The 288,358-nt window shown below is 40.7% G+C and overlaps 1 protein-coding gene across 3 annotated transcripts; it reads left to right on the plus strand.

Annotated features, from left to right (window-relative positions):
• The first annotated feature begins 29,379 nt into the window (after nt 1-29,379).
• LOC106084793 (uncharacterized) lies at nt 29,380-229,425 on the plus strand. Of its 3 annotated transcripts, none has more exons than XM_059363038.1 (12): nt 29,380-29,696; nt 29,985-30,306; nt 56,819-57,521; nt 123,366-123,547; nt 159,413-159,474; nt 173,173-173,262; nt 195,163-195,396; nt 213,731-213,915; nt 214,218-214,324; nt 222,164-222,317; nt 222,488-223,905; nt 228,760-229,425. In XM_059363038.1, the coding sequence occupies exons 3-12, from the start codon at nt 56,956-56,958 to the stop codon at nt 228,801-228,803; spliced, it is 3,042 nt and encodes a 1,013-aa protein (XP_059219021.1). In that variant the 5' UTR covers nt 29,380-29,696; nt 29,985-30,306; nt 56,819-56,955; the 3' UTR covers nt 228,804-229,425. The 3 variants fall into 3 exon arrangements, with proteins under 3 accessions (XP_059219021.1, XP_059219022.1, XP_059219020.1); XM_059363039.1 differs by having other exon boundaries at nt 29,380-29,655; XM_059363037.1 differs by having other exon boundaries at nt 29,380-30,306.
• Nucleotides 229,426-288,358: the final 58,933 nt, after the last annotated feature.

Raw genomic sequence — 288,358 nt, forward strand, 5'->3', positions numbered from 1 at the left:
CATTCTTACATGAGGAGGAGAGCGGTGGAACAAAATCAATTAAAATTACAATAATCTTTAATATATGAGTTAATCATTAATGATGGCCATAACAATGAGCAGACATTTGTCATCTGGCATTTTCTTGTTATCAGCTTGGTTTTTTTTATGTTTTTTTTTTTTTTCTCAAAGTTTTTTCTTTTAGTAGAAATAAGAAATTCTAGTCATTTGATATCAATTTAGTAGTCGATTGACATATTAGTCATAGTTACATACCTTTCTACATTGACAACAACATCAACAATAACGACCAAGTGAATTGATTCCATTTTATGAAATGACTAAAACTGAGTGTCTAACAAGATAGGAGCTGTAGCGGCAGCAGCAGCGGCAGCGGCAGCAAGAGGTCAGATCAACTAGTAGTAGAGTGGCGCTAGAATGGCTGTGTAACTGGCAGCATGAGTCATACCGAGTGACCAGCGAAATAATCAACCCAACTCCATATACATATAGGAAGGGGCACATAGGGCACTCTGCAGGCAGTTAATCAAATGTTGTAAAGTGAAGGTTTTTAGTTTTTTTGGGGGTTTAGATTTGGTGGTCCATATTTAAAAAGCTTTAAAGTTAAAGGAAAATGTTTTTATGGCTTGATGTTGTTATAGGTTTTTATACCTTTGATGTTTAAGATGGGAGGGCAAACAATTGTCGGGCAGCCGGACATAGGTTTAGATTTTAATACATATTGGATTTAACCGATTTTCAGCCTTGATTTTATGTGCAAGTTGCCTGTGTGTTTACATACGAGTAAGCATTCCAACATGCACATAAAAACGAATTCATTCGAGATTTTACCAAAAAAGTTATTGGCGATGGTTATGGAGGCACTTATGGGTTGCCCAAAAAGTAATTGCGGATTTTTTAAAAGAAAGTAAATGCATTTTTAATAAAACTTAGAATGAACTTTAATCAAATATATATAATTGCCATTTTGTTCGATAACCTTTTGCCATCTTCCTGGCAAATTTAGTATTCCACGCTCATAGAAAAACTGAACCAAGTGCGATTTTATAGCCTCATCATTGCCGAAAGTTTTACCACTTAAGGAGTTCTGCAAAGATCGAAATAAATGGTAGTCTGATGGTGCAAGGTCAGGGCTATATGGTGGATGCATCAAAAGCTCCCAGCCAAGCTCACTCAGTTTTTGGCGAGTGACCAAAGATGTATGCGGTCTAGCGTTGTCCTTGTGGAATATGACACCTTTACGATTGACCAATTCTGGTCGCTTCTCCTTGATGGCTGTATTCAATTTGTCCAATTGTTGACAGTAAACAACCGAATTAATCGTTTGGTTCCTTGGAAGCAGCTCAAAATATACCACACCCTTCCAATCCAAACACCAAACAGACAGCATAACCTTCTTTTGGTGGATATCAGCCTTTGAAGTGGTTTGACCTGGTTCACCATGCTTGGGCCATGATCGTTTTCGACTAACGTTGTTCTAAACAATCCATTTTTTATCTCCAGTTATGATTCGTTTTAAAAACGGATCGAATTCATTGCGTTTAAGGTGCATAAGGTGCACAAGCGTTGATTCGGTTAGTTAAATGAATTTCTTTCAATACATGTGGTACCCAAATATCAAGCTTTTTCACCAGTCCAAGACTTTTTATGTGATAATGAACGGTTGATTTTGGTATATTTAACTTCTCTCCTATCTCACGCTCAGTTACATGACCTGAACGTGGCTCATCTTTGAGTGAAAAATCTCCAGAACGGAATTTGCGAAACCAATTTTGACTCTGTCTTCCTTTTAAGGCTTTATCACCATACACATCTCGTAACTTTTTAGCAACCTGCTCCGCGTTTTTTCCTTTACGGAAATAAAGTAAAATATGACGAAAATGCTCCTTTGTGGGCTCCATATTAAAATTGACGCCAAACAAACAAATGTAAACAAAATTTCGCGCACTTTTTTTCTAAAGCAAGCTAAAAAAAAAAATTTGTCAACGCCGACTATATGAAAAATCCGCAATTACTTTTTGGGCAACCATATAACAACCATTAAACATGGTTCATTATGGACTTCTGTTTATTAAACAAAAGACTTAAGACACAAACTTTGCTAAAGCAACTCCAATTGTTAAAATATAAAGGAAAATTACCCATTGAGTGGAGCGGACGTGTCTTCATTTCGTTCCTCGAAAAAAAAACAAGTAAAAAGGCGTTAAGTTCGGCCGGGCCGAACTTTGGATACCCACCACCTTGGGTATATATGTAAACCACCTTCCGACAAAATGCGGTGCAAAACTCATACCTTATGTCCCATAGCAGAAATATGTGGAGGAGCTTAACTTAACTCTTTGTCCCAAATTTCGGCAACATCGCTTTTTATGGCCCCAAAACCTAAAACCGAGAGATCGGTCTATATGGCAGCTATATCCAAATCTAGACCGATCAGTGCGATAATGCAGAAGTATGTCAAGGGGCTTAACTTAACTCACTGTCCCAAATTTCGGCGACATCGGACTATAAATGCGTGTTTAATGGGCCTAAGACCCCAAATCGGAGGATCGGTCTATATGGTAGCTATATCCAAATCTTGACCGATCTGAGCCAAATTCACGGAGGACGTCGGAGGGCCTAAGACAACGCAATGTCCCAAATTTCAGCAAAATCGGATAATAAATATAGCTTTTATGGGACTATGGCCCTAAATCGGAGGATCGGTCTATATGACAGCTATATCCAAATGTGAACCGATCTGAGCCAAATTGACGAAGGACGTTGTAGGGCCTAACACAACTCACTGTCTCAAAATATAGCAAAATCGGATAATAAATGTGGCTTTTATGGGCCTAAGACCCTACATTTGAAGATCGGTCTATATGGCAGCTATATCCAAATCTGAACCGATCTGAGCCATATTGACGGGGGATATCGAAGGGCCTAAAAAAACTCACTGCTCTAAATTTCAGCAAAATCGGATAATAAATGTGGCTTTTATGGGCCTAAAACCCTAAATTGGAGGATCGGTCTATATGGCAGCTATATCCAAATCTAGACCGATCTGATCCAAATTAACGGAGGATGTCGAAAGGCCTAACACAACTCACTGTCCCAAATTTCAGCAAAATCGGATAATAAATGTGGCTTTTATGGGCCTTAGACCCTAAATCGGCGGATCGGTCTATATGGGGGCTATATCAAGATATAGTCCGATTTAGCCCATCTTCGAACTTAACCTGATTATGGACAAAAAAAGAACCTGTGCAAAGTTTCAGCTCAATATCTCTATTTTTAAAGGCTGTAGCGTGATTTCAACAGACAGACGGACAGACGGACATGTCTAGATCGTCTTAGATTTTTATGCTGATCAAGAATATATATACTTTATAGGGTCGGAAATGGATATTTCGATGTGTCGCAAACGGAATGACAAAATGAATATACCCCCATCCTTCGGTGGTGGGTATAAAAAAATCAATACCTATTACCTACCATCTATCAGTACCTATTACCTATCAGTATTACCTATTACAAAAAAAATTAAAGCCTTTCAGGAGTACACTCAAAATTGACTCAGTAGACCCAACAGCTAAGGTTGTGGCATCAGACCGTAGCATATTGTCCTCCCCTCCTATAGGTGTGAGTGCCTTGGCACCTGTAGTAGAGAGTAATGCTTCTAGCGCACAACCAGTCGTCAGACTAAAAAATGAGGAAGAGACGGATAAGTCGGAGGGATGCACACTTCGTCCTCAGCCTTTGAGTAAAGGTGGGGTCTCCGATTCAGATTCAGACAGCGTTGTCGCAGCCAAATCGAGAGATGAGGATAGCAGGATGACGGCAGAAGTGAGCGATGGCTTTGGTAAGCTTACAAGCAGACCGAGAAAGCGATCCGATGCACGACAAAGGAGACAGAGGAGTGTGTATCGGCAGCGCAATCGGCCGAAAGCGCAGGATGCTGGAAGTGACATTCCAAGCACTTCTACGGAAGCTGGAAAGAGAATCAGATCTCCCGAAGATCATAACAATGCTAAAGTGGTGAAGAAAAAAAAGAGCTCCCCACTTTCAAGAACTCGGGGAAGACACCAGACAGTGTCCTGCAAAGGTAGACAAAGTAGGAACAGGAACGAAGGAAGAGCGCACAGCGCCGAGCCTTCATGGAGGACTGTGACTTCCGAAAGGATGCTACAGCCATCATGGAAGGGGAATATAGTCGCTGAAAAAGGTAAGGAGCCATCCCTTTACGCCGGAGCGGCAAGGAAGCACAACAGAGATGAGATGACTTTTGCAGTCATCGATATCGGCTGTGCATCCGGTAGGATTCCACCAGATCGTCGGTCCCAGATGAGGCATTTAGTAAATGAACGGGTAATCGAACATGTGTTGAACTCTGAAGGGGGTCCACCCATAGGAATTATGAGCTGCGAGTATAGAGCGAGTATATCTTAACGCTGCGCTTAGCGTCAGCGGAATGTATTGATACCGTCAAAACTTTGTGAGAAAGATGGACATCACATAGCTCACAAAGGCGACAGTCTTTATCAAGGATGTGGGCGGCGAATTCACAACGGAACGCATGATGGAAGTCTTAAACAAGCAAAACCATGATTTGGTAGTGAAGAAATGGAAGGTTTTCCACAGGGAGGAGAAGGACGAAGGAACTCTCCTTGTGGTGGACATTGATCAAGTCTCCGTGACAAGTTTGGCTAAGACTAAAGGCATGGTGTACTATGCGGCCATGACCGTATTTTTCAAGATTGGGAAGACAAGGATAGGGAAATATTCTCATATTGAGCCATCAGGCGGTGCAGTGGCGGGACACTCAATGTCGCCTAACGGACAGGGGCCCGACGACGACACAATCACCAACACTTTCAATATTGGGAAGACTTGAATAAGCAAAGATCCTAATACTAAAACATCAGGCAGCGCAGGGGTGAGAGACCCAACACAGCCTAACGAACAGGGACCCAAAGACGGAACCATCAACGACTTTCTCCAGACTAGGATGGATAAAGATCCTAATAAAACATCAGGCAGTGCAGTGACAGAGAACTCAATGCCGCCTAACACCTAGGGGGTCCACGATGAGACCATAGCCTCTCCCAAAAAGCCCATTTACTCAAGATTTGGAAGACTAGTATAGGCAAAGATCCTAATATTAAAACATCAGGCGGGGCAGGGAAGGTCGACTCAATACAGCCTAACTAACAGCGACCCAATGCTGGAACCATTACCGACTTTCTCAAGATTCGCGTGATTAGACCAATACTTACTTATGCCTGCTATGGAGAAAAAGGGAAACATAAGGACCATACTAGGGAGTCAGAGAACATGTTGTCTTGGCATAGGCGGAGCGATGAGGACCACGCCTACTAGGGCAATGGAGACTACTCTAGATATCCGACCCATTGACATACAGATTAAGTGTGAGGCAGCCACTGCGGCTATGAGACTTAAGGCGATGGAAGAATGGATTGAAGATGGAAGCAGCTCATACCATCGCGGTATAATCGAGGCGACAATGAGAAACCTGGAAGGAAGGGAAGAGGTTTCCGAACGAAAACCTGAGACGACACTTGAGGTCTAGTGCGAGGCACTGCTGCCAGCGGCATAGTCTTGGATTGACGGAACCCTAGTATTGCCATCTGCAAGATCATGTTACACGCATGGATCAAAGCTAGAGGACAGAGTGAGCCTGGGGGTTTACATTGAAAACCCAGGGACTAAGATCTGCTTTAGACTGCTTGACCATAATACGGTTCTTCAGGCGGATATTCGGGCGATCACGGAATGCGTGAGGTGGTGTGGTATTAACAGGAGACCGTCGAGTGTGAACATCTTTACGGACAGTAAAATGTCCATAAGGACAATAACAACCAGGAAGGTACGGTCACGAACAGTCTTGCAGTGTAAGAAGTAGATAAACTTCTTCTCTGAGGATGGCACAATCCGCATCGTTTGGGTGCCGGGCCATAACGGACTAAGAGGGAAAGAAAGGGCAGACGATTTGGCAGTGAAAGCCAGAGAACTGCCGTCAATAAACATGGTTAACCCGAAGCCTTTCAATCAGAGTTAAGAGCGTTGGCGACGAACGCACATGTAACAATGAGGAACAGCGAAACGGTCGGTAGGACGGCGAAAATCCTATGGGGTGATCCGGATCGTGAGAGGACGAGGCTATTACTGAAAGGAAGTTCTTTCTTCGTTTCAGTAATAGCTACGAGGACTACGAGCTCACATGTGCAAAATCGGTGCGGTATATGATAGCGTGGGAGGATTAACTTTGTCATTGCCCGGCTTTCGCGGCGGAAAGACACCGGTACTTAAGTGGGGACACAATACCAGTCATGAACCAACTAAGGGGAGTGGTATGGAAAATAAATAAGGATTTTGAAACTTAAATTTTCTTTTTCGAGGTTACAAGGCGATTACTAGTTTAGGGGTATGTCCATAGTGGCATGGGACGGATTAATATCCGCACCCTCTTTTCAACCTAACCTAACCTGGGGCATGGGAGGCCAGCCTAGCGCAGAAGTTAGCATGCTCGCCTATGCCGCTGAACGGCTGGATTCACATCCTAGCAAGAACACCAGAAAAAAATTGTCAGCGTTTATAATCTCCTTCTAATACTGGCGACATTTGTGAGGTACTAGGCTATGTAAAATTTTTTCCCCAAAGAGGTGTTGCAATGAGGGACGCCGTTCGGACTCGTCTATAAAAAGGAGGTCCCTTTATAATTGAGCTTCAACTTGACACTCTTGGATATGTGAGAAGTCTGCCCCTGATCATTAATAGAATGTTTTTGGGCAACTTTACACATTTTTGCAATGGAAAGCCTGCCTGACCACATCGACAGGACATTATAGTTTCGAGATGGGACCAATTCTCCACGCGGACATTTACATTTATGTGTGGAGGCACAGGGTTACTGTTTTGTACATACATGGAGAAAACACTTAGGGGTGTGCAGATTAGTGCATCTCCGAGAAACGCAAATACAAGTGGGTGTAAGGGATATGCATTTTTCCTCATCCTCACCTTCTTCTTCGATCTATTTATCACGTGACTTGAACTCATCTAGGGCCTCACATCATTGTCCATTGCGGACTAACTGTTTGTAAAACAAAAGACTTAAGACACAAAGACTTAAGCAGCATAAGGACTACAATTGTGAAGGAATAAAAGGAAATGTTTATTTTGGATGCGATCCCAGATCTCAGAACGATACATGAAAGGATTGGTAGGCTTGTATCTATATAAGGGGCCCTTGGTATTGGTCTCTACCATTACGCATTCATTTATATTAGCCTGTGCCATTACGAAAGCCGTTATAAACATCCCTGGAATCGACGTTCCGTCCTCGCAGTTGAGGTTTTATGTGGACAGTAGAGGTGTGCACATGAGTCGTGAGTTGTCTTGTCACGCGTTAGTCACATGATTCGTGTGTGTGTGACCGTGATTGAATTAAAATTCTTCGTGCCTGAGATTGAGTAGGTGGAATAATGCTCACAACTCACGAGACACTCACGATTAAACTTTAAAACCCATAATGGAAAACCAAGTTTTTGCATGCTCTCTAATCATGGTGATTCGTGATTATCTCTTGAGTCGTGCGTGAGTAAAATATTGTCTCTTGAGCGTGCGTGAACTTGAGTTGAAAATCACTCATGCGCACATCTCTAGGGGATAGTAAAGCAGTGTTCAAAACCTTAAATTCTAGGACTGTTAGGCCGAAAGGGCCTTAGATTTCCTTCCTTGTGTTTGAGGTAATGAAACTTCGAACTTCATAGATGAAGTCTCGGATGTGTTTGAGAATCTACTTTGATGTAGTTGATATCGGCATGTCTTTAAGAATGGTCTGTGTAGACAAAGGTATAAAAATAATTGAGTGAAACTTACCAGTACACGGTCCAGGTCGATTTCTTGAAAAACTAGTCATTGGGAAGAGAATGACGTCGATTCCACATCGGTCACCATGATCATCAGTTAAGTCACACGAAATCACATTTCCTTAGCAGTACTGACTACTACACTTACTGTTCAGGGGACATCATTTCGGGTGCCATAACGTACAGCCCGAAGTCTCAAAGATGTAGGAGCCATTGAATGTATCGTAATACTCTGCCGTTACTTTTCGCATTACGATTACGCAGTGCTGGAGTCACGACACGTGTAGCCACGTCTCCATACAAGTAGTAGACAGCCTATCTGTTGCCCAGTAAATACAGGAACCAATGCGTTGCTGTTACCCCATGTCTCTCGTTACCCGAGCATAAAGTGTTTAAGTGATTTTAAGTCTCCAAAACAGGAAATTACAGGAGCGCAGAGTTTAGCAAGTCTGATTATGACGCTTAACGCCTGGGTTCGAATTCTGGTGAGAACATCAGAAAAGAATTTGTTTCAGCGGTGGTTAGGTTAGGTTGGGTTTAAGCGGCAGACTGCCATCAGACTCCCTTTGACGTTTTCGTCCATGTGATACCACAGGAACAGAAGAAGGAAAATGCCTTCTAGTTCCTACTTCCACATCCACATCGCTTTAAAAAGCACTATAGCTTGCGAATGTTCACATCCACTAAATCAGACAGGTTTTCAAAGAAATGAGAACCTAAAGTGAAACCCCTTCCGACTGATAGTGCGGGAAACACACACACACACACAGGTGTTCGATAGTCTCTTCTTCTTCGATGTTCTCACAGCTTCTGCAAAATTCGTTGCTGGCAACCTTCAGTCTGTCAGCATGTTTTTCGATTAGACAGTGACCTGTCATGACGGACACAATGACGGAGACGTCTGTTTATGCCAATAAAAGTCTAGATTAGGCCACAAAGCTTTGGAATGCTTACAGCCCCCTCTTTGTGAACATCTATCATTCATTGCCCAACGGGTGTGGTCCTGAAAACTTAGCTTACATGTCGCTAGAGGCATACCCACAGATTCCTGATTCTGACTGCTATTGGAGACACACACACACACAGAAGGTGTTTTATAGTCTCTTCTTATTCGATGTCCTCACGACTTCTACAAAAGTCGTTGCTGGCAACCTTCAGTCTGTCAGCATGTTTTTCGATTAGACAGTGACCTGTCATGACGGACACAATGACTGAGACATCTGTTCTAGCCAATGACAGCAAAGCAATAGACCTCTTCAAGTCTAGATTAGGCCACATATTTTTGGAATGCCCCCTCTTTGTGACAACCTGTCATTCGTTGTACTACGAGCCTGGTCGGCAGTGGTTATCCCCTTCTAATGCTGTCGACATTTGTGAGATACTGTGCCATGTAAAAACTTCTTCCCAAAGAGTTGTCGCATTGCGCTGCGCCGTTTGGACTCTGCTGTAAACAGGATGTCCTTTATCATGTAGCTTAAACTTGAATTGGACAGCACTCATTGATAAGTGAGAAGTTTGCCCCTGCTCCTTAATGGAATGTTCTTATCTATCCATTTAGTAGCCAGCTTTTTGACCCATGTGTAGTAGATACAGGAGGCATAGGGCCTCTGTCTGCCTCTTGTCTAGCAGTTCGTTTGCGTTCGTTTTTCAATCGCAAATGTTTAAATCACTTTACATCAAATCATGTCTTCATAAGAGTAATAGCTGGTGCATTGCCTGATGTCCAGGAGTGACTGCGCCTGATGCCTGTTACTAGTCAACCCGCTTTCTAGGACGGTATTTTGGGGGCGAGTTGTTTGGAATAACATCGCGTGCACTGCCTGATATCCAACCGTTTCACTGTTCTCAGTCATGCTACTAACTCGGACTAAGTGGTTTTAAAACATTTCGCTTTCATCAACTTTGTCGATGGAAGACTTCTGGTCCTAACAGCCTAGTAGTGTGCCATCTCTTTCTTATACTATTGGGTTGCCCAAAAAGTAATTGCGGATTTTTTATAAGAAAGTAAATGCATTTTTAATAAAACTTAGAATGAACTTTAATCAAATATAATTTTTTCGCACTTTTTTTCTAAAGCAAGCTAAAAGTAACAACTGATAACTGACAGAAGAAAGAATGCAATTACAGAGTCACAAGCTGTGAAAAAATTAGCAAACGCCGACTATATGAAAAATCCGCAATTACTTTTTGGGCAACCGAATACATTGGTCCGGTACCCATATGATACAGATTGTGGTTTACTCTAAGAAGGCGTTAGTTTCCTTATTACACTCCAATAACTTTGGCAACCCTACCGTCCGGTTTGCTATTGCCCTACATCATCATCCTAATGTACCCAAAGATGTTCACATTTGACGTCCTTGCATTGACTTTGCAATCGTACAGTGATCATCGGGATTTCCGCCAACAGGATCATTTCAAGGTCAGGAAGCCGGAACCAGATTTCGAACAAAAGACTTAAGGCACGAACTTGCCCAAAAGCTTCACATTGAGGCCTTCAAAAAAAGGCCTCAAGAATCGTTTGATTTGGAGTGTAAAGTTGACCTTCATTGGATCATGGGTAATATACCCAATGAAATACAAAAGACTTAAGACACAAACTTTTTCAATAACAAAATTTAACTATTATTCTAAGAAAAGGGCTCTTAAAGAGATTCAGGAGGCTCATTTTCTAATTTTTCAAAATTAGTTTCAATTTATTTTCAAGATGTTTCATCCAAATTCTGTAAGTCATGGGAATTTTTCAATCAAAAACAAAAGACTTAAGACACAAACTTGCACAAAGAAACTTTAGAATAAGGACAATAAGGACATACAAAGGGCTTCAGAAGGCGAATTTTCTTTTTTTCATATCTAGGTTTATTTTATTTTGAAAAAAATTTACAGTCAAAATTCATTGGGTTGTAGGTTTGTTTTAGAATTAAAAACAAAAGACTTAAGACACAAACCTGTTTGCACTAAAATTTGGAAAAGGTTTTGTAAAGTTATGTAAAATAAAGTAGCTCATTTTTAAACTAAACGGAATTAGTTTTATTTATTTTCGTAAATTTACATCCTTTTATTGGGACATTTTCCAATAAAAACAAAAGACTTAAGACACAAACCTGCCACAAAAGTTTATAATGAACTTAACTTAAAAAAGGAGATGCAAATGGCTTTTTGAGGCAAATATTCTTCCGTTCCGTATTTATATTTATCTTATTTTTAAAAAATTTAAACTCATATTTTACTGGGTCATGAGTATTGGGTTGCCCAAAAAGTAATTGCGGATTTTTTAAAAGAAAGTAAATGCATTTTTTATAAAACTTAGAATGAACTTTAATCAAATATATTTTTTTACACTTTTTTTCTAAAGCAAGCTAAAAGTAGCAGCTGATAACTGACAGAAGAAAGAATGCAATTACAGAGTCACAAGCTGTGAAAAAATTTGTCAACGCCGACTATATGAAAAATCCGCAATTACTTTTTGGGCAACCTATAGTTTATATGTCATTTGCAAAGGAAAGAAAGAGCCCTTAAGACACAAACCTGTTTTACATATTGCACTAAAATTTGGAAACTGTTTTGTAAAGTTATGTAAAAAAAGTAGCTCATTTCTAAACAGAACGGAATTAGTTTTATTTATTTTCGTACATTTACATCCTTTTATTGGGGCATTTTCCAATAAAAACAAAAGACTTAAGACACAAACCTGCCACAAAAGTTTATACCGAACGAAACTTAAAAAAGGAGATGCAAATGGCTTTTTTAACCAAATATCCCTTCCGTATTTAGATTTATCTTATTTTTAAAAAATTTAAACTCATACTTTACTGGGTCATGTGTATTTTACCACTAAAAACAAAAGACTTAAGAAACAAACTCCCTAGAGCTTGTATAATTAATTACCTTAAAACTGAAAAAAAAAACAAAAATAGTTCAACATAGAAATCATCTAGGTCCATATTTGCTTTTATTTCATTTTAGAATATCTACCGCAAAAAATGATTTAAGGTGGCATGGATTTTTTCTCATCCCATCCTAAGAATGGGATATTTAGTTTTTGTTTCCTGTGTGCATACAGCTATAGCTTTGGGGAAGAAAAAAAAAGAGCCTATTTAGATTTTTCGTTATTGTTGTTTAAGGGTTTTATTTGTTTTGTGTGTTTGTGGGTTTTGTTTTGATTTGGCTGGCTGGCTGGCTGACTGGCTTGCTGGCTGCTGTTAACCATGAACAGCAATAACTTGGAGTGTGTTTGAAAGTTTAGATTCATTTTCAAAAAGGAGACAACGCCACTGGCACCCACAGCCACCAACCACCTTCAGCGGCAAGACAGCGACAGCAGCAACAACAGCAGCAATAACAAAACATTGAAGTGAAGAATACAATGCCCAAAAGTAACAAATCCCAAGGCGACGAGACGGCGTCAGTATTAAAACTGATTGTCTCGTTGTCTGGGTTGATCAACCTCCCCCACCATAAGTTAAGCTGCTTGGCATGGAGAGTGAGGAATAACAACAACAACAACTACTACAACAATAAAAGAGGAACTTTTAATACAAAAAAGGATTCTTAGAATGTAACACAGGGACAGAGTACACCACTGATGTGCTGCATCCTCATCTATAGTCAATTCTTGGGAGAAAAATCCCCATTCCGCTGAAACGGAAAACGAGAAACTTGTTGAACATTTTCTGTTTGTTGTGTGGAAACAAACAAAATAAGTGTGCAATAATTTGTTATTTACAACAGCACATTAATTTCCTCTTTTGCTTTCACAATTAGCAATGCAAGTAACAGTGGCGGCGGCCGCAGTGGCAGTGGCAGTAGAACAGTCTGCAGCCAACCAAGCAACCAACCAACTTTACTTACCACCACCAAAAAGGCAGCAACATCATTTGGGTGTTCATGTTGTTGTCCCCAAAAGTTGGGGTAATATTGTAGCCTGTAGCTCATCATCATCACCATCACCAACGTCATCATGATGGTGCTTCGTCCTAGTCATTGTGGTGTGGTGTTTTTTTTTTTTTGTTGTGGTGGGATATTGGTGTCGCTCGTGTGGTGTCTGTTGCAGGGTGATGATGATGAGGTTGTTGATGTTGGTTAAGCCTGATGCCGAGGTGATGGAGCAGGCTAGTGTTGCTAAGGCAGCATCTTTGCATGGCATTGGGTCTTGCTTTGCATTGTTAGGAATTCTCTCGTTGATCTCATAAAATGAAACACCTTTTCTTTGTTTTTTTTGGTATTTTTTTTTGAGATTTTTTTTTTTCAGTAGCTCTCCTCCTTCTAAAATTTCTTCTTTGTTTTTGTACAATTGTTGGTTGTCACTGAATAAAATAAAATGAACACCAGACAATGCGATATACAAAACGTAAAAAAGAAGCAAATAAAACCCAAACGAAACAAATTTTTTTTCCAATACTAACATTGTCCATATGTATGAATGTTTGGCACTTTGCCTGTTTCGTCCGTCTTTTCATCCATCTATCCATCCTTTCATCCAGCTGTATGTCTGTCTGTCTGTCTGTCCGTTTATCCGACTGTCCGCACATTATGTCTGAATGGTAAAAATGTTGCATGTTTAACAAAACTGTTAAAAAAGGCTACTGTTTCTGTAAGCACCTCAAAGGCGCTTCAAGAGAAAGAAAAAAAAATATTTTTTTTTATAGTTTTTAGTTTTTATGCCACCTAGGGGTTATTTTACTTCATCTGAAAAATATTGAATATTATTTTGTATTTTCTTAAGAATTTATTTTCATGAAAGCGAGATGCAGGGAAAGAGGAAGGAAGTTAAAAATTGCGAAAGTTGAATGTTGTTTTTATTTAAGTTTTAATCCATCATGGTCACCTTGACCATATCACACAGTTTAAGGGTAATCTTGCCCTCAAATTCTCATAACTGATAACAGTTATGAGAATTTGTCCGTTAAGTCCGCTCCACAACAAATTCGCCCCTCAATTCGTTCCTCAACAAAAAACTGACTCTCAGAATAGGTACTGCCTATTACCCAAAACTTTTAGGCATTTCAGGTGTATGCTCGAAATTGACTCCAAAGACCCAACAGTTGCGGTGGTGGGATCAGATCGCCGGATGTTGTCTGCCCATTCTTTATGTGTAGCTGCCTTGGCACTTGTAGTCGAGTCAGACCACAGCACATTGTACGTCCCTCCTATAGGAGTGGAGGGACGGACAATGTGCCTTGACACATGTGGTTGTTGTGGAGGTGGCGATTCTCGTCTTGCTCCTGTAGATGAGTAAGCTCGTTCCGTTCCGAAGGACTGATCGCCGCGGGAACAGGGTGGCCATTGGTTATTAAAAGGCGCCAATAACTAGCCTTGTCATATCGAGCATCTTAGGCTGGTGCTGCCCGGCCTCTCACTGAGACTCTCCGCTCGATACCGCTGATTGTCCGCGACTGCCGTTCAGCTACTCCGTGTGGAGCACTCCACTAAACGCAACCTGTGGACGCGCCCAGTAGCTAGCAGCTAAGCTTCTCGTGACAGTAATGAACACCAACCAGATCGGATTTCAATGTTCCAGCCTGTGTGGTGCTCAGAGCTTTCCCGTTAGAAAGGGATAACCAACGCAGACAATTTTTTTTTGATGTTCTCGCCAGGATTCGAACCCAGGCGTTCAACGTCATGGGGGGACATGCTAACCTCTGCCCTACCCTGGCCTCCCTGCTTCCATTGGCAATAGGATTAGGGAGGCGGTTGTAGATGTGACATTATGCTCGAAAAATCTGATAGATGAGGTTCAGAATTAGAGAGTCCATCGTAAAATTGCCGAATCCGACAAAATTCGGAAGACTTCTCAGAGGAAGACTTGGACAAATACATTGGAATGTCCAAGCATAAGTCAACGGATTACGGCATTAACAGGTGGGTGTTTAGAAGATAGTTGTTCTCTTCGTGAAAGTAAATCAGCTTAAGAAAAACTCTGGATCACCGGGGAGATTCGCAACATTCGGAAAGAGTCCTGCAGGCTTTATGGAATGAAAATTTGCTCACGAACATTCCATGCTTCTCACATACCAAAGAGTGTTTTCCGATTTAAGTTTTTTAAGCTCTATGATAAAAGACCTCCTTTTTATAGCCGAGTCCGAAGGGCGTGACGTATAGCGAAACCTTTTTGGCGAGAAGTTTTTACAAGGCTGCTATACCATTTTTTCAATGAGGGGATAACCCAATGCAAATTTGCACAAGAAAATTTCATTAAGTAAAAGGGGCACAGTGGGATAACCATGGTACAACATTTTTTTCGTCATGATTTGAACCCACGCATACAAGGCTGCTATACCATTTTTTCAATGAGGGGATAACCCAATGCAAATTTGCGCAAGAAAATTTCATTAAGGAAAAGGGGCACAGTGGGATAACCATCGTACAACATTTTTTTCGTCATGATTTGAACTCACGCATACGGCGTCATAGGCGACATGCCATAGATGGGCGTCATTATGAAGTGCCAGTTTATTGGGATATGTATTACACATAGCCCAGGCAATACAATTGGATAATCTTAGCTGCAAAACGTGCCTCCTGTAAGTTTTTCTGCGAACAGGTCGATTGCGTTAATGGCGGCGCTAAGATGATAAAGTTTCCCTCAAAAACCCATATCTAAACTGCAACGTTAGTAGACGACAAGGGAGTGGGTGCAGAGATAACAGAGAACATGTTGAGGCTTCCTATGAAAACTCATTTTCCATGGGCTACGACGGTACACAAGGCTCAATTTTTGAATTTTATGGTTAAGGAAGCCCTGAGGAGTTTTCAATCATTTAAGTCACCCGGTCAGACATATTTGCGGCGTTATTGTAGAGAGAGAGATAGAGAGGCGGAGAACCTGGCAAACCATCTGGCTGCTAAATTCAAAGCGTGCCTGGAACTTGCATATACTCCAAAGGCCTGGCAGGAAACAACGGTGGTATTTATACCCAAGTCCTGAGAGACAAGTTATGCTGCTCTAAAGACCTATAGAGCTATAAGCCTTAAGTTTTTCTACTTAAAATCATGGAGCGTATATTGGACACCATGATAAAGTGTAAGACATCCAGTGAATTGTTCAGATAAAAGCCGCATGTTTATGTGAAGGGGGGGGGGATCAGTGGAGACCGATGCCAAGACGTACATATTGGCGGTATGCATTGACATCGAAGGGATTTTCAACAAATTGAGGACCGACATACAGATCCAATCCTTTAACCAATACTAGACCGGGTCCTTAGATATCCCGTCTCTAATCATATGCTAAGGAACAGGTGGATAAATTGTGGGTCCTATGCGTAAGGCAAAGAGAGATACGGGCTAAGACATGCCAGAGGGGCCATTTTATCGCCACTCCATTTCGATGCCAAGACGTACATATTGGCGGTATGCATTGACATCGAAGGGTCTTTCAACAAATTGAGGACCGACACACAGATACAATCCTTTAACCAATACAAGATGGACCGGGTCCTTAGATAACCAGTCTCTAACCATATGCTAAGGAACAGGTGGATAAATTGTGGGTCCTTTGCGTAAGGCAAAGAGAGATACGGGCTAAGGCATGCCAGAGGGGGCATTTAAACGCCACTCCATTGGGTGACCACCTAAATATCCTATTACGAATGCTGATTGAGGAGGAACCCGATTTGAACTCGTCAACGTAAACGATCTTATAATACTTCTAAGGGGTTGAGATCCGAATCAGCTGTACAGAAGGGCCGAAAGGCTATTGGAAATGGTATACGACTGTGCTAGATGAAAAGGTCTCAATGATAACCCAGAAAGTCTGAAATCTGTCTGTTAACGAGGAAGTGGAAGGAGGAGAACTATTCGATACCCTACATGGTCAAGAACTTAGGGGTGCTCTTGAAAAGGAAACTGAATTGGATGTGTCACATTCCGGAGCTTACTAAGAAGGCTCACAGATGTTAGGTACAAGGCTTGAAATGGGTCCTGAACCCATGTTTAGTAAACTGTCTCTACAGGAGTGTGATTTGACCTATACTTTCATACGCCTCAGTAGTTTGGTGCACTGTGATGGAGAAATAGTGCAACATATGGATAATACAACTGGATCATAGAACATGTTGTCTATGGGGACGATAAGGGCCACATCCACTAGAGTAGACTATAAGACCCACAGACATACAGATTAAGTGTAAGACAACCACTGCGTCTATAAGACTTAAGGCGATCTGAGACAGGATAGAGGATAGGAGCAGGTCACACCACCGCGGTATAATCGAGACCACGATAGGAAACCTGTAATGAATGAAGGAGCTCTCGGATCGGATACCTGAAACGACACTTGCGGTCTAGTGCGAGGCACTGCTGCCGGCGGCACAGTCTTGGATTGACGGAACTATGGTATTGCCATCTGGAAGTTCATGCTACACGTATGGATCAAAGCTAGAGCACAGAGTGGACTTGGAGGTTTACATTGAGAGCCCAAGGATTAAGATTTGTTTCACAGATACGGGAGATCACAGAATGTGTGAGGTTGTATGTTCTAACGAGAGGACAAATATTCTTGGAGTGTAAGATAAGATTAACGTCTTCTCTGAGGATGGCAAGATCTGCATCTGCCGGACAATAACGGAGTAAGGGGGAATGAAAAAGCAAACTATGTTTCAATGAAGGCCCGAGGATTGCCGTCAATAAATTTGGTTAACCCGAGCCCTTTCCGGTTGACACAGTCCGAGTTAAGGGCGCGGGGAACAGCGAAGCAATCGGTGAGACGGCGGAAATCCTATGAGGTGATCCGGATCGTGAGAGGACATATGGCCACCGTTCGTATGTCCGCCTATGACGCTGAATGCCTGGGTTCGAATTCTAGCGAGAACATCAGAAAAAATTTTCTGCGTTGGTTATCCCCCCTAATGCTGGCGACATTTGTGAGGAACTGTGCCATTTGAAACAAGTAAAAGCGTGCTAAGTTCGGCAGGGTCGAATCTTGGGAATCCACCACCATGGATTCAGCTAAAAATGTATAAACACTAAATTGAGTTGAAGGGCATTATTTTATACTACATACCAAACTTCTGTCAAACCAGCAAAATTAAAGATTCTAGCAACCGAACAAGGACAATTGAGATACCGGTTTATATGAGAGCTGATTTAGACCGTACTTGGTACAGTTGTTGAAAGTCAGTAAGAGAACACCGCATGCAAAATTTCAGCCAAATCGGACAAAAATTGCGGCTTCCAGGGGCTCAAGAAGTGAAATTGGGAGATCGGTTTATATGGGAGCTATATCAGGTTATAAACCGATTTGGACCGTACTTGGCACAGTTGTTGGAAGTCACAAGAGAACACTATATGCAAAATTTCAGCCAAATAAGATAAAAATTTTAGCTTCCAGGGGCTCAAGAAGTCAATGTGGGATATCGGTTTATATGGGAGCTATATGAGGTTATATCCCGATTTGGACCGTACTTGACACGGTTATTGGAAGTGATAGGAGAACAAAATCGGATAACAACTGCGGCTTCCAGGGGCCCAAGAAGTCAAATCGGGAGATCGATTTAAATGGGAGCTATATCCAAATGTGAACCGGTCCATATGACCCATTTGCTATCCCCAACGACCTACCTCAATATTAAGTATCTGTGCAAAATTTCAAGCTGCTAGCTTTAGGCGTTCGACCGCTATCGTGATTTCGACAGACGGACGGATCGACTCAGAATGTTGCGGCGGTCCAGAATATCCAGAGAGTAGCAGATCAATATTTCGAGTTGTTACAAACGGAATGACTAGATTAGTATGCTTCCATCCTATGGTGGTGGGTATAAAAACGGTGTGAAGCACGACGTTCGGATTCGACTAGGAGGTCCCTCATCATTGAGCTTAAACTTGAATCGAACAGCACTCATTGATATATGAGAAGTTTGTCCCGGATCCTTAATGTAATGTTCATGGGCAAATTTGCATTTGTTCTTCCGTTGTTTGTTGAAGGAAGAAATTGAGCTGAAACTTTGCATAGGTAAAGGTAAGTTCAAAGATGGGCTATTTCGAACTACATCTTCATATAGCCCCCAAATCTTGACGAAATTTAGATGAAATGTATATTCATGTTGGTGGGTATCCAAATTTTGGCACGGTTAATTTTTGGAAAGTTAGTCTGTAATGCCAATGTAACCAAGGGTAATTTATTTTGTCCGTGTATGTGTCTTAAGTCTTTTGATTTTGCTTTCATTACACAATATTGGTCAATTAAGCTAATATATGTCTAATCTATCACCTACACTGAAAACATATTTGTCCTTATTTTAAAGATAAGAGGCAAAGTTTCACAAATTTTCAAACTTTTTAAGGAGACATTTCCTTTGGTGAAAAATGTTTGCCTCGATATTAAGGATATTTTTTTTTTTTAAATCCTTAACTTTGGCTTTTGTTTGTAAAGACAATAATCTAAAATAAAGGTCAAAAGTTAGGACATTGGCTTTAAAACCAGAGGACAGTGTAGCTTTACAAATAGGAGCGTCTTTGAATGTTTGGTTTTTTTAGGTTGAGATGCCAAGTTCAACATAATAAGCAAATCCTCCCATAGGATTTAAGTCGTCCCTCCGAACGTTTCACATCATATCGCAGTGCTACACGTGCGTTCGTCCACCAAGCTCTTAACTGGGACTACGTCACCCTAAAAGGCTTCGCATTCACTTTTACCGATGGCAGTCTTCTAGATTTCGTCTCTACTCCTATTTCCTTTTACTCCGCTTTGACCCGGCATATACAGATCGAGCAAAATTCGAAACGGATAGGCATGTCCGTTAGTAAATAGAAAATTAAATTTAAAGATATCATCTTCATTTCAAAGTTTTGGTTATTTGGCTCGTTTTCATTGCTAAAATCCTACAAATAAGGAAAAATCTAAAATTTTCGGTCAACCTTTTTTTTCAGTGTAGCCATCGTGTTGCATGTATGTCTATTACCTTGAACACTTGCAATCGAATTCTAAAGAGGATATCAAAGTATCCCTCCCAAAATTCTGGTGAATTTCTCTAGAGAAAGCTGCCCATGAATTATTTATTGGGTTGCCTAAAAAGCAATTGCGGATTTTTTAAAAGAAAGTAAATGCATTTTTAATAAAACTTAGAATGAACTTTAATCAAATATATAATTGCCATTTTGTTCGCTAACCTTTTGCCATCTTCCTGGCAAGTTTAGTATTCCACGCTCATAGAACTTCTGGCCTTTATGTGCAAAAGACTGAACCAAGTGCAATTTTATAGCCTCATCATTGCCGAAAGTTTTACCATTTAAGGAGTTCTGCAAAGATCGAAATAAATGGTAGTCTGATGGTGCAAGGTCAGGGCTATATGGTGGATACATCAAAAGTTCTCAGCCAAGCTCACTCAGTTTTTGGCGAGTGACCAAAGATGTGTGCGGTCTAGCGTTGTCCTGGTGGAATATGACACCTTTACGATTGACCAATTCTGGTCGCTTCTCCTTGATGGCTGTATTCAGTTTGTCCAATTGTTGACAGTAAACATCCGAATTAATCGTTTGGTTCCTTGGAAGCAGCTCAAAATATACCACACCCTCCCAATCCCACCAAACAGACAGCATAACCTTCTTTTGGTGGATATCAGCCTTTGAAGTGGTTTGAGCTGGTTCACCATGCTTGGACCATGATCGTTTTCGACTAACGTTGTTGTAAACAATCCATTTTTCATCTCCAGTTATGATTCGTTTTAAAAACGGATCGAATTCATTGCGTTTAAGGTGCATAAGGTGCACAAGCGTTGATTCGGTTAGTTAAATGAATTTCTTTCAATACATGTGATACCCATATTAAAATTGACGCCAGACAAACAAATGTAAACAAAATTTCGCGCACTTTTTTCTAAAGCAAGCTAAAAGTAACAGCTGATAACTGACAGAAGAAAGAATGCAACTACAGAGTCACAAGCCGTTGAAAAAATTTGTCAACGCCGACTATATTACTACTATATTACCGACAATTACTTTTTGGGCAACCCAATATTTGGTGCTGTATGTGTCTTAAGTCTTTTGATTTTGCATTCTTTACACAACTTTTATTAATTAAGCCAAATATTGTTCAATCAAACACTGCACCACCGTGTCACATAGGTTGGCATTTGTTTGTCTATAATGTTGAACGTCTGCGTTCTAATCCTGGCAAGAATATAAAATCATAAGTCAATAGTGGTTATCCCCACACTAAGCGTTGGGAACATGTAGTAGGAGCATTTTTCCCTAGTAAAATTTCTTTGCGTAGTGGTGTCAGCCTATGGTATGCCGTGTGAGCAGTTTCCCCTTTATTTCTTAATAAATAGCTCCCTGGAAAACTTGCATTTGCAAGGTTCAATGAAGAGTGTTGAATTTCTTTAAATTCTTTATATAATTCTCAGAAATCTAACCTTGGAAGCACCTGATCTCACTACTAATTAAAATATTCCATTTGATTCAAGACCATGTTTCAATTAATCTCAAACTTGGCAAACTAATTTGCACATTAAGCCCGTAATGAATACACCTCTACTTATGTTACAATGATTAATGCCATTTGGTATTATTTTAGTTTTATTTCATTATTCAACTTCCTTTTATTTTATCATCATAAATACGCGATTGTGAATTAAATCGCAGCCATTTGTTTGTGGCTAACATTTATATAATTTATTATTTGTTCCATTGTAATGGGTCACATTATTCAATTGGATTTGAATAGCTAAACATTTCGATGGTATTTTAATTAATTCATAATACACTGTGTAATCATTAATAGAGGCATGATTAATGCTATGCTACTCAGATATGACCATCACCAAATATCATTGGCCGATGATTTCAGGCCATTACAGCGATTAAAAAAAGACACACACTTACAAACACCCAAACACACACACAATAATTAATGGTTCTCTGGAGTAAATGATTGAATTATAAACTCTCATCGGCTCTCCATGGCTCTGGGTAACAACAACAACAACAACCACTTTAAAAATATCAATTAATTGCAATAGTTTATATAGCCATAACAAAGGCTGTTGTAGTAGCTCTGTTCTCACCTTAGCTAAGGTTTGTGTAGTGGTATGCTTGGTTTTTGGTAAGTAGATATTTAAAATAAATGAGCCAACAACACACCTATTTATAGACCTAATAGCTTATATACTTAAGCTTGTATATAATTGTGTTTGTATATCACTCTAATCTTTGGCCTGTGATTGGCTACTTTTGTACATCGATATGCTTGGGCGCTCACTTATTTACTGAGCGAGAAACAGCGGGCAGCGCTCAAACTGTTTGAAGGCAGAGCTGAGCTGAGCTAAAGGTGTTACACTGCAATGGTTTCAGTTGCCAGTCAGAGAGTGTTTGTGTATGTGTGTGAATGGGAAATTTTGTAATATCAGTGGTGCCACTTCATTAAATCGATGAAGTTGGAATAATTGATTGAGGGAAAGGCTTATGTCGGATCTAAATTTCGTTTTAACATTTCGAAATATCGATTTTAGATTCTTTAAGGGTTTTATATTCCAATTATTGCATCGTGAACTTCTTTTTAAACGGCTTCAAAGTAGCGCTTATGACTGACCCTTAAGCATTACTTTGAAGCCGTTAAATTTTTCTTCTTATAAAATCCCATATTGTCCGGCTGCAAGTGTATTTTGTTCTAATAGTTGGATGTCTTGTGTGTGACGTGGGGATGTTGGAAACCAAACAACGTTTCTGAATGATTTTGACTTGACAAAATCCAGGCTTATCTTGCTCTTCCTTGATTTTAAAAGTGGGTACAAACCTCCCAGGCGTGTCACCTGGGTAGCTACACATAACGGGTGTTAGTGAGCTAAAATGTGCTACGAGTTCACCTATAGAACGATAAAAAAATAGTTTGGGGTGTCGGGTTAGTAGCCCATCACCCGTAAAATCTAAAGAAATTAGTTTAAAGCAAGTAAAAATGTGTTAAATTCAGTCGTGCCGAACTTTGGATACCCACCACTAAGGTGGTGATCAATTCATTGTTTAAAATTTCAACGAAATCGATTAATAATTATGGCTTTTATGGGCTAAAGACCCTAAATCAGCAGATCGGTTTATATGGCAGCTACACTTAAATATAGTCCGATCTGAACAATATTAAGGTTGGATATTGAGAGGTTTAAAAAAACTCACTTTTTCAAATTTCAGGGAAATCGGGTAAAAACTACAGCGGTCTATATGGAAGTTATATCAAAATATAGTCCGATGTGAACCATATTTAGATCAAATGTCGGAAGGCTTAAAACAACTCACCATTTAAAATTTCAGCGAAATCGGGTAATAATTATGGCTTTTATGGGCTGAAGACCCTAAATCAGCAGATCGGTCTCTATGGCAGCTATATCTAAATATTATCCAATCCGAACCATATTTGGGTAAGATGGTGGGAGGCTTTGAACAAATCATTATTTTAAATTTCAGCGAAATCGGATAATAATTACGGCTTTTATGGGCTGAAGACCCTAAATCGGCAGATCGGTCTATATGGAAGCTATATCAAAATATAGTCTGATCTGAATCACATTTGGGTCGGATGTCAGGAGGCTTAAAAGAACTCACCATTTCAAATTTCAGCGAAATCGGTTAATAATTACGGCTTTTGTGGGCTGAAGACCCTAAATCGGCAGATCGGTCTCTATGGCAGCTATTTATATCTAACTATAGTTCAATCTAAGCCATATTTAAGTTGGATGTCGGAAGTCATAAAACAACTCACTGTTTCAAATTTCAGCAAAATCGGATTCTAAATAAAGTTTTTATGGGCTTTAGACCCTTTATCGGGAGATCGGTCTATATGGCAGCTATATCTAAATATGGTCTGATCTGAACCATATTCGGATCGCATGTTGGGCAGCTTAAAACAAATCACTTTTCAAATTTCAGTTACACTTACTTTACTTTAATTGGCTACGACAGAATAATTCCATTCCATACCACTAGCCGGACGTAGAATAGCGTTCCAAGCGCCTCGATTTTCTGCGCTCATTCTAAAATCTCTGACACCAAGTTTCGAGGTGTCTCCCACAACTCTTTCCATCGGGCTTTTGGTCTTCCCGGTTTGCGTGTACCAACGTGTTTGCCTTCCAAAGACTTCTTTGCTGGAGCTTCTTCATCCATTCTGACAACATGACCTAGCCAACTCAGCCGTTGTATTTTGATGCGTGTAACTATGCAATCGTCGTCATACAGCCCATACAGCTTGTGGTTCATACGTCGCCTATATTCTCCGTTAACGCAAACTGCTCCATATATTTTACGAAGAATCTTTCTCTCAAATACTCCAAGCACTGCCTCATCTGCTTTTACAAGTACCCATGCTTCAGAACCATATAACAGCACGGATAGTATCAGTGTCTTGTATAGTGTAATCTTCGTCTGTCGAGAGGTGGCCTTGTTTCTAAACTGCTTACTTAGTCCAAAGTAGCATCTGTTTGCCAGTATTATTCTTCGCTTAATCTCAAAACTGGTGTCATTCGTTTCGGTTACGGCGGTGCCGAGGTAGATAAAGTTACTGACTATCTCAAAGTTGTGGTTCCTCTCCATTTTCTTTATCTGCTCGGTTGTGCAAGGCTTTTTGGGAGCTGAAACCATCCATTTCGTCTTATATCCATTTACAGCCAGACCCATTTTCACTGACTCTCTTTCGATTCTTTCAAAGGCTGCAGTTACTACTTCCGGTGACCGACCTATGATATCGATGTCGTCGGCATAGGCGAGTAGCATGTGTTCTCTTGTGATTAGTGTGCCATATCTATTCACATCTGCATCTCGCATAATCTTCTCCAGCAGGATGTTAAAGAGATCCACACGATAGGCTGTCTCCTTGTCTGAAACCACGTTTGCTATTAAATGGTACGGAGAGATTCTTTCCTATTATTACTGAGGAACGCGTATCAGCAAGTGTCATCCTGCAGAGTCTTATTAATTTTGCAGGGATATCAAACTCAGACATGGCTTGAAATACCTTTGAACGTAAAGGAGTATCGAAGGCGGCTTTGTAGTCAACGAAGAGATGATAGGTGTTAATTTGTCCTTCTCGGGTCTTTTCCATCATTTGGCGCAGTGTGAATGTCTGGTCAAGGGTGGATTTACCAGGTCTAAAGCCGCATTGATAGGGCCCAATTATCTCACTGACTTTAGGTTTCAATCTTTCACACAGTACGCTCGAGAGTATCTTGTGTGCGATGGGGAGGAGACTTATTCCTCTGTAGTTGGCACATTCCGTCTTGTCTCCTTTCTTGTGTACGGGACATAGTAGGCTGAGATTCCAATCATCGAGTAGGCGTTCTTCTAGCCAGATTGCGCAGATAAGCTGATGCATACGCCTTATCAGCGTGTCGCCTCCGGTCTTAAATAGTTCAGCGGGTAACCCGTCGGCTCCTGCTGCCTTGTTGCTACTTGGACCTCATTCTAATCTGCGGTATAATCTTCGCCGCCAACATCGGACACTAGCAGTTGGGTAAAATGTTCTTTCCATATCCTCAGCATGTTATCTGTGTCAGTTACCAGATTTCCTTCTTTGTCTCTGCAAGAGGATGTGCCTGCACCAAAGCCATCGGTTTGATGTTTAATTCTTTGGTAGAATTTCCGGACTTCATTCTGACTCCTGTACATCTCAATTCGCTCACACTCACGTCTTTCCATTTCCTTTTTTTTTCTGCGTAATATACGTTTCTCCTCTCTCCTTTTCTCCCGATACCTCTCCTTCATCTGGGGCGTTTCTACTGATTGCAGGATTGGCTTCAGTAGCATCTCGACACTCTTGGTCGTACCATGGGTTTCTTGGAGGAGGCTTTCGGTACCCAAGTACGGATTTCGCGGCATTTTCCATGGAGTGGGCAATAGTTTGTCACTGCGCCATTATATCATCGGAACAAGGAGTGCTTTAATCAAGCAGTTGGGTCAGTCGAGTGGAGTATGCTGCTGCCATTTGTTGTGCTTGCAGCTTTTCAATGTCCAGCTTCCGTGCAGTGTCAGATCGTACTTTCCTCGCCATGTTCAAACGGGTGCGAATCTTTGCTTCAACAAGGTAATGATCCGAATCTATATTCGCTCCACGGATCGATCGTACATCTAACACCCTGGATCAATGCCTTCCATCTATCACAACGTGATCAATTTTGTTTCTCGTGTTTTGATCGGGTGACAGCCATGGGGCTTTTTTTTATAGATAGACCTACCTATTTTATTTCTTGAGCCCCTAAAGAGCGCAATTCTTATTAGATTTCGCTGAAATTTTCACAATGACTTCTACTACATTCAATTAAAATATAATCCGATTTGGACCATTACTTGATATAGCTCCAATAGCATAGCAATTCTTTTTCTATATTCTCTGTTTCCCTAAAAAGAGATACCGGGAAAAGAACTCGAAAAATGCGATCCATGGTGGAGGGTAGATAAGATTCGGCCCGGGCGAACATAACACGCTAATACTTGTTTTTTTTTTTCGATTTTCTCCCACTGTACGTCGCCGAAGGCTCTGGCTGCGTATCATGAAGTCTAACTTCGTTAGGTTCTCTAGTCAAATTGTGTTGGGTCTCGAGCCTTCAAGGTGTGGCGGGAAACGAAGAGGCTGACCAACTGGCCAGGTTTGAATTGCGGATAGTTTCTGCGAATGCTATGACGATGCTGAACCCTCTTCTGTGCTGGCCTGTTTGGGATAGTGGATTCCGACTAGGGCGAATGCACAGACTTAGCTTGGATGCTGCGGGCTGCAGGATGGTCAAGTCCCTTAGGGCTCAGCCCTCAGCAAGTCAAATTGGGGGATCGGTTTATTTGGCAGCTATATCAGTTTATGAACTGATTTATGACATACTGAACGGCGTGCCGCAGTGCGACACTTCTTTGGGTAGAAGTTTTAACATGGCATAGTACCTCATAGATGTCGCCAACGTTAGGAGGTGATAACTGCAGCTGAATTTTTTTCTGATGTCCTCGCCAGGATTCGAACCAAGACATTCACCGTCATAGACGGACATGCTAACCTCTGTGCTACGTTGGCCTCTAACACCCTATAAAGTATACATATATATTTCTGATCGTCATTGCATTTGAAGTCGATATAGACATGTCCTTCCTTCCTTCCGTCCTTCCGTCCGTCTTCAGAAAGCACGCAAACTGTCAAAGGAGCAAGACAAGCCGCCTGAAATTATGCACATATAATTAATATAGGTAGTTTGAGATTGTAAATTGGCCAAATCGGTCCACGTTTAGGTACAGCTTCCATATAAACCGATCTCCCCAATATACTTCTTGAGCCTCTAGAAGGGGCAATTCTTATCCGATTTGGCTGAAATTTTGCACGATGACTTTTTTATGACCTCCAACAGATGTACTAAGTATGATTCGAATCGGTCCAAAACCTGATATATGTATTAGCTCCCATATATACCGATCTCCCGTATATACTTTTTGAGCCTCTAGAGGGCGCAATTTTTATCCGATTTGGCGATGAATTTTCCTATGACCTTCAAAACATCTACAAAATATGGTTCTAATCGGCTGAACACCTGATATATCATCCATATAAACCGATCTCCCGAATATACTTTTGGAGCCTCTAGAGGGCGCAATTTTTATCCGATTTAGCTGAAGTTTTGCATAATAACTTCTCTTATATTCTCTAACAGATCTTAAAAGTATGGTTCCAATCGGTCGAAAGCCCGATATAGCATCAATATAAACCGATCTCCCGAATATACTTTTTGAGCCGCTAGAATGTGCAATTTTTGTTATGACATTTTTATACCCACCGAAGGATGGGGGATAGTAATTTTGTCATTCCATTTGCAATACATCGAAATATCCATTTCCGAATTTATAAAGTATATATGTTCTTGATCGTAGTCCAAACCTAAGACAGACGGGCAGGCGGATTGACATGGCTAGTCCGTCCGTCTGTCTGTTGAAATTACTTTTCAGGATTTAAAAATGGAGATATTTAGCGAAAAGTTTGCACAAATTCTTCTTCTGTCTATAAGCAGTTTAAGTTCGAAGATCGGCTATATCGGTCTATATCTTGATATAGCCCCCATATAGACCGATCTGCTGATTTAATTTGATAGGGCCATTGAGGCCACATTTATTATCCGATTTCGGTGAAATTTGACACTGTGATCTATGTTGGGCCTCTCGACATCCGCGCTCTATATGGTTTGGATCGTTTTGTATTTGAATATAGCTGCCATATATATCGAACTCCCGATTTAAGGTTTTGGGGCCAAAACAGGCAAATTTATTGTATTACCCGATTTCGTGGAAGTTTGGCACAGTGAGCTATGTTAGGCCCCTCGACATACGGGTTCAACATTGCCCCCATCACTCTATATATGGAAATAGCCGCAAAATAGACCGATCACCCGATTTAAGGTCGTGGGCCCATAAAAGGCCTTTTTTTATCCGATTTCACTGACATTTAGCAAAGTGACCTATGTTAGGCTTTTCTGTTTTACCAACTTGTACAGTGAATTGTATATATTAAACCACTCAACGTCCGTGCCAAGTTTGGTCGAAATCGAAACATCTTTCGATATAGCTGCTGTGGTTTAAAAATGATGCATTTTCATCAGATTATGACGAAAGGTGGTTAACATCTGAAGTAGCCGAGGTGGTGGGTATTCAAAGTTTGGCCCGGCCCGGCTTTTGACTTGTTAACGTTGCTATAGAGAACTTGCGGCACTTGTTAGAGGTTAGTGGTCATCTTTTTGAAAAAACGGCCAAGATTATCTGAGCTTTGCAAGGTTATAGCTCAATGGAATCAACCCCGAACTCAAATGCAAATTGCAAATTTTGCCCATGAACATTCCACAAAGGAACAGGGGCAAACTTCTTACATATCAATAAGTGCAGTCCGATTCAAGTTTAAGCTCAATGATAAGGGGCTTCCTTTTTATAGCCGAATCCGAACAGTGTGCCGCAGTGCGACACCTCTTTGGAGAGAAGTTTTACATGGCATAGTACCTCACAAATGTCGAACCCAGGCATTCAGCGTCATAGGCGGACATGCTAACCTCTGCGCTACGGTGGCCTCCCCGAACTCACAGATCAATATTTCCATTTAACATTAAAATATAACATTTTATACCCACAGACCACCTAAAGATATTTTATATCGATTCTCTTTGAAAACATCTGGCATCTTCATTAAAGTTTTGCCTCTCTTGAGTCTCATCGAAAAGGGGGCGTAGTTAGCTCTCTCAAATTGGCTTAAAATGCCGCTTTATAAACAAGTTTTAACTCTTTGCTTAAAGATGCCCCACAACTAAAGCTGATGATCAACATGTGGTGGGCTTATATACCTACACTAGCGCCACATGCATACACACATGAAAAACAAAACTCATCACCTATACAAACCCCTTTCAAAGCCTTTCGGGGGTTTTCAATGTATGAGTGTTGTTGGCCGGATCATTGAAAATTCACACAGACAACAGCAATGCTTGACTACACTGAACTGAACTGTTGACTTTGGGGGGCTCTTCTGAACGTGTATGGATTGTTGGTGGCCGTAACAACATTTAGTTTCCATTTGAAACGCTCTTAGGTCATACTTTGTAACTCGTTGTGCGATCGCACGCTCGAATTCTTGATCGCTTTTTCTTTTACTGAAATTTAAACGTTGTGTGGTTCGATGCAAGTCTGGGCCGGCTGAGATCTTCAGGGCTATTCGTTTCTTCGGTTGCCGTCGGTATTGGCCTTCGTCATAGTGGTCGTCCGTCAGTTATTGTTGTCGCGCATTGTACATCGTTGCTCTTGCCGGTCTTTTTAGAACCCAAAGAAAGAAGAAGAAGAAGAAAAAAAACAAAGAGTGTGTGAGCGCGCACTGAGGTGCCACTTGCTGCAAAAAGGGTTTCTGTTTGGTTTTGTTTCTGTTTCTGTTTATTATTGTTCTTGTGGGTTACGGACAACCCAAGGGAATTGGCTTGCACTTGGCAATCTTTAGTAGTGCAACAGACGCCAGACGATAAGAATGCCCCCAGTCAAGTGTGATGCGTGTGTGTGAGATTTTTCTAAAGTGATGATACGTTAAAAAAAAGGAAATCTCTTGAAAATCGCGCCAGATTGAATGAGGAGGAAAATACTAACAACAACAACAAAAATAAAGAATAAATTGAATTAAGTGATTATTTTTTTTAGAGCTGCAATATAAAGCTGACATGTACTAAGGTGTGCTGAAGAAAGTGAAAATTACTTTGTAATAATAAGGAAAAAAATTCTATACATTGTTAACAGCCAAAAAAGTGAAATGAATTAAAAAGTTTATGGAAAATGGATACCAGTGTGCATAAAATAAATAAATACATGTATTTACTCCATAGCAGTGATTTGGATTAAGATTTATTAGAAAACGAAAAAAGAAAATTAGTAATTTTTTTGCTCACTAGTGAAACAAAGTTTAAGCACAGCATTGGATAATAGGAACTTGGGCGTTTCTAAGGCTCAGATAGTACATTAACATGTAAGTAAAAATGTGTAAAAAATTTAAATACATAAATGCTTGCAGAAATAGTTACGTGTTAAGGAGATATAAGCTTCCCGCTAAACGATTTGTTAGCATGGTCGGTATAACGGTACGAGGGTGGTGGGGTTTAACACCCACCATAGGGGTTTGATTTGTTGCTACAAATTAAAATCCGTGGTATCACAATGGACTAAAATCTTCTTATTTTGTTGGTTAAAGGATTAAAAGATTATAACCTTATAAATAATATTCAAACTTATAATCGTTAAAGCTGAAATAAAACAAATAACAAGTAAAGCGTGCTAACTTCGGCCGGGCCGTATCTTGGAAACCCACCACTTTGGATTCTGATGGTTTATATGGGAGCTATATCAGAGTATAGACTGATTTGGACCATGCTTGACACAATTGTTGGAAGTCATAACGGAACACTACATGCAAAATTTCAACCAAGTCGGCCAAAAATTACGGCTTCCAGGGGCGCAAGAATTCAAATGGGAGCTATTGGGTTGCCCAAAAAGTAATTGCGGATTTTTCATATAGTCGGCGTTGACAAATTTTTTCACAGCTTGTGACTCCGTAATTGCATTCTTTCTTCTGTCAGTTATCAGCTGTTACTTTTAGCTTGCTTTAGAAAAAAGTGTAAAAAAAGTATATTTGATTAAAGTTCTTTCTAAGTTTTATTAAAAATGCATTTACTTTCTTTTAAAAAATCCGCAATTACTTTTTGGGCAACCAATACATCAGGTTATAGACCGATTTTGACCATATTTAGCACGGATGTTAGAAGTCATACCAAAATACCATCGGCAAAATTTAAGCAAAATCAGCCAAAACTGATGGCTTCCAGGGGCTCAATAAGTCCAATCGGGAGATCAGTTTATATGGGAGCTATAACAGGTCATAAACCGATTTGGACCGTACTTGGCACAGTTACTGGAAGTCATAACGGAACACCAGAGGCAAAATTTCAGCCGAATAGGACAATAATTGCGGTTTGTAAAGTCTGAAGAAGTCAAATCAGGAGATCGGTTTATATAGAGAGCTATATCCAAATCTGAACCTATATGGCCCATTTTCAAACTCCAACGAACTACATCAACATTAAGTATTTGGGCAAAATTTCAAACGTCTTGCTTTACGCTTTCGATCGCTATTGTGATTTCGACAGACAGATGGACATGGCTAGATCGACTCGGAACGTCGAGACGATCAAGAAAATATATACTTTATGGGGTCCTAGATGAATATTTCGAGGTTTTACAAACGGAATGACTAGATTAGTATACCCCTGTCCTATGGTAGTGGCCATAAAAAGGCATTAAGTTATGATGCTCGAACTATAGATTGGACCAACACAAATATGGTCCGATCAGGACCATATTTGTATTGGATGTCTTTACTTACTTTACTTTAATTGGCTACGACAGAATATTTCTTCCACTAGCCGAACGTAGAATAGCGTTCCAAGCGCCTCGATCTTCTGCGCTCATTCTAAAATCTCTGACACCAAGTTTCGAGGTGTCTCCCACCACTTGATCTTTCCATCCGGCATTTGGTCTTCCCGGTTTGCGTGTACCACCGTGTTTGCCTTCAAAAGACTTCTTTGCTGGTCCATATATATTACGAAGAATCTTTCTCTCAAATACTCCAAGCACTGCCTCATCTGCTTTCACACATGTGCCCATGCTTCAGAACCATATAACAGCACGGGTAGTATCAGTGTCTTGTAAAGTGTAGTTTTCGTCTGTCGAGAGGTGGCCTTGTTTCTAAACTGCTTACTTAGTCCAAAGTAGCATCTGTTTGCCAGTATTATCCTTCGCTTTATCTCAAAACTGGTGTCATTCGTTTCGGTTACTGCGGTGCCGAGGTAGATAAAGTTACTGACTATCTCAAAGTTGTGGTTCCCAACTTTCTCCATGTTCTTTATCTGCTCGGTTGTACAAGGTAAAAAGCCTTATCTCCATTTAGTGCCAGACCCATTCTCACTGACTCTCTTTCGATTCTTTCAAAGGCTGCAGTTACTATTTCTGGTGACCGACCTATGATATCGATATCGTCGGCATAGGCGAGTAGCATGTGCTCTCTTGTGATTAGTGTGCCATATCTATTCACTTCTGCATCTCGTATAATCTTCTCCAGCAGGATATTAAAGAGATCACACGAGAGGCTGTCTCCTTGTCTGAAACCTCGTTTAGTATTAAATGGTTTGGAGAGATTCTTTCCTATTCTTACTGAGGAACGCGTATCAGCAAGTGTCATCCTGCAGAGTCTTATTAATTTTGCAGGGATACCAAACTCAGACATGGCTTGAAATACCTTTGAACGTATTGGATGTCGGGAGTCTTAAATCACTTTTTTTCAAATTCATCAGAATCGAAGAATAAATGCGCCTTTTATGATCTTGAGGCCTTAAAGCTGAATATCGATCTGTATGGCTGCTATATCTAAATATAGTCCGATCTGGACCATGTTCGGGACAGATGTTGATAGAACTCACTACTTCAAATTTCAGCGACGTCGGGTGATAAATGGGCATGTTCTAAGCCTAAGAACCAAAATCGGCAGATCGGTCTATATGGCATCTATTTCCAAATATAGTCCGATGTGACCCATTCAAGAACTTAACCTGCGTATAGAAGAAATACGAGTCTGTGCACAATTTCTCAACTCAATATCTCAATTTTTAAAGACTGTAGCGTGATTACAACTAACGGAAACACAGATAGACAGACGGACATCGTTAAATCGTTTTAGAATTTTACAACGATCCAAAATAAATATACTTTGTAGGGTCGGAAATGGATATTTCGATGTTATACAAACGAAATGACTAAATTAATATACGCCCTATCCTATGTCGGTGGGTATAATAATTGGAAAAACAACAGACTTTCAGCTATGGCTACAAAGTTGAAAAAATAATTGTTCGAACCTCCATAATAATAAACGTTGCACAGTGGGATAGAATCGAACAAGTGAAAACGTGCTAAGTTCAGCTGGGCCGAATCTTGGGTACCCACCACATCAAGGATTCCGCTTAAAATTTGCCTTTATTTTAAACAATCAAATCGGGAATTGGTGGCGGCTGCTTAAGTCTCATGTAGTCATACCGGTGAATCGGTATTTAAGGGGCCTATATCAGTATATAGACCGATTTAGATCATACTTGGCTTGGACGCTGGAAGTCATAGCAAAAATCTTTGCGGAAAATTTCAGCCAAATCGGGTGAAAATTGAGGCCTCTAGGAGCTTAAGAAGTCAAATCCGGGTATCGGAATATATGGGGGCTATATCAGTATATAGATCAATTCGGATCATGAAATTTTGCACGAATGTTGGTCTTGGGTTATAGGCACGGGATAAGGCTGGATTTGGTGATATTCGTACGTTTAGGTACAAAAAAGTACCAAAAAGGGCGAAATGATATATATTTGTCCAGCGCAAACGGAGATGGCTAGAATTATGTTCTTGGGAAATCGTACCGCAATTTGTACTATTTGGTACTTTCATTGTAAATTAAATTTTGGAACTCTGAATTTTGGAACTTAGGTACCCCCTATGGCAACCTTAGTTGGTCGACTTTAACAGTTTTTTGGAAATTTGTATATTTAGGTACAAAAAAAAGTACCAAAAGGTACGAAATGGGTGAACTTTGTACAGAGCGGATGGATAGAATTAGAATTTTGACATTTGACTTAAATGACATCAGGTGCAAAAGAATGAGGGTGAAAAGAAAAACTGGAAAAGTAATACTGTTAACGGGATAAAACGTACATTGGTACCATTTGGTACTTTCTTTACAGCTAGAGCTAGAGATCTGAAATTTGGCATGTAGGTACAACTAGGGAAAAATATGATGGATGACTAAATGATCTATTCAAAGTTCGTATAGTTTGGCATCAAAATTGGTACCATTTGGTACTTTCTTTATAGATGGAGCTAGAGTTCAGAAATTTGGAATAGCTTAGTTTCGCCTACAGGAAAAGCTAGAATTAAGCAATTTGACAAATATTGTCGCAGTTTTAAACACAATACGACATGTGGAAGAAAACGTACTAATTGTGGCGCCATTTGTACTTTGAAAGTAGATATTGGGTGAATAGAAGATATTCGTTAGTCGTACATCTATGTACTCAAACGGTCAAAACTGTATATTCTTTACGGAGTGAGATAAAGCTCTCAAATTTGGGAAACAGGGACACCGTGGCGATTTTATGATTTTTGGCATATATTGTTAGTCTTGGTGCTATTTGGTATTTGCTTTATGAAAGCAAATGCTATTATTAGAAAACTTCATAATCCTATAAACTGAGTCTTCGTTTTCGGAAGTTCTAGTTTAAAATGGGGGTATAAAAAACGGGATAGCAAAATGGACCGCCAGTATGCCAGATTGATTATATGGAGGAATGCCAGTTTATTAACCGACTCGGTTCAAACTCGGCAATGATGTTTGACTCTGTAATTGCATTCTTTCTCCTGTCAGTTATCAGCTGTTAATTTTAGCTTGATTTAGAAAAAAGTGTAAAAAAAGTATATTTGATTAAAGTTTATTCTAAGTTTTATTGAAAATGCATTTACTTTCTTTTAAAAAATCCGCAATTACTTTTTGGGCAGCCCAATAGTATAAAATATGCCATTTGCGAAACGGAAAGAGTTAACTCTTTGTGATGTGGTTAGAGCTAAGGTGAGGTTATTGTGATCATGTGCAAAATTTCAACGCCCTAAGTGGCCCCGGCGCCTCTTGGCAGTGTCCTAAAGTTGGTCACCTCGATGTATCGAAAAATTGTTCGGGCTGCCAAACCTTCATTCGAAAAATCCCTACAAAAAAGTTCCGCTTGAGGTCTATAATAAATAACTCAACTGGTTTTGGGGAAATTCGACTTTTAATGTTCATTTTTTAAAATTTTGGGCGAGACTTGCTTCGAATTTTATGAATTACGAAGGCATTTGTGGTTCGATTTTCATTTTGATGCATGATTTGGATTGGTGACAAAATTTATAATGACTTTGTGCCGGTATGCGTCAACATCCGATAATTAAGTTAAAAGTTTTACAGTTTGGAAGTCAAACAAGTAAAAGCGTGCTAAGTTCGGCCGGCCGAATCTGGAACCGAACAAGGATGACAGAGAGACCGGTTTATATTGGAGCTATATCGGGTTATACACTGATTTGGACCGTACTTGGTACAGTTCTTGGAAGTCATATCGGAACACCACATGCAAGCGGTCAAAAATTGCTGCTTGTAAGGGATCAAGAAGTCAAATCGGGAAATCGGTTCATATGGGAGTTATATCAGGTTGTGGTGCAGGGTATTGTTTGTGTTTCCTTCGTATACCAATTTCATGCAAAGACCTAAAATACTCAACTGCAAACAGCAAAATTTGCCCATGAACATTCCATTAAAGAACGGGGGCAAACTTCTCACATCTCAATGAGTGCTGCTCAATGACAAGGGGCCTCCTTTTTATTGCCGAGTCCGAACGGCGTGCCGCAGTGCGACACCTCTTTGGAGAGAAGTTTTACATGGCATAGTACCCTAAAAATGTTGCCAGCATTAGGAGGGGAAAACCACCGCTGAAAATTGTTTCCGATGGTCTCGCCAGGATTCGAACCCAGGCTTTCAGCATCATAGGCGGACATGCTAACCTCTGCGCTAAGGAGGCATCCAAAAAAATACTCAACTGGATTCCTTAAAAAGCACTATATCTAACTTTAGACTTCATATCAGCACGATATACGTTTAAAAGCTCGGCATAATAATTCATATTTTTCGTTTTCCAGCTTTTTTGCCTGTTGGGCGAAAATCATTAAATTTTTTTGTTTGATTCTCTTTCGAGACGAGCTCAATGATCGGATATTTTCACTGCAAATGGAAAAGGAAATCCAGAGATCGCAACACACACCAACCACTATGGGACGCGTTTCATAATTTGGTTACAATTGCTCATCAGCCATATTAGGTGTGAAGGCTTCAAGGGCCGTACGTTGGTATGTTGTGCTTGTACCGAATTGATTGCGAAAACGCCTCTATGATACAAATACCATATTAACAACGTTCGACAACCCTATTTATTAGCTGTACTTTTCCCAATGCATGTGTTTTTGTGTAATGGCAAATTTTCTGTCTGCACAAACTACACTAATTCCATGGTATGCACATGATTCTGTGCATCTTTTGAAAGTTGTATTGATGACTTTAAACGCTAGACAACGGCAACGGCTCTCGCTGTTGCTCCGTATGCCCAGGTTCGAATCCCGGCCAGGAACTGCCGTTTTTTTTTATTTTAGGGCGAAGACCATTCAATTTTATAATTTTTTTGGTTTCTCTTTCGAGACGAGTTCAATGATCGGAGATTTTATTTTGCTTATTGGGAGGGAAAAAAATAAAGGGTATCCGTTTCTTTATTTGCAAAAACAAAAAATCTACTTATAGCATGGGAGATCTGTCGTACATATTCTTACCCCATCGCAAAATCTCTATTGGCCATCACCTCTACTATCTTCAGTAGTCATCGCATATATGCGAGACCGCCGACAAATTTGCTCCACACGGACTAATAGCGTTTCGTCCGGAAACAGATAGCACCATGACGGAGCCCGGATTTCATTGAGGAATATAAAAAATTCCACTAGGCACCTCGATTTCACTATTCTCGTACCCAAGACATTGAGCGCCGTCATACTGCCCAATTGGAAGGCGGTAAACCCCTTACCGAACTTTTCTTGCTGCCATCGTGACGACATGACCTATGATGTCGATTTCGTTGGCATAGGCGAGTAGCTTGTGTTCTCTTGTGATTAGTGTGCCATATCTTTTCACATCTGCATCTCGTATAATCTTCTCCAGAAGGATATTAAAGAGATCACACGATAGGCTGTCTCCTTGTCTGAAACCTCGTTTGGTATTAAATGGTTCGGAGAGATTCTTTCCTATTCTTATTGAGCAACGCGTATCAGCAAGTGTTATCCTGCAGAGTCTTATTAATTTTGCAGCGATACCAAACTCAGACATGGCTTGAAATACCTTTGAACGTAAAGGGGTATCGAAAGCGGCTTCGTAGTCAACAAAGAAATGGTAGGTGTTGATTTGTCCTTCTCGGGTTTTTTCCAGGATTTTGCGCAGTGTGATTTTCTGATACAGAATGGATTTACTAGGTCTAAAGCCGCATTGATAGGGCCCAATTATCTCATTGACTTTAGGTTTTAATCTTTCACACAGTACGCTCGAGAGTATCTTGTATGCGATGGGAAGGAGACTTATTCCTCTGTAGTTGGCACATTCCGTCTTGTCTCCTTTCTTGTGTACAAGATCATCTGATGGATCATCGGGTATGGGTTCTTCCAGCCAAGCGGCTAGCTTTACGCGTAGCAGTGACCCGTCTGAAGAACAACAAGGCAGCATGAGCCGACGGGTTACCCGCTGAACTATTAAAAACCGGAGGCGACACACAGATAAGCTGATGCATGCGCCTTATCAGCGTATCGCCTCCGGTTTTTATTAGTTCAGCGGGTAACCTGTCGGCTCATGCTGCCTTTTGTTCTTTAGTAGCGTTGCTGCTACGCGTAAAGCTAGCAGCTTGAAATTTTGCACAGATACTTAATATTGATGTAGTTCGTTGGGGATTGCAAATGGGCCATTTCGGTATAGATCTAGATATAGCTCTCATATAATCCGATCTCCCGATTTGACTTCTTGAGCCCCTGGAAACCCCAATTTTTGTCCGATTTGTCTGAGATTTTGTATGTGGTGTTTCGTTATGACTTTTAACAACTGTGTAAAGTACGGTTTAAATCGGTCTATAACCTGATATAGCTCTTATATAATCCGATCTCCGATATGACTTCTTGAGCCTTTACATGCCGCAATTTTTGTCCGATTTTGCTGAAGTTTTGCACATGGTGTTCCGTTATGACTTCCAATAACTCTGCCAAGTACATTCTGAATCGGTCTATAACCTGATTTAGCTCCGATATAAACCGATCTCATGATATGACTTCTTGAGCCCCTGGAAGCAGCAATTTTTTTCCTTTATGACTTCCTACAACTGTGTCAAGTACGGTCCAAATCGGTCTCTAGCTTCATATATCTTCATATAGCTACCATATAAACCGATCTTCCGATATGACTTCTCTGTCCGTCCGAAAATCTGAAGATCTGAGAATCTGTGGAATTTTTCACAGATTCTCTTTTTATCCATAGGCAGAATAAGTTCGAAGATGGGCTATGTTATTGCTCTCATATAGACGATCCGCCCTCATAAAGACCGATCAGCCCTAATATAGACCGATCCGCCCTAATATAAACCGATCCCCCGATTAAAGGTCTTAGGCTTAAAAAACCGCTTTATTTCACTGATATTTAGCACAACGAGTTGGCTTGGGTCCCCCAATATCCGCACCGAGTATGGTGCAGATCGGACTGTATTTGCATAAAGCTGCCATATACACCAATCTCCCAATTTAAGTTCTTGGGCCTTTAAAAGGCGCATTTATAACCCGATTTCGCTTTAGAACAGTGAGCTGTGCCGAATATGATCCAGATCGGATGTTTGGATATAGCTACCATATACACCGAACTCCACCGAGGGCCACCGTAGCGCAGAGGTTAGCATGTCCACCTATGACGCTGAACGCCTGGGATCGAATTTTGGCGAGACCATCAGAAACAATTTTCAGTGGTGGTCCTCTAGTGCTGGCAACATTTGTGAGGTACTATGCCATGTAAAACTTCTCTCCAAAAGGGTTTTGCTCTGCGCTACGCCGTTCGGACTCGGCTATAAACAAAAAGGCCCCTCATCATTGAGCTTAAACTTGAATCGGACTGAACTCATTGATATGTGAAAAGTTTGCCTCTGTTCGTTAGTGGAATGTTCATGGCAAAAATTTGAAATTTGCAATATACCGATCTCCAGATTTTAAGTCCTGAGCATATAAAAGGCACATTTATTACCTCATCTGTACTAGGCCCTTCGATATCCGTGTTCAATATCGTCCAGATCGAACTATATTTGTTTGTGTGTTCCTTATAGACTCAGAAACGGCTGAACCGATTTTCTTGAAATTTTCCCAGTTGGTGCTTAATGATCCCGTGGTGAAAATAGGGTACTACATATTTTGATATCTGAAGGGGGGCGGACCCTCCCCCTTATCCTAATTTTCAGAAACGCCAGATCTCTGAGATGGGTGCTGCGATTTAAGCAAAATTTTGTGTGCTCTCACGTAGTACCCTAGAAATAAAAATTTGGTATCCAAATTTCGGATGGGGTACCTAGGGGGGCCGCCCCACCCTTAAACCTACCAAACCTATATATTTAGACCAATCACGACAATATGGGACTCAAATGAAAGGTATTTGGGATAAGAAAACGTATCTAATATCCAATTGTCGGACCAAGTGTTAGGGGGACCACCCCAACCCCCAAAACACCCCTAAATCGGACATATTTACCGATCATGGCAATATGGGACTCAAATGAAAGGTATTTGAGTGTAGAATACGAATCTGATATCCAAATGTGGGACGAAGTTTCTGGGGGACCACCCCTTCCCCAAAACACCCCCCAAACAGGATTTATTTACTGTACATGGGAATATGGAGCTTAAATAAAAGGTATTTGAGTGTAGAATTTGAATCTGACATTCAAATATGGGACCAAGTGTTTGGGGGGCCGCCTCTCTCCAAAAACATCCACCAAAGGGGACAAATTTACGACCATAGCAATATGGGGCTCAAATGAAAGGTCTTTGGGAGTAAAGCAGGAATCTGATATCAATATTCGGGAAAAGTGTCTATGGGGCCACCCCACACCAACAACACCACCCAAATAGTAAGTATTTCCTGGCCATTGCAATAAGAGGATTTTTAGAGGGGAACACGAATCCGATTTATATTTTCAAGGCCAACTCACTGAGTTGCCGCCCATCCCCCAGAACACCCCCGAAGCCGGTCATGTTTGCCGACTATATGGGGTAAAGGTTAAGGGACCCATTGTCCAGGGGACGTCCCACCACCATAACAACCCCCAAACAGAACGTTTTTGCTCACCAAGACAATTTGGGTCTTACAGAGAGTGGAACTAAATATCCAAACCGGACATATTTACTGACTTTTGCAATAAGGAGTTTAAATGAGATTAGAAAACGAATTTGATATCCAATTTTGAACCCAATGGCAGTTATGGGGTTCAAATAAATGATATATAGATATATGAGAATAGAGCACGTTGCTGATATATTTTCTGAGCTTAGTGTTTGGGGGACCACCCCAATCCCCAAAACACCGTTGAATCGGGCATATTTACTGAGCATGTCAATGTGGGGCTTAAATGAAAGGAGTTGGGGGGTAGAGCAAGAATTGATACCCACTTTCGGGATCAATTTTCTGGGGGCCTACCCCTATGCCAAAATACTCGACAAACAGCAATTTTTTAGTGACCATGGGAATATGTGGCTCAATTTAGAGGTATTTGGGAATAGAATACGAATTTAATATACAAATGTAGGACCATGTATTTAGGGCATCACCCTTTTCCCAAAACACCCCCCCCGAAGGGTAACAATTTTTCGACCTTGCAAATATGTGGCTTAAATGAGAGGTATTTGAGATTAGACAATTTTGAGATTTCACAATTCCTACTCAAAATTATTACACCACCCTCGTATATGCATACAATGCTATTCATATTATAATTGAAAAGGAAATAAACGCAATATTCCACATACCTAATCGAAAAGGCATTTCAAGTAAAAGTAGACAAAAGGTTAAATCTAAGCCAGGGCAGAAGATCAATTACCAGATCATAAACAGCCTTTCCAAAAAAAAAAATGATTGATGATTTTCAAGACTTACAAAGCAATTTTTTGACGTCCATTTATATTTTCAAAAACACACAAAAAACAGTTTTTGATAATCACAAGAATAAGACGTAATAATATGCAGAAACAAAAGGAAAATCAAAGGTTGAGCAGAAAAAGAAAAGAATAATCCAAAACTGTTAACTGTTTTTTTTTTTAATTTTGCTATATACTCGCAATCTTCATTGAAATTGGAAGGGGTAACTGTTTAAGAAAAAACAAAAAAAATCCTCAACTGTTACAATTTTTGAACTCACACATATTTTCTTCTCCTTGGGTATGTTGTTTGAAGATAATGAAAGTTTTTGTGTGGCGCAATAAGAGATTTAAAATATTTGAATATAATTATGATGCATTCATTAATTGCACTTCATATGCAAGATCAATCTGTGTATGGGGCAGCAGACAACCAAACTTGACAATGAGTTGACGTTGCATTTATGATTTTTGGGTGGCTGGACACACACACCTCTTCAGTCTTCAGCACTTGTCTGCGGGATATGATACCATTTATCTGTCTGTCCGTTCATCCGTCCGTCCGTCCGTCCATCCATCCATGCATACTACCTTCTGTCTGGCTCTCCGACAGTCTCTTTGTTTTGTTGGTTACTGGCACTTAGTGGAAACAATTGGCGCCAATTATTGCTCCAAAAAATGTATTCATTCATTGAATGGACATTTTCAAGAAGTTCGGTAGATGTTGAAACGGCCAACTTACTTTGGCCACCATGTCAGTCTGTGTCGCTCTTTCTCTGTCGCTTGTCCATCAGCCTCTATGGGCGTTTGTGTTGGCATTTATCAAGATTTGTGATTGCAAGTTCTATGGAATTATTTTAAATTGAACTGAATTGTCCGTCTGTCTGTCTGTCTGGCTGCATCACAACAATGAGGCAATGAGATGATATCGATTTTATGATGTGTCTCATTTTCAGCATTCATCATAAGGTTGTGGGGGAGGGGTTTCGGAAATTGTCTCGCTATTGATTTAAAACAATTTCAAAGTTTTATATGGGTGATCGTATAGATTGTCTAAATAAGATTTTTCGCATAGAAACAGGTATTTGGCAGTATGACGGTATTCCGTTGAGTAATTTTAGGAGGCCACCGTAGCGCAGAGGCCACCGTAGCGCAGAGGTTAGCATGTCTGCCTATGACGCTGAACGCCTGGGTTCAAATTCTGGCGAGACCATCAGAAAAAAATGTCAGTGGTGGCTTTCCCCTCCTAATGCTGGCAACATTTGTGAGGTCCTATGCCATGTAAAACTTCTCTCCAAAGAGGTGTCTCGTTCGGGCTCGGCTATAAAAGGGAGGCCCCTTATCATGGAGCTTAAATTTGAATCGGACTGCACTCATTGATATGTGAGAAATTTGCCCCTGTTCCTTAGTGGAATGTTCATGGGCAAAATTTGCAATTTGCAATTTAAGGAGGCCCCCGGCCGATACGGGATGACTGTGAGCACCACACAGGCTAGAACTTTGAGCTCCGACTTGTGTGGTGCCCATCGTTATCACGGGAAGCTTAGCTGAAAGCTACCAGGCGCGTCCACACGTTGCGGATGGTGGAAAGCTCCGTTGTTATGCGGAGTAGCTGCAAATGCGGCCGCGGGCAGTCAGCGATTTTCGAGAGGAGAGTCTCTGTGAGGAGTCAGGTGGCACTGGCTCTTAATTAAATACTGAGTGCTAATGATATTCGAGATGAAAAGGCGAGTTATTGGCGCCTTCAAATAACCAATGGCCAACATCAGCGTCTGTTCCCAGGTTAGGGGCGGCTGGCGGCGAGCGTCGGATCTTGGAGCAAGCGGCTCGCCACAACGAGGGATACGTGTGCAATCCCACAAAACCCATGCGGTTGGGGCTCTGGGCCAATAACCCGCCCCCGGAAAACTGAGAACTACTATGAGAAACAAAGGAATAGTAAAAACGGACCCCCCCCCAACGTTGACGACCCACGCAAACGAAAAAAGGACCATGATTTGCGAATCTGCACCTGGAATGTCCGCACTCTCTATAGAGAAGGTGCAGTATACGCGCTGGCGGATGTAGTGGAGAAGTACAAGGCAGATATAACCACCTTACGGAAGTGCGATGGACTGGGAATGGCGTCACAACAACACCAAACCTTCACATTGATATGGAAGGGTTTTTTTTTTAACTGTGTAAGGGCCTTTACTTAGACCACTATACTATAGCTGTCATATCACGAGGCATGAATTTGGCTGTGGATTTGTGGTTAGTCGGAAACTGAAACACCTTGTCTCAAGCTTTACTCCGGTGGAGTAAATCCGTTTAAAAACCAAATTCTTCAACATCAGCCTTGTGTGTACCCATGCCCCGACAAAAGACAAGGACGAGCATACCAAGGATATTTTCTACGAGCGCCTTGAGAGAGAATATGACCGCTGCCCCGCCCATGATATTAAAATCATTCTGGGAGACTTTAATGCGAAGATAGGGAAGGAAGAAAATTTTGCTCCAACAATCAGAAAGTTTAGCCTCCACGAGATAACGTCCAGTAATGGGTTGAGGCTGATAGATTTCGCCGCGGCAAAAAACATGGTAGTTAGTAGCACCAGATTTCAATATAAAAATATTCACAAAGCCACATGGCTGTCACCCGATCAAAACTCGAGGAACCAACTTGAACAAGTTGTGATAGATGGAAGGTATTCATCCAGCGTGTTAGATGTACGATCGATCCGTGGAGCGAATATAGATTCGGATTATTACCTTGTTGAAGCAAAGGTTTGTACCCGTTTGAATATGGCGAGGAAAGTACGATCTGACACTGCACGGATGCTGGACATTGAAAAGCTGCAAACACAACAAATGGCAGCGGCATACTACACTCGAGTGACCCAACTGCTTGAAGAAAGCACTCCTTGTTCCGATGATATAATGGCGGAGTGGCAAACCATTGCATACTAATACGTACTTGGGTACCGAAAGCCTCCCCAAGAAATCAAGAATGTCGAGATGCTACTCAAGTCATGAATGCGGCATACAGAGCAACCCTGCAATAAGTAGCAACTCGACAGATAAAGGAGAGGTATCTGGAGGAAAGGAGAGAGAGGAGAAAAGTCTATTCCGCAGCATTAGCGAACTTAGCCCAGCTTTCTGGGGGAGGCTAAAACCCTTTGAATAGCAATTAAATTAGCAAATGTTGTCGCAAACAACGAAATTTTTAAATTTCTGGGGAGGGCTCACACTTTTCTGGGGGGTACTGTGCCCACTCCCCAGAGGCCTATCTACACTTATGTTCCGCAGAAAGAAAAAGGATATGGAAAAACGTGAGTGTGAGCAAATTGAGATGTTTAGGAGTCAGAATGAAGATCGGAAATTCTACCAAAACCGATGGCTTTGGTGCAGGCACATCCTACTGCAGAGACAAAGAAGGAAATCTGGTAACTGACGCAGATAGCATGCTGATGATATAGAAATAACATTTTACCCAACTGCTAGGGTTCCACGTTGGAGGCGAAGAGGATACCGCAGAAGCAATCCCTGATGATGGTATAGAATGTTTACTTCCAAGTCAGAATGAGGTCCAAGTAAGCAGTGACCCGACTGAAGAACAACAAGGCAGCAGGAACCGATGGGTTACCCGATGTATGCCCATTATATCGATCGATTAATGTCCATCCATGTCTGTCAGTCCTTTAGTCTGTGTGTCCATGTGTTCGTGTAATCAAGGTCACATTTGTTGTCCAATTATCAAGAAATTTTTCATTTTATTAGCTGAAGAACGAACGCCATTGGTATCGCCCGATTTCCGGTTATTTCCGGTAATATGTTACCTTTGTGAGTACAATCGATGTGCATGAAATATGGTATGTATTGTTATGTTGCCTAATTAAATGCCTTTGCAAAGTTAAGTCAACAGAACGAGACAGACCAACGGATCGATAGATAGGTGTACACGCAGAAGTACAGATAAAAAGACAGACGGATATGTAAAGAGTCATAGGGGGAGATGGATATGCTTTATTCAAGTTTAGAAGAGATTCTGTCTCTAACGTCCATCTCTGTTCTTTCCGATGTCAGTATAGAAGGAGGCGGACCATCTGGCAACTATATTCGCAACGTGACAAGGACTTGCATTTACTCCGAAAGACAGGAGACCAGGTTGGTGTTTATACCCTAGCCCGACAAGGCAAGGAAATGCAGCGAATTCCTCGGCTACAAGCAGGATGCCTTTGATAGGGGAAAGTCGGTGGATACCGCCCTGCTCGAGATTGTGCATAAAATAACATAGAAAAATCTTTCGAAGCCAAAATATACACCTTCACATTGAAATGGAAGGGTTTTTTTTAACAGTGTAAGGGCCTATATTTAGACCATAGCCGGGATGATCGTATCCTCAGAGACTTTTTCTAGACATTCTGAGAAATAGGTGGATAAATTGTGGGCTCCACTACTTAATGATAAGAGAGAAAGTGGTACAAGACATGTCACAGAGGACCATTTTATAGCCACTCCTATGGGTGATCACCATAAAAAGTCTACTACGGATCCTGAAGAGATGGATTTGAAATTCGTCTGTTACACAGTCGATGTTATTATTCTTGTCAGGGTAGGGTTATTATTCTTGTAACGGTAGGAGTCCGAATCGGCTATCCCCAAGGGCCAAAAGTGTCTTGGCGTGGCATTCAAAGCGTAGACCTAGGCGTCTAAGTGTTAACCCAGAGACTATTGAGATGTTTGTTTTTGCAAAAGACTAAGGGAGCCAATTTGGTGTGCCACATGAGAAACGTTACTAAAACTAAGGGGTAGTTAGAGGGTGGTCAGTATGCCTTTCGGTATCATTCTGCAGAATAGGTTTAAGAAGAGACATAGTGTGTAAGGCATATGGGGAAGATGATGAGACGTTAGAACATGTTATAATCAATCCCCGGCTTTTTTAGGTAACAAATTCTAGCACGTGGGTGCCGATATGATACCAGAGTTGATCCAACTTAGGGGTGGAGGCCATCGTAGCGCAGAGGTTAGCATGTCAGTCCATGACGTTGAACACCTGTGTTCGAATCCTGGCAAGAACATCAGAATAAAGAGGTGTCGCACTGCGGCACGCCGTTTGGACTCGGCTATAAAAAGGAAGTCCCATATCATTGAACTGAAACTTGAAAAGTGTGAGCTCTCCCTAGAAATGTAAAAATGTCATTGCTTGCGACAACATTTGCTAATTTAATTGCTATTCAAAGCGTTTCAGCCTCCCCCAGAAAGCTGGGCTGGGTTCGCTAATGCTGCGGAATAGACTTTTCTTCTCTCTCTCTCCTTTCCTCCCGATACCTCTCCTTTATCTGTCGAGTTGCTACTGAAACGGACAGCACCCATTGGAATGTTCATGGGTAAATTTGCATTTGCAGGGGTGTGGCATGAAGAGCAATAAGGTATTTTCTGAGCATCACAGAATTCCTGACTTAGGTTTTTTCCAAGTTACATTTTTTAGTGTTTTAAATGAACAAGAGGTCGTTCACTGGCTTATGTGTATGTTCATGGAGGCATTGAGGTTGATTAATATCCGACCCCTCGTTTAAATCTTATCTAACCCTAACCTAATCTTCTTGAAAACAATTTTCGTGTATGTGTCTTAAGTCTTTTGTTTATATAGGCGTTGCTTAACTAAATTAGAACAAAAATCTATATAAAAAGTAAGAATTTTTATTTGAAAACCCGTTTACTCTTCATCAGATTGAGCTTTTGGATTTGAATTATAATCACTTTTGCTTTAGAGTTTGTGTCTTAAGTCTTTTGTTTCGTTAACATCAAATCCTTGTATTGTATATTTTTCAAGATTTCTATTCCCTACACCACCATAGTGGTACAGGGTATAATAGCATTGAGCATTTGTTTGGAGGCCACCGTAGCGTGGCATATCCAACTATGACACCGAACTCCGGGTTGGAATCCTGGCGAAAACATCTAAACATTTTTCAATGCTGGCGATTTTTGCAAGGCTCTTCACCACGAATAGACCCCACGTAAAAACTTCTCCACAAAGAGGTGTCGCACTGTGGCACTCTGTTCGGACTCGGCAATAAAAAGGAGGCCCCTTATCATTGAGCTTAAACTTGAATGCAACAGCACTCATTGATATGTGAGAAGTTTAGACCTGTTCCTTATGGAATGTTCATGGGTAAATTTGCAGGGGCGTGAAATGAAGAACAGTAAGGTATTTTCTGAGTATCACAGAATTCCTGACTTAGATTTTTTCCAAGTTACATTTTTTTAGTGTTTAAAACGCACAAGGATCGTTCACTGGCCTAGGTATATGTCCATAGCGGCATTGAGGTTGATTAATATCCGACCCCTCATTTCAACCTTACCTAACCCTAAACTAATGTTCTAGAAAACAATTTTCGTGTATGTGTCTTAAGTCTTTTGTTTATATAAGCATTGCTTAACTAAATTAGAACAAAAACAATGTAAAGAGCTAGAATTTTGGTTTCAAAACCATTTTCCTCTTCATCTGTTTGAGCTTTTGGATTTTCATTGCTTTTAAATGATTTGAATTATAATCATTTTTTGAATACCCTACACCACCACTGTGGTACAGGGTATTATAAGTTTGTGCATTTGTTTGCAACGCTAAGAAGGAGAAAAGCTAGACCCATTGATAAGTATACCGATTGACTCAGAAACACTTTCTGATTCGATTTAGCCATGTCTGTCTGTGAGTCCTTGTATTCTTGTAATCAAGGTACAGGTCGTATTTGTTGTCCAATCGTCACGAAATTTTGCTCGTGCCATTTTTATGGCTCAAGGACGAACACTATTGATTTTGGTAAAAATCGGTTTAGATTTGGGTATAGCTCCCATATATACATATCGCTCGATTTGCACTTAAAGGACTGTAGTAACTACAAGTGTCAACCGATCTGTACAAAATTTGGCATGGATTACTTTGTTACTGATCTTAACATATTTGCAAAATTTCATCAAAATCGGTTCAGATTTGTATGTAGCTTCCATATATATGTATCGCCCGATTTGCACTTAAATGGCCGCAATAACTATAATTTTCAACCGATCTGTACAAAATTTGGCACGGATTATTTTATTACTGATCTTAAAATATCTGCAAGATTTCATCAATGTCGGTTCAGATTTGGATATAGCTCCCATATATATGTATGGCCCGATTTGTACTTAAGTGGCTGTAGAGACTACAATTGTCAACCGACCTGTACAAAATTTGGCACTGATTGTTTTTTTATTGATCCTAACCTATATGCAAGATTTCATTAAAATCGGTTTAGATTTGGATATAGCTTCCACATATATGTATCGGCCGATTTGCACTTAAAGGACTGTAGTAACTACAATTGTCAACCGATCTACACAAAATTTGGCACTGATTGTTTTTTTAATGATCCTAACCTATATGCAAGATTTCATCAAAATCGGTTCAGATTTAGATATGGCTCCCATATATATGTATCGCCCGATTTGCACTTAAACGGCCTTAGTGACTACAATTGTCAACCGATCTGAACAAAATTTGGCATTGATTGTTTTTTTAACGATCTTAACCTATATGCAAGATTTCATCAAAATCGGTTCAGATTTAGATATAGCTCCCATATATATGAATCGCCAGATCTGCACTTAAACGGCCTTAGTAACTACAATTGTCAATCGATCTGTACAAAATTTGGCATGGATTGTTTTGTTACTGATCTTAACATATCTGCAAGATTTCATCAAAATCGGTTCAGATTTGGATATAGCTCCCATATATATGTATCGCCCGATTTGTACTTAAGTGGCCGTAGAGACTGCAATTTTCCACCGATCTGTACAAAATTTGGCACGGATTATTTTATTACTGATCTTAAAATATCTGCAAGATTTCATTAATATCGGTTCAGATTTGGATATAGCTCCTATATATATGTATTGCCCGATTTGTACTTAAGTGGCCGTAGAGACTGCAATTTTCAGCCGATCTGTACAAAATTTGGCACGGATTATTTTATTACTGATCTTAAATTATCTGCAAGATTTCATCAATATCGGTTCAGATTTGGATATAGCTCCCATATATATGTATGGCCCGATTTGTACTTAAGTGGCCGTAGAGACTGCAATTTTCCACCGATTTGTACAAAATTTGGCATGGATTGTTTTGTTACTGATCTTAACATATTTGCAAAATTTCATCAAAATCGGTTTAGATTTGTTTATAGTTTCCATATATATGTATGGCCCGATTTGCACTTAAGTGGCCGTAGAGACTGCATTTTTAAACCGATCTGTACAAAATTTGGCACGGATTGTTTTGTTATTGATTTTAACATATTTGAAAAATTTCATCAAAATCGGTTCAGATTTGTATATAGTTCCCGTATATATGTATGGCCCGATTTGTACTTAGGTGGCCGTAGAGACTGCAATTATCAACCGATCTGTACAAAATTTGACACGGATTGCTTTGTTACTGATCTTAACATATCTGCATGATTTCATAAATATCGCTTCAGATTTGGATATAGCTCCCATATATATTTTTCGCCGGATTTGCACTTATGTGGCCGTAGTACCAAAAATTTTCAAACGATCTGTTCGAAAAAATTCACTTCAGATTTGGCCGAATTTATAATTGTAGGGTGGGTGTAGGGTATTATATAGTCTGCTCAGCCAGACTTTTACCTTTCCTTACTGGTTCGCTCTATGAACGATCGGCTCTCTCTCTTGAATGTGAGAAAAATCTCCTCTCTGGTCCCCTCGTTAAAAGGCCGTGGGAAATTTTTGTATTAAAAAAAATCGGGTTTGTGTCTTAAGTCTTTTGTTTTGCAAAGCGATCTGCTTTTTAATTGTGGCAAAAATACTTGAGGCGAGCGTTTTCAATTTTTAATGCATAAATCACACATGCGCGAACACTTTTGACTTGAATTACAACCATTTTCGTGTATGTGTCTTAAGTCTTTTGTTTTGATACTTTTCAAATCAATAAACATTCAATAGATATTTTAACATTTAACAATTATTGCTTCCTTATTTCTGCTTTACGCTTTTATTTATAAAATCACAAATTGTTTCGAATTTAAACAACTTAATTTTTTTTTGCAAAGATGTATAAAATATTCAATTTGTATGCCTACTGTTGATAAAGTTGTTCTTAATACCAATTATTAACACAATATTTGTTTCATTAAATCAAATTATCAATCAAATTTTATCCAAACCCTTCGAGGTGCTTGACAACACCAAAGAAAAGTATCAATAACAAATTGTTAACAAAATGTTTTATGTTTGAAATGTTTAAATTTGCCCATAACATTTTTTTTTTTGATAAAAAAAAGAAACCTCTAAAAATCCCACCAATTAATATGAGTGCGTGAGTGTTTGTGGTTATAATTTTGCGTAAAATTGTACACATCAGCTCTGCAAATTATCAATGGCTTGTCAAGCGTTGTTTTGTTCATCGATATGAAATAAAACAGCGTTGACCATTTTACAAGGCTTAGCTAAATAAATGGCCAGCACGCTTATTTGGCATTTTATTTATGGTGAAGCTAGACGATGAGCGAGAAAAATACCAATCAATAGTCTCAATTCATTTATTTTTTCACCTACTCACAACAATGGGGAAAAGAAAGAAAAAAGAGATGGATGGATGGATGGTTGGCTGGATGGATGGGTTTTTATTGTATGTGTGTGTGTGTGTGTGTGTGTGTGCGTGTGGCATCAATCAACTTTGGAGCCCCCAAACAATGCACCACAAGGTGGGAAGACCAGCCACTGAGTGCTCCCCCATAGTCTCTGAGGCATGAGATGAGAGCCGCATAGAAGACACGTTACATCCAACATTGATTTCGTTTCGGTGTTGGCTGCTATGCTTTATTTTGAACACTTTTATGCTCGAGTGTAAGCCACTTATCGATACTTGTAATCTTTATTTGATCTCAATTGAACAATGATGAATAGACAGAATAATAATAATAATCATAATAATAATTCCAATTCGAATACGAAAGCAAATACCAATGCAAACAATCGAAAGAAATAACAAAGTAATAAAAATAATAATAATGGGCTGATAACAATGCTTAGACAACTACAATGTAATCTTGCTTTTTTGTTTTCAGGCTACTTCTTGTTATTCATTTTGTATCATTTTCACTACAGCTATTTTGTATGTTTTTTGTTTTCTTTGGAAATTTTTCATAGATATGAATTCAATTGTTTGGCGCTGCTCTTCATTTTGTTTCTTTGGTGGAGTGGGAGTTGCTAAATAGATATTTAGTGGGAGTGAGAATAATTATATTAAGGGCAACCCTAGTGTGTTTCAAGGATTTACGACCAATTTAAAAAAAACATACTAACTGGCTCGGTGTGCTTCGCTACACCCTAAAGTGTTTGCGGCCCTCTTTTGATATGGCTCAAATTAAAAAAAAAAATTATACTCGTATTTAACTCTCAAATACCTTTCATGAGAATTCCAAATTGTTCAGCGTGGGATATATGTGACCATCTGTGGTATAAGTTTGGGCTGTGGCCAAAACTTTCAAATACCTATCTTTTGACTTCCATATTGGTGCATAATTTTGAGGTGGGGCGACCCGCCTGCTAATAGACCAAAATTTTTATACAATTTTAGTATTCTACTCTCAAGCAACTTTAGTTTCAATCCCTTATTAACCCCAAATTTTTATATGGGTTTCGTATTTTATTCCCAAATACCTTTTGTTTGAATTCCATACTTTCCCGATCAGCCTACATGTCCGGTTTGGTATTGTTTTTGGACTTGATCCCAAATTTTTATATAAATTTTGTATTTAACTTCCAATTACAATACTTTCATTACTCATATTGCCCCACTCGGTAAACATGTCATTTGTGGGGTGGTTTTAGGGCGAGGGGCGGACCCTCGATAGTTGAGATCAACTTGTTATATCAAATTCGAACTCTACTCTTAAATACCTTTCATTTGATACCCATATTGTCCTAATCGGTAAACATGTCCGTTTTGGCAGGTTTTCTGGTAGGGCGTCCCCCACGATTATTTAACTTCAAAGTTTTATATTTTGTAACAATTTTGTGTTTTTGGGTTAATAAAAGGTGGCATAAAAAATTTCACTTAAATTGGTGGGAAATGCATCCATCTCCGAGATTTGGCGTTTTTGAAAATTAGGGTTAAGGGGAGGGTCCGCCCTCCCTCCTCCACGGAAATATCACAAAATGAAGTACCCTATTTTCAACGGGAGGATTTTCATGAAAATCAGTTCAGTCGTTTTTGAGTCTACTCAGGACAAACAAAAGTACAAAACATTAATATATAATAGATTTATGAAAATGTCTGATCTTGTAAATTTATACACGAACATTCCCGAAAGGAAGAGTGGACTAATGATAAAGAGGTCCCTTATCATTAAGATAATGATAAGGAGAGACATTACCGCATATAAAACTATGACATTGTAGAACTGGTGTAAGAACCGCAAAAATTCCATTGCTAGACTGGTACTACTGAAGAATTTGGATTTTTGTAAAGGAGAGCAAGACGGTGGTCAGTATGTGGGGATAGGATGACAATAGGCTGCAGATTGTAAATAGGAGACACATATGCGAGTGATCGGCTTTTTGTGCATTCAAACCAATAAAAGTAAACTTGAAAGGTCTGTACGACGAATGTGGTAGTTTTCTAGTGCTTCGAAACGTATCTACTCCTGAGTGTCAGGATCTGTTATGTACGAAAGCCGGGCACAGGTTTAGGAAATGATTGCGTTTAAGTAGCAATTTGTCATCAGACTCACTCACCACAGGAACAGAAAAGGAAGATGCTTTTCCCACCCTTGAACCATCCAGATCGCTTTAAAAAGGCCAACAAGATGAGAATGTTTACATCAGCTAAATTAGACAAGTTCTCAAAAAATGAGAACCTAAAGTGACTCCCTTCTCACTGCCAGTCATGACGGACACTTTGGCTGAGACGTCTGTTCTAGCCAGCGACATCAAAGCGGATGACCTCTTCAAGGGATGCTCACAAATGCTCTTATAGGCAGATTGTAATACCAGAGTTCCGTCAGAACAAAACTGTGTCACTAGCTAAAGCGTCTCACCTCAACCTCAAGTGTGGTCTCAGATATCAGGTTTGAAACCCCAATCCAGTCATTGCGTCGTTTTTTCCCGGAATGAGATCACCAGCTCAGTGAAGGTGGTGTTCTTATCGCCTGATCTGTGGAAAGACTACACGTTCTTTGAACTTGTTGTAACGTCATAATGGTGCATTTTTATACCCACCACCACAGGATGGGGGTATACTATTCTAGTCATTCCGTTTGTAACACCTCGAAATATTCGACTAAAACTTCGTCTCGACGCTCTGAGTCGATATAGCCATGTGCTTCCGTCCGTCTTTCAAAATCACAATAGCGGTCGAACGCGTAAAGCTAGCCGCTTGAAATTTCGCGCAGATACTTAATATGAATGTAGGTCATTGGGGATTGCAAATGGGCCATATCGGTTCAGATTAAGATATAGCTCCCATATTAACCGACCTCCTGATTTGACTTCTTGAGTCCTTACGGGCCGCAATTTTTGTCCGATTTGGCTGAAGTTTTGCACATAATGTTCTGTTATGACTTCCAATAACTGTGCCTAGTACGGTTCAAATCGGTCAAGAACCTGATATAGCCACCATATAAACCGAAATCCCGATTAGACTTCTTGTGCCCTTACAAGCCACAATTTTTTACCGATTTGGCTGAAATTTTGCTCGTATTGTTCTGTTATAAATTCATACAACTGTAGTAAGAACGGTCCAAATTGGTCTATAACCTGATATAGTTCCCATATAAACAGATCTTCCGATTTGACTTCTTGAGCCCTTACAAGCCGCAATTTTTGTCCGATTTCGCTGAAATTTTGTATGTGATGTTCCGTTACGACTTTGTGTGTGTGAATCGATTAATATTTTTCGAACATATTGTCACATCTAAAATCTCCTCCCTCATGCTATTATCAAAGGTAGCAGTGTTTGCAATATTAAGTGTTATTACGTCGTTAGTATTCGAGAATTCCGCCAGGGCTACTACCCCACGAAATGTGGTAAGAGTTCGCATTGAACCCTATTTGTACCTTATTTTTTGTCTGGTTTGCCTTCCTTACCCGTCGTTGCAGCACCGACGTGTGTGGCAGTGTCGGAGTGTCAAAAGGTAGATGAAGTGATTTTCTTTATCAGAGCGTGTGTAGCCGTCTCGCTGTGATGGAGGTTTATCTGGATGACCTCAATCATTGGTCCTCCAGTAAATGTGATTGTTGGGAGAGGGTGATGTTCTCATTGTCGGCTCGCTGTTTGTCAGTCAGCTTTGAGTTTCCTGCCACTGCACTAGTCTTGCACAAGTCTTCCTAATTTCGAGTAATACGGTGATGGTTGGTTTAAGAGAGTTTGCTTTTGGAAGTTGTAGTGCTTCACCTCGTGAGCTCGTTTTTACACCCACCACCGAAGGATGGGGGTATTTTCATTTTAACATTCCGTTTGCAACAGAAATTTGGGACCGTGAGCTTTGTTAGGCCCCTTGACATCCTTGTTAAATACGGCTCAGATAGCTACAGATTTGGATATAGCTGTCATATAGATCGATCTCTCGATTTGAGATCTTGGGCCCATAATAGGTGCATTTATTATCGGATTTCGCTGAAATTTAGTATAGCGACTTGTGTTAGGCTACTCGATATTCCTGTTCAATACATCCCCGATTGGTCAAGATTGGCATATAGCTGCCATATATACCTTTCTTCCGATTTAAGGTTTTAGGCCCATAAAAAATGAATTTATTAACCGATTAAGCTGAAATAAGGCACAATTTGTTGCATTAGGCCCTTCGACATTCGTACCAAGTATGGTTAGGATCGGTCCATATTTCGATATTATATTTAAGGCGCATCTAATATCTGATTTCACTGAAATTTGGTAGAGTAACTTGTGTTAGGCTCCTCGACATGCCTATTCAAACTGTCCAGTTCGGTCCAGATGTGAGATATACCAATCTCTCGATTTAAGGTTTAAGACTTATAAAAGGTGAATTTAGTAACAGATTTCGCTGAAATTTAGCACAATGTGTTCTATTAGGCCCTTCGACTTTCGTACCGAGTATGGTCAAGATTGCGCTTTATTTGGATATAGCTGTCATATATGCCCAACTCTCTATTTAAGTTATTGGGACCATAAAAGTATGTTTACTACTCGTTTTCGCTGAAATTTACACAGTGGGCTATGTTAGGCATTTTGGCAGTTCTTTACAATATGGCCCAAAGCGGTCTATATTTAGATATAGCTGCCATATAGACCAATCTCCTGATTTAAGGTCTTGGTCCCTTAAAATGAGTATTGTCCCATTTCTGTGAAGTTTGACACAGTGAGCCCTGTTAAGCTCTTCGACATCCGTGTCCTTTATAGTTTGGATCGGTTTATATTTCGTCCGTCCGTCTGTAGAAATCACGATAGCGGTTGAACGCGTAAAGCTAGCCGCTTGAATTTTTGCACAGATACTGACTATTAATGTAGGTCGTTGGTCTTGGGCCCTAGCAAGCCTCAATTTTTGTCCGATTAGGCTGAAATTTTGCACGTAGTGTTCTGTTATGACTTTCAACGACTGTGCTAAGTACGGTAAAAATCGGTCTATAACCTGATATAGTCACCATATAAACCGGTCCCTAACACCAGAGGACCTATTCCGTGACAGGTTTGGGACCAGTCCCATTTCCCGTAGAGCAGATATAGCACTCATATAAACCGGTCTCTCGATCATCCTTGTTCGGTTCCTAGAAGCTTTTCAATTTTTGATGGTTTGACAGAAGTTTGGTATGTAGAATAAAATGATGACCTTCAACTAAATTAATTTTGTATAAATTTTTAGCTGAGTCCATGTGGTGGGTTCCCAAGATTCGGCCCGGTCGAACTTGCACGTTTTTATTTGTTGTTTGTCGTTCTATTGCGATGCACAGTTTTCTCGTTAGGTTGTGCTCCTTTACAAAGAACTTTTGTTGAGTTTTCATTGCATGGGTGTAATTCGTTCTCCCTGAGGGAGCTCTATTTCTTTTCCCTTGGTTTCGAAAATATTCTGCGGTGTGTGTTTTTTAGTAAACTTCTGGATATTGTCACTTACTTCGTCAATCATATTGATGAACTATTAACGCTATCTGTTTTTGAGACAGGTAGGTCATCTGTTGTTGTTGTTGTAGTAGCAATGTGTGGCACACTGAGGCGGCAGCCCTTGCCGATGAAGGAATTCATCGGGTCAGTCCGGTACATACAACCGGCTGCCATGAGATTGAGGTCATCTGTGTTTAACGGCTAGCATGAGCCGTTGTTTAAAGGTCTGATTTCGATTGTTTGGTCCTCAGACAAGTTGTTTGCTTATTGGCATTAACTGCATATTCGGGTGCTCCTACGCATTTGGTACAGGGAACATTACCACTGTGCAGCAATTTCACTTTCTTTATGCTAGCTTTCAATCGATAGCTTTTTGGCAATTTTCATCTGTGGTAAATGAAAAAGTTATTTTATATAGGAAGTTGCAAGTTAAAATTAATGATTATTTATGGACAAAAAGAAATTATTGTCATTATTAAAGGATTATAATAAAAATTTATAATTAAAAAAATTTCAAATAAAAAGAAACAATTAATTTTTTTTTTTTAATTTTCAGATTTTTCACAGCTCCTTGTAATTTTTGTTTGAAATGCCTCCATTAAGGCATCTCTTAATAGAAATATCCCAATAACAATAATTGCCACAAATAATAAACTTGCCTGCCCTCCAAAAACAACAAAAAAAAGAAACTGTATGTGCTTGCATGCATTTGAATCTGCTTCCTGCAATAACGAATTTATGATGATGTATCCCGATAAATGTCTGGAGAAAACGGGCCTGCACAATCCAACGCCACACCTGGCAGTGCCCCTAAATGAGATGCATCATCACCATGCTGCGGTGCAATTAGTTCAAGCCGATGCTAGTGCCAACAATCATCATTTACAAATTCATCCACATCATGCGCTGCATGCTGCCGCCGCTGCAGTGCATCCGATTCTAACGTCACATCAACATCAACACCAGCAGCAGCAGCAACAACAACAGCAGCAGCAGCATATTCTGTTGCAACAACAAACATCAGCCTCTGTACAACAACAACAACAGCAGCAGCATCAACAGCATGCGCACCCGCATGCTCAACATGCCTCACAGCTGCAACACCACCATCAACAACAGCAGCAGCAGCAACAACATGTGGCTGCTGCTCAACATGCACATCAACAGCAGCAGCAACAACAACAACAACAGCAGCAGTCACAACAGTCACAATCTCATGGACAACAGCAGCAACAACAACATTCGGCCATGTTCACAAGGTAAGCCAGTTTGACAAACCGTTTCAAGAATAATGAAAAAAAAAAACATTAAGAAAATTTTCTACAGAATTCTCGTGGGAAGTTATTTAGTTTATAGGTGTTTAATAGAATTCTTTCAAGGATTGAGAGAACTGATTTTTTTTTAAACCAGGTAAACTCCCAAACTAGTTGTGCATAAAATGATTTACCGACGGTACATTTCTTTTGGGCTTAGCGACGGCAGTTAATCGAACACATCATCACCACTTTGGTTCATGGTTTTATTATACCCTCCCCATTATAGGATGGGAATATACTGACTTTATCATTCCGTTTATAAGTCTTTGAAATATTTATCTGAGACCCAACAAGGTATAAGACCACCAAGGAGTCTTGAAATTCTGAGTCGATTTAGCCATGGCCGTCCGTCTGTCAATCCATTTGTCCGTCCGTCTGTTTGTCTGTCGAAAGCACGCTATCTTCCGAAGGGGTAAAACTAGGCGCTTGAAATTTTATCATTAATCGATAGATCTAGGTCAAATACAACAGGGTCTTAAGCTGCTTACACTTCCGAAATTCCGAGAAATCGGACAATAAATAGGCCATTCATGGGTTAAAGACCAATCGGAAGATGGGTGTATATGGCATTTAAATCCAATCAGCACCGTATTCGGGAAGGATGTGTGGGGGTCAAATACAACTTACCGTACCAAATACCAGCATAATCGCATAATGAAAACCTTATGGAGGAAAGACTATAAATCGGTAGATTGATATATATGACATCTATACTCAAATATGGTTCCATCAGAACCATAGTCCGCACGGACGACGTAGGGCCTAACACAGCTCACAGTGCCAAATTTAAGCGAAATTGGGTAATAAATACGCCTGTTATGGGTCTAAGACCTTAAATCGGTGGAATGATCAAAACGCTATATTATCCGATTTGGACCATATTCGGTACGGGTGTCGAGTCTCCTAAGACAAATCACTGTGCTAAAGTTCAGCAAAAATCGGGTAATAATACGAATTCTATTGGCATTGGACTTTAAATCGAGAGATCAGTCTATATGGGGGCAATATAAAGAAATCCCCATCTGAACCTTATTCGAATTGAATGTCGAGAGTCCTTAAATAATTCATTGTGCAAAATCTTAGCGCAATCGGGTAAAAAATGCATTTTTATAGGCCTTAGAACTTAAATCGGGAGATTGGGGTATAATAAGGCTAAATCAAGATATTGTCCAATCAGGACCATATTCGATTCGTCTATCGAAGGTTCCAAGACAACGCACTGTGCCAAGTTTCAGCGAAATCGGGCAATAAATGCGGCTTCTATGGCTCTCAGAACTTAAATCGGGAGATCGGTCTATATAGGGGATTTATTGAGACATTGTCCGATCTGCACCATATTCGATTTGAATGTCATGGGTCGTTAAACAGTTCAATGTGCCAAATCTTAGCGCTGGCAGGTAATATATGCCACTTTCAAGGGCCTTAGATCATATCGCAGGATCGCAAGTTTCAATCCAAATTGGGTACTAAATGCGGCTAAATCGGGAGATCGGTCTATATGGGGGGGTTTATTGAGACATTTTCCGCTTTGAACCATAGTCCGCACGGAAGACGTTGGGTCTAACACAGCTCACAGTGCCAAATTTCAGCAGAATTGGGTAAAAAATCCGACTTCTATGGGTCTTAGATCTAAAATCGGGAAATCGGTCTATATGGGAGCTATACCAAGATATTGTCCGATCTGAACCATATTAGTTTTGGATATAGAGGGTCCTAAGACAACTCACTGTGCCAAATTTTAGCAAAATCGGGTAATAAATGGGGCTTCTATGGGCCTTAAAACTTAAATATGAAATTCTGTCTATGTGGGGGGTTTATTTAGGCATTGTCCGATTTGGACCGAACTCGATGCGGATGTCGCGGGTCCTTAGACAACTCACTATGCCAAATTTTAGCAAAATTAGGTAATATACTCAACTTCTATGGGCCTTGGGTCTTCAATCTTGTTAAATATTTTCGAAGGTCCCAAGAAAATTCACTTTGCCAAATTTCAGCAAAATCGGGTAATAAATACAGGTTCTATAGGCCTTATTAATTAAATCAGGAGTTCGGACTTAATGGGGGATTTCGAGACATTGTCCCATTTGAATCCATTTCGAGAAAATTCGGGTCCTGAGACAACTCACTGTGCCAAATTCCAGCGAAATCGAGTAATAAATACGGCGTATGTGGGCCTATGAACTTAAATCAGGAGATCGATCTATATGGGGGCTAATATTTGTAAAAAACAATTAAAAAGGCGTTAAGATCGGCCCACCACCTCGGGTATATATGTAAACCACCTTTCGTCATAATACGGTGAAAAATGCTTAATTTATGCCCCCACACCAGCTATATCGAAATATGGTCCGATTTGCACCAAATTCGACCCGGATATTGAGTGGCCTAATAAGTACAAGTCATTGTTCAATTTTGTAGAAAAAAATATTGGTCTTTTTGGTAGCCACATCCAAATACAGACCGATCTGAACCATATACGACACGGATATCGAAAAGCCTAATATAAGTCATTGAGTCAAATTTCAGCCAAATCGGATTATAAATGTGGCTTTTATGGGGCCAAGACTTTTAATCGAGAGATCGGTCTATATGGCAGCGGTATCTACAATATATTAAAAATGAAGAAGAATGTTGAAGGGTCTAACGCAAGCGAAATGGGACAATAGAAGCGCCTTTTATGGGCCGAAGACCTTAACTTAAGATATCGGTTTATATGGCAGCTATATATAAATCTGAACCGATCTTAGCCAAAATGAAGAATAATGTTGAAGGGTTTAACACAAATGTGGCTTTTATGCGGCCAAGACTTTTAATCGAGAGATCGGTCTATATGGCAGCGGTATCTACAATATATCAAAAATGAAGAAGAATGTTGAAGGGTCTAACGCAAGCGAAATGGGACAATAGAAGCGCCTTTTATGGGCCCAAGACCTTAACTTAAGATATCGGTTTATATGGCAGCTATATCTAAATCTGAACCGATCTTAGCCAAAATGAAGAATAATGTTGAAGGGTTTAACACAACTCACTGTCCCAAATTTCGGAGATATCGGACAATAAATGCGCCTTTTATGGGCGCAAGACCTTAAATCAAGAAATCGGCCTATATGGCAGCTATATCCAAATCTGGACCGATTTGGGCCAAATTGAAAAGGGATGTCGACTGGACTAACACAACTCACTAACCCAAATTTCAGCAAAATCGGATAATAAATGTGGCTTTTATGGGCCTAAGACCCTTAATCGGCGGATCGGTCCATATGGGGCTATATCAAGATATAGTCCGATATAGCCCATCTTCAAACTTAACCTGCTTATTGACAAAAAAAAAAGGAATCTGTGCATAGTTTCAGCTCAATATCTCTATTTTTAAAGACGGTAGCGTGATTTCAACAGACAGACGGACGGACTTGTCTAGATCGTCATAGATTTTTACGCTGATCAAGAATATATATACTTTATAGGGTCGAAAATGAATATTTCGATGTGTTGCAAACGGAACGACAAAATGAATATACCCCCATCCTTCGGTGATGGGTATAAAAATCCATGGGATTTTTCCTTGACTTATCATTACTATTTTTATACCCTACACCACCACATATAGGGTACTATAGCTTTGTGAATTTGTTTGCAACGCTAAGAAGGAGAAGAGCTAGACCCATCGATAAGTATACCGATCGGCTTATAATCGCTTCCTGATTCAGTTTAGGTATGTCCGTCTGTCTGTCCATGTATTCTTGTAATCAAGTTGCAGGTCGCATTTTTTGTCCGATTTTCATAAAATTTTGTACAAGTCACTTTTTTGGTCCAAGGACGCTATTCTTTAAAAAAATCGATTGAGATTTAGATATAGCCCCCATATATATCTTTCATCCGATATGGTCTTTTAAAGTCGTAGAAGCAACATCTTTCCAAATTTGGCATTAAGTACTTTTTTTGACGTCCCAATAGGTGTGCAAAATTTTATCAAAATCGGTTCAGATTTACGTATAGCTCCCATATATATCTTTGATACGATTTGACCTTTTAAGGTCGTAGAAGCCACATCTTTGGTCCAATCTTTACCAAATTCGGCAGGAAGTGCTTTTTGTGACGTCCCAATGTATGTGCAAAGTTTTATAGAAATCGGCTCAGATTTAGATATAGTTGCCATATATATCTTTCATCCGATATGGTCTTTTAAGGTCGTAGAAGCCACAACTTTTGTCTGATCTTTGCCAAATTTTACATGAAGTGCTTTTTGTGACATTCCAATGTATGTGCAAAATTTTATCGAAATCGGCTCAGATTTAGATATAGCTGCCATATATATCTTTTATCCGATATGCCTTTTAAAGCCGGAGAAGCCATAATTTTGTTCCGAACTTTACCAAATTTGGCATTAAGTACTTTTTTTGACGTCCCAATGAATGTGCAAAATTTCATCAAAATCGGTTTAGATTTACGTATAGCTCCCATATATATTTTTCATCCGATTTGACCTATTAAGGCTGTAGAAGCCACAATTTCAGTTCGATCTTTACCAAATTTGACATGAAGTGCTTTTTGTGACGTCCCAATATGTGGGTAATATTTCATCAGAATCGGATCAGATTTAGATATTGCTTCCATATATATCTTTCATCCGATATGGTCTTTAAAGGCTGTAGTAGTCACAATTTTGGTCCGATCCTTACAAAATTTAGCAATGAATGTTTCATTTGTCCTGCTGAAATGTATGCAAAATTTCATTAACATTTCATATAGCTTCGTTAAATATAAAATTTCATGTACCTTAATTATATATCTTTCAGCTGATATAGTCTTAAGTCTGTGGTAGCCTCAATTTTGGTCTGACTAGATTTCAACATAGGTTTCATGTATTGAAAGTAGTATGTATGTGGTGTAGGGTATTGTATAGTCGGAACCGCCCGACTTTTGCCTTTCCTCACTGGTTTTGTTATAAAGGCATAGTGGTTAAGGAAATAAAACACATTTTTAACAATAATTTTTTTTTAATATAAAATTTTTTTTTTGAAAAGAATGTTTAAAAAATTTAAGTGCTCGGAATTGACCTCGGAGTCGAGCAATCCTCCCTGAATCGGAGTCGAATCAAAATTGCTCAACTCCGCAGCCATGGCTATCTTACGCCTGGAGACCACCGTAGTGCAGAGTTTAGCCAATTACGCTGAACGCCTGGGTTAGAGTCCTGGCGACAACATCAGAAAAAATTTTCAGCGCAGGTTTTCCCCTCCTTATGCTGGCGATATTTGTGAGTTACTTTGAACGCCTGGGTTAGAGTCCTGGCGACAACGTGAGAAAAAAATTTCAGCGCAGGTTTTCCCCTCCTTATGCTGGCGATATTTATGAGTTATTTTGCCATTTAAAAACTTCTCCCCAAAGAGGCATCGCACTGCGACACGCCGATAGGACTTGGTTATAAAAACGAGGTCCCTTATCATTGAGCTAAAACTTGAATCGTACAGCACTCATTGATGTGTGAGAAGTTTGCTCCCTGTTCCTTAAATTTGCATTAGCAGATTAGGTGCCATTTTATCCTCTGTACCAAAATGACTTGAAATTGTGGGTGCATCAACTTTAACATTTTTTTTCACCTTATTTGAAAGAAGGTCAATTTATAAAAGCTCTGTTAATAAAAAAAAAAACTTTTCAATAATTCAATATGAAGTAGTTCAAAATGTTTATTGGCATATTTTTTTCGATAAACTTGAGTAATTAAAAATGTATTTCTAGCCATTGTCTTTTGTGTGTTTTTTTTCTAGTCAATGCTATTGTTGTAGTTTTTATGATGTTTGCCAACTTTAACCTTCAATTGCATATGAATGAACTGGCAAGTTTGTTGCTTAAGTCTTTTGTTTTTCATTTCATTTGCTCTACCAAAAGCATCACATGAACAAAATACATAAGAAAAACAAATGCAACTCAAAAACTTAGAAAACAACAAACAAACACACACACACACATACACATATACATACAACTACAACTGAAGCAATGTAAAACAACATTTTCTCTTAACAGTTTTTTAAAATGTACAAAACTAGCTGATTTGTATTATTTTTTCGTTTTTTTGTAAAGTAGTCTCTAAAAAGTTTTCTTCTAACCCATTGCAAGCACCACCTCATATCTATTTGGTTTTGCTTGTTGAGCTGTTGTGTTTTGTTGTGTTTGTTGTTGCTGTTGAGCAGGGAATTGCTGAAAATGTGTTGAATTTACTGACAATATTTGCACCAGGCTGCCTGGGTTAGTTGAGGAAATATCTGATAGTGTTTCTGGACTGTTGGCTGTGTTCTTGGTGTCTTTTTTTTTCCTATATTTTCCCCGGACCTCCCCCCTCATTTGGTGGTCTTATTTTTTCTTTAGCTTGGTGGCTTGATGGAGCTTACCGAAGCTGTTGTTGGGGGATTTTTACTAATGCTTATCAAGATTTGACTTGGGTTGAAAGCCCCAAAAAACCCAGCCGCCGCGCAAGTCACAGCATCCCAGCAAAGAAACTTCCAAACTCCAATGTTGAAAATAAACTTTTCATTGCTTGAAACCCCTGAAAAAAGTGCAAACGCCACAATAATGGGTTCAATTTGCAAAAATACAGAGGCCATGTTTTCGTCATGTGCTTGTGTTGGAGTCTGCCCCACACAAGTTGGCTCAACTTGGCAGGAATTGCATTTTTCCCTGCTGGCTGGCTGACTGGCTGACTTCCACTTCCTTCTACGAAGTGTTGCCGTTGTTGCGTTGGCCAGCAGAATTCTGCGAAAAGGTTTCGTTTAAATGAGAAAAATGAGTTTTAACATAGATCAAGGTTTAAACTAATTACAAGTTCTTCAATTATTCAATTTTGAGGTTTCTCCTTTTGGAGGCCAATGGCAAATGCGTATTCAAGGTTTCAGCATGGCAAAAGCAAAAAAATAAAATAAAATAAAAACTTAAAAAACAAAATCAATTTGCCATTTAAAATTCGTTGCAATTAATTGAGATTTGATTTCAATCCATATACCTACCCCTCACACTCAACAAGTGCCTTTTTCTCATTTTGCCATTTATGTTCGAGACTCTTAATTTATGATATGGTCTAAGTTTGCAACTAAACACTTTCGATAGGAATCTAGCACCCATGCATATAAAAACAAACCCAAAAACAAAAGACTTAAGCGACAAACATGATTAAGCGGCCATTCATTTCTCAAAGCATATTTCATTTTTGCTTTAAAAAAATGCAAATCTGATATGAGATTCGATTGCTATGCGATAGGAAAGACTTTTTGAGTTTAAGATTAATTTTTTTTTTGTTAAATAAACGCATATTAGTTTTTTGTTAGCATGCAGGCTGCCAAAAGAGGGGAAAAGATTGCAGATTAAATAAATTAAGACATTCTTGACTTTGGCCATTAACTGAATAGATAAGAAATATTGGCAACATTTGTCGCCAAATTAAATGCATTTATAAATGAGTTTTCAAACACATTTAGCAACATTATCAATTTGCTAAACGGAGATATTGACATACATCTGCATAAATATCATTAATCAAAAATGTATTTAAGAGTGAAAGAGACACCTAAAACACGCTAAATTTGGTCGGACCGAATCATGTATTTAAAATTTAAAAATATTAAATAAGATTTACAAGTAAACATTGAGTGAAGCAGACATGATTTCATTTCGTTCCCAAAAAAAAAAAATATCTGTGCCTCGGAATAGGCACTACCTAAGCAAACATTTTTGAAGCCTTTCAAGAATAGCTTAAATTGGATTATCCATCAGGCGTTTGTTGCTGTAGTCACATTTTCAAGAGGAGCTGGCGATCCTCTTCAAGCTACTGTAGGTGAGCAAGTTCGTTGCGGTCCGATCGGTGCGCCAATAACCCGCCTTGCCATATGCAGCATCATAGGCACCCAGTATTTGTGCAAGAGCCGGTGCGGTCCGGTCTCACTCTGCGCTTGATACCGTTGATTGTCCTTGACAACCGTTGCTGGTACTCTGTATGGAGCATTCCACTATCCGCGACCTGTGGACGCGCCCTGTAGCTCGCAGCTAAGCTTCTCGTGACAGCAATGAATTTCACACAGATCGGACCTCAATGTTCTGGCCGGTGTGGTGCTCACACCTATCTCGTATCAGGAGGCATTTGGTGATCTGCCTCTGTTTCCGGGGAAGCGGCAGATCTGAAGGTCATGAATAGGCTTAAAATGGACTCTAAAGTCCCAACGGCTGTGTTGGTGGCAACAGACGGGAGCATGTTGTTCTCCGCCTTGCAGGTGTGGGCGTCTTGGCATCTGAAGTCGAGAGTAACGCTTCAAACGCCCAACCTGTCCTCAGACTAGCCAATGAGGAAGAGACCGATATCCCAGAAGGGTGCACAGTTCGTCCCCAACCTATAGTTAAAAATGATGTCCGTTCCGTTCCGTTTCTGACTCAGACCGCGACAGTGTCATTGAAACAGTTATTGTAGTCAATTCGAGAAATGAGGTCAGAGTGATGAGTATTCCATTTACTAAGAGTACAAAATAGTTGCCCTTTAATACTGCAAGAGAGCCCCTGGTTATATACTATAGTTGTCAGACCTATAATGCTATATAGTGTTGTAGTCTGGTGGACTGCGCTTGAAAAGTCCACATATTGTTCAATACTCAGCCGGATTCATTTACTGAGAGTACAAAATAGTTGCCCTTTAATACTGCAAGAGAGCCCCTGGCTATATACTATAGTTGTCAGACCTATAATGCTATATGGTGTTGTGGTCTGGTGGACTGCGCTTGAAAAGTCCACCTATTGTTCAATACTCAGCCGGATTCATTTACTAAAAGTACAAAATAGTTGGCCTTTAATACTGCAAGAGAGCCCCTGGGTATATACTATAGTTGTCAGACCTATAATGCTATATGGTGTTGTAGTCTGGTGGACTGCACTTGAAAAGTCCACCTATTGTTCAATACTCAGCCGGATTCATTTACTGATAGTACAAAATAGTTGGCCTTTAATACTGCAAGAGAGAGCCCCTGGGTATATACTATAGTTGTCAGACCTATAATGCTATATGGTGTTGTGGTCTGGTGGACTGCACTTGAAAAGTCCACCTATTGTTTAATACTTAGCCGGATTCATTTACTGAGAGTACAAAATAGTTGCCCTTTAATACTGCAAGAGAGCCCCTGAGTATATACTATAGTTGTCAGACCTATAATGCTATATGGTGTTGTGGTCTGGTGGACTGCGCTTGAAAAGTCCACCTATTGGTTAATATTCAGCCGGATTCAAAGGATGATTAGCTTGTGCATCACAGCTGCATTGAGGACGACAGCATCTGATGCATTGAATTTAATGCTACATCAAATGCCTCTCGAACACTGAGCGAGGAATATGAGGCTATAATGGCATACACCCACCACCATAGGATGGGGGTATACTAATCTAGTTAATCCGTTTTTAGCAATTCGAAATATTCATCTAGGACCCTATACAGTATATATATTCTTGATCGTTTGAAAATTCTGATTCTTCCGTATGTCAAAATCACGATAGCTGTCGATCGCGTAGAGCTAGCCGCTTGAAATTTGAACGCGTAGATCTAGCCGCTTGAAATTTCGCACAGATACTTTATTTTGACCCCAACGACCTATGGGGATTGCGATTGGCCCATATCGGTTCAGATCTGGATACAGCTCCCATATAAAACGATCTCCCGATTTGACTTCTTGAGCCCATGGAAGCCACAATTTTTGCCGAGTACGGTCCGAATCGTGCAAGAACCTGATATAGCTCCCATTAAAACCGATTTTCCGATTTGACGTCTTGAGCCCATGGATGCCACAATTTTTGTCCGGTCCAAATCGGTGAAGAATCTGATATAGCTCCCATATAAACCGATCTCCCGCTTTAAATTCTTGAGCCCCTGGAAGCCTCAATTTTCATTCAATTTGGCTGAAATTTTGCACAAAGTATTCGATTATGACTCCCAACAACGGAGCCAAGTATGGGCAAAATCGATCTTTAACCAGATATAGCTCCCATTAAAACCGATCACCCGATTTGAGGTCTTGAGCCCATGGATGCCACAATTTTTGTCCGATTTGGCTGAAATTTTGAACAAAGTATTTTGTTACGACTTCCAACAACTGTGTCAAGTGCGGTCCAAATCGGTCAAGAACCTGATATAGTTCCCATATAAACCGATCTCCCGATTTGACTTCTTGAGCCCATGGATGCCACAATTTTTGTCCGATTTGGCTGAAATTTTGCACAAAGTATTCTGTTAGGACTTCCAACAACTGTGTCAAGTGCGGTCCAAATCGGTCAAGAACCTGATATAGCTCCCATATAAACCGATCTCCGGATTTGACCTCTTGAGCCCCTGGAAGCCTCAATTTTCATATGATTTGGCTGAAATTTTGCACAAAGTATTCGATTATGACTCCCAACAACGGAGCCAAGTATGGGTAAAATCGATCTATAACCTGATATAGCTCCCATTAAAACCGATCTCCCGATTTGACTTCCTGAGCCCCTGGAAGCCGCAATTTTTGCCCGATGTGGCTGAAATTTTGCACATAGTGTTCTCTTATGAATCTCAACAACTGCGCCAAGTACGGTCCAATTCGGTCTATAACTAGATATAGCTCCCATATTTTAGTAGAATTTATGGTGGTGGGTTCCCAAGATTCGGCCCGGCCAACGGCACGCTTTTACTTGTTTAGTCCTTGTCTTTCTCTTTAAAACGGCCCAAATGGAAAAGTTCAACGGATTGGCAACTGGACCGTTGAACAGCCACTGCGTGGACATAATTTAAGTGTGAAACATGGTTTTTAGCCATTTTTGGTTTACACGTGGTTTATGTGACGATGCCGACTCTTCCTGGCTCGTCCATGGTCTAAGACCGAAATGTTTGAGTGCCAACGGCTCCAAAGCAGCTTTCAAAATGTTTTTCCGATATAATGTCGCATTTAATTTGACGCCAGGCTCGACGAAAACGAAAATATGCCCATGGCATCTTTTGGGAAGGACAATTACTTTGGGTGGCCGTTCTTATGCTCATATTTTTGTTCATGCGCTCGGTTATCATTTTGGGAGTTTACGAATTACACAGTTGGGAAATTTTTCACGTCAGTTAGTGTTACGTTCGGAAATACACCACATTCGTGCAAACGCAGTAACTCCTTTGCTCTTTCAAGTCTAAGTTTGTTTGCTAGGGTGTGAGATTTGCTTTGGAACTCGTAATAATCTGTTTTGAGCTCTTTTTATACCCTCCACCATAGGATGGGGGTATACTAATTTCGTCATTCTGTTTGTAACTCCTCGAAATATTCGCCTAAGACCCCATAAAGCCTATAAATTCTTTCGTCCGTCCGACCGTCTGTCCGTCCGCCCGTCTGTCCGTCCGTCTATCCGTCCGTCCGTCCGTCTGTCCGTCCGTCTGTCCGTCCGTCTGTCTGTCCGTCCGTCTGTCTGTCCGTCCGTCTGTCTGTTCGTCCTTCCGTCTATCTGTCGACAGCACGCTAGCTTTCGAAAGAGTAAAGCTAGCCGCTTGAAATTTTGGACAAATTCTTCTCATTAGTGTAGGTCAGTTGAGATTGTAAATGGGCCATATACGTCAATAACCTGATATAACTGCCATAAAAACCGACCTTGGATTTTGACTTCTTGACAACTAGATCGTCTTGATCTTCAGGACATTTTAAGTCGATCTAGTCATGTTCCACCGTCTGTACGTCCGTCCGTCTGTCTGTCTGTCGCAAGCACGCTAACTTTCGAAGGAGTAAAGCTAGCCGCTTGAAATTTTGTACGAATACTTCCTATTAGTGTAGGTCGGTTGAGTTTGTAAATGGGCTATATCGGTTCATGTTTTGATATAGCTGCCATATAAACCGATCTTGACTTCTTGAGCCACTAGAGGGCACAATTCTTATCCGACTTGGCTGAAATTTTGCATTAGGTGTTTTGTTATGACTTCCAACATCTGTGCTAAGTATGGTTGAAATCGGTCCACACCCTGATATAGCTGTCATATAAACCGATCTAGGGTCTTGACTTCTTGAGCGTTTAAGGGGCGCAATTCCAATCCGATTTGGCTGAAATTTTGCACGATGTGTTAAGCTATTACTTCCAACTACTGTGCTAAGTATTTTTTAAACCGGTTCATAGCCTGATATAGCTGCCATATAAACCTACCTTGAATCTTGACTTCTTGAACCTATAGAGGGCGCAATTCTGCCTCTTCCGAATTGGCTGAAATTTCGCAAGACGTGTTTTGGTATGACTTCTAACAACTGTGCTAAGTAAGATTGCAATCGATCTATAACCTGATATAGCTGCCATATAAACCGATCTGGAATCTTGACTTCTTGGGCCTCCAGAGGGCGCAATTCTTACTCGAATTGGATGAAATTAAAAACAATGGATTCTACTATGATCTCCAACATTCAAATCAATTATGGTCCATAACTTGATATAGCTCCAGTAGCATAGAAATTCTTTTCTTTTATCCTTTGTTTGCCTAGAAGATATATCGGGAAAAGAACTCGACAAATGCGATCCATGGCGGAGGGTATATAAGATTCGACTCGGCCGAACTTAGGATGCTTTTACTTGTTCTTAATTCAGCCTTCTACAATAGATAGCCCAGCCCAGCACGCTTCCCTAATGGCTTTCGCCTTATTTAGAGCCTTCTGCAACCCTTTGTTAGACTAACCGAGTTTACAATGGTGGTTACTGATTGCCCACAGTCTTGGGACTTATAGACTTACGTGCGCCGTTCACCATCACCATCAATGTTCATCCCCTTTTTTGGGACTACTAGTGATGGTCCTGTTAATGTTTAGCACTTTTTCTACTAAGGCTGAAGTTAATATAAAGATTTTCAGATAAGCTGGTCAAACAAGACTTCCCATTTATATATCCTTCCGCTTATATACTCCAATACAAAGGAAACATCCAGTATATAATGCCTCAAAGATCTCAATGGAATTTCCCCACCATCCACGAGTAATGGTTTATTTCCTCTTGAAATCTACTTTTTTTTTGCACAAAATGAGGAAGCAGACTAAACAATTAGCATTGGTCATGCGACTCAAGTTAGTGACCCCTATTTGCATGTTAAGTATGTTCTCCAAAGATAGACATAGGCGTCAAAACAAGTGTTTTTGATTTTTATTGAAGAATTTTTAAGTTTTTTTTTGGATTTCTGATATGAAACATTAATTTTTTTTAACAAACGATAAGATTTGTTAAAATTCCCGAGATAATTATATAACCATCTCTATTAAATTGAAATGCTTAAACCAATTTTAATTGGTTGAGTGATAATAAATGTCTATTTTCACACCTCTCTATAATTTTGCGAATGAAAAGAAAACTGACCAAAAGCAAAACCAAACTGGGAATAGGCAGACAATAGTGCCATTATGGCAAGCTGTTTGCGGCAGAGACATTGAGATGGGTAACGATGAGTTATGGGTTAAAGTGGCTGTCAGTCCAAGTTAAGACAATGTTTGGCTTTGTTTAATAATAATTTTTTTTATACCATTAGGTGAAAGCTTTTGGGGCGAATGGAACCCACAACTAGAGCACAGATTATGTCACCAACTTGGCTACCGAGACTAATAGATGCATAAAATAAAACAAGTAAAAGTGTAACAAGTTCGGCGGGGCCGAATCTTGGGAACCCACCACCATGGATTCTGCTAAAAATTTATACAAAATAAATTTAGTTGAAGGACATAATTTTATTCTACATACCAAACTTCTGTCAAACCAGCAAAAATTTAAGCTTCTAAGAACCGAACAAGGATGATCGAGAGATCGGTTTACAATATATTGGAGCTATATCAGGCTTCTAAGAACCGAACAAGGATGATCGAGAGATCGGTTTACAATATATTGGAGCTATATCAGGTTATAGAACGATTTGGACGTCAAAACAGAACACCACATTCGAAATTTCAGCCAAATCGGGCCGTACTCGGCACAGTTGTTGGAAGTCATAACAGAACATCAAATGCAAAATTTCAGCCAAATCGTTCAAAAATTGCTGCTTGTAAGGACTCAAGATGTCAAATTGTGAGATGGGTTTATATGGCAGCTATATCAGGTTATTGGCCCATTTAGACCGAACTTGGTCCAGTTGTGGGAAATCATAACAGAACACTGCGTGCAAAATTTCAGCCAAATTGGGCAAAACTTGCGGCCTCCAGGGACTCAGGAAGTCAAATCGGGGGATCGGTTTATATGGGAGCTATATCAGGTTCTTGGCCGATTTGGACTGTACTTGACACAATTGTTGGAAGTCTTAACGGAACACCACATGCAAAATTTCAGCCAAATCGGACAAAAACATCGGCTTGTAAGGGCTCAAGAAGTATAATCGGGAGATCGGTTTATATGGGAGCTATGTCAGGTTATAGACCGATTTAGACCTGTATTTGACACAATTGTTGAAAGTCATAACAGAACACTATGTTAGAAATTTCAGCCAAATCGAACAAAAATTGTGGCTTCCATGGGCTCTAGAAGTGAAATTGGGAGATCGGTTTATATGGGAGCTATATCAGGTTATAGACCGATTTGGACTGCACTTAACACAGTTGTTGGAAGCCATAGCGGAACACCACATGAAAAATTTAAGCTAAATCGGACAAAACTTGCGGCTTTTAAAGTCTCAAGAAGTCAAATCGGGAGATCGGTTTATATGGGAGCTATGTCAGGTTATAGACCGATTTAGACCCGTACTTGATACAATTGTTGAAAGTCATAACAGAACTCTATGTTTGAAATTTCAGCTAATCGAACAAAAATTGTGGCTTCCATGGGCTCAAGAAGTCAAATCGGGAGATCGGTTTATATGGGAGCTATATCAGGTTCTTGACCGATTTAAACAGTTGTTGGAAATCATAATCGAACACTATGTGCAAAACATCAGCCAAATCGGACAAAAATTGTGGCTTCCATGGGCTCAAGAAGTGAAATCGAGAGATCGGTTCATATGGGAGCTATATCCAGATCTGAACCAATATTGCCCATTTGCAGTCCCCAATGACCTACATCAATATTAGGTTAGGTTAGGGTTAGGTTGTAAAGAGGGTGCAGATATTAATCTGCCTCATGACACTATGGGCATACACCTAAACCGGCTTGTTGTGCGCTCTAAAAACTAAAAAGTAACCCCTTAAAAGAAAACTTTAAGTTAGCAATTCCGTGCTACGTACAAAATCCTTAATTGTTTTCAAAACCACTCCCCTAAGTTGGTTCATGTCTGGTATTGTGTCTCCACCTAAGTGCCAGTATCTGTTAGCCGTGAAAGCCGGGCAATGACAAAGGAAATACTCCAACGTCTCATCATCTTCCCCGCATGCCCTACACATGCTATCACTTGCCGCGCCTATTTGACATAAGTGAGCTCGTAGTCCTAGGTATCCCGTTATGATACCAATAGCTATGCTGATTTCCTTCTTGCTTCCTTTCAGTAATAGCCTCGTCTTCTTACGATCTGGATTCCCCCATAGGATTTTCGCCGTCCTACCGACCGTTTCGCTGTTCCACAATGTTGCATGCGCATTCGTCGTCCACTCCCTTAACTCGGACTGCGTCGACCCGAAAGGCTTCTGGTTGACCAAGTTTATTGACGGCAGTCCTCTTGCCTTCACCGCCAAATGGTCTGCTCTTTCATTTCTCCTTACTCTGTTATGGCCCGAGGAGGCCACCGTAGCGCAGAGGTTAGCATGTCCGCCTATGACGCTGAACGCCTGGGTTCGAATCCTGGCGAGACCAAAAAAAAGTTTTTTTCGCCGTGGTTTTCCCCTCCTTATGCTGTCGCACTGCGGCACGCCGTTCGGACTTGGCTATAAAAATCAGGTCCCTTCCCATTGAGCTTAAACTTGAATCGGACTGCACTCATTGATATGTGAGATGTTTGCCCTTGTTCCTTAGTGGAATGTTCATGGGCAAAATTTGCATTTGAATTTGCTGTTATGGCCCGGCACTCAAAATATGGGGATTTTGCCATCCTCAAAGAAGGCGTTAATCTTCTTCTTACACTGCAAGACTGTTGGTGATCTTACCGTCCTGGTTGTTATTGCCCTTATGGCAATTTTACTGTCGGTAAAGATGTTTTGACTCGACGTCCTCGCGTTAGCATCACACCACTTCACGCATTCCGTGATCGCCCGGATCTCCGCCTGCAGGAGCGTATTATGGTCAGGCAGTCTAAAACAGATTTCAATCCCTTGGTTCTCAATGTAAACCCCCAGGCCCACTCTGTCCTCTAGCTTTGATCCATCCGTGTAACATAATCTTCTAGATGGCAATACTAGGGTTCCGTCAATCCAAGACTGTGTCGATGGCAGCAGTGCCTAGCACTCGACTTCAAGGTTCATCTCAAGTATCTGATCGGAAACCTCTTCCCTTCCTTCGAGGTTTCCCATCGTCGCCTCGATTATACCGATATGGTATGAGCTGTTCCCATTCTCAATCTATTCTCCCATCGCCTAAAGTCTCATAGCCGCAGTGGCTGCCTCACACTTAATCTGTATGTCAATGGGTCGGATATCTAGAATAGTCTCCAGTGGGCTAGTGGGCGTGGTCCTCATCGCTCCGCCTATGCCAAGACAACATGTTCTCTGAATCTGTTGTATGGTCCTTATGTTGCACTTTTTCTCCATATCAGTCCACCAAACTACTGAGGCGTAAGTAAGTATTGGTCTTATCACGCTCCTGTAGGGCCAGTGGACTATCCTCGAATTCAGGCCCCATTTCGAGCCTACGGCCCGTCTACATAGTACCTAACATCTGTGAGCCTTCTCAGTACACTTCTGATCTGTGAGCCTTCTCAGTACGCTTCTTGGCAGATTTCGAAATCGTCTTATTGAGGAAACGTGGTGCGTTAAATTGGCCCACCTTCGTCTTCCTCGTGAACAGGCATATTTCAGTCTTCTCTGGGTTAACATTGAGACCTCTGGGTCCAGCCCAGTCATATGCCATATGCAAGACCCTTTCGGTCCTTCTGCATAGCTCGCTCGGATCCTTACCCCTTAGAAGTATTATAACATCATCTGCGTAGCACACGGGTTAATATCCCTCCTTAGTCAGCATCCGTAATAGGTCATTTATGGTGGTCACTCATAGGAGTGGCGATAAAATGCCCCCCTGTGGAGTGCCCTGTGACATTTTTTTTCCTTATATTTATGCCATGAGACACACAATTTATACAACACTTAATACCAATATTAAGTATCTGTGCATAATTTCAAGCGGCCAGCGTTACGCGTTCGACCGCTATCGTGATTTCGACAGATCGGCGAACGGACATGGCTAGATCGACTCAGAATGTCGAGACGATCGAGAATATACTTTATGGGGTCCTAGATCCATATTTCGAGGTGTTACAAACGGAATGACTAGGTTAGTATACCCCATCCAATGGTGGTGGGTATAAAAAGAAAACTTGCATGGAATTAATATTCGAAAAAAATCTATGAGAGTGTGAGCTTCAAAGGAAATTTCACAACATTAGAATACAAAATTTCCATAAAATTAAATTTTTATAAAATTTTTCCATAGAAATCACATTTTGGTAAAATTGTTCATTAAAAAGAAATTTAAACCCTCCCTTATATCCCAAGATAAGCAGGTATGAATGTACCAAGTTTTTGTATTATGATTAACTTAAAATAGACCATTGGTCAGAGTAAAAGAAAAAAACCTTTGAAGTCTTTGAGTAGCACAGTATTAAGAAAATCTTTTTTTTGTTGTCTTTAAGGGTCAATGCTTTACTTTTTTTGCAGCGAAGAGATGAGCCTTTTTCTGGTAAAAAATGGAAAACTTTCCCATTTAGAACTTTTTCAATGTAGTGGAACACAGTGGTAGAGTATTTCTTTAAATGATTGTTTCAGCCAGGCTAAATTTCAGTTTTCCTATATGGGAAAACCTTATTCAGCCAGGCTAAATTTCAGTTTTCCTATATGGGAAAACCTTATTCAGCCAGGCTGAATTTCAGTTTTCCTATGGGGAAAACCTTATTCAGCCAGGCTGAATTTCAGTTTTCCTATGGGGAATACCTTATTAAGCCAGGCTGAATTTCAGTTTTCCTATGGGGGAAACCTTATTCAGCCAGGCTGAATTTCAGTTTTCCTATGGGGGAAAACCTTATTCAGCCAGGCTGAATTTCAGTTTTCCTATGGGGGAAAACCTTATTCAGCCAGGCTGAATTGCAGTTTTCCTTTTTGGGAAAACCTTATTCAGCCAGGCTGAATTGCAGTTTTCCTTTTTGGGAAAACCTTATTCAGCCAGGCTGAATTTCAGTTTTCCTTTTTGGGAAAACCTTATTCAGCCAGGCTGAATTTCAGTTTTCCTATATGGGGAAACCTTATTCAGACAGGCTGAATTTCAGTTTTCCTATATGGGAAGACCTTATTCAGCCAGGCTGAATTTCAGTTTTCCTTTTTGGGAAAACCTTATTCAGCCAGGCTGAATTTCAGTTTTCCTTTTTGGGAAAACCTTATTCAGCCAGGCTGAATTTCAGTTTTCCTTTTTGGGAAAACCTTATTCAGCCAGGCTGAATTTCAGTTTTCCTTTTTGGGAAAACCTTATTCAGCCAGGCTGAATTTCAGTTTTCCTTTTTGGGAAAACCTTATTCAGCCAGGCTGAATTTCAGTTTTCCTTTGGGGGGAAAACCTTATTCAGCCAGGCTGAATTTCAGTTTTCCTTTGGGGGGAAAACCTTATTCAGCCAGGCTGAATTTCAGTTTTCCTTTGGGGGGAAAACCTTATTCAGCCAGGCTGAATTTCAGTTTTCCTTTGGGGGGAAAACCTTATTCAGCCAGGCTGAATTTCAGTTTTCCTTTGGGGGGAAAACCTTATTCAGCCAGGCTGAATTTCAGTTTTCCTTTGGGGGGAAAACCTTATTCAGCCAGGCTGAATTTCAGTTTTCCTTTGGGGGGAAAACCTTATTCAGCCAGGCTGAATTTCAGTTTTCCTATATGGGAAAACCTTATTCAGCCAGGCTGAATTTCAGTTTTCCTTTGGGGGGAAAACCTTATTCAGCCAGGCTGAATTTCAGTTTTCCTTTGGGGGGAAAACCTTATTCAGCCAGGCTGAATTTCAGTTTTCCTTTGGGGGGAAAACCTTATTCAGCCAGGCTGAATTTCAGTTTTCCTTTGGGGGGAAAACCTTATTCAGCCAGGCTGAATTTCAGTTTTCCTTTGGGGGGAAAACCTTATTCAGCCAGGCTGAATTTCAGTTTTCCTTTGGGGGGAAAACCTTATTCAGCCAGGCTGAATTTCAGTTTTCCTATATGGGAAAACCTTATTCAGCCAGGCTGAATTTCAGTTTTCCTATATGGGAAAACCTTATTCAGCCAGGCTGAATTTCAGTTTTCCTATATGGGAAAACCTTATTCAGCCAGGCTGAATTTCAGTTTTCCTATGGGGAAAACCTTATTCAGCCAGGCTGAATTTCAGTTTTTCTATGGGGAAAACCTTATTCAGCCAGGCTGAATTTCAGTTTTCCTATGGGGAAAACCTTATTCAGCCAGGCTGAATTTCAGTTTTCCTATGGGGAAAACCTTATTCAGCCAGGCTGAATTTCAGTTTTCCTATGGGGAAAACCTTATTCAGCCAGGCTGAATTTCAGTTTTCCTATGGGGAAAACCTTATTCAGCCAGGCTGAATTTCAGTTTTCCTATGGGGAAAACCTTATTCAGCCAGGCTGAATTTCAGTTTTCCTATGGGGAAAACCTTATTCAGCCAGGCTGAATTTCAGTTTTCCTATGGGGAAAACCTTATTCAGCCAGGCTGAATTTCAGTTTTGGTATGGGAAAACCTTTTAATTTTTATACCCTCCACCATAAGATGGGGGGTATACTAATTTTGTCATTCTGTTTGTAACTACTCGAAATATTCGTCTGAGACCCCATAAAGTATATATATTCTTGATCGTCGCGACATTTTATGTCGATCTAGCCATGTCCGTCCGTCTGTCCGTCCGTCCGTCCGTCTGTCTGTCGAAAGCACGCTAACTTCCGAAGGAGTAAAGCTAGCCGCTTGAAATTTTGCACAAATACTTCTTATTAGTGTAGGTCGGTTGGTATTTTAAATGGGCCATATCGGTCAATGTTTTGATATAGCTGCCATATAAACCGATCTTGGGTCTTGACTTCTTGAGCCTCTAAGGTGCGCAATCCTTATCTGATTGGAATGAAATTTTGCACGACGCGTTTTGCTATGATATCCAACAACTGTGCCAAGTATAGTTCAAATCGGTTCATAACCTGATATAGCTGCCATATAAACCGATCTTGGGTCTTGACTTCTTGAGCCTCTAAGGTGCGCAATTCTTATCTGATTGGAATGAAATTTTGCACGACGCGTTTTGCTATGATATCCAACAACTGTGCCAAGTATAGTTCAAATCGGTCCATAACCTGAAATAGCTGCCATATAAACCGATCTTGGGTCTTGACTTCTTGAGCCTCTAGAGTGCGCAATTCTTATCCGATTGGAATGGAATTTCGCACGACGTGTTTTGTTATGATAGCCAACAACTGTGCCAAGTATGGTTTAAATCGGTCCATAACCTGATATAGCTGCCAAATAAACCGATCTTGGGTCTTGACTTCTTGAGCCTCTAGAGGGCACAATTCTTATCCGATTTGAATGAATTTTTGCACGAAGTATTTCGTTATGATATCCAACAACTGTGCCAAGTATGGTTCAAATCGGTTCATAACCTGATATAGCTGTCATATAAACAGATCTGGGGATTTGACTTCTTGAGCTTCTAGAGGGCGCAATTCCTATCCGATTTGGCTGAAATTTTGCATGACGTATTTCATTTTTACTTTCAACAACTGTGTCAAATAAGGTTCAAATCGGTTCATAACCTGATATAGCTGCCATATAAACCGATCTGGGATCTTGACTTCTTGACCCCTAGAGGTCGCAATTATTATCCGATATGCCTGAAATTTTGTACGACGGATCCTCTCATGACCATCAACAAACGTGTTTATTATGGTCTGAATCGGTCTATAGCCCGATACAGATCCCATATAAATCGTTCTCTCTATTTTACTTCGTGAGCCCGCAAAAAGACGCAATTCTTATTCGAATTGGCTGACATTTTACACAGGTCTCCAACATATAATTTAATTGTGGTCCGAACCGGACCATATCTTCATACCGTTTTAATAGCAGAGCAACTCTTTTCTTATATCCTTTTTTGCCTAAGAAGAGATGCCGGGAAAAGAACTCGACAAATGCGATCCATGGTGGAGGGTATATAAGATTCGGCCCGGCCGAACTTAGCACGCTTTTACTTGTTTTTAAGTTGTATAGAATTCTGACTCTTAGAAATATTTATCGCCCACTGTCCTAAAGTTCTCTGTTGAGTGTGGGACTGTTTAAAAAGTTGCAAGTATAGCAACGTCATCAGCCTTATTCTCCTTCTCATCATCATCATCAACAGCAACAACTGGCCCCATTATCCAATTCAATATCAGGGAACACCAAATACACCGAACTGAAACAAAAAAAAAGAGGAAAACAACTCTTGCCTTAAATCTTAAATGTTCCTATAGTTCCGAAACAAAATGCTCGCAAGAAGTTTCAACTGTGGCCAGCAGACAAGCAAGGATCTTAGTTTGCATTGGGTGGAGTTGCAGTAGTTGGCAAACGATGGGATTTCTGGAGTTTTTTTTTTTGCCAGGGTAGATGTTTGATTGTTGTTATTGTTGTGGCTGTTTTTGGGATTTTGCGGCAGTTTGGGGAAACTTAACTTATTGGATTGCATTAAAAGCACTAATTAATTGGAACAAAATAAAATGGCTTAAAACGTTTTATTTTCGCAGCATCGCCAATGACCACGCAGCCTCTTTTTGCATTGACCATTGCAGGCGATGCCAATGGCAATGATGACGCTTCAACGCTTTTCGCTCCTTGTTTGGTCCTCTTCCCAGGGAAGATTACAAAGTTTAGATAAATTTTAACTTACAAGCTGCTGCTGCTGTTCCCCAAAGGTCATTTAATGAAGCAACGCCACAGACCACAAGGAATAAACTAAACAGCTTACAAAACAAGAAAAAACAAAGCGGCCATCTCAGGCAGACACCATAGGGCCAAAAAGAAGAAGAAAAAAAAATGAGAATGAGAAAAAACTAAGCCTCCCAAAACGAAATCGAATTAGATTCTTGTCATTTTATCCCACACGCCCTCAGATGTCATTCTACCACACAAATTTGGAAAAAAAATTTTTTCGAAAAAAAACTTTAGGAAAAAGTCTAATTTAAGGTTCGTTGTAAAAGCAAATGACATACCTACGAGTACTTTGAGTAACTTGGGATCAAAAGTCTGTCCGTATGACTGTCTGTCCCTCCTAGGGGATGGGTATTTGTGGCTTTTTTTCTCATATGAGTTCATGATCTATTATTTGAAATTTTTGAAAGCAAAGTGCTCTTCATAAATCATTCATAAGCAAGTAAATTTTAACACTTACATGAGATGAGACATATGAGACATTCCCTTCGAGAAAAGAAAGCAAAATAAAATTTCGGTTAATTTAATTTTAAAGCAGAAAATTACTGTGGCAAACGGAGCAATGTTAAGAATGGAAATAGCCGACTGAGCAGTACCCCAGTCCCAGCAGTGGCTGAGTTATATTCCAGGAAGACCTTAAAGGTTTTTCTTAATATCTGTTAGATATAGTGAGCTCATGTAAAAGGATAGCGTTCCACATTAAAACTTCAAAAGTATGGGTGTCGGGTCAGTAACCTTACCTTGTAAGAATGCCTCAAGTTTTTGAAACATTGAAAGAAATGAAACAAGTTCTGTTTTGAAAGAGTGTAGCGTGATTTCAACAGACGGACGGACATGGCTATATCGTCTTAGATTTTTACGACGATCAATAATATATTCGTATATATGATTTATAGGGTCGGAAATGAATTTTCGATGTGTTGCAAACAGAATGACAAAATGTATATACTTCCATCCTTCGATAGTTGGTATAAAAACGACCAACTTTAATGTTTACAAGCCCTGCAAACGAATCTGATTATCGAATCTGCAAATATAATATCAGGACTCTCTTTAAAAAAGGCCCAGTATACCTATTGGCGGATGTATTAGGACTGTACAAGGTCGGAATTGTCATCTTTCAGAAAGTGAAAAGGACTAGGAAAGGCAAAACATCAGCATTGAAGGCTGACTCATTGTTATTATACCCACCACCATAGGATGGGGGTATACTAATCTAGTCATTGCGTTTGTAACACCTCGAAATATTCGTCCAAGAACCCATAAAGTGTATATATTCTTGATCGTCTAAACGTTCGTCCGCCCTTCCGTCCGACCTTCCGTCCGACCTTCCGTCCGACCTTCCGTCCGACCTTCCGTCCGACCTTCCATCCGACCTTCCGTCCGACCTTCCCTCCATCCGACCTTCCGTCCGTCCGACCTTCCGTCCGTCCGACCTTCCGTCCGTCCGACCTTCCGTCCGTCCGACCTTCCGTCCGTCCGACCTTCCGTCCGTCCGACCTTCCGTCCGTCCGACCTTCCGTCCGTTCGACCTTCCGTCCGTCCGACCTTCCATCCGTCCGACCTTCCATCCGTCCGACCTTCCATCCGTCCGACCTTCCGTCCGTCCGACCTTCCGAAATCACGATAGCGGTCGAACGCATGAAGCTAGCCGCTTGAAACTTTGCACAGATACTTAATATTGATATAGGTCACTGGGGATTGCGAATGGGCCATATACATTCAGATTTAGATATAGCTCCCATATAAACCAATCTCCCGATGTGACTTCTTGAGTCCTTACAAGTCGCAATTTTTGTCCGATGTGTTAGAAATTTTGCATGTGGTGTTCCGTTATGACTTCCAACAACTGTGCCAAGTACGGTCCAAATCGGTCAATAACCTGTTATAGCTCCCATATAAACCGATCTCCCGGTTTGACTTCTTCAGCCCTTACAAGCCGCAATTTTTGTCCGATTTGGCTAAAATTGAGCATGGTGTGTTCTGACATGACTTCCAACAACTGTGCCTAGTTCGGTCCAAATCGGTCTATAACCTGATATAGCTCCCATATAAACCGACCTCCCGATTTGACTTCTAGAGCCCTTACAGGCCTCAATTTTTGACCGATTTGGCTGAAATTTTGCATTAAGTGTTACAACTTTCAATTACTGTGCCAAATACGATCCAAATAAGTTTATAATCTGATATACAATAGCTCTCATATAAATCGGTCTCTCGATCATCCTTGTTCAGTGCCTAGCGCTGTCTTGACTATGACAAAAATATCGTGCTAAGTGATGTGAATGTCAAAATGGGAGCAGCAATCGCGAACTTATCTTCCATGAGAAAACAATAGCAAGAACAAAAGAGTCTGCAGCTGCAAAAAACATGGCAGTTAGTAGTACCAGGATTCAAAATCTGTTCATTAACGAGGTCAAATGATTGTTCCCCAGGTCCAACTGATTAATCACTTTGTGATAGTTGGAAGCCACAGTGGGATAAAATCGAAAAAAAACTGAACGGGCAGAGATATCATTGCGATATTTTAAATGGTTAGATCTGAGGTGTTAGCAAGATTGTATGCAAAAATAAAAGGCCCTAGGATGTCCCTAAATTTGTTCACTTCGGTATTTTGAAAATATGTATCCAGTGGAAAATGTGTTATCATCAGAATTCTCAACATGTCCCTCATTGACTTTGCTCTCACTCCCATGTAGTCTATAACGTTTCAGATTGGACATAGTTTTAAAGAGAAACTTTTTTCATCTAAACTATGAAGCCGGCATATGGACCGAACAAAGTCTCACCGATTAAGGGGCTGCCCCGTCTGCCATCCCAGATCATTGCAGAAGTTCAAATTTACTCGGTGCTCGACATACCTTAGAGAGCTCAGTTGTTGTTGTTTTTGTTGTAGCCACATTTGCATGTCGAGGTGTCGAATCTCGTCAAGCTGTTTTAGACGTGCAAGCTAGTTCCGATCTATACGACCGATCGCCTCGAAAATACGATGGCCATTGGTTATATAAAGGCGCCAATAATTCGCCGTGTTATATCGAGCATCATAGGCTCTCCACTCGATACTGTTGATTGCCCGCGACTGCAATAGCAGCTACTCCGTATGAACCATTCCACTATCCGCAACTAGTGGATGCACCCGGTAGCTCCCAGTTAAGCTTCTTGTGATAGCGAAAAACACCAAAAGTTCCAGCCTGTGTGATGCTTATAGTTATCTTGTGCCGGGAGCTCAGTGAAGAGAAGAGGTGTTGACCCATAATCCTACGCTTTCTCCTGTCATCTCATGGCATTGGAAAAGCAGATGCTAAACCGTCTCCAATTTCTCTTCATGCCCACAGACTCGGCAGAAATCCTATCTTCCCGTGCCTACGCCATGTCAGCGACCTGACAATACAAGGTCACACTTCCTCTGCTCGAGAACAATCGACATCCTCGTTTCGGAGAAACTTTGCCACAGGGCCTTGGCAGCTCTGCAGCCCATGCCCAGCATTAATTGGGGAAAACCACAGCTTAATATTTGTTTTTGATGTTCTCGCTAGGATTCGAGCCTAGGCCTTCAGCGTCATATGCGGACATCCCAATCAGCATCCCAATTAACTGCGGTTTTTTTACAATTTGCTCTTTCATAAAGTCTAGGGACTTCTTTCTTAATTCTGTGAGTCTTCCGGTCATTTAGGGGTTTTCTTGGGCTGACTTCTTTTCCCGAAGAGGACAACTACAACTTCGAAATACCCCTCTATTGTATTTGTTATCCTGTTGACATTGTCGTTGATGTCTTCTCTGCTTGGTTAAAGTATTTGCGCAAGACTTTCTTTGAGTAGTCTTCCAAATTCCACCTAATTACGGAAGTTTATCGGATTCGGCGCTGGCCGAACTATTCTAAAGGTAATGATCAGAGAAGGAGTGTGGAAACTTTCCCATCCAGAACCCCATTGATGTGATTTTCCGAACGGATTGTCACTAAGTTTCGAGGTGTCTCCCACCACTTGATCTTTCCATAGGGCTTTTTTTCGCTTCTTCATCCATTCTGACAATATGCTATGGTTCTTCCAGTCTCAAAGAACCCGGTTCACCCGGTACAGGTCTAGGGATTGTATCAGTGTGTTGGTCCTCACATTGGTAAAAGTTCCCTCGATGTCAATGCATAACGCCAATGTGTACGTCTCGGCATAGAAGGATTCTTCTATTTTATATACAATCGTGTGCAAGGATTATAGGTCTTTAGTGCCACAAAAATGGCCTGGCTTTGGTATAAACACCACTATGGCCTTCCACCAGGCTTATACGCAAGTCCCAAACACGCTGTGAATGCAGCGGCCTGATGCCAAGTTGAAAGCTCCCCAAGGATTGTCAACCACAAATTCTGTAAGGATGAGCCCTCAATCAATCCCATTATTCACAAGTGAAACTAGAGTTTTTTTTTAAAAATTTCCATCTAACTGTTATTTTTCCATGGAATATTCCATATAGTCGGCTAAGCTTCAATCCATCAAGAACATCATCGTCATTGCCAGTTGACAAATTGCTACTGTCACAACTTATCATTTGTCGTCAATACATGCCGAAAGACGTACAGAGGGACAGACAGACGAACGGGCATTAGAAATATCAGAAAGATCGACTACAAAAGGCCCAAGCTCTATGCCACAGGTTAGGGAGTGACAAAGACAGCCCCCAAATGGTTGGGCTGTCATCTATGAGTTGGCTTTTTTCTTGAATCAGATAGATGTGCCATATTAAATGTGTTTAGACACATACTCAAGGAGAGTCTGAATGCTTGTTGGCTTCACAGCACCATGACAAGATGTACAACAAATCATGTATTCAATAATTTAGGTGCGTCAGCCATACAAAGAGCAAAAAAAAAATGTGTACGAGTGGTTTGTGATACCCCTTTGATTTGTGTTATGGCATTGTGCACGCGCACGCGCAACTCCTTGTTTTGCTTCTGTTGTTGCATTGCCAGCTAGCTTTTGTATAATGGAAAATGTCTGCTACTTATCACTTGTCTTACACAGCCCCAGCCATATGAGACAGATGAGTGAAGCAAGCTGGTGACAACTTTTATCATTTGTTGTATCTGCGAAAAGACATTGACTTTTGGTAATTGGAAAACATTTAAAAATCATTCATCCATATTTTGTTCGATGTCATTGTTGTGTCAGAAGAATACACAAGGTTGGCAAATGGGAGGGATTTTTCATGGGAGGACTGGGGAAGGGGGTTAGGGGAATTATAATGCAGAGGAACTTTGGCTTAGATGAATTATGAATTATAACGCTTATATACATCAAATATGGCAATACAGGTTGGATTATGAAGTTCATAGTCTTTTTTGAAAAAATACAAAAGACTTAAGAAACAAACTTCAGAAAAGCATCTTCCATTTTCAATACAAAAATTCAAACCTTAGCCTTCCTAGTGGAAGTAAGCACCAACAATATCTCTTTCTTAACATTCTCTGTATATTGGAAGCACAAAAAAAAGCCGGAAGTTATAAATATTCCATATCAAAATATTTTCCTAACGGAAAGCAAAGCAAAGCTCTCGAAAAGCTAACACAACCTTGCTAAAGACACCATCCAGCAACACCAAATAACAAACATTGACTAATTAATACGTACATTTCTTTTTTCTAAATTTCTGGGGCACTCCAACCAACTTACTTGCATAGCTCAAATCTAGGGATATTCTAAATATACCACATTGTGCTCAGGAGGACAAACATTGGAAAAATAAAACTGAAATCAAATTTGTTTACTTCGATAATTCACACCGCGTGTGTTTGTTCTAGTCTTTTCTGGTCTTTGGTTTATTTATTTGAGCATGAGAGAACTAGACCAGGTTATACTACCGGCCATACAACAGCCACAAACCTATGTTGAAGAGGGGGGGTAGACTGAAGGGGACAAGGGCAATGATGATAAACAGGAAAAAAAAATAAGACAAATTAGTTCAGAGTCAGCATGAAATTGTAACTGCAGTTAGATGTAGTGTTTACTTGGTAGCTAAAGAGGTACTAGAGTGCATCATTAGAGTAGACCGCCTCACGTGATTGGAGTTTCTTATGCCCTTCACCACTATCTTCAATGGGGCGAAAGCCACAATAGCATCACAGGACGGGGGAAACTCAAAGACTGAAAGGGGAGCTGAAAAGAGTTCAGAACAAATGCAGAATGGAATTCTACAGCTCCGGGAAACATATTGGGTTGCCCAAAAAGTAATTGCGGATTTTTCATATAGTCGGCGTTGACAAATTTTTTCACAGCTTGTGACTCGGTAATTGCATTCTTTCTTCTGTCAGTTATCAGCTGTTACTTTTAGCTTGCTTTAGAAAAAAAGTGTAAAAAAAGTATATTTGATTAAAGTTCATTATAATTTTTATTAAAAATGCATTTACTTTCTTTTAAAAAATCCGCAATTACTTTTTGGGCAACCCAATACATCCGAGGCCTCTATGCTGCGGAAGATCGTAAGCTCCACACCAATTCCAAATACAAATGTGACCATGAACATTCCATTAAAGAACAAGGGGCAAATTTCTCACATATCAATGAGTGCAGTCCGATTCAAGTTTAAGCTAAATGATAAGGGGTCTCCTTTTTTGCTGCCGATACCTCTTTTGGGGAGAAGTTTTTATATGGCTGCCATACTATTATTTCAAATGGCATAGTTCCTCACAAATGTCGCTAGCATTAGGAGGGAAAAACCACCGCTGCAAAATTGTCTCGGATGTTGTCGCCAGGATTGAAACCCAGGTTTCAGCGGCTTCACTTGATGATTTCAAAAATTGCAAACAGGGGCAAATTTCTCACATATCAATGAGTGCAGTCCGATTCAAGTTAAAGCTCAATGATAAGGGACCTCCTTTTTATAGCCGAGTCCGAACGGCGAGCCGCAGTGCGACACCTCTTTGGAGAGAAGTTTTACATGGCATAGTACCTCACAAATGTCGCCAGCATTAGGAGGGGAAAACCACCGCTGAAAAATTTTTCTGATGATCTCGCCAGGATTCGAACCCAGGCGTTCAGCGTCATAGGCGGACATGCTAACCTCTGCGCTACGGTGGCCTCCTTCACTGATATGAATTCTTTGGAGATTGTTGAGAAAATTATGTCTGAATCAAGAATTCTTTGGACGATCGAAAGTTTTGACTCCTTTAAATCGCCAGGCATTGGAAACCGGTAATAGTGGCAACCTGCACTACGATGGCCACCTTAGGAGTGATCTTGGACAGGAAATTGAACAGGAAGTGACACCTTCGGTATCCTACCGAGAAAACCCATAGATATGGGGCACTATGAAGACGGTGCGTGAGCTCGTAATAGGGCCTGCATCCGAGGATAGTTCACTGGCCCTATAGAAGCGTAATTAGATTAATATTGGGTTGCCCAAAAAGTAATTGCGGATTTTTTAAAAGAAAGTAAATGCATTTTTAATTGAATGAACTTTAATCAAATATACTTTTTTTACACTTTTTTTCTAAAGCAAGCTAAAAGTAACAGCTGATAGCTGACAGAAGAAAGAATGCAATTACAGAGTCACAAGCTGTGAAAAAATTTGTCAACGCCGACTATATGAAAAATCCGCAATTACTTTTTGGGCAACCCAATACTTACCTACGCCTCAGCGGGTTGATGGACTGCAATGGCGAAAAAAAGTGCACAATTCAACAGGTTCCGAGAACATGTTCTCCTTGGTCCAGGCGGGACGATGATATCCAAACCATAGACATAAAGACTAAGTGTGAAACAGTCACTGCGGCTATGAGGCTTAAGGCGATGGGAGAATGGATAAAGGAAAGGAGAAGGTCATACCATCGCGGTAGAATCTAGGCGACGATAGGAAAACTGCATGGAATGGAAGAGGTTTCGGATCGGAAACCGGAGACGACAGATGACGGAACTCTGATATACCCATCTGGAAGTTCATGCTTCATGGATGGATCAAAGCTAAAAGACAGAGTGGGCCTGGGGGTCTACATTGAGGACCCAGGGACCTGTTTCCGATTGCCTGCCCAAAATACGGTCCTGCACCTGATATCCCCATCTGGAAGTTCATGCCACATGGAAGGATCAAAGCTTAAAGACAGAGTGGACCAGGGGGTCTACATTAAGGACCCAGGGACTGAGATCTGTTTCCGATTGCCTGCCCAAAATACGGTCCTGCACCTGATATCCCCATCTGGAAGTTCATGCCACATGGAAGGATCAAAGCTAAAGGACAGAGTGGACCAGGAGGTCTACATTAAGGACCCCCAGGGACTGAGATCTGTTTCCGATTGCCTGCCCAAAATACGGTCCTGCACCCGATATCCTCGTCTGGAAGTTCATGCTCCATGGATGGATCAAAGCTAAAAGACAGAGTGGACCAGGGGGTCTACATTAAGGACCCCCAGGGACTGAGATCTGTTTCCGATTGCCTGCCCAAAATACGGTCCTGCACCTGACATCCCCATCTGGAAGTTCATGCCACATGGATGGATCAAAGCTAAAGGACAGAATGGGCGTGGGGGTATACATTAAGGACCCCCAGGGACTGAGATCTGTTTCCGATTGCCTGTCCAAAAAAAGATCCTGCAGGCCGAGATGCCGGCAATCACTGCAAAACAGTGAAACGGTTGGTAGCATGACGAAAATCCTATCAGAAGATCCTGATCTTTGGAAGACAAGGCTATCAAAGAAAAGAAATATGAAGGAGATCAGTATCAGGAATTACGAGCGCACTTGTGTAGAATAGATGCGACAAGTGATAGCTTGTGTAAGGTATTTGGGGAAGATGATGGATAATGGATAAGTATTGCTGTGCTATTGGAGTTATAACTGCATATGGACCGATTCGTGCCATACGAGTACTCGGTTTGGATGATGGAGACCATGTTGGAAGTCATTGTGCATAGTTTCAGCCAAATCGAATTCTTATTCGATTTAGGGGGCTCAAGCAGTAAAATCGGGAGTTTGGCTTATATGAGAGCTGTATGAGGTTTTAGACTGATTCAGGTCATACTTGGCACATATCGTATCGAGGCCATAGGAAAAATTGTTTTGCAAAATTTCAGCCAAGTCGTATAATTATTGCGCCCTCTAGGGGCTCAAGAAGTCATCTGAAGATCGGTTGGCAGCCATATCGGGTTTAGGACCGATTCGGATCATACTTGGCACAACTGTTGACATTCAACAGTTGGAAAAGGTCTTCTTGAGCGGGAGTTCTGTTTATATGAGAGTAATTTCAAAACATAGACCAGTATGGCCCATCTACAATCCCAACCAACCTACACTAACAAGAATTATTTGTGCAAAATTTCAAACGCCTAGCTTTAATTCTTCCAAAGTAGAGTGCTTTCGACAGACAGACAGATGGACGGACAGACATCTGAAGATCGGTTGGCAGCTATATCGGGTTTAGGACCGATTCGGATCATACTTGGCACAACTGTTGAATATTTGGAAAAGGCTCAAGAAGAATACGCGGGAGATCTGTTAATATGGGAGTAATTTCAAAACATGAACCAGTATGGCCCATCTACAATCCCAACCAACCTACACTAACAAGAATTATTTGTGCAACATTTCAAGCGCCTAGCTTTAATTCTTCCAAAATAGAGTGCTTTCGACAGACGGACAGATGGACGGACAGTCATCTGAAGATCGGTTGGCAGCTATATCGGGTTTAGGACCTATTCGGATCATACTTGGCACAACTGTTGAATGTTTGGAAAAGGCTCAAGAAGAAAACGCGGAAGATCTGTTAATATGGGAGTAATTTCAAAACATGGACCAGTATGGCCCATCTACAATCCCAACCAACCTACACTAACAAGAATTATTTGTGCAAAATTTCAAGTGCCTAGCTTTAATTCTTCCAAAGTAGCGTGCTTTCGACAGACAGACAGATGGACAGATATGGCTAGATCGACTTAAAATGCCATGGCGACCAAGAATATATATATATATATATATATATATATATATATATATATATATATATATATATATATATATATATATTGGGTTGCCCAAAAAGTAATTGCGGATTTTTTAAAAGAAAGTAAATGCATTTTTAATAAAATTAGAATGAACTTTAATCAAATATACTTTTTTTACACTTTTTTTCTAAAGCAAGCTAAAAGTAACAGCTGATAACTGACAGAAGAAAGAATGCAATTACAGAGTCACAAGCTGTGAAAAAATTTGTCAACGCCGACTATATAAAAAATCCGCAATTACTTTTTGGACAACCCAATACTTTATTGGGTCTTACACCAATATTAGTTAGTATACCCCCATCCTATGGTGGGAGTAATGCAAATGAAAAATTTTGCCCATGAACATTCCTCTAAGGAACAGGGGCAAACTTCTCACATATCAATGAGGGCAGTCCGATTCAATGGTGAGGGGCCGGCCTTATGGCCTCGCCAGGATTCGAACCCTGGCATTCAGCGTCATAGGCGGACATGGTAACCTCTGCGCTACGGTGGCCTATGGTGGGAGTATAAAGATTTTTGAACCACCTGCAAATCTTGCCCATGAACTTACCGCTAAGGAACAGGGACAAACTTATTACATATCAATGTCTGCAGTCCGATTCAAGTTTGAAGCTCAATGACCACCTAGTTACAGTTAATTCAGGATTCCTTTCTCCTTTTCTGATTCCTATCCCATATATCTCCAAGTAGAACTTTTTCCATTACTCTTAAACCGCCCTAATGTCTGCCCATAAGAGATCTTCCGTATTTTCACCCAACAAATAAAACACAGTGGTGTTAATGAAATTAGCAACCCTTTTGCTGTCTATGCTGCACTTGGTTTCGTACTACAACACCAACATCAGCAACAACATATTCTTATCGACATCATTCCAAATACTTCAGCCAGACAAGCAGCGATTAATATTATTTTTTTGGTCTCAAGTTAAAGGTCTGCTACAGCCAAACAGCCAGTCGGTCAGTCAGCTGGGGCGAGAAACGAACGATACACAGTGGTAGTGTAAATATATAACGCTGTTTTAGGGTGTTAATTGTCAGAATTCACAGTGCATTCGCACTTTGGAATTTCTATTTGTTTAATGGCAACGGTTGATATACACCCGTGGCTTGCTGGCTGAATGGCTGGCTCTCTGTCTGTCTGTCTGGCTGCCTGCTTGGCCAGGAATTGAAGTGCGATCGATAAGGCCAGCTTATACTTGTCTGCTGGGCATTGCTTATGGGTTGTTGTAGGTTCAGGTTGATCTCTGGTAAATTTTACACATCCATGGACTGAATGATCGTTTGCTTGGTATGTGTTACATTTTCTCCATTTCATTAGTATTATTAAATATTTAGAGCGCATACAGTTATATAGACAAATAAAACCATGTTTATTTACAGAAAAACTCAAACAAACCCAAAGGGAGGGAGTTGAGTTAATGTCACTGGAAGCTATTTCAAATGTGGTTTGTGCTTTATGTTTTTTTTTTTTCTGCTTTGAAGAAAAAACTGCCCCTGGTGTTGTTGGCTGTTGTCATATGCATATCATCTTCGGCGAATTCAATTTGGGAGCATGTGTTAAAATGCGGCTGCTAATTAAAAATTAATTAACTTCCAAAATAAAGTTAACATCTTCATTTTCTGTTCATTGGCATTTGAAATGTTTTTGTGTATTTTTTTTTTTTTATTATGTTACTATTTTTTCATAGTCTCAATTCAATGGAAAGTAAGTGACGTGGAAAGAGCTCAAATTAAAATTGGGAAAATGAAATAAATAAATAAATAATTTTATAGCTATGAAAGGAATTTAATATAAACCGAATTTAGGTTTATTTGGATGATGATGAAATGTAAATAAATAAAAAAATAAAACCAGTAGCGAAGGCAAAAGTTGGGTGGTGCCGACTTTATAATACCCTACACCTACACTATAGGTACAAAATGGAAGCTATTTTTAATTCTGAAGCAATTTTGATGGACCTCGACGGATGTTTGCAGATGGGTTACTAAACAATCGGTATCACATATCGAGCAAATCTGTTCAAACTGTCATAAATACGGTTGATGAATGACAACATTATTGAAAATTACCCAAAATCTGACGAACATATATATGGGAGCTACATCTAAATCTAAACCGATTTCGAGCAAACTTCTCATAAATATTAATCTGAACCGATTTCTATGAAACCCATCAGTAATGTCAAGAGGCAAGAGAAGATCCTTTCTACCAAATTTCAAGAGAATCGGTTAAAAAATGACCATTTTATTGCATTACTAGCTGACCCGGGCCCGCTCCGCTGAGCCTTCTTTTACTTTGTATGCAACAAAAGTTTCCTTGGAATATTTGTTTTCGACAATTAAAGAGCTTTTAGTGAAATACCATGCTACGAAAATAGTATTGTATATCGCTTGACTAACAATTTAACAATATAAGTGCCTTTGTCCGAATCCCATATGATCTTTATTGGTCTACGAATTTAAGTTTGGATGTAAGGTGTACTCCATTCTTAAAATACTTTATTTCAGCCCGCTACTCTCATGATATCTGATTTAGGGGTGTTTTCGGGGTTGGGTGGTGTTGGGTGGTGTTGTGGGGATGGGGTGGCCCCATAAACACTTTTCCCGAATATTGATTTCAGATTTGTGCTTTACTCTTAAAGACCTTTCATTTGAGCCCCATGTGGCTATGGTCGTAAATGTGTCCCCTTTGGGGGAGGTTTTTGGGCAGAGGCGGCCCCCCTAACACTTGGTCTCATATTTGGATATCAGATTCTAATTCTACACTCAAATACCTTTTATTTAAGCCCCATATTATCATGGTCAGTAAATAAGTCCTGTTTGGGGGGTGTTGTGGGCAAGGGGTGGACCCCCAGAAACGTGGTACCACATTTGGATATCACATTCGTATTCTACTCGCAAATACCTTTTATTTGAGTCCCTTACTGCCATGGTCGGTAAATATGTTCGATTTAGGGGTGTTTTGGGGGTTGGGTGGTGTTGTGGGGATGGGGTGACCCCCAGAAACGTGGTACCACATTTGGATATCACATTCGTATTCTACTCGCAAATACCTTTCATTTGAGTCCCTTATTGCCATGGTCGGTAAATATGTCCGATCTAGGGGTGTTTTGGGGGTTGGGGTGGTCCCCCTAGTACTTGGTTCGACAAATGGATATCAGATACGTTTTCTTATCCTAAATACCTTTTATTTGAGTCCCATATTGTCGTGATTGGTCTAAATATATGTTTGGTAGGTTTTAGGATGGGGCGGCCCCCTAGGTACCCCATCCGAAATTTGGATACCAAATTTTTATTTCTAGGGTACTATATGAGGGCACACAAAATTTCGCTTTAATCGCAACACCCATCTCCGAGATCTGGCGTTTCTGAAAATTAGGGTAAGGGGGAGGGTCCGCCCCCCCCTTCAGATATCAAAAAATGTATTACCCTATTTTCATCACGGGATGATTATGCACCATCTGTGAAAATTTCAAGAAAATCGGTTCAGCCGTTTCTGAGTCTATAAGGAACACACAAACAAACAATTGATTTTTATATATAAGAATATGGAAAATCGAACGACCATACAGCGGTCAAACAAAGTATTCATCATTCAATGTTTTTTTTTTAATAAGTCTACAAAAGACAATTGGAATAAAAACATATTAAACTAATGATGCAGTAGTGCTTGTGTGATATATATGTACACAATTTCATTGTTTTTAAAGAAAAAAAATAGTATTTATTGGAACAAAAAGGGCCATTTTACAGCTGAACACAAAAAATTAAACAAAAAAAGTATTCATCATTGCAAAAAAACAAAAAAATAAATAACATAATTTAAAAAAATTAATACTTTGTTATTCGACCACCGCGTCTTATAACTTCTTTTAAACGGTTTGACATCGATTGGACTAATTTAGCGGTTATATTTTGGTCTATATTAGTCCATTCCTCCATTATCACCTGTTACATTTGACTCTTGCTCGAAAAATTGCGCGTTCTCAATTTGCGTTCGAGATGTTCCCAAAGATGTTCAATTGGGTTCAAGTCGGGACTTTGAGGAGGAGTTTTAATGACTTTGGGGCAGTTATACAGCATCCACATCTTGGTATTTAAAGCAGAATGTTTGGGGTCATTATCTTGATAATATTGAAAGTTATTACCAAGCCCAAGTTTTACAGCACTATCTTTTAAATTCCTCTTTAAAATGTCAATGTAATACTTATGATCCATTACTCCATTAATAATTTCAAGATTTCCCGCTCCTGAAGCCGCCATACACCCCCAAACCATTAAACCACCTCCACCATGTTTTACAGTAGCAACTGTGTTTCGTTCTTCAAGCTCTGTATTTGGTTTTCTGTACACTATGACCTTTCCATCGCACCCAAAAAGATTAAACTTGCTCTCGTCTGCAAAAATGACTGTTTTCCAAAATGATTCGGGCTGTTTTACATACATTTTTGCGAAGTTTAGCCTTTTCACTCGGTTTATTTTATTTATAAAGGGCTTCTTACGTGCAGTTCTTCCTCTGTAACTATGCCTTTTGAGTGTATTTCGAATTGTTTGTGTAATAACTTCCTTCCCTAAATATTCCATAGTGTTTTTACGAAGAATGGTCGCATTTGTCTTCGGAGTTTTCTGAACTTGCCGCACTAGCCAACGCACATCTCCAACTGAAAGTGCTTTTGGTCGACCAGATCTTGGTTTATTGTCAACAGTTTTCGTTTCTGTCCACTTTCTGATGATGGATTGTATAGTAGATCGTGGTCTATTTAATATTTCACTGATAGTTTTTTGAGTTAAACCATTCCTGTGGTGTTTTGTTATCAAAACTTTTACCTCATCAGAAACCTCGTTTTGCTTACGACCCATTTTGACAAAAACTATATTTTCAATGAAATTAAATATTTGCTGTCAAGGGCAAAGCCTCCTTTACTAAATAAAACAGAAAAGGGGGATTCCCAAATAATATTTGAATTTGACTTTGATGATAGCACATCAATGATGAATACTTTTTTTGCTCTGTTTTTTGTGTTATTATATAAAATTGCATTTTTTGCGCTAATTAAATTTATTTTTTGAATTTATTTTAAAACATATTATGAAAAATAAACTATTGCATAAAACTGCATTATTTGTTTACTTTAAATTTTCTTCAATTACCCAAAATAAGTGAATTTATTATCAATTTTGCTAATGATGAATACTTTTTTTGACCGCTGTATATATAAATCTGAACCGATTTCTATGAAACTCACCAGCAATTTCAAAAGTCAAGAGAAAATCCTTTCTATGAAATTTCAAGAGAATCGGTTAAGAAATTACCATTTTATTTCAATATTACTTCAAATCGTGAGAACATATATATATATATGGGAGCTATATCTAAATCTGAACCGATTTCGAGCAAACTTAACAGATGTTGTGGAAGTCATCAAGGAAAGCGGTGTACAAAATTTTGGCAATATTGGTCAATAAATGTGCTTGCAGTGCCTTTAGGTGTGAAAATCAGGCGATACATATATATGAAAGCTATATCTAAATCTGAACCGATTTCTATGAAACCCATCAGAAATGTGAAAAGTCAAGAGAAAATCCTTTCTACCAAATTTCAAGAGAATCGGTTAAGAAATGACCATTTTATTGCATTATTACTGTAAATCGTGCGACCATATATATGGGAGCTATATTCAAATCTGAACCGATTTCGAGCAAACTTCTCAGATATTGTGGAAGTCATCGAGGAAAGCGTTGTACATATTTTGGGTAGATTGGTCAATAAATGTGCTTGCAGTGCCTCTAGGAGTGAAAATCGGGCGATATATATATATGAGAGCTATATCTAAATCTGAACCGATTTCTATGAAACCCATCAGAAATGTGAAGAGTCAAGAGAAAATCCTTCCTACCATATTTCAAGAGAATCGGTTAAGAAATGACCATTTTATTGCAATATTACTGCAAATCGTGCCAATATATATATGGGAGCTATATCCAAATCTGAACCGATTTTTTTCCAATTTCAATAGGCATCGTCCCTAGGCCGTAAAACATGTCTTTACCAAAATTGAAGACGATCGGATGGAAACAGCGACCTGTAGTTTGTACACAAATTCATATGGACAAACAGACAGAAGGACAGACAGACGGACAGACAGACAGATAAACGGACAGACAGACAGACGGACACACAGACAGAAAGACGGACAGACAGACAGACAGCGGTCGGACATAGATAGATCGAATCAGAAAGTGATTCTAAGTTCATCGGTATGCTTATCAATCGGTCTATCTCTTTTCCTTTTGGGATGCTACAAACAAATGCACTAAATTATAATACCCTGTACCACAGTAGTGATGTAGGGTATAACAAATAATTAAATATTTAGTCGATTTTATATGAGAGTTTTTTTTTAGAAATTTAAAATTTTATGGAAGTAATAAAATAGGAAAGTCTTGCTTGCAGATCACAGTTAAGAAAAAAATTCAAATAAAATTTATAACTTTCTAATGTGGTAATGTTCGTGTATGTGTCTTAAGTCTTTTGATTTGTATATAACTAGAAACAAGTAAAAGCGTGCAAACCAAACTTCGGTCAAACCAGCAAAAATCAAGACTTCTAGGAACCGAACAAGGATGATCGAGAGACCGGCTTATACGGGACCTATATCAGGTTTTGAACTGACTTGGGCCGTATTTGACACAGTTGTTGAAAGTCATAACATAACACCGCATACAAAATTTCAGCATGCTCAAGAAGTCAAATCGGGAGATCGGTTTATATGGGAGCTATATCAAGTTCTTGACCAATTTGAACCCTTCTTGGCGCAGTTATTGGAACTCATAACAAAACACTTTGTGCGAAATTTCAGCCAATGGGACAAAAATTGCGGCTTCCAAGGGCTCAAGAAGTCAAATCGGGAGATCGGATTATATGGGAGCTATTACAGGTTCATGGTCGATTTGAACTGTACTTGGCTCAGTTGTCAGTTGGAAGTCATTACAAAATACTACGTGCGAAATTTCAGACAAATCAAACAAAAATTGCGGCTTCCAGGGGCTCAAGAAGTCAAATCGGGAGATCGGTTTATATGCATACCGGATCTTGATGTGTCGAAACGATTTGGCAACAACAATGCCAAGTATGGGCCAAATCGGTTCATAACCTGATATAGCTTCCATATGAACCGATTTAGGATCTTGACTTCTTAAACCACTAGAGGGCGCAATTATTATCCGATTTGGCTCAAATTTTACATGAAGTGGTTTGTTTTGACTTTTAACCACTGTGCCAAGTATGCTTCAAATTGGTTCATTACCTGATATAGCTCCCATATAAACCGATCTCGAATCATGACTTCTTAAGCCGCCAGAGGGCGCAATTACTATCCGATTTGGCGGAAATTTTGCATGATGTTTTTTTTTTTACTTCCAACCACTGTGCCAAGTATGCTCCAAATTGGTTCATACCCTGATATAGCCCCCATATAAACCGAACTCGGATCATGATTTCTAAAGCCGCTAGAGGGCGCAATTCTTATTCGATTTGTCTGAAATTTTGAACTATTCGTTTTTGGTCTCCAACAGCCAAACCAAGTATGGCCCAAATCGGTTCACTAAGAAAACTTTAAATTGACCGTATCTTCTTAACTACACGTCGTAGAAGGAAATGGGTCTTAATTTGGTGACTGCACCAAAAAATTAAAAAATTTAACGAAAATCACTCAAAAATCAAAAAATCAAATGAACTTTGCGTAGTAGAGGGAAATATGCCTTATTTCATTACTCTACCAAAAAATTCAAGAATTGTCCGAAAATCCATTAATGATCGAAATTTTACGATGGAAACTTTACATTGGCTGTATCTCTTAAAGTTCTATAGGGAAATGGTGACTCGTAATTTCACAAAAAAAAAAATTCAAAAATTGACCAAAAATCCATCAAAAATCGTAATTTCACTATGAAAATTTAAAATTGGTCCTAATCATAAGCCTCCTCCAAAAAAAATCTAAAATTTTCTGAAAATCCATCAAAAATCGAAATTTTTCTATGAAAACTTTAAATTGGCTGTATCTTTTAAACTATGCGTCCCAGAGGGAAATAGTGACTCGCAATACTACCAAAAAAACTTAAAAAATTTACCGAAAGTCCAAATTTCACTATGAAAACTTTAAATTGGATTTTGACTTTTGAGCTGGAAGAGGGCGCAATTGTTAGCCGATTTGGCTTTGAATGATTTTGCATGAAGTGGATTGTTTTGACTTCCAACAAATGTGCCAAGTATTGTCTGAATCGGTTTATAACCCGATATAGCTCCCATGTAAACAGAACCCCGGATTATATTTCTTTAGCCTCTAGAGGACGCAATTCGTATCCGATTCGGCTGAAAAATCGCACAATGATTTCATTTTTGGTCTCCAACAGCCAAACCAAGTATGGACCCAATCGGTTAATAACTTGGTATAGCACCAATAGCATAGCAATTCTTATCCATTATCCTTTGTTTACCTATAAAAAGATATAGGCCAAGGAACTTGACAAATGCGATACATGATGGAGGGTAGATTCGGCCTGGCCGAACTTAGCAAGCTTTTACTTGGTTTGGGTTAATATTAAAGCACAAAAACAATTTTATATCAATCGGTCGATCCATCGCTGATGGTGATTTTTTATGAGTTAAGTTTTTCGGGGTGAAAGAACTGGTTAATAATTATGTCCAAATGTCATCTGATAAAGAGAAAAGTATGCAATATACCCTGCCATTTCATCATGGGTAAACTCACAAACGAGCTAAGATTGCAAAATTAATGCTCTGTGACAATAGCTCTATGGAAATCCTCTATTGTGTTCAGCAATAAGGCAAATTTTTGGCTTAATGGATACGTTAACAAGCAAAACAGTGGCGTGAAGAACAACCACATACCTAGAGTTACCGATGCATCCTGAAAAAAACAATAGTTTAGTGTGGTTTATGGGCTGCTGGCATCATCGGCAGTTTTTTCTTCAATCATTACCGTGGAAAAAATGTTACCATCAACGATAATATTTCCCGATTATGCTGATATTTAGCACAGTGAGTTTTATTAGGCTTTTCGTTATCTGCGCCAGGTAAGGTCCAGATCGAACAATATTTGGATTTAGCCTATATATACACGCAATGTAAAAATTTCCCATGAACATTCCATTAAGGAACAAGTGATATTTCTCTCGTATCAAAGAGTGCAATCCGATTACAAATTAAGTGAGTTGCGCTCGAACCAAATATGTTCAAGACCCACGGTGGCACCTCTCTGGTTGGGGAAAGAGAATATTCCATTTGCTGAAAGCGCAAAATACCTGGTTGGTTTGATGGATAGGAAATTGAGCTACAAAACCCTTGTCCTTGCACCTGCAAGAGAGCCATTGGCAAAAGTTGGGGGTATAAACCGCGTGTCATGAACTCGGTGTATACTGCAGTTGTCAACCCTATTACGCTATATGGCGTTGTTGTCTGGTGGACGGCGCTTCAAAAGTCCACCTAATGTACAAAGGATGACATGTTGTGCATTATAGCGGCACTGAGGACCACACCATATGATGCACTGAATTTGAGGCTACATGACAAATTGCTGTGTTCACTATTGTGAGACCAAGGGACTTTTCCCTTTGGTCATGCGGTGGCTATAGACACTGTGTTACATTGACACAACACCAAATGATCCAGGTAATGTGGATTACACATCTCCTGAGCCAGTTTTTCATAAAAAGTAATGTACCACTATTCCAGATAGAACCCATTGGAACTAAGATATCTCTGGTTATCGTTTAGGTTATCGTTTCCTTCTCCTCTTCCTGTTATATCACAAAGGACGAAAGCCTCTAAGTGAGTCTGATAGCTGCCTGCCATTTAAATCTAAACTAACATAAGCCAGTATTCGGCTTGTTGTGCTCTCTAAATCCAAAGAGTATCCCGGAGGAGATCTATGTCAGGTATACCATGTTCTCCAATACCGGAAAGAGCGGAGCATATCGTAATTGGTATGAAATTCGAAGGATTGGTCGCCTCACCTTTCTTGGTATCGGGGATCGGCAGCACATTCTCAACTTTCCATCACGCCGGGAAAACTTCCGCACGGTAAGCAAGACTGAAGAGGTTGCAAAATGGACGAGCAAGCGTCGAGGAACACTTAGACAGGACTAGTGTTGATATACCATCCTGGCTTGGGGATTTGTTTACGTCGAGATCCGCAAGAACCATTTTGACACCTCGTGAACGAAAGAATATCTGAGGCATCGAACCAGATACGCCTGAAATCATAGGTGGTGGTTGATTGCTTTCCAGCAAGGAGGTATTCCCTGCAAACATCTTGGCCAATAGGTTAGCCTTATTAACCGGGACAGTGAATATCTGGTCATCTTTAACTAGAATCGGAATAGTCGTCGAGTTGTCCCTTTCTCTTTTTACAAATGACCAAAAGCTCCACTTCCCCTTCGAGAAGTAATAACTTTGCACGTAGACATTGTTCGTTAAGAAACTTTTCGCATCTAAGTACCTTGGCACACGAAGTTCTTGCGTGTTTGAGCAGCAGTTCAGTATTGGTGTTATTGTTCAGACGCCAGTTTCTGAATGCCTCCTCTTTCGATTGGACAGCATTTCTACATTTAAGTTCTAAGGCGCATTGAAGCCACATTAATTATGCAATTTCGCTGAAATTTGGGACGGCAAGTTGTGTTAGGACTCTCGACATCCTTGTGCTGCCATATAGACCGATCTATCGATTTAAGGTCTAGGGCCTCTAATAGGAACATATATTGTCCGATTTCGTTGAAATATGGGATAGCGAGATATATTAGGCCCTTCGCTGTTGAATACGTTCCAGATCGGTTGAGATTTGGATATAGCTGTCATATATACATATCTCCCGATTTAAGGTTTTAGGCCCATAAAAGGTGTATTGGTTAACCAATTTCGCTGAAATTTAGCACAACGAGTTGTGTCAGGTCCCTCGTCATTTGTACCGAGTGTGGTCAAGATTGGTCTATATTTCGATATAGCTGCCTTATATACCGATCACCCGACTTATTGTCCGATTTCACTAACAATTGGCACAGTGAGCCCTTTACAGCTCTTCGACATATATGATTCAGATCGGTATGTATTTGGATATAGCTGCCATATATATACCGATATCCCGATTTGTTTAACCGATGAATTTGATACCAAGAGTTGTTCTAGATCTTTAAATAAATATGGGCTCATAATAAATTTTTCACAGTTCTATGACGAGATATGGTTAGGTTAGGTTGAAAAGAGGGTGCCGATATTAATCCGCCCCATGCCACTATGGACATACACCTAAGCCAGTAATCGGCTTGTTGTGCGCTCTAAAAACTATAAAGTAACCTCTTAAAAGAAAATTTTAAGTTAGGAATTCCGTGCTACTTACAAAATCCTTAATTGTTTTCAATGCCACTCCCCTAAGTTGGTTCATGTCTGATATTGTGTCTCCACCTAAGTACCGGCCGGGCAATGACAAAGGAACTTGCCGCACTGATTTTACATAAGTGAGCTCGAAGACCTATGCGTCCCGTTATGATACCAGTAGCTATACTGACCTCCATCTTGCTTCCTTTCAGTAATAGCCTCGTCTTCTCACGATCTGGATCCCCCCATAGGATTTTCGCCGTCCTACCGACCGTTTCGCTGTTCCACAATATTGCATGCGCATTCGTCGCCCATTCCCTTAACTCGGACTACATCGACGCGAAAGTCTTCGGGTTAACCAAGTTTATTGACGGCAGTCCTCTGGCCTTCACCGCCAAATCGTCTGCCCTTTCATTTCCCCTTACTCAGTTACGGCCCGGCACCCAAACGATGCGGTTTTGCCATACTCAGAGAATGCGTTAATCTCCTTCTTACACTGCAAGACTGTTGGGTCACGAACCGTCCTGGTTGTTATTGCCCTTATGGCAATTTTACTGTCGGTAAAGATGTTCACACTCGACGTCCTCGCGTTAGCACCACCCCACTTCACGCATTTCATGATCGCCCGCATCTCCGCCTGCAGGACCGTATTATGGTCAGGCAGTCTAAAACAGATCTCAGTCCCTGGGTTTTCAATGTAAACCCCCAGGCCCACTCTGTCCTCTAGCTTTGATCCATCCGTGTAACATGATCTTCTAGATGGCAATACTAGGGTTCCGTCAATCCAAGACTGTGCCGATGGCAGCAGTGCGTCGCACTCGACTTCAAGGTTCATCTTAGGTATCCGATCGGAAACCTCTCCACCTCCTTCCAGGTTTCCTATCGTCGCCTCGATTATACCGCGATAGTATGAGCTGCTCCCATCCTCAATCCATTCCACCATCGCCTTAAGTCTCATAGCCGTAGTGGCTGCCTCACACTTAACCTGTATGTCAATGGGTCGGATATCTAGAATAGTCTCCAGTGCCCTGGTGGTGGTCTTCATCGCTCCGCCTATGCCAAGACAACATGTTCTCTGAACCTGTTGTATGGTCCTTATGTTGCACTTTTTCTCCATAACAGTCCACCAAACTACTGAGGCGTAAGTAAGAATTGGTCTAATCACGCTCCTATAGAGCCAGTGGACTATCCTAGGATTCAGGCCCCATTTCGAGCATACGGTCCGTCTACATAGTGCCCAACATCTGTGAGCCTTCTCAGTACGCTCCTGAATGTGACACTTCCAATTCAGTTTCCTGTCCAAGATCACACCTAAGTTTGGGTTGCCCAAAAAGTAATTGCAGATTTTTTAAAAGAAAGTAAATGCATTTTTAATAAAACTTAGAATGAACTTTAATCAAATATATTTTTTTAAACTTTTTTTCTAAAGCAAGCTAAAAGTAACAGCTGATAACTGACAGAAGAAAGAATGCAATTACAGAGTCACAAGCTTTGAAAAAATTTGTCAACGCCGACTATATGAAAAATTCGCAATTACTTTTTGGGCAACCCAATATTTGACCTTGTCAGATATCGAAATCTTCTTATTGAGGAAACGTGATGCGTTAAATTGGCCCACCTTCGTCTTCATCGTGAACAGGCATATTTCAGTCTTCTCAGGGTTAACATTGAGTCTTCTCTGGGTTAACATTATGACGAGATATGGTTAACATAAAGGGTGATTTTTTTGAGGTTAGGATTTTCATGCATTAGTATTTGACAGATCACGTGGGATTTCAGACATGGTGTCAAAGAGAAAGATGCTCAGTATGCTTTGACATTTCATCATGAATAGACTTACTAACGAGCAACGCTTGCAAATCATTGAATTTTATTACCAAAATCAGTGTTCGGTTCGAAATGTGTTCAAATTTTGACAAATTTTGTTCAGCGATGAGGCTCATTTCTGGTTGAATGGCTACGTAAATAAGCAAAATTGCCGCATTTGGAGTGAAGAGCAACCAGAAGCCGTTCAAGAACTGCCCATGCATCCCGAAAAATGCACTGTTTGGTGTGGTTTGTACGCTGGTGGAATCATTGGACCGTATTTTTTCAAAGATGCTGTTGGACGCAACGTTACGGTGAATGAACACATTTCGAACCGAACACTGATTTTGGTAATAAAATTCAATGATTTGCAAGCGTTGCTCGTTAATAAGTCTATTCATGATGAAATGTCAAAGCATACTGAGCATCTTTCTCTTTGACACCATGTCTGAAATCCCACGTGATCTGTCAAATACTAATGCATGAAAATCCTAACCTCAAAAAAATCACCCTTTATATATTCGAGGTGGTGGGCATCCATAGTCCGTGCATCTTTTCTGCACCGTTTGTCCGTTTCTCGTTTTTTATACTCAAGACATTTGTCATTTGTTATCCAATCGTTACGAACATTTTCACATATCACTTTTTTGCCTAAAGATGAACGCTGTGATATGTGGTAAAAATCGGTTCAGATTCAGATTTAGCTCCCATATGTTTATCGCCCGGTTAAAACTTATAACGAAGTAGTTACAACGACTTTCAACCGATTTCAAGAAATTTGGTATGGAGTATTTTATTATCCATCTGAATGCAGCTGCTAAATTTCATCGAATTCGGTTTAAATTTGGATATAGCTCCCACTACAGTTTTTAAACTACATTCACTACAACCCAATAATTGAAATATGGATGGTATCTTTATGCAAATTTGCCCGTGAACATTCCATTAAGGAACTGGGGCAAACTTCTCACATATCAATGAGTACTGTCCGATTCAATTTTAAGCTCATTGAATAGGGACCTTTTTTCATAGCCGCGTTCAAACGGCGTGCCGCAGAGCGACACCTCTTCGGGGAGAAGTTTTTGCATGGCAAAGTACCTCACAAATGTCGCCAGCATTAAGAGGGAATAACCACCGCTGAAAAATTTTCTGATGGTCCTGCCAGGATTCGAACCCAATCGATCAGCGTCATAGGCGGACATGCTAACCTCTGCGCTACGCTGGCCTCTTTATACGGCATCTATATCCAAACAAAATTTTCCATTTTCTGGTGATATACATTCTCTTGGACAAATAAGGTTTACGCACCCCCCCTTTGGGAGAAATAACAACAATTTTTCTAGTTCTTTGATTTTCTTGGTACGTCACAATGCAGACTACCACTAATAACTGGGCCTCCCCACCAACACCATAAGCTGAATCAAAAAATATTTCTTTTCATTATGGTTTCATCATCATTTAAACAAAATCAACTCCTTGTCAACATAATTATCGGTGCCTTCATTGTATCATCATCAATGCCAGGCGATTGACCATTTGCAGCATCAAATTCATGCTCATCGTCATCATTATCTTTGTCATCGTCATCGTCATGGCATATGGCATAGCATGACATGACAACCAACACACGCTTCTGCAATTTATCAAGTAAACATACATAAAAACAAACTAATTGGTCGAAGTCGCACATTCTCCCATAAGGCAATGCCCGAGAGACAGACAGACAGACAGACAGAGCGAAAGATAGCGTATAAAAGCCATGCATACCAACATACATATAAAGTAGGCGATTGCTCTTTCAAGCGTATAAAATCTGCCAACATTTAGCAAAAAAGAGTAGCAACCAAAGCCCCCATGCGGGGCTATGGGTAAGAAAAAAAACCAAGATCAGCATAAGAAAAAAAGAAACACACACACACACACACATGCACATCAATGTCTTCAGTTAGGAAGCCACTTGTTTTTAAACGAAACCTACTCGTCACCATATGAGGCCATTGGCATGTCCAATGTTAAAGCTCCTATCAAAAGTAAAACAAAGAGAGAGAGAGAGAGAGAGAGAGAGAGACAAAAGACAGAGAAAGAGACTGAGCTTATAACTGACGTATGGGCTTGTATCCATGTGTGGTGGCAGGGAGTGAACTAAACATTCGTTAAGTGTCACACGCATCAATGATTTTTACGCGTATCTGTCCAATAAACATTAATACTCGTTAAACATACCCACGTATATGGTGCGAACACATATACAAAGCAACCCCAGCAACAACAACAACAAGAAAATACCTCGTGTGTGTGTGTTTTAATTTTGTTTTTGGTTTAAGTGAGGCTTTGTCGTAACTTACCAATGAAATTGTGGCATAAATGATGGATGAATATTTTAATGGTTTTTTTTATATGCCAAATGAGCATCTGGAAGCCAAGTGATTTACATATGATGTTGTATTTCTTGTTGAAATTGCGTAAAAGGAGTTGATTTGAATGAGATTCTGGTATTTTTCAGTTTGTGTGAGTTATGTTTGTGTCTTCAGTTCTTCTGACTTATGCTGATTTGAGTGCGGTAAAAAACGAGTTCGTTTCTTAAGTCTTTTGATTAGTATGAATATTATTTTTTGAAAACAATATGTGTGGGGGGTTTTTTATGTTAAATGGTGCATAAAGTTAGTAATTTGCATTGAAATAAATCTAACTCTATTCTATTTATAAGCCATCATCGTGGTTAAGGGTTTTTAAAACTGGATAATATATGGGGTGCCTGGTGAAAATCCCAACATCAAAGACGACAAGTAACACTCTTAGGATAATATTGATGTTAATTGAAAACATGTGGCTTTAAAATACGAAACCGCATTTCCGGCATTACTAGGGCACTGGAGATTATTCTAGAGGTCCAATCTATTGGCATACATATTAAGTTTCAGGCGGCCATTGCGGCTATGAATCTTAAGGCGAAGGAAGAGTGGATGGAATATAGGAGCAGATTATAATTTGGCGGGATAATCGAGGCGACGCACAGTGGGCCAAACGGCTAAAAAGTGGAAATAAGTCTACATCTTTTCAACTGCTGATCTTAGCGGTACAAAATGTTCCTGATATTTGTAGAGGAGGCTTTCAGGACCGTGCTGCTATCATTCTATGTCTTTAATACAAGGTGTCAAAGTTGGCCACTTTTGACTTCTCCTACCTTCTGGGGGCCATAACTTTTGATCAACTGAACCAATTTTTTAGATCTCGTCGAGTCCTAAATCATGCAAATCGGTTCAGTAGATCAAAAGTTATGGTTCCCAGAAGGTTGGAGAAGTCAAAAGTGGTCAATTTTGACACCCTGTATCTCACCTTGTATTAAAGATATGGACATACAGCACCACTTTCCTTAAGCCTTTGTCCTCCTCTACAAATGTCCACAAAATATGTACCGCTAAGTTCAACAGATAAGAAGTTGTAGACTTTTTTCGATTTTTTTTACGTTTGGTCCATTGTGCAACGATAGGAAACCTGGATGGATTGGAAGGGGTATTGATATTGCCACCTGGCAGTTCATGCCACACGGATGCATCAAAGCTAGAAGACAGAGTAAATATGAGAGTCTACTTTGAGGACCGAGGGACTTTGATCTCTTCCAAATTGATTGAACATAACACGGTCATACAGGGGGAGATAACAGACATCGCAGCTTGGTTTGGCATCAAAGCGAGGACGTCAAGAGTGAACCTTATGACTACGCTGAACATTTTTTCGGATGTTCTCGCCAGGATTCGAACCTGGAGGTTGAGTGGCGGACATGCTAACCTCTGCGCCACAGTGGCCTTCATGAGTGCAGTCCAATTAAAGTTTAAGTCCAATGATCAGGGACCACTTATTGCTCCGAATGGCGTGCTGCTTGGGTGAATATATCACAAATGAAAGGAAAACCACTACTGAATGAAGGGAGACCCAATACTAAACATTTTTGCTGAGGTTCTACTTGGGATTGGAACTACGCGGAACTACGAAGGGAAGATTCCGATTATGACACAGTGCGGCAAGTGATATCGTGTGTAGGGAATATGGGCAACACAACGAGACGGTGGAGCATTTCGAATGCCGTTGCCTGGTTCTCGCGGCTAAATCAGCTAGTGGCAGCTGGGAAAACCATACAAGTAAAAATATTAAATAACAGTTTTAATATCCATTAAGTATAACCAGGAAGATGCAAATAAATGAACAACGCAGGTAAGCTCACATTCAGATAGGCAAAAGTCTATATAGTAAGGTAATCGCCGAATCCACAGTAATGGATTCAGACTAAGCATTTCTGTATTCCGAAGACGAATAAAATAACGATGAACCCGCAGTTACGGTTTCTGCATTCACGCACAAGCGCTCAGTAGACGCACACGAATCCGCAGCAATGGATTCAAGATGGAATCGGTAACGTTGTCAAATCCGCAGTAACGGATACAGATGGAACCGGCAACGTCGTCTAATCCGCAGTGACGGATTTTGTTTCAGATTTTAGGCAGGAACAATGATCGTAGCAGAAAACATGGAAAGTCCATAGATAGGATTCGAATGAAATGATGAAACAGGAACCTGGGTGAGGCAGGTGCGACGCGTATAAAGAGACAAAAGGTGTGTAGAAGTATACAGCAGCACGTCAACTTAGTAAACAAGAGCTTGAAATGGCAGGATGTTGAACAGCGCTTATAGTTGGCAACCCTTTGAGCAAGTTAAGATAAAACAAGTAAAAGCATGGCAAGTTCGGCCAGGCCGAATCTTACATACCCTCCACCATGAATCGCATTTTCGAGTCCTTTTCCCGGTATCTCTTTTAACGAAAACAAAGGATAAAATAAATAAATTGCTATGCTACTGGAGCTATATTTAGTTATGGTCCGATTCGGACCATTATTGAATTGAATGTTGGAGACCATAGTAAAAGTCATTGTGTAAAATTTCAGCCAAATCGAATAAGAATTGCGCCCTTTAGGGGCTCAAGAAGTAAAATACGGAGATCAGTTTACATGGGAGCTGTATCAGACTATAAAGCGCTTCAGAGCATATTTGACACGTATGTAGAAGGTCATGGAAAAAGCCGTTGTACAAAATGTCAGCCAAATTGGATTATAATTGCGCCCTCTAGAGGCTCAAAAAAGATTGCCGATCGGTTTTTATGGCAACTATATCAGGTTGTTCAATGATTTGAACCATGATTAGCACAGTTGTTGAAAGTCATAACAAAACACCTCATGCTAAATTTTAGACAAATCGGAAAAGAATTGCATTCTATAGTGGCTCAAGAAATCAAGATTCAAAAACGGTTTATATGGCAGATATATCAAAACCTGGGCCGATTTGAACCATACTAAGCACAGTTTTTGGAAGTAATGACAAAAGACCTCATGCAAAATTGGATAGGAATCTCGCCCACTAGTGACTCAAGAAATCAAGATTCAAGATTGGTTTATATGGCGGCTATATTAGGTTATGGACCGATTTGAACCATACTTAGCAAAGTTGTTTGAAGTCGTAAAGAAATAGGTCAGCCAAATCGGATAAGAACTGCGACCTCTAGAGGCTCAAGAAGTCAAGACCCCAGATTGGTTTATATGACAGCAATATCAGGTTATGGGCCGATTTCAACCATGTTTAGCACAGTTGTTGGAAATCATAACAAAACACCTCATGGAAAATTTCAGCCAAATCGTATAAGAATTGCGCCCTCTAGGGGCTCAAGAAGTCAAGACCCCAGATAGGTTTATATGACAGCTATATCAGGTTCTGGACCGATTTTAACCATACTTAGCACAGTTGTTGGAAATCATAAAAAAACACTCCATGGAAAATTTCAGCCAAATCAGATAAGAATTGCGCCCTCTAGGGGCTTAAGAAGTCAAGACCCCAGATCGGTTTATATGACAGCTATATCAGGTTATTGGCAGATTTCAACCATACTTAGCACAGTGGTTGGAAATCATAACAAAACACCTCATGGAAAATTTCAGCCAAATCAGATATGAATTGCGCCCTCTAGGGGCTCAAGAAGTCAATACCCCAGATCGGTTTATATGACAGCTATATCAGGTTCTGGACCGATTTAAACCATACTTAGCACAGTGGTTGGAAATCATAACAAAACACTTCATGGAACATTTCAGTCAAATCGGATAAGAATTGCGCCCTCTGGTGTCTCAAGATTCAAGATCGGTTTATATGAGAGGTATATCAGGTTTTAGACCTATTGGGACCATATTTGAAACATTTGTTGAATGTTTTAGAAAATGCTCAAGAATAATACACTGGAGATCTTTTTATATGGGAGCAATTTCAAAACATGTACCAGTATGGCCCATCTACACTAGTAAGAAGTATTTTGTGCAAAATTTCAAGCGGCTAGCTTTATTCCTTCGTAAGTTAGCGTGCTTTCGATAGACAGATAGACGGAAGGACATGTCTAAATCGACTCAGAACATAAAGACGATCAAGAATATATATCCTTTATGGGGTCTTAGACGAATATTTCGAGGAATTACAAACAGTATGACGAAATTAGTATACCCCCATCCTATGGTGGAGGGTATAAAAACTATCAGAGAATATGTGAGTAACAAAGAGTTCGTAAAATAGTTTTTTTTGAGGTTACTCTTCATTTCGGGGTATTATTTTATCGCACTTCTTGTCATCGATATCACACACTCTGAGTGATTCATTTCAATGAAGCAAAGAAGTTGCCAAAGTGTGGAATATTTTTGAGATTGTTAAATAACCCTTCAATTTATATTCTTCAATTCAAAAAAAAAAAAAAAACAAAAAAAGATGAGGATCATGATCAATGGAAAATAACATGACATCAAGCCCAAAATAACACGAAATATAAAATAAAACAGGTCAACACATCAACATGGAAATCTCAATGTTTTGTTTGTAGTAAAGCCATATGTGCCGAGGGTCATCAGTCTGCTGATGTTGATAGTGAAGATGATGTGGCTGGCTGATAGGCTGGCTACCAGTATTACGCTCTTGGGTTATAATGGGAATTTGTAGTAGGAGCAAAAATATGGGAAAGTTTTTGGCACTCCAAAAATATTTCCAAAAAAATTATACAAATATACATACACGACATGTGTATTAGAAACATGCTCGTACAAAAGACTTAAGACACAAACTTGACACATACACGACATGTGTATAAGGAACATGTTCGTTCGTTCAAAAGACTTAAGACACAAACTTGAATTGGAAAATAATTTTTTTCGGCGTTTCTAAAGTGAAACTCCATTTCGAAATTTCAAGAGTCCTGCAAAGTGGTAATATCGGTATTGCACTTTTTACACCCCGGCACGGGATTACTGTGAGTACCACACAGGCTGGAACATTGAGGTAAGATCTGTGTGGTGTTCATTGCTGTCGCGGGAATCTTAGCTGCGAGTTACTGGGCCACAGGTTGCAGATAGTAGAATGCTTCATAAGGAGAGAGAGTTCGGGAGGAACCGGCTCTTGCACAAATACCAAGTGCCTATGATGCTCGATATGACAAGGCCAGTTATTGCCACCTTTAAATAGCCAATGACCAATATGTTCCGTGCCGATCGGACCATTCGACCGAAATGAGCTTTCTAACCTACAGCAGCCTGACGGGGATCGCCACCTTCACATGAAAATGTGGCTACAACAACAACAACTTTCTATACAGTTCGTACGCCGGTCTCTACTTGGAGAGTCCAGATATTCGAAGGGCAGTTTTACAAATTTTGCCCATGAATATTCCACTAAGTAACAGGGGCAAACTTCTCACAGTCCGATTCAAGTTTAAGCTCAATGATAAGGGGCCTGTCTTTTGTAGCCGAGTCCGAACGGCGTGCCACCTCTTTGGAAAGAACTATTACATGGCATAGTACCGCACAAATGTTGCCAGTATTAGGAGAAGCGGAAAACCACAACGCTGAAAAATTTATTTTTTCTGATGGTCTCGCCAGCGCAATTGCAGGACTACAAATTGATAGGTCCAATGGGGAGGGTGTGGTGCTTCCGAAATATATCAGTGAACCGTCATTCAGAAGCACAAGGTCTCTGTCTTCTATAAACTGAAGCATGTCTTCTCCTCGGGTATCAGTATCGGTGCAACCTCATATCTGAGGATGACAGTTGAAGTCGCCACACATAATAAGATTTCTTTTTTCTGATGGTCTCGCCAGGATTCGAATCCAGGCGTTCAGCGTCATAGGCAGACATGCTAACCTCTGCGCTACGGTGGCCTCCAGTTTTGCATAGTTAAATCCTTAAAATGTTTGCGAGGATCAGGAACTTAGGTGGAAGTTTCTTGCATTTTAATGGGGAAGAAAAATATATCAGCGATTCCTTTTGCCTCACTAATGCAGGCGACACTTTTTTACATCCTTAGCCATGTATAGCTAAAGTGACGGCGTTTTTTAGACTCGGTCATTAGGTCAAGTTTAAGCTTTCACTTAAATTGGAAAACCCCTTATTGATATCTCTGGATTGTCTTTTAATTTTCAAGGGAAAATTTATAAATTTGCAACTTAAATAGGGGCGAAACTAGAAATCTTTAGCAGCAAATATGGTTGCCCAAAAAGTAATTGCGGATTTTTTAAAAGAAAGTAAATGAATTTTTAATAAAACTTGGAATGAACTTTAATCAAATAAACTTTTTTTCTAAAGCAAGCTAAAAGTAACAGCTGATAACTGACAGAAGAAAGAATGCAATTACAGAGTCACAAGCTGTGAAAAAATTTGTCAACGCCGACTATATGAAAAATCCGCAATTACTTTTTGGGCAACCCAATATATTCCCATTTTTTCTCATCCCAGTCTTCAAATGACCATAAATTTCAACCTGCTTTGCCTTTCATTGACATCATTTCTTGAAAAAAAAAACTAAAAAAAAAACTAAACCAAAAATGAGCATAAAATTCTTTGAAGCTGCTATAGGAGGACTACATTCATGGGAACTTGCTGCAAGTAGACATTCCTTGTTTGATTTTTTTTAAAAAAAAAAAGAAAAAACTAATCTCTGTACATTTATTAAAAACTTTCGCACGCAAATTAAGGCAATCATGGGGTACAAAAGCAGATAAAATAGCTGAAACTGCCACAATGAAGTAGTCGTTGTGTAAACCTCAGACTAAGACTCGAACACAGAGTTTGACTGAGAATCTGGTGGTATCCACTATCATCATTTAGGCTACACATTTAACATACAAAATATGCAGCATGCAGATGAAATTTTTACAAATGTTGCCCGGTAGCAAAATATTAAAAGGAGCCACCTCAAAAAAAAAAGAAAATCCCACAAGAAATCAAAAATATGATGAAATAACTATGCAAGCAGCAAGGATTGCCTAACTACTGCATAAGGAACAATCCGTTATTAAGAGTAAGCAGGGGAGGAGGCTTGCAAAACCACAGGAAAAAAAAAATTCTACCATAAAAGCCTAAGAATTTTGTATGCTGATACTTTGAGTCTGTCTGAGACACCGTGGTAGCATTACAGATTATGTGTGCATCGAAGCGCCGATCAATATCACGCATAAGCGTTAGGCTTTACTGCGTTGCTCGTTTGTCTGTCTGTCCGTCCGCTTTCGGCCTCCCTACAGAATGCTTTATTATTTTGGTGTTTTATTTTTTTTTGTTTTAGTGTTTTGCTGCCAAGATTTTAGTTTAAGGCTAAATGAGAGGAATGCCTTCCCACTGCGTTACTACTCCACTCACTCACTCAGGCATTTTAAGCATACCATGGTGTTGGGTGTGCATTTCTTTAGCGGCCAAGCATATCTTCCTCTGTTTTTCTCTCATAAATCCATAAAGCTTGGCGTAAACAAAATACCAACGAAAACCACCATTAGCTTGAGCAAAACTCAATACCGGTAGCCAAAGCTAAAGTCAGGATAATTGACCACCATGGTGATTGGTAAAAAGCAACAACCATAATATGGGCCCCAGCTTCAGTTGGATGAAGAAAACAAAAAAAAAAAACAAAAGTGTGAGAGCTACTTGGAAGTTATATGGTCCTAAAAAAAAAAACTTCCATACAGCTAAAACACCATCATTTCTCTACGCCCCCCTTCTCCTACTCATGCTGCTCACCTTGTTGGCTATTCTAAATACTGTGTTTTATTGTTGCCAACTGTGCAGCTATAACCGCCACAACACGTAGTGTGGTGAACCAAGTGTTTCGTGTAACAGCGGCGGCATTCTGCCATGGTTCATGGGCAACTTTTGCATATTGCCCCTTCTAAACAACCACCAGCATCATCACCATCATCGCTTTCGTCGTCGTCGTCGTCGTCGACATCAGCCACTCTGGGTGAGTGATACATCTCGATGTGGCATAAAGTCCCAAAAACATTGAATATTTTCGAGGAAAATCCCAAGGAAATATTTTTTTTTGTTTGCAGCAAGGCTGTGCGCAGGGTCATCAGACTGTTGCTGATGATGATGGTGATGGTGAAGATGATGTGGCTGCCTGTTAGGCTGGCTACCGGTATTACGCTTTTAGGTTATAATGGGAATTTGTGGCAAGAGCGAGAGATATATATGGGAAAGTTTTGGCCCTCCAAAAATATTTTGAAAGATATTAAGACACAAACTTAAATTGGACAAATAAGAAAAGGCACAGTAGGTGCTTTTCCTTGGCGAAAAAAAGACATGGGATATTAATTTACCTTATACGGACGGGATCACTCTGCAGTTGTCGAAGGTGGGGCAATACCTGAAACATTCCTGACAGAGAGTAGGATGGAACGAAGCCGAAAGCGAACGTAAGACTCTTGCTGAAGGACATTCTGTAGGATATGGGAAGTTAACCCAAAAATTATTTACTGGATGTATGCGGGTGCGAAAATGTCAAAGGCCCAGGTCTGCATTGGAATAAAGGGAGCTTTGCGATCCACATAGCAGGCAAGTTCGAAAGCGATGCCAAATATGCAACTGACTAAAGTCTTTATTCGCAATCTTGGCGGCATAGATGCTAAGATCGCGTTCAGGCTAAGTGAGTTTGGTATGTTTAAGGAGGATGGATTCATCCACTGTTGCATTCAAGATACCATAGATGCAGAGGGTGGGCAGAGGAAGATCTGAGACTAAATGGCGCCACGACAGTATCGGTATTAAGAGTTCGTTTTCTCGATAGAGAAGTTTTGGAAGTAGATGCTGTGTTTGATGGATATGGGGTCTAGAGATGCGAAGGAGAGATAGAACCTCAAGTAGACTTCGTTTTCTCGAATGAGAAGGATGGAATTGATGGAATCGAATGAGAATTGATGGATTAAGCTACGGTGTGTAAGGTCTACTCCAATACATACGATACCGGTATTTCGATAAGACTCCCGCATGAGGCAAAGGTCTTTTAGGCAGGAATAATGATAGCTGCATTTGCAATTCTGGCAATGTGGGCAGTTGGTGTGGGCTCAATGCCTTGATTTCGAGGACAGTGAGAAGGAAGTGCTTGCAGTATCTCTGAATGCAAAATTTTGCCCATTAACATCCATTAAGGAACTGGGACAAACTCCTCAAAAGTCATTGAGTGCTGTCCGATTCAATTTTAAGCTCAATGATAGGGGACCTCTTTTTATAGCCGAGTCCGAACGGGAGAAGTTTTTAAATGGCAAAGTACAAATGTCGCCAGCATTAGAAGGGGATAATTACCACTTAAAATTTTTCTGATATTTCTGCCAGGATTCGAACCCAGGCGTTCAGCGGAGATGCTAACCTCTGGGTTACAGTGGAATAAATTAATTTTTCGAGCTAATGAACCTAGTAGAGGAATGAAGGCCACCGTAGCGCAGAGGTTAGCATGTTCGGCTATGACGCTGAAAGCCTGGGTTCCAATACTTGCAAGAACATCGAAAAAAAATGATCAACTGTGGTTTTCTCCTTTAAATGCTGGCGACATTTGTGAGGTACTGTACCATTTGGTATGGTACAGTACCAGCATCATAGACGGAGATGTTAACCTCTGCGCTACAGTGGCATCTCTGAATAAACTAATTTTTCGAGCTAATGAACCTAGTAGAGGAATGAAGGCCACCATAGCACAGAGGTTAGCATGTTCGGCTATGACGCTGAAAACCAGGGTTCGAATACTTGCGAGAACATCGATAAAAATTATCAACTGTGGTTTTCTCCTTCAAATGCTGGTGACATTTGTGTGGTACTGTACCATTGCCGCAGTGCAAAAAATCGTTGCACTGCGGCATGCCATTCAGACTCGGCTATAAAAAGGAAATCTCTTATATTTGAGCTTAAAACTTGAAACGGACAGCACTCAGTGATATGTGAGAAGTTTGCCCCCGTTCCTTAGTGTAATGTTCATGGGCAAATTTGCATTTGCAGAGGGAATAGCCAATGTAGATTCAGTGACGCTTCGAACTACTGTGGCTGGAAAATGACGGAGGAGTTGCTAGATAAGTTGTGGTTTACTGTCAATATACTCCGGAACTCCTGAAAAAGTTTAAATACAATCTCCGTCACTTTTGGTTCTATAGGAGGGACTGATTCGAAGAGATTTGCTTGGATGTTCAACCTTCAACTGATTGAGTATGGCGTCGTACATACATACTTAAATTCCTTCTCTCGCAACTATCCAAGACACTTAAGGAACCAATCCTGTTAAGTCTTGTTGGAGAATTTAAAAGTGCTGAACATTCGTGCAAAATTTCATGAGACTATCATTACGCATTCGACCGCTATCGTGATTTCGACGGATGGACGGACATGGCTAGAAAGACCTAAAATGTCCAGACGATCTAGAATATATGGACTTTATGGGGCCGCAGATCAATATTTGCAGGTGTTACAAACGGAATGACTAGGTTAGTAGATCCCCCATCTCATGGTGGTGGTACCCCATCCGAAATTTGGACACCAAATTTTTATTTTTAGGGTACTATATGAGAGCACACAAAATTTCGCTTAAATCGCACCACCCATCTCCGAGATCTGGCGTTTCTGAAAATTGGGGTAAGGGGGAGGGTCCCCCCTTCAGATATCAAAAAATTTAGTACCCTATTTTCACCACGGGAACATTATGCACCATCTGTGAAAATTTCAAGAAAATAGGTTCAGCCGTTTCTGAGTCTATAAGAAACACACAAACAAACAAACAAACCTACAAACAAACACAAATTGATTTTTATTGGGTTGCCCAAAAAGTAATTGCCGATTTTTTAAAAGAAAGTAAATGCATTTTTAATAAAACTTAGAATGAACTTTAATCAAATATACTTTTTTCTAAAGCAAGCTAAAAGTAACCGCTGATAACTGACAGAAGAAAGAATGTAATTACAGAGTCACAAGCTGTGAAAAAATTTGTCAACGCCGACTATATGAAAATCCGCAATTACTTTTTGGGCAACCCAATATATATAAGATTGTAAGATCGTAAACATGGAGCAATTGGTCCATTAGCAATCTCAACCGACTTATATATATTAGAATTATGCATGCCAATTTTCAAACCCTTAGTTTCACTTGTTCGAAAGTCCGATATATGGTCGGACGGACATGGCTAACTCGCCATAGCATGGAATGGTAAGGCCACCAAAAACATACAAATATAATTATAAGGGCTCAAGCTATTATTTCGGTGGGGGTATCCTATAGTGGAAGATACACAAATGGCTTTGCCCAAGCACCTAGAGTGTGATGTTGTGTAAGCAAAAGCCGAAAATATTGAAACCTAATGGGCTAATTAGTCAGAATACAAAGCTTTTTATTTCGGTATGACCCTTCTCTTGCCCACCTCTGATTTTTGTGGGTAGATTGAAGGAAATAATCTTCAAATATCAGATGATTAGGTTTAACGTTAGTGTCTGATGCTCGCTATAGCAGGAGAGAGGGATGCTATAAAACTTGCTACTAATTCAATTGCCAGGCTTATACTGTGCTCAATGGTGCCCACAAGCATGTTACTCTCTCTTTTTCTCTCTCTCTCCCTCCAACCCTCTCTGTTGGGGATTCCTTGGAATTAATAAAAATTCTAAGAATAAAACCATTCTAAAAAAAACGATGCTAATAAAAAGTAATCAAAAGAGAGTAAGGACCATCCAATTGCAAGAACATGTAATTTTTTTTTGATGCAAAAATCCCTAAACAATTTTCAATATGATCTATATCGTCTTATACCAGTTACAAATCTCTGCTAGACTTCATTGAAATCCCCACAAACACGTAATCCATATAGACTGCTGCATATCTACACTGCAATTGTTTGCCAATGAACTTGGGACCACTAAAAATGAAAGCAAAATCAGGCATCAGGAAATTTCATTGGCAAATCCAATATGAAGGAGTGTGAGAGTGTTGTTGTAGGTTGAAGAATTTGTAGCGTGGGAAAAGTGAACATAAAACTCATTATAAAGCATTGGTGGTGCTATATTGGGAACATCGTTTGAGGGGGTTTCTTGTGATGCACACACACACACATACACAGAAAAGCCCATGCATTAATTTTGTTTGCAGTATGTCTGTTTGGATGGATGGCTACTTGATGTGCAGTTTATTTGATGCAGCAGTTTGCCTCAATCTTTCTCATCCTCCCCATGCCCAAGTTAGTGTGCGAAAGCAAAAGGAAAAAATTGCCAAAGGCGCTAAAACTTTTGTGCATTACACATGCCATAGTGGCTAATTTGGATGTTTTTTTTTCGTTATATTCTTTAATATTATCTTTCTTTCGGCTGCTGCTGTTGAATTAATCAATATTGTTTTGTCCAAATAAGCTTTTGGGAGAGTGAGTTGAGGGATACCAGTATGGTGAGACTATTTTCATTGTTGCTGGATGACTAATTTTATCCATGCAGAAGGCAATGGCTAAGCCAAAGATGGTGTCTCGCATTTTGTTAAGTAAAAAATTTGTCTTATAAGATTGAGAAGAAACAGGTGGGGGTGAAGATATTAGCCTGTTCGGCTTGTTGTGAGCTCTAGGTAACAGGAAAATACTTTGAAATTATGTTGTTGTTGTTGTAGCAGTGTATTGTACACCGAGGCGGCAGCCCTTGCCGATGAGGGATTACATCGGGTCAATCCGGTACGTACAACCGACTGCCATGGGATTGCTTTCTGTGATCTTTACATGTTTTTTGAGCGACCCGGTAACTGTGGGTGGACTTCGTAGTTTTAATTTCCCGTGTAGACTTTGAGCTGTCGCTACTATGGTAGCACTATGGACAAAAATGAAAAAAATGTATTGTACACCGAGGCGGCAGCCCTTGCCGATGAAGGATTACATCGGGTCAATCCGGTACGTACAACCGACTGCCATGGGATTGCTTTCTGTGATCTTTACATGTTTTTTGAGCGACCCGGTAACTGTGGGTGGACTTCGTAGTTTTAATTTCCCGTGTAGGCTTTGAGCTGTCGCTACTATGGTATCACTATGGACAAACATTGTCTTGGTAGATCTGATTTCAGATTGCACTCTAATCTAAGTTGAATTTTTGTTCTCTTCTTTGCCCTAAGTTGGTTAAAGTCTCGTAATCTATACTTTAGCACAGATTACCAGACTTTAATCAGCAAAAGCTGGGTAACGACATGGAATATTTGGACATCTCCCCGTCTTTCCCGCATGCTCTACATATACTGCCACTAGTCGAACCTATTTTGTATAAGTGCGCGGTTTCGAACTTCAGCATAGGATTTTTTTGCAACCTTTCGCCTGCTTTACTGTTCCTGTGCGTCTGACTCGCCTTTGTACCTATCTCGAACTTCTCGAAAGGCTGGACTACGCCCAAGTTTATTTATGAAGGGAACGGTAGCTGCCGACGAGCTATCCACGCATGGATTGCTGATTAGCGCACATCGTGCTATGGAATCAATCAATAATCCTATGTGCGATATATGGCCCACATACTACTCGCCTATGCCGACGACTTCGATATCAAGGGTCGGTCACCGATATAAGTAACTGCAGCTTTTGAAAGAATCGAAAGAGAATCAATGAAAGTAGGTCTGACAGTAAATGGAGATAAGACAATTTGAATGGTATCAACTCCCACAATGCCTTGTACACCCGAGGAGATAAAGAAAATAGAGAAAGTTGGGAACCACAACATTGAGATGGTCAGCAACTTTATCTACCTAGGCTGCACAGAATAGAACGAATTTTCTATTAAAAATGAGGTCCAAGTAATTGGGCGTCCGCCTCGACCTCAAAACCCCCCAAATTACGACAACATGACGCTCGAATGAAAGGTTTGCGGGAGTAGATTACGAATATGGCCAGCAAGGAGGTATCTTATATATAACAAGTAAAAGCGTGCTAAATTCGGCCGGGCCGAATTATATATACCCTCCACCATGGATGGCATTTGTTGAATTCTTTTCCCGGCATCTCTTCTTAGGCAAAAAAAAGATAAAAGAGAAAATTTGCTCCGCTATTAGAGCGATATCAAGATATGGTCCGGTTTGGATCACAATTAAATCATATGTTGGAGACTTGTGTAAAATGTCAGCCAATTCGAATAAGAATTGCGCCCTCTGGGGGCTCAAGAAGTAAAATAGAGAGATCGATTTATATGGGAGCTGTATCGGGCTATATACCTATTCAGACCATAAAAAACACGCATGTTGATGGTACAAAATTTCAGGCAAATCGGATAATAATTGCGACCTCTAGAGACACAAGAAGTCAAGATCCCAGATCGGTTTATATGGCAGCTATATCAGGTTATGAACCGATTTGGAACCTTATTTGACACCGTTGTTGAAAGTAAGAATAAAATACGTCATGCAAAATTTCAGCCAAATCGGATAGGAATTGCGCCCTCTAGAAGCTCAAGAAGTCAAGTCCCCAGATCTGTTTATATGACAGCTATATCAGGTTATGAATTTGAACCATACTTGGCACAGTTGTTGAATATGATAACAAAACATGTCGTGCAAAATGTCATTCAAATCGGATAAGAATAACGCACTCTGGAGGCTCAAGAAGTCAAGACCCAAGATCGGTTAACATGACAGCTGTATAAGGTTATGAACCGATTTGAACCACACTTGGCACAGTTGTTGGATATGATAACGAAACACTTCGTGCAAAATTTCTTTCCAATCGGATAAGAATTGCGCACTCAAGAGGCTGAAGAAGTAAAGACCCAAGATCAGTTTATATGGCAGCTATATCAGGTTATGGACCGTTTTAAACCATACTCAGCACAGTTGGAAGTCATAACAAAACACCACGTGCAAAACTTAAGTCAAATCGGAGAAGAATTGCGCCCTCTAGAGGCTCAAGAAGTCAAGACCCAAGATCGGTTTATATGACAGCTATATCAGGTTATGGACCGACTTGAACCATACTTGGCACAGTTGTTGAATATGATAACAAAACACGTGGTGCAAAATTTCATTCCAATCGGATAAGAATTGCGCACTCTAGAGGCTCAAGAAGTAAAGACCCAAGATCGGTTTATATGGCAGCTATATCAAAACATGGACCAATATGGCCCATTTACAATCCCAACCAACCTACACTAATAAGAAGTATTTGTGCAAAATTTCAAGCGGCTAGCTTTACTCTTTCGAAAGTTAGCGTGCTTTCGACAGACAGACGGATGGACGGACATGGCTAGATCGACATAAAATGTCACGACGATCTAGGATATATATACTTTATGGGGTCTCAGACGAATATTTCGAGAAGTTACAAACAGAATGACGAAATTAGTATACCCCCATCCTATGGTGGAGGGTGTAAAAATCAATTTGTGTTTGTTTGTAGGTTTCTTTGTTTGTTTGTGTGTTCCTTATAGACTCAGAAACGGCTGAACCGATTTTCTTGAAATTTTCACAGATGGTGCATAATGACCCCGTGGTGAAAAATTTTTGATATCTGAAGGGGGGCGGACTCTCCTCCTTACCCTAATTTTCAGAAACGCCACATCTCAGAGATGGGTGGTGCTATTTAAGCGAAATTTTGTGTGCTCTCATAAAGTACCCTAAAAATAAAAATTTGGTATCCAAATTTCGGATGGGGTACCTAGGGGGGCTGCCCCACCCTAAAACCTACCAAACATATATTTAAACCAATCACGACAATATGGGACTCAAATGAAAGGTATTTACGATAAGAAAACGTGTTTGATATCCAATTGTCGGACCAAGTGTTAGGGGGACCACCCCAACCCCAAAACACCCCTAAATCGGACATATTTACCGACCATGGCAATATGGGACTCAAATGAAAGGTATTTGCGAGTAGAATACGAATCTAATATTCAAAAGTGGGGCCACGTTTCTGGGGGTCCATCCCTTCCGCAAAACACCGCCCAAACAGGAATTATTTGGTGACTTTTAGGAATATGGGGCTTAAATAAGAGGTATTTGAGTGTAGAATTCGAATCTGATATCCAAATATGGGACCAAGTGTTTGGGGGGCCGCCACTCCCCAAAAACATCCTCCAAAAGGGGACAAATTTACGACCATAACAATATGGGACTCAAATGAAAGATCTTTAGAAGTAAAGCATGAATCTGAAATCAATATTCGGGAAAAGTGTCTATGGGGCCACCTCACCCCTACAACACCACCTAACCCCCAAAAACCCCTAAATCGGAGATATTTACCGACCATGGCAATATGGGACTCAAATGAAAGGTATTTGCGAGTAGAATACGAATCTAATATTCAAATGTGGGACCAAGTTTCTGGGGCTTAAATAAAAGGTATTTGAGTGTAGATTCGAATCTGAAATCCAAATGTGGGACCAAGTGTTTGGGGGACCGCCACTCCCCAAAAACATCCCCCAAAGGGGACAAATTTACGACCATAGCAATATGGGACTCAAATGAAAGGTCTTTGGGAGTAAAGCATGAATCTGAAATCAATAATCGGGAAAAGTGTCTATGGGGCCACGCCACACCCACAACACCACCTAAATAGCACGAATTTGCTGACTATTGCAATATGAGGCTCAAATAAGAGGGTTTTTAGAGGGGAACACTAATCCGATATATATTTTCAAGGCCAACTCACTGAATGGCCGGCCATCTCCCAAAACACCCCCCAAGCCGGTCATGTTTGTTGACTATGGAAATATGAGGCTCACATTAATGGTATTTAGAAGTAGACCTCGTATCTGATATCAACATTAGGGACCAACTCTCTAGGGGACCTCCCATCACCATAACCACCCCCAAATAGGACATATTTGCTCACCAAGACAATTTGGGTCGTAAAGAAAGTGGAACTAAATATTTATAGTTTTTAGGGTCAATACCCCAAACCGGACATATTTGCTGACTTTTTTAATAAGGAGTTTAAATGAGATTACAAAACGAATTTTATATCCAATTTTGAGACCAATGACAATATGGGGTTCAAATAAATGATAAATAGATATATGAGAATAGAGCACGTTGCTGATATATTTTCCGGGCTTAGTGTTTGGGGGACCATCCCACTTCCCAAAACACCCCTAAACCGGGCATATTTACGGACCATGTCAATGTGGGGCTTAAGTGAAAAGAGTTGGGGGGTAGAGCAAGAACTGATTCCCACTTTTGGGACCAATTTTCTGGGCGTCTACCCCTTTTGCAAAAATACCCCACAAACAGCTATTTTTTACTGACCATTGCAATATGGGGCTCAATTTAGAGGTGTTTGGGAATAGAATACGAATTTGACATACAAATTTGGGACCATGTATTTAAGGCAAAACACCTCCCAAAGGGTAAACATTTTTCGACCATGCCAATATGTGGCTCAAATGAAAGGTATTTGAGATAAGAAAACGAATTTGATAACTAATTTTGGGACCACGTGTTTGGGGGACGCCTTATCCTGTAAACTCCCCCTTAAAACCAATGGCCATATGGAGTTTAAATATTGGGTTGCCCAAAAAGTAATTGCGGATTTTTTAAAAGAAAGTAAATGCATTTTTAATAAAACTTAGAATGAACTTTAATCAAATATACTTTTTTTACACTTTTTTTCTAAAGCAAGCTAAAAGTAACAGCTGATAACTGACAGAAGAAAGAATGCAATTAAATGCAAAATTTGTCAACGCCGACTATATGAAAAATCCGCAATTACTTTTTGGGCAACCCAATAAATGGTATTTGTGAGAAGAGCACGATGCTGACACCTCACCCCTGAAAACACCCCTAATTCAGACATCATGAGAATATCGGGTTGAAAAAAAGTATGGAGTACACCTTACGTCCAAACGTCCTTAGCCCGGGTCAGCTTGTACAAAATATTTTCTACTGGGGCCATGGTGGCGCACAGCTTGCATTTATGACTTTGAACGCCTGGCTTCCAATCTTGACAATAACTTTTCAGTTGTAGCCTTTTGAATAATAATCGTTTACGAAGACTTAAATTATAAATCTTTGATTAACAAAATTAAACAGTAGCTTAAACTGCTTTTTAGCATTAAAATTAATACCTGCATCAAAAAAATTCATTGGAAATTCTATTTATGGTTTATTTTTAATGCCATATTCGTATTTAGCAAAACGTAAAACTGCCAACTACCATGGCTCAATCACATATGCCACTTAAAATATTCTGCGAATTATTTTATGCCCTTTTCGATGTTTATGTGCCCACCCGTTTATAATTGGTATTGTTTTGTTTGGTTGCTGTTGTTTTTATTGCAGGTTCGATGCCAACAAATCAACTAAAGGTGCCTCCAAATTACGACGAGATTTAATTAATGCCGAAATTGCTAACCTGCGAGATTTACTGCCACTGCCGCAATCGACGAGGCAGCGTTTATCACAGCTGCAACTGATGGCGCTAGTCTGTGTCTATGTGAGAAAGGCAAATTATTTTCAGCAAGGTAAGTTAGTAAGACAGTATATAAGCAAAAAAACACAAAATAAAAGAGAAAAACAATAAAATTTAAATTTTTATAAATATTTTTTATTTATAAGTATCAGTAGTTCCACAGAACTGAAAAAAGGTAAAATTCCAAGGAGAAGACAAGTCAAAAAAAAAAAAACAGGTAAAAAGGCGTTAAGTTCGACCGGGCCGAACTTTGGATATCCACCACCTCGGGTATATACGTAAACCACCTTTTATCAAAATTCGGTGAAAATTGCATACCATATGTCGCATAGCAGTATGATCCGATTTGGACCAAATACTAATAGGTACAAGTCATTGTTCAATTGTGTATAACAAAATATTGATCTTTTTAGTAGCTATATCTAAAAATAATTGCAGAAATATGTGGAGGGGCTTAACTTAACTTTCTGTCCCAAATTTCGGCAACATCGGATAATAAATGCGCCTTTTATGGGCCCAAAACCTAAAATCGAGAGATCGGTCTATATGGCAGCTATATCCAAATCAGCACCGATCTGAGAGAAATTGAAGAAGGATGTCGAAGGGCCTAACACAACTCAAGGTCCCAAATCGCGGCGACATCGGACAATAAATGCGCTTTTTATGGCCCCAAAACCTAAAATCGAGAGATCGGTCTATATGGCAGCTATATCCAAATCTGAACCGATCAGGGTCATAATAAAGAAGTATATGAAAGGGCTTAACATAACTCAGTCCTAAATTTCAGCAAAATCGGGTAATAAATGTGGCTTTTATGGGCCTAACACCCTAAATGGAAGGATCGGTCAATATGGCAGCTATATCCAAATCTGGGCCGATCTGGGCCAAATTGACGAATGATGTCGAAGGCTCTAACACAACTCTCTATCCACAATTCCAGCAAAATCGGATAATAAATGTGGCTTTTATGGGCCTAAGGCCCTAAATGGGAGGATCGGTCTATATGGTAGCTATATCCAAATCTGAACCGATCTGAGCCAAATTGGAGAAGGATATGGAAGGGCCGAACACAACTCTCTGTCCACAATTTCAGCAAAATCGTATAATAAATGTGGCTTTTGTGGGCCTAAAGCCCTAAATGGAAGGATCGGTCTATATGGCAGCTATATCCAAATCTGGCCCGATCTGGGCCAAATTGACGAATGATGTCGAAGGCTCTAACACAACTCACTGTCCCGAATTTCAGCGAAATCGGTTAATAAATGTGGCTTTTATGGGCCTAAGACCCTAAATCGGAGGATCGGTCTATATGGCAGCTATATCCAAATCTGAACCTATCTGGACCAAATTGACAAAGGAAGGTCGAAGGGCCTAACATAACTCACTGTCTCAAATTTCAGCAAAATCGGATAATAAATGTGGCTTTTATTGGCCTAAGACCGTAAATCGGCGGATCGGTCTATATGGGGGCTATATCAAGATATACTCCGATATAGCCCATCTTCGAACTTAACCTGCTTAGGGACTAGAAAAGAATCTGTGCAAAGCTTCAGCTCAGTATCTCTATTTTTGAAGACTGAAGCGTGATTTCAACAGACAGACGAACAGACAACGTAAAAATTTAAGACGATCTAGACATGTCCGTCAATGTCTAGATCGTCTTAGATTTTTACTCTGATCAAGAATATATATACCCTATATACTCCCATCCTTCGGTGGTAGGTAAAAAAAAAAACTGCGGCTAGTAAGGACTCAAGAAGTCAAATCGGCAGATCGGTTTATATGGGAGCTATATCCAAATCTGAACCCATATGACCCATTTGCAATACCCTACGACCTACATCAATACTAAGTTTCTGTGCAAAATTTCAGGCGGCTTTACGCATTCGACCGCTATCGTGATTTCAACAGACGACGGAAGGACAGATATGTCTAGATCGACTCAGAACGTCGAGATGATCAAGAATATATATACCCTATGGGGTCTTAGACGAATATTTCGAGGTGTTAGGTTGGTTAGGTTAAGTTGAAAAGAAGGTGCGGAGAAGGGCGGATTAACGCCCGATGCCACTATAGGGATACACCTAAGGCAGTGATAGGGATGTTTTGCGCCCTAACTACAAAGAAGTAACCTCGAAAAAGAAAATTTTAGCTAGGAATTCTGTGCTACTAACAAAATCCCAAATAGTTTTCATTGCCACTCCCCTAAGTTGGTTCATGTCAGGTATTGTGTCCCAGCTAAGTACGGGTGTCTGTCAGCCGCGAAAACCGGTCAATCACATAGGAAATTCTACAACGTCTCATCACCTTCCACACATGCCCTACACATGCTATCACTTGCCGCACCGATTTTGCATAAGTGAGCTCGTAGTCTTATGTCTCCCGTTATGATACCGAAAGCTATACTGACCTCCTTCTTACTTGCTTTCAGTAATAGCCTCGTCCTCTCACGATCTTGCACCCCCATAGGATTTTCGCCGTCCTACCGACCGTTTCGCTCTTCCACAAGGTTACATGCGCATTCGTCACCCACGCCCTTAAATCGGACTGTGCCGTCACCAGTAGCCGCATAGGACTGTGTCGTCACCGTTGCACTTTTCCGCCATCGCAGTCCACCAAACTAATGAGGCGTAAGTATTGGTTCAATAATGCTTCTTCAGAGCCAGTGGACTATCGCCGGATTCAGATCCCATTTGGAGTCTGCGGTCTGCAATTCACACTTGTTATGGTACAACCGGCAAAGGTCAACCTCCGCTTCAAGGACCGCAAGGTGCCATGACCAGTAAGGACTATTATCCACCTTTCGGTCTAGAGGTCTGATTGATTTGACTATCTCCAACACCCACTGCGACTCCCAATCGTTTTGTCACACTCTGAAGAAGTCTGCTTCCGATTATATCCATAGTGACGCCAAGGACCGAAAGGTGCAATGACTAGTCGGTCTCTTCATGCTTTCTCACCTCCAGGACAAGGCCATTGGGCCTTTGCCTCACAGCAAACTACAGCACCTCATTGGCGCGGTTATCGTAGAAAGCGTCCACTCAAGAAGCTCGCACAGGGCTGGTGATATTTTACCAAGCTAAGCACCCATCATAGATCAACTCATGATCTGCTGATCGGCCGTCTTATACCCTGCCACATCTTGATGGCCTAAGACCTAGGAGGGCCAGACAGCCTTCCTCATGGTTCGAAGAAGCTCCTTGCATCTTATAACCAGTTTCGACGTCACTTGGCCCTATGCTAGAGCCTTTCCGGGAAAATTTGCGTGCCCCCAATCCAGAGTTTACTTTTCGGAAAAATCTTCTTTATAATCCTTTACCTTCTTAATAATCCTGCTGGGGGCGCAGAGGTACCTGGCCTAAGACCTCAACTTCTTCCTATCGAGTTGCTTCAGGTGTACATTGCATTCAGTTCTACGTAAGGCCCAACATCTGTGAGCCTTCTCACCACGCTCCTGAATGTGACACTTCCAATTAAGTTTCCTATCCAAGATCACTCCTAAGTATTTGACCTCGTCAGACATTGAAATCGTTTTTTGTTTTTGAGGAAATGTGGTGCATTTAATTGGCCCACCTTCCTCTTCCTCGTAATCAGGCATATTTCATTCTTCTCTGGGTTAACATTTAGCCCTCTGGGTCTTACCCAGTCATATGCCATATGCAAAACCCTTTCGGCTCTTCTGCATAGCTGGTTCGGATCCTTACCCTTTAATGTCCCCTCAGTCGGCATCCGTAATAGGTTATTTATGGTGGTCACCCATGGGAGTGGCGATAAAAGGTCTCCCTGTGGCGTTTCTTGTGCCACTTTATCCCTAATGGGACCCACAATTTATCCACCTGTTCCTTAGCAAATGGTTTATCCAGTCTCTAAGAATCCGGTCCACCGGGTACATTCCGCCAATATGTACGTCTTGACATTGAAGGAATCTTCTATTTTATGCCAACCGTGAAGGACAGTCTCCACCGACCTTTCCTTGACATAGGTACGATGTTTGTATTTAAGCAGTTCGCTGGATGTCCTATCATGGTATCCACAATGCTTTTCATGGTTTTGAGAAGAAATGACGAAAGGCCTGTAGGCCTTTGATGTCGCATAACTTGCCTTGCCGGACTTGGGCATAAATACCACCCTCGCCTCCTGCTAGGGTTTCGAAGCAAATGCCAGTTCAAGGCACGCTGTGAAAATAGTGGACACATAAGGCACCAGATAGTCGCCCTCCTTTTGCAGTAATGCCGGAAATATTCCATTAGGTACGGGTGACTTGAATGGTTTGCAGCTCCCCAAGGCTTCCTAGACCATAAATTCCTTTATGATAATCCTTTGATCAACCTCCGTCTCCGTGAGTCCCGTCGTATCCTGTGGAAAATGGGTTTTCATCAAAAGCCTCAACATGTCCTCCGTTTTCTCTGCTCTCACTCCCATGTCGTCTACTAACGTTTCAGGATCAGGATATTTTCGCCTGCTCCCTGTTCCTTAGGCTGCATTGACTTTCCTGTTACTGCACTGCCTGATGTCTTGGTTTTAGGTTCTTTGCCTAGTCTAGTCTTCCGACTATTTATAAAGTCGGTAATGGTTCCATCGTCGGGTCCCTGTTCGTTAGGCTGTATTGGGTTTCCATTCCCTGTACTGTCTGATGTTTCAATACTAGAATGTTTGCCCATCTTAGTCTTCCAAATCTTAATTCTTGGGAGTAGGTGATGCAGGTGTTGCATTGAGACTCCTGTCGTTGAGCTGCCTAATGTTTCAATATTAGGATCTTCACCTATCCTAGTATTCCGAATCTTGAAGTCGGTGATGGGTTCGTCATCGGGTTCCTGTTTGTTAGGCTGTGTTGGGTCTCTCGCCACTGCACTGCCTGATATTTTAGTATTACGATCTTTGCTTATCCTGGTATTTCCAATTTTGAGAGTGGCCGTGATTGTCTCGATGTCAGCCCCCTGTTCCTTAGGCGTTATTGAGTGTCCCGCCACTGCACCGCCTGATGGCTCAATATGAGGATATTTGCCTATCCTTGTCTTCCCAATCTAAAAAAAGGCGGCTTCGTAGTACGCCATGCTTTTAGTCTTAGCCAAACTTGTCACAGAGACTTGATCAATGTTCACCACAAGGAGAATTCCCACCTCTTTCTCCTTTCCACGACAAAATCTTGGTTTTGCTTGTTTAAGACTTCCATCAAGCGATCCGTCGCCATATCGCCGCCCACATTCTTGAAGAAGACCGTCGCCTTTGTGAGCGATGCTTTTAGTCTTAGCCAAACTTGTCACGGAGACTTGATCAATGCCCACCACAAGGAGAGTTCCATCCTCTTTCTCCTCTCCACTACCAAATCTTGGTTTTGATTGTTTAGGACTTCCATCAAGCGTTTCGTTGCGATTTCGCCGCCCACATCCTTGATGAAGACCGTCGCCTTTGTGAGCTGGGGGATATCCATGTTTCTCACCAGGTCGAGATTTGCGACCTCGCAGGGAGCTGAATACCTCTGACGAGCTTTTTGACGGCATCATTACATTCCCCCGACGCAAAACTCAGCGTAAATATGTCCTTTCTATACTCGAAGCTCATCATTTGTATGGATGGACCCTCTACAGAGTTCCACACATGTTAGAAAATCCGATCGTTAACCAGATCAGATCTCACCAGGTCGACCTTAGCGCCCTCCCAGGGAGCATGAATACCTCTGACGAGCTGTTTGACGGCATCAATACATTCTGCCGACGCAAAACGCAGCGTAAATATGTCCTCTCTATACTCGAAGCTCCTCATTTGTATGGGTGGACCCTCTACAGAGTTCCACACATGTTCGAAAATCCGATCTTTAACTAGATCAGATATCACCAGGTCGACCTTAGCGCCCTCCCAGAGAGCATGAATACCTCTGACTAGCTCTTTGACGATATCAATACATTCCGCCGACGCAAAACGCAGCGTAAATATGTCCTCTCTTTACTCAAAGCTCCTTATTTGTATGGGTGGAACCTCTACAGAGTTCCACACATGTTCGAAAATCCGATCGTTAACCAGATCCTCCACTTGGGTCCGATGATCTGGTGGAATCCAACCGGATGCACAGCCGATATTGATGACTGCATAAAATTAAGGAAGATATTTCGACATCTTCTTCTATAAAAAGGCTTTCTTCCTTTATGGAAAATCCGATCGTTAACCAGATCCTCCACTTGGGACCGATGATCTGGTGAAATCTAACCGGATGTACAGCCGATATTGATGACTGCATAAAATTAAGGAAGATATTTCGACGTCTTTTTCTATAAAAAGGCTTTCTTCCTTTATGGCAAAATATGTTCCCCCAAATTGTTCTTAAATTCCAAGCCTTTCTTCAACTTTGAGATTAATTTAATGCACCAGCTTACCCCTTTCAGGCCCTTCCCTTTTTTATAGTTATTGTCTTAACAAAAGTTGAACGCACTTGCATGATTTAGGAATTTCCTTAAATTCCTCTGCCTTGTTGTCTATGATTCAAGGGAAGTTCTGTAATTTGAAGTGTAAGCAAAATTACAGGTAATTTTTGTATCTGCAGTTTAAATCGCAACATTGCGTTCTACTCCTCCTCCTCCTCCTCAATCCCTGAGTATTTTACAGATAATTTTGAAAATTGTTCTTTAAATTAAAGTGTGTGTGTGTGTTTGTTTGTGGGATACAGCAAAGCTGGCTAGATAGTTGGAAGGACGGACCATTGGATTGGTTTAAAGTAATGGACAAAGCAACTGATGGACAGACATATGGACGATTGGACAGATAGATAGTCCATTAGGCTGGCAGACAGGCGGACATATTTTCATATAAATTAAAGTTGTAATCAACTTGCGAATTGTTTTCGTTCTCAGTATTCACTGAAAGGGGGGGAAATTTTCATTTGAATTGCAACTTAAAATGATTGGAATAGACATCTAAAGAGGGGAATTTTTCCCCCCACCCCAAATTGTTTAGACTAAATTGACTAGCAAATGTTAAAACAAACAGCAAGTAGAAAATAAAAAAAAGTTATTATAATAATTATATGAAATTAAATAAAATTCAGCACATTAACACAGTGTAGAAAAAAAAAAAAGAAATTTTTTTTTTTTTTTAGTTTTTAGTGATTGTATAAACCAAGTAATGTTACTAAAGTGTGAACCAGTTGTGTCATCTTGTTTTTTTTGTCTTAGAACACTCATTGCACCATATTATCATCATCCACATCATCACTGGGTTGCAATTTATGGCACTCCTCAAGTCATTTGTCTTTCAAAATGCAAAACAACTTATCTCTAATAGATATTCATCCAAAGCAATTAGTTATGGTATACATTGTAATTTTTTTTCCTGTGTTTACCTTGTGCGATTTGTATCATCAAAGAGGCTTTTCTAGATTTGCTCTAATGAAAGATTTTCCCATCGCAAGATAAGGCAAAAAAAAAAACGCAGACATGCCAACATAGAGATGGAAATAAATCCGCCTCATTCTATAACCAGACAGACACTCTCTTTTGTGTAGAAAAACACCTACGACATTATTTGAATTTTGATGACAAAGTTAAGATCTTAGAAATTTACAACAAAAATAAAAACAACAAGAACAACAGAGGTATTGTAAGAATTTTCTCTCTATTGTTCTAGAGAAAGGTGTGCCAACCAAAAACCGCCAAAGGAGCAGTTGATCTAATATTTTACAAATGTTATTTAATTTATTTTTTCTGTAGTTTTATTTCACTTTTCCTTTATTCTGTGGAAAAATGTGTCATTGATAGAAATTTAGATAATTGAAGGGAGATGTTGCACAGTGGAGCCCATTACATATTTTCAGCCAAATTCTCATTAAGAAACCAGAAATTTGTTACTCATATTAGGGGGATTTCGAGAGAGGGGCATCCCCACAGACACTTGATGCAAAGTTTGGATGCCATATTCGTTCTTTTTCTATCAACCAATAAGCAGGGGATTTCCCCTATGAATGCCCTGCATTGCGTTGGCAAAAGGAAATAAGGAATTGGAGGAGGGAAAAAGGGTGTAGTGTTTATTGACATTTGTCTTAAATCTCTGGATGTCAAAGTGGGTAGGAAAAACATTAGCCGAAAATCGATTCCACATACGAACGGTTCGGGCGAAATAAAAATTGTCTCTCTTTAATGCATTGTGCGGCTCGCTGGCCAATCAATTATGAACGGGTGTGAGTTCTTCGAATGTCTAGTATCCCTGACAAATATCTTTACATCAGGAATAAGAAGACGAATATCAGACGAACACACACCATGAAAGTACCGATAGGACAGCGCCAAACAACCCACATTGCGACAATGTTCAAGGTGGGCAATAGAGTTGGATACACTATTGTCCTCAATCAACGCCATCGCTCTCCTCTGTACATGGTCCAGTAGCTCCAGGGATGATTTTGAAGCTCCAGCCCATACATGTGAGTTGTACTCCATTTTCGGTCGTATGAAAGTGGTGTAGATGTTACGAAGATCAGACGGAGTGAAGTAGTTCTTACATTGTTTAAGAAAGCCCAAACACTTGAATGCTTCTTTCGACACTTCCAATACGTGTTTAGCCCAATGGTCATCACTTTGTATTTTCATGCCCAGAACGTCAAGAGCCTCTGATTGCTCAACATCTATACTGTTAATATACAAAGATGATCGCAATGAGTCAGCGAATCGTTTGTGTGACAACAAGCAGTACTGAGTCTTCCGTGCAATCTACTCGATTCATTCGACCCCACTCAGAAATGGCTAGCAAATCCTGGCCGAGTGTATCATCCATAACCCACCTCTTGTCCTCAATCTCTCGAAGACTATGCCTATGGTCGAATGAGTACGAATGACAGAGATTACTGTCATCCGCCATAGGTAGATCGGATTCGATGTCTGCCTCAATCTCTTGAAGACTCGGTCTATGGTCGAATAACTACGAATGACAGAGATTAGTGCCATCCGCAAATGAGTAGATCGGATTCAAAGTCTCAACAGATCGTTGATGAAAGTGAGAAAAAGAGAAGGAGAAAGAACAGAGTCCTGGGGTACACCTGTGGTCAATTTATGCTCATTGGACGAGAACCCATCTCTATCGACTCGAATAGTGCAATCTCTGAGAAAGTTCAAAATAAATCGACACCAAATCGCGACAAGCTTTGATAGTAGTACACCGTGCCAGACCCTATCAAATGCCACAACCTTACTCTCACCAAACTGGTGGATTGAGCGACTCAAACGTTCCGACAGAAATCGTGCATTGTAATTTGTATGTGATTAAAACCCTAAATTGGAAGATCGGTCTATATGGCAGCTATATCTAAATATAGTCTGATCTGGACTATATGCTGGTCGGACGACGGGAGGCTTAATACAAGTCACTGTGTCAGATTCCAGCGACATCAGGTAATAAATGCAGGTTTTATGGGCTTAAGACCCTTAATCGGCAGATCGGTCCATATGGCAGTTATATCTAACTATAGTATGATCTGGACCATATGCTGGTGGGATGTCGGATGGCTTAAAATAACTCAATTTTAAAATTTTAGCGAAATCTGATGATAATTGCGGGTCTTTAGACCCTCAATCGGCAGATCGGTCTATATGCCAGCTATATCTAAATTTGGTTCGATCAGGACCATATTTAAATGGGATGACGGAAGTGTTAAAGCAACTTACTGTTTCAAATTTCAGCGTAATCGGGATATAAATGCAGCTTTTATGGGCTCACGACCCTTAATCGGCCATATTTGTGTCGAATATCGGGAGGTTTTAATCAACTCACTGTTTCGAATTTCAGCGAAATCGGGTAATGAATAAAGTTTTTATGGACCCTTCAGACCCTTTATCAGCAAATCGGTCTATATGACAGCTATATCGGAATGTAGTCCGATTTGGGCCATTCAAGAACTTACCTGCTCAATATCTCAATTTCTAAAGACTGTAGCGTGATTACAATTGAAGAACATACAGACGGTCAGATAAAGGGACATCGTAAAATCGTCTTAGAATTCTACAATGATCCGAAATATACAATATATACTTTGTGGGGTCGGAAAAGGATATTTCGAGGTATTGCAAACGGAATGACTATTTGAATGTACCACCTATCCTATGGCAGTGGGTAATGTAAGGTTAGGTTAGGTTAAAGTGACAGTCTGCCATCATACTCACTAAGACGTTTTCGTCCATTGTGACACCACAGGAACAGAAGAAGGAAGATACCTTCCAGTTCCTACCGTTGAACCATCCAGATCGCTTTAAAAAGCTCTACAACTTATGAATGTGGAAGTGAACATTCGTTAAATCAGTCAGGTTATCAAGGAAATGAGAACCTAAACTGGAAATCCTTGAGTATTAAACAGTAGGTGGAATTTTGAAGCGCCGTCCACCAGACCACAACACCATATAGCATTATAGGTCCGATTACTGCAGTATATACCCAATGCATGACAAGCGGTCTAAACCCCCAACTTTTGCCAATGGCTCTCTTGCAGGTGTATAGGGCAAGCGTTGTCTTTCTTGCCATTTACAAAAATGTTGGATATGAAGTTCAATTTCCTGTCCAACAAAACACCTAGGTATTTTGCGCTTTTAGCAAATGGAACATTCTTTCCGCCCAAGGAGACAGGTGCCGCTGTAGGTAACTTGTATCTCCTGCTGAAAAGAACAACTTCTGTCTTGCACGGATTTATACCTAGACCACTTTCGGCAGCCCTCTTTGCTGTTGCACATAGAGTTTCCTGAAGTATATATTTGAGGTGTTCCTCTGCTGACCCATCTTTTTAGATCTACAGATCCCTGCCGTAATGCATCTTTTAGTATGTTATTGAAAAACTTTCTTACGGTAGAGTTGATGCCTAGAAACTGGAACTCCTTCATGATTGACGTCGGTTTTACATTATTGAAAGTATCTTCAATGTCAAGAAGTGCTACCATTGTATATTCCTTAACAGCGAAAGAACCCTTTATTTAGCCGACGGTCGTGTAGGGCTGTTTCAGTGGATTTGCCTTTACTATATGCATGGTGCTGCCGAGACAGGTTATCTCCGGGGATCCTTTATGCTCAAGAGTCTTCAGCGTAAAGGATGACAGATTAATAGGACGAAAATCTTTCGTCTTGGTATGGTAAGGGTTTCCTGCTTTCGGAATGAAAATGACCATCGTGTCCCTCCATCCCTTGTAATTCAACCGGTGATACTTCATCAGGGCCTGGTGACTTAAAGGAGTCGAAACTTTTTATCGCCCAAAGGATTATCGGCTCAAACACAATTTCCCCGATAACCTGCGACGAATTCATACCAGTGCCAACTTCATCTAGAGCCACGTTGTTCGTTGGAGAGTTTCCTGTAAGATGTGTATTAACTAGTAGTTCAAGTGTTTCCTCACTAGACATTGAGGACAATATATTAATGTCGAGGACAGAATCTTCCTTAGGCTAGAGGTCTCAGATGTATCCTCCACGAAATTGCAGAATTCCATCCAGGATTTCTGAGCCTGTCTCATCTCGCCTTTATATTTTCTAGCTCAGCTCTGGGATCCACCATGGCAGTCGCTGTTTGCCCCTTGGCTTGGCACTAGGACATGCTGATACAAGCCAGTCATTGAGGGCCTTTGTAATGTTTGAAGGCGGCATCTCTGAATCGTGTACCATATATAGGGAAGCCAGCCAGTAATGAGATTTATTCCCGGCTGGCTACTACTAAATCTTCAGTATTTAGCGACGGAAGAAGAAAAACATTTAGACTACTCTTTAGAAAAAAAAACAAGTTCTGTGTCTCCCATTCCCCGTACCATTGAATAGTAAAATCCAGTCTTAGTCCACGAACCATTCCTCCACACACCCATGGCTCCTGAATAAGAACTACGTCAAATTCTCCTGCCATCAGAAGGACATATAGTGCCGCCGAAGCGGCCTTGCAATGGTGGAGATTTTGCCTGCAGATGTCGGACCATAGTCTGGATTCAGCATTTCCATCACTGTTGCGTTAGCTTCGTCTTCTGATTCCGCCAGGAGTTCGTCTTCACAAGATTCGTTCGTTCCACTACTGTTGCGTTAGCTTTGTCTTCTGATTCCGCCAGGAGTGCATCGTCACAAGATTCGCTCAATCTCGATCAGGATACCGGACACTTGCGGTGTGTAGGATTCCTGCTTAGATGCTTCACTAGCTTCTACTGTCGAAGTACCTTTTGAGTTTCGTGCTTCCCCGCTGGCGCACACCTTGAGTCCAATCCAACCGGATGACCCACCCACACAGGGCTTGTCGGGTCCCGATGTGACGCCTTCCCCTTCTGTTTCGATCTTGCAATCCTCCAGACTTAAGAGATGTGGTCGATTGTTCCTCAGAAAAGTGTTCAGCAACAACTGCTGCATTATCTCCTGATTCCTCAACCCCACCGCTTCTATAGACCTTCAACTTGTAGAACATAACTCCATTAGACTTGTTGAGGTCTGCGAGACAGTTAGTACGAATACTGCATGTCTCCGGTCACCATCAGCCTCATCCAGTCTACAAATCTTCCAGTCGGTGGTTGAAAGATTAAGTTTACAGTCCCTTACTCTTCCAAGTATGGATTCAAAATCTGAGGAAATCCTTGGTATCCAAGCGTGTGCCATCATGACTAAATCCAGTGCTGACTCTGGCCAGATCTCACCGATCTGTTTTAGGGCGCAACGTTGATGCCCAAAGGCAATTTGTCTGTATCGGTCCTGATACCAGCCTGAATCGTCACAAACTGGAGGAGAGCTAAGAAATTCCGCAAGAATATCGGAGTTTACTGATGAAAATCCAATGATTATCCCACTCCAAGTATTCCTAGGTATGCAACCATGTTCTTCTCCCTTATCGACAACTGCCGTCACCAAACTGTTCCTAGGGATATTAGCAAAGTTCCTTGGTATCACATTTCTATGGTTTGCCTTAGTTCTTTTGGGCATGGGATGCCCCCCAGTTGAACGCAGTCTTTTAGCTAACTGCAGTGCCTTTTCCGATTCCAGCCGTGTAACCTTTGATGTAGGTCTGGCGCAACCGCTCCACCAGTCGAGGTCTCAGTAACAGACGACATGCTACGGCCTGATACCACCACTGAAGCTGTTGGGTCTTTGGCCGCACATACGCAGATTATCAACAGACTAATGGATAACACTATCGTAGCTATCCTTGAGTGACTTAAAAAATTTGTCCAAAAATAACTTCCTATTACGATATACAGAAAATTTTTGCGGAACGAAATACAAATACTTCCGCTTCAATCAGTTCAAGGCCGGTCTAGGCTATAAAAAGGAGGCCCCTTATCACTGCTTACTATTGGGTTGCCCAAAAAGTAATTGCGGATTTTTCATATAGTCGGCGTTGACAAATTTTTTTAACGGCTTGTGACTCTGTAATTGCATTCTTTCTTCTGTCAGTTATCAGCTGTTACTTTTAGCTTGCTTTAGAAAAAAAGTGTAAAAAAAGTATATTTGATTAAAGTTCATTCTAAGTTTTATTAAAAATGCATTTACTTTCTTTTAAAAAATCCGCAATTACTTTTTGGGCAACCCAATATTTTTAACGGGCATCTACCCTAAGTGACGCCATGTGAAGGTCAGTTTTCGCAGTTTAGATGGCGTAAGAACCAAGATTGGCCTAAACTTTGCAATTATAACCACTCAGAACCGTTACTTGGCATCCTTCATCTACTTGGTGTCGACTTACCCACAACAAAATTCACATATAAACTTGGCCAGGCTATGCAAGAAACCATTGAGGTGGGCACGTAATGTTCTACTTCTGTCTCGTTGGCGGAAGTAGAAAGATATCATCTGTTTATGCGATAAAATTTGTGCCTTGATTGTTGAGTTTTATTTGAGTTCGTTTGTCGAAAGAACAAAGCTCATCAAGAGAGCTTTACTATTCAAAAACCAAAATATTCCAAATTTCTTGGAAACTCTCAATAGAGTATTAATGCTCGTAAAACAAAACTTCTGTGTCAAAGGTAATACATTTATTGGGTTGCCCAAAAAGTAATTGCGGATTTTTCAACGGCTTGTGACTCTGTAATTGCATTCTTTCTTCTGTCAGTTATCAGCTGTTACTTTTAGCTTGCTTTAGAAAAAAAGTGTAAAAAAGTATATTAGATTAAAGTTCATTCTAAGTTTTATTAAAAATGCATTTACTTTCTTTTAAAAAATCCGCAACTACTTTTTGGGCAACCCAATACTATTCTACAAAGTGCCTTTTTTACTCATAGTGTGAAAATTAAATATATCCCAGGTTCCACATGATAATCTCTAGACATGCCCACACTACCACTCTTCATAAAAATAAAACATTTGGACAATTCATGTGGTTTTTCCTAATCCTTGATGAAAATACGCTATACTCTGGCTTATACTTATATCCGTTATGCCACCTGTTGACACCATGGCTACTACATTACATTTCTAGTGAAGTACATGAATGAAGTTTGTGTCTTAAGTCTTTTGATTTCACCCCCCAAGATAAGATGGCCGCTTAGGGTTTCACATTACAGCTGTACGGAAATTGTTTGAAATAATAAATGAATGCAAGTTGCAATTAGCTGCGTGGGAAATTTGCATGAATGCAATTCCAGCAATGATTAAATTAAACTAATATTGTCGCCACAAATGAAACATATGCGGATGTAACAATTGCCAGTAGAGGAAACTATGCACAGCTTGGAAAGAAAAAAAAAACAAAAACACTAACAAACAACTAAACATGCTTTGTTTTGGCATCCCTGTGAGACAAGCCGGTGGAGGTAATCATTATACGACGTCAAATCATAGTGACCAGATATTTACAACCGGGGTTTTAGCATTTCTCCCCAACAGCGAAGCACCAGCAGCAGTGTGAGCAATGTGGTGACTGTTTTTTTTTTTTTTCAATAAAAAGTTTTGTGTTTTTTTTTTGTTTCATTTCGATTTTATACAGCTAAAAACCAAAGCAATAACAACAATTGCAAAAATCACCACTGCTGATAATGAGTGGAATATTTTAATAAGTTTTTACTCAGCTGCACCTTTTGGATTTTTAACTGAAATCGAGAAAAACAAAAAACATAACCAAGAAAACATTCAAGATTTATTCAACGTCAACATCACCGTCAGGCGACGACGTTAGACATCTAAAGTTAGAGTCATAGTGGCGTCTGTGGAAGCTGTTATTGGCTTGGCGATGGTGATGTTGTACAACAGTTGTTTCTGCAGTCGCTAAGGCTGTGGCTGTCCATTGCCTTTGGCGAGAGGGTGCTAGTTGTTGTGCATTTCAAGAAAACCCCTTCGCAATGGTATAATTATAAGTTCCATTTATATTTCTATTTTGTTTGTTTTAACTGCTATAATCGATGGCAAAAATTACAGCTAATTCAAGTTCAATGTAATTCTCTTTGGTGTTTTGTTTTGGTTTTTTTCTCTCTTTTATTTTCAGCAGAAATTTCTGATTTAGTTATAGTTGATGTTAATGCGCTTGCCATTGAGCGCGGGGATGCTGTTGTTGCATGGCATTCTATTCGTTTGTTTGATTTGGTGTATTTTCTAGGTGTGTTTGGTTGTTTGGTGGAGTCGGCAAAATTCAAATGAGTCTTAGAATGTTGACTATTCTGGGCTTGTAATTGTGCATATTTCTGCTTATGAAGATACTTTACGGGCAATAAATGTTGACTTGAATAGATAGTTTCCCAACAGTGGGTCATAAAAATACTAAAAAAATGTGAAAATTATAATAAATCGTATGGTCTGTTGTAGGATATAGGCAACAGGCCGGTTGAGTAATTTAAATGGCTAAATTTATTGGGTTGCCCAAAAAGTAATTGCGGATTTTTTTTTAAAAGAAAGTAAATGCATTTTGAATAAAACTTAGAATGAACGGTTGATTTTGGTATATTTAACTTCTCTCCTATCTCACGCTCAGTTATATGACGATCCAATTCGATTAATGCTTTGATTTGGTCATCATCAACTTCAATTGGCCGACCTGAAAAATCCACAATTACTTTTTGGGCAACCCAATAGATAAAATATAACTCAAAAAGTGTAAAGTTGCTAAGTTCTAATGTCGAACAAAGGGTTCGGTTAAAAACTTTCATAACTTGGCTAAGTTTATATGGGAATTTTATTGTAGGTGATTCGGGAAATGGGTGACTTAGTGGAAGATGGATACTAAAAAACGGTTCTGAGTGGTTATAAACTGGCAAAAATCAGGCTAATCTTTGTACTTCTGCCATCTAAACTGTGGAAACTATCTTTCCCAATAGCTGCCCGTTAAAAAGAGTTAGTCAACATGTGCCGCGAAATCCATATTTATTTCATAGTCCTTAAACGATAACAAGTAAAAAGGTGTTAAGTTCGGCCGGGCCGAACTTTGGATACCCACCACCTCGGACATATATGTGTAAACACCTTTCGTCATAATCCATGAAAAAAAATGCATAATTTTTGCCCCCAAATGCAAATTTTGCCCATAAACATTTCACTAAGGAACAGGGGCAAACTTCTCACATATCAATGAGTGATAAGTCCGATTCAAGTCAATGCTAAGGGGCCTCCTTTTTTTTATAGCCGAGTCCGAACGGCGAGCCGCAATGCGACACCTCTTTGGAGAGAAGTTTTACATGGCAAAGTACCTCACAAATGTCGCCAGCATTAGGAAGGGAAAACCACCGGTGAACTTTTTTTCTGATGATCTCGCCAGGACTCGAACCCAGGCGTTCAGCATCATAGGCGGACATGCTAACCTCTGCCCTACGGTGGCCTCCGATTTCCTGCCCCCATAGTAGCTTTATCGAAATATGGTCCGATTTGGACCAAATTCTACACGAATATTGAGTGGTCTAATGAGTACTAGTCATTGTTTAATTTTGCAGAACAAAATATTGGTCTTTTTGGTAGCCATATCCAAATATAGACCGATATGAACCATATGCGACACGGATGTCGAAAAGCCTAACATAAGTCATTGTGTCAAATTTGAACGAAATCGGATTATGAATGTGCCTTCTATGGGGCCAAGACTTTAAATCGAGAGATCGATCTATATGACAGCTATATCCAAATCTGAACCGATCTGGGCCAAATTGAAGAAGGATGTCGAAGGCTCCAACATAACTCACTGTCCCAAATTTCAGCGAAATCCGATAATGAAGGCGCCTTTTATGGGTCTAAGACCTTAAATCGAGAAATCGATCTATATGGCACCTATATCCAAATCTGGAACAATCTAGGCCAAACTAAAAAAGGATGTCGACGGGCTTAACACAACTCACTGTCCTAAAATTCGGCGAAATTGGACAATAACTGCGCCTTTTATGGGCCCAAAACCTTAAATCGAGAGATAGGTCTATATGACAGCTTTATACAAATCTGGGCTGATCTAGGCCAATTAAAAAAAAGATGTCGAGGGGCCTAACTCAACTCACTGTTCCAAATTTTAGCGAAATTCGACAATATATGGTTCCAAAACCTTAAATTGAGAGATCGGTCTATATGGCAGCTATATCCAAATCTCGAACGATCTGGGCCAAATTGAAGAAGGATGTCGACGGGCTTAACACAACTCACTGTCCCAAATTTCAGCAAAATCGGACAATAAATGCGTCTTTTATGGGCCCATGAACTTAAATCGAGAGATCGGTCTATATGGCAGCTATATCCAAATCTAGACCGATCTATGCCATATCGCAGAAGTATGTCGAGGGGCCTAACATAACTCACTGTCCCAAATTTTGGCTAAATCGGACAATAAATGCGCCTTTTATGGGCCGAAGACCTTAGATCGAGAGATCGGTATATATGGTAGCTATATCCAAATCTGAACCGATCTAAGCCAAATTGAAGAAGGATGTCAAAGGGCCCAACACAACTCACTGTCCCACATTTCAGCGAAATCGAACAATAAATGCGCCTTTTATGGGCCCAAAAACTTAAATCGATGCCGGTCAATGGCAGCTATATCTAAATCGGCCACCGTAGCGCAGAGGTTAGCATGTCCCTATGTGGCCCATCGTGATTGCTCAATCTTCTCTTTACTTCAGCCGCAGAGTTTGCATTGAATTCCATCTCCTCTACTTAAGACGGCTCGCCAGCAAAAAAAGAAAATTTCAGTTAGGAATTCCGTGCTACTTACAAAATCCTTAATTGTTTTCCATGCCACGCCCCTAAGTTGATTCATGTCTGGTATTGTGTCTCCACCTAAGTACCGGTGTCTTTTAGCCGCGAAAGCCGGGCAATGACATAGGAAATGCTCCAACGTCTCATCATCTTTCCCACATGCCCTACACATGATATCACTTACCGCACCGATTTTGCCTAAGTGAGCTCGTAGTCCTATGTGTCCCGTTATGATACCAAAAGCAATACTGACCTCCTTCTTACTTACTTTCAGTAATAGCCTCGCCCTCTCATCACCCCATAGAAATTTCGCCGTCCTACCGACTGTTTCGTTGTTCCATAGTGGGCGTTCGTCGCCCATGCCCTTAACTCGGACTGTGTGGGTCCGAAAGGCTTCGGGTTAGCCAAGTTTATTGATGGCAGTCCTCTGGCTTTCACCGCCAAATCGTCTGCCCTTTTATTTCCCCTTACTCCGTTATAGCCCGGCATCCAAACGATGCGGATTGTGCCACTATCAGTAAAGGCGTTAATCTTCTTTTTACATTCCAAGATTGTTCGTGATCCTAACGTCCTGGTTATTATTGCCCTTATGGCAATTTTACTGTCCGTAAAGATGTTCACACTCGACGTCCTCGCGTTAGAACCACATCAACTCACGCATTCCGTGATCGCCCGGATCTCCGCCTGCAGAGCCATATTATGGTCAGACAGTCTAAAACAGATCTCAGTCCTTGGGTGCTCAATGTAGATCCCAGGCCCGCTCTGTCCTCCAGCTTTGATCCATCCATATAACATGATATTCCAGATGGCAATACCAGGGTTCCGTCAGTCCAAAACTGTGACGCTGACAGCAATGCCTTGCACTCGACCTTAAGTGTCGTTTTAGGAATGCGATCGGAAACCTGTTCCATTCCTTCGGGGTTTCCTATTGTCGCCTCGATTATAGCGCGATGATATGAGCTGCTCCCATCCTCAATCCATTCTCCCGTAGCCTTAAGTCTCATAGCCGCAGTGGCTGCCTCATACTTAATCTGTATGTCAATGGGTCGGATATCCTTCGGGGTTTCCTATTGTCGCCTCGATTATATTGCGATGATATGAGCTGCTCCCATCCTCAATCCATTCTCCCATTGCCTTAAGTCTCATAGCCGCAGTGGCTGCCTCACACTTAATCTGTATGTCAATGGGTTGGATATCTAGAATAGTCTCCAGAGGCCTAATGGGCGTGGTCGTCATCGCTCCGTCTATGCCAAGGCAACATGTTCTCTGAACCTGTTGTAAAGGGTGATTTTTTTGAGGTTAGGATTTTCATGCATTAGTATTTGACAGATCACGTGGGATTTCAGACATGGTGTCAAAGAGAAAGATGCTCAGTATGCTTTGACATTTCATCATGAATAGACTTACTAACGAGCAACGCTTGCAAATCATTGAATTTTATTACCAAAATCAGTGTTCGGTTCGAATTGTGTTCATTCACCGTTCAGCGATGAGGCTCATTTCTGGTTGAATGGCTACGTAAATAAGCAAAATTGCCGCATTTGGAGTGAAGAGCAACCAGAAGCCGTTCAAGAACTGCCCATGCATCCCGAAAAATGCACTGTTTGGTGTGGTTTGTACGCTGGTGGAATCATTGGACCGTATTTTTTCAAAGATGCTGTTGGACGCAACGTTACGGTGAATGAACACATTTCGAACCGAACACTGATTTTGGTAATAAAATTCAATGATTTGCAAGCGTTGCTCGTTAGTAAGTCTATTCATGATGAAATGTCAAAGCATACTGAGCATCTTTCTCTTTGACACCATGTCTGAAATCCCACGTGATCTGTCAAATACTAATGCATGAAAATCCTAACCTCAAAAAAATCACCCTTTACTATCCTTTTTCTTCATCACAGTCCACCAAACTACTGAGGCGTAAGTAAGTGCTGGTCTAATCACGCTCCTATAGAGACAGTGGACTATCCTCGGATTCAGGCCCCATTTCGAGCCTACGGCCCGTCTACATAGTGCCCAATATCTGTGAGCCTTCTCGGTACACTCCTGAATGAGACACTTTCAATTCAGTTTCCTGTCCAAAATCACACCTAAGTATTTGACCTAGTCAGATATCGAAATCCTTTTATTGGGGAAAGGTTGTGCGTCAAATTGCCCCGACTTCGTCTTCCTCGTGAACAGGCATATTTCAGTCTTCTCTGGGTTAACGTTGAGACCCCTGGGGTCTAGCCAAATCATATGCCACATGCAAGACCTTTTCGGCCCTTCTGTATAGCTGGTTCGGATCCTTACCTCTTAGAAGTATTATAATATCGTCGACGTAGCAGACGGGTTAAAATCCCTCCTCAGTCAGGTTATTAATGGTGGTCACCCATTGGAGTGGCGATAAAATGCCCCCCTGTGTCGTGCCCTGTGCCACTTTCTCCCTTATATTCATGTCATGGGACCTACAATTTACTCACTTGATCCTTAGCGTAAGGTTTATCCAGTCTCCAAGGACCCGGTCCACCCGGTACTGGTCTAAGGATTGGATCAATGTGTTGGTCCGCTCATTGTTAAACGCCCCCTCGATGTCAATGCAAACCGCCAGTGTGTACGTCTTGCCATCGAACGATTCTTCTATTTTGTGCACAACCTCGTGCAGGGCAATATCCGCCGACCTTCCCTTGACATTGGCATGCTATTTGTATTTGAGCAGTTCGCTGGATGTCATACTCTTTATCATGGTATCCACAATACGTTCCATGGTTTTGAGAAGAAAGGACGTAAGGCTAATAAGCCTTGTCAGGCTTGGATATAAATACCACCTTTGCCTCCTGCCATGCTTTCGGGGTATATGCAAATCTTAGGCACGCTGTGAAACTACACCCCAAAGGGGGCTCCATATAGTCCTCCTCCTTCTGTAGTAACGCCGTAAATATTCCATCAGATCCGGGTGACTTAAATGGTTTGAAGTTGCTCAAGGCTTTCTTGCCAATAAAGTCCGCTTCCTTCTGTAGTAACGCCGGAAATATTCCAGCAGGTCCGGATGACTTAAATGGTTTGAAGCTTCTCAAGGCTTCTTTGGACATAAATTCCATTATGATAAGCCTTCGATCAACTTGATTATTCAAAGATTCCGTTGTCTCCGTGTGTCCCATCGTATCTTGTGGAAAATGCGTTTTCATCAAAAGCCTCAACAGGTCCTACGTTGTTTCTGCTCTCACTCCCAAGTCGTCTACTAGCGTTTCAGTTTGGACTTGGGTTTTTGAGAGAAACTTTTTCATCTTGGCGGCGTCATTGACGCTATCGACTTGTTCACAGAAAAGCTTCCAGGAGGCACATTTTGCTGCTCTGGTAATCTTATTGTATTCCTTGAGTCGTGTCTAGTACTCGGATAAAGCTGAGTTTATTTTTGTACACTTTTGGCAGAATCAATGGCAGAGGGTACCAAAGCTTCGACCTGGCGTTTTTAGTTGTTTTTTTTTTTTCAATCCTTCACAACATGTTACACGGTGCCAATTTCCATGTTTATGACATTTAAGTCAGTGGCTATTAGAAGCCTATTATTATAGCTCTAGAAGTTTGCTTGCACTTGTCTTATGACAATGACACATTTTCAATGATTCATTTGTTTATTGGAAAATGATTTTTGTATTTAATTTATGGTTGTTATCTTTTCATTGGCATCGCATCTGCTTTACACAATACAATGGGACTGTCTAAGTGTCAGCCTGGCGAGACTATGACGTTTGCTTGGGTTGGCTTTTCAACCGGCCAACAAATACGTCAAGAAGTTTTTCTAGTGAAATTCGATAACGTTTCTATGACCATGTGTTCATTTTTATTAACAGAAAAATTAATAAATATAGGCAAAATATCAAAAACTCTGGAAGTTTAGTACAACAGCTTACTAAACTTTAGTATAACAACTTACTAGAAATTATTGTTTAATTGCAATACACAATTTAATATTGTATGGCGACCGACAAAAATCCTTACCCCAACTCCCCATTACCATTAACTCGACCACCTGAACTTTCATGTAACTGAGAAAAAGCTTGCTCTAAGAAATAGACTGTCTCTAGATTTTCCCTATGATGAATACAATTCAATCCACTGTTTCCAAATATTTATTTATATGCGCCATGTTTTGCATGTTCTTTTTTTTATAAAAATGACATTTTTAAAAATCAATACCTATTTCCCTACAGCCACCAAGTTAACTATTAACTGCTATTGCTAACCCTTCATTGAAAAACAAAAACAAAATGCAAAAACCTCATTTCAACAAGCAAAAAATCATGACTTTAATGCCACACATTCGAAATACCACACAAGCGATTTAAATATTCTCATAAACACCATGGCATGAGTGTGCTAATCCAATTTGGTACAAGTATTAATTGTCGTAACTTCGCCCCCCTGCTGGGTTGAACGTTAAACGCTGTAAGCCTTTAATGCGATGCCAAACAAGCCAATAAACCAACGAAGGAATCATAAGAAACCATATGGTGAAGGCAGAATATCAACAACAACAACAACCACCACCACCATTAGCATAGCCATGGGTCGGACACCCACTGGTGTTTCACCTGTGACACGTTCGTTTCTTAAGTCTTTTGTATTATCACATTGGCCTTTGGCATTGCACATTTGGAGCCTGCGCAAATAGCCAAATGTGCATACTTAGTTATCATATTTCGTGTCTTAAGTCTTTCGATATCAGATGCAATGCTCGCTTTACATTGTATTTGATTTTTGTTTGGCAAAAAATCATCTCATATTTAAAAATAAACGTTATATAGAACTATGCGATAGCCTTACATAAAGTGCATGTGCTTATTATTTAAGTTCAATTTTATTAATTTCAATGCCATTTTAGCACATGCAAAACACCAATAAATGTAGCCGTAGCTTGTTGCTACTGCTACTGAAACCTCGACTAGAGGAGTGTCCGCACCAGGTTGCATTAGCCGATAGGCGACTGGACTGCAGAGACTTTGGACGAAGATACCTGGATCAGGTCTTAAAAAAAAGACCGTTCCAATCAAGGCTGCGGAGTCGGAGTCGATCAATTTTCCCTGGAGTCGAAGTCGAAAAAAATACCTTGACTCCGACTCCAGACAAAATAAAAAAGGCTGCGGAGTCGGAGTCGATCAATTTTCCCTGGAGTCGAAGTCGAATAAATTACCTCGACTCCAACTTCAAAAGTTTACATCAAAAAAAAATCTCTCAATATAAAAGAAATGAGTGATTGACTGATTGCTGACCGACTGGCTGACTGACTGATTGATCATCGCCCAAACCAAACGGCTAAAACTAGAATCATGGAATTTTGCACGCATGTGTTGGGTCTTGTGTCATAGATACGTGATAAGGCTCAATTTGGTCATATTCGTACGTTTAGGTACTAAAAAGTACGAAATGGTACATGTTTGCCCAGCTCAAACGGAAAGGGCTAGAATTATGTTCTTGGACTCAAATTAAAGAGCGTCTCAAAAATATAAGGCTGAAAAAAATAATTTGGAAAATCTTACAGGAAATGGGAGAAAAGGTACTTGTAGTACCGCAAAATGGTACTATTTGGTACTTTCTTTGTAAATTGTATCAGAGCTCTGAATTTTGGAACTTGGGCTCAAATTAAAGAGCGTCTCGAAAATATAAGGCTGAAAAAAATAATTTGGAAAATCTTACAAGAAATGGGAGAAAAAGTACGTTTAGTACCGTAAAATGGTACTATTTGGTACTTTCTTTGTAAATTGAACCAGAGCTCTGAATTTTGGAACTAGGGCTCAAATTAAAGAGCGTCTCGAAAAAATAAGGTTAAAAAAAATTTGGAAAATCTTATAGGAAATGGGAGAAAAAGTACGTTTAGTACCGCAAAATGGTACTAAAGGGTGATTTTTTTCAGGTTAGGATTTTCATGCATTAGTATTTGACAGATCACGTGGGATTTCAGACAAGGTGTCAAAGAGAAAGATGCTCAGTATGCTTTGACATTTCATCATGAATAGACTTATTAACGAGCAACGCTTGCAAATCATTGAATTTTATTACCAAAATCAGTGTTCGGTTCGAAATGTGTTCATTCACCGTTCAGCGATGAGGCTCATTTATGGTTGAATGGCTACGTAAATAAGCAAAATTGCCGCATTTGGAGTGAAGAGCAACCAGAAGCCGTTCAAGAACTGCCCATGCATCCCGAAAAATGCACTGTTTGGTGTGGTTTGTACGCTGGTGGAATCATTGGACCGTATTTTTTCAAAGATGCTGTTGGACGCAACGTTACGGTGAATGAACACATTTCGAACCGAACACTGATTTTGGTAATAAAATTCAATGATTTGCAAGCGTTGCTCGTTAGTAAGTATATTCATGATGAAATGTCAAAGCATACTGAGCATCTTTCTCTTTGACACCATGTCTGAAATCCCACGTGATCTGTCAAATACTAATGCATGAAAATCCTAACCTCAAAAAAATCACCCTTTATTTGGTACTTTCTTTGTAAATTGAACCAGAGCTCTGAATTTTGAAACTTGAGCTCAAATTAAAGAGAGTCTCGAAAATATAAGGTTTAAAAAAAATTGGAAAATCTTATAGGAAATGGTAGAAAAAGTACGTTTAGTACCGCAAAATGGTACTATTTGGTACTTTCTTTGTAAATTGTACCAGAGCTCGGAATCTTTGGATCTTTGGTACACTATGGGAACCTTAATTGGGTGACAGTAGGAGTTTTATAAAATTGTACATTAAGGGTCTAAAAAAAGTACCAAAAAAAGGTACGAAATAGGTGAACTGTGTACATAGTGGATGGATAGAGGTAGAATTTTGAAATTTGACCCTAAAGACATATGGCCCGAAAGGAGGAGGTTGAAAAGAAAAAATGAAAAAATGGTACTGGTAATGGGAGAAAACGTACGTTTAGTAACTCAATTGTTACCTTTTGTTACATTCTTTACAGATGGAGCTTGAGATCTGAAATTTAGCATGTAGGTACTAAACTATTAAATTGCCCATGAACATTCCACTAAGAAACAGGCGAATCTTTTCTCATATCAATGAGTGCAGTTTAAAGTTTAAGCTCAATGAAAAGGGGCATCCTTTTTTATGCGGAGCCCGAACGGCGTGCTGCATAAAGACACCATTTGGTAGAAAACATTTTTGATGTTCAGGCCGGGATTGGAACCCAGTAGAACGGCGTCGCAGTACATGGCGTGTAGGTACAACTAAGAAATATATGATAAGTGACTAAATACCAAAATTCGTACTTTTTGGTACCAAAATTGGTACCATTTTGTACTTTCTTTGCAGATGGAGCTAGAGGTCTGAAATATGGCATCTAGGTACAACTAAGAAATAATTGATAGATGACTAAATGACCTATTCAAAATTCATACATTTTGGTACCAAAATTGGTACCATTTTGTACTTTCTGTTCCGATGAAGCTAGAGGTCTGAAATTTGGCATGCAGGTGCAACTAGGAAAAATATGGTGGATGTCAATGATCTTTTAACAATCCGGACATTTTGGTACCAATATTGGTACCATTTGGTACTTTCTGTGCAGATGGAGCTAGAGCTCTGAAATATGGCATTTAGGTACAACTAAGAAATAAATGATGTATGACTAAATGACCAATTCAAAATTCATACATTTTGGTACCAAAATTGGTACCATTTTGCACTTTTTGTTTAGATGGAGCTTGAGGTCTGAAATTTGGTATGTAGATACAACTAAGAAATATATGATGGATGGCTAAATGATCTATTTACCTATCGCACATTTTGCTACCATTTGTAGGTACAACTAAGCAATATATGATGGGTGACTAAATGTTCTATTAGAAATTCGTAAATTTTGGTATCATTTGGTACCTTTTGGTACTTTCTTTACAGATGGACCTAGAGTTTCTGAAATTTGGCATGTAGATACAACTAAGAAATATATGATGGATAGCCAAATGATTCATTCATATGCTAGAAGATTGCCCCTTTTCCTCAATGGAACGTTCATGGCCAAATTTGCATTTGCACTCCTTAATACCTTTAATTTTGTACCCATATTTCTTAGGGTTAAAGGTGGTTCCAATTCCTCGAGAGCCCGTATGTCCTCCCCAGGTTGTTTTTGTTTCCACATATTCGTAATCTACTCGCTAATACCTTTCATTTGATATCCATATTGCCTAGGTTGGGTATCACCTCCAGTCTTTAGTGGTGGGTATGAAATGTAGCATTTTTATGTGCTTGGAGTCGACTCCAAAGTTGGTGTCGGAGTCGAGTCAAAATTGCTCGACTCTGTAGCCCTGATTCCACCCTCATCTTTGCACACCTGCCCATATTGCCTACGTTGGGTATAACCTCCAGTCTTTAGTGGTGGGTATGAAATGTAGCATTTTTATGTGATTGGAGTCGACTACGAAGTTGGTTTCGGAGTCGAGTCAAAATTGCTTGACTCTGTAGCCCTGATCCCACCCTCATCTTTGCACACCTGACGTTTGCATAGGCCATTGGCCGTTACTGCCAAAAAGAATGGAATAAAAGGCAACTTACCCGAAACGTTACTGAAAAACTTAGTCAAACAGATAAGGGCTGTAAGGATAGGTCTTCGGCGACCGCCATATAATTTGACAGACTTTCTTTATAGAAACCTTTCTTTAAGGCTTCATTCCCCGACCGATACGGGTATAGAATGTTTACCTCCTAGTCAGAATGAGGACCAAGTAGCAGTGACCCGACTACAGCAACAAGGCAGCAGGAGCAGACAGGTTGCCCGCTGAACTATTTAAAGCCAGAGGCGATACGCTGATAAGGCGTATGCATCAGCTTATCTGCGCAATCTGGCTAGAAGAACGCATACCCGATGATTGAAACCTCATCATACTATGTCCCGTACACAAGAAAGGAGACAAGGCGGAATGTGCCAACTACAGAGAAATAAGTCTCTTCCCCATCGCATACAAGATACTCTCGAGCGTACTGTGTGAAAGATTAAACCTAAAGTCAATGAGATAATTGGGCCCTATCAATGCGGCTTTAGACCTGGTAAATCAACCCTAGACCAGATATTCACACTGCGCCAAATGCTGGAAAAGACCGGAGAAGGACAAATCAATATCTACCATCTCTTTGTTGACTACAAAGCCGCCTTCGATACTCCTTTACGTTCAAAGGTATTTCAAGCCATGTCTGAGTTTGGTATCCCTGCAAAATTAATACGACTCTGCAGGATGACACTTGCCGATACGCGTTCCTCAGTAAGAATAGGAAAGAGTATCTCCGTGGCATTTAATACCAAACGAGGTTTCAGACAAGGAGACAGTTTATCGTGTGATAGGAAAGAATCTCTCCGAACCATTTGATACCAAACGAGGTTTCAGACAAGGAGACAGCCTATCGTGTGATCTCTTTAACATCCTGCTGGAGAAGATTAGACGAGATGCAGATGTGAATAGATATGACACACTAATCACAAGAGAGCACATGCTATTCGCCTATGCCGACGATATCGATAGCATAGGTCGGTCACCGGAAGTAAGTAACTGCTGCCTTTGAAAGAATCGAAAGAGAGTCAGTGAAAATGGCTCTGGCAGTAAATGGAGATAAGACGAAATGGATGGTTTCAACTCCCAAAATGCCTTACACAACCAAGCAGATAAAGAAAATGGAGAAAGTTGGGAACCACAACTTTGAGACAGTCAGTAACTCGGCACCGCCGTAACCGAAATGAATGACACCAGTTTTAAGATAAAGCGAAGAATAATACTGGCAAACAGATGCTACTTTGGACTAAGTAAGCAGTTTAGAAACAAGGCTACCTCTCGACAGACGAAGACTACATTTTACAAGACACTGATACTACCCATGCTGTTATATGGTTCTGCAGCATGGGTACTTGTGAAAGCAGATGAAGCAGTGCTTGGAGTATTTGAGAGGAAGATTCTTCATAAAATATATGGAGCAGTTTGCGTTAACGGGGAATATAGGCGACGTATGAACCACGAGCTGTATGAGCTGTATGACGACGATAGCATAGTTACATGCATCAAAATACAACGGCTGCGTTGGCTAGGTCATGTTGTCAGAATGGATGAAGAAGCTCCAGCAAAGAAGTCTTTTGAAGACAAACACGGTGGTACACGCAAACCGGGAAGACCAAAAGCCCGATGGAAAGACAAAGTTGTGGGAGACACCTCGAAACTTGGTGTCAGAGATTTTAGAAAGAGCGCAGAAGATCGAGGCGCTTAGAGCGCTATTCTACGTTCGGCTGGTGGAACAAATATTCTGTCACAGCCAATTAAAGTAAAAAGTTAAGTAAGGCTTCATTCAGTTTTGTGAATAAGGTCGTATATGTTTTGCAGGGTACATGGTACTCTCGCCTTATACCGCTACCCCGGTTTTTGTTTTTGCAAAAAAAAAAAAAAATAACAATAGTTTGGTAATTTTTATTTTTCATTGTTTAATGTGTTTATAACAATTGTAGTTATTTATGTACGTAAATACTCAGTTTCAACTTGACCATTTCAATTAAACAAATAAAAACTTGTCCCACAACACACAAGCGTTCGAACATACTGCAGTGCAACAACATCTACCCCAAGTGAGGTGGATGTCAAATATATTATTCCTCTATATGGTTATAGCGGAGTGTGTTGTGTGTTTTGTGTTTTTCTAATAGTGAATGTCAGCATTGGATAGTATTTATGAGCTGGCAGGTAAGCCTTCCACCAAAAGCCAGCTCCGCCGCTACCACCTTCATGTGGAAGTATTGAATATTTGCAACAAACAAATAAAAAAAAACACAAAAACATCTTAGCTATAGCTATTGCAGTTTTTTGTTGTTGCTATTGTTGTTATTCATACATACATAGTTGTAGTATATCATATTGGGGGACTTTGACATTTTACCAATTGACATAGTCTATAAAGTTTATTTGGATCTTTTTTTTCTCTCTCCTAAATTTGCTTTATACAAGAAAAATGCCTTCTTGGGGTTACGAATCGACGAAAGGGGGAGATGGGTTTCAACTCACAATGCTTGTTGTCGAGCTTGGACACTTGATGGTTGGCTGTGTTGCCGTTTTGGGGGTCTTTTAGCGAACAAAATGAAAAAACCAAAAAGTTTATCGGAACAAAAAACAATAAAACAAAAATTGTTCTCCCACAATGACAATAAGGCCGAGCTATAGATGGAAATAAAAATTATTGGAACAAATGTACAAATGTAGTTGCTCCATGCAACATGAACATATACAAATACACATAAATGTATGTCCGTATCTGTGTTTATGCACATGGCTATGCAGGGTATATGTGTATTAGGGTGAGCAAAAAAAAAATTTATAAAATTCAAATTTGAAATTTCTAAAATTTCACTCGCCGAATCTTTAAAACATATTTTTCATATATAGCCCCTTCCTTCTTACATAAATGCCAAATATTGCGCCATTAAAAATAAAAAAAAATTAATAAAAAACAAGTAAGAGCGTGCTAAGTTCGGCGGGGCCGAATGTTATATACCCTCCACCATAGATCGCATTTGTCGAGTTCTATGCGCGGTATCTCTTTTTAGACAAACATAGAATATTGAATAAGAACTGTTTTGCTATTGGAGCTATACCAAGTTATAGTCCGATTCGAACGGTAAATGAATGCTGAACATTGTAGAAGTCATTGCGTAATATTTCAGTTCATTGTGATAAGAATTGCGCATTTAAGGGGCTGAAGAAGCAAAATCGGGAGATAGGTTTATATGGGAGCTGTATCAAGCTATTGATCGATTCCGACCCTATTAGACACGTATGTTGAAGGTCATGAGAGAAGCCGTTGTACAAAATTTCAGCCAAATCGGATGAGAATTGCGCGCTCAACTGGCTCAAGAAGTCAAGTTCCAAGATCGGTTTATATGGCAGCTATACCAGATTATGAACCGATTTGAATCATACTCAGCACAGTTGTTGAAAGTAATACCAAAACACTACGTGCAAAATTTCAGTTAAATCGAACGACAATTGCGCCATCTAGAGGCTCAAGAAGTCAAGACCCCAGATCGGTTTATATGACAGCTATTTCAAAACATGAACCGATTTAAACCATACTCAGCGTAGTTGTTGGAAGTGATACCAAAACACGTCGTGCAAAATTTCATTCCAATTGGATAAGAATTGCGCCCTCTAGAAGCTCAAGAAGTCAAGATCCAAGATCGGTTTAAATGACAGCTATACCAGATTATGAACCGATTTGAACCATACTTGGCACAGTTGTTGAAAGTAATACTAAAACACTACGTGCAAAATTTCAGTTAAATCGAACGAGAATTGCGCCATATAGAGGCTCAAAAAGTCAAGACCCCAGATCGGTTTATATGACAGCTATTTCAAAACATGGACCGATTTAAACCATACTCAGCGTAGTTGTTGGAAGTGATACCAAAACACGTCGTGCAAAATTTCATTTAATCGGATAAGAATTGCGCCCTCTAGAAGCTCAATAAGTCAAGACCCAAGATCGGTTTATATGACAGCTATACCAGATTATGAACCGATTTGAACTATACTTGGCACAATTGTTGGATATCATAACAAAACACGTCGTGCAAAATTTCATTCAAATCGGATAAGAATTGCGCCTTCTAGAGGCTCAAGAAGTCAAGACCCAAGATCGGTTTATATGGCAGCTATATCAAAACATGGACAGATATGGCCCATTTACAATACCAACCGACCTACACTAATAAGAAGTATTTGTGCAAAATTTCAAGCGGCTAGCTTTACTCCTTCGGAAGTTAGCGTGCTTTCGACAGACAGACGGACGAACGGACGGACATGGCTAGATCGACATAAAATGTCGCGACGATCAAGAATATATATACTTTATGGGGTCTCAGACGAATATTTCGAGTAGTTACAAACAGAATGACGAAATTAGTATACCCCCCATCCTATGGTGGAGGGTATAATGATGTACCTATCATTAAAAAATTTTTATAATTACGGAATTTATGGCGAAGGAATCCTTGAGGAGTTTCAAACCATTTAAGTCACCCGGACCTGATGGAATATTTCCAGCGTTACTACAGAAAGAGGCAGACTATCTGGCGCCTCATCTGGCCAATATTTTCAGAGCGTGCCTAGGACCTGCTTATAGTCCGAAAGTCTGGCAGAAGGCAAGGGTGGTATTTATACCCAAGCCCGCAAGGCAAGTTATGCGACACCAAAGGCCTACAGGCCCATAAGCCTTAGGTCCTTTCTACTCAAAACAATGGAACGTATTGTGGACACCATGATAAAGAGTAGGATATCAAGCGAACTGCCCAATACAAACAGCATGCCTATGTCAAGAGAAGGTCGGTGGAGATTGCCCTGCACGAGGTTGTGCATAAAATAGAAGAATCCTTCGATGCCAAAACGTACACACTGGCGGTATGCAGTGTGTACGTTTTGGCATCGTTTGGACCGGGTGAACCCGGTCCTGGATAAACCATTTGCTGAGGAACAGGTGGATAAATTTGGTGTCCCATGGCATAAATATAAGGGAGAAAGTGGCACAAGGCACGCCACGGGGGGCCACACCACTCCTTTGGGTGACCACCATAAATGACCTATTACGGACGTTGACTGAGGAGGGATTTGAAACCGTCTGTTACGCAGACGATATTATGATACTTCTATGGGCTAAGGATCTGAACCAGCTATACAGAAGGGCCTAAAGGGTTTTGCATATGGCATATGACTGGGCTAGACCCAGAGGTCTCAATGTTTACCCAGAGACGACTAAAATATGCCTGTTCACGAGGAAGACAAAGGTTGAGGAAACGTGCTCAATAAGACGATGTCGATACCAGACTAGGCAGGAAACTGAATTGGAAGTGTCACAATCAGGAGCGTACTGAGAAGGCTCAAAGATGATGGGCTCTATGTAAACGGGCCGTAGGCTCGAAATGGGGCCTGAATTCGAAGATAATCCTTTGGCTCTACAGGAGCTTGATTAGATCGATACTTACTTACGCCTCCGTAGTTTAGTGGACTGCTATGGGGAAAAAATGCAACATAAGGACCATACAACAGGTTCAGAACAGATTCAGAGAGCATGTTGTCTTTGCACAGGCGGAGCGATTAGGACCACACCAACTAGGGCACTGAACACTATTCTAGATATTCGACCCATTGACATACAGATTAAGTGTGAGGCAGCCACTGCGGCTATGAGACTTAAGGCGATGGGAGAATGGATTGAGGATGGAAATAGCTCATACCATCGCGGTATAATCGAGGCGACGATAGGAAACCTAAAAGGAAGGGAAGAGGTTTCCGATCGGATACTTGAGACGAACCTTGAGATCGGGTGCGAAGCACTGTTGCCAGCGGTACAGTCTTGGATTGACGGAACCCTAGCATTGCCATCTGGAAGGTCATGTAACACGGAGGGATGAAAACTAGAGGACAGAGTGGGCCTGAGTGTCTTCATTGAGAACCCAGGGACTGAGATCTGTTTAAGACTGCCTGTAACACGTAGGGATCAAAACTAGAGGACAGAGTGGGCCTGAGTGTCTTCATTGAGAACCCAGGGACTTAGATCTGTTTTAGACTGCATGACCATAATACGGTCCTGCAGGCGGAGATCCGGGCGATCTGGGTAGAATGGGTGAGGTGGAGTGGTGTTAACACATCCCGTCGAGTGTGAACATCTTTGCAAATTGCATATTTTGCCCATGTACATTCCACTTCTCACCTATCAATGAGTGGCGATCGATTCAAGTTTAAGCTCAATGACAAGGGGCCTCCTTTTTATAGACGAGTCCGAACGGCGTGCCGCAGTGCGACACCTCTTCGGAGAGAAGTTTTACATGGCATGTTACCTCACAAATGTTGCCAGCATGAGGAGGGGAAAACCACCGCAGACAATTTTTTCTGATGGTCTCGCCAGGATTCGAACCTAGGCGTTCAGCGTCATAGGTGGACATGCTAACCTAACCTACGCTACGGTGGCCTCCTATAACAGCTCGGGTAGTATCAGTGTCTTGTATAGTGTTATCTTCGTCTGTCGAGAGGTGGCATTGTTTCTAAACTGCTTACTTAGTCCAAAGTAGCATCTGGTGTCATTCGTTTCGGTTACGGCCGTGCCGAGGTAGATAAAGTTACTGACTCATCTCAAAGTTGTGGTTCCCAACTTTCTCCATTTTCTTTATCTGCTCGGTTGTGCAAGGCTTTTTGGGAGTTGAAACCATCCATTTCGTCTTATCTCCATTTACTGCCAGACCCATTTTCACTGACTCTCTTTCGATTCTTTCAAAGGCAGCAGTTACTACTTTCGGTGACCGACCTATGCTATCGATATCGTCGGCATAGGCGAGTAGCATGTGTTCTCTTGTGATTAGTGTGCCATATCTATTCACATCTGCATCTCGTATAATCTTCTCCAGCAGGATATTAAGGAGATCACACGATAGCCTGTCTCCTTGTCTGAAACCTCGTTTGGTATTAAATGGTACGGAGAGATTCTTTCCTATTCTTACTGAGGAACGCGTATCGGCAAGTGTCATCCTGCAGAGTCTTATTAATTTTGCAGGGAAACCAAACTCAGACATGGCTTGAAATACCTTTGAACGTAAAGGAGTATCGAAGGCGGCTTTGTAGTCAACAAAGAGATGGTAGGTGTTAATTTGTCCTTCTCGGGTCCTTTCCGGAACTTGGCGCAGTGTGAATATCTGGTCTAGGGTGGATTTACCAGGTCTAAAGCCGCATTGATAGGGCCCAATTATCTCATTGACTTTAGGTTTTAATCTTTTACACAGTACGCTCGAGAGTATCTTGTATGCGATGGGTTGGCACATTCGGTCTTATCTCCTTTCTTGTGTACGGGACATAGTATGCTGAGGTTCCAATCATCGGGTATGCGTTTCTATAGTCAGATTGAGCAGACAAGATGATGAAACTGTTTTATCAGCATCTCGCCTGCGGTCTTCAATAGTTCAGCGGGTAACCCGTCGGCTCTTCCTGCCTTGTTGTTCTTCAGTTGAGTCACTGCTACTTGGACCTCATTCTAACGAGGAGGTTAACATTTTATACCATCATTAGGGATTAATTCAGCGGTATCCTCTTCGCTGCCATCGTCGGACACTAGCAGATGGGTAAAATGTTATTTCCATATGCTCGGCATACTATCTGTATCAGTTACCAGATTTCCCTCTTTGTCTCTGCGGGAGGATGTGCCTGTACCAAAGCCATCGGTTTGAAGTTTGATTCTTTGTAGAATTTCCGGACTTCATTCTGACTCCTGTACATCTCAATTCGCCCACCATTTTTATTTCCTTCTTCTTTCTGGAGAATAGACGTTCTCTCCTTTTCTCCCGATACCTCTCCTTCATCTGACGCGTCGCTACTGATTGCAGTTGCTATGTATGCCGCACTTTTGGTCGTACCATGGGTTTCTTGGAGGAGGCTTCCGGTACCCAAGTACTGATTTTGAGGCATTTTCTATGGAGTAGGCAATAGTTTGCCACTGCGCCATTATATCATCGAAACAAGGAGCAGTTGGGTCAGTCGAGTGGAGTATGCTGCTGCCATTTGTTGTGCTTGCAGCTTTTCAATGTCCAGCTTCCGTGCAGTGTCAGATCGTATTTTCCTCGCCATGTTCAAACGGGGGCGAATCTTTGCTTCAACAAGGTAATGATCCGAATCTACTTTCGCTCCTCGGATCGATCGTACATCTAACACGCTGGATGAATGCCTTTTGATCGGGTGACAGCCATGTGGCTTTGTGAATATTTTTATGTTGAAATCTGGTGCTACTAACTATCATGTTTTTTGCCGCGGCGAAATCTATCAGACTCAACCCATTACTGGACGTTATCTCGTGGGGGCTAAACTTTCCGACTGTTGGACCAAAGATGTCTTCCTTTCCTATTTTCGCATTAAAATCTCCCAGGACGATTTTAATATCATGGGCGGGGCAGCGGTCATATTCTTTCTCTAAGCGATCGTAGAAAATATCCTTGGTCTGCTCGTCTTTGTCTTCCGTCGGGGCATGGGCACAAATTAGGCTGATGTTGAAGAGTTTGGCTTTTATGCGGATTGTGGCTAGCCTCTCATTGCCACCTGACTCCTCATTGAGACTCTCCTCTCGAAAATCGCTGACTGCCCGCGGCCGCATTTGCAGCTACTCCGCATAAAAACGGAGCTTTCCACCATCCGCAACCTGTGGACGCGCCCGGTAGCTTTCAGCTAAGCTTCTCGTGATAACGATGGGCACCACACAAGTCGGAGCTCAAAGTTCCAGCCTGTGAGGTGCTCATAGTCATCCCATTATCTAAGCACTCTAATATACCTTTTGTCTTATTTATTATGTTCGAATAACTAAACATGGTTAAATGTATGTCGTTCTAACTCAATTTACAAAGTTGCCATAAAAAAATAAATAAAACAAAAAGATTATGTAAAAAAATAACCAAAAGAAAAAAATATGACGACATTGCTAAACTGAGAGAGCTACAAAAACAACAACAGCAATGGAAAAACTATTACAATGAGAATTTTTTTCCTTGCCACTGTTGTTGTACTAATAAACCAATACACACACATTTACAGTAATTGCATATTCAAAAAAAGCATTGTTTCCATTATAAGTAATGCTGTCGCTTGTTTTTTTTTCTTGTTGTCTATTGAATACAAAACAAACACAACCACAACAACAAAAACATTTAGAAAATTAACATGTGTTAAGAGTGTAGTGTATGTCGTTAATAATAACTGCATTAAAGAAATATCTTCAAATGCCTGCAAAAGAGCAGTTAAGAAAAAAAAATGCTTGAAACATTTTATTGACATATTTTTTTTTTCTCATTACTATTTTTTTGCAGTATTTAAACGTCATGACATTTCCATGCACCAAGCACCAACGCCAAATATAGGATTTTCAAAGGTGAGTCATATTGAAAAATTTTAGAAACCATCAAAGAAAAAAAAGACCAGTTACAAATGAGTGAAATAAAAAAAAACAAACTTTTGTGGAGATATTTAAGCAAAGTTAGTGGTGGAATACACAGTGGGAGGTGTCTTTATTCGAAAGAAATGTTTTGCAAAAAAAAAACATAATTTTTATGCATTATTATACCTTAAGTGAAAAAAGTATAAAATATTTTCAAGTTTGTTTCTTAAGTCTTTTGTTTCGTTGTAATAAAAGATATTCAACAAAATATTATTATACTCGTATTTACTACTCTATTCACCGTAGCGCAGAGGTTGACATGTTAGCCTATGATTTTGAACGCCTGGTTTCGAATCCCGACGAAAACATCAGAAACAAATTTTCAGCGTGATTATTACCCCGTAATGCTAGGGATATTTGTAAGGAACTATGCCATGTAAAAACATCTCCCATAAGAGGTGTCGCGCTGCGGCACATCGTTCGGACACAGCTATAAAATGGAGGTCCCGTTGAGCTTAAATTTATACTTCAACGGATAGCAGTCTTTGATATGTGAGAAGTATACCCCTGTTCCTTAATGGAAAGTTCATGGACAATCTAGTCATTCCGTTTGTAGCACCTCGAAAAACTGCTGTCTGATCCTATAAATTTATTTATTTATTATTATTATTATTATAGTCAATGGAATTCATATCCTTACAGACTAAGATTAAATTCAAAAAATATAAATATATTTACAAAAACTATGTTAGGGGAAAAGCGCAATATAAACTTGACCTAAATACTTCTTTAGATGTGCTAAAATCAATACTTGGCTTCGATTCTTTTTGAAAATTTAAATTAATTCGATTTAAATTTAAAAATGAGCGTGTTAGTGGTCCATTGCGGGCATAATTGCAACGATGAAATTTAATACTAAATAAATCAGTAAATCGTAAACTCCTTACTGGAACAGAAAACGGAACTAAAGCCAACAAATCGGGAGAATCGACACGATTATTAATCAAATCAAAAATAAATAAAGCAGACTGAAATTTTCTACGGCAATCCAAACTCTGTAGTCCCAGTAACAAACATCGCGACCGATATGGTGGATGCTCCAAAGGAAACAAAGGCCTAAGGGCAAATTTAGAAAAAAGTTTTTGAATTCGTTCAATACGACCGATATGCGAAATACAATAAGGATCCCAAATGATGGCGGCATACTCCAACTTTGATCTAACAAAAGTTGTATATAATATCTTGAAAGTGTTAGGATCAGAAAAATCAAAGCAATTTCTCTTAATAAAAGCAAGGACCTTATAAGCATCAGGTATTATATAGTCAATATGTGGAACAAAGGACAAGGAGAAATCAAAAATCACACCAAGGTCGCGAACTGAAGTTGATTTTTTAAGTACACAATTACCAATTTTAAATGAAGTTTGGATTGGATGACGCAATCTGTAAAAAGAGACGTGAGCACATTTCGATAAATTTATAAGAAGCTTGTTGCTAATACACCAACTCAGCAGATTGTCCAAGTCATTCTGTAAATCGAAGACATCAGACATAGACTCAATTTTATGAAATATTTTTAAATCATCAGCATAGAGCAGAAATCTAGATGTTGAAAAGCATGAGGAAATGCCATTTATGAATAAAATAAAAAGAAGTGGCCCCAAGATACTACCCTGAGGCACACCGGAAGTTTGAATATAAGGTGAAGATACAAAACTCTCCACCTTTACTGTACACACTCTGTTGTGAAGATATGAAGCGATCCAAGAAAGAAAATTGGAATGAAACCCTAATTCTTGTAATTTATCGAGCAATATAGAATGTGATACTTTATCGAAAGCTTTTGATAAATCTGTGTAAATGGCTTCAACTTGACAGCCACGTTCAAAGGCAGATAGGCAATATTCTGTAAAGAGAACCAAATTAGTTGAAGTTGATCTTCCTGAAAAAAATCCATGCTGATGGGGAGAAATAAATGATTTGCAAATAAAAAACAATTTTTTGTGAATAACATGCTCAAACACTTTTGAAACACACGACAATTTAGCAATTGGCCTGTAACAAGTTACATCGTCTTTTCTGCCACCTTTAAAAACTGGGGTAATTGATGCTACTTTCCATCTATTAATAAATATACCCTCCTTAATAGAGAGATTGAAAATGAAAGTTAAAATTGGAGCTACACAAATAGAACACTTTTTTAGAAAATAAGCACAAAGGCCATCGGCGTCGTGTTTAAAACTATTCTTAATATTAAAAATAGCGTCCAACACATCTTCATCCGAAACAGAAATATTTGCCAAATTAATAGCAGATACAGAATCAAGGACTGCCGCGCTACTTGTTACGGGAGAATCAAAATTAGATTTGAAAAAAGAAGCAAACATATTAACCACGTCCACACCAGATTTTGATGCACAGCCATTATATGTGAGAGTAGATGGGATATCAGATGTTTTCCTTTTAGAGTTAACATAAGACCAAAAGCTTTTAGGATTGGCTTTAATTTCATTCTCTTTATCCAGAATGTATTGCTTATAGAGGAATTTATTTAAAAAATTAAATTCACGTTGATAATGCTTGCATTGGACCAAATCTTCTGGATCACCATGCGCCAAAAAGCGCTTATGAAATTTATTTCGTAAATTTTTAAGTTTCTTAAGACCTGTCGTATACCAAGGCAGTTTATGTGGCTTATTTTTCTTAAACGGAACATTAGATTTAAGTATATCAGAGACTTTTTCTATAAAAAAATCATAACAAACTGATGATGTTTTATCATTAAATATTTTTATCCAATCAATGGAGCCAAGAATTGAATTCAACATATTAAAATCACAAACGTTATAATTTAGAGCCAGATTTTGAGACGGTGATGATTTTAGAAAGTTAAAATAACCTACTTCAACAACAATAGGCATATGATGTAGATTAGATGGGGAAATTGGAGCCAAACATTCATAAACATTAAATTTAAAATCATTTGGAACAAAAATAAGATCAAGAAATCGGTGAAGTTGATTAGAAAAATGATTAATTTGAACAAGATTTAAACTTAATAAAGTATCAATACAATTGACCTCGTAATCCTTGTTTACATTAGTGGGCGTTAAAAAATGATTGTCGTCAAATTTTGACCAACAAATGTTAGGTAAATTAAAATCACCCATAACACAAATATTAGCTTTCGACCCCATGCTTACTTCAATAGCAAAAATATTATCAATATGCTTCGAATAAATAGATGCACTACTACCTGGGGGTATGTAAGACAAACATAATACAACGCTAAGATTTAAACCATTTATGCATACAGCAATTTGGTCTAATAATCCGCTGTCATCATCCAAACCACATAAGTTTGACTTGTATTGAGATTTAACGGCCAAGAGCACACCACCTCCTCTAGAATATCCAGTCCTTGAAACATTTCTATCTTTACGGTAAACAGCAAATAAATTTAGATCGAAGAACTCAGCATCACAAAAGTCATCGTTCAACCAGGTTTCAACAAGAGCAATAACATCATAGTTCAATTGATTGGAGAAATCAAAAACATCCTTGGATTTCGTACGCATACCAGACAGATTATGGTAGTAAATTTTTAAACCATGCACCTCATTAATCAATGGGGAAGCGATTCCACTGCCATTTTTTGAAAATTTATAAATGGACGAATTCTAATATCAGTAGGCCATAACTTTGGGTTGATGACGTCATCGTAATGATTAGATGTAACACCAAGCTTAAAGTTGACGCGTTTTAAACTATTGATGTCAACATCTTTTTTCACAAGCACATAGCACTCCATATTAGACTTTGCAATGTTAGCATTCTTTTGAATAAAGTCAGTGATATGCTCGCTCGTAACTGATGGCTTAAAAGATGAAATATGCACCCATTTCTTAGAAATAACAACATCCAATTCATTTGTTGTATTATTTTCACCATAAATGACCTTATCCTTTCTTTTTCTACGCCTCTGGACACGCACCCAATTAGAATTAGGTAGGACGTTGGCTTCAAACACAGCATCATCATTATCAACAGCATTAGCATCTACTGTGTTAAGCGATGATACAGATGACGCGTATGGCACAACATGTTGGCTGTTGTTTACGTTCAACGAATGTTCGACAGCAGCAGCGACAGGGGCATTTGTACTTTGAACCTTACCAACAACATCACGGCTCCTCACTGCTGCAGTATTAAGATTGGAGTTATGTTGATGCCGTTGTTTTTTTTCAGTTTGCTTGTTGTTCTCTATTATTTGCTTCAATTCGTGCACTTCTGCTCTCAGTGAAGAGTCGATTAAGAGCTTGAGTTCTCTTACTTCAGTTTTTAAAGATGAAATGCCAGCAATTAGATTAGAAGTGAGACGCAAACAATCATTGCAGTTGAAAACTAAGTTCGCGTTTTTAATAAAAAGTTCGGCAATATTTGCATCAATGTCCGCACAGAAAAAATGATATTTAGCTCTACAAACGTGGCAGGCTATCGATTTGGCACTTAAAGCCTTAAAGCACTTGGCGCAAAGTGTATTAGGAGGGAGATCCATTAAAACACGACTGAACTATTTAACTGTCAGTGAACAATATATTCTTGATCGTCTTGACATTCTAATTCGATTTAGCCGTGTTCGTGGTATTCTGTTATGACTTCCAACAATTGTACAACAACAACAATTGTATAAAAATCAATTTGTGTTTGTTTGTATGTTTGTGTTTTCCTTATAGACTCAGAAACGGCTGAACCGATTTTCTTGAAATTTTCACAGATGGTGCATAATAACCCCGTGGTGAAAATAGGGTACTATATATCTTGACATCTGAAGGGGGGGCGGACCCTCCCCCTTAGCCTAATTTTCAGAAACGCCAGATCTCGGAGATGGGTGGTGCGATTTAAGCGAAATTTTGTGTGCTCTCATATATTTAGTATCCTAAAAATAAAAATTTGGTATACAAATTTCGGATGGGGTACCTAGGGGGGCTGCCCCACCCTAAAACCTACCAAACATATATTTAGACCAATCACGACAATATGGGATTCAAATGAAAGGTATTTGGGATAAGAAAACGTATCTGATATCCAATTGTCGGACCAAGTGCTAGGGGGACCACCCAAGCCCCAAAACACCCCTAAATCGGACATATTTACCGACCATGGCAATATGGGACTCAAATGAAAGGTATTTGCGAGCAGAATACGAATCTGATATCCAAATGTGGGATCACGTTACTGGGGATCCACCCCTTTCCCAAACAGGACTTATTTAGTAACCATGGGAATATGGGTGCTTAAATAAGAGGTATTTGAAGGTAGAATACGAATCTGATATCCAAATATGAGACCAAGTGTTTGGGGCGTCGTCTCTCACCAAAAACATCGCCCAAGGGGGACAAATTTACGACCATAGCAATATGGGGCTCAAATGAAAGGTCCTCGGGAGTAAAGCACGAATTTGATATCAATAATCGGGAAAAGTATCTATGGGGTCACCCCACCCTTACAACACCACCCAAATAGTAAGTATTTGCTGACTGTTGCAATATGAGGCTCAAATAAGAGGGTTTTTAAAGTGGAACATGAATCCGATAAATATTTTCAAGGCCAACTCACTGAGTGGCCGCCCATCCCACAAACACCCCCCAAGCCTGTCATGCTTGCCGACTATGGAAATATGGGGCTCAAATTAAAGGTATGTGGGAGTAGACCACGTATCTGATATCAACATTAGGGGCCAACTGTCTAGCGGACGTTCCACCACCTTAACAACCCCCAAGTACACCAAGACAATTTGGGTCTTAAAGAGAGTGAAACTAAATGTTCATAGTTTTTAGGGCCAATACCCCAAACCGGACATATTTGCTGACTTTTGCAGTAAGGAGTTTAAATGAGATTAGAAAACGAATTTAATATCCAATTTTGTGGGCAATGCCAAATATATGATATATAGATATATGAGAATAGAGCACGTTGCTGATATATTTTCCGGGCTTAGTGTTTCGGGGACCACCCCAATCCCCAAAACACACCTAAATCGGGCATATTTACCGACCATGTCAGTGTGGAGCTTAAATGAAAAGAATTGGGAGGTAGAGCAAGAATTGATACCCATTTTCAGGACCAAATTTTTCGGCCCGACGATCATTTATCTAATGTTGAGAATTCTCTAATTTCTCTTTCGAGATGAGCTTAATTATCAAACATTTTATACAATGGAAAATTTTTGTTGAACTGGCACCACAATTTTAACTGTCTACCACAATGCACAACTTCTGCCAAATTGGATAAGATTTGCTCTGTCCAGGCGCCCAAGAAATCTAATATAGAGATTAGTTTATATGACGATGGCTGGGAATGGTAGCATTATCAGATTATTGACCGATTAGGACAGAATTCCAATCTGCAAATCGTAAGATCGGGACCGGGACCTTTATCTTAATATGAACAAATTTTTACCATTTACAATCTCAACTGACCGGAGGATAGGTTGAATTACCCATTGTAAAGGTCAGTTCTCTCGGAGGCTAGTTTGTAGCGTGGAATGTAGCCTTGAATAAAGCCTAAAATGTGGCCTAGAATGTAGCCTAGAATTTAGCCTAGAATATAGCCTTGGATAAAGCCTAAAATGTGGCCTAGAATGTAGCCTAGAATGCAGCCTAGGATGTAGCCTTAAATAAAGCTTAAAATGTGGCTTAATATGTATCCTACAATGCAGCCAAAGATGTAGCCTAGAATGTAGCCTGAAATGAAGCCTAGAATGTAGCCGAAAATGTAGCATATAATGTAGCCTATAATGTAGCCAAGAATGTAGCCTAGAATGTAGCCGAGATTGTAGCCTAGGATGAAGCCTAGCCTAGAATGTAGCGAAGAATGTAGTCTAGAATGTAGCCGAGATTGTAGCCTAGGATGAAGCCTAGCCTAGAATGTAGCCTATAATGTAGCCAAGGATGTAGCCTAGAATGTAGCCAAGGATGAAGCCTAGCCTAGAATGTAGCCTATAATGTAGCCAAGAATGTAGCCTAGAATGTAGCCTAGAATGAATGTAGCCATAAATAAAGCCTAAAATGTGGCCTAGAATGTATCCTACAATGCAGCCAGGGATGTGGCCTAGAATATTGCCTAGAATGCAGCCTAGGGTGTAGCCTAGAATGTAGCCTGAAATGTAGCATATAATGTAGCCTAAAATGTAGCTTATAATGTAGCCAAGAATGTAGCCTAGAATGTAGCCAAGAATGTAGCCTAGAATGTAGCCTAGGATGAAGCCTAGCCTAGAATGTAGCCGAGATTGTAGCCTAGGATGAAGCCTAGGATGAAGCCTAGCCTAGAATGTAGCCTAGAATGTAGCCTAGAATGTAGCCGAGATTGTAGCCTAGGATGAAGCCTAGCCTAGAATGTAGCCTATAATGTGGCCAAGAATGTAGCCTAGAATGTAGCCGAGATTGTAGCCTAGGATGAAGCCTAGCCTAAAATGTAGCTTAGAATGTGACCCAGAATATAACCTAAAATGTAGCCTAGACTGTCACCCTGGTTGTTGAGGCACAGCTCAGGCAGATTTTTGTCAGTGATATAGAAATGAAAAGGTTCGATAGGTTTAGCTTAATCTAATGAGTTGTAACTTGGTTGCGACTCAAGGAAGTTATGTACGCCCCAGGACCGGACGATTGCAGCGGACATTAAGGGGTCTCATGTGATTGAGGCACTAATTCACCGGGACGTTATGTATAGACAGATGGAACGTGTGCGTGATCAATGGGCACTTGTGTCTGAAGGATTCCAATCACAGAGATGTGATTCACTCATGGCGTAATTCAGACGCTATGTAGGTTAGGTTAGGTTGAATGGGTTGCCTAACAAGTTCACTCGGAGGCCAGAGAAGGTGTGAGACCTCGAACCATATCCATAGGTTTTACACGAAAAAAAAGAAACAGGAAGAATTAAGAACCAGAGCGGGGGTGCAAACGCCTTTCCTTCACGTAAGCACGCATGTACAGATCTTATCGCACCCTCCGTAGGAACCATCACGTTACGTTCAAAATCTCAGTAAACATACCAAAGGTACGTTTTCAAAAAAGAAGAGCCTGCGTTTTTGCAGACCCGGACATGGGCCGAGTTTCCTCCTCATTTTCCATTCAAGACAATTCGTGCAGAAGTCATTGTTCGGTATTCCCATGCGAGCCGTCATGCGGCCTATGGCACAGAGTCCGGTTATGACCTTTATCAATGTGTTCACCGATCTCTTATCGAATGCCAGTAACTACTTCGTTCTCCTCCTGTCGATGACAGGCCAGAGAGCCTTGGCGGTACGGCAATCATCCACTGAGTCCCATCTCGCCACCGACCCCTACACTACCATGTCATCTGGTTCCTCCATTCCCCGGAATCGCTTCATGAACGTCACATCCAGGGACTACACTACACTACCATGTCATCTGGTTCGCCTGGCACAGACAACCCCCTCTTGGCGCATTTGTTGTCCACCACTCCATTCCCCGGAATCGCTTCCTGAACGTCACATCCAGGGACTCCAGCAATCTTCACCGTCCTCGAGAGTCACTGCTTAACCGGGAAGTGTGTGTAGACTGATGGAAAGTGCTCGTTTGTAGAGGGATCAGGATTCCTTTTACTGCAGAACACTGGACAAAACCTGATGCTTCAATACGTGTGCAAAATTTCATAAAAATCGGTTCAGATTTAGATATAGCTGCCATACTTATCTCTCATCCGATATGGCCTATGAAGGCGGTAGTAACCACAATTTTTGTCCGATCTTTACAAAACTTTGCATGAGATGTTTCATGTGACACTTCAATACGTGTGCAAAATTTCACAAAAATCGGTTCAGATTTAGATATAGCTCTCATATATATTTTTCATCCGATATGGCCTTTTAGGGCTGTAGTAGCCACAATTTTTGTCCGATCATTACAAAATTTGGCATAAGATGTTTTATTTAATGCTTCAATACGTGTGAAAAGTTTCATAAAAATCGGTTCAGATTTAGATAAAGCTCCCATATATATTTTTCATCCGATATGGCATTTTAGGGCTGTAGTAGCCACAATTTTTGTCTGATCTTTACAAAATTTTACGTTACGTGTTTTATTTGAAGTCCTAGTACGTGTGCCAAATTTCATCAAAGTCGGTTCAGATTTAGATATAGTTGCCATATATATCTTTCATCCGATATGGCCTATGCAGGCGGTAGTAGCCACAATTTTTGTCCGATCTTTACAAAATTTGGCATGAGATGTTTCATGTGACGCTTCAACACGTGTGCAAAATTTCACAAAAATCGGTTCAGATTTAGATATAGCTCCCATATATATTTTTCATCTGATATGGCCTATGAAGGCGGTAGTAGCCACAATTTTTGTCCGATTATTACAAAATTTGGCATGATATGTTTTATTTAATGCTTCAACACGTGTGCTAAATTTCATCAAAGTCGGTTCAGATTTAGATATAGCTCCCATATATATTTTTCATCCGATATGGCCTATGAAGGCGGTAGTAGCCACAATTTTTGTCCGATCATTACAAAATTTGGCATGATATGTTTTATTTAATGCTTCAACACGTGTGCTAAATTTCATCAAAGTCGGTTCAGATTTAGATATAATTGCCATATATATCTTTCATCCGATATGGCCTTTTAGGGCTGTAGTAGCCACAATTTTTGTCCGATCATTACAAAATTTTACGTTACGTGTTTTATTTGGAGTCCTAGTACGTGTGCTAAATTTCATCAAAGTCGGTTCAGATTTAGATATAGTTGCCATATTTATCTTTCATCCGATATGGCCTTTTAGGGCTGTAGTAGCCACAATTTTTGTCCGATCATTACAAAATTTGGCATGAGATGTTTCATGTGACCCTTCAATATGTGTGCAAAATTTCATAAAAATCGGTTCAGATTTAGATATAGCTCCCATATATATTTTTCATCCGATATGGCCTATGAAGGCGGTAGTAGCCACTATTTTTGTCCGATCATTACAAAATTTGGCATGATATGTTTTATTTAATGCTTCAACACGTGTGCAAAATTTCACAAAAATCGGTTTAGATTTAGATATAGCTCCCATATATATCTTTCATCCGATATGGTCTTTTAGGGCTGTAGTAGCCACCATTTTTGTCCGATCATTACAAAATTTGACATGATATGTTTTATTTAATGCTTCAACACGTGTGCAAAATTTCACAAAAATCGGTTTAGATTTAGATATAGCTCCCATATATATTTTTCATCCGATATGACATTTGAAGGCTGTAGTAGCCACAATTTTTGTCCGATCTTTACAAAACCTTGTATGAGATGTTTCATGTGACCCTTCAATATGAATGCAAAATTTCATAAGAATCGGTTCAGATTTAGATATAGCTCCCATATATATCTTTCATCCGATATGGCCTTTTAGGGCTGTAGTAGCCACAATTTTTGTCCGATCATTACAAAATTTGACACTTTCATCCGATATGGCCTTTTAGGGCTGTAGTAGCCACAATTTTTGTCCGATCTTTACAAAATTTGGCACGAGATGTTTTATTTAATGATTCAACACGTGTGCAAAATTTCATAAAAATCGGTTCAGATTTAGATATAGCTTCCATATATATCTTTCATCGGATATGGACTTTTAGGGCTGTGGTAGCCACAATTTTTGTCCGATCTTTACAAAATTTTACGTTACATGGTTTATTTGGAGTCCTGGTACGTGTGCTAAATTTCATCAAAGTCGGTTCAGATTTAGATATAGTTGCCATATTTATCTTTCATCCGATATGGCCTTTTAGGGCTGTAGTAGCCACAATTTTTGTCCGATCGTTACAAAATTTGGCATGAGATGTTTCATGTGACCCTTCAATGTGTGCAAAATTTCATAAAAATCGATTCAGATATAGATATAGCTGCCATATCTATCTTTCATCCGATATGGCCTTTTAGGGCTGTAGTAGCCACAATTTTTGTCCGATCTTTAAAAAATGTTTCATAAAATATTTTATTTGTAGTCTCATTATGGGTGCAAAATTTCACAAAAATCGGTTCAGATATAGATATAGCTCGCATATATATCTTTCATCGGATATGGCCTTTGAAAGCTGTAGTAGCCACAATTTTTGTCCAATCTTTAAAAATTTTTTCATAAAATATTTTCTTTGAAGTCTCATTATGTGTGCCAAATTTCATCAAAGTCGGTTCAGATTTAGATATAGTTGCCATATATATATCTTTCTTCCGATATGGCCCACAATTTAAGCAAATCATAAGAAAATCAATATTCCATTAGGTAAGCCTAATTAAAGTCTGTCTGGATTTAAACATAGGTTTCATACTCGGTGGTGTAGGGTTGCATAGGGTGTTTTGTAGTCGGTCCCGCCCGACTTTTACCTCTTCTTACTGGTTTTGTGTTAACTTTGACCCGGCTAAACTTGTTGCTTATAGAATCTCAGAGTGATAGTCAGACATTTAAAACCAAACAAGACTTTGCTTGCTCTTGTGTCTTAAATCTTTTGTTTTTGTGCCTGCCATGTCCTTAAAATACCATTTCCCTCCCACATCTCCCATAGTGCAACCCACAATCTTCTTAACTGGTCATGCACCCCAATTTTCCTCAAATCGAATAGTTGTTCAAGTTGTTGATTACTGCAAACAGCCATACGGCAATGTCAGCAAAACAATTTGAACTTTGGTTGTTTTATTTCTGATTTCTTACCTTTTTTACATTCATCGGCTTCATCGAGAAATTATTACCCGAGTTAGTAATGTTATATGCATACCATTTACCAGTAGTACAACAGTCATTCGCCAACATCCATCAGTTGAGGGGAAAATAACATTTGGAAATTCTTGGGAAATTCTTTAAAACAAATAAACACTACGTTTATTTTGTTTTTTTCTCCGATTACACCTTACCTTACTTAGAGTTGAGGCAAAACAATTGCAAAAAAACAAAAATGGAATTTCATCCTTTGGCCAGATGTTTTACAGTTTAAAGTTGGCTATAATGATGCCAACAGCATCGGCAGCAGCAGCAGCAGGTCCCCAGAGTAAACATGGATGGTGGTGTTTTGAGGCTTAGCTTTTAGGTTTCCTTCACATCGGCTTTCATTAAAACAATTCAAATGTTGAACCTTCACTTTGCCATTTCTGTGGGCTTTCAAGCCAACTTTGACTGGGGTGTCTCTCGATCGTCTGTGGTCGGTGGCTGTGGTGGCCGTGTTGTTTGTTAAATTCAAAACTGATTAGAATGGTTTAGAATTTAGTTGGAATTGGCCTTCAAAAGCCAAGTAAAACACAATGTTGAGCTGCCTGTGTGCTCTCGAGAGGTGCAACTCTGATCGAGTGAAACATTGGGTGCAATGACAAAAAAAATTATACAAAAAAAAAAAAAAAACAAAGAAATCCAATTTACTCACTTGCACTCTAGACAATAGGGGGATTCTGAATGGAAAAAAACACAAAACCCCTGACAAGCATATCCATGTGTCCGATACGCCTGTCCGTCTGCTACGACTCACTTTAGTCAGCTTCTGTATAAATTCGTCCATATATTTACCATATAAATGGCAATCATTCTCAAGAAACAACTCTATTAAGTCAGCAGAAATTTTTGCGTTGACATTTACATATCATAGCCCAAAGAGTTCCAAGGAAGTCTCCCCCACAAAAAATGATACCACACTCCAAATCAATGTGAAACAACCAGCAACAAGCCAAAAAAAAAAAATTGAAACACAATCAACATTTCAAGTAAATTGAAAACTCATAGTCCATATGAACAAACGACAGCAGTTACTTACATACCTGGCACTTGGGAGCAGTTCGGTATTGATTGTATTGACTGTCCTGTCTGTTGTCCCTGCTGATGAAGGCGGTGTAGGTGACTGAGTGAATGGTTTTTGCTTTTTGTTTTTTTTTTTTTTTTATTATGATGGGCTAGTTAGGTGACTGGCAGGCTGGCCGTCCAGCCTGTTTCTTGTGTTTGGTACCCAAAAAAAAAAAAAAAAAAAAAAAAAAACAAAATTGTTTATTAGCAGACCTTGACGTTGTGAGCAAAGGGGAGATTGATCACAAATCGACAGCATGGCTAACCAGCCATTTTCGTGACCATAGTAAATATGTAGATTGAATGTCCTAAACCATTCAAATGAAAAATAAATAACTAGGATGGTTGCTGGGCCAGTCTTGCACTCCATCTCAGTCTGTGTCCATTTAAAATTGTCACCTTGTCAGCTGTGGCTTTTAAACTTCACTAAGTGTGAGATACGATTAAATTGTTTAGGGCCGCCCCAATCAATGACATAATTTAAAGCTTTTTATATTCAATTGATTTTTGTTTTTCAAGTTTTTACAAAATGTCTTGTAATTTATTATGGGTTGCCCAAAAAGTAAATGCGGATTTTTTAAAAGAAAGTAAATGCATTTTTAATAAAACTTAGAATGAACTTTAATCAAATATACTTTTTTTACACTTTTTTTACACTAAAAGTAACAGCTGATAACTGACAGAAAAAATTTGTCAACGCTGACTATATGAAAAATCCCCAATTACTTTTTGGGCAACCCAATACATCCAAATTGTCAGTGTGTTTCTTTTTTGTATTAAGTCATTAATTGATTTTTTTTTCCAATTTTTTCGAAAATGTTTTTGTTGCTAATCTTTTGGTGTTTTGTTTTTGCAGGCTTTATCTGGGTTCCTAATGATGTTGACACAAAATGGCAAGCTGCTGTATATTTCAGATAATGCAGCGGAATATTTAGGGCATTCAATGGTAAGTTGAGTTTTAAGTTAAAAAAAAAGAATTACCAATAAAATATTATTTAAGGTTGCTGTCTTAAGTCTTTTGTTTTACAACCACAATACAAAAAAAAATTGTAAAAAAAACAAGTAAAAGCGTGCTAGGTTCGGCCGGGCCGAATCTTATATACCCTCCACCATGGATCGCATTTGTCGAGTTGTTTTCCCGGCATCTCTTCTTAGGCTAAAAAGGATATAAGAAAAGAGTTGCTCTGCTATTGAAACGATATCAAGATATGGTCCGGTTCGGAGCACAATTAAATTATATGTTGGAGACCTGTGTAAAATTTCAGCCAATTCGTATAAGAATTGCGCCCATTGGGGCTCACGAAGTAAAATAGAGAGAACGATTTATATGGGATCTGTATCGGGCTATAGACCGATTCAGAACATAATAACACGTTTGTTGATGGTCATGAGAGAATCCGTCGTACAAATTTCAGGCATATCGGATAATAATTGCGACCTCTAGGGGTCAAGAAGTCAAGATCCCAGATCGGTTTATATGGCAGCTATATCAGGTTATGAACCGATTTGAACCTTATTTGACACAGTTGTTGAAAGTAAAATAAAATACGTCATGCAAAATTTCAGCCAAATCGGATAGAATTGCGCCCTCTAGAAGCTCAAGAAGTCAAATACACAGATCTGTTTATATGATAGCTATATCTGGTTATGGACCGATTTCAACCATACTTGGCACAGTTGTTGGATATCATGACGAAATATTTCGTGCAAAAACTCATTCAACTCGGATAAGAATTGTGCCCACTAGAGGCTCAAGAAGTCAATACCCAAGATCGGTTTATATGGCAGCTATATCAGGTTATGAACCGATTTAAACCATACTTGGCACAGTTGTTGGGTATCATAACAAAACACGTCGTGCGAAATTGCATTCCAATCGGATAAGACTTGCGCCCTCTAGAGGCTCAAGAAGTCAAGACCCAAGATCGGTTTATATGGCAGCTATATCAGGTTATGAACCGATTTAAACCATACTTGCCATAGTTGTTGAGTATGATAACAAAACACGTGGTGCAAAATTTCATTCCAATCGGATAAGAATTGCGCCCTCTAGAGGCTCAAGAAGTCAAGACCCAAGATCGGTTTATATGGCAGCTATATCAGGTTATGGACCGATTTGAACCATACTTGCCATAGTTGTTGAATATGATAACAAAACACGTGGTGCAAAAATTCATTCCAATCGGATAAGAATTGCGCACTCTAGAGGCTCAAGAAGTCAAGACCCTAGATCGGTTTATATGGCAGCTATATCAAAACATGGACCGATATGGCCCATTTACAATACCAACCGACCTACACTAATAAGAAGTATTTGTGCGAAATTTCAAGCGGCTAGCTTTACTCCTTCGGAAGTTAGAGTGCTTTCAACAGACAGACGGACGGACAGACGGACAGACATGGCTAGATCGACATAAAATGTCACGACGATCAAGAATATATATACTTTATGGGGTCGCAGACGCATATTTCGAGTAGTTACAAACAGAATGACGCAATTAGTATACCCCCCATCTTATGGTGGAGGGTATAAAAATAAGTAAAAGCGTCCTAGGTTCGGCCGGGCCGAATCTTATATACCCTCCACCCTAGATCACAGTTGTCTAGTTCTATCCCGGTATCTCTTTTTAGACAAACAAAGGGTAAAAAAAGGAATTGCTATACTAGTTGAAATGAATGTTTGAGACCATAGTAGAAGTCTATGTGTAAAAATTCAACCAAATCGGATAATATTGGGTTGCCCAAAAAGTAATTGCGGATTTTTTTTAAAAGAAAGTAAATGCATTTTTAATAAAACTAGAGTGAACTTGAATCAAATATACTTTTTTTCTAAAGCAGGCTAAAAGTAACAGCTGATAACTGACAGAAGAAAGAATGCAATTACAGAGTCACAAGCTGTGAAAAAATTTGTCAACGCCGACTATATGAAAAATCCGCAATTACTTTTTGGGCAACCCATAATTGTTATAACTAAAGAAGAAAAATTAATTTTTCGTATTGTGCTGGTTTAAAGAACTGAATATAATTTTGGCCGTTATATTCGCCCCGTTACGCCCTCTAGAGGTTCAAGAATTCAAGATCCCAGATCGGTTTATATGACAGCTATATCAGGCTATTAACCGATTTCAACCATATTTGGCATAGTTGTTGGAAGTCATAACAAAAATTTACTTTAATTTAATTGGCTATGACAGAATATTTGTTCTACTAACGCCGAACGTAGAATAGCGTTCCAAGCGCCTCGATCTTCTGCGCTCATTCTAAAATCTCTGACACCAAGTTTCGATGTGTCTCCCATAACTTGATCTTTTAATCAGGCTTTTGGTCTTCCCGGTTTGCATTCAAAAGACTTCTTTGCTGGAGCTTCTTCATCCATTCTGACAACATGACCTAGCCAACGCAGCCGTTGTATTTTGATGCGTGTAACTATGCTATCGTCGTCATACAGCTCGTGGTTAATACGTCGCCTATATTCTCCGTTAACGCAAACTGGTCCATATATTTTACGAAGAATCTTTCTCTCAAATACTCCAAGCATTGTCTCATCTGCTTTCACACATGTGCCCATGCTTCAGAACCATATAACAGCACGGGTAGTATCAGTGCCTTGTAAAGTGTACTCCTCGTCTATCGAGAGGTGGCCTTGTTTCTAAACTGCTTACTTAGTCCAAAGTAGCATCTGTTTGCCAGTATTATTCTTTGCTTTATCTCAAAACTGGTGTCATTCGTTTCGGTTACGGCGGTGCCGAGGTAAATAAAGTTACTGCCTATCTCTGAGTTGTGGTTCCCAACTTTCTCCATTTTCTTTATCTGCTCGGTTGTACGGGGCGTTTTGGGAGCTGAAACCATCGATTTCTTCTTCTCCATTTACAGCCAGACCCATTTTCACTGACTTTCTTTCGATTCTTTCAAAGGCTGCAGTTACTACTTCCAGTGACCGACCTATGATATCGATATCGTCGGCATAGGCGAGTAGCATGTGCTCTCTTGTGATTAGTGTGCCATATCAATTCACATCTGCATCTCGTTTAATCTGCTCCAGCAGGATATTAAAGAGATCACACGATAGGCTGTCACCTTGTCTGAAACCTCGTTTGGTATTAAATGGTTCGGAGAGATTCTTTCCTATTCTTACTGAGGAACGCGTATCGGCAAGTGTCATCCTGCAGTCTTATTAATTTTGCAGGGATACCAAACTCAGACATGACTTGAAATACCTTTTAACGTAAAGGAGTTTAGAAGGCGGCTTTGAAGTCAACAAAGAGATGGTTCCGGCATTTGGCGCAGTGTGAATATCTGGTCTAGGGTGGATTTACCAGGTCTAAAGCCGCATTGATAGGGCCCAATTATCTCATTGACTTTAGGTTTTAATCTTTTACACAGTACGCTCGAGAGTATCTTGTATGCGTTGGGGAGGAGACTTATTCCTCTGTAGTTGGCACATTTCGTCTTGTCTCCTTTTTTGTGTACCGGACATAGTATGCTGAGGTTCCAATCATCGGGTATGCGTTCTTCTAACCAGATTGCGCAGATAAGCTGATGCATACGCTTTATCAGCGTATCGCCTACGGTCTTAAATAGTTTAGCGGGTAACCCGTCGGCTCCTGCTGCCTTGTTGTTCTTTAGTCGGGTGACTGCGCATTGGACCTCATTCTGACTAGGAGGTAAACATTCTATACCATTATCAGGGATTGGTTCTGCGGTATCCTCTTCGCCGCCAACATCGGACACTGTTTGTGTCAGTTACTAGATTTCCTTCTTTGTCTCTGCAGGAGGATGTGCCTGCACCAAAGCCATTGGTTTGGTATTTAATTCTTTGGTAGAATTTCCGGACTTCATTCTGACTCCTGTACATGTCAATACGCTCGCACTCACGTCTTTCCATTTCCTTTTTCTTTCTGCCGAATAGACGTTTCTCCTCTCTCCTTTTCTCCCGATACCTCTCCTTCATCTGGCGCGTTGCTACTGATTGCAGGGTTGCTCTATATGCCGCATTCTTGGCTTCAGTAGCATCTCGACACTCTTGGTCGTACCATGGGTGTTTTGGAAGAGGCTTCCTGTACACAAGTACGGATTTCGCGGCATTTTCCATGAAGTGGGCAATAGTTTGCCACTGCGCCATTTTATCATCGGAACAAGGAGTGCTTTCATCAAGCAGTTGGGTCAGTCGAGTGGAGTATGCCGCTGCCATTTGTTGTTGTGTTTGCAGCTTTTCAATGTCCAGCTTCCGTGCAGTGTCAGATCGTACTTTCCTCGCCATGTTCAAACGGGTTCGAACCTTTGCTGCAACAAGGTAATGATCCGAATCTATATTCGCTCCACGGATCGATCGTACATCTAACACGCTGGATGATTGCCTTCCATCTATCACAACGTGATCAATTTGGTTTCTCGAGTTTTGACAGCCACGTGGCTGTCACCCTAACTCACTCCATGAAAAATTTCAGCCAAATCGAATAATAATTGCGCCCTCTAATGGCTCAAGAAGTCAAGATCCAAGATCGGTTCATGTGGCAGCTATATTTAAATATGGACCGTTATGGCCCATTTACAATCCTAACCGACCTACAATTATTAGAAGTATTTGTGCAAAATTTCAAGCGGCTAGCTTTACTCCTTCGAAAGTTTGAGAGCAGACAGACCGACGGACGTACAGACGAACGGACATGGCTAGATCGACTCAGAACTTCAAGACGATCAAAAACGTATATCCTTTATGGGATCTTAGACGAATATTTCGAGGAGTTACAAACAGAATGACGAAATTAGTACACCCCCATCCTTTGGTGGAGGGTATACAAATTAGGCCAGTATTATTTAAGGTTGCTGTCTTAAGTCTTTTGTTTTACACACAAAATTTTTAGTTTCATAGAGAAAAAATAAGTGCGACCAGGCCGACCCAATCGCATACACATATAAATTAATCATATTTTGTTGTACGTACCAGATTGACTCGATGTAGTCCTTTCAACGGCGAGGAATGCCGTCTCAGTGTATGTGTTCGTCCTTTTTTCATCATGGGAGAAGCACATACCAGAGTGACTTCTCCACACGCTACTGACCTATACCGGCATTGATTGGTACTCTTTGGTTAGCCAGAACCGCCTCCATTAGTGATAGGTGTCGGTGAGGTGTAACCGGTGCATGAAGAGGATGCTTTTCCAAACTTGCTCCGGCCTTACGTCACACAGTGGGAGAAAAAAGAACAAGTAAAAGCGTGCTAATTTCGACCGGGCCGCATCTTGGGAGCCCACCACCATGGATTCTCCTAAAAATTTATAAAAAAAAAAAATATATTTAGTTGAAGGGCAAAATTTGATTTCACATACCAAACTTCTGTCAAACCAGCAAAAATTAAAGCTTCTAGGAACCGAACAAGGATAATGGAGAGACCGGTTTATATGGGAGCTATATCAGGATATAGGCCGATTTGGACCGTACTTGGCACAGCTGTTGAAAGTAATAACAGAACACCGAATGCAAAATTTTAGCCAAATTTGACAAAAAATGCAGCTTTCAGGGGCCCAGGAAGTCAAATCAGGAGATCGGTTTACAGGGGAGCTATATCAGGTTATAGACTGATAATGGAACACCACATGCAAAGTTTCAGCCTAAACTGACAAAAATTGCGGCTTGTAAGGGCTCAAGAAGTCAAATCGGGAGATGGGTTTATATGGGATCTATATCAGATTATTGACCGATTAGGACCGTACTTGACACTGTTGTTGGAAGTCTTAATTGAACACCACGTGCAAAATTTCAGCTAAATCGGACAAAAATTGCGGCTTGTAAGGCCTTAAGAAGTCAAATCGGACAAACATTGCGGCGTGTAAGGGCTCAAGAAGTCAAATCGGGAGATCAGTTAATATGGGAGCTATATCAGGTTACAGACCGATTTGGACCGTACTTGGCAGAGCTGTTGGAATTCATAACGGAACACCACATGCAAAAATTCAGCCAAATCGAACAAAAATTGCGGCTTCCATTGGCTCAAGAAGTCAAATCGGGATATCGATTTATATGGGAGCTATATCAGATTATTGACCGATTAGGACCGTACTTGACATTGTTGTTGGAAGTCTTAATTGAACACCACGTGCAAAATTTCAGACAAATCGGATAAAAATTGCTGCTTGTAAGGCCTTAAGAAGTCAAATCGGACAAACATTGCGGCGTGTAAGGGCTCAAGAAGTCAAATCGGGAGATCGGTTTATAGGGGAGCTATATCAGGTTATAGACCGATTTGGACCGTACTTGGCACAGTTATTGGAAGTCATAACAGAATACTACGTGCAAAATGTGCGTGCATTAAAATCTACTATGTTAATTCGACCCCACTCAGAAATGGCAGAGTGTTACGTTCATAATCCGCCTCCTGTCTTCAATCTCTCGAAGACTCGGCCTATGGTCGAATGAAAATGAATGACTGAGGTTGCTGTCATCCGCGAACGAGTAGATCGGATTCGAAGTCAGATATCTATTGGGTTGCCCAAAAAGTAATTGCGGATTTTTCATATAGTTGGCGTTGACAAATTTTTTCACGGCTTGTGACTCTGTAATTGCATTCTTTCTTCTGTCAGTTATCAGCTGTTGATTTTAGCTTGCTTTAGAAAAAAAGTGTAAAAAAAGTATATTTGATTAAAGTTCATTCTAAATTTTTTATTTTTTCTTTTAAAAAATCCGCAATTACTTTTTGGGCAACCCAATAGATGCGCGACCTTACTCTCACTGAACTGGTGAAAAAGAGCGACTCCAACGTTCAGACAGCAATGCCATCAGGTCACCCGTGGAGCGATTTCTGCGGAACCCATATTGTCGGTCGCTAAGAAGAACGTCTGGGTTCGAATCCTGGCGAGACCATCAGAAAAAATTTTCAGCGGTGGTTTTCCCCTCCTAATGCTGGCAACATTTGTGAGGTACTATGCCATGTAAAACTTCTCTTCAAAGAGGTGTCGCAGTGCGGCACGCCGTTCGGACTCGGCCATAAAAAGGAGGTCCTTATCATTAAGCTTAAAACTTAAATCGGACTGCACTCATTAATATGTGAGAAGTTTGCCCCTATTCCTTAGTGGAATGTTCATGGGCAAAATTTGCATTTGCATTTTAAGAAGACCATTGGACTCTGGGTATCTCACAAGATATTAATTGACCATGCTTTCCATAATCTTGGAAAGCGCATAAGCATAACGCTATTGGTCGGCAGTTGATCCCTTTTCAGCAGACATGCCAGCGAACGCGATCGGAGTTAAGGTCATGGGTGAGGCATGCACATGTTCAAATACAAATTTGCCTATGAACATTCCATTAAGGAAGAGGAGAAAACATCTCACATATCAATGAGTGCTGCCCGATTCAAATTTAAGCTCAATGATAAGGGGCCTCCTTTTTATAGCGTAGTCCGAACGGCGTCCCGCATTGCAACACCCTTTTGGGGAGAAGTTTTTACATGGCATATAACTTCACAAATGTCGCCAGCAATAGTAAGGGATAACCATCGCTGAAAATTTTTTCTCATGACACTTTGAAAAAAAAGGAGAAAGGATATCAGTATAAAATTCGTCACCTAAAGGAGTAACATGGGATAACAGGCTGCATGCACAGCACCTGGAGGCCACTGTAGCGCAGAGGTTAGCATGTCCGCCTATGACGCTGAACGCCTGGCTTCGAAACCTGGCAGGACCATCAGAAAAACGTTCAGCGGTGATTATCCTCTCCTAATACTGGCGACATTTTGAGATACTTTGCCATATAAAAACTTCTCCCCAAAGAGGTGTCGCTCTGTGGCACGCCGTTCGGCTATAAAAAGAAGGGGTCTTATCATTGAGCTTAAAACTTGAATCGGACAGCATTCATTGATTTGTGAGAATTTTGTCCCAGTTCCTTAATGGAATGTTTATGGGCAAAATTTGCAATGCATAGCACCTGGAGAGCACGACGAGACATTGGAACACTTCCTGTAGAGCACACGCAAGGCAAAGGTCCCTCCGTTAAGATTAAATTTTACTTCCGACCTGAACATGAGACAGATAAATCCCCTAACCCTCTGCTTCAACCTAAACTAGCCGTTGCAACAGCTTATAAAACATTTAATAATTATTGACAACATTCGCTTATTGAAGTAGCAAGTGAGTGGTTCTGTAACATGAATCATAACATGACTACCCACATGCGAGAAAGGGGTGTTCCTAACTCCACCTCACTTGTTATATTTATGGCTAAACTTAGTTGTTCTTAATAAGTCACATACATTGTTTTTTTAAAATATTTGAAGTTGTTGTAACACAAGACTATGGTCTTGTAAAACAAAAGACTTAAGACAGCAACGTGATTAATTATATACCAGCGAAAAATTTCAATTATGCAATAATTATTATTGATAGGCTTATTTATTACCAAATGGAGGCCTCTGAGGCGCAGAGTATAACACCTTCGGCTGCTGAGAGCCTAGGTTTGAATCCTGATGATGAATTCTGTTTTAAGCCCACCACCGAAAGATGAGTGTTAGAGTGTCCCACATCGAATTATTCATTTTCATAGGGTACTATGAAGTCTATATAGTCCTGGTCGCCGCAAAATTGAAGATGATTTAGTCTTGTCCGTCAGTCCGTCTGTCTAATGAAATCACGCTGCAGTCTTTGAACATGAAGCTATGGAGCTAAAACTGTACACACAATTTTTTTTTTTCGAAAATTTGCTATATCGGAGTATAGCCTAGATTGGACTTTATTTGGATATAGCTGGCATAAGAACTGGTCTTCCCAAATGAAATCCTGCGCCCATAGAAGACGCATTAATAATAAAACTATTGGTGTGTATGGCTGAGAATGGACTACTTCTGGATATATCTACCATATATTGGGTTGCCCAAAAAGTAATTTCGGATTTAAAAAAAATTAAATGCATTTTTAATAAAACTTTGAATGAACTTTAATATATAATTGCCATTTTGTTCGAAAACCTTTTGCCATCTTCCTGGCAAATGTAGTATTCCACGCTCATAGAACTTCTGGCCTTTATCTGCAAAAAACTGAACCAAGTGCGATTTTATAGCCTCATCATTGCCGAAAGTTTTACCATTTAAGCAGTTCTGCAAAGATCGAAATAAATGGCAGTCTGATGGTGCAAGGTTAGAGCTATATGGTGGATGCATCAAAAGTTCCCAGCCAAGCTCACTCAGTTTTTGGCGAGTGACCAAAGATGTGTGCGGTCTAGCGTTGTCCTGGTGGAATATGACACCTTTACGATTGACCAATTCTGGTCGCTTCTCCTATAGAATTAGAATTCTGGTCCTAAATCGAGTAGTATTGAATGGGCAATTGAACCAGAATTACTCTGATTTGTCGAGGGACGCTAATTTCTTCAGGTCCATTGGGTGGCGGTCGATCCCCAAGGACTGCGTTCACTCGGAAGATGTTCACCGCTTCTGATGCCGTTGCCTAGCGTTGCTGTTGTCCAACGATCGAAGCCATCAATAAAACTTCCAACCGATGCACAGAATCATGTGCACCATGAAAGTAGTGTAATTGTCGCATACAATAAACCTGTCATTAAACGAAAACACATGAATTGGGAAAAGTACAGCTAATAGACGGGGTTGTCGAACGTGGTTATGTGACAATAAATGCAAATGCAAATTTCGTCCTTGAACATTCCAATAGGGAACAAGGGCAAACATCTCACATATCAATGAGCGCTGTCCGTTTCAAGTTTAAGCTCAATGATAAGGGGCCTCCTTTTTACAGCCGAGTCTAAACGGCGTGCCGCAGTGCGACACCGCTTTGGAGCGAAGTTTTACATGGCATAGTACCTCACAAATGCTGCCAGCATTAGGAGGGGAAAACCACTGCTGAAAATTTTTCTGATGGTCTCGCCAGGATTCGAACCCAGGCGTTTAGCGTCATAGGCGGACATGCTAACCTCTGCGCTACGGTGGCCTGGCCGACACCTCTTTGGAGAGAAATTTTACATGGCATTGTACCTCACAAATGTTGCCAGCATTAGGAGGGGAAATCTGCCGCTGAAAATGTTTTTTGATGGTTTCGCCAGGATTCGAACCCAAACGTTCAGCGTCATAGGCGGACATGCTAAGCTCTTTACTACGGTGGCCTCCAACCAACCTCCAGCCTCAAGCCATTACTGGAATTTATCTTGTGAAGGCTAAACTTTCCGACTGTTGGGCCAAAGATGTTTTTCTTCCCTATTTTCTCATTAAAATCTCCCAGAAAGATTTTCATATCATGTGGGCGGGTCAGCGATCATATTCTCTCTCTAAGCGTTCATAGAAAATATCCTTGGCATGATTGTCGGGGCATTGGCACAAATCAGGCCTATGTTGAAGAATTTGGCTTTTATGAGGATTGTGGCTAGCCTCTCAAACCACTGGAGTAAAGCCATATCATCCACAAATCCACAGCCAAATTCATGCCACGTGTTATGACAGCTATAGCATAGTTCGTCACCCTTTGGTGTTGTTGTGAGGCCATTCCCAGTCCAGCGCACTTCCTGTAAGGCGGTAATATTTGACTTGAACTTCTCCAATACGACCGCCAGCGCATATACAGCACCTTCTCTATAGAGAGTGTGGATATTCCAGGAGCAGATTCGCAAATCATGGTCCTTTTTTAGTTTGTGTGGGTCGTCAACGTTGGGGGGTCCATTTTTATACTCTTCACCACAAAATGGGGTTATACTAATTTCGTCATTTTGTTGGTAACACCCCGAAATATGCGTCTAAGACCCCAAGATTCTTGATCGTGTTGAAGTTCTTAGTCGATCTAGCCATGTCCGTCCGTCTGTCTGTCGGTCGAAAGCACGCTTACTTTCGAAGGAGTAAATCTAGCCGCTTGAAATTTTGCACAAATACTTTTTTTTTAATATAGGTCGGTTGAAATTGTAGATGGGCCAAATCGGTCCATGTTTTGATATAGCAGCCATATAAACCGATCTTGGGACTTGGCTTCTTGAGCCTCTAGAGTGCGCTATTCTCATCCGATTTGACTGACATTTTGTACGTAGTATTTAGTTATGATATCCAATAACTGTGCCAAGTATGGTTCAAATCGGTTCATAACCTGATATAGCTGCCATATAAACCGATCTTGGGTCTTGACTTCTTGAGCCTCTAGAGTGCGCAATTCTTATCCGATTGGAATGAAATTTTGCACGACGTGTTTTCTTATGATATACAACAACTGTGCCGAGTATGGTTCAGATCGGTCCATAACCTGATATAGCTGCCATATAAACCGATCTTGGGTCTTGACTTCTTGAGCCTTTAGAGGGCGCAATTATTAACCGATTTGCCTGAAATTTTGTACGACAGATCCTCTCATGTCAATCAACATACGTGTTTATTATGGTCTGAACCGGTCTATAGCCCGATACAGCTCCCATATAAATCGATCTCTCTATTTTACTTCTTGAGCCCCCAAAGGGCGCAACTCTTATTCGAATTGGCTGACATTTTACACAGGTCTCCAACAAATAATTTAATTGTGGTCCAAACCGGACCATATCTTGATATCGCTGTAATAGCAGAGCAAATCTTTTCTTATATCCTTTTGTGCCTAAGAAGAGATGCCGGGAAAAGACGTCGACAAATTCGATCCATGGTGGAGGGTATATAAGATTCGGCCCGGCCGAACTTGGCACGCTTTTACTTGTTTAGTTTGTGCGGGTCGTCAACGCTAAGGGGATTTGTTTACACTATTCCTTTGTTTCTCATAGTTTTCCGGAGGCGGATTACTGGTCCAGCGTCTCAACCGCATGGGTTTTGTAGGATCGCTTGCTTCAAGATCCGACGCTCGCCTCCAGCCGCCCCTAACCTGGGAACAGACGCTGATTTTGGCCTTTGTTTTTTTTTTAAACGCGCCAATACCTCGCCTTATCATTGGCACTCAGTATTTAACTAAGAGCCAGTGCCACCTGACTCCTCACTGATACACTCCTCTCTCATAGTTTATCGGGGGGAGGGTTACTGGCCCAGCGCCCCAACCTCATGGGTTTTGTGGGATTACACATGTATCGCTAGTAGTCACGAGCCGCTTGCTTCAAGATCCGACGCTCGCCTCCAGCCGGCCCTATCCTGGGAACGAACGCTGATGTTGGCCATTGGTTATTTGAAGGCGCCAATACCTCGCCTTATCATTGGCACTCATTATTTAATTAAGAGCCAGTACCACCTGACTCCTCACTGAGACACTCCTCTCGAAAATCGCTGACTGTCCGTGAGCACATTTGCAGCTTCTCCGCATAAAGACGGAGCTTACCACCATACGCAACTTGTGGACGCGCCCGTTTCCTTTGTTTCTCATAATAATTCTCATAGTTTTCCGGGGGAGGGTTACTGGCCCAGCTCCCCAACCGCATGGGTTTTTTGTGGGATCGCACATGTATCGCTCGTAGTCACGAGCCGCTTGCTTCAAGATCCGACGCTCGCCTCCAGCCGGCCCTAACCTGGGAACAGACGCTGATTTTGGCCATTGGTTATTTGAAAGCGCCAATACCTCGTCTTGTCATCATTGGTACTCAGTATTTAACTAAGAGCCAGTGCCACCTGACTCCTCACTGAGGCACTCCTCTCGAAAATCGCTGACTGTCCGCGAGCACATTTGCAGCTTCTCCGCATAAAAACTGCGCTTCCACCATCCTCAACTTGTGGACGCGCCCGGTAGCTTTCAGCTAAGCTTCCCGTGATAACGATGGACAACACACAAGTCGGAGCTCAAAGTTCCCGACCGTGTTGTGGTGCTCATAGTTATCCCGTGTTGGCCGGGATTATCTGCCCTTAAAGCAAAGCTCCCTATCTAAAAACTTGTGAAATAAAATAAATTTCACTAGTTTGCACCTAATTTTAAGCATTACCAGATATGTATGAGTGTTTGTAAGTGCCTGAAAAAAACTTAGTAATGACCCCATTTGGGAGTGTTTTTCTTATTTGGTGTTTGATAATGGTGTCAATAGTTCAAATTCAATTTTACCCAATCATAATTAATTTGCAGTTATGGCAAAGCCATACAAAGTACGCCATATGTATGTTGAGCATATAAGGAGGAAGGAGGAGGAGGAGGTGAGGTAACAGCAGCAGGAGGCTTGCGAGAAAAAAACACCATTTCAAACTTTTATAACCTATCAATAAATCTTGGATATGTAGCTTTTGGCAATGGCCTGACCGCAGACATATGACGACACACCCTGCAAACACTCGCTGTTTATAGAGAATTTTTATATGCCCCTATAACGAAGCCTTATTTTTTGGTTTTCTTTTTTTCTTGTTGTTGTTGTTTTTATATGGTGGTGTCTTAACATATCTGCAAAGGCCCGGCGGTCTAGTACTAAGCGATTGAGTTTAAATTACTGAACTCAAAGTGTTTCCCTATTTGGCTGGAGTTGGAGTAAACGAAATGAAAAAAAAAGACTAGCTCTGACGTTTGTGGCATTTTCATATGCAATTGTTGTAACTCTGCCCTCATTGGGATGATATTCAAATGTTTTATGAATTGCTGCCTTGCCGACAATTTGCCGCTGTTAAACATTTTGACATAAAGTCCATTTTGGTTTTTTTCTTACAATTTTTAATTTTCAAAATAATTGAAGTGGCTGGCTTACATGGTTGTTAGCCATGTGACTATTGCTACTGCTCTTGCAGTGGTGGTTCCTCTCAAGCTGTTATGTTACTTACTTTTGGTATTTATGGCCTGTCTGGCATAGTTGGCTGGGTTTAAGGTTCCAGCCATATAGACTATCAGCCTTCAATTCATGCTTATATTTAGCATAACCATGACATAATGGTACAGTTTAATTAAATGGTGTCTTGAGGCGTGTCGTCAATGTCCATATGGCAAACATTGATGGTCATTGGTTTCCCATCCTCCAATCGAACACAAAGGCGGCGAATATTACAAGAGTTGCATAAAATGTTATGTCACATATTCTGATTTTTTTTATTAGCAAAAGGAGAATTGACACAAGTTTCAAAATTGGATATGATCCAGAAGTGGGGACATGTTACAAGAATGTTCGAAAAACATTGGTTTATTGGTTCCATACTGCATATAACCGTACGGAGTTCCTTCTACTTCTCCCATGGGACGCCTCCCCAGGTGGTGAATTGGGGAAAACTCCTCAGTTATGAGGGGTATAGCAGAAATAAAATATGCGGATCTGCGCCTGGAATGTCCCCACTCTCTATAGAGAAGGTGCAGTATACGCGCTGGTGGTCGTATTGGAGAAGTACAAGTCAAATATTGGGTTGCCCAAAAAGTAATTGCGGATTTTTTAAAAGAAAGTAAATGCATTTTTAATAGAACTTAGAATGAACTTTAATCAAATACACTTTTTTTACACTTTTTTTCTAAAGCAAGCTAAAAGTAACAGCTGATAACTGACAGAAGAAAGAATGCAATTACAGAGTCACAAGCTGTGATAAAATTTGTCAAAGCCGACTATATGAAAAATCCGCAATTACTTTTTGGGCAACCCAATATTACTGCCTTACAGGAAGTGCGATGGACTGGGAATGGCGTCACTACAACACCAAACGGTGACTAACTATACTACAGCTGCCATAACAAGAGACATGAATTTGGCTGTGGATGATTTGGCTTTACTCCAGTGAATGAGAGGCTAGCCACAATCCGCATAAAAGCCAAATTCTTCAACATCAACCTTATTTGTGCCCATGCCCCAGCGAGCAGGCCAAGAATATTTTCTATGAACGCTTAGAGAGAGAATATGATCGCTGCCCCGCCCACATGATATGGAAGTCGTTCTGGGAGATTTTAATGCTAAAATAGGGAAGAAAGACATCTTTGGTCCAACAGTCGGAAAGTTTAGCCTACACAAGAAAAAGTCCAGTAATGGGTTGAGGCTGGAGGTTGGTTGGAGGCCACCCTAATAAAGATGTTAGCATGTCCGCCTGTGACGCTGAACGTTTGGGTTCGAATCCTGGCGAGACCATCAGTAAACGTTTTAAGCGGTGGTTTTGCCCTCCAAATACTGGCAACATTTGTAAGGTACTATGCCATGTAAAACTTCGCTTCTAAGAGGTGTCGCACTGCGGCACGCAGTTCGGCCTCTGCTATAAAAAGGAGGCCCCTTATCATTAAGCTTCGGACTGCACTCATTGATATGTGAGAAGTTTTCCCCTTGTTACTTAGTGGAATGTTCATGGGCAAAATTTGCATATGCATGGGTTGAGGCTGATAGATTTCGCCGCGCCAAAACAAAAAATGGTAGTTAGCAATACCAGATATCAACATAAAAATATTCACAAAGCCACATCAAAACACGAGGAACCAAATTGATCACGTTGTGATAGATACATGGCATTCATCCAGCGTCTAAGATGTACGATCGATCCATGAAGCGAATATAGATTCTGATCATTACCTTGTTGCAGCAAAGGTTCCCACCCGTTTGAACATGGCGAGGGAATGACGATCTGACACTGCATGGAAACTGGACATTGAAAAGCTGCAAACACAACAGATAGCAACGGCATACTCCATACTCGACTGACCCAACTGCTAGATAAAAGCACTCCTTGTTCTGATGATATAAAGGCGCAGTGGCAAACTATTGCCCACTCCATGGAAAATGCCAAGAAATCCTTGCTTGGGTACCGGAAGCCTCCCCCAAGAAACCCATGGTACTACCAAGAGTGTCAAGATGCTACTGAAGCCAAGAATGCGGCATATAGAGCAACCCTGCAATCCATAGCAACGCGCCAGATGAAGGAGAGGTATCGGGAAAAAAGGAGAGCGGAGAAACGTCTATTACGCAAAAAGGAAATGGAAAGACGTGAGTACCCCACTCGACTGTCCCAACTACTTGATGAAAGCACTCCTTGTTCCGATGATATAATGGCGCAGTGGCAAACTATTGCCCACTCCATGAAAAATGCCAAGAAATCCTTGCTTGGGTACCGGAAGCCTCCCCCAAGAAACCCATGGTACTACCAAGGGTGTCAAGATGCTACTGAAGCCAAGAATGCGGCATATAGAGCAATCCTGCAATCAGTAGCAAGGCGCCAAATAAAAGAGAGGTATAGGGAGAAAAGGAGAGAGGAGAAACGTCTATTACGCAAAAAGGAAAAGGACATGGAAAGACGTGAGTGTGAGCGAATTGAGATGTACAGGAGTCAGAACGAAGACCGGAAATTCAACCAAAGAATTAAACTTCAAACCGATGGCAAACCGTAGGCAAATCCTACTGCAGAGACAAAGAAGGAAATCTGCTAACTGACACAGGAAACAACATGCTGAGGATATGGAAAGAACATTTTACCCTACTGCTATTGTCTGAGGATAACGGCGAAGAGGATACCGCAGAACCAATCCCAGATGATGGTACAGAATGTTTACCTCCTAATCAGAATGAGGTCCAAGTAGCAGTGACCGGACAAAAGAATAACAAGGCAGCAGGAGCCGACGGGTTACCCGCTGAACTATTTATGACCGGAGGCGACATGCTGATAAGGCGTATGCGTCAGCTTGTCTGCGCAATCTGTCTAGAAGAACCCATACCCGATGATTGAAACCTCAGCATACTATGTCCCGTGCACAAGAAAGGAGATAAGACGGAATGTGCCACCTACAGAGGAATAAGTCTCCCCTAATCGCATGGAAGATACTCTCGAGCGTACTGTGTGAAAGATTGAAACCTAAAGTCAATGAGATAATTGGGCCCTATCAATGGGGTTTTAGACCTGGTAAATCCACCCTAGACCAGATACTCACACGGAGCTAAATCCTGGAAAAGACCCTAGAAGGACAATTCAATGCCTACCATCTCTTAGTTGACTATAATGCCACTTTCGATACAACTTTAAGTACAAAGGTATTTCAAGCCATGTCTGAGTTTGGTATCCCTGCAAAATTAATAAGACTCTGCAGGATGACATTTACCGATACGCGTTCCTCAGTAAGAATAGGAAAGAATCTCTCCGAACCATTTAATACCAAACGAGGTTTCAGACAAGGAGACAGCCTATCTTGTGATCTCTTTAATATCCTGCTGCAGAAGATTATACAAGATGTAGATGTGAAGAGATATGGCACATTAATCACAAGACAGCACATGCTACTCGCCTATGCCGACGACATCGATATCATAGGTCGGTCACCGTAGGTAGTAACTGCAGCCTGTGAAAGAATCGAAAGAGAGTGCAAAGAGTGAAAGTTCAAAGGTATTTCAAGCCATCTCTGAGTTTGGTATCCCTGTATATTAAGTAAGTAAGTAAATGGATTCGGTCTTTTATTGTCGTCGAAAGCAAAACCAACTCTTCTATCATACAATTCCGGATTAAATCTAAAATTCCGCAAAAAAATTCCATTATACAATGCGACACGCCAACCCAACCCGATGACTACGAATCATAGGATCAATCCTCCTCCCAACTCGACTCAGTGATACGCTCTCGACCAAAAGGAGACACTAAACTTGTTATGGGAGATTTTAATGCCAAGGAGGGCAATAACAACAATAATCTACAATCAATCATGGGAATGCAAGAACTTGGCGATACCAGGAATGACAATTATGACAAATTGATTGATTACTGCGCAAGCAACTGGCACTTTATTGGAGGCACAAAATTCCCCCATAAAAATAGATGCACAAATATACTGTGGAATCACCAGATGGAAACACCTGTAATCAAATCGACCACTTACATATCAGCAAATTCTTTCTGGGTTCGCTGATGCATGTGAAAACTAGACGAGGAGACGACATCGTTAGTGACCACATGCTCTGAGTGGCCCTAGTGCTCTACGTCTTCGCCCAGCCGTCGTGAAAAGTACTCAAACAAAAAGCACAAAGTTCAACCTCTTAAACCTTAAAATACCCCGAAATAGCGCCCGAATACAAGGCAACATTAACGGAGAAGCTGCATGTATGGAGACGGTCATATCTATCATAGACATTGCTAGACAATCCCCAAAACCAGGGATAAACAACGAAATTATAAAGGAAATAAAACACCGGAAACGTCTAAGCAACGCTCTGCTACCAGCAAAATCAAGTGTAACTAAAGTCGCAGCCAGGACTGAATATCGCGCTTCCGGCTCGTTGGTCAATTGCCTAGTTCGCAGAGATAAGCGAATATATTTTATATGCTGGCAGAGCAAGCCGAAAATGCTGCTAATATTGGAAACATGCGTGGTGTCTAACAAATGAGCGCCAACAATATAAGGCCAACGGCAATAATAAAAGATAAGGACGTATCGGAATTAAAAGCACCCGAACATCCAGACACAGTATAGCTGTGAGCACCAAACAAGCTGGAACACTGAGGCCGGATCTGTGTGGTGTTTATTGCTGTCAGGAGAAGCTTAGCTGCGAGCTTCCGGGCGCCTCCACAGGTTGCGGATAGTGGAATGCTTTAAACAGAGTATCTGAAACGGCAGTCGAGGACAATCAGCGGTATCGGGCGGAGAGTCTCAGTGACACAAATACTGAGTGCCTATGATGCTCGATATGACAATGTGAGTTATTGGCGCTTTGTCATATCGTATCGACTGCAGCTATCGGTCCTTTAGACCGGAACGAGTCACCTATAAGAGCTTTACGGGGATCGCCAACTCCACATGAAAATATGGCTACAACAACAACGTCTACAGCAATTAGAGCGATGGCGCGGTTTCTTCAGCCACCCTGTTCCCGCGGCCATCGGTCCTTTGGACCGTAACGATCTTGCTCACCCATAGGAGCTTGACGAGGATCCCCAACCCCACATAAAAAAGGGGCTACAACAACAACGTCAACAGCAATTAGAGCGATGGCGCGGTTTCTTCAGCTCCAAAGGACCAGCAACCGAGGACGTAAGCTCCGACCATCTTAATACCTCTGTGCGCCAAAACCCACGCGGGGATATATCTAGGGCCAACCCACCCACCTGCGAAAATAAATTGAGGCCCTTCTGGTCTCTCTCAAAAACGGCAAATCAGCCGGTTCTGATGTTATACCTGCTGAATTGTTGCGGTATGGGCCACTACCCATAGATCAAGTGATCACATAAAAAATCAGGGAGACCTTTGGATACAAACGCTGTCCCCATGATATGGAAGAATGGGTTCATGGTTACAATTCCAAAGAAGGGTGAGCTCAACCAGTGTAAAAACTGGAGGGGGATTACATTACTAAACGCAATAAATGATGGCAAGCCTTCTTCTGCAGCGTTTTTTTTTTTTGCCTTGACTTGCCAGCATCTTGAGGAAGGAACCAGCAGGTTTTTATCGACTAGGACGTTTTTGTGTCGACCACATTAACTCCCTGCTCATCTGCAGATCTTAATACACTCCTTTACCTTTTATTCATCGACTTTGAGCGTGCTTTTGACACAGTTTCGCAAAATTCAATGTGGAGCATGCCGTTGCAAAGAGCATCCCTGAAAAAAATTGTGACACTAATTAGGGAGCTGTATAGGAATGCCACCGTAGCGCAGAGGTAAGCATGTCCGCCTATGACGCTGAACGTCTCGGTTCCTGGTGAGAACATCATACAAATTTTCAACGGTGGTTTTCCTCTCCTAATACTGGTGACATTTGTGAGGTACTATGCCATGTAAAACTTCGCTTCAAAGAGGTGTCGCACTGCGGCATGCCGTTCAGACTCGGCTGTAAAAAGGAGACCCCTTATCATTGAGCTTAAACTTGAATCGGACAGCGCTCATTGATATGTGAGATGTTTGCCCTTGTTCCTTATTGGAATGTTCATGGGCAAAATTTGCATTTGCATTTATTGCCACATAACCACGTTCGACAACCCCGTCTATTAGCTATACTTTTCCCAATTCATGTGTTTTCGTTTAATGACAGGTTTATTGTCTGCGACAATTACACTACTTCCATGGTGCACATGATTCTGTGCATCGGTTGGAAGTTTTATTGATTTTTTTTTATTTATTTATGATGTAAAAACTTCTCCACAAATAGGTGTCGCACTGCGGCACATCGTTCGGACTCGGCTATAAAAAGAAGGTCTCTTATCGTTGAGCTTAAACTTGAAACGGAGAGCACTCATTGATATGTGAGAGGGCAAACTTCTGAACTTCTTAATGCAAATTTTGTATAGAAATACTGAAGTTTCAGGCCGTTTCAATGGAAAAGAAGCCGACCTTTCGGGATCGACAAAGGAGTGAGGCAGGTTTGCATGCTGTCACCGACGATATTTTTAATTTTATTAGACTCCATATTAGAAGTAACTAATGTTGAGGCACCCTATAGCTTACGCTGGGCTATTATGGGCTCCCTCGGAGACATCGATTACGCGGATGGTATAGGCCTCTTTGCGCATCGCTTCGAGCACATAAAGGTGAAACTGGAACGATTGAATGAAAATGCTGCTTTAGTAGGTCTGGGTATAAACATAGCAAAGACCAAAATGATGAAGATAGTTACATCAAATCTGGCGTCGCTCACTATAAACGACCATACCATTGAAGACGTTGCCAACTTCTCCTATCTTGGCAGCAAAATAACAAAGGACGAAAGATCAGAGGCAGACATACGCGTACGTATCAACAAGCCTATAAGCGCTTTTCTTAAAGTTAACAAAGTTTGGAGATGCATTGACATCTCACATAACACAATAGTCGGAATATTCAACAGTAGTGTGAAATCTATTTTATTATATGGTTTTATTGGTTGCCCAAAAAGTAATTGCGGATTTTTTAAAAGAAAGTAAATGCATTTTTAATAAAACTTAGAATGAACTTTAATCAAATATACTTTTTTTTACACTTTTTTTCTAAAGCAAGCTAAAAGTAACAGCTGACAACGGACAGAAGAAAGAATGCAATTACAGAGTCACAAGCTGTGAAAAAATTTGTCAACGCCGACTATATGAAAAATCCGCAATTACTTTTTGGGCAACCCAATATTATATGGTTGTACAAATAGGAGATTGACACAAGCGGCTACCCGCAAAGTCCAAGTTTTCGTAGATCGCTGCTTACCACAAGTACTTCGAATTTTCTGGCCAAACCGTATTTCAAATGAAGTATTGCAAATAAGAACAAACACTTCCCCTGTCGATTTAGAAATCCGGAAGAGAAAATGGATCGCGATCATATAGCGATAAATGTCCTAGACTGTAACCCGCAAGAACAGCGAGGGAGGGAACGACCGCAAAACACATGCACCCGCTGTACGAAGAGAGAGTTGGAATAAACCAACGATGGTCAACGATAGAGCTCGATGGAGAGAGCTTGTTGATGCCCTATGTTCACACTGAACTGGTTACTATTGGCCATATTTATACTCTACACCACCACTGTAGACAGGCTTTTTAAGGCTGTAGTCGCCACAAGTTTTATTCGATCTTAATAAAAGTTAGCGTGAGGTGTTTTATTTAAAGTCCCAGATGTGTGCTAAATTTCATCAAAGTCGGTCCAGATTTTTATATATCTCCGATATATCTTTTATCCGTGATGGCCTTAAAGTCTGTAGTAGCGACCATCTAAGACCTACCAACATTTTTTTTACAAGGTTCTACTGAGTTTTTCAAGAGTTATGCAAAATTTAAGGAGGTGATTATAAGAGGCTGACCAAAGTAGCACAACTAGTAATCCACGCTGTGATGTTCCAGGTCTTAACACATCTCTAATCCCAATTTTTTAAAGTTTGTTATCCTGTAATGCATATGGGTATAAATTAAGTTTTTTGGCTATTATAAGGCACCATTCATGGAAATCTTTAAACTTTATTTAAAATAGTGACAAAAAATCGTATTCACTTCCTCTTAAGTCCCAACCATTTCTAGTTTCTCCATCCTTCTAAAATTTCTCATTTTTAATTCACCTTTCATATCTGCCCACCTTTTTGTTTGTTTGTTTGCTTTACAGGAGGACCTACTCATTCATGGCGATTCGGTTTATGATATCATCGATAAACAAGATCATTCAGCCATACAGGCCGAACTCAATCGCAATGTGCCACCGCAACCTGGGCAACATATCAATTCGGCGGCAGCAGCCGCTGCAGCCATATCCAATCTGGAGGGTGAGCATCGCATGTTTCTGTGTCGCATGAACGTTAGTCGCAATGCTCGCAGACAAATGCGTTTTGGAGATCAAAAGGTAAGCTGTTCAAAATGGCATGCGACGAGATTATATCGGGGCAGCAGCAGCTGCAGCAGTAAAAAAAAGAATCTTTATTAATATCTCTTATCTGTTGGCAAAAACAAACAAAACGCTATTGAATTAATCATGATGCGAAAAATGATTAACTATTATTGCAAAACTCATCCATATGTATGTCGCATGTACTACTACTACTCGAAGAGGGGAAATATTGCATATTTATTACGAGTATTATTATTATTTCACTTTGCCAAAGATTTTAACAGAATATCAATTTTGTTACTTCTTTTTGTTTATAATTTCATAAAGACAATTGTATCTATTGCGTGTTTGCTGATTGCGAAAACGTTAATGATGCGCCATAGTAGTCTTAATAAATGAATAGAAGTTGTATAGCCTCATGCCAAGAGAACGGGTATTTTATTTAAAAAATTTCTTTAATTTTATTTTTTTTATTATAATTAATTTGATTGTGATTTTTACTGTGCTTAATGTCAATAGCATTGTATGAAACTGTTTAATTAAAGGCAAGGCATTATCATTAATATAAGCTAATCTGTTACAAAAAAAAATAAGGTATTAAAACTTAAGGTATGGAGTGAAACTCATTAGTTTCCAATTCCCAGATTAAGGATTTTTCTTAAAATTATGGTAATAATCTAACCTAATGCCAGATGTTGGGGTTTCCGCTTTGTGGAACTGAGAAAACCGAGTTTGTGTCTTAAGTCTTTCGTTTTAGGTTACATTAACCCATTACTCTCAATTCCCTTATTAGGTTTTGATGAAATTTCATATATTCATTATTCTGAGCATTTATATTGACGTTGTAATATCTTTAAAGGTTTCTAAACGAAATTTGAAAAAAATATTTTTAAAGAGTTTTTCAAAAAAAAAAACAAATTTTTGATAAAAATTTTCTTTTTTTCATTTCCTAATTAACCTTAGTTTTACAACAACAATAATCATTTTTGTTGTTGTAAAACTTAAAGAGAGGAGCTAATTTCATCATTCCCCAATTCCCGGACTAAAGATTTTTCTTAAAATTATGGAAAGAATCTAACCTAAGATGTTGGGGTTTGCACTTTGTGGAACTGAGAAACCGAGTTTGTGTCTTAAGTCTTTCGTTTTGGATTACATTAACCCATTACTCTCAATTCCCTTATTAGGTTTTGATGAAATTTCATATACTCATTATTCATAGCATTTATATTGACGTTGTAATATCTTTAAAGGTTTCTAAACAAAATTTGAAAGAAACATATTTTTAAAGAATTTATCTAAAAAAAAAAAAAAATTTAAAAAAAAAAAAATTTTTTTTCATATCCTAATTCACCTTAGTTTTACAACAACAATAATCATTTTTGTTGTTGTAAAACTAATCTAACTTAATGCCAGATGTTGGGGTTTCCACTTTGTGTAAATGAGAAAACCGAGTTTGTGTCTTAAGTCTTTCGTTTTGGATTACATTAACCCGTTAACACATTACTCTCAATTCCCTTATTAGGTTTTGACGACATTTTATATATTCATTATCCAGAGCATTTATATTGACGATGTTATATCTTTAAAGGTTTCTAAACGAAATTTGAAAGAAAAATATTTTTAAAGATTTTTTCTAAAAAAAAAAACAATTTTTACAAAAAGAAATTTTTTTTCATATCCTAATTGACCTTAGTTTTACAACAACAATAATCATTTTAGTTGTTGTAAAACTTAAAGAGTGGAGCGAATTTCATCATTCCCCAATTCTCGGGCGAAAGATTTTTCTTAAAATTATGGTAATAATCTAACCTAATGCCAGATGTTGGGGTTTCCGCTTTGTGGAACTGAGAAAACCGAGTTTGTGTCTTAAGTCTTTTGTTTTGGGTTACATTAACCCATTATCGCCTGATCCTGGATACCCTTGTACGATTTTAATGAAATTTGACATATTTTTAAAAATTTCTCGAAAAAATTTCAAAAAAAAATATATTTTTTTAAATTAAATTAAATTAAAATAATTAGAAAAAAATGATTTTCCAAAAAAAATTTTTTATTTCCTAATCATTGTTTGTTCCGTATAGACACAAAAAACGCTATATAGTTTTTTCAAATCGGAAGGGTGGGGGGGGGGGCGGACCCTCCCCTTACCCCAAAAGTATTACCCAATAATAAAAGTGTTCCGATCAGGACAATATGGGACTCAAAGGAAAAGTATCAAGAGTAGAGCACGAATTTCATATTAAAAATTTGGTCCAAATAACGGGGGGGCCGCCCCAGACCAAAAACCCCTCTAACTCAAAACCCCTCAAACCCAAAACCCCCTAAAATAGGTTTATTGGACGAGCATGACAATATGGAACTCAAATGAAATGTATTCCGGAGTAGTTTACGAATATGGTCAGAAATAAGGAATAGGCTTTATAATTTGATGATATTGGAAGGGGCGGACCCTCCCCCGTTACCCCAAAAACACCACCCAAAATCAAAAGTAGACCGATAAGGACAATATGGATATCAAATTAAAGGTATTGAGGAGTAGAATACGAACATTGTATTAAAAATTGGCACCGCACCCACTAGGGCACTGGAGACCATTCTAGATATCCGGCCCATGAGGCTATGAGACTTAAGGCGATGGGAGAGTGAATAGGTGATGGAAGCAGATCATATTCTCATCTAAAAGTTCAAAGCTAGAGGACTGAGAGGGATTGGGCTATACATTAAATGCCCAAGATATGAGATCCGTTTTCGACTGTCTACCCATAATACTGTCTTGAAGGCAGAGATCCGGGCGATCACAGAATGCGTGAAGTGATAATGGTGCTAACTCCAAAACGTCGAGTGTAAACATCTTAACGGACAGTAAACTGGCCATCAGGGCTTTCACAACTAGTGTAAGAAGGGGATAAACGCCTTCTCTGAACATGGCACGATCGGCATCGTTTGTTTGCCAGGACACAGCGAACTAAGAGCGGACGAGTAGGCCACAGGGGTTAAAGGCTTTCGGGGGATGAAGTCCGAGTATAGTGCGTGGGCAATGAACGCGGATGCTGTGGAATATTTCACTGTTCAGTAGGGCAATAAAAATCCTATAAGGGGATCCGGATCATGAGAAGATGTGACTATAACTGAGAGTAAGCAAAAAGGAGGTCAGTATTGCCTTAGCCATTATAACGGGTCACACAGGACTAATGGCGGACTTATGCAAAACAGATCCGGCAAGTTACAGCGTGTATAGGGTATATGAGGAAGATGATAAGACGTTGGACGGCCTGATTTCGCCAAGCGCAAACACTTCTTTGCTGGTATGATACGATGCTCGAATCAGTTTTTCAATCAAACCTTACATATAGTAAACGATATCTTGTAAATGGGGTACAGTAGTCCTACTAATCCTAATCCGATTTTAGCATTCTCTCCACCGGGGCAAGATTGAAGAAACTCTAGTAAAAGTTAGAGGATAGAGAGGGCCTGGGGGTCTCCATTGAAGGCCCAGAACTAAGGCCTGACCACCTTATGGTCCCGCATGCGGAAATCCAGGCGATCACGGAATCCTTTAGGTGGTGTGGTGTTAACGCGAGGACGTCGAGTATGAACATATTTACAGACAGTAAACAGGCCATACGGGCAATAACAACCAGAACGGAAAGATCGTAACAAAGGAAATTGACGCCTTCTCTGATGATGGCACGATCCGCATCGTTTGGGTGCCGGGCCATAATGGAGCAGACGATTTGGTAGTGAAAGCAAGAGGACTGCCGTCAATAAACTTGGTTAACCCGAAGCCTTTTTGGCAGACGCAGTCAGAGTTATGAGAGTGGAACAGACGAGGCTATTACTGAAAAGAGGTAAAAAGGAGGTCAGTATACATTTCAGTATCATCACGGGACATATAGGACTACGAGTTCACTTATGTAAAAAGGCATTTTCTTTCTTTCACTAAAAGCCATTTTCGTTCCAAAAGCTGGAAAACCTTACCCCACGAAAACGAAAGATTTTCGTCCTATTGGTCTTTCATCCTTTATACTGCCGATGAGAAAGAGGTTGATAGAAACATATCGTAGGGCAAAGATACATAGAAATCGCCTCTCTATAGTCTTTAACTATGTATTATTGTCTCTGGGTGAAAAATGCGTAAAAGTGGTCGCATATGCTGATGACGTGACAATTGCAGCAAGGGGAAGTTTTTCAGCACTCTAAGAGATAAAATTCAGGAAGCTCTACGTACGACAGTGAAGTGACTAAAGAAAATGTTGCACCTGCCTCCTTGGGAGTAGAGAATGTTCCTTTTACAGAAAGCGCAAAAATACCTGAGTGTTTTGCTGGACAGAAAATTAAACTTCAAATCCAACATTTTGGAAAGGGCAAGAAAGGCAACTCTTGCCCTATACACCTGCAAGAGAGCCATTGGCAAAAGTTGGGGGTCAAGACCGCGTGTCATGCATTGGGTATATACTGCAGTTGTCAGACCTATAATGCTATATGGTGTTGTGGTCTGTGGTCCGTCCACGGCACTTCAAAAATCCACCTAATGTTCAATAGTCAACCGGATCCAAAGGATGGCTTGTTTGTGCATCACAGACGCACTGAGAACAACACCATCTGATGCACTGAATTCAATACTACACCTAATACTTATGGACAGAGTGGCTAGACCAAGTACGGCGACCGATATCCCTGGTAACAGAAGTTACATAGACATTCTATACGGATGGTTCCAAACTAAACGAACAGGTGGGTTAGGATTGTACTCTAACGATCTAGAACTGATCATATCAAAAAGGTTAACCGACCACTGCAGTGTGTATCAAGTGGAGATCCATGCAATTAAGGAAGTGGTGGAATGGCCAAGATATAATGTCAATAAGACGATTGGCATAAATATCTTCGCAGACAGCTAGGTAGCCATTTAATCCCTGGACAACGTTTTGCTGAACACAAAAACCGCCCTCGACTGTGGCATTTCTCTCAACGAGGAAACTGAACAGTTCAAAATTCACCTGTTGTGGGTGCCGGGCCATAGAGATATCCCTGGGAATCGTAAAGCGGACGAGATTGCAAGACCAGAAACTACCTCACACACTCCAGGGACACTGGAATCTGTGGGTATGCCTCTAGCGACATGTAAGCTAAGTTTTCAGGACCACACCCGTTAGGCAACGAATGATAGATGGTCACAAAGAGGGAGCTGTGAGCATTTCAAAACTATATGTGGCCTAATCGAGACTTGAAGAGGTCTACCGCTTCCCTGTCATTGGCTAGGACAGACGTCTCAGTCATTGTGTCCGTCATGACAGGTCACTGTCTAATCGGAAAACATGGTGACAGATTGAAGGTTGCCGGCAACGACTTTTGCAGAAGCTGAACGAACATCGAGGAAGAAGAGACTATAGAACACCCTCTGTGTGTGTGTCCCGCATTAGCAGTTAGAAGGAGTTCCACTTTAGGTTCTTATTTCTTTGAGAACCTGTCTGATTTAGCGGATGTGAACATTCGCAAGTTATTGGGCTTTTTAAAGCGATCTGGATGGTTCAACGATAGGAACTAGAAGGTATCTTCCTTCTTCTGTTCCTGTGGTATCACAGTGGACGAAAACGTATAAGTGAGTCTGATGGCAGACTGCCACTTAAGCCCAATCTAACTTCAATTTGGCCCAGATCGTTTCAGATTTGGATATAGCTGTCATATAGACCGATCTCTCGATTTAAGGTTTTGGGCCCCTAAAAGGCGTATTTATTTTCCGATTTCGCTGAAATTTGGGAGAGTGGGTTATGTTAGGCCCATTGACATCTTTTTTCAATCTGATTCAGATCGGTCCAGATTTGAATATAGCAGCCATATAGACCGGTCTCTCGATTTAAGGTTTTGGGCCCATGAAAGGCGCATTTATTGTCCGATTTCGCTGCAATCTGGGAGAGTGAGTTGCATTAAGCCCCTCGATATTCTTCTTCAATTTGGCTCAGATCGGTCCAGATTTCGATATAGCTGTCATATAGACTGATCTCTCGTTTTAAAGTTTTGGGCTCATGAAAAGCGCATTTATTGTCCGATTTCGCTGAAATTTGGGACAGTGAGTTGTGTTACGTCCTTCTACATGCTTTTTTTATTTGGTCCAGATCGGTCCAGATATGGATTTAGCTGTCGTGCAGACCGTTATTTCGTTTTAAGGTCTTGGGCCCATAAGCACCTAGAGCGCAGAATAAGCCGATTACTAGCTTAGGTGTATGTCCATAGTGGTATGGGACAGATTAATATCCGCACCCCCTTATCAACCTAACATACTTTTTTGTGATTATTTTTTTTTTTATACCCTCCACCATAGGATGGGGGTATACTAATTTCGTCATTCTGTTTGTAACTTCTCGAAATATTCGTCTAAGATCCTATAATGTATATATATTCTTGATTGTCATGACATTTTAAGTCGATCTAGCCATGTCCGTCCGTCCGTCTGTCTATCGAAAACACGCTAACTTTCGAAGGAATAAAGCTATATGCCATATAAACCGATCTGGGATCTTGATTCTTGAGCCTCGAGGGGACGCAATTCTTATCCGATTTGGCTAAAATTTTGCATGAGGTGTTTTGTTATGATTTTCAACAACTGTGTCAATTATGGTTTAAATCATTCCATAACCTGATATAGCTGTTATATAAACCGATCTGGACTTCTTGAGCCTCTTGAGAGCCCATTTTCTATCCGATTTGGCTGAAATTGTGCACGACGTATTTCGTAAAGACTTCCAACAACTGTGCCAAGTATGGTTTAAATCGGTCCATAACCAGATATAGCTTCCATATAAACCGATCTGGGATCTTGACTTCTTGAGCCTCGAGTGGACGCAATTCTTATCCGATTTGGCTGAAATTTTGCATGAGGTGTTTTGTTATGATTTTCAACAACTGCGCCAATTATGGTTTAAATCCGCCCATAACCTGATGTAGCTGTCATATAAACCGATCTGGGGTCTTGACTTCTTGAGCCTCTAGAGGGCCCAATTTCTATCAGATTTGGCTGAAATTGCGCACGACGTATTTCGTAAAGAATTCCAACAACTGTGCCAAGTATGGTTTAAATCGGTCCATAACCAGATATAGCTTCCATATAAACCGATCTGGGATCTTGACTTCTTGAGCCTCGAGGGGACGCAATTCTTATCCGATTTGACTGAAATTTTGCATGAGGTGTTTTGTTATGATTTTCAACAACTGTGCCAATTATGGTTTAAATCCGCCCATAACCTGATATAGCTGTCATATAAACCGATCTGGGGTCTTGACTTCTTGAGCCTCTTGAGAGCCCATTTTCTATCCGATTTGGCTGAAATTTTGCGTGAGGTGTTTTGTTATGACTTCCAACAACTGTGCCAAATATGGTTCAAATCGGTTCATAACCAGATATAGCTGCGATATAAACCGATCTTGAATCTTGACTTCTTGTCCCACTAAATGGCGCAATTCCTATCCGATTTGGCTAAAATTTTGCGTGAGGTGTTTTGTTATGACTTCCAACAACTGTGCCAATTATGGTTTAAATCCGTCCATAACCTGATATACCTGTCATATAAACCGATCTGGGGTCTTGACTTCTTGAGCCTCTTGAGAGCCCAATTTCTATCCGATTTGGCTAAAATTTCGCACGATGTATTTCCTAAAGACTTCCAACAGCTGTTCCAAATATGGTTCAAATCGGTCCATAACCTGATATAGCTTCCATATAAACCGATCTTGAATCTTGACTTCTTGTCCCACTAGATGGCGCAATTCCTATTCGATTTGGCTGAAATTTTGCGTGAGGTGTTTTGTTATGATTGTCAACAACTGTGCCAAATATGGCTCCAATCGGTCCATAACCAGATATAGCTGCCATATAAACCGGGGGATCTGGGATCTTGACTTTTTGGGCCTCGAGAGGGTTATTATCCGATTTGGCTGAAATTCTCTCATGACCTTCAACATACGTGTCAAATATGGTCTGATTCGATCGTTAGCCTGTTACAGGTCCCATATAAACCGATCTCCCTATTTTATTTCTTGAGCCCCTAAAAGGGAAAATTCTTATTGGATTTGGCGGAAATTTTACACATAGACTTCTACTGTGGTCTCCAACATTCAATTCAATTAGCATAGCAATTATTTTCTTTCATCTTTTGTTTGTCTAAAAAGAGATACCGGGAAAGAACTCGACAAATGTGATCCATAGTCGTTTTATCTTTTGTTTGTTTAAAAAAGAGATGCCGGGAAAGAACTCGACAAATGTGATCCTTGATGGAGGGTATATAAGATTCGGCCCGGCCGAACTTAGCACGCTATTACTTGTTTTAATTATATTTTATAATTTTTCAAGTGATTAGGAGGGACTCTTCCATTCTTCTAAATTAAGTCAAGTCTGAAATGCAACAGGTGTTAAAGTGAGATGTTAAAAGATTGGAAACCCCTTATACAAAGCATCATCCAAAACCTTAAAAGGAATTCGAAAAATTTACCATCATTTACTTCAATAAATTGAAATGGCATCTCATGGCTCGTACCATGTTATCAAATCCATGAAAAGCTTAAGATATGCGAGCAATGCAATGCCACACTCTGCATGTTAAATTGAATGCTGAATTATTCATCATTCAGCATTGTTTGGGGCAGCTTATGCATAAATGCGCCAATGTCCGTCTTGCCAATTCGCATGTGTACGAATGTCAGTTTTGACTGTGCCTCATGGATGAAGATGGGGGATAAGGATGAGGGATTGTGTAGTGCCGTTGTGTTGGCTTTTTTGAAGTAAACTCAAGTGATTTATAAACTGACAAACGATGAAAGTTGTTAACTGGTATGTTGGCGTTCGTTTTCAGTTTTAGGTCTCTTACTTTAAGGTTTGAAGTGACAAGCCTACATAAGGTTTTTGTTTTTTTTTTCATCCAGCTGACAAGAGCAAGCGTAGTTTGTCAAAGGGGTGGGAGTTTGAGTTGGCCTTTAAGGAAACGCATATTAAAATGGTAAAGGGGAATTTCAAAATCGTACAGGCTTCCCTTTTTATAGCTACGCCCATTGCCTTTGTACTCACTGCATAGCATAAAGCATAGCAGCTACACCGCCATACATCAGCAGGATCACAGCAGTAGTCTTGTCTGAGTGCCAGTAGTCGTCACATTATGAGTTACAAACGTCAAAAATTGCCATGATCGCCCAAAACAGATAATGTCACTGCGCAATGAAGTTGTGTGTTGTGTTCGTTCGTTGTACGCCTCGGCTCCTTCAATGCCAGCCACAAAAGGCTGCTCTAAAGATTGTTCCCCCTTTTGGCGGTGGCTGTTGAGATTTTGTTCCTTTTGCCAATTTGGCACTTTACCAACTGTCGCGTTGGGATGCCCCACCAAAGCTCACATGGCCACTTGTGCAGACGTTGGCAGTTAACAAACTATGTGTGCCACTTTGTGGTACCATTTCGCATGGTTGACAGCATGTGGGCGTTTAGTTTTATCAGTAGCTCTTGCTCTTCGCTAGCTATAGGTTCTTCTCTCTACCCGCCAACAGTTGCTACTCCACAGCAGGCCGATAATAACTAATTTAACATAAGCTCAGCTTGCTGCAACTTCAACTTTGCAAACTCATAGTCACTTACTTAGCTCAAAATAATTATTATTGCGAATATTTTTGCAAATTCAATAGACGCATATCTAGATCCAGTGTAGCGTTGACATGTATGAGCTTATATTTTAATGATTTTTATTTGTAGAATAAATAAAAAGTGAAACAGCCACACAACAGTAGGAGACGGCTACCAAATGAAACACATCCTTTGAGCCCCAACGGAAAAGAGAAACAACTGCGAACCAATTATTTCGACACCCACTACAATTTTTCACAAAACCGCAAAAAAAAACCGTACATAAGACTAGTTGACATCATTTTTAGACCATGGATAGCATAGCGCATACTTTTTGTGGTCATAATGGTCGAAGCTGTTGGTAACGCTGGCGGAAAAATAGATGACAAATCCAACTTAAAACAAGTAAAAGCGTGCTAAGTTCGGCCGGGCCGAACTTTCGATACCCACCACCTCGGGTATATAAATAAACCACCTTTCGTCATAATACGGTGAAAAATGCCTAATGTATGCCCCCATAGCAGCTACATAAAGGGTGATTTTTTTGAGGTTAGGATTTTCATGCATTAGTATTTGACAGATCACGTGGGATTTCAGACATGGTGTCAAAGAGAAAGATGCTCAGTATGCTTTGACATTTCATCATGAATAGACTTACTAACGAGCAACGCTTGCAAATCATTGAATTTTATTACCAAAATCAGTGTTCGGTTCGAAATGTGTTCATTAACCGTAACGTTGCGTCCAACAGCATCTTTGAAAAAATACGGTCCAATGATTCCACCAGCGTACAAACCACACCAAACAGTGCATTTTTCGGGATGCATGGGCAGTTCTTGAACGGCTTCTGGTTGCTCTTCACTCCAAATGCGGCAATTTTGCTTATTTACGTAGCCATTCAACCAGAAATGAGCCTCATCGCTGAACAAAATTTGTCAAAATTTGAACACATTTCGAACCGAACACTGATTTTGGTAATAAAATTCAATGATTTGCAAGCGTTGCTCGTTAGTAAGTCTATTCATGATGAAATGTCAAAGCATACTGAGCATCTTTCTCTTTGACACCATGTCTGAAATCCCACGTGATCTGTCAAATACTAATGCATGAAAATCCTAACCTTAAAAAAAACACCCTTTATATATATGGTCCGATTGGGACCAAATTCGATACGGATATTGAATGGTCTAATAAGTTCAAGTCATTGTTAAATTTTGTAGAACAAAATATTGGTCTTTTTGGTAGCCATATCACGGATGTCGAAAAGCCTAACATAAGTCACTGTGTCAAATTTTAGAGAAATCGGATAATAAATGCGCCTTTTATGGGGCCAAGACTTTAAATCGAGATATCGGTCTACATGGCTGCTATATCAAACTCTGAACCGATCTGGGCCAAATTGGATAGGGTTGTCGAAAGGCCTAACTCAACTCACTGTTCTAAATTTCGGAGAAATCGGACAATAAATGCGTCTTTTATGGGCCCAAGATCTGAAATCGAGAGATCGGTCTATATGGCAGCTACATCCAAATCTGGACCGATATGAGTCAAATTAAAGCTGAATATCGAATGGCCTAACACATCTCACTGTCCCAAATTTCGGCGACATCGAACAATAAATGCGCCTTTTATGGGCCCAAGATCTTAAATCGAGAGATCGGTCTATATGGCTGCAATATACAAATATAGGCCGATCTGGGCCATATTGCAGAAAATTGTCGAGGGACCTAATTTTACTCACTGTCCCAAATACCGGCGATATTGGACAAATAAATGCGCATTTTATGGACCCAAGACCTTAAATCGAGAGATCGGTCTATATGGCAGCTATATACAAATCTGGACCGATCTGAGCCAAATTGAAGTAAAATATCAAACACAACTTACTGTTGCAAATTTCGGGAAAATCGGACAATAAATGCGCCTTTATGCGTCCAAAACCTTAAATCGAGAGATCGGTCATTATGACAGCTATATACAAATCCGGACCGATCTGAGCCAAATTGAAGCAAAATGTCGAAGGGCCTAACACAATGCGCTGTCCCAAATTTCGGAGAAATCGGACAAAAAATGCTCCTTTTATAGGCCCAAAACCTTAAACCAATAGATCGGTCTAAATGGCAGCTATATCTAAATCTGTACCGATCTGGGCCTAATTAAAGTGGGATGTCGACTGGCCCAACGCAACTCACTGTTCCAAATTTCAGCAAAATTGAATAACAAATGTGGGCCTAAGACCCTAAATAGGGGGATCGGTCTATATGGGAGCTATATCAAGATAAAGTCCGATATAGCCCATCTTCGAACTTAACCTGCTTATGGACAAAAAAAGAATCTGTGCAAAGTTTCAGCTCAATGTATCTATTTTTAAAGACTGTAGCATGATTTCAACAGACAGACGGATGGGCAGGCGGACAGACATGGCTGGATCGTCTTAGATTTTTACGGTGATCGAGAATATATATAAAGTATATATATATAAGGTCGGAAATGGATACTTCGATGTGCTGCAAAAAGAATAACAAAATGAATACACCCCCATCCTTCGGTGGTGGGTGTAAAAATGTTTATACATAAATTTTATCATTTCCGGAAAAATTGGCCACTTGTCTGTAACTGCGTTCATTTGCCCATTTGTCAGAGGTAATCACTTTACAGCTCTAGAAATTGAAATATCCAACTGAAATTTTATCCAAATCCACTTTTTGTGTATATGCAGATTAAGTTATTGAAGGGAACAAAACTTGCCATATTTGGATATAACTATCATAGTGATTGGCTTTCAATTTAAAGGCGATTTTATTTCCTCATTTCGCTCAAATTAAGAACAGCGAGTTACATTGAAACTCTACATGAATATAGTCCAAATCGCGCCGTAATAAGATGTCGCTGACATATAAACCGAACTCTTGATTTAATGTTTTGAGCCATAAAATGTTTATTTACTGCCTGATATTGTTGAAATTTGGAAATTTTGAGTTGTATAAGACCTCCCCCTCAGTTCATTTATTTGGGTTGGTTTTAGGGGTATAGAGCCATATAGAAACTTGGACACAAATTCTAATTTCATATTCGTTATCTACTCCCACAAACCTTTCATTTGAAACCCCATATAGCCATGGTCGGCCTATATTCCAATTTCCAACCCCTAGTGGGAACGTAAAGCTGGCAAACTATCGATAATCGCATTCGATATTTTCGATAGTTTTAATAATAAATATCGATAGTATCGATACTATCGTTAATTTCCCATCACCTATGTTTCAAACGAAAATGAGAAGTAAGAATCTGGAGATCGATTTATATAGATATCAATGCAAAGACCAAGGTTAATGAAGTCAGTTGAAAGTCATGAGAGAAATCATTTAGCCCAATCGGATGAAAATTGCGCCCTCTATAGAGGCAGTGTATCTTAAAGGATACATTCAGTGTCGGATTGCTTAGTTTTGCAAACAAATTAACTTTTGCGATTGTATCCATCAGAAAACCAGTAAGGAAAGGCAAAAGTCGGGCGGTGCCGACTATATAATACCCTACACCACCTCGTGCATGTAGTACTTTTTATATGTAGAACTTATATCGAAATCTAGTCAGATTTTAATTTGGATACCAATTGAAAAAACAATTTAGAACCTTGTAAGATTTCCCTACCATTGGAAAAAAGATTTGGATTTCCACATCTATAAAAGGCCATATGGGATAAAAGATTGTATGGGAGTTTTATCGAAACCTGTGCCAATTTGAATGACACATACTGGGAGTAAAGCACGAATCCGATGTCAATAATCGGGAAGTGTCCATGGGGCCACCCCACCATCACAATACCACCCAAATAGGAAGTATTTGCTGACTATTGCAATATGGGGCTCAAATAGGAGGGGTTTTAGAGTGAAACACGAATCCGTTATATATTTTCAAGGCCAACTCACTGAGTGGCCGCCCCTCCCCCAAAACACACCCCAAGGCTATGGAAATATGGGGCTTAAATTCAAGGTATTTGGGAGTAGACCACGTATCTGATATCAACATTAGGGACCAACTATACAAATGTAGGGGTATTTTGGGAAAGGGGTAGACCGCCAGAAAATTGGTCCCTAAAGTGGGTATTGATTCTTGCTCTGCCCACCAATACCTCTCATTTAAGTCCCACATTGACATGGTCGGTAAATATGCCCGATTTAGGGGTGTTTTGGGGATTGGGGTGGTCTCCCAAACACTTAGCCCTGAAAATATATCACCAACGTGCTCTATTCTCATATATCTATGTATCATTTATTTGAACCCCATATTGCCATTGGCCTCAAAATTAGATATCAAATTCGTTTTCTAATCTCAAATACCATTCATTTAAATCCCTTATTGCTAAAGGCAGCAAATATGTCCGGTTTGGGGTATTGGCCTTAAAAACTATAAATATCAAGTTCCACGCTCTTTAAGACCCAAATTAATCTTGGTGAGCAAATACGTCCTATTTGGGGTTTGTCCTACATTTGTATATCATAGGACCATGTTAAGGGCAACACCCCTTCCCCAAAACACCCCCCAAAGGGTAAACATTTTTCGACCATTACAATATGTGGCTCAAATGAAAGGTATTTGAGATTAGAAAACGAAGTTGATAACCTATTTTGGGGTCATGCGTTTGGGGGACGCCCCATCGTGTAAACTCCCCTAAGCCAATGGAAATATGGGGTTTAAATAAATGGTATTTGAAAGAAGAGTACGATGCTGATATTTTTTCAGGGCCAAGTGTCTGGGGGACCATCTCACCCCCGAAAACACCCCTATATCAGATATCATGAGAATATCGGGCTGAAATAAAGTATTTTATGAATGGAGTACACCTTTCATCCAAACATAAATTCGTAGACCAATTGTTATTGGTCTACGTATTGTTAAACTGTTTGTCAAGCGATATATTGGTTTGCCCAAAAAGTAATTGCGGATTTTTTAAAAGAAAGTAAATGCATTTTTAATAAAACTTAGAATGAACTTTAATCAAATATACTTTTTTACACTTTTTTTCTAAAGCAAGCTAAAAGTAACAGCTGATAACTGACAGAAGAAAGAATGCAATTACAGAGTCAGAAGCTGTGAAAAAATTTTTCAACGCCGACTATATGAAAAATCCGCAATTACTTTTTGGGCAACCCAATACTATTTTCGTAACATGGTTTTTCACTAAAAGCTCTTTAATTGTCGAAAATAAATATTCCAAGGAAACTTTTGTTCCATATAAAGTAAAAGACGGCGCAGCGGAGCGGGCCCGAGTCCGCTAGTATTTTCTAAAATACAAGATTTTAATGAATTTTTTCAAAATGAAAAATATTTTTTAAAAAAAAAAACAAAATATCAATAGGAATTTCTTTGAAGTTAATATCTTCATGCAAGTTGCAAGTAACGACTTTTGCAGAAGCTGTACGTACGTCGGGGTAGAAGAGACTATAGAAAATATGCTGTGTGTGTGTGTGGTGCCTTGCACTGGTAGTCGGAAGGAGTTCCACTTTAGGTTCTCATTTCTTTGAGAACTTGTCTGATTTTGCAAATGTTTACATTCGCAAATTGTTGGGCTTCTTAAAGTAAACTGGATGATTTAACGGTAGGAACTGGAGGTCATCTTCCTTCTCCTGTTGCTGTGGTATAACAATGGACGAAAACGTCTATGTGGGTCCGATGGCAGACTGCCACTTAAACCTAACCTTACCCCACCGAGACCACCGTAGCGTAGAGGTAAGCATGTTCGTCTTTGACGCTGAACGCCTGGGTTTGAATCCTGATAGGATCAAACCCAGAAAATTATTCAGCGATGGTTATGCCCTCCTAATACTGGCGACATTTGTGAGGATCTTTGCCGTGTGAAAACTTCTCCCCAAAGACACCTCTCTGCGGTACGTCGTTCGGACTGGGCTATAAAAAGAAGGTCCCTTATCATTGAGCTTAAAATTGAATTGTGAGAAGTTTGCCCCAGTTCCTTAATGGAATGTTCATGGGCAAATTAGCATTGCATTTGTTTGCGATGCTAAGAAAGAGAAGAGTTAGACCCATTGATAAGAATACCGATCGACTCAGAATCACATCCTGTTTCGGTTTAACCATTTCCATATGTCCGTCTGTGAGTCCACGTATTCTTATAATCAAGGTATAGATCGTATTCTTTGTCCAATCGTCACGAAGTTTTGTACATGTAATTTTTTTTTTTTTTTTGGTGCAAGGACAACCGCTATCGATTTTGGTAAAAATCGTTTCAGATTTAGATATAGCTCCCATATATATGTATAGCCCGATTTCCACTTAAATGGCGGTAGTAGCTACAATTTTCAACCGATCTGCACAAAATTTGGCACGAATTGTTTTCTTTCATGTCTATACATAACTGCAAGATTTCATCAATATCGGTTCAGATTTGGATATATCTCCCATATATATGTATCGCCCGATTTGCCGTTAAATGGCCGTTGTAACTATAATTTTCAACCGATCCGCACAAAATTTGACACTGATTGTTTTCTTTCATGTCTATACATAACTGCAAGATTTCATCAATATCGGTTCAGATTTGGATATAGCTCCCATATATATGTATCGCCCGATTTGCCGTTAAATGGCCGTTATAACTATAATTTTCAACCGATCCGCACAAAATTTGGCACGAATTGTTTTCTTTCATATCTATACATAACTGCAAGATTTCATCAATATCGGTTCAGATTTAGAAATAGCTCCCATATATATGTATCGCCCGATTTCTACTTAAATGGCGGTAGTTACTACAATTTTCAACCGATCTGCGCAAAATTTGACACTGATTGTTTTCTTACATGGCTATACACAACTGCAAGATTTCATCAATATCGGTTCAAATTTGGATATAGCTCCCATATATATGTATAGCCCGATTTCCACTTAAATGGTGGTAGTAGCTACAATTTTCAACCGATCTGCACAAAATTTGGCACGAATTGCTTTCTCTCATGTCTATACATAACTGCAAGATTTCATCAATATCGGTTCAGATTTGGATATAGCTGCCATATATATGTATCGCCCGATTTGCCGTTAAATGGCCGTTATAACTATAATTTTCAACCGATCCGCACAAAATTTGGCATACCTATACATAACTGCAAGATTTCATCAATATCGGTTCAGATTTAGATATAGCTCCCATATATATGTATCGCCCGATTTCTACTTAAATGACGGTAGTTTCTACAATTTTCAGCCGATCTGCCCAAAATTTGACACTGATTGTTTTCTTACATGTTTATACGTAACTGCAAGATTTTTATCAATATCGTTTCAGATTTAGATATAGCTGCCATATATATGTATCACCCGATTTGCACTTAAGTGGCCATAGAAACTACAATTTTCAACCGATCTCCACAAAATTTGGCACGGATTGTTTTGTTACATATCTATACATAACTGAAAGGTTTTATCAATATCGGTTCAGTTTTGGGTATAGCTCCCATATATAAGTATCGCCCGATTTTCACTGAAATGGTCATAGTAACTACAATTTTCAACTGATCCGCACATAATTTGGCATGGATTGTTTCGTTACTGATCTCTACATATCTGCAAGATTTTAGCAAAGTCGGTTCAGATTTAGATATAGCCCCAACGTATATACTTCTCCCGATTTTAATTTTTAAGGTCATGCTAACGCATTTGTCAATCAATAAGGTCAATGATAGGGGGCCTCCTTTTTATAGTCGAGTCCAAACGGCGTGCCGCAGTGCGACACCCCTTTGGAGAGAAGTTTTATATGGCATAGTACCTCACAAATGTTGCCAGCATTGGGAGGGGAAAACCGCCGCTGAAAATTTTTTTCGATGGTCTCGCCATTATTCGAACCCAGGCGTTCAGCGTCATAGGCGAACATGCTAACCTATGCTCTACGGTGGCCTCCATCCATCGGACTGACATCTCACTTATTGGACAGCCACTGCTTTTTTCTTTGTATAGAAAATTTTTTTCAAAATTTAAAATATAAAAAATTCTCAAAATGTTATTTCTCCAGCGAGTTTTGCACAAAATGCAAAATTCTGTGTCATTTCTTAAAATCATTCAACTTTAACACTGGTCTCATTATTGACAATGCGAAACCTCCACCTTGCGAGTATGAATAAAAATCCATAAAAATATTTAAAGGTTCCATTACCGTAGTCACTAAATTTTAATAGTTTTTTTTTCTGCAAACACAACTTAGAACCCCAATCGAATTACTACAACTAAAGTTTACAAAGTCATAAATTACAGAATAATGGTATCGTAGCATTTAATCGCCTTCTTTAAACATTTTCAGCAGGGGACACTTTTACTAAAAGACACTCCATAATGTGTTGTAATACCTATTATTACAATTATTAGCCATGTTTAATATCAATTCTAGAATATCGGTATTACAACACAAATAGAATGTAATGGCATGGTGGGACTTGAAACTTGGACATAGAGTTGTAGAGTTGTTGTGCAAAAATTTTGAATACAATCACTTTTTCTAATGTGGCGGCAAAAGAGAAACAAAATAATTTACATTTGAAATGAATAAAAAAAAAGAGACATGTGACTGGGGCTTCAATTTAGCCCAAAAAATAAAACCAAAAAAAAAAAATTGATTTCAATTTAGCGATTGAATATTGAAAATAAATTGTTTCTCTCTCTTACTCATTGTAAATCTATGAAATATTTTTGTTTTTGTTTCGGTATTTGGTTTTTCTATTTCATTGCTCTGTATTCTAGGTTGTACTGGTTCAGGGTCATTATTTGTCATTTCTGCCACTCTGCAGCCGCAATGAACCCGTATTCTTGGCCACATGTACACCGATTGCCATGCCCGAGACCAGAGAGTGTGTGGTGCAGGGTGCCACCAATGTTTTTACCACGATACACTCCATGGATATGAAAATAGCGCACATTGACAAAAAGTAAGTTGAACTAGTTTCGTTTTCATTTTTAGACGTTACGTTTTTTGCAATTTTTTTTATGTATTTTTTTTTACTGGCACTGTTGGCCAGCAGTACCTACCTATCTGCACTGCACTGCACGGCTTGCTAGGCTTAGCCAGCTTGCAACTACATTTCAATGCTTGTTCTTTTGTCACATTTATACTCGACAATCGAATTGGTTGCACTTGGTGGTACTTGCTGCGCTTATGTGCCTCATCGAAGGTCAGTTATTTATGACAGTTTTTTTTGGTTTTCTTTTTTTGTTGTCTTTTCCATTTCAGTGGCGAATTTCATTTGGGCTATTCCAGAGGTGACATTCAGGGTTTGTCCTGGTACGGTCTAATACATTCGGACAATTTGCGAGAGGCTCAAAGTAAACATAGACTTAGTAAGTATCTGTACAAGAGTATTATAAAACAATTTTTAAAAATTTTTATTAGAAATAACCAAAAAAGCAAGCAAGACAAATCCCTCGTTATTTAATTTTCATCAAAAATTTATTTCCGAAAAAAAATTATTGTAAGAACTGTAAGTTTTAGTTTAGTACGTTTTTTTTTTGCTGGTAGTTTAAACTGCGTGTCATGTAATGTCTTTAGACTGCAGTTGTCAGACCTATAATGCTATATGGTATTGTGGTCTGGTGGACGGCAGACACTCAGTCAGATTCAAAGGATAGCTTGTTTGTGCATTACAGCCGCGCACTGAGGACGACATCGTCTGATGCACTGAATTTAATGCTACACCTAATGCTGGACATTGTGGCTAGACAAATTGCTGTGACCAATGCTGTGAGGCTAAGGGAGCCTTGGTTATGCGGTGGCTACAGATACTACAGATGCAATGCCCGATGTTCCAGGCAGCTTGGAACTACAATATCCCTGGTAATCGAACTTACACAGATTTCTATACGGATAGTTTAAAATTAAACGACCACCTGGCCTTGGGGGTGTACCCTGAGGAACTTGAACTGATCATATCGAAGAGTTACCCGACCACTGCAGTGTGTATGTAAGCGAAGATCCTTGCACTTAAAGAAATGGTACAATGACAAAGATGTAATGCCATGACGACGATTGACATAACTATCGTCTCAGATTTCCAGACAGCCATTGAATCCCAGGAGAACGTATTTCTGAATTCAATAACCACCCTCGACTGTCGCAAATCTCTCAACAAGATGGCTGAATAGTTCAATTCCTCCTGTTCTGGCTGCCGGTCCTCAGAGATATCCCAGGGAGTTGTAGAGCTGACGAGCTTGCGAGATTATTAACTACCTAAGACAATCCAGGGGAACTGAAAACTGTTGGTATGCCTCTAGCGATATGTAAGCTAAGTCTTCAGCATCAGACACGAAAGGGCAATGGATGACAAATGCAAATTTGCCCATAAACATTCCATTAAGGAACTAGAGCAAACTTCTCACAAATCAATGAGTGCTGTCCGATTAAATTTTAAGCTCAATGATAAGGGACTTCCTTGTTATAGCCGAGTCCGAACGGCATGCCGCAGATCGACACCTCTTTGGGGAGAAGTTTTTACACTGCAAAGTATCTCGCAAATGTCGCCAGCATTAGGAGGGGATAACCAACGCTGAAAAATTTTCTGATGTTCCTGCCGGGATTCGAGACCAGGCGTTCAGCGTCATTGGCGGACATGCTTACCTCTGCGCTACGGTAGCCTCCATGGATGACAGATGGTCATAAAGTGCAGGTTGTGAACACTCCAGAAGTATATGTCCCAATCTAGACCTAACGAGGTGTACCGCTTTCAAGTCGCTTGCTACACGCAAGAAAATAATAAACTTTTTTTGTGAGAAACGTTGGGACTATGTTTACAATAAAATTACATCTTTTATGATAAATTCATACAACAACTGGTGACGAATTCAAAGTTTGTGAAAAAAAATGTGAAACATTTCGTGATGATTGGGTAACAAATGCCATTTCCCCTTAATCACAAAAAACGACAGACGATCAAACGGCACAAAAAGTATATGTGAACAGACGGACATGGCTAAGCCAAATCAGGAGAGATTTCTGAGTCCAACCAGAAATTTTATAACAATCATAGGAGCAAAAATGCTCAACTAAATTACTTAGAAAGCATTACATCTAACTACGGATCACGTGTCGGCAAGTGTTATCGTTAATCGATAGCTACAATATTTCGTATTTTGCTTATTGGCATCAAAAGGAAAAAAATGGATGGTATGCATTCTTATATTTCAAAAAAAAAAAAAAATGTGTCTTCTTTACAGCATGGGACACTCTAATGCACACTTTCCCACTTAATGAGCGTACGTCTTCCTACGATCACTCGTTGTCAAATGGAAGTGACACAAATGATAAAAAAAATAATCGAATCAATTTTCCATGTAACAAGGCATTTTTCGCTGTAAACGAAACATTTTTGGCTTAAAAAAATTTTTTAATTTACGAGTAAAGGAGCCAAACTACACACAAACAAAATCGCTGAATGTTTAACCATTAACGAAGTGATGGGCAAATATTGCCCATGAACATCCCACCAAGCAACAGGGGCAAACTTCTCACATATCAATGAGTGCAGTCCGATGCAAGTTTAAGCTCAATGATAAGGGGCCTCCTTTTATAGCCGAGTCCGAACGGCGTGCCGCAGTGCGACACATCTTTGGAGAGAAGTTTTACATGGCATAGTACCTCATAAATGTTGCCAGCATTAGGAGGGGAAAACCACAGCTGAACATTTTTTTCTGATGGTCTCGCCAGGATTCGAACCCAGGCGTTCAGCGTTATAGGCTGACATGCTAACCTCCGCGCTACGATGGCTTGAAGACTTTTGCTTCAAACAGCGGCAAATTCGCGACCACCGTTCAACCGTAGAAGGAAATGTTCCAAAAATATTATAAATGTTTTATTTTTTTGGGTGTAGAACAGCCGTCTCAATCATTGTGTCTGATCGGTAAACATGATGACATAACTTGTCTAAAATAACGGATGTGAATATTCGCAAGTTTGTTGAGATCGAATTCGGGATGGTTCAACAGTAAGAACTAGAAGGCATCTTCCTTCTCATGTTCCTGTGGTATCATAAAGAACGAAAACGTCCAAGTGACTTGTATGCTATTAAACCTAGCCTTAACCCCCAGACACTTGAGGGCTAGGTTAGGTTAGGTTATTTTGAAAAGAGGGTGCAGATATTAATCCGCTCGGCCCACTATGGATATACACCTAAGCCAGTAATCGGCTTGTTGTGCCCTCTAAAAACTATAAAATAATCTCCAAAAAGAAAATTTTAAGTTAGAAATTCCATGCTACTTACAAAATCCCTAATTGTTTTCAATGCCACTCCCCTAAGTTGGTTCATGTCTGGTATTGTGTCTTCACCAAAGTGCCGGTATCTGTTGGACACCAAAGCCGGGCGATGACAAAGGAAATGCTCCAACGTCTCACAATTTTCCCCGCACGCCCTACACATGCTATCACATAATTGAGCTCGTAGTTCTATGTGTCCCGTTATGATACCAATAGCTATACGGACCTCCTTCTTACTTCCTTTCAGTAATAGCCTCGTCTTCTCATGATATGGATCCACCCACAGGATTTTCGCCGTCCTACCGACCGTTTCGCTGTTCCACAATGTTGCATGTGCATTCGTCGCCCACTCCCTTAAGTTGGACTGCATCGACCCTAAAGGCTTCGGGTTAACCAAGTTTATTGACGGCAGTCCTCTGGCCTTCACCGCCAAATTGTCTGCCCCTACATTTCCCCTTACTCCGTTATGGCCCGGCACCCAAACGATGCGGATTCTATCATCCTCAGAGAAGGCGTTAATCTCCTTCTTACACTGCAAGACTATTCATGAACTTACCGTCCTGGTTGTTATTGCCCTTATGGCAATTTTACTGTCGGTAAAGATGTTCACACTCGACGTCCCCGAGTAAACACCACACCACTTCACGCATTCCATGACCACCCTGATCTGCGCCTGCAGGACCGTATTATGGTCAGGCAGTCTAAAACAGAGCTCGGTCCCTGGGTTCTCAATGTAGACCTCCAGACCCACTCTGTCCTCTAGCTTTCATTCATTCGTGTAACATGATCTTCCAGATGGGCAATCCAAGATTATGCCAATGGCAGCAGTGCCTCGCACTCGACCTCAAGTATCGTCTCAGGAATCCGATTGGAAACCTCTTCCTTTCCTTCCAGGTTTCTTATCGTTGCGATGATATGAGCTACTCCCACCCTCAATCCATTCTCCCATCGCCTTAAGTCTCATAGCCGCAGTGGCTGTCTCACACTTAATCTGTATGTCAATGGGTCGGATATCAAGAACAGTCTCCAGTGCCCTAGTGGGCGTGGTCCTCATCGCTCCGCCTATGTCAAGATAGCAAGTTCACTGAACCTTATGGTGCACGTTTTCTTCATAGCAGTCCACAAAACTACTGACGCGAATGTAAGCATTGGTCTAATCACTCTCTCGTAGAGCCAGTGGACTATCCTTGGATTCAGGCCCCATTTTGAGGCTACGGCCCGTCTACATAGTACCCAAAATCTGGAAGCCTTCTCAGTACGCTCCGGAATGTGTCAGATATCGAAATCGTCTTGTTAAGGAAATGTGGTGCGTCAAATTAGCCTACCTTCCTCGTCTTCCTCGTGAACAGGCATTTTTCAGTCTTCTGTGGGTTAACAATGATAAAGGGCCTCCTTTTTATGCCGAGTACGAACGGCATTCCGCATAGCGACACAACTTGTGAGAGAAGTTTTAACATGACAGAATACCTTACAAATGCAGCCAGCATTAGTAAGGGGATAACCACCGCTGAAAAATTTGTTTGATGTTCACGCACGGATTTGAACCCCTGGCGTTCGAAGTCGTAGGCGGAAATGCTAACCTCTTTGCAACGGTGGCCTCAATTTTCCATTAAAGGAAAATTTATTACCCAATTTCGCTGAACTTTAGTACGACCTAGATACCTCTGCGAGGTTTTTGTCCGGGTCAGACCGTATTTCGCTAAAGTTTCCATATAGACCGATCTGTCCATAAAAGACGCATTTATTATCGGATTTATCTAAACTTTGGAACAACTCACTGTATTGGATCCCTACACACATTTTCCATATATGGTGAACTAGCCGAACCGCTGCGCCTTCTTTACCTTCGCCCTGAATGTGTATATCGTATTCGTGTCACTGTAGCCTATATCCGCTTATAACGCTGAACGCCTGCGTTCAAATCCTGGCGACAACATCGGACAAAATTTGAAGCTGTGGTGATCCCCCCCTTAATGCTGGCGAAATTTGACATGCATGCATGCTTGTCATGTAAAAAATGCTCGACACAGAGCTGTCGCCCTGCGGCACGCCATTCAGACTCGACCATAAGAAAAGTCCCTTATCTTTGGCAACCGACCCCAACAATAGAAACTATGTGCAAAAAAATGCAAAAAAAAAATTCGAACGAATCGCATTACCAATCACCGAGATATGGTGTTTTTGAAAATTTGGGTATTGAGAAGTGCTTTTTAGGGGAGGGATGGCACTCAGACATTTCGGCTCAAATATGGATATCAACGTCGTGCTGCACTCCCAAATCCATTTAATGTGAGTTCCATATTACCATGGTCGGGTGTTTTGGGGCTGAGTCAATCAACCTATTTGACTTATTTTTGAAAAGAAAAGCGCCACCTAGATTTGAAAGCAAATATTAATGTGATGTGAGCGCCACCTAGACTTGAACAAAAATTTTAATGTGATATTCGTAAGCTACTCCCAAATACATTTCATTTGAGTCCCATATAGACATGGCCGGCTAATATGCCCATTTGGGGGTACTGGGGGGTGGGCCGACCTCCCATTACTTGGATCTAATTTTTTACGCCATATTTGTAATCTACTATCGAATACTTTTCATTTGAGGCCCATAATTACATGAACTTCGAATATATCTGTTTAGACGGGTTTTTGGGTTGGGGAGGCCCGCTGTGTAGTGGGACACAAATTTTAATACGATATTCGTTTCTAGTCTCCAATACCTTTTATTTGATACACATATTGTGCCTATCGGTTCACTTATGGTTTTGGATGGCGTTGTTGTGGTAAGAGGAAGGGACCCCATCCGTTATCTAAAAATTATATAGCCTTTGTTTCCTTCCAGACAAACTTACTCAATCTGTGAAAATTTTAAGAAAATCGGTTCAGCCGTTTTTGATTCTACAGAACAAACAAAAAACAAGTAAAAGCGTGCTAAGTTCGGCCGGGCCGAATCTTATATACCCTCCACCATGGATCGCATTTGTCGAGTTCTTTTCCCGGCATCTCTTCTTAGGCAAAAAAGGATATAAGAAAAGAGTTGCTCTGCTATTAAAACGATATCAAGATATGGTCCGGTTCGGACCACAATTAAATTATATGTTGGAGACCTGTGTAAAATTTCAGCCAATTCGTATAAGAATTGCGCCCATTGGGGCTCACGAAGTAAAATAGAGAGAACGATTTATATGGGATCTGTATCGGGCTATAGACCGCTTCAGACCATAATAAACACATTTGTTGATGGTCATGAGAGGATCCGTCGTACAAAATTTCAGGCATATCGGTAATAATAATTGCGACTTCTAGGGGTCAAGAAGTCAAGATCCCAGATCGGTTTATATGACAGCTATATCAGGTTATGAACCGATTTGAACCTTATTTGACACAGTTGTTGAAAGTAAAAATAAAATACGTCATGCAAAATTTCAGCCAAATCGGATAGGAATTGCGCCCTCTAGAAGCTCAAGAAGTCAAATAACCAGATTTGTTTATATGACAGCTATATCAGGTTATGGACCGATTTCAACCATACTAGGCATAGTTGTTGGATATCATAACAAAACACGTCGTGCGAAATTCCATTTCAATCGGATAAGAATTGCGCCCTCTAGAGGCTCAAGAAGTCAAGATCCAAGATCGGTTTATATGGCAGCTATATCAGGTTATGGACCGATTTGAGCCATACTTGGCACAGTTGTTGGATATCATAACAAAACACGTCGTGCAAAATTCCATTGTGATCGGATAAGAATTGCGCACGCTAGAGGCTCAAGAAGTCAAGACCCAAGATCGGTTTATATGGCAGCTATATCAGGTTATGGACCGATTTGAACTATACTTGGCACAGTTGTTGGATATCATAGCAAAACACGTCGTGCAATATTTCATTCCAATCGGATAAGAATTGCGCACTCTAGAGGCTCAAGAAGTCAAGATCCAAGATCGGTTTATATGGCAGCTATATCAAAACATGGACCGATATGACCCATTTACAATACCAACCGACCTACACTAATAAGAAGTATTTGTGCAAAATTTCAAGCGGCTAGCTTTACTCCTTCGGAAGTTAGCGTGCTTTCGACAGACAGACGGGCGGACGGACGGACGGACATGGCTAGATCGACATAAAATGTCACAACGATCAAGAATATATATACCTTATGGGGTCTCAGACGAATATTTCGAGTAGTTACAAACAGAATGACAAAATTAGTGGACGGTATAAAAAAAACTGAGTCCCATATAGTCATAATGGGTCATATGCCCTACCCAAAAATAAAAGTTTACTGATCGGAACAATATGCGACTCAAATGAAAGGTATTTAGTATACCCCCCATCTTATGGTGGACGGTATTAAAAAAACTGAGTCCCATATAGTCATGATGGGTCATATGCCCATCCAAGGCGTTTTTGGGGGGTAGGGTGACAACCTATACTTCGATTTGATTTTGTATGCTAGATTCGTAATCTACTCCCGAATACCTTTCATTTGAGGCCGATATTGACATGAACGTCCAATATGTCTGTTTGGGATTTGGGGCCGCCCGATTAAAACTTGGGTCTAAGTTAAGTTTTTACTCGTTAAAAAATATATATATTGGTTGCCCAAAAAGTAATTGCGGATTTTTTAAAAGAAAGTAAATGCATTTTTAATAAAGCTTAGAATGAACTTTAATCAAATATACTTTTTTTTACATTTTTTTCTAAAACAAGCTAAAAGTAACAGCTGATAACTGACAGAAGAAAGAAAGCAATTACAGAGTCACAAGCTGTAAAAAAATTTGTCAACGCCGACTATATGAAAAATCCGCAATTACTTTTTGGGCAACCCAATATTTTTTATTTTCACACAAATTTGGAAAGTTTTTAGCAAGTTGATATTTAATAACAGTTGATTTCAACAAGTTCATCTTTTCTATCTCTCTTTTTTCAGTAACTCAGTCAGAACAAGATCGTTCATGTATTCTACTCGTACGAATGCAGCGACGTCAGGGAGATTTCATATGGGTACATGTTGTGTTGCAAGTACGTGATGCCCAGGATACCAATCAACAACCAGTCATTGTTTGCACCAATCAAGTGTTGAAGTAAGTACCAACATTCTAACCTAAATTAAGTAGAAACCAAGCCAATACTGGCCTCCGAGTGAACTCATCTTGGTGGTGATGGGCTACCCGTTTAATCTTAAGCCCAACCTAAGTAGCGAAGAAACACCACAATTCTCTAACTGCAACTTCTTCTCCTTATCACCCCTTAGCGAACGTGAAGCTTCTGTAATGCTGTTAAATTCCTGGCTGTATCACTACTACACCGTGCAATCGAAAATACAATTCGGTTTGCCCTATGATGGTGGTACCCGGGTGCCAGCCACAGCTCCAGCACCTGGAAATCCCACCTCGGTTTATTATCATCACCATCATATACATCATCACACTCCCACCTCGGCATTTTCGCCCACCTCTGTGGTGGGTTCGGCCTACTCAAGTCTTCATCATCCAACGAATCATCATCAATATCATCCGCATCATATGCCTCCGTATGGGACTTTTCATAACTCCAGTGGTGGTGAAGTTTTAAATGGAACAGCGGCAACATTGCAGCGTAGCAATGGCGAAGTGGTCATGGATAATCGAGACCCTGGTGTTACGGTTGCTAATGGGGAGACAGCAACACATGCGGTTGGCAATCGTAATGGTTTGGTGCTGGAACCCGTAGACTACAGTCAACTGGGAGGTGTTTCCCAGCAATCAATTTCTCCCGCCCGCTCTCCTTCCTCCCAAAAATCCAATGGTGGTGATTTACGCTGTGAAAGTGCCAACAGCTCCATTTCCAGTCAGGTGTCGGCAGCCACCAGCTACACTTTGTCCTGCACCAGTCATAGTCGCGTATCGCCTCCACCTGCCGCCAAGAGAAGAGCCTTGGGTAAGCTGGAGCCCATTTATGTGCCCGACAACTCACAGGAAGGTAGTCATTATGAAATTTGTGAATTGGATCCTGTGTATCATCATCGAACTCCCGAGTCTTCGGCACATTCTTCGGTGATATTTGCCACAGTGGTGCCTACAAGACCTAGACTTTTGAATAAATTATTGCCCCCTGACCCTGCGGACTTTATGGATCAATGGAATCCCAGTCCTCCTTGGTCGGAAAGTGCCCAAAAAATGGATAATTCATCATCGTCTCAGCAAGAACTAAGTCCCTGCATAACCACCACACCACCAACGCCCACAAGTGCTCCTCCTGCCTTGGGACCCAGCGCTGGGGCTGGGGGTTGCAACAGTAGTGTGGGTACTTTGGGCTCCGCCTTCTCTTTTGAATGGATGCCTGAACAATTGGTGCCGGTAGTGGATTCATGTGTTACCTGCCTAAATTCCGAAGGCTTGCCCACAATGATGATGGGTCATCCTGGCCATCATCATCATCATAGTCCGCATAATCCTCATGCTACTCATCATCATCACCATCATCATGCCCATCATAGCCATTGTCCAGCACCTCCATGGCCTTCGCATATGATCAGCACGGATCATTACAATCATCTGTTGAGTACTCAAAATCAGCCACGTGTTCTTAGTCTAACCGAATCCAGTCACCATGAAGCGGCGCATCATCATAATCAAATTGAGGGTGGAGTTATGAAATGTGAACGTGCCGAGGAAATCACCAAGACAAATGGTAGGTCCTATAAAGCATAAATATACATTTATAGTCCCCGCGCACAGTGGGCCAAATGGCAAAAAATTGGAAATAAGTTTACAACTTTTTATGTGTTTTAATCTTTTTATACCCATCCTATGATGGTGGGTAAAAAAACGGCTGAACCGATTACCCTTCCCCTTATCCCAAAAGTACTACCCTAAAATAAAAGTTTTCTGATCAAAACAATATGGGACTCAAATGAAAGGTATTTGGGAGTAGAATACGAATTTCATATTAAAAATTGGGTCCAAATTACTGGGGGCTGCCCCAACCTCAAAACCCCCTAAAATAGGTTTATTGGACGATCACGACAATATGGGACTCAAATGAAAGGTATTCTGGAGTACATTGCGGATATGGGCAGGAAGGAGGAACAGGCTTTATGATCTGTTGATATCAGAAGGGGGGCGGACCCTCCCCTTTATCCCAAAAGTACTACCCAAAAATAAAAGTTTACTGATCGGAACAATATGGGACTCAAATGAAAGGTATTTGGGAGTAGAATACGAATTTCATATTAAAAATTGGGTCTAAATTACTGGGGGCTGCCCCAACCTCAAAACCCACTAAAATAGGTTTATTGGACGATCATGACAATATGGGACTCAAATGAAAGGTATTGTGGAGTAGATTGCGGATATGGGCAGGAAGGAGGAATAGGCTTTATGATCTGTTGATATCAGAAGGGGGGCGAACCCTCCCCCGTTACCCCAAAAATACCACCCAAAATCAAAAGTGAACCGATTATGACAATATGGGTATCAAATGAAAGGTATTGAAGAGTAGAATGCGAATAGGGTATTAAAAATTAGGTCCAAGTATCCAAGAAGTTGCCCTAACCTCAAAACTCCTTCAAGCATACAAATTTAACGTCCATATCAATATGGGGTTCAAAGGTATACGGGAGTAGATTACGAATTTGGCATTAAAAATCAGGTCGAAGTATAGGGGGTCATCTCACCCCCCAAAAACTCCCCAAATGTGCATATTAGCCAATCACGACTATATGGGACTCGGTATGTTTTGTTTGTTCCGTAAAGAATCAAAAACAGCGGAATCGATTTTCTCGAAATTCTCACAGATGGTGTAGGTTGGTTTGAAAGGAAACATAGGCCATATAATTTTCGATATCGGAAGGGCGGTGCATCCTCCCCCTTACCTTAAAAAACACCACCCAAAATCAAAAGTGAACCGATCGAAACAATATGGGTATCAGATGAAAGGCATTGGAGAGTAGAATATGAATATGGTATTAAAATTTGATTCTAAGTAACCAGCGGGCCACCTCAACCCAAAAACTCTCCCAAATAGACATTTTGGATGTTCATGTCAATATGGAACTAAAATAAAAGATATTCGGGACTAGATTACGAATATGCCATAAAAAATGATGTCCATGTAGTGGGAGGTGTCCTCACCCCTAAAACCCCATATAATGGGCATAGTAGCCGACCATGGCTTTATGGAACTGAAATGAAAGTAATTTGGGAGTATGACATTAGAATTTTTTTTAAGTTTTACCTCCTTAACACACCTTTACCTCCTTTAAACACCTCAAATAGGTTATTTGACCTATCAAGACAATATGAAACTTAAGTGAAAGGTATTTGAAAGTAGAAAAGGATTTTTTTTTTCGAGCCAAGAATTTGTGGGTAATTCCCAAAGCACTTATTTCTCGAACATATCAAAATGGGGCTCAAATGAAAGGTTTTTGGGAGTAAAGAACGAATTTGATACCTTTTTGTAGGGCAAATTGGGGGAGTGCCAGTCCAAGACCCAAAAGGCCCTCCAATCCCTACATATTTAACGATTATGGCAATTTTGGGCTTAAATGAAAGGTATTTGGGAGTAGATCACGAATTTGACATCCATATTTGGGCGGAATGTCTGAGGTACCATTGCACCTCTAAAAATCAATCACCAACAAATGGATGTATAAAACAATGACGACAATATAGGGCAGAAATGAAATAGGATTTTTTTACCGACTATGGTAATATTGGGCTCATATAAAAAGTATTTGAGAGTATAGCAAGAAGTTTACATTTGCTTAAAGGGCCAAGTGTCTGGGTGGCCACCTCTCTCCCAAAATACACCCCAATCCGGACATATATTTTACCCACTACAACATAGGAGTTCAAAGAAGGGAGTAGAGCAAAAATTTTTCCATAAACATTTCATTAAATAACAAGGGCTAACTACTCACATATCCATGAGTTCTGGACGATTAATGTTTAAGCTCAATGATAAAGGACCTCTTTTTTATAAAGCTTCTATGCATGACAAAGTACCTCACAGATGTCGCCAATATGAGGAGGGGATAGCCACTACTTAAAATTTTTCCAAAGCTGTTGTCAGGATTTGAATTCACACGTTTAGCCTCATTGACGGACTTGCTTCAATGACACGAATCCCCATCTTAAAACTCTATCAAAACAGGACTTATATATTGACCATTGCTATATGGGGCTCAAATAAAAGGTATTGACCCCTTACAAGCTGCAATTTTTGTCCGATTTTAATGAAATTGTGCACGTAATGTTGCGTTAAGACTTCAAACAACTCCGGTCCAAATCGGTCTATAACCTGATATAGCCCCCATATTAACCGATCTTCCGATTTGACTTCTTGAGCCATTACAAGTCGCATTTTTTCCCGATTTGACTGAAATTTTCCACGCAGTGGTCTGTTATGACTTCCAACAATTGTGCCAAGTACGGTCCAAATCGGTCTATAACCTGATATAGCTCTCATATAAACCGATCTCTCGATTATCCACGTCATGGCATGCTAAGTCGATCTTGCTATGTCCGTCCGTCTGTCTGTCGAAAGCACGCTAACTTTCGAAAGAAAAAAGCTAGCAGCTTGAAATTTTGCACAAATACTTTTTATTAGTGTAGGTCGGTTGAGATTGTAAATGGGCTATATCGGTCCATGTTTTGATATAGCTGCCATATAAACCGATCGTGGATCTTGACTTCTTGAGCCTCTAGAGGGAGCAATTCTTATCCGATTTGGCAGAAATTTTGCATGAGGTGTTTTTTATGATTTCCAAAAATTATGCTGAGTATGGTTGATATCGGTCTATAACCTGATATACCTGCCATCTAAACCGATCTGGGGTCTTGACTTATTGAGCGTCTAGAGCGAGCAATTGTTATCCGATTTGGCTGAAATTTTGCATGACGTGTTTTGTTATGATTTCCAACATCTGTGCTAAATTTGGTTCAGATCTGTCTATAACTTGATATAGCTGTCATATAAATCGATCGGGGATCTTGAGCTTCTAGAGGGAGCAATTTTTACCCGATTTGGCTGAAATTTTGTACAACACCTTCTCCCATGACCTTCAACATACGTGTCAAATATGGTCTGAAACGGGGTTTATAGCCTGATGCAGCTCCCCTATAAACAGGTTTTCCATATTTTACTTCTTGAGTCCCCAGAGGGCGCAATTCTCATCTGAATTGTCTGAAATTTTACACAATGACTTCTACTATGGACCATAACTTGATATAGTTCCAATAGCATAGCACTTCCTATCTTCTTTCTCATTTGTTTGCCGAAAAAAAAGATACCGGGAAAAGAACTCTTCAAATGTGATCCATGGTGGAGGGTGTGTAAAATTCGGCCCGACAAAACTATGCACGGTTTTACTTGTTTTATATAAATTTTTAGCAGAATCCATGGTGATGGGTTTCCAAGATTCGGCCCAGCCGAACTTAACACACTTTTATTATACCCACCACTATAGGATGGGTGTATACTAATCTAGTCATTCCGTTTGTAACACCTCGAAATATTGATCTAGGACCCCATAAATGTTTTCTTCCTCGATCGTCTTGCCATTCTGAATCGCACTGGCCATGTCCGTCCGTCCGTCTGTCGAAATCACGATAGCGGTCGAACGCGTAAAGTTAACCGCTGGAAATTTTGCACAAATACTTAATATTGATGTAGGTCGAAGGGGGTTGCAATTGGGCCATATCAGTTCAGATTTGGATATAGCTCCCATATAAACCAATCTCCCGATTTGACTTCTTGAGCGCCTGGAAGCCTCAATTTTTTCTCCGATTTGGCTGAAATTTTGCACATAGTGTTTTGTCATGACTCCCAATAACTGTGTCAAGTACGGTCCAAATCGGTCTATAACCAGATATATTGGGTTGCCCAAAAAGTAAATGCGGATTTTTTAAAAGAAAGTAAATGCATTTTTAATAAAACTTAGAATGAACTTTAATCAAATATACTTTTTTTACACTTTTTTCTAAAGCAAGCTAAAAGTAACATCTGATAACTGACAGAAGAAAGAATGCAATTACAGAGTCACAAGCTGTGAAAAAATTTGTCAACGCCGACTATATGAAAAATCCGCAATTACTTTTTGGGCAACCCTATGGCTCCCATATTTTAGCAGAATCCATGGTGGTGGGTTTTTAAGATTGGGCCCGGCCGAACTTTGCACGCTTTTACTTGTTTTAAATAACTTCGTCAGTTTTTGAGCTCTTAATTTCAAATGTCTAGAACATTGTGGACTTATTTCCAATTTTCTTGCCATTTTTGCCCATTGTGCGACGTCTATCTGTTGAAAGTACGCTAATTTGCGAACAGTGAATATTAAGACATAGCTCCCATATAAACCAATCCTCCCATTAGACTTATTGAGCACCTGAAAAGCACAATTCTCATACGAAATTTTGTCTCATAAGACTTTCCATACCCATATGACTTTGGACCTTACGTTTAAATCAGTCTATAACCTGATATAGTTGCCACTCAGATGACATTCTCCATTCTTATTCATACAATTTTATAATTTTCTTTTTCTAGATGCCGAAAATCATCACCATCATCCCAAGCATGAGGGTCATTAGCGAAATTGGTGTCTATGTTATTCTAAAAACAAAGCGGTTCCAGCAAAGTCATTGGAAAGCTGTACCGCTGCACCCCCACCCTCTACCATTTACACCACTCAGCCATAGACTAAATCTTAGATTTAGAGCGCTGAGCCAAGCCAACAATTAGAAATTGTAATTTATTTTCATAAACTTTTCATTTTCCTTATTTTTCTTTTTTTTTATTTTTGTGTGTTAATTTTTATAGTTTGTAAATTAGCTTTTAAATGGAAAAATAGTGCAATTGTTTTTTAAGATATCCCCCTAAACCACTAGCTCCCCGTTAATACATCCAATGTGTATGGAAAAAAGAAAATCCATTTCAGATAAGTTTCCCCATTTCCATTTAGCAAAGAGTACAACATACGCTAATTGCTTTAGTCGCACAAATCATTTTCTTTAGGTTTTAATATTCGTCATTGGCGCCTTGAAATCTGGCATTAGTACTTGGTACTGCGCCAGTTTTGTCTATAAGATATGTAATGTCTTTTTGTCTAAGTTTATTTTTTTTATGTCATTTTGTATATTTTTTTATGGTAGTTTAGTTATTTTTACTTTATGAAAATTGCAATAAAATTTTAAATTTTATTTATTCTTTAAATACTATGAATAGTCTTATTTCCTCAAATGAAGTGGGTAAGTATGGTATGCTCGCAAATTCAAAAATAGTAAACTATACCCAAAGTACACCTGCGAGAAATGTGATGGACATTATGATAGCGCACTATCAATAAAGATCCCACACAGGAACCACCACTCCGGAACCGCTCTGGCATTACTTCGGGATTGGGTTCATTGACTATTATCCACAGCTCTCATTTCAACTACTCACCCGTCCATTATATGTTAGTATTATGATTAGGGTGTTGTTGTTGTTCGGTGTTGTCTCTGGTAAGCTGTCTTCTCCACTATCATTTCTGGATAAAAACGCCGTCTTTCTTTCGTCTGTCTGTCCATCTACCTATCCGTGTGTCCGTGTCTGTTTTTCTGTCTTTTTTTTTTTGCATCGTTGGAGGTGTGGAAAGATTGAATACATCCATACTGAAAAACATGTACCATTTCTACGAACTAAATCACAACCCCATCTACTGCCCCCCAGCTCGATTCACTACTTAAGTTGACAGTCTTATTTTTGCCGTTTGCGTACGACAATAAGTTTTCCTTAAACTTTTTATTGCAATTTCATCTATGTTTGTTAACTGCAGAGCTTTAGCGAAGGCAGTACATATCTTCGTTTTGGTTGTTTGGTTGCCATTAATGTGTCTGCATTCTATGACAGCCTGTTGATTGTGATTCTTATTTGACCGCATAGGCATTCGATTGGACCGCCCAGTCACTATTCAATCTTATCGTCGAATTTCTCGGTAATGTTCCGAATTGGTCCAGAATTTCACCCATTTGGGGTCCTCCATACTTTGTTGACCTCGTTACCGAGCAGCTGCAGGTCTGGGTCGAACCTGATTTTCTTAAGGAATCATTGTGGTTGGTTTACTTTTTTTCTTTTTGACGGTTTTGGAAAACCATCTTTGTTTTTGTATACTCCGCTGGTTGCTTATTGCCCCATTGGAGGTTCTGCTGTGATCATCGCTTCCCTTACCATGTCTGGTTTAAGCCTTTTTGGTGGCGGAATTATTGCTTGGTGGGTCGCATCATCAAGGTTTGGTTTAGACTCCCGTTTTTAGGGCCATACTTTTGACGACGCCTCTATGGCTTTCCCAATTCCCACCTTTTCTCTAGAGTATATCTCATGCCGTTGGTCACGGACCTAGTTGTAGGTTAATCTGATTGTCCTGAGTTGTTGCTTGATTGCGTAGTGCACGATGTTTCTCCACTTTACGTAATCCATCAGTTCGAAAAATTGGTCTCGCAATGCGGCAAATGCATTGTTTTCTTCGGGTGAGGTTGTATTCCTTTCCGGTGGATCTGGTTGCGGTCTATTTTCAAAAGTTGTAGCATTAGTTGTTATCCCAGCCAAACCTGAAACCGGTGTTTGTCTTTCCGTCTGTCTGTCTGTCCACCTATCCGTCCGTCTGTCTGCCTATCTATCCATGACCGCCTGTCTGCTCGTCTGTCTTTCTGTTCATCTGCCTGTCCATGTGTTCCTTAGTCGTACCCCAGCTTGACATCTAAACTTCAGACATAAGTCGAAATTTAGTCCATATCTGCATTTTTTCATATACAGGTTGAGTTCTTAAACATCACCAATACTCCAGATTTGGATGCAGCTCGTACATAGAACGACTTCGCGATTCGAAGTCTTCAACTCATAATCATTCAGATTTCGCTAAAACTTGGAACAGTGTATAATATGGGAACCCTCAACATCTGCGCCAGAATTGAGAATGGTGTTTAATATTGGAACCTTCAACATCTACGCCAAATATGGTCACGAACAGGCCGTTTTAGAGTCTTAGGGACAGATCTACAAGAGTAATTTTATGAGCTCAAGCACAGCATATTTTCCATCCGATTTAACTGAAAGTTGGTAAAGGTTCGACCTGATCATTGCGTTTGGTTTACTTTTTCGGGGTCTAAGTTTACCTTTCTTTTTGACGGTTTTCCAACCTCCTTTGTTTTTGTGGACTACGTTAGTTATTTGTTGCCCCATTAGGGGGGTCACCGCTCCCCTGACCATGTCTGGTTTAGGCCCATTTGAGGACAATATTGTTTTTGGTTGGATCGCATCATAAAGGTTTAGTTTAGGCTCCCGTTTTGAGGGCCAAACATTTCACGACGTCTCTGTGGCTTTCCCAATTCCCACGTTTTCTTGAAACTTTTCCATATCCGTTTTTTCCGGAATTCTACCAGTTACGGCTTTCGTCCAGTCGCCAGGACCTTTGACACAGCCGCTAATAACCTGGAGATATCAGACGCTGACCAGCAAGCTGTCCAAAATTGGCCAGAAGCTCCTGGATTTTGATACCAATGAATACTGTCAGTCCTTTAGTACTGCCTGCCTGTTTGTCTATGCGCCCGTCTCTCTGTCTGTTCATGTGTCTGTCCGTCTGTCAGCCTCTCTATGTGTCCGTTTGTCTGCCTGTCCATGTGTCCGTCTGTCTGTCCGTGTGCCTGCCTGTCTGTCCGTCCGTCTGTTTGTTCCTTTTTTTTTTGCATTGCTAGAGGTTTTGAATCTTCGAAAGATATATTCAGCCCGTACTGAAAAACATTCACGATTTCTACGTACTAAACCATATTTCCACTCCTGAATTGTGAGACTGAGACAACCTTAGGCATTAGTGGGACCAGCATACATTCAATATTGCATAAACATTTGATCGTCAAAAAAATTTGTTCGCGTTGGATCCCACACAAATTGGTCGAAAGAAATGCTCATAAAATATGATCGCGGTGTTGTTGCTCGTTGCTCGCGCACGAAGCACTTCCAAGCTAATGATCGCCCGTATGTTTTTGGAAAAACTGGACATGTCGCAATCGTACCACCAGAACAACGCAGAGCAGTCAATTCTGAGTGGTACACAACGATTTGTTTGCCAATTGTCTTCCAAAAAATCAGGAAGACCAAACGCCGAAGATGGATCACTCTTCACCACGACAATGCGAGTTCTCACACATAGGCTCAAACAACAGAATTTTTGAGTACTCAAAACATCGATTTGATGAGTCATCCGCCGTATAGTCCTGAGTTGCCACCGAAGACTTCTTTTTATTCCCGTCCGTAAAAAGTAGAATGAGGGGTCCAAGTTTTTCGACACCTGAAGAAGCGGTTGATGCGTTCAGAATGCATGTTTTGAAGATACCTCAATCAGTACGTCACTTACGCTGGGGCTGAGAATGCATGATCTTAAATCAATGGGATTGTCTATATGGCTGCTAGAGCCTTTGGTGTCTATATCAACTATATCAACAACTGTCTAAATCAAATTTCAACTAAATCGGATGGCAAATATGCTGGGTTTGAGCTCATAATATTACTCCTGTATATCAATCACTAAGGCTCTAAAATAACCTGGTCGTAACCATATTGGGCGTCAAAGCCGAGGGTTTCAGACACTATTCCCAATTTTGGCGTAGATGTTGTGGGTTCCCATATTAGACAATGTTCCAAATTTTAATGAATCTGAATGATTATGAGTTCAAAACTTCGAATTGCGTGGTCATTCTATTTAGAAGTTGCATTCAAATCTGGTCCATTGAACCCGTTAAAGAACGTATCCTGTATATGGAAAATATCGATATGAACTAAATTTCGGCTTATATCTGAAGTTTTGATGTCAGGCGCGAGTCGACTAACGAACACATAGACAGATGGACAGAAAGACATAGACAAAAAGGCGAAGGCAGTTGGTCACAACGAACACATAGACAGATGGACAGAAAGACATAGAGAAAAAGGCGCAGACAGTCGGTCATGCGGGCAGATAGACAGACGGACACATGGACAGACAGACGGACACATGGACAGACAGACGGATGGACATACAGACAGACAGACGGATAGAGAGACAGACGGATAGGGAGTGACGGATAGGGAGTGACGGATAGGGAGTGACGGATAGGGAGTGACGGATAGGGAGTGACGGATAGAGACACAGACGGATAGACATATTGAAAGAAGAAAAAACCAACGGAAGGAGAGACAAACAGAAGAATAGACAGACAGGCACACGAACAGACCCAAATGGAAAAATATGGATTTGGAATAAATTTCGGCTTATGTCCGAAGTTTTGATGTCAAGCGTGAGTACGGCTGACGGACACATAGACAGATGGACAGAAAGACATACAGAAGGAGGCGTAGACAGTCGGTCACGCGGGCAGATAGACAGACGAACGGACGAACAGGCGGGCACAAGGAGAGACAGACGGACACATGGACAGACGGACGGATAAATGGACAGTCAGATGGATACATGGACAGACAGACGGATAGAGAGAGATAGAGATTGATAGAAAGACAGACAAATAGAGAGACAGACGGATAGACATACTGAAAGAAGAAAAATAAAAAAAAACGGAAGGAGAGACAAACAGAAGGACAGACTGTCAGGCACACAGGCAGACAGACGGCCACATAGACGGATAGACAGACTGATAAACAGACAGACTGATAAAAAGGCAGACAAATAGAAAGATGGAAGGACGAAAAGGTAAAAACAGGCGGGCAGAAAGACAAATGGAAATACAGACAGACCTACAGAATGAATAACAAACATACGGACGGACATTCATACAAACGGACAGACACTTAATCTAAAATTTAGTTTGTGGCTGAGGAGTGTCAATGGAGGAGGGGAGGATATAGTCGTACAGTTTCCTAGAGACTTTATTACAAACGCTTTGCATGGTATATGCTGCACACAACTCTAATGACCCCCATGCTTGGGATGATGATATATTGGGGTGCCCAAAAAGTAAGTGCGGATTTTTTAAAAGAAAGTAAATTAATTTTTAATAAAACTTAGAATGAACTTTAATCAAATATACGTTTTTTTATACTTTTTTTTTAAGCAAGCTAAAAGTAACAGCTGATAACTGACAGAAGAAAGAATGCAATTCACAAGCTGTGAAAAAATTTGTCAACGCCGACTATATGAAAAATCCACAATTACTTTTTGGGCAACCCAATATATGACTGAAAGACAGACAGAAAGACGGGCCCCTGGATTGTCAGATGTACACACAACAAGACGAAAGACAGACAGACAGAAAGAAAGACGTATAGACAGACAGACGGACGTATAGACAGATAGACGGACGTATAGGCAAACAGGCGGAATAAACAGATGGACAGAAGGTTAGGTTAGATAAGGTAAGGTTGAAAAGAGGGTGCAGATATTAGTCCGCCCCGTGCCACTATGGACATATACCTAACCCAGTAATCGGCTTGTTGTGCGCTCTAAATAAACAGTAAATCAGACAAAAAGACGGGCAGACATACGGACACGTGGACAGACAGGTAGGCAGACAGACGAATAAATAGAAGTAAATGGACTTTTCGAAAAATAATACTGGTTCCGGAAATCTAAAGTGGATGCGATCAGACTCGTAACAGACACAGTCAAAAACGGCATTATGGTAAAGAGAAAAAAAAGAATGCAGTCATAACTCTCCACATCAAAAACGCATTCAATTCCCCTATCTGGAAACACATTTTGTTGGATTTGCAGATGACATTGCCATATTAGTTCAGGCAAGTTACTTAGATGAAGTAGAGCTGTGCTGGAACGAGGCAATCAAAATAGACACAGACTGGTCAAAAACAATGAACATGCATTTGGTGCAACATTAAACGAAGACTATACTCATAAATGAGAAAAGAACCAAGTTAACAGCGTGCTAAGTTCGGCCGGGCCGAATTTTGTGAACCTACCGACATAGATTTTTATTCTACATACCAAACTTCTGTTAACCCAACTAAATTTAAAGCTTCTAGGAACCGAACAAAGATGATCGAGAGACCGCTTTACATGGGAGCCATATCAGGTTAAAGATCGATTTAGACCGTATTTGGCACAGTTGTTGGAAGTCGTAACTGAACACCGCATGCAAAATTACAGCCAAATCGGACAAAAATTGCGGCTTGTAAGGACTCAAGAAGTCAAATCGGGAGATCGGTTCATATGTGAGCTATATCCGGTTATAAAGCGATTCGGAACGTATTTGGCACAGTTGTTGGAAGTCATAACTGAACACTATGTGCATTATTTTTTAGTATGAGAGCTATATCTAAATCTGAACCGATATAGCTTATTTGCAATCCTCAATGACCTACATCAATACTAAGTATATTTGCAAAATTTTATGCGGTTAGCTTTACGCGTTCGACAGCTATAGTGATTTCGACAGACGGTCGGACGGACATGGCTAGATCGACTCGGAGCGTCGAGACTATTTTACCCCCATCCTATGGTAAAATGGAAATTTTGCCCATGAACATTCCACAAAAGGAAAAGGGGCAAACTTCTCACATGTCAATGAGTGCAGTCCGATTCAAGTTAAAGTGGTCTTCTTTTTATAGCCAAGTTTTACATGGCATAGTACCTCACAAATGTTGCCAGCATTATAAGGGGAAAACCACAGCTGAAAATTTTTTCGGATTCGAACCCAGGCGTTCGGCGTCATAGGCGGACATACTAACCTCTGCGCTACGGTGGCCTATGGTGGTGGGTATAAAATGGAGAACCTGACTATTAAAGTGATTAGGGTGGAGATAAAATCAGCCGTATGTTTGAAATACTTTGGAGTCCATAGGCGACCCTAGACAAAGTCAAAGAGTGCTACTCGTAAGTGTCGTTAGTCCTTGGTCACTGTATGGAGCCCTTGTTTTGGTAACCGAAGCTTAAGACGTTTTCATGGCTCAACATGAGATTCATATTAAGACGAAACTGTTTTCGAGGGTGCAGCGGCCATCACAAGCGACGCAGCACACTTGGCAGTAGGGATGGTTCGATTTGACATTCTAATATATATAGGAGAAAACGTGAAGACAGCAGCAATTCAAAAAAGGCCATTCGTAGGTCTGAGAGAGAAGCAACTATGGAAAACTGGCAGAGGCGATGAAACAATTCCCCAAATGGCCGTTGGTATAAATTATTGCTAAACACAAATAAGTGGTTAACGCGAAAGCATGGGGATATAAACTTCAACTTGACTCAAGTGGTACAGAAACTTGTTGTATCACTTCGAACATGACCCCACTCCACGATGCCCATATTATCCTACAATGGATGAGGACGCGGGACATGTAGTATTCGCCATAGGTTGCAGCATGTTAGAGTTCTTCATAAACAAACGACTAATGGTAGATAATGTAGTAACCGTCATGCTAGAATTGGAGGAGAATTGGAATGCAATAGACGCGTATATAACGATAGTTCACAAAATACTGAAAGAGGAGGAGTTAGCCCGAAAGGCGTTGCGTGGATATTCTAGTCTATTTAGCAATGTGCGACCGTCTGTCGACATCACGATAACGGTCTAACGCGTAAAGCTAGCTGCTTGAAACTTTGCACTGATACTCATTGATGTGGGTCATTGGAGATTGCAAATGGGCCATATCGGATCAGATTTGGATATAGCCCCCATATAAACCGATCCCCGGTTTTGACTTCTTCAGCTCTTAGAATCCTCAATTTTTATCCGATTTGGCTGAAATTTGGAACAAAGACATGAGTTATGGCATCCAACATCCATGCCAAGTATGATACGTCAATAAACCGATCCCGGATTTGACTTCTTCAGCCCTTAGAAGCCTCAATTTTCAACCGATTTGTCTGAAATTTGGAACAAAGACTTGAGTTATAACCTCCAACATTCATGACAAGTATGATTCGATATAGCCCACATATAAACCGATATCCAGATTTGATTTCTTCAGCCCTTGGAAGCCTAAAATTTCAAACGACTAATGGTAGACAATGTAGTAACCGTAATGCTAGAATCGGAGGAGAATTGGAATGTAATAGACGCGTATATAAAGATAGTTCACAACAGACTAAAGGAGGAGGAGTCAGCCCGAAAGGCGTTACAAAGACATCCTAGTCTATCTAGCCATGTCCGCCCGTCTGTCGAAATCACGATAGCGGTCGAACGCATAAAGCAAGCCGCTTGAAATTTAGCACAGATATTTCTTATTAATGTAGGTCGTTGGAGATTGAAAATGAGTCATATCGGTTCAGATTTGGATATAGCTTCCATATAAACCGATTCCCGGATTTGACTTCTTGAGCGCTTAGAAGCTTCAATTTTCATCCGATTTGGCTGAAATTTGAAACAAGAACTTTTGTTGTGAGTTTCAACATCCATGCCAAGTATGATTCGAATCGGTTTATAAACCGATATAGCCCCCATATAAACCGATCCCCAGATTTGACTTCTTCATCCCTAAGAAGCCTCAATTTTCATCCGATTTGGCTGACATTTGGAATAAAGACTTGAGTTATGACTTCCAACATCCATGCCAAGTATGATCCGAATCGGTCTATAACCTGATTTAGCCCCCATATAAACCGATCCCCGGATTTGACTTCTTCATCTCCAAGAAGCCTCAATTTTCATCCGATTTGGCGGAAATTTGGAACTAAGGCTTGAGCTATGACTTCCAACATCAACATGCCAAGTATGATCCGAATCGGTCTATAAACAGATATAGCCCCCATATAAACCGATTCCGGGTTTGACTTCTTCAGCCCTTGGGAGTCTAAATTTTCACCTGTTTTAGCTGAAATTAGACCCAAACCCCTATCTTATGCCTTACAACATCAGTGCCAAGTTCTATGCGAATTGGTCAATATGTGATATAGGTCTCACTAATAACGATATCCCGATATGACTTCTAGAGGCCAAGATAATTCACATACAAACTCAGTTATTAAGGCTATATTTTTAGGGGAATCCATGGTGGTGGGTACCCAAGATTCGGCCTGGCCGAACTTAGCACGCTTTTACTAGTCCAATATAAAGTTTTGATTAACTTAAAGCACTCTTACTTCCTGTCTCATCATTGTTTGATCAATCTTATCTCTCTATCCTCCCCGGTCATATGTCATTGGACTATGTGAAATGCTGTTAAGATATGAAGAGTTTGTGTTAATATATGATTTTGAAGATTATTGATATGAACTCTACAGGCAATTCCCATGCATAAGAGTGAAATGAAATGGAAAATTTTTCACCACAAAAAAAAAACCATACAAAAACCCAAAAGAAAAAAAACAAATATTTTCTCAAAAGTGATGAAAACGTGTTAGTACAACGGACAACAATTCGTGTTAGGAAAATTCAAATCACATATCAATGTTTTCCACTGGCATAGTAGCTGCTGCTGTATTTTTCGCTATCCTGGACGAATGGGGAGAAAATCGCATATAAAAGTAGCCTACGACATATTTGTGGCACTACGAGATGTTGTCAGTCAGAGGCCAAACTTCCAGCTACTACTTCAGCAAAACAGTTGAGGCATTTATGTATGTACCAAATCCTGCCGGAAAGCCCATAGCAGTTTGCAGTCCCTGGCTAAGCTAAGGCAGGCAGACGGACATACGAAAGTCTGTCTGAATTCAAATAATAAAGCAAATACAAAAAACCAAAACAAAGACAAAACTCACCCTCACACCCAATATTAAAATCATTCAGAACAAAAGGAATGTCGTGACCCCAACGTGAATGCGTTTTTATGCGATTTAAATGTTGCCAAATAGTCGCGAACTCTTTATTATTATTGTTGTTGCTCTTGGTGTTGTTGTTTTTTTTTCTTCTGCATTATAGCTTGCGCTGCAAGCTGTAGTTGAAGCAGCTAGCAAGCTTATGTCCCCGGTCTCCAAGCCCTCTGACTGTTTTGTCATTGTTAAACGGTGGCTGAATGACTGCGACTGCCTGGAAGAGCCCCCAAAAAAAAAATCGAAACAAAACGAATATCCCAAACACCCCAAAGTAAACAAAAAAAAACAAAACAATCAACCATCCAAGGATTCGAAACATTCAAACAGATTTAACATAGTTTTATGTAGAATGTTTTCTTGTAAAACAAAAAGAAAAGGCCAACAACAAACAGAGCATTCAGCAGCTTCACCATATCCACAGTAAGCCAGCCAGCCAGCCAGCCATCTAGCTCCAGAGCCAAATCAAACCCGTAAAAAATAACACAAAACCAGCCAACAATACCACACCAGTTCAAAACAAATGAAAATACAGATTACGGTGTAAAAAAATTCACAATACTCTCGTACTATTCAGAAGATTTTGATGTTTTTTTATTTAGATGCGCTCCTGATGGGTATTTTGGAAACAAAGTACAGTCATGTCCAAGGAAGTGATGTGTTCTTAAAACAAAAAAATTCCCATAGTTTTTCATCTGATTTTCTAATCATCAGGTATGCATTTTCTAACCTTATCGCCATGGCTCTTTTATAGATAAGTTTGGTAACCCATCAGCTCCTGCAGCCAGGTCGCACTTTGTCCCCAATACAATCAGAAGCAATCCCTGACTATAATTTTGAATGCTCGCCGTCAGGTTAAATCAAGATCAGCTTAGCCGTACCGCTATTGAAGAACAACAAGGCAGTAGGAGCCGATGGATTATTAAACCGCAATCTACGACAAATTCTAATAAGAAGTTATACCAAGTTTTGTTTTCGTTAGAAGCCAGAAGTTCGATTTTGATTTTAGACAGCTCCTGCTCCTGATGGGTATTTTGGAAACAATGTACAGTCATGTCCAAGGAAGTGATGTATTCTTAAATAAAACAAACTCCCATAATTTTTCATCTGATTTTCTAATCATTAGGTATGCATTTTATAACCCTATCGCCATGGCTCTTTTATAGATAAGTTTGGTAACCTATCAGCTGCTGCAGCCAGGTCGCACTTTGTCCCCAATACAATCAGAAGCAATCCCTGACTATAATTTTGAATGCTCGCCGTCGGGTTAAATCAAGATCAGCTTAGCAGTACCGCTATTGAAGAACAACAAGGCAGTAGGAGCCGATGGATTATTAAACCGCAATCTATGACAAATTCTAATAAGAAGTTTTGCCAAGTTTTGCAGTCGTTAATAGTCAGAAATTCGATTTTGATTTTAGACCTGTGGTTAATTGGCCAAAACTTCATTGAAAAATTAACCACGGGCACTCACACACAAATCTCCGTGTGAAAGGGCTTATCTTTCCTCTATGGGAACAAACATATCAATGTAGTTGAGTAGACCTTTCAGGGATAATATTTGTAAGACTACCTAGATCAGTGAGGAACCGCGTTCCCAAGATTGAAAGTCTGGTTATTGCAGACTCGGACATTAACACAGCATGTTGTCTATCATATGCAGAATTACCACGCGTGCTCCATTGGGGCGTATCGTGCAGTGCCGAGTTATGACTTTCATTAGAGCAACCTCTGTAACCTATTTTCGTCCTCTTCAGGTCGATGTTAGGCTTGAAAAATCTCGCAACCCCACAGCCATGTACAAATTCGCACCTTACCATCACCTCCGCAACGGGCACATCTTTTTCTAGGTTCAGTTCGGCAAAGGGTTCGTTTATTTGGCTACTGGTTCGTTTATTGCTAGACGTGCCCCCGCTTGATTTGCTCGTGAGTTACATGACTGTTGCCTACAAAGTAAGAAAGGGAATTCCATTAGAGCGAGAGGATTGACTCACTGCTTCTGAGCTGCGGATATTAGGCAGCTCAAGGGGCTTCTTTTGGAGAGTCTTGATGAAGGGGTGGAAAACTAGAAAGATGACCAGTGACAATGGTCGGATGACTTACGAATTGGGTTAACCAAGTCTATTGACGGCAGTCCTCTGGCCTTCACCGCCAAATCGAAAGGGCAGACGATTTGGCAGTAAAGTCCAGTGAACAGCCGTCAATAGCCTTGGTTAACACCGAAGCCTTTCGGGTAGACGCAGTGCGAGTTAAAGGAGTGGCAGAGGAATGCCCATGCAACCCTGTGAAACAGCGAAACGGTCGGTAGGACGGCGAAAATCCTATGGGGGAATCCAGATTATGAGAAAATGAGGCTTTTACTGAAAGGAAGTAAGAAGAGGGTCAGTATAGCTATTGGTATCATGATGGGACATATAGGACTACGAGTTCACTTATGTAAAATCGGTGCGGCAAGTGATAACATGTGTGGGGCATGCGGAGAAGATGATGAGGCGTTGGAGCATTTCCTTTGTCTTTGCCACGCTTTCGCATCTAACAGATACCAGCACTTAGGTGGGGACACTATACCAGACATGAACCAAGGGGAGTGGGATGGAAAACAATTAAGGATTTTGTAAGTAGCACGAAATTCCTAACTTAGATTTTCTTTTCGATTACTGGCATAGGTGTATGTCCAAAGTGGCATGGGGCAGATTAATATCTGCACCTTCTTTTCAATCTAACCTGTATGAGACCGCCCAGGTTTTTGCTTCGCCCTTAGTCTGGGTTTCACATTGACTGGACATGACACCTTTAAAGCTTTTCTGCATCAGAGGAACTTGTCCTTGTCTGACTTGCGCGGCTCTGAGAGACCTGAGGACTTAAGGCATGTATTGAGAGAGTGACCGTTCTATGCAAATTTGCAAATTTACCCATGAACATTCTGTTAAGGAACATCGACAAACTTCTGCTGTGCGTTTCAAGTTAAAGCTCAATAATAAGGGTCCTCCTTTTTAAAGCAGAGTCCGAACGGCGTGCCTCAAAGCGGCACCCTTTTGGGAAGAAGATTTTACAAGGCATAGTACTTCGCAAATATCACCAGCAATAGGAGGGGTTAACCACCGCTGAACATTTTTCTGATGTTTTCGCCAATATTTGATTCCAGGCGTTCAGCGTCATAGGCGGACATGCTAACCTCTGCGCAACGGTGGCATCCACGTTATTAGCAGTCACGTACTAGTAATCACGTTATTAGCAGTCACGTTTCTAGAAGTCACTTAACTAGTGGTCACGTTACTGGTATTTACTAACGGGTCTTGAAGTATTAGCCACCAAACCCCTTCTATCTACCCGCGTTCATCTAACGTCTTTCCAGGATTCTTCTTTAACCCAATATTGGTCGTCTATCTCGATAATCCATTAAGAGTACTTACCATGATCTCACTTATCATGGACAGAAAATTGCCTCGGATTAGCACTACGACATAGTCCTTATATGCGATTAATTTTGTACTTTCCTTATGGAGGTTAGAATTTCCATTATCACGAATTTCCAGATAAGAAGATCCAGCGTTTTTGTGATGTTACTTTGCACCATACCATCTCACGATTGCGTTGATAATCCTGCTGTGTGCCATATTGTTTATCCATTGTGAGATATTGGTGGCAGTATGGTTTAGAGCGGCAATTATTGATCCTATCTCCTTACCACAATGTCCAGGAAGGCCGACAGGGTTTATGACTTCTGTCGAAGGGACGTAACGACACTGCGAATATTTTCGTAGAGGACTGATTAAATCAATCTGCATACATGTTGTGGCCCATTAAAGTTATATGCAATCTATGTTACGGAATCTGTGCGCTCTCCCTTGTACGAGCTTCATGGTAGGGTGGGCGCGTTGAAAGATAACAGCGCGAAGTTGGCGTGGGCTAGCGCTCTGAGTTGCAGAGTGCACGCAACAGAGGCTGAAGAAGCATGACTTCGGACTGCTGATAAGAGTCTTAATTTATCATTGCAAAGTCGAATATTTAACATCGCGATGGACGCAGGAAGAGGCAGACATCTGCAGCATCAGCGATGGCGAGAAGAAGTTGGAGACGGTTAAGCACCGTTTGTGTCACTACCCCGCAATTGCGATGAAAAGGCGGTGGATAGTGGATGAGCACCTCTTTCCTTGATTGGAGTCCCTGCAGGCACTTAGTCCTCTTGTCATTCTGGAGTTCTGTAGAGGACTCACCTGGGTTCCATACACACACTTAGACCTCTCTTTCATTTTGGAGTTCTTTCTGTACAGGCCTCAACTGGCTGACTAGATCATACCCTCACCGGGGAGAATTTCTTCCTGGACGGGCTTGATCCCTACTTTTTGGTATCATGCGTTGATTTAATTTTTCTGTGATTTCTGTTGTCTTGCACAGCGCTATGGTGTATTTTTATCTGTGTTTCTCCATCTTCTTTCTCTTTTCTAAGTTTTTCTAGGGCAAACACAATGGACCTAAGGTCTCCGAGTGAAGGGGCGCTAGTAACCGAGATTACTAGTCGCGTGTACTCCTTGCCTAGAGAAACATTTGTTCCTAAAAAGAATTAAGGAATCACCCCAATCCAGAAGCCATCGCTTGGATTGCATTGTCAAGCTCATAGCCGTACATATGTAGCTACATATGTTCCAATGGGGACTATGATGACGCAGCTACTTTGTGAGTAAGCATTTAAGACAAACAGAAACAAATCCACAAATCCAACAAAACTTCCATAATGCCCATCCCGACCTTTACAGGCAGCAAAAGCGAACATTAACAAAAAATTGGCCCCGGCTGAGTGTGGAACGCCACATACAACAAAACCAAACACAACAACAACAACAACACATGAGGGGGAAACCACATTAATTCAAACTTACAGACATACAAGAGGGACAGCGATTTTGCCAACATGTGTGTAGAAATGTGTCGTTTTTGGAGCTGCTTCAACTGAAATGCCAAAAATTGTATAATAGAAGAAACCCTTTCTGGAGCTCCCATCATACAGTGAGTGAGCTACCACAGCAACGTCATCATCATCGGCCGCATCATCGTCAGCCATAGTGAGAGGCCAAGAGACAAACGAGGAGGCACAACGAAACGCATGCATCACAGATGACTGCAATGAGACTACGACAATAGTAAAACTCTGGACCACAACGCCATGCCAAGAGCAGCGAAATAAAACACAGAAGATGCAGGGATAGACGGACGGACAGCCAAAACCTCAAAATACTTAGTGGCGTACTAGTCCCGGTACTTCATATTGGCTCGCTGCTATGGCCAAAATATTTAGTTTTTGTAAGTAGAAAAAAAAAAATACCAAAAAAAAATCGTCCTCAGCTTTTGGTGGGTTCTCATTTTGGGATTTTTGTTTTCGTTTTTTTAGGCGCGATTTTTCTGTTGAGTTTTTGTTTTTTTTTTTTTTTTTGTTTTTGTTTAGTTTGCGCCATGGCTTTGCTTACGTTTGGAGTTTTGTGTATTTCTCGGCATTTGCATACAATAAGGTACACAGCATGTTATCTTTCTATGACCTACACCAATATTTCTGAGAATGATGCTGTCTGTCCAGTATCGGTTTCGATTTGGAAAACGTCCATCGTTTAAAACCACAACAACTTTGGCACTTTAATATCACCGTATCACACATTCACCTTAAGTCAGACTTAAACAAACACACGCTTGTAGTGGAACAGCCTTACTGCCAGCTACATTTTAAGGAACCTACACCCGCCGGAGAGAATAAGTCCTCTATAGAGGCAAACTACTCAAGGGCCTAAGAAATATAGGCCTAATGAATCTTTAGGGTGGATAAACTATAATGACAAGCCGTGAAACTTGTTAAAGACAAAAGTCTCATAGAAATTTAAAGAAGAATATCAATCAAAAAAAATTTCCTAAATTTATTTCCCAAAATCTTTTTTTTCAACTATCAGAAAAATTTAACATTAAAGTCTCCATAAACAATTTTTTTTTTTTTCAGAAATCTTAAACCAAAATTTTTTTTTTACAAAAAACCCAAAATTTTTCAAAAAATGTGTATTAAGCCATTTTTTTTAAATAAAAAGTTTCCAGAAACTTTTTTTTGGGAAAAGTCTCCCTTAACATTTTCATTAAAGGGCTTTCTGTTGATTGTTAAAAAAAGTCTCCAAGAAACTTATTTCAGGAGCCAAATCATCTTTTTTTTTCAGAAAAAAAAAAATACTTTTCAGAAAAATGTTCTCGAAAATTCAGAGGGAGCCTACCCTCTAAAGTGGGAGGGAGCCTACCCTCTGATGGGGTCTTTCGAAAATTGTATTGCTCTTCGGAAAAGGAAATCAGTCCAAGAACAACACTGAATAACAGGGGAGATTTGCAATAATGGGAAAGAGGTCCGCAGAGCACGTCGTAGAATAGCGGATTTGGATGTGTACTACACACGGCTCAAGGAATACAATAAGGTTACCAGAGCGGCAAAACGTACCTCTTGGAAGCTTTTCTGCGAACAGCGTTTATGACGACGGCAAGATGAACAAGTAAAAGCGTGCTAAGTTCGGCCGGGCCGAATCTTATATACCCTCCACCATGGATCGCATTTGTCGAGTTCTTTTCCCGGCATCTCTTCTTAGGCAAAAAAAAAAGGATATAAGAAAAGATTTGCTCTGCTATTAGAGCGATATTAAGATATGGCCCGGTTTGGACCACAATTAAATTATATTTATGTTGGAGACCTGTGTAAAATGTCAGCCAATTCGAATAAGAATTGCGCTCTTTGTGGGCTCAAGAAGTAAAATAGAGAGATCGATTTATATGGAAGCTGTATCGGGCTATAGACCGATTCAGACCATAATAAACACGTATGTTAATGGTCATGAGAGAATACGTCGTACAAAATTTCAGTCAAAACGGATAATAATTGCGATAAGAATTGCGCACTCCAATCGGATAAGAATTGCGCACTCTAGAGGCTCAAGAAGTCAAGACACAAGATCGGTTTATATGACAGCTATATAAGGTTATGGACCGAATTGAACCATACCTGGCACAGTTGTTGGATATCGTAACAAAACACGTCGTGCGAAATTTCATTCCAATCGGATAAGAATTGCGCACTCTAGAGGCTCAAGAAGTCAAGACCCAAGATCGGTTTATATGGCAGCTATATCAGGTTATGGACCGATTTGAACCATACCTGGCACAGTTGTTGGGTATCATAACAAAACACGTCGTGCAAAATTTCATTCCAATCGGATAAGAATTGCGCACTCTAGAGGCTCAAGAAGTCAAGACCCCAGATCGGTTTATATGGCAGCTATATCAGGTTATTAATCGATTTGAACCATACCTGGCACAGTTGTTGGATATCGTAACAAAACACGTCGTGCGAAATTCCATTTCAATCGGATAAGAATTGCGCCCTCTAGAGGCTCAAGAAGTCAAGACCCAAGATCGATTTATATGGCAGCTATATCAGGTTATGAACCGATTTAAACCATACTTGGCACAGTTGTTGGATATAATGACAAAAAACGTCGTGCAAAATTTTATTTCAATCGGATAAGAATTGCGCACTCTAGAGGCTCAAGAAGTCAAGACCCAAGATCGGTTTATATGGCAGCTATATAAGGTTATGGACTGATTTAAACCATACTTGGCACAGTTGTTGGATATCATAACAAAACACGTCGTGCGAAATTCCATTTCAATCGGATAAGAATTGCGCCCTCTAGAGGCTCAAGAAGTCAAGACCCAAGATCGGTTTATATGGCAGCTATATCAGGTTATGGACCGATTTGAACCATACTTGGCACAATTGTTGGATATCATAAAAAAACACGCCGTACAAAATTTCATTCGAATCGGATAAGAATTGCGCACTCTAGAGGCTCAAGAAGTCAAGACCCAAGATCGGTTTATATGGCAGCTATATCAAAACATGGACCGATATGGCCCATTTACAATACCAACCGACCTACACTAATAAGAAGTATTTGTGCAAAATTTCAAGCGGCTAGCTTTACTCCTTCGGAAGTTAGCGTGCTTTCGACAGACGGACGGACGGACGGACGGACGGACGGACGGACGGACGGACGGACGGACGGACGGACGGACGGACGGACAGACGGACGGACATGGCTAGATCGACATAAAATGTCACGACGATCAAGAATATATATACTTTATGGGGTCTCAGACGAATATTTCGAGTAGTTACAAACAGAATGACGAAATTAGTATACCCCCCATCTTATGGTGGAGGGTATAAAAAACCATGTCCAATATGAAACTTTGATAGACGACATTGCAGTGAGAGCAGAGATCGAAGGCTTATCATTACAGATTTTTTGGTTAAGGAATCCTCGAGGAGCTTTAAACTATTTAAGTCATCCGGACGTGATGGAAATTGTCCGGCGTTACTATGGAATGAGACCAACTATCTGACGTCCCATTTGGCCTGTATTTTTACAGAGTGCCTAAGACCTGCATATACTCCGTGCCTAAGACCTGCATATACTCATGTATTCCCATGATTGATTGTATTGGTTGCCCAAAAAGTAATTGCGGATTTTTCATATTGTCGGCGTTGACTAATTTTTTCAACGGCTTGTGACTCTATAATTGCATTCTTTCTTCTGTCAGTTATCAGCTGTTACTTTTAGCTTGCTTTAGAAAAAAAGTGTAAAAAAAAAGTATATTTGATTAGAGTTAATTCTAAGTTTTATTAAAAATGCATTTACTTTCTTTAAAAAAATCCGCAATTACTTTTTGGGCAACCCAATAGATTACTATTGTTATTGCCCACCATGGCTTTAAAAATTTCCCATAACAAGTTTAATATCTCCCTTCCTTTTAGTAAAAGGTGTGCCGCTGAGTCGAGTTGGGAATAGAATTGGTCCTTTGTTTCATCTTCATCGGGTTCGGTTGGCGACTAGCATTGTACAATGGATATTTTTTGCGGAATTTTGAATTAAATCTTGCTGTCATGATGTGACAGTAAAAGACCGACCACATTTATTCAGTGGATTTCGTTGCCTGAAAAAATGAAGATCCATAGTTCCGCATTTCGGTCATCGTACTTCACTTAAACCGAGGATGTCTAGGATGTAGTTTGACATTTCGTTCTGGACTTGATAAAGTCTCGATGTCTCTGAGAGTGTTCTGAATTTCCTTGTTCCAATCATAAACCGTGTTCTAAATGCATAAGGGTCGGCATCGGGGGGTGTTCAGTTCGATTTCACCATCGCATCGATGCCTAGTGCAGGGGCTGCCAGCTACCCACTTGGCCGGGCTTTCTTGATGGTGAATCTTCTGATGATCTGCGAGCGCCACCGTTGGTCATTTCCTATGGCTCATCCACTGCCTACCCTATTGCACGAACCCATCGTAATCGTATTCGTATCCGTGCAAGCATGAAAACCCCTCTTGTGCTAACTTTTTGGATTGACCCGCATATTTTATTTTTGCGATAGCCGTCATATCTGGCGTCCGATGGGAGAAGTAGCATGGAACACTGATCATATTCTGGATCAGTCAGTCTGTCTGTAGAAATCACGATAAGTATCGAGCGCGTGAAGTTAGCCGCTTGAAATTTTGCCAAGATATTTCTTATTGATGTAGGTCATGGGGAATTTCAAATGGAATTCTCAAATCGATACAGATTTGGACCCATATAAACCTCCCGATTTGACTCCTAGACCATAGCAAACCAACATACAGCACTACTCAGAAAGCTTAACAGAGGTTGACATGCTCGCTTCCTCTGAGAAAAAACCTGAACCGATTCCACAGCTCATATTGGAGTAGTCCGTACACACATTGGTGTCGTTTCCCATTAACGGAAGTCCATCGTTCCAATCCGAGCTGCTCGTAAATACGACCTCCAATGGCTGACCGAAGGTAGGTAGGTGGTAGTTACCATGTCCTTCGGTAGATTCTTAAGAATTCCGATATATCCATAGGCTCGGAGACACAGAACTTCCGAGAATGCTTGTGGCACTGCATGCCGCGCTCGGTCTGATATGAAGATCTATCAGTAGGACGATCTTCAAATGCGCGATGCCGCTTTCAGCCCGATGCATTCAGATCTCTGTATGCTATAAAGTTTTTTTTTTGTGGTTCTTTTTTCCATACGCGAGTATCTGTCTGATTATACTGGTATTCATCCAAAGCACCATTTTAGGTTCGAGGCCCCAACGGCTGCCAAACATTTTGCAATACGTTTGGGTCTCCATGGCAGTTTAAATCCAAGATTACGCCCATAGACTTAGCGCGACTTGATAAAAAATATATCCCTTAATCCCGTAGCCGTGGGAGATACAAGCTTGCATATTTAGTTTTGTGGTGACCAACACCATCTAAGTTTTCCAAAAAAAAAACCGTATATCCAACCACTTTGATCCCCATGCGGTCAAGTCTGACAAGTATATCTCTTTGATAACAAGTAGCCTTAGCAATGGTGAGATCACCACAGCCTGTGTGGTAACACGATCGACGTGCTTCGACAACATGCTGTTTCTCATTATCTCATTTTTGCACTTAACCTTTTCGCGGATTCCGTGATGGCTGGGACCACTGCCTGAAGAGGCATGTTTTGTTTGGAAAGGCGATATAAGAGCTTGGTCTCTGGATCTCTAATGTATATACCCATAGCTATATACTAATGTTACAGGTGAAATCTGTGCTAGAGTTCCCCTGACCATTCGTTCATTTCCAGTAAAATTGTTTCAAGTCTGTAGTTCTATCTCATTCGCCTATGGTCACAACGAGGTCTGGAGGGGGTTGATTAGAGGTAGGTAGAGGTTAACAATGCCGGAGATATCACCTCGCTTCGGTTTCAATCGGAGACTTATCATCCCTAAAATCCACAGATCATTGGCGACCACACAGATAATTTGCGACCAATCGTTTCAGGTCTGACTGGAGAGACATGTTAGATATGGCCAATCGTGTGGAATGTCTTCCATAGATACAGCGACACGAGGACCGCTCAACCACATTGACTGGACTGATTGAAACCACGGCAAATATGTGCGGGGATGAAATGCAAAGCATGTCATCTCGGACCCAACGAGAATCAGCAAAATCCATGCAGATTCTCGGCGAGTGGAAATTCTCCAAACGAAGTTCGGAAGGAGTAGACCCCCGAGCATCTTGGCTACTGGTGAGAGAAGGGAGATCGGTCTGTAGGGATCCCCCTTACTAGGGTACATTTTGAGCTTCAGCAGCGGCATCAGTAGCGGGTACTATAAGACTGTTCAGAGACAGATTGAGGACAGTTGTAAGGTACTGGACTCCAGGTAGATCCAGATTCTTCAGCATCAGTGTAGAGATTCCGTCGGGGTCCAACGCCTCGGATAAAATTCGTAACTTCGTTCACGGTAAATTTTGAAGGCTGCTCTTCGACTCGGAAACCACGGATACGGCGAATGACTCTCCCCCTAGCCCTGCCACTCTCGGGATGCACAATAAATTGACGGTTGAACAACCTGGCGCATCTCTTCGGATCAGTCACGGTTACGTCGCCAAAAATGACTGAGGTCCTGTCATTCCGTCTATCTATAACAGTAGATCACAACTTGCCTTAACCGGTGCCTAAGTTACATTGCTCCAAGTATTCCAGCAACAAATTTCGCCTACGTTCGTTGACTACCCCTTTTAAATTCCAGATTCAGCTCGCTGATTTTGGGGTTAGTGGGGTCTGTGCAGCGAATTCCATCACGCTCGTCTGCAAGTACCACTACCTGCGCCGGGAAATTGGGCCACACTTGGGGGGCTTCGAACGGCCGGCTCGAGCGAGCGGCTGCTGCGTGAATTATGTCTCGGAATTTCCTCTCGGCAACTTGCACATCCGAGGGGGGTGTCAGTTCACTGAAGCGGCGATTGGTGTACTCTCTGAAGCCGACCCAATCAACCTACTTTTGCCTGATAAACGTTCGGCACTCAGATCTTATGAAGTCGTGTGGTCGGTCCATGCTGAGAATGATGGGGAGGTAATCTGATCCCAAAGAAATTACGGCTTGCCAGGTTACGTCAATCAGCAGATCAGGGAATGCAATGGAATCCTCATTCACCGTGCAAAACGTGGAGCCTTCAATCTGCTCTGCCAAAGCTATGCCCCGTTGGTCGTTACCTGGGGGAAAATGTCATGAAGCGTGATGCGCAATAAAGTCTCCTAGAACCAGACGATAGTAGCCCTCTTATGTCAGGCTTGTAAGCCTGGCCATTAATTGGGACACAGCTACCAACCGGCGGTATGTACACTCTATCTCGGAAGTACCGGACCTGACTGCTCTCCCCATGCACTCCACGTAGGGGCCACTAGCGCCAGGTGCAAGTCTATACTGCACAGAATGGTGTATCACGAAGACCAGTCCCCCACCACCATTCCTTAAGCGATCCTTCCATAGGACATTGTATCAGTGACAACTGTGCAAGCTGCAGGTGTTGATCAGCTTTGTCTCCTGGATCGCTGCAACCAGTATGTTCTTCCGACTTATAACATCCACCAAAAATGATTACACTTCCCGGCACTGGCCTGGCAATATTGAGACTGGGATGCTGCTGTTGCGTATGTTGCCGCACGGGGGAGGTCGGGACGTCACATCCGACGACGACTCACTGCTGTCTATGTTCTCACAGCACCTTGCAACATATTCAGTGTGACTATACTCCATTAGTGATGTAAGGCCATAGTAAGATCGGAAATGTAACCACTCCATGCACCCGTTACACCTCACCGACAACGACCGATGATGGAAGCGGTTCTGGAAACCAAACAGAACCGGAGTCCGGGGTGCTTTTCAATCCCGGAACGGACCAGAAGCGTGCGGAGAAAGGCACTCTGGGATGTGCCTCACCCATGACGAAAAAAGGACGAACACGAACACTGGCTTAGGTGTAAGTCCATAGTGGACATACATCTTTTGAACCTAATCTAATCTAACCTTTGGACATTCCTGGAATTTGGCGCACTGTGAATATTAGGATCGGCAAGACGAGCAAATACATACGCCTCATTATTGCTCCCGAACATAAATAGATCAGCTGGCAACCCATCGGTTCCTGCTGTCTTGTTGTTCTTCAGCAACATTTGATTTGGCGCACTGTGAATATTAGGATCGGCAAGACGAGCAGATACATACGCCTCATTATTGCTCCCGAACATAAATAGATCAGCTGGCAACCCATCGGTTCCTGATGTCTTGTCGTTCTCCAGCAACATTTGATTTGGCGCACTGTAAATATTAGGATCGGTAAGACGAGCAGATACATACGCCTCATTATTGCTCCCGAACATAAATAGATCAGCTGGCAACCCATCGGTTCCAGCTGTCTTGTTGTTCTTCAGCAACATTTGATTTGGCGCACTGTGAATATTAGGATCGGCAAGACGAGCAGATACATAAGCCTCATTATTGCTCCTGAACATAAATAGATCAGCTGGCAACCCATCGGTTCCAGCTGTCTTGTTGTTCTTCAGCAACATTTGATTTGGCGCACTGTGAATATTAGGATCGGCAAAACGAGCAGATACATACGCCTCATTATTCCTCCCTAACATAAATAGATCAGCTGGCAACCCATCGGTTCCAGCTGTCTTGTTGTTCTTCAGCAACATTTGATTTGGCGCACTGTGAATATTAGGATCGGCAAAACGAGCAGATACATACGCCTCATTATTTCTCCCGAACATAAATAGATCAGTTAGCAACCCATCGGTTCCTGCTGTCTTGTTGCTCTCCAGCAACATTTGATTTGGCGCACTGTAAATATTAGGCTCGGCAAGACAAGCAGATACATACGCCTCTTTTGTGCTCCCGAACATAAATAGTTCAGCTGGCAACCCATCGGATCCTGCTGTCTTGTTGTTCTTCAGCCATCTAAGACTCTTTTTCAGAAAAAACTTAATAAATGAAAAATAAATTCTGAAATCTCTTCTCAAACTTCTTTTTCGCAAAATTTTTTGTTTTGCAAATCAATAAGAAATCTTTTTTCATAAAAATTCTTTCCCGCTTGTCGCCTTCATATACAGCGGTGTGCGATTTCTGGGCCCCTTTAAATTGCATTGCAATTCAAATTGCGATTGCAATTAAAATTTCCGCCTCTGTTGTATCGAAATGAATGCTTCAAAAAAAGGACACTGGTTGTTATGGAGCAATTGGTTTGGTCTTTCTAATGTTGCGGCTCCCCCAAACCACCAACCTCCAACTACATAAAGGGTGAATGTGCTTCAACTCCAAGAAATATCAAAAACACAACATTGGCCAATTAATATGATTAAAATAAACAATTTGAGTATGCTGTTCAATTCGCTTGCTTGAATCCTACATCGAATTCATTTGACCATAATCAGACCTTGGTTACTTATATTGGACATACGTACACAAAGTTAGTAGGAGTATGCATATTGCAAATGGGTAATAGTTGGCAGGCAAAGGATTATTACAAATGAAATTGGGTCGTCATCATTGTTGTCTTTGGCATTCCTCTTCTCTTACTTTGTTACCCAATAATAATGGGCCAGGCAAAAATGGACCCAGCCCGCCAAGAAATGCCACCACCAGCCCAGCACCACCACCAATGCCACTACTATCTACCCAACTATTCGCCGCCCAAGAATTTCCCACGCTCAGCATTGATCGTGCTTAAATTGATATTTTATAGATTTAAGGAAAATGCTGCCTGTAGCGACAGCTTTTTGCATAGATCCCAAGATCGCACTGCACCTCACTTGAAGGCACACACAACAACAATGAATAATTTTCATATTCAACAACATGGCCTAAAATGTTATTGGGATATAAAGGGAGAAAATGGGCATAGAATCTAAGGGGGGTCAGCAAACAGGCATAGATATTGAACTGGAAACAAACCAACATAACTACCACCACCACCACCACCAACAGCACCATCATCGACGCCACCGCCTTTATGGCGAATAGTGTTGCCGTTATTGCGATAATACGCTAAATTTAGATTGTTATGTAGCAAAAGACTAGGAATGGAGTGGGTACAATTCCGATCTTGCTCTGGCCTTACATCACTACGGAAGTATAGTCTGAATATGTTGCTAGGTGCTGTGCGAACATAGACAGCGGTGGGCCACAAGCGTCGTCGTCGTCGCTTTCTGCGTCCTCGCCGTCGGACTATGTGATCCCCGACCTCTCCCGTGCGGCAATATACGCAACAGCAGCTTCGCAACCCCAATATGCCATGCCTGTGCCGGGAAGGGTAGCATTTTTGCAATTGAGTTCCAACGGTCTCCGTGTCAATATTGACGAGATTGTGGATTTTATGAGCCGGAAGAACATATAGGTCGCAGCGATCCAGGAGACAAAGCTGACCAACACCTGCAGCTTACACAGTTGTCACGGATACAATGGGCTACGTAAGGATTTCTCAAGAAAAGGAGGTGGGGGATTGGCCTTCGTGATACACCATTCCGTGCAGTATAAACCCATCTCGCCTGCGCCTGGCGCTAGTGACCCCTACACGGAGTGCATGGGGATAGCAATCAGGTCCGGTACTGCCGAGATAGAGCTATACAACATTTACATACGGCCGGTTGGAAGCTGTCTCCCAATTAAAGGCCAGGCTTACAAACCCGACATAAGTGGGCTACCAACTGGCCATAATCGTCGGATTCTAGGAGACTTGAAGGCGCATCAAGTTTCATAACATTCTCCTCTAGATAACGACCAGCTATGCCCCAACTATGGTAGAGCAGATTAAAGGCTCCATGTTTTGCACGGTGAATGAGGATGTCCCCATTAGGATTACGAGGAGGTGTAGCAGCGCGCTAGACAATTCCATTGCATCCCCTTATCTGCTGATTGACGTAACCTGGCAAACCGTAATTTCTTTGCGACCAGACCACCTCTCCATAATTCTCACCATCAACCGACCACCCGACTTCATAACCTCTGAGCGCCGAACGTTTATCAATCATAGGAAGGCCGATAGGGTCAGTTTAAGAGAGTCCACTAATCGCCGCTTCAGTAAACTGTCACTCTCCTCTAATGTGCTAGTTGCCGAGAGAAAATTCCGAGACATCATTAACGCAGCAGCCGCTCGCTTTATACCAGCCGGTCAACTCGCCAAGTGCGGCCCAATTTCCCGGTGAAGGCAGTGGAACTCGAAGACGAGCGTGATGGGATTCATTGCACGGACCCCACTAACCCCAGAATCAGTGAGCTGAAACTGGAAATAAACAGGGTAGTCAACGAACATATGCGGAATTTGTGGCTGGAACCAGTTTAGGCAAGTTGTGGTCTACTGTTAAGTCACTCTCGAACCCCGGTAGACGGGATGGCAGGACCTCAGTTACTTTTGGCAACGTAACCGTGACTGATCCGACGAGGTCCACCAGGTTGCTCAAGCCTCAATTTATTGTGCATCCCGAGGGTGACAGGGCTAGGGGGAGTTCCATTCGCCGAAGCCGTGGTCTCCGAGCCGATGGACAGCCATCACAATTTATCGTGGGCGAAGTTACGAATGTCATCCGTGGCGCACAATAATTCCAGGCGTTGGGCCCCGGACGGAATCTCTGCACTGATGCTGAAGAATCTGAATTTACCTGGAGTTGAGTACCTTACTACAGTCCTCAACCTGTCTTTGAACACTCTTATAGTACCCAATGTCTAGAAAATGGGCAGAGTGATCCCGTTGATGAAGCCTGGAAAGGACCCGAGTTTGAGGGAGTCGTACAGACCGATCTCCTTACTCTCACCAGTATCCAAAACGCTGTGGAGGCTACTCCTCTCGAGCCTCATTGGAGAATTCCATTCGCTGAGCATCAGCATGGATTCCGAAGACTGCATAGCACAACAACTGCATTGCATGCCATCACCGCACACATTTGCCGTGGCTTCAATCAGCCCAGGCCATGTGATAGGACGGTCCTCGTGGCGATCGACCTTTCGATGGCATTCTACCCGGTCAGCCATGTCAAACACTTTGAGGACATCGCCAACACGTCCCTCCAGCCAGGCCTGAAACGCTGGGTCGCATATTATCTGTGTGGTCGCCAGTCATTTGGGGAATTTGAGAAGTCGAAACATCGTAAAATGTGAGTTCCCCAAGGCGGGGTGATATCTCCGGCACTGTTTAACTTCTACCTATCCTCCATTCTACCGCCTTCAGGCGGCATAGTGGTCGTATCGTATGCGGACGATTGTACGATCATGGCAACAGGCCCCCACCAATTGATGACATCCGCAATAGGTCAAACATCTAGCGCAACGAACTTGCCTCTTCGCTGCAAGAAATTTGAAGATATCTTTAACCAAATCTTCAGCCACATTGTTCACTACATACACGCAAGAGGTGCGGAGGGAGCTGACTGTGATGGTCGATGGAGAAATGATTCCGACCATCAAGTGTCCCAAAATACTTGGGGTCACATTTGACTGCTCTAACACATTCTCCCCACATGCCACAGCAATTTGCGATTAGGTCAAAAGTAGAAACAAGGTCCTCAAGGCACATGCCGGCAGCACTTGCGGTGCTGACAAAGAAACTTTGTTGACGTACATGAAATTGGCCGGCCTGTGGTCAGTTATGCAGCGCCAGTGTGATCCACGCAGTGGAATAATACACAGATCTTTCAGAATGCCGCCCTTCGCACTGCGACAGGGTGTCTCCTCAGTTCTCATGTGGACCACCTCCATCAGGAGATAAAGATCCTGCCCGTGTGAAGACATAACCGCGCTGTCTAAGCAATACCATTTGGGCTGTTATCGCAGAGACAATCCAAATCTTGTGGACAGATTCTTTACCTCCCAGAAGCCTTAAGGTAGATCTTCATGATCTATTGGGTTGCCCAAAAAGTAATTGCGGATTTTTTAAAAGAAAGTAAATGCATTTTTAATAAAACTTAGAATGAACTTTAATCAAATATACTTTTTTTTCACTTTTATTCTAAAGCAAGCTAAAAGTAACAGCTGATAACTAACAGAAGAAAGAATTCAATTACAGAGTCACAAGCTGTGAAAAAATTTGTCAAAGCCGACTATATGAAAAATCCGCATTTACTTTTTGGGCAACCCAATAGAACGCTACAAGAGAGAACCTCTAGATCATGCGGTGTATCAAGCGGTCCTAGACATTCAGTCAGACATGGTAGCGAATGCGATGAATAGCTACCGGGTGAATATAGTCCTTGGAGAACGACCGCCTACCATTGCACCTGAAGAAATAGACCTCCCTCGACAAACCAGAGTAGTTCTGGCTCAGTTACGTTCCGGCAGATGCAACCGCCTCAATTCTTACAGAGCAAGGATTGATGCTAACGTGCAGGATGTATGTCTCGATTGTGACCAGGGACCACACGACACAGGTCACCTGTTTAACTGTCCAGCCAGACCCACTCGACTTAGACCCAGATCCTTCCGAACGCACCCCATCTTAGTCGCAGAGTTCATGGATTTGGACACCCAACACAATCAACAGACGAAAGATAGAACACAACACACTGCTACAACAACTACTAGGAAGATAATTTTTTTCCGAAAATTTTACCTTAGTAGTCCATAATAAACATTTCTTTCAAAACCCCGATTGGGGCCTCCTTTCATAGCCGAGTCCGAATGGCGTGTTGCAGTGAAACACCTCTTTGAAAAGCTATTTTTTATGGCGCCAGTATTAGAAAACCAACGGAGAAAAAATATTTCTGATGTTCTCGCCAGAAGTCGAACCCAGGAGTTCAGCGAATGCCTGCTAACCTCTGCGCCTCCTTTCCATCTTAAAATTGTTGACGAAGAAAAAAATATTTAATGGCAACATCGTCTTTCTTATTTTTCAGTCAGAAGTTTCATCCATAAGATCTGCTGCAAAATAGATTTTGTGTGTGTGTGTGTGTGTGTGTGTGTGTGTGGTTTTATATGCACGTATGTATGTGTGTAGAGAATGAAAGCAAGAAAATCAGCTAAATTTTTTCCATAGCTGCAGGATAGATTTTTATGTCAGACTTAGACCAAAAACAATATGTTTTGTGTATCTTTTGGGCGATAACAGAGTATGGACGAGTTAAGATCTTGGCAGCGAGCGCAGCAGCAGCAGCAGCATCATCAACTGCTACAAATCTTAGACTGTTACCTTTTTCCGCCTACTACTCCTCCTGCTTCTGCACCTTAAACCCTCAAAATAATGATTATGAAGATGATGCTATGCTATGATTGTGTTGAGGCCCAGACTGAGCATTGGATTGGCGTAGAAGAAGACTCACTCCTGTTGATAACCATCACTCCTCACTGCAAAAGCAGCAAACCGGCATAGCAGATCAGCATCTTGATCATGATCTAGAAAGACGTTGATGATGTCTTTTTGACTGCTATCGGGGCCAAATATTAGGTTTGTTAATACGACTGTATAAAATCATCTCGCTGCCTGAGGCAGTACATCATTGGAAAAGCAAAACGTCACTAACTCCTTTTTTCTCTTGTCTATGGGCTTGGGTGTTTTATTTGTACTTTTTTCCCAATTCTGGTGTCTAGCATTCCATTTGAATGCTGGCAATTCGTTAAGATTTCCGCTAAGTGAATTTTGGCCGGAAGAAATTAAAAATTAATCAAAAAATTGGAAAAAAAGGGAATTAAATTCTCTAAAAGTTCTCAAAGGCCAACATTTCAAAAACAAAATAGATTTTGAACTACTAATTTGAACATCAGGAGATGTTGAATAGAAACGATATTAAGAGTACACAAAAGAACTGGAGGCCTCAGTCGATCTTGCCTGAGCGAGGCCTTTGTGAAGGCATGTCCCGAAAGAGTACGCCATGTAAAACCAGCCAGTCATGGTAATCACCGGAGCTGAAGATGCTCAGGAGGGAGAGTAGAAGGCTTTTAAATAAAGACAAGAGAAAGTACACGGCGGAGGGCTTGGAGGAGTATCGCGACGCCTTTGGCAAGTTCAAGAAGCAGACGAAGAGGAGTTCCTGGGCGAAATTCTGTGGGGAATTGAAAAGCTCTAGCGAGGCATCTAGGTTGCGCAAAGTGCTCTCGAAGGACCCCATCACGCCTAGCTCCCTGAGGAGAGAGAACGGGACTTACACCGAGAGTGGGTAGTAGACGGTGGAACAATTAATCGGGGCTCATTTTCCAGGTGGCCAGGTGCGATCAAAGAGTACCAACACGTAAAACCAGCCAGTCATGGTAGTCACCGGAGCTGAAGATGCTCAGGAGGGAGAGTAGAAGGCTTTTAAATAACGCCAAGAGAGAGAACACGGCAGAGGGCTTGGACGAGTACCGCGACGGCCTTGGCAAGTTCAAGAAAAAGACGAAGAAGGCGAAGAGGAGTTCCTGGGCGAAATTCTGTGGGGAATTGAAAAGCTCTTGCGAGGCATTTAGGCTGCGCAAAGTGCTCTCGAAGGACCCCATCACGCCTAGCTCCCTGAGGAGGGAGGAAGGGGCTTACACTGAGAGTGGGTAGTAGACGGTGGAACTTTTGATGGAGGCTCATTTTCCAGGTGGCCAGGTGCGATCAAAGAGTACCACCACGTAAAACCAGCAAGTCATGGTAGTCACCGGTGCAGAAGATGCTCAGGAGGGAGGGTAGAAGGCTTTAAATAAGGCCAAGAGAGAGAACACGGCAGAGGGCTTGGACGAATATCGCGACGGCCTTGGAAAGTTCAAGAAAAAGACGAAGAAGGCGAAGAGGAGTTCCTGGGCGAAATTCTGTGGGGAATTGAAAAGCTCTAGCGAGGCATCTAGGTCGCGCAAAGTGCTCTCGAAGGACCCCATCACGTCTAGCTCCCTGAGGAGAGAGGACGGGACTTACACCGAAAGGGGGCAGGAGACGGTGGAACTTTTGATGGAGGCTCATTTTCCAGGTGGCCAAGTGCGATCAAAGAGTACCACCACGTAAAACCAGCCAGTCTTGGTAGTCACCGGAGCTGAAGGTGCTCAGGAGAGAGAGTAGAAGGCTTTTAAATAAGGTCAAGAGAGAGAGAGAAAGAACACGGCAGAGGGCTTGGACGAGTATCGCGACGGCCTTGGCATGTTACAGAAGAAGACGAAGAAGGCGAAGAGGAGTTCCTGGGCGAAATTCTGTGAGGAATTGAAAAGCACTAGTGAGGCATCTAGGTTGCGCAAAGTGCTCTCGAAGGATCCCATCACGCCTAGCTTCCCGAGGAGGGAGAGTGGGTAGTAGACGGTGGAACTTTTGATGGAGGCTCATTTCCCAGGTGGCCAGGTGCGATCAAGATATCGCAATACCTACATATGTGGAGGCCACCGTAGCGCCTATGATGCTGAGCGCCTGGGTTCGAATCCTGGCAAGAGCAACAGATAAAATTTTTTAGCGGTGGCTATCTCCTCCTAATGCTGCCGACATTTATGAGTTACTTTGCCATGTAAAAACTTCTCCCCAAAGAGGTGTCGTTCTGCGGCATACCGTTCGGACTCGGCTATAAAAAGGAGGCCTCTTATCATTGAGTTTAAACTTGAATCGGACAGCACTCGGTGATATGTAAGAAGTTTGCTCATGTTTCTTAATGGAATGTTCATGGGCAAATTTGCATTTGCAAGAGAGAGAGAGAAAGAATTTGGTCTGCAAATTAGCAAGGAGAAACTTTCAAACGTTAAGAAAACTTTGAGATTGCTAAAGTTGATGTCTTAGAACTCTTCATGCATGGGTAAATTGCAAAGACCTAGCGGAGATTGGATTGAGTAACCCCATTAAACACTGATCTAATTTTTGGTGACACCCTTTTCCGGCTGGCATCTTACTAGACATAAGGGGGTGACCATAGTGCCTGAAGAGGTCACGAAGGTGGACTCACTGGGCGGAGAAATGAGCAACACTTGAGTGCTTTCACTTGGCATTGCACTCCTGAAAACTTTAGCTTCTGGCCGCGATGGCATGTGTCCCAAGATGTTCCATGAAGCCTTGGACTGTTTAGCAGACAAATACGTTTGGGTGTTTTTGCGCTTGTGTGAGTCGATAAATCTACATTGGAGAGCCAAGACCGATAAGTCTTTTCTCCATCTTCAGAATCCGGAAATTTATAAAATCATTAACTTAGGCAAGGTTAAATGCAATCAGGGGCATACGGTATAGTGAGGTCACTATACCGCTATGGATTCCTGTGACTGAGGGTATTCTATGGATTTAGGGTATGTTCTTAGTCTGGCATCCCGATTATTTTAGCAACCAAATGGGTTTCTCCACGATTATAGATGGGCTGAGGGTCACGGCCTTCTGGGTTATGGATAGCGGTTTATGAATAAGACTGTATGGATCTTTTTCACGAAAGAGAAAATTGTCTATGCAAAGGGATGGCCTGAATTCTTCTGGGTTGTTATGGATATTACGTTAACCTGGGGCTAGAATAAGGAATCTAAAGTCAGAAAGACTTTTGCTGCTCTTTATTCATGCCAAAAACAGGTAGGGACCAATGTTAATGTATTTTAGGAACGCAGCGGTGGTACAACCAGTTTTGATGTATGGCTGTCTTGGTGCAGAGTTGGACGCACGATTGCAATCCCAATCCATCGTTTTGCTCAAAACAAAGGGGAATGCCTGCAACTTGATCAGCTTTGCAGGTTTCCCACATACTCGAAGGGGCTATGTCCGACCAGGTGTTTAACTTTGGTGGACATAGTGGATAGAAGGCAGCATATACATTAGGTAAGATTCGGTTTTAGTGGCAGTCAGACGCTTTGGGGAATTTTTAACTAAATTGGCACACCACAGGAAGAGGAGGAGGAAGATGGCTTTTAATTCCAAACTTTCTATCAGCCAAATCGCTTTAAAAAGCCTAATAATTTGCAAATATTTATATTCAAACAAGCCGTCCGATTTGGACCATAACCTGCATTAGAGTACAGCTATGTCAGGTTATGGACCGATTTCAACCATACTTAGCACAGTTACTGGAAGTCATAACGAAACATGTCATTCAAAATTTCAGCCAAATCGGATAAGAATTGCGCCCTCTAGAGGCTCAAGAAGTCAAGACCCCAGATAGGTTTATATGACAGCTACGTCAGGTTATAGAACGATTTCAACCATATTTAGCACAATTGTTGAAACTCATAACAAAACACGTCATGCAAAATTTCAGCCAAATCGGATAAGCATTTCACCTTCTAGTGGCTCAAGAAGTCAAGATCCAAGATCGGTTTACATGACAGCTATAACAAGTTATAGGCCGATTTGGACCATACTTAGCACAGTTATTTGTAGTTATAACAAAACACTACAAGCAAAATCGGACGAAACTTGTGGTTTGTAAAGGCTCAAGAAGTCAAATCGGGAAATCGGTTTATATGAAATCCCCAACGACCCACATCAGTATCCGTGCAAAATTTTAAGCGGCTAGTTTTACGCGTTCGACCTCTATCGTAATTTCGACTGTCGGACAGACGGACATGGCTGGATGGATTTAGAACGACGAGAAGATCAAGAATTTATATACTTAATGGGGTCTTAGACGAATATTTCGAGATGAAACAAACGGAATGACTGTGGTGGTGGTGGGTTTAAAAATGTCCTAATGTTTCCTAATGCGACTTTTATGAGATATTTTGCCATATAAAAACTTCTCTCCAAAAAGGTGTCGCACTGCGGCACGCCATTCGAACTCCGCTATACCCCCATCCTATGGTGGTGGGTATAAAAAAGTCCTAATGTTGGCGACTTTTATGCCATATAAAAACTTCTCTCCAAAAAGGTGTCGCACGCCATTCGGACTCCGCTATGAAAAGGGGTCCCTTATCATTTAACATAAACTTATGTGAGTAGTGTGCCCACGATCCTTAATGGAATGTTCATGGGCAAATCTGCAATTTGCAGCTGCAGTATCCAGTCAGTGCATGACTGGCGGCTTAATTGTAACGATGATCGGAGAAGCTGTGGTCATCCAACATTTTCTAGTGACATAACCATACGCTGATATTCTCTTATACAAAGGTAACATCTAGTACCTCCTGCCTGTTCTTGGTAATAAAGGTCGGTTTCCGCGCAACCCTTTGTTGATATCCGAACTATCTGGTGTTGGGCATTAGTAACACTTCCCATAATGAGGCTCTTTTTATCTGCCGAAGCGGCTTCAACCAGCCACTTAAGCAGCATCTCTGAGTCGTGAAGCATATATAGGGAAGCCAGCTAGTGGAGGAGTTTATAAATGTCCAGGTTAGCTGCTGTAGCCACAGCATCCACAGAACTTAGCCACGGAAGAAGATGAAAGAATTCTTATTGTAGGACCCGGCCTCCAAACACAAATGGTTCCTGAATAAAAACAACGCACAATGTGATAGAATCGAAAAATAAAAACTAGTAAAAAATATGCCATTTGAGAATCAAGAGAGAAAACTCTTTGAAATTTGAATTGGTTAGCGCTGAGGTGTTATCGAGATCACAAGTGTCATCTTAAATGGCAAAACAGAAAACCAATCTCGGACAAAATTGAAAAAAAAAATAAACATTTAAAGTCGAATATCGTCCAATGCAGGGGAGATGCTGTATGGCTCAAGCGGACTTTTTTAAAGTCGAATATCGCCCAATGTTGGGGAGATGCTGTATGGCTCAAGCGGACTTTTTTGTATGGATTTTTAAGCACTAGAATTAAAAACAGAATTTTGGAAATCGAACCACTAATGAAGGGAGCCCGAACAATTTTTCTAAATACCGAGGTGACCAAATTTAGGCCACTACCAAGAGGCGCACGGACCACCCAGGGCCTTGAAATTTTGATCTCGATAGCACCTTAGTTCTAACCCTTGCAAAGAGTTATCTCTACTTGTCCTCAAATGGCATGGTAGGTTAGGTTAGGTTTAAGTGGCAGTCTGCCATCAGACTCACTTAGACGTTTTCATCCATTGTGATACCACAGGAACAGAAGAGAAGAAACCTTCTAGTTCCTACCGTTGAACCATCCAGATCGCTTTATAAAGCCCAACAACTTGCGAATGATCACATCCGCTTAATCAGACAGGTTCTCAAAGAAATGAAAACCTAAAGTGGAACTCCTTCTGGTTGTAAGTGCGGGACACACACACCGAAGGTGTTCTATAGTCTCTTCTTCTTCGATGTCCTTACAGATTCTGCAAAAGTTCTTGCTGGCAACCTTCAGTCTGTCAGCATGTTTTCCGATTGGACAGTGACCTGTCATAAAGGACACAAAAACTGAGACGTCTGTTCTAGACAGTGAAAGCAAATCGGTAGACCTCTTCAAGTCTAGATTAAGCCACATAGTTTTGGTATGCTCACAGCCCCCTCTTTGTGAACATCTATCATTAGTTGTCCAACGGGCCAAGTCCTGAAAACTTAGCTTACATGTCGCCAGAAGCATACCCACTGATTCCAGTATCCCTGGAATGTGTAGGGTAGTTCCTAGTCTCGCAAGCTTGTCCGCTTCACAATTCTCTGGGATATCTCTGCGGCCCGGCACCCAGAGCAGGTGAATTTCGAACAGTTCAGCCATCTCGTTGAGAGATCTCCGACAGTCGAGGGCGGTTTTTGGGTTCAGAAATACGTTCTCCAGGGATTTAATGGCTGCCTGGCTGTCGGAGAAAATATTAATGCCAATCGTCGCCATTCCACCACTTCCTTAATTGCAAGGATCTCCGCTTGATGCACATTGCAGTGGTCGCGTAATATTTTCGATATTACTAGTTCTAGATCTTAAGAGCATAACCCAAAGCCCCCCTGGTCGTTTAGTTTGGAATCATCCGTACAGAAGTCTATGTAACTTCTGTTAACAGGGATATCGTAGTTCCAATTGGTTCTATCAGGAATAGTGGTACAGCAATTTTTATCAAAAAGCGGCTCAGGTAGGGTGTAATCCAGACTGCCTGGAAGATCGGATATTGCATCAAGGATAACACACTGTCCGTAGCCGTCACATGACCAATGAGAAAGCTCCCTTAATCTCACGGCAGTGGTCGATGCAATTTGTCTAGCCACAATGCCCAGAGGCATAAGATGTAGCATTAAATTCAGTGCATTAGATGGTGTCGTCCTAAGTGCGGCTGTGATGCACATACAAGCAATTCTTTGGATCCGGTTAAGTATTGAGCAGTAGGTGGACTTTTGAAGCGCCGTCCACCAGACCACAACACCATATAGCATGATAGGTCGGACAACTGCAGTATATACCCAATGCATAATACGCGTTCCAAACCCCCAACTCTTACAGATGTATAGGGCAAGAGTTGCCTTTTCCAAAATGTTGGATTTGAAGTTCAATTTCCTGTCCAGCCAAACACCCAGGTATTTTGCGCTTTCTCTAAATAAAACATTCTCTCCTCCCAAGGAGACAGGTTGCACTGTAGGCAACTACTTCATGATTGACGTCGGTTTTACATTATTGAAAGCACCTTCAATGTCAAGAAATGCTACCATTGTATATTCTTTGACAGCGAGAGAACCCTCTATGTAGCCGACTAGGTCGTGAAGGGCTGTTTCAGTGGATTTGCCTTTACCATATGCATATTGCTGCCGCGTCAGGAGATCTCCAGGGATCTTTGCCCTAAGATATGTTTCTATCAACCTCTCAAGAGTCTTCACCATAAAGGATGGCAGACTAATTAGGCGAAAATTGTTCGACTTCGTGTGGTAGGGTTTTCCTGCTTTCAGAATGAAAACGACCTTCGTGTCCCTCCATCCCATAGGTATACATGACATTCTGATACAAGCAGAGTGCATCTCTCAAAGCCAGGGAACTAGATTATCAGACTCAGCTTGTCATTCATCCGGTAAAGCATCATCAGGGCCCGGCGACTTAAAGGACTCGAAACTTCTTATCGTCCAAAGGATTTTCGGCTCAGACACAATTTCCGTAATAACTTCCGACGAATGCATGACATTGACCACCTCTTCTGGCGCCACGTTGTGCGTTGGAGAATTTCCTGGGAAATGTGTGTCAACGAGTAGTTCTAGTGTTTACTCACTAGACAATGACCATACAGGGAATGTTTTTAATCAACTAAAGCTTGTGAACACACGTTTAAAACTGTCTACAGCCGTTCACATCTGACAACGTCTGGTGAACATTTTTATACCCACCACCGAAGGATGGGGGTATATTCATTTTGTCATTCCGTTTGCAACACATCGAAATATCCATTTCCGACCCTATAAAGTATATATATTCTTGATCAGCGTAAAAATCTAAGACGATCTAGCCATGTCCGTCCGTCTGTCCGTCTGTCTGTTGAAATCACGCTACAGTCTTTAAAAATAGAGATATTGAGCTGAAATTTTGCACAGATTCTTTTTTTGTCCATAAGCAGGTTAAGTTCGAAGATGGGCTATATCGGATTATATCTTGATATAGCCCCCATATAGACCGATCCGCCGATTTAGGGTCTTAGGCCCATAAAAGCCACATTTATTATCCGATTTTGTTGAAATTTGGAACAGTGAGTTGTGTTAGGCCCTTCAAAATCCTTTGTCAATTTGGCTCAGATCGATCCAGATTTGGATATAGCTGCCATATAGACCGATCCTCCGATTTAGGGTCTAAGGCCCATAAAAGCCACATTTATGGTCCGATTTCGCTGAAATTTGGGACAGTGAGTTGTCTTAGGCCCTTTGACATGTTTCTTTAATTTGGTCCAGATCGGTTCAGATTTGGATATAGCTGCCATATAGACCGATCCTCAGGTTTAGGGTCTTAGGCCCACAAAAGCCACATTTATTATCCGATTTTGATGAAATTCGCGGCAGTGAATTGTGTAAGGCCCATCGACATCCTTCGTTAATTTGGCTCAGATCGGTCCAGATTTGGATATAGCTGCCATATAGATCGATCCTCCGATTTATGGTGTAAGGCCCATAATAGCCACATTCATTATCCGATTTTGCTAAAATTTGGGACAGTGAGATGTGTTAAACCCTTTGACATATTTCTTCAATTTGGTCCAGATCGGTTCAAATTTGGATATAGCTGCCAAATAGACCGATTTCTTGATTTATGGTTTTGGGCCCATAAAATGCTCATTTATTGCCCGATGTCCCCGAAATTTGGAACAGTGAGTTAAGTTAAGCCCCTTGACATACTTCTGCAATATCGCAGAGATCGGTCCAGATTTGGATACAGCTGCCATATAGACCGATATCTAGGTTTTAGGTTTTGGGGCCATAAAAGACGCATTTATTGTCCGATGTCGCTGAAATTTGAGACAGTGAGTTTGGTTAGGCTCGTCGACGTCCTTCTTCAATTTTGCCCAGATCGGTCTAGATTTGAATATAGCTGCCATATAGACCGATCTCTGGATTTAAGGTTTAGGGCCCATAAAAGAGGCATTTATTGTCCGATTTCGCCGAAATTTGGGACAGTGCTTAGTGTTAGGCTCTTCGACATGTTTATGCAACTTGGCCCAAATCGGTCCAGATTTGGATATAGCTGCCATGTAGACCGATATCTCGATTTAAAGTCTTGGCCCCATAAAAGGCGCATTTATAATCCGATTTCACTGAAATTTGACACAGTGACTTATGTTCGGATTTTCGACATCCGTGTCCTATATAGTTCAGATCGGTATGAGGTATATGAGTATAAGGTATGAAATTTTCACCGAATTTTGATGAAAGGTGGTTTACATATATACCCGAGGTGGTGGGTATCCAAAGTTCGGCCCGGCCGAACTTAACGCCTTTTTACTTGTTTTTGTTTTTAAAGGTAGGTAAAAGTTGTTTTGTTCTGCTAAGAATTCAAGCTGTGTTCCATCCATCCAATGATTGTGTGTTTACTTGTCAGAGTTTTAGGAGTCATTTAAACTTAAGATTGGTATGTATACACATTTTGTAGGATTGATTTCATAACGGTCAAAAATTAAATTGACAACTCGCGTTCACAAAATCATCCCCGCATGTTGACTATATTTTCAACAACGTCTGTTCACGAAAATGACACCAATGGTGTCAATGATTTAGTAACGTCTTTTTTCTATCAGTGTAAGGCCCCAAGAAGGAATCATCGTTCGAACTCTTCGCGAATCAGGTGCTTGATCAATGGATCATGACGCAGACTACAGCAGTCTAGATTGGCCTTGGCCTACTTCCTAACTTTAAATCTGCCGCTTCTCTAAAAAACACACGCAGACAATCAACCATGACACTAACTTAAACTATTTTGAGTGGCTTAAAAAATGTTCACAAAAATATGTAGCTATGCGAAGAGGAGACACTTCTGCGGAGTTCCTTTCAATTTTTCATCGATTAGGATTATTCGTTAGAACCCTACGCAAAACAGGCGTTTGACCGTTAAGGGATTCTGACACAGACTTCCAGAGTCAAGGTTTCAGCAGCAGACACTTCCACCTTGGCTATTGGGTCCTTGGAGTCCATTCTAAGCCTACTCCCTAGCATTAGATCTGCCGCTCCTCTGAAAACCACACGCAGACAATCAACCATACCACTATCTGATGCTATTCTGAGTGAAAATGTACCAACTACGAGAAGAGAAGACATTTTTGCGAAGTTCTTTAAAATACGTCCATCCCTAACAAGTTGCACATCATTTTTTCAAGACCTTTATGCGAACATACTAATATTCCAAATGAACTCATAAAGGTTAAGAATGATTTCAATTAATTTCAACTTAAAAAAGTAAATTGTCTTAATCATCCTAATAACAATAAAAATGACAAAACGGCCAAAACTAACAGCCGTCATAAAAAAAAACCTTAAAAGACTAACACATTTAGCCAATATACATATACCTCCATCTCCTAGGGCATTCAAATGAGCGACCCCAAAGGTCAAAGCTTCTGGGCGTTTCACTTGGACCAGAACGATCAAAACGTAGCAATGCCTGGCAGCTAAAGGCTTTGGAAGCCTTTCATTGTCAGGCCACAACAAAAGACAATGGAAGCTGCCAAAACATTTGAGAGATCTGAGCATCTTAGCAACTGAGCCACAGCAACAATGGCAACATCCCATCAACAACAACTGCATCCAAACAATGTCTGCCACAAGCACAGCGTAGAAAAACAAAGTTATACGTGTCCTCTATGGCAAATACGTGGCGAATAAGCGCTGCACTTCATCAAATCGATTTTCGCTGCAGATTTCTATCGCAAATGTCACGCACCCGAAAACTCTGCAACATCTAAAGCTTCAACTGCAGCTTCCTCTATGCTCTGGCTGCCGTAGCACAGGGCGAAAATGAAATGATCATCATCGGATGTTGATTTTAATATTCGATACAAATCGATTTTCAAATTATTAACATAAACGCTGTGTACTACAAAAAAAAAAAAACTCCCCGGTTTTAAGAGCACATTGTCCAACTTTTGTTTGGCCAGCTTTCTAGGAATCAGTTTTCAGACAGACAAAAATAGTGTCTGTAACATGGACTATTCTTTTTTCTGCCTCCCTGCCTGTCTGCTTTTTAGCCTCCAACTTGTGGCTTGAGGATGTGTTTCTAATTACAAAGTAAAGGTATTCTCACACACACAAAATCCTCTATCCAGGCAAAATTGGTCTATTTGCTGGATTTTTTGAGTAGACCAGAGATCATTGCTGGTTTTGATTTTATTTCCAACAACCACATCTGCCTAAGCTCCAGTTGTTTGAATGCAGCCCCATATCACATCAGCAGCAACAACAACCAATGTAATTGCCATGTGCAACAATTACAAGAGCAACAAGAGCTCCAACACTGGCCACTTGTATGGCCAAGTGATGGTGTTAGATACATACACTGACAAAAAAAAAATTGAGAAAATTAATACAAAAAATTTAAGAAATTTTATTCCAATATTTGGAAATTTTACTTAAAAATTTGAGAAAATTTATTTTAAAAATTTGACAAATTTTATTTCAAAATTTGAGAAATTTTATTTTAAAATTTGAGAAATTTGATTTCAAAATTTAAGTAATTTTTTTTCAAAATTTGAGAAGTTTTATTAAGAAATTTGGGATATATAACTACATTTTTTTTTTAATAAAATTTGAAAGATTTTTCCAAAATGTAAAAAATTTATTCCAAAATTGAAGAAATTTTATTCCAAAATTTAAGAAATTTTACTTAAAAATTTAAGAAATTTTACTTAAAAATTTAGAAAATTTTACTTAGATTTAAGAAATTTTATTTTAAAAATTGGAAAATTTTACTCAAAATTTGAACAATTTTACTTATATTTGGAAAATTTTACTAAAAAATTTGGAAAATCTTGTTTTCATTTCGCTCCTCGAAGAAAAAAAATCGTAACTCGGAATAGGTATCTATTACGGTGGTGGCATCAGACCGTAGCATGTTGTCCTCTCCTATGGGTAGTCGAGAGCACTTGTTGTCGAGAGTAATTCTTCAAGCGCACAACTAGTCGTCAAACTAATTAATGAGGAAGAGACGGATAAACCAGAGAGATGAACAGTTCGTCTCCAGCCTTTAAAGGTGGTGTTTCCGATTCAGACAGCGACAGTGTCAACGAAACAGTCATCGCAGCCGAATCGAGAGATGAGGATAGCGGGATGAGGGCAGAAGTGAGCGATGGCTCACAAGTAGACTGAAAAGCGATCTGGCGCACGACGGAGGAGACAGAGGAGTGTGTACTGGCAGCGCAATCGGGCGAAAGCGCAGAATGCTGGAAGGTATAGAACTAAAATTTCAGGCACTTCTACGGAAGTTGGAAAGAGAATTAGATCTCCGGAAGAGCATAACACTGCCAAAACGCTGAAGAAGAAAAAGATCTTCCCGCTTCCAAGAACTAGGGGAAGACCAAGCCAGCCATCCCGCAATGGAGACTCCAGACAGTGTCCTGCGGAGGGAGTTGAAGTCAGAACAGGTACCTATTACGATGGTGGCATCAGACCGTGGCATGTTCTCCTCGCCTCCTATAGGTGTGGTTGCCTTGGTACCTGTAGTGGAGAGTAATGCTTCAAGCGCACAACCAGCCGTCAGACTAACAAATAAGGAAGAGACGCATGCCTCTAGTTAAACGCAGTTCGTCTCCAGCCTTTAAGTAAAGGTGGTGTTTCCGATTCAGATTCAGACAGCGACAGTGTCAACGAAAGAGTCATCGCAGCCGAATCGAGAGATGAGGATAGCGGGATGACGGCAAAAGTGAGCGATGGCTTTGCTAAGCTCGATGAAGAAGGCAGAGGCCAGATCGCTTTCTCCGTCTGCTTGTGAGCTTAGCAAAGCCATCGCTCACTTTTGCCGTCATCCCACTGCCCTCATCTCTCGATTCAGCTGCGATGACTGTTTCATTGAGACCGTCGTCGGAGACACCACCTTTACTTAAAGGCTGTGGACGAACTTATAACTTCCAACAACTGTGCCGAGTACGGTCCACAACGGTCTTTAACCTGATATAGCTCCCATATAAACCGACCCACGATTTGACTTCTTGAGCCCGTACAAGCCGCAATTTTTGTCCGATTTGGATGAATTTTTGCATGTAGTGTTCTGTTATGACTTCCATGGTGGTGAGTTTCCAAGGTTCGGCCTGGCCGAACTAAGCACGCTTTTATTTGTTTTTGTTTAAAATTAAATTTTAAAAATTTAAACATTAATTTTCCCGTGTATCGATCAGAATATACAGCGATAAATTTCGTTTTCTTTATGTAAGACAATCTGGCTGAGCATTTAATAGCTGTGCGCCGACGATTAAAAAAGTCCAACTACACGCACATGTTGTGCAAGGAAGCCAGAAAGCAGCAAAAAGGGTAAGGCGGCTAGATCGGTGCAACATACTTACATATGTCTGAACACAAGGGGCAACAGCTTCCACCATCACCACCACCAACACCACATCCACTTCCATCAACCACATAGCAATGTTTGTCTAGCGTTTTCTGGCTTGTGCTTTACACCCCTACCAATGAGAGCTCCTTGAAGAATTTTCCAAATCCGATAAAACCGTATGGTCACTTCTTTATCACGGTTGCATTGCTATGTTCCGCCTGGATTAGGTATTCCAAAATACATATTTCTCGAAATGATGTGGCTGTGGCCATGGCTGTGACTGTGTCTCAGGCTTGCAGCCTCATGTACGGCTGTTAGCTGTTCTAGTTGATGCAGCCGCTGTTATTGTTTTCGGTTATTTAAACTTAAATACTGTTGTAATATCGCAAATAAAACAACAAGCAAAGATTGATCATTTCAACTATTTTGCTGCATCGTCCTGCAGCACCTCCTCATCTTTACGCTTGCTTGAGTACCACAATGAAGAGGATGATGGTGATGAGTGCGCTGCTTTTGCTTGTTGTGTGCATAATCGTTTTGTACCAGGTTGCCCCCATTGCCAATACAATCATTGTGGCTTGGACCTGGTACCCACACCTCCTCCTCATAGAGCATCACTAAACCGAAAAAAAAACAAATTTAGCCGTTTAAAGACAAGCAAAGAGACGAGATTGCTGCGACAACGAAGCAAAAGTTTACGCTTATGTTGGCCTAAGCTCAACTATGTTGTAGTACAAAAGAAATTTGACGCCGCTCTATTTTGTTTCGCATCGAAGATTTGAAGATACACACAGTGGTATCAAACAATCGACTGATTCCAGGAAAACATTTTTTGTTTGTACAACTTTTTGGTGGGTTTGTAAATACCAGAAAACATTGCAGGACTAGCTGGAAGCTGTTTGAATGGCTATGTTAAATTTTTGTGGGAATCCCTTTCAAAAAAAATTGGCATTACCTATCCTAAATTGATTTCCATAAGCTAAAATATCGCAACTTTAGTTTCTATCAGCTAACAACAAAATTGTAGCCTACAATGGGACTAATTGTGACAATTTTTAGTCTACAGGGTAGCTAAAACGAAGTGCAACTAAAAGCATTTGCCTCTGAGTTTGTTGACAAATAGAGTAATTCGTGATGGAGTTCAAGCGTAATGGTGTGACTAGGATATAAATTGGCTGGAAAATCACAACCGGTTATTATTGGCGAACTCAAACACCTCAAAGTGAACGAAATGTTTGTGTGCCCCACCATAAATCGTTGTAATGAAAATGGTAGCACAGTTAAACGCCATGGTGGTGATTAAAAAAATTCTGCTATAACACTTGAAATAATTCGGTAAGTGAAGGTTCAAATTCGGACGGCTCGAAATAATGGTCCCATTCAGGTGAAACCCAGCATGGACGTCGAGGATCTAATGCAGCACACCGTTCTAGAATTCAGCGAAAAACAGTAGAAACAATAAATCGGGGGATCAGTGAATATGGCAGCTATATTCAAATATGACCATATTCGGGAAGGCTATGTTGGGTTCTAATATAACTCAATTTACTAAATTTCGGATAATAAATACGCAACTTCTGGGTGAAAGACTTTAAATAGAGAGATCGGTACACAGGGTAGCTATATCCAAATAAGATACGTTCTGAACCATACTCCGCACGGAAGTCGAAGGGCCTAACGCAGCTTTGGTCCTGCATCACAAAGGGAGCATATTCGCACTGAATACGTTGCAAGGTGTCGTGCGAACATAGATAGCAGTGGGTCACAAGAGTTTTCGTCGTCATCGGACTATGTCACTCCTCCGATACTGCCGTGCGACAATATATGCAACAACAATCCCAGTCCCAATATTGCCGGGCGAGTGCCGGAAAGTGGTATTTCTTGCAATTAAATTACAATGGTCTCCGAGGCAATATCGACAAAATGTTTTAAGAGTCGGAAGAACATATTGGTTGCATCGATCCAGGAGACAAAGCTGACCAACACCTGCAACGGATACAACTCCCTTCGTAAGGATAGCATACGGAGTGGAGGTGAGGGATTGGCCTTCGTTAGTCACCATTCCGTGCACTGTAGGTCCATCTGGCATGCGCCTGGCGCTATTGACCTCTATATCGAATGTATGGGGATAGCAGTCAGGTCCGGTACTACCGAGATGGAGCTATACAACATGTACATGCCGCCGGTTGGTAGTTGTGTCTCAGATAATGTTCAAATTCACAGGTCTGGCCATAACTGTCTGGTTTTAGGAGACTTTAATGCGCATCACATTTCATGGCATTCTTCCACTATGATTACAAGGAGGTGCAGCAGATCGTCAGACAGTTCCATTGCATCGGCTTAGGCAAACATATTATTGGCCCAAGATGACGTCAAGATGCGACAATAAATCGAATTTTGAATTTCCTACAAGAAAGTTTGTAAAAGGCCAGATTCTTGAGCCAGTTGGCGACAATATGAACCCTCATGAGGATTTGCGGGGAATGGCAAGTACCCGGTAGCGAGATGGGAGTCTGTGGATAGTTTTCGGATAGCTAAGACTTGAACCCTTATCATGAGCCAGAAAGAGGGAGAAGGAGTTCCTTGCTAATGATAAAGGGTCATAACCGAACACTGTGACAATAGTTATGGATAAACAGTCGTCGGAATTCTCTAAACCCCTTACGTAATTCCCGAGAGTTCCAACTGCTGATAATAACAAACGCCATCTGCTGATTGTTCATTGCTATTTTTGCTGCTATTTCAACAAAGGTTCTGCTGTCATAGCAGAACGTTGGTATAAAAACCTCTTGGGTATAAATACCACCTTGCTTCCTACTCCCAAAGCCTGGTAGGAGGCAAGGTTGGTATTTATACCCACGTCCGGCAAAGCAAGCTACGCGACACCAAAGGCCTACAGATCTTTAAGCCTTACGTCCTTTCTAATCAAAACCATGCAACGTATTGTAAATGCTATGATGAAAACTAGGACATCCAGCGAATTGCCTAGTTTAAGGGAAAATCGGTGAAGACTCTATGCACGTGTTCATGAAATGGAAGAATCATTTGATGCCGCAATGAATTGACATTGGCAGTATGCATTGACATCGAGGAGGCTTTTAACAATGTGAGGACCGGTATGCTAATCCAATCCTTAGAGCAGTACCACGTGGACCGTGCCCTTAGAGACTGGATAAAGGAAGAACAAGTGGATAAATTGTGGGTCCCCTGACATAAGTCTACAGGAAAAAGTTGCACAAGGCCCGCCGCTCTTATGGGTGACCACCATAAATAACCTATTACGGATGTTGACTGAGAAGGGATTTGCACCCATCTGCTACACAGACCCTCTTATATTACTTCTAAGAGGTAAGAAACCGAAAATGTCTTGCAGATGACATTCTGCTTTGCTAGAACCAGGGATCTCAATGTTAACCCAAAGAAGACTGAAATCTGCCTGCTCACGAAAAAAGATGAAGGGATGGGCCATTTTGATGCTCCACGTTGCCTCAAAAGAATAGTTTCGATACCTGACCAGATCAAATACTTAAGAGTGATCTTGGACAGGAAACAGATTTGGAAGTTTCACTTTTAGAAGCGACAAGATCAAATACTTAAGAGTGATCTTGGATAGGAAACAGAATTGGAAGTGCCACTTTCAGAAGCGTCCGAGAAGGCTAACAGATGTTGAGAACTATGTGAGCCTTCGAAATGAGGACTGAATCCGTAATTAGACCAATACTTACATTCACCTCAGTAGTTTGGTGGACTGTGATGGAGAGAAAGTGCAACGTAAGGATAATACAACAAGTTCAGAGTACATGTTGTATTGGCATAGGCGAGCGATGGAAAACTTTTATAGATATCAACACATAAACATACAAATAGTGCCACTGTGGCTGCCTCACACTTGGACAGAGGATTGAAGCAGGTCACACTGCTGTAGTATAATCGAGGCGACGATAGGAAACCTGGATAGAATGGAAAAGATTTGTGACCGGATACCTGAAGTGGAGTGCGAGGCATTGGTGTCATCGGCATTGTTTTGGATTGACGGAACTTTGGTATTGCCATTTGGGAGATCATGCTACATGTTGGATCAAAGCTAGAGCACAGAGTGGGGCAGACCATAATACGGTCCCTATCACTATCCCTATCCCTATTCCTATCTCTATCCCTATACCCATCCCTATCCCTATCTCTATCCCAATCCCTATTCCTATTCCTATTCCTATTCCTATTCCTATTCCTATTCCTATTCCTATTCCTATTCCTATTCCTATTCCTATTCCTATTCCTATTCCTATTCCTATTCCTATTCCTATCCCTATCCCTATCCCTCTCCCTATCCCTATCCCTATCCCTATCCCTATCCCTATCCCTATCCCTATCCCTATCCCTATCCCTATCCCTATCCCTATCCCTATCCCTATCCCTATCCCTATCCCTATCCCTTTCCCTATCCCTATCCCTATCCCTATCCCTATCCCTATCCCTATCCCTATCCCTATCCCTATCCCTATCCCTATCCCTATCCCTATCCCTATCCCTATCCCTATCCCTATCCCTATCCCTATCCCTATCCCTATCCCTATCCCTATTCCTATCCCTATCCCTATCCCTATCCCTATCCCTATCCTTATACCTAATGCTAATCCTAATGCTAATCCTATTCCTATTCCTAATCCTAAACCTAATCCTAAACCTAATCCTAAACCTAATCCTAAACCTAATCCTAAACCTAATCCTAATCCTAAACCTAATCCTAAACCTAATCCTAAACCTAATCCTAAACCTAATCCTAAACCTAATCCTAAACCTAATCCTTATCCTTATCCTTATCCTTATCCTTATCCTTATCCTTATCCTTATCCTTATCTTTATCCTTATCCTTATCCTTATCCTTATCCTTATCCTTATCCTTATCCTTATCCTTATCCTTATCCTTATCCTTATCCTTATCCTTATCCTTATCCTTATCCTTATCCTTATCCTTATCCTTATCCTTATCCTTATCCTTATCCATATCCTTATCCTTATCCTTATCCTTATCCTTATCCTTATCCTTATCCTTATCCTTATCCTTATCCTAATTCTTATCCTTATCCTTATCCTTATCCTTATCCTTATCCTTATCCTTATCCTTATCATTATCCTTATCCTTATCCTTATCCTTATCCTTATCCTTATCCTTATCCTTATCCTTATCCTTATCCTTATCCTTATCCTTATCCTTATCCTTATCCTTATCCTTATCCTTATCCTTATCCTTATCCGTATCCTTATCCTTACACTTATCCTTATCCTTATCCTTATCCTCATCCTTATCCGTTACCCCATTAGCCCCTTATCCGTATCCTTATTCTTATCATTCTTATCTCATGATTACACATATCCATTTCCTCAGCCCTTTCTTTTACCTGTCATCTGTAGACCTTTCCTTATGTAGACCTTTCCTTATGCAAATTTACCACCACTAAGTGGAAAACTCAAAAAGTAAAAACACCTGTAATGTCCACGGTAGTTCCCCAAATGCTTGCCAAAGTCGCAACATCAACAACATTCTGCAACACCGACCGACAACAACCCGATCCGATTCGCTTTTGCCAGGCACTTGAGCCCGACCTCCGCCACCATCGTCGCTATTACAACTGAACAAAACTAACAATAATAACAACAGCCAACATTCATCTAAATGATTCAGTGCTAACATAGAGCATGTAAACATTGAACATTAATTTCATTTGTAACAAAATGAACTCTTCGCAAATCGGTTGGGTCGTCCAACCAAGTAAGGAAACACCAAATTCTGTGGTACACTTTGCTATGCTCACACATTCGACGGACACATGCTACAATAAATCCAAATATTTGTATGAGTTAACATGATGGAGGAGTTGTTTTTTGGTTTTTGCCCATTGCCCGGGTACAACGGTTGGCTGGCTGGCTGGCGCAACGTACTATATGGACTATTGAAATGCTTGTGATGTTCTCGGCATAACGTATGGACTGACGATTACAAGGCTAGCAAATATTACCTCAAACCCGGAATCTGTAAATTCTCTATGATGCACTTGTAACCTAAGAAAGTTGCTTCAAATCTTCACAAAAAAAAACCCGAGAATTTCAAGTGACTGACAACCTTAGGAGCCGAAAGTAAATCTTAGCTGCTGAGGAATGTTCAAGAGTTGGTTGTTTGGCCTGAGTGCAGTAACACAAACAAAAACTAAGTCAATTTTCAGCATACAAAGCCAAACTGTGGAGTGTTGAGGGACAAGCAAAAACAAGAGGAGTTGCAACAAAATGTTCACCCAGAAACATGTGCACAAACACTCTACAACACAAAAATATGTTCAAAAAATTACGCCAACTGATATAAACTGGGAAAAATTAGACCCCTAAAAGGTGAACAAAAATTAGAAAATTTTTTTAATGAAAAGCAAATATTTTGAGAAAATATTTTAATTATTAAAAAATTTTAAAACATAAGGTTAGGTTTAAGTGGCAGTCGTTAGACTTAGACGTTTTCGTCCATTGTGATACCACAGGAACAAAAGAATCCAAATCGCTTTAAAAAGCCCAACAACTTGTGAATGTTCACATCCTCTAAATGAGATAGGTTCTCAAAGAAATGAGAACCTTAAGTGGAACTCCGTCTGACTGCTAGAGCGGGACACACACATAGATGGTTCTATAGTCTCTTCTTCTTCGATGTTCACACAGCTTTTGCAAAAGTCTTTGCTGGCAACCTTTAGTCTGTCAGCGTGTTTTTCGATTAGAGAGTGACCTGTCATGACAGACTCAAAGACTGAGACGTCTGTTTTAGCCAGTGACAGCAAAGCGGTGGACCTCTTCAAGTATTGATTAGGCCACATAGTATTGGAATACTCACAGGTCCCTCTTTGTGACCATCTATCATTCTTTGCCCTTAGGGCATGATCCTGAAAACGTAGCTTACATGTGGCCAGAGGAATACCCACAGATTCCAGTTTCCATGGGATGTGTAAGGTAGATCCTAGACACGCTAACTCGTCCGCTTCACATTTCCTTGGGATATCTCTGTGGCCCGGCACCCAGAACAGGTGAACGTTGAACTGTTCAGCCATCTCGTTGAGAGATCTGCGGCAGTCGAGGGCGGTTTTTGGGTTCAGAAATAAGTTATCCAGGGATTTAATGGCTGCCTGGCTGTCTTAGAAGATATTTATGCCAAGCATCGTAATGAAATTATATCTTAGCCATTCCACCACTTCCTTAATTGCAAGGATCTCGGCTTGATACATACTGCAGTGGTCGGGCAACCTTTTCGATATGACCAGTTCTAGATCTTTAGAGAACACCCCAAAGCCCACCTGGTCGTTTAGTTTGGAACCATCCGTATATAAGTCTATGTAACTTCTATTACCAGGGATATCGTAGTTCCGATCGTTTCTATCAGGAAAAGTGGTACAGATCTTTTTATCAAATAGCGCCTTAGACATTGTGTAATCCACACTTCCTGGAATATCAGGCACGGTATCAGGGATAACAAAGTGTCCGTAGCCGCCACAACACCAAAGAGAAAGCTCCCTTAGCCTCACGGTCGCAGCAATTTGTCTAGTCACAATGTTCAGAGGCATTAAATTCAGTGCATCAGATGGCGTCGTCCTCAGTGCGGCTGTGATGCACAAACAAGCAATCCTATGGATCCGGTTATGTATTGAGGAGTAGGTGGATTTTTGAATCGCTGTCCACCAGACCACAACACCATATAGCATTATATTTGGTTGCCCAAAAAGTAATTGCGGATTTTTCATATAGTCGGTGTTGACAAATTTTTTCACAGCTTGTGAATCTGTAATTGCATTCTTTCTTCTGTCAGTTATCAGCTGTTACTTTTAGCTTGCTTTAGAAAAAAAGTGTAAAGTCCATTCTAAGTTGTATTAAAAATGCATTTACTTTCTTTTAAAAAATCCGCAATTACTTTTTGGGCAACCCAATAGCTCTTACAACTGCAGTATATACCCAATGCATGACCAAACGCGGTCTAAACCCCCAACTTTTGCCAATGGCTCTAGTACAGGCGTAGAGGGCAAGCGTTGCCTTTCTTAGCCTTTCCAAAATGTTGGATTTGATGTTCAAATTCCTGTCCAGCAAAATACTCAGGTATTTTGCGTTTTCTGTAAATGGAACATTCTCTCCTCCTAAGGAGACAGGTGCCACTGTAGGCAACTTGTATCTCCTGCTGAAGAGAACTACTTCTGTCTTGCACGGATTTATACCTAGATCACTTTCGGTAGCCCACTTTGCTGTTGCACTTAGAGCTTCCTGAAGTATATCCTTAGAGTGCTGGGAAACTTTCCCCTAACCGCAATTGCCACTACATTAGCATACGAGACCACTTTAACACCTTTTTCTTCCAGAGATTATGATATGTTATTAATGGCTTCATATCAAAGTAGAGGAGACAGTACACCTCCATGAGGCGTCCCTCTCCTGACCCATCTTTTAAGATCCACAGATCCCAAGCCTGCCATCTTTTAGTAAGTAAGTTGTTAATAAACTTTACGATAGAGTTGATGCCTAGAAACTCCAACTCCTCCTTGATTGACGTCGGATTTAGATACATGTCAAAAATTCTTCTATTGTATATTCCTTGACAGCGAGAGAACCCTCTATGTAGCCAACTAGGTCGTGAAGGGCTGTTTGAGTGGACTTGGCTTTAATATATGCATGCTGCTGCCGAGACAGGCGATCTTCAGGGATCTTTCCCCTAAGATATGTTTCTATCAACTCAAGAGTCTTCAGCGTAAAGGATGACAGACTAATAGGACGAAAATCTTTCGCCTTCGTGTGGTAGGGTTTTCCTGCTTTGCGAATTAAAATGACCTTCGTCTCCCTCCATCCCACAGGTATATATGACATTCTGATACAAGCAGAGATTATCTCCCTAAGCCAAGGAACCACTCTATGAGACAAATTGCAAATTTTGTCCATGAACATTCCACTAAGGAACAGGGGCAAACTTCTCACATATCAATGAGTGCAGTCCGATTTAAATTTAAGCTCAATGATAAGGGGCCTCCTTTTTATAGTCGAGTCCGAACGGCGTGGCGCAGAGCGACACCTCTTTGGGGAGAAGTTTTACATGGCATAATACCTCACCAATATTGCCAGCATTAGGAGGGGAAAACCACAGTTGAAAATTTTCTTCTGATTGTCTCGCCAGGATTCGAACCCAGGCGTTCAGCGTCATAGGCGGACATGCTAACCTCTGCGCTACCCAGCTTGTAATTCAACCGATGATACATCATCAGGTCCTGGCGACTTAAAGGAGTCGAAACATCTTATCGTCCAAAGGATTTTCGGCTCAGACACAATTTCCCTAAAAATCTCCGACGAATGCATACCAATGACATCTCTTTTGGTGCCACTTTGTCCATTGGAGAATTTCCCGGGAAATGTGTATCACAAGTACTTCTAGTGTTTCCTCCCTAGACATTGTCCGTATATTCTCTGACTTCTGAATATACCCCACCCTAATAAGTCTCGAGGAGAGAATCTTCCTTAGCCTAGAAGCCTCAGATATATCCTCCACGGAGCTGCAGAATTCTACCCAGGATTTGTTTTGAGCCTTTCTTAGCTGGCCCTTATATTTTCTTAGCTCTGCCTTATAGATGTCCCAATCGTGTGGTGCTCTTGCGGCTTTTGCTCTGTTGAAGAGTTTTCGGCAGTCCTTCCTTAGACCAACCAGCTCTGGGGTCCACCATGGCGGTTGCTGTTTGCCCCTTGGCTTGCACTAGGACATGCTGACACAAGTAAGTCATTCAGGGCCTTGGTGATCCGTTTCACCATTATGTCTATATCCTGCGCAGTTGCCACTTCCTTTTCTGGTCTAAAAGGGATAGACGTGCAGAATTTGTGCCGAAATTTATTCCAATCTGCCTTTCTTCTGTTTATCCGTGATCACTTCTGCAGTATTTTCGCCAAGGCTGAAACTAATATAACGATGATCGGAGAAGCTGTGGTCATCCAACACTTCTGCATATCCCATATCCTTCCGCTTATGTCTTACGATACAACGGTATTATCTAGTTATTCCTGCCTGTTCTTGGTAATAATCGTCTTTTTATTCCCATTATTCCAAATCTCCAGATTGCTACTTATAATACATTCGATAAGCAGCTCACCCCTTTCGTTGACATCCGAACTTCCCCATATCCGGTGATGTGCATTAGCATCACGCTCTACAATGAGGCTCTCTTTCAAACCTGCAACTTAAGGTTTGAAGGCAACATCTCTGAATCGTGTGCCATATATAGGGAAGCCAGCCAATAATGAGACTTATTTATTTCAAGGTTGGCTGCTACTGAATCTTCAATGCTTAGCGACGGAAGAAGAAAAAAATTTAGACTACTCTTTGCAAGAATACAGGCTCTGTGTTTCCCAAACTCCGCACCCTCGAGTAGTTAAAATCCCGAAATTCTTAGTCCACGAACCATTCTTCCACACACCCATGATTCCTGGATAAGAACCACGTCAAATACCTCTGCCATCAGGAGGACATTTAGTGCCGCCGAAACGGCCTTACAATGGTGGAGATTTATCTGTAGAAGCGGGACCATAGTCAGGATTCAAACTTCTACCACTGTTGTGTTAGCCTCGTATTTTGATTCCACCAGGAGTTCATCCTCACAAGATTCGTTAGACTTTGTCAATGTTGTGTTAGCCTTGTCTTCTGGATCCGCCAGGAGTTCATCCTCACAAGATTCGTTAGATCTTGCCATGATGAGCTTCCATACGCATTCAGGGGCAGGTGAGAATGCTGTGGAACCACTCTTCCACTGGACACTTGCGGTGTGGACGATTCCTCCTTCGATCCTTCACTAACTGCTCCTGTCGAAGTACTTTTTGAGTTCCGTGCTTCCCTGCTGGACAACCGGATGACCCACCCACACAAGGCTTGTCGGGTCCCGTTTCGATAAATCCCTTCGTCAAAATTGCATGTCAATCTTATTTTCAAGAAAATTGCTGGAAAATTCTTCTTCTTCAAATAAACTTTTGCCGAAAATAGTTTTTCCACTCTTTTTTATACCCTCCACTTGATCGTCGCGACATTTTATGTCGATCTAGCCATGTCCGTCCGTCTGTCCGTCCGTCCGTCCGTCCGTCTGTCTGTCGAAAGCACGCTAACTTCCGAAGGAGTAAAGCTAGCCGCTTGAAATTTTGCACAAATACTTCTTATTAGTGTAGGTCGGTTGGTATTGTAAATGGGCCATATCGGTCCATGTTTTGATATAGCTGCCATATAAACCGATCTAGGGTCTTGACTTCTTGAGCCTCTAGAGTGCGCAATTCTTATCCGATTGGAATGAAATTTTGCATGACGTGTTTTCTTATGATATCCAACAACTTTGTCAAGTATGGTTGAAATCGGTCCATAACCTGATATAGCTGCCATATAAACCGATCTTGGGTCTTGACTTCTTGAGCCTCTAGAGTGCGCAATTCTTATCCGATTGGAATGAAATTTAGCATGACGTGTTTTCTTATGATATCCAACAACTGTGTTAAGTATGGTTGAAATCGGTTTATAACCTGATATAGCTGTCATATAAACCGATCTTGGGTCTTGACTTCTTGAGCCTCTAGCGTGCGCAATTCTTATCCGATTGGGATGCAATTTTGCACAACGTGTTTTGTTATGATATCCAACAACTGTGCCAAGTATGGTTGAAATCGGTCCATAACCTGATATAGCTGCCATATAAACCGATCTTGGGTCTTGACTTCTTGAGCCTGTAGAGTGCGCAATTCTTATCCGATTTGGCTGAAAGTGTGCACGACGTGTTTTTTTACTATATCCAACAACTGTGCCAAGTATGGTTCAAATCGGTCCATAACCTGATATAGCTGCCATATAAACCGCTCTGGGATCTTGACTTCTTCAGCCTCTAGAGGGCGCAATTCTTATGCGATTTGAATGAATTTTGGCACGTAGTATTTTGTTATGATATCCAACAACTGTGCCAAATATGGTTCAAATCGGTTCATAACCTGATATAGCTGCCATATAAACCGATCTGGGATCTTGACTTCTTGAGCCTCTAGAGGTCGCAATTATTATCCGATTTGCCTGAAATTTTGTACGACGGATTCTCTCATGACCATTAACATACGTGTTTATTATGGTCTGAATCGGTATATAGCCCGATACAGCTCCCATATAAATCGATCTCTCTATTTTACTTCTTGAGCTCACAAAGGGCGCAATTCTTATTCGAATTGGCTGACATTTTACACAGGTCTCCAACATAAATATAATTTAATTGTGGTCCAAACCGGACCATATCTTGATATCGCTCTAATAGCAGAGCAAATCTTTTCTTATATCCTTTTTTGCCTAAGAAGAGATGCCGGGAAAAGAACTCAACAAATGCGATCCATGGTGGAGGGTATATAAGATTCGGCCCGGCCGAACTTAGCACGCTTTTACTTGTTATCATTTGCGACTGCTTTGCAGTGTGTGAGTATTGGTTGAGCATCTCTGCTGCATCAGCATCGGCAGCTGCACATGCGCATAAGATTTAGAACGACATTAGAGCAGTCAATCCATCATGGATAAACATTACCATAAATTACATAGAAATAATTGATTATTATGAAGCTTTGTAGGAGACTGCACATACATACACATCCCTCCCAACAACGGCCGACATAATCTCACAAACTCACACACATACTGGCATACACTTGGCAATTCACATGAGTATATGGGGATAAGGAAGATGAGCTTGGGATATGGCTCAAATTGGAGGTGGTTACTCTTAAAGCTGTTGTTGTTGTTGTTGGTATTGTTGCTAAGTTCAGCAAGAAAGTTTATTTTTGGTACGTATTCATATCATACTCAGAGGCCAAGGCAAGCTTAGAGACAGACAGACAGACAGACACCCAGACAGACATACATATTGCTCTATAGAGAGTATTTATTTTGGCCCATTATCCTTGGCAGTGAATGCCCGCACGCACAAGAATCGCACCGATTTACTTTAAATTACGCCAAACTTAGTGGGAACGAAACTAAGAATGAGGCCTACAAAAAAAAAAAAAAAACAAAAACAGAGCCATATAACACACATCCATCCATCCACCAAGCAACGGTCCAAGCTGCCACAGTAAACGAAGAAGAACAAGAAGATGATTTCAAGTAGGTATATATGGTAAGGTACTCTTGTTTCGGGTGGTTATGCTGGCTGTAGGTACTTAAAACCCAATATTCTTTGGCAGCACTTTGGAAATTTGTATCGTACTCTGGCTGTACGTAGAGATCATCATCATCATCGGGGAAAAACAGAGACATGTGGCCTTAACTTAATGTTGTCTGTTGTTGTCGACGGTTATGGTCAGCTGACTATTTTCAATTGCGCACAGTGTTTGGAAATCGTTTTAAGGTAAGTGTTATCCTCGATGCAAATCAAAATGTTTGCCATGAGAACTGCATTGACATTATCAAAGCGAAATATTTGGCTTGCTTAGTGTTACAGGATGACATTATAAGAATTTCTGATTTCATTTATAACCGTGAATTTCTGACTTCATTTATAACTTCATAACCGACGACAACTGGTCTGCAGAGGTCTTCTGACGGAGAAATGGTTTGAATTATGAGGACAATACCTATTCAATCTCATATTCCCATGCCTGCCATATGCCTAGGCCATCGACCTTCACTGTTAAAGAAAATTGGACCAATTCCTAATAGAGTAGCACTGGATTTGGTCATGAAAGAAGATATCCATTCTCAACCAATGGCAAACTCATGGGTACCAAAAACGCCTTCAGATCCCGAATCCCTCAAATAATAAGGCCTGTGTGATTATAGTAGCCGCAAGCGAAATTCTGGTTAGGGATTTACCGCCCTCGAAACTCAAGTTTTATGCGGACAGGATGGCAGCGCTCGAGGCCTTGGAATCTTGGATGGTGAGGTCGAGTTCCGTGGCGCATTGTTTGTTTGAGTCCCTGTATAGGCTCCGAGACCACGATGTGATGTTGACATGGTCTCTCGAACATGAAGGGATTCCGGGGAATGAGGGGGTTAGCGAATGCACCAGTAGAGCCTATGTGCAATTTGTCGAGCTACTGAACCCAGTAGAAGAGATGGCCAAAGCGGCGTCGGTGGCGAGGTGGGACTCAGAGGACGGTTTCAAGACTGCTATGGCCCTCTGGCTTCTCATCGTACAGAGGAGGACGAGGGAGTTTCTGGCGTTCGATAACAGATCGATCATAACCGAATACCGCATAATGACTTCTGCAGGAGTTACCTCGATGAGGTGGAGGCCATCGAGCACTTGCTATGGTACTATGTTTATTTCCGGGTCTGCAAGGACGCAGGCTCTCCTTTCTGGCAAGTCGATGCTATCCGGGTGAACTTGCGAACGTACCTCTGGGAGGTCCCATGAGATTTTTTAACGGGGCGGGATGGTACTGACGGGGGTGCCATAAGCTCCAGCGAAGGTACATGCGTGCTTGCGTAAGGAGGGGCGTTTTTCACCCTCCGATCTGGTTCTCAATTCCTCCTGTTTCTTTTTTATACCTGTATAACCTCTGGATTGGTGCGAGGACTAACATCTTCATTCTCTTTCCTTTCTTTCTAGGGTATCACAATGGGTCAAACTGGCCTCCGAGTGAACTCACCTATGCTGCGCAACCCATTCAACCATTCTACCTTACTGGTAGAAGATCGTCCGGCCCTAGATCGACCTAACTTTCTTGAGTCGCAACCAAGTCTCTAATCCGCTAGATTAAAACTAACCTATCGAACCATTTAATTTCTCTACCACAGACAAAATTTTGGGTGAGCTGCATCCCAGCAACCGGGATCGCACTTTAGGCTTCAATCTTGGCTATATTCTAGGTTCCACTCTAGGCTACATTCTAGGATACATTCCAGGCTACATTCTAGGCTAAAACATTCTAAGTTACATTCTAGACTACATTCAAGGCTACATTCTAGGCTTTATTCTAGACAACATTCTAGGCTACATTTCAGGTTACATTCTAGGCTAAAATTCAGGATACATTTTAGGCTACATTTTAGGCTACATATCAGGCTATATCCTAGGCAATATCCTAGGCTACATTCTGGGTTACATTGTAGGCTAAAATCTAGGCTAAATTCTAGGCAGCATTCTAGCCTACATTTTAGGCTACAACATTCTAGGCTACAACATTCTAGGCTACATTCTGGGCTACAACATTCTAGGCTATATTCTATGCTACATTCTAGGCTATATACTAGGCTATATTCTAGGCTATATACTAGGCTACATTCTATTCTATATTCTAAACTACGTTCTAGGCTACATTCTAGGCTTTGTTCTAGACAATATTCTAGGCTATATTTTAGGCTACATCCTAGGTTATAACATTCTAGGCTTCATTCTAGGCTACAACATTCTAAGCTATAACATTCTAGACTTCAACACTCTAGGCTACATTCTAGGCTTCAACACTCTAGGCTACATTCTAGGCAACATTTCAGGCTACATTCTAGGCTACATTTTAGGCTAATTTCTATGCTACATTCTGGGCTACATCTAGGCTATATTCCAAACTGTATTCTAGGTTACATTCTAGGCTACAATCTAGGCTTCATTCTAGGCTACACTCTAGGCTACACTCTAGGCTACACTCTAGGCTACACTCTAGGCTACACTCTAGGCTATATTCTAGCCTACATTCTAAACTACATTCTGGGCTACATTCTAGGCTACATTTTAGGCAGGCGCTCAAGTAGTCGAAACGAAATACCGGTTTATGAGAAAGCTATAACTAGTTATTGTTCGATTCGACCATACATGAGTTAGCATGCTTTCGACCGACATCTTTAAATCGTCATAGAATCTCATGGCAATACCTTATGAGGTCTTAGGTAATGTCCCAAAAGTATTTTATGATTTTCTTCAATATTTTCTGGCATCATTGCCTGATTTGACCGTTTGCTACGCCTTATTTAATTATGATTCCCATAAGAAGTGAGGCGCATATAGGCGCATAAATAAATCGAAGTCCATTATAAAACGACTCCCCATTTCATAAGCCTTTAGAAGCCCCACATCTTGTTTGGTTTGGTTGAAATTTTGTATGTGAAGTACCATTCATTTACCAACTTTCACTTCAAAATAATCCTCATTAGAACTAAACTCTTGTTAATAGAATCCATGGTAGTAGGTATTCAAGGGTCAGACCAGTCGAATATAGAACCTGTTCCTGCTTCTGTTGTCACCAGCTTTGTAGTTGTCTTCTTAGTAATTTTTATTTCATAAAAATTAAAATTTTATGAAGTATGACAATTTGTCATTCATTCCGCTTTCTTCTCGATTTTAATGCCTTTTCCAAACACTGTGCCCTCCAGAGTAGAAATGTAAAAAACATCACTGTGAGAAAGCACTTTGAACTTAACAAACTGCAAAGTGGATATTACAAATGGTACAGATGGACAGACAGACAGCTAGACTGCTAGACTTGCAAGCAAACATAAACTTCTACTTACCTTGGCACACAAAGTCAAAGGAGAAATCATCTACCAAATTTTTTGCTAAAAAAAATGAGAAAAACAAAAATCGTACATCAGTTACTCAGGTAAATTGGTGGTGAATGTAATTTGAAAAAATCAACAAAATTTTGCAAAGACAAAGGCAGACTAGGCATTCTTCCATCCCCAAAGAATACGGTTTAGCTTTTGGTGTAATTTGGAAAAAAATGAATGCAAATATTTACTAAATACGCCTATTACACATGTCTGCTCTCTTCTCATTTGTACAGGGTTCATATAAACAAACTTGGTT

Source organism: Stomoxys calcitrans, chromosome 2 (genome assembly GCF_963082655.1).
Source record: "Stomoxys calcitrans chromosome 2, idStoCalc2.1, whole genome shotgun sequence".
NCBI lineage: Eukaryota > Metazoa > Arthropoda > Insecta > Diptera > Muscidae > Stomoxys > Stomoxys calcitrans.

Bases quoted from the DNA above. Each gene is read 5' to 3' on its own strand.
- LOC106084793 (XM_059363037.1), top strand. From the start codon at position 56,956: ATGTGCTTGCATGCATTTGAATCTGCTTCCTGCAATAACGAATTTATG. The intron at 173,263-195,162 runs GTAAGTTGAGTT...TTTGCTTTACAG, and splicing joins AATATTTAGGGCATTCAATG to GAGGACCTACTCATTCATGG. The intron at 214,325-222,163 runs GTAAGTATCTGT...CTCTTTTTTCAG, and splicing joins TCAAAGTAAACATAGACTTA to TAACTCAGTCAGAACAAGAT.